The 248,746-nt window shown below is 33.6% G+C and overlaps 6 protein-coding genes and 1 pseudogene across 9 annotated transcripts; 4 read left to right on the top strand and 3 right to left on the bottom strand.

The window, feature by feature from the left end:
• The first annotated feature begins 15,407 nt into the window (after positions 1-15,407).
• kkv (hyaluronan synthase-like protein kkv) lies at positions 15,408-138,472 on the top strand. Of its 2 annotated transcripts, none has more exons than XM_074173787.1 (18): positions 15,408-15,703; positions 83,338-83,431; positions 114,721-114,965; positions 115,182-115,475; positions 115,565-115,965; positions 116,611-117,082; positions 117,560-117,889; positions 117,941-118,203; positions 119,321-119,495; positions 119,555-119,753; positions 121,631-122,063; positions 122,820-123,125; positions 126,494-126,738; positions 126,791-127,097; positions 130,210-130,386; positions 132,128-132,295; positions 132,356-132,599; positions 137,552-138,472. In XM_074173787.1, exons 2-18 carry the CDS (start codon positions 83,340-83,342, stop codon positions 137,869-137,871), a joined length of 4,671 nt encoding a protein of 1,556 aa, XP_074029888.1. In that variant the 5' UTR covers positions 15,408-15,703; positions 83,338-83,339; the 3' UTR covers positions 137,872-138,472. The 2 variants fall into 2 exon arrangements, with proteins under 2 accessions (XP_074029888.1, XP_023029893.1); XM_023174125.2 differs by lacking the exon at positions 130,210-130,386 and adding an exon at positions 129,876-130,052 and having other exon boundaries at positions 15,410-15,703.
• LOC111517845 (casein kinase I pseudogene) lies at positions 39,064-41,502 on the bottom strand (annotated as a pseudogene).
• Positions 138,473-142,551: 4,079 nt separating the features above from the next.
• LOC111517822 (Histone H4 transcription factor) lies at positions 142,552-167,118 on the bottom strand. 2 transcript variants are annotated; one of them, XM_074173788.1, is made up of 9 exons: positions 166,999-167,118; positions 166,543-166,727; positions 152,840-152,984; positions 151,917-152,243; positions 147,796-147,948; positions 147,473-147,671; positions 145,607-145,742; positions 144,226-144,344; positions 142,552-143,209 (listed from the first exon to the last, which is right to left on the bottom strand). In XM_074173788.1, the coding sequence occupies exons 2-9, from the start codon at positions 166,705-166,707 to the stop codon at positions 142,744-142,746; spliced, it is 1,710 nt and encodes a 569-aa protein (XP_074029889.1). In that variant the 5' UTR covers positions 166,708-166,727; positions 166,999-167,118; the 3' UTR covers positions 142,552-142,743. The 2 variants fall into 2 exon arrangements, with proteins under 2 accessions (XP_074029889.1, XP_074029890.1); XM_074173789.1 differs by lacking the exon at positions 142,552-143,209 and adding an exon at positions 143,676-144,153.
• On the top strand, positions 162,260-163,261 carry Dysb (dystrobrevin binding protein dysbindin). The gene has a single exon (XM_023174124.2). The coding sequence runs from the start codon at positions 162,366-162,368 to the stop codon at positions 163,065-163,067; it is 702 nt and encodes a 233-aa protein (XP_023029892.2). The 5' UTR covers positions 162,260-162,365; the 3' UTR covers positions 163,068-163,261.
• A 7,293-nt stretch (positions 167,119-174,411) lies between the features above and the next one.
• LOC111517842 (uncharacterized) lies at positions 174,412-179,811 on the top strand. Its single transcript, XM_023174123.2, has 5 exons — positions 174,412-174,617; positions 174,678-175,150; positions 176,484-176,759; positions 178,425-178,639; positions 178,709-179,811. Exons 1-5 carry the CDS (start codon positions 174,471-174,473, stop codon positions 178,888-178,890), a joined length of 1,293 nt encoding a protein of 430 aa, XP_023029891.2. The 5' UTR covers positions 174,412-174,470; the 3' UTR covers positions 178,891-179,811.
• A 5,682-nt stretch (positions 179,812-185,493) lies between these two features.
• LOC111517821 (pickpocket protein 28) lies at positions 185,494-212,162 on the bottom strand. Its single transcript, XM_074173786.1, has 9 exons — positions 211,892-212,162; positions 206,699-206,905; positions 202,226-202,400; positions 196,178-196,329; positions 193,082-193,364; positions 188,695-188,899; positions 186,899-187,049; positions 186,285-186,382; positions 185,494-186,228 (listed from the first exon to the last, which is right to left on the bottom strand). Exons 2-9 carry the CDS (start codon positions 206,875-206,877, stop codon positions 186,101-186,103), a joined length of 1,371 nt encoding a protein of 456 aa, XP_074029887.1. The 5' UTR covers positions 206,878-206,905; positions 211,892-212,162; the 3' UTR covers positions 185,494-186,100.
• Positions 212,163-218,506: 6,344 nt separating this feature from the next.
• Positions 218,507-229,961, top strand: LOC111517840 (MPN domain-containing protein). 2 transcript variants are annotated; one of them, XM_074173784.1, is made up of 8 exons: positions 218,507-218,625; positions 218,780-218,890; positions 222,714-222,851; positions 223,150-223,411; positions 223,488-223,614; positions 224,794-224,963; positions 225,095-225,343; positions 227,820-229,961. In XM_074173784.1, the coding sequence occupies exons 2-8, from the start codon at positions 218,780-218,782 to the stop codon at positions 228,968-228,970; spliced, it is 2,208 nt and encodes a 735-aa protein (XP_074029885.1). In that variant the 5' UTR covers positions 218,507-218,625; the 3' UTR covers positions 228,971-229,961. The 2 variants fall into 2 exon arrangements, with proteins under 2 accessions (XP_074029885.1, XP_074029884.1); XM_074173783.1 differs by having other exon boundaries at positions 218,516-218,721.
• Positions 229,962-248,746: the final 18,785 nt, after the last annotated feature.

Raw genomic sequence — 248,746 nt, 5'->3', positions numbered from 1 at the left:
CCGTGGCGGCAGTTCGGGAGCCCTCTGGCTCTCTACCAGGGGCCAAGGAGCTTCTCGAGCGTCCGTCACGGAATGTATCCTCCAGAGATACTCCCGTCGGCACCACGCTCTCTGCTCAGTCTGAGACAAACAACGACAATACGATCAAGCCTCAAGAACCGGCCAACAAAAAGCGTCGCCTTCCAAAAGAGTTTCCTCCTCTTCCATCCAAACAAGTCGCACCAGTAAACAAAAATACCGACAACAAGCCCAAAAAAGTGGCTAAAAAGAAAAGCTCCGGGACGAAGCCAAGAACAACAATTCAGAGTCAGAGCTCTCAACAACAGAGTCTTCCGTCGAAGGTGACCATGAAATGTTGGTTGACGACAATAGGTCTGAAAAATCGATTTCGACTATACAAGGTGGCCCAAAACAGCCATCACGAAATCTAAATCAGGTTGAAAACCCCAACGATCAGAGAATTAGCTTCCTTCTCCCTCCGCGTCCTGAGGTGCCCCAAAGCACCAGAAAAAACACGCGACAAGTGGGTTCAATTCACAAAGCTGGCTGCCTTCCATAAGGTGAACTTTACCAAGACAGTAAACATGGCTGTCGGCATCAAGGTTCAGCCTTCTTCGGCCGAGGACTACAGGAGTATGTCCAAACTATTGGTGAGGGAAAAAATTCCCCACCACACGTATACCTTACCTGAAGACAGGCAAATCAGAGCCGTCTTCAGAGGAGTCCCGGAACATCTGGAGACCGCTGACATCGAGGACGCCTTGGTTAAAAAAAGGTTTCCAACCATCATCCATCACCAGGATGATGCGAGGAAATCGACCGCTCCCCCTGGTTTTGGTTCAAGTGAACCAAAATCAGAAGCATATTTATGATATCCGGGATCTCCTTAACGTTAAAGTTGAGGTTGAGCCCCAACACCAAAAAACACTGGTAGGGCAGTGTCACCGATGTCAGCGGTTCGGGCAAAGCCAACGGAACTGCCTAGCTATTCCCATTTGCGTCAAATGCGCCGGCAGACACCTTTCAGGTGAGTGCAAGAAGCCACGAGCAGATCCGCCCAAGTGCAATAATTGTAAGGGTGTGTATACTGCAAACTACCGCGGTTGTCCTGAGTTCCCTGAGTGGAAGATTCGAGTGAATCCAGAAAAAACTCTGGCGATAGACTTGGGGAGACGTAAAGTATCTCCAGACACGAGGGTCACGATTTCAGGCAGGGAGATCGAATGGCAAACACGAGTCAAGTACCTAGGTCTTTGGGTAGACCACCAACTCACCTGGGCAAATCACATTGATTATATCAAGAGCAAAGTGCAGATGAGGATAGCTAAACTCTATCCTCTGGTAAATAGAAATTCAAAACTCAAACTTAAAAATAAGATTTTACTATACACCACGATGTTCAAGCCTGTCATCATGTATGCTTCAGGAGCTTGGGGACAAACCGCCCCGTTAAACCTCTCCATTTTGGAAAGGTTGCAAAATAAACTTCTCAGGATGCTGGTGAATGATCCATGGTTCGTGCGGAATGAAACCATCCGCAGAGATTTGAAACTGTTAACTATACGGCAGTCCAATCAGTCGAGGAATCAGAGAGTTTTCGAGTCAGCGGAAACTCATGATAACCCATTAGTTAGGGAAGCTGTAGATTACACTGTAGATGACCCCTCTCGATTCAGAAGGCCCCGTCGCTCGGTTGAGTGAAAGCCCCACGACGTCTGTTAAAATGAGCAGTTTGTTCATCAAATACCCCAGTCAGGAAGGGGTACACAAGGCCAGAGCGGCATAGAGGTCATTGACCTTTATGTCGCCACCAAAACACCTTACGTTATGAACTATTCGTCCTCCTGACGAATCTCAGTTGAAAGGGTAAGGGAAAAAATGTCCAACCTGATGAAAATGAAGATGACTATGATGATATGTTATAAGTGATCATTAGGTCCGGGAATCGCTTTCCCTAAGTAGACGCCATGAACCGAGGATGACAGCTTTCACATTCGTCTGTCTAACTGCGACAGACCGGCATGACTTTGAGATTCGAAAGTGGATAGATAGCATAATTTTACCAAGGACATCACAATCAGAATTACCATTTTCACTTAGTGGTCTTATTAAAGTCTGCGGAGCTCGACGAGGAGGTCCGGATATTTCGTCCCTTATACTCCCTCTTTTCGAACAATATTCACCTCATCTGGAGCTGAAATCTCCGAGATAAATATCATCTTACTCTGATGGCCGGAGAGTTCTACATTCGGCTTATTCGCATGTAGCATCCTGGGAATAGGGAATACATAGATACAATAAATTCGACATGTCTCATTCCCCACAACGGATTCACTATCTTCCATAGTATAAGGCAACACCGGTATCTCATCAATGCCATAAAAGTGCCATAGATGGTAATGAAACACTTTTTGGGCCGCATTCTGTCGATTGATATAGGCTAAACATGCGGAGACCCGCATCAGTTTCTCAGGAGCCCCGCGGCAAGCACTGCACTTATATGCATCACGGGACTACGGCAGCCTAAGGCAGGCCGTGACGAACACTTCAGTTTCCGACTCCAATCCACTCGATTAGAGGACAGCAAAGCTCGGGTGCTCTGATTAGTCGAGGTTTTCAATGTTGTTGAAGAAGACTCAATGCTTTTACTTATTCTTGTGTTCTCGCAAGAGTGGAGTGACCTCCGCGGCTCGTTCAGTGTCGAACGATCTCATACAGAGAATGAGATCCGATCATCTGATGACTTATCAGACTCTAGCCATTAGCCATAGATATTCCAAACTCAAAAGTCCACGACTTTTCTGTTGTCAGGGAACGTAAAACCGTGAAACGGTTTGGGATGGAAACTCCTGAGTGGATGCATCATTTTTTGAGTCTTTACATCGAGTAGATATAGCTTTTTTCAAGTCCTCTTGTCTACTCAAAATGAGTAGAGAATAAACGGAACGACAAGCATATCTGTTGCAACAACTTTGTTCTTACCCGACATTTTTGATAGTCATATTTGTCGGAGTTTGTGCTGAGTTTGGAATAATGGATAATTATAATAATAATGATTATTATTATCCGTTATTATAATAATAATTATAATAATAATAAATCAGCAAAAAGCTCAGATAAAAACCGCAGAGATCACCTTACTTCTGCAGAGTGCCACTGCATGGGGTCTTCTTCAATAACATTGAAAACCTTGGCTTATCAAAGCGCCTGACGTTTGCTTTTCTCAGGTCGAGTGGGCTGAAGTCGGAAACTGAGGGGTTCATCATGGCGTGCCAGGATGGTGTCTTCAACACCTTAGTCTACCGCAGTCGCGTGATGGGTATAGAGGTTCCTGACACAAGGTGCAGGGCCTGCCGCGAGGCGCCCGAGACTCTAATGCACTAGCTATCAGCATGTACAGCATATGCGGTCTCGGCCTATATCCATCGACATAACGCGGCCTCAAGAGTGCTATATTACTATCTTCGGCACTCTTACGGTATTGACGAGACACCGGTGTTGCCCTACGCTCCGGGGAATATTGAATCTGTTGTGGGAAACGAGAAGTGCCGAATTTATTGGAACTATTCGTTTCCCACCCTCAGGCTCATACAAGCTAATAAGCCTGATGTAGTCCTTCTCGATCATCAGAGCAAAACGATATTTGTCGTGGAGTTTTCAGCTCCTGGCGAGACGAATATCGTCAGAAAAGAGGAGGAAAAACGGATAAAATATCGAGATTTTCTCTTCGAACTCCGCAGACCCTATGCAGGTCACTCTGTCAAGATGGTTGTTCTGATTATTGGAGTCCTTGGTGGAATGATGTCCTCTCTACCCTCGAATCTCAAAATCATACCGGCTTGCCGCACTAAGGCAGAAATCTTAGCCGCACAGATGCAGAAGGCTGTCATTCTTGGCTCACTGCGTTTGCTCAGGGCACATGATTCTCGGACCCAATGATCACTTACCCCACGGTGTGGGGAGTGGTCATTGGTTGATTATGCTGGCGCGCCCTCCCGAATTTATCGAGGTTTCGGGGGATAGGGCCTGACCAGCGCACACTACGGTGAAAAAAATAATTATTATTATAATTATCAATATCGCGGCCCTAAGTGTGCTTTATTACCACCTACTGCACTCTTACGGCATTGATGAGACACCGGTGTTGCCCTACGCTCCAGGTCATATAATAATAATAACGTTTATTGTGCAAAAACAAGTTTTATACACAAAGGTAATAGGGTTAGCCAGAGGCTACCTTCCACCCGTCCCATAATTGAATCCGTTGCGGGGGAAAAGCAGTCACCAGGCTTTGAACCCACACGACCGACAGATAGAATTATTGAGAAGCGATACTTACTACCACTCGGCTACCTAGTCCTGAATAATTCAGCAAAAATATGTTTTTCAGTGCCGAATTCATTAGGACTATTGGTTTCCCTCCACCAAAGCAAGACGGTATTTGCGTTGAGTTTCAGCTCTTGGTGAGACGAATATCGTCCGAAAAGAGGAGGAAAAACGATTAAAATATCGAGATTTTCTCTTCGAACTACACAGACTCTATCCAGACCACTCTGTCAGGATGGTTGTTCTGTTTATTAGAGTCCTTGGTGGAATGATACCCTCTCTACTCTCGAATCTAAAAATCATGCCGGCTTGCCGTACTGAGGCAGAAATATTAGCCGGGCAAATGCAGAAAGCCGTCGTTCCTGGCTCATTGCGCTTGCTCAGGGCACATGATTTTTGGACCCAATGATCACTTGGTCCACGGTGTGGGAAGTGGTCGTTGGTTAATAATGGTGGCGCGCCCTCCCCAATGTATCGGGGCTTCAGGAAATAGGGCCTCACCAGTGCAAATTTAGGTTCGTAAAATTATTATTTTTATACCTAATGATATGATAATAACTATCATTATAATTAATGTTATCATTTTGTGATAACAAGATATTCCAGTGACGAATCTCAAAATCAATTTCTAGAAAATAAGATTGGTGGAAAGCTTCCTATACATTATATACCCAACTTCGTGTCCATAAAATTTTATTGTCAGATTTCTGAAAAATCTCCAAACTTTATATTTTCAAAAATCTGAAAAATGTCTCATAATAATAATAATAATAAATCGTTTTTTTTTCCTTTCTGTACATAAAATAAGCGAAGTTTAGCCCAAGGATATTTTTTCAAAGACAAAACACAAACACTACAGGAAAATCCTTAGGGCGCTCTAAGAGCGGTGCCTGTGCGAAAGTAGTGATTCACATTGGATTTGAATCGCAGGAGATTAATAACGTTCTCAGGAAGATTATTCCACATGAAGGCAGTTCTCCAAATGAAACAGTTCTCAAGCAGTGAAGTTCGATGTGTACTGAATTGAACCTCAAAAGATGAGCAGCCACTTTTCGTCGCGTATTATTGATATGTACCGATCTTGGTAGAATCAAATGTGCCAAGTCACTTGAACACTCCCCGTGAAAGTATTTTGATTGAATAGTAATGCATTATAAAAGCATTCTTATTAAAATATAAAATATGTACATTAAGTAGTTATGTAATGCAGCAATTATCAAAACCTATAAAATAATAAATGATATATAAATAACGGGTTTATTTTATAATTCATCCTGGCTATTGAGGAAATTTGATTTTAAAATGGTGTTTGAACTAATATTCAGATAACAATTGATGAAGAATGAACTGTGCATTTCGACGGCTAAATAGGTGAAATATTTCTAAAACAAGACTGAAGAAAGATGTGGTACATGCAAATAATATTTATTTTTTACATCTAATGAATGAAGAATCGACTCAGGTATTTGTTTTCTGTATAGAGTCCGGTGAATTTTGCATTGCTTTATTTTATGCAGTAATAAACAAAAATTATACTGTCTGCGGTTAGACATTGTGAACCATTTCAATACAGCGATCTCATTAGAGACATGGTAGAATTTTCTAAGTGAAATTATGAATCGACAACATGAATTTTGTACTTTCTTAATGCGATTTTGTTCAAATTTTGTAAGTACATTTCTTTACACAACATCACCCTAACAGAATCTTGAAAGAACCAACTAATTGACATACTATTGTTTATAAGTACTTCTGGCTGCGATTTGATAAATAGAAATTCATAAGAAAAATAGTATCATCAGGAAAACCGAAATCTTTCAGTTTAAAACAAAGTAAAGTATGATTAATCGTATTAAAAACCTTTGGAAAATCTAGATTTATTAGTGCTGTGAGATATTCATTATCGGTATTCCTAATAATATCATCTGTAATCTATATTTAAGCTGACAATGTATTATAACCTGGTCGGAAACAGGAATTATGTTGTTATTTTTCATATAGGCCATCAATTACCGATGAATACGCTTTTCCAAAATTTTTGACATTGCACATAATATATCTACTGATAGACCTTAGATCAGAAAATTCCATAGGATCATTTACTTTTAGCATGGCATTTACTATGGCAATCAACAGGAAATTGTTTTTCTCATTTTAATTATTTCACTTCATACCAGCTGAATTCCGCAAATTTCCTGACTAACAGTTTATCAGTCGTTCATCCTGAAATTCGCATCCAAAAGAATATTCAACATCCGTTTCTCATTTGATAACCGGTAAGGTTAAATATTTGGATTCACCTGTTGACTCATCCAGTCGAGGTAATTGACTTTTTCAGACAGATTCTACGGAATTCACACATCTGCAAAGATTTGCTGAGATTTTCACATTGTGGGTAGAACCTGCAGAAATTAAATCAAGTTTTTCGATTTCAGGAAACCACTAATTAGATTGTGTACACAAAATGATTTCGAACCAGATACGACAAATTTTATTGAGAGGTGAAATAACTTATGATATAAACAATGTACGAGAATGTTATATTTTGTATTTCTTATATTATTATTCAAAAACTTCATCGTTATGATCCTGATAATTTTATGTACATCTAAATTCGTTTTGCGTGTGTTTCTCGACTTTCATGTTCATACTTGATAAACGAGGTGCATAAAGGTGAAGAATTATTCTGGGTCGCTAGTTATTCCACTTGCTGAGTGTATACAGTTTTACCAACAACATTTTCCAACTAATTTCTTCGTGTTTTGGTCAAACAAGGAGGCGCTGAGAAGAGAAAGAAAAAGAGTATGAATCTCTCGTAGGGAATTTTTTCTGTTACAATTTCAGCTGATGTACATTTTGGGAGTACCAACCGTTTCAGAGGAATTGTCGAAAAATAAAAGTAAACCTTTAACCCCATTTCATGTGTCGCCGAAAATGTTAACGATATTGCCTATGTTTACCTAGTCTAAACATAAATGATGAAGCAATATATACCTATTTCAGAAAAAAGTTTCTGGAAAAATTGGAGTTTTATCGCTACGCCACTAGTTACCGAGGAACAACGAAGACTCACTTATTCGAAGACTACCTTGATGTAACAAAACCAGGTCTTTTCATCCCAAAAATTCGAAGAAAATTAACCCAAACGACTGAATGAACAACCCAAAAGAAAGAAAAAGTGATGACCAACAAATTGATTACATTGTACATTACTACATTGACTTTAATGAAAGTCATGGAATGAAATGCTTTTCATTAACAATTACCTGTATTTCTCCACTCTCCAAATCCACCCAATCTCAACCCCTTTCGTTCATACCTTCCTGGCTATGTCCTCACATCTGTTTGTCTGTCTGTCTGACTGTTTGATGAACTGCTTTCCATAGTGATTTCACCAATGTGCGAAGTGAACAGGTGAAAAAGTTTATATATGTATACAATTTATTATTGCGGTTTGAGTAGGTTCTTGAATCTTGTTTGGTATAGTTGTTTCATGGCCCCTGGTAAGGGGCTTTTTCAATTGTTTATTAAAAAAATATGTTTTTCATGTGTCTTTGAGTTTGATACCCATATTATTGTTGGATTTGTTCGTAGAAGCTAGTCATTTTGGTTGGTTGAAGAGAAATTTCCACCCTTGCTTTTTATATACGGTTTGAGTAGGTTCTTGAATCCTGTTTGGTATAGTTATTTCGTGGTTCTTGGGTTTTGGATTCTCTTGGAAAATGGAAAGTTTTCTTTTATTTATGTATCGAAACGTTTCGCCCCTGGTTAGGGGCTTTTTCAATTGTTTATTTGAAAAATATGTTTTTCATGTGTCTTTGAGTTCGGTAGTCATATTGTTCTTGTATTTGTTCGTAGAAGCTGGTCATTTGGGTTGGTTAAAAAGCAATTTTAACCCTTGCTTTTTATATATGGCTTGAGTAGGTTCTTGAATCCTGTTTGGTATATATAGTTGTTTCGTGGTTCTTGGGTTTTGAATTCTCTTGGAAAATTGAAGGTTTTTTTTATTTATGTATCAAATAAATAAAAAAATCAAATATCAAAAAATCAAATAAACAATTGAAAAAGCCCCTAACCAGGGAAGAAACGTCTTGATACATAAATAAAAGAAAACTTTCCATTTTCCAAGAGAATCCAAAACCCAAGAACCACGAAACAACTATACCAAACAGGATTCAAGGACCTATTCAAACCTATATAAAAAGCAAGTGTTAAAATTGGTTTTCAACCAACCAAACTGACCAGCTTCTGCAAACAAATCCAACAACAATATGTCTACTAAACTCAAAAACACATGAAAAACATATTTTTTAAATAAACAATTGAAAAAGCCCCTAACCAGCGGCGAAATGTCTTGATACATAAATAAAAGAAAATTTTCCATTTTCCAAGAGAATCCAAAACGCAAGAACCACGAAACAACTATACCAAACAGGATTCAAGAACCTACTCAAACCGTATATAAAAAGCAAGGGTGAAAATTGCTCTTCAACCAACCTACGAACCTACGAACAAATCCAACAACAATTTATTATTGTTTATATATATGATGAAATTGGCCGATACTTGATGGAAATCCATAACTAACGTATTTGAAAAACACTTCATTGTGAGATTTTCACTAAACAATTTTACAAAATCGCAACACGTGTTTCGCCATACAATGGGTTCTTCGGACGTGTGAAGACATGCCCGGAGAAGCATTAGAAATCGGAAAGCTGGTGCTATCCAGAAAGCTTTCAGAAAAACGCTGTGTAATCCCTTTGATATTTTGAAAAATAACGAAAAACTACAAAATTTTCTTCTTTCATGTCTACAAAAAATCGGCGATGTCATATATTCATCTTTAAAGGATACTACCACTTTCTATACTGTAATACCTAATGTGAGCTATGTATGTAAATATACATTCTAGCTTCGGGAAGAGACATATTTCTTTTTTTCAGATTTTTTTGAACGCCGGTTTTGTGTCTTATGCAATGTAACAGCATGGCAAGACCGAGAGAGTGTTTATATAAACAAAATTCATCGCCGTGTTTTGGAAAGACGCACAGTCAGATATATTTGTCACGCCGCTGAAAACCGCCCAGGATATGGGCTACCGAGAATTGTTGATATTCTTCTGAATACTTTCGAAGTCTTATTGACATATTTTGTTCAAATACATAATTCCATTTAAACTTTCTGAAGCAGATTACTTCAGCAAATTGCATTTGAACTATCTCTTAATAGATACTTCGTTGTAATAACAAGTGTTTTCCTATAGAAAATGTGAACAAATCAGATAATTAAGTTTGTGAGCGATGGATGGAAATGAATATCAAAAATTACGTTTAATTTTGAGAAATACAAAAAACACCATTGAAAATCCCATAATATAAATTGATATCTCTTAGTGATAGTGGTCAATGCGATGAAGTTTGTTTTTTATTTACAAGTCCTGAAAAGAAAAACTTCGAAACAAATCAAACTCATCAATTTACTACATCACACAGTTTATATGATGCACGTTTTTGGGGAAATTAACCTGTGTGGACAAACAGGAATACAAAATATGGGTAAAAATAGGATCTTGACATAATTAAATCCAAGACAAAAAGATATATTTTTATTATATATGTGAATTTCTCAACAAGCCTTCGTCGTATAAATGTTGTAATGTAATAAATTGATGGATTCAATTCAATTTAAATTCATTTATCTTTCTTTTAGTGCACGTAAATTATAGCTTGTTTTTTTAAGGTGTTTATATGCTATTTATCAATATTCATTCATTGGATACAAAGTTTTATAAAAGGAAGTCTTGATATTTTTTTACAATAACGTGGGACTCTGATATTATTCAAGTGTTATATTCCAAGTGCTGCATAATTTTCGAAATTTTGTCAAGTAAATAAATTGTTATGAACGGTAGCGTATACTTGAAAGCAAAATTTTGAAAAATATGGAAGTGCTTCACTTTGATTGAATGAACTTTGTATGCGAGTTATTGATCGCTAGAAAAGTGTGTTGAAGCTGCCTAAACTGTAACTTTTTCCGCATTGAAAGAAAGGATCATTCAAAAATTCGATAGTTTCTTCCAAATGGTTTCATTTTTGTGTTCACAGATATTTATATTCCAGGCACATTCATCAATTTTATTCTCAGAACAATCACTCTATCAAGATGGTTACTCTGGTTGTTGAGGTTCTTGGTGGAATGATACCTCTCCATCCCCGAATTTCAAGAACATGCATGTTTGCTGCAATGAGGCAAAAATCTTAAAATTTTGACGGGACAAATGCAGAAGCTGTCATTCTTGACGCATGGCATCTACATGTGGCACATGATTCTTGGGCCCAATGATCACTTACTCCACGGTGTGGGGAGTGATCATTGGTTGATATGGTGCTTGCGCGCCCCCCCGAATGTATCGGGGCTTCGTCGACAGGGTCTGAAAGGTGTAATATTTAGTAAAAATAATAATAGTGATGATTATTTCTGTTTTCCGCCATAAAACTCTCATCAAATATAGATTTATTCAATTATTGTTATTATTTGTGAAACTATAATTTTTACATATACTAAAATGCAAATTAAAAACGAGTACCGCTTTCTTTATTAGTTGAATTGCTTTTTTCCAAAGGAAATTACTTACGTTTTCAATTCTTTTCAATAAAAATATTTCGTAAAAACAGATTGTGTCTTTAAGAAACTGTATTAACCATTATGTCATTCTGTGAATCGAATAATAAAGTTGATGAATATATTCCATTCACCCTACTCCATTTCTCTGAAATTTACCCAAAAATCACTCTTCTCATCCTCATTTTTATTCTTTCAGAAACATTTGTAACAACCTAGAATTTAGAATATGCAAATCTAGTTTCGGGAGTTGCTTGGTACCTTTTGAACGGACAAGAATACATTCCGTGATATTTGTATATTCAACAGCTCACTTTCAAATTAATATTAGGTTGTTTCAAAAGTGCTGTCCGTTTCAATGCCATGTATTTTTGTAGCTCCATATCTGAATAAATATTTATCCTACTCTGTCGTAGTGTGTACCGATCGATAAAGAATTGTGTACTCTATACATTAATGTTGTTAATTTTTTCGGAATTTTAATTTTTTACATCTTTTCAGCTTATTACTTATTATATGATATCGTTGAGCGATTTGCGCCAATTTTTCTCAACGAATTCAAATAGAACCAAAACGCTGCCAAAACAGCTCAGAAAATTAACCAGGCATTTGGCAATAATAGTGTTAATAATCGCACTGTTCATCGTTGGTTTACCAAATTTTGTTCCGGATATTTTAGCCTCGAAGATGAGCGCCAAAGTGGTTAATGGTTACCCAGGACCAGGATTTGAGGACCCTGATGGAGACTAAACCATCACAAATGGTACCTATGTGGGATGGCGGAAGAAATGGGTGTCAGCCTACATGAGGTTTTTGATAATTTGCAACGACTTCATCGAATCTCGAGCACACAATTTTCTTGCTGACCAAATGGATCGACTTATGTTACTTCGACAAAAGTGCACCATTGCACTTTTTTCGACTAAACTAAATAAGTATTCTCTGAGATATTACAGTCCGGAGTAGACTCGTAAAAACGGACAAAAATTTTGAATCAACCTAATAATTACAATACTAAACACATTCTTTGACAGACATTTTTTGTGGAGGACTCAATACTTCTTACTGTTTTTTGGGTATATAACCTTTCACAATCTGAAGAATAAAAAAAAACAAATTCAATAGAGACTTTGCCGAAGCGTAATAAAGGGCAAACTGAGTATACCCCGAAATGTTACTGCGTAGTATAAACCACCGAAGAGTCCAACTAGTTAGTGATTTGTATTCATAAATTTTGACCAAAAATTTTAAAAAATCAATTGAAATGACTGCTTGATCAACTGATTTAACTGTGCTTTCAAAGTCATTGTATATAATACAAAAATATTTTTGAGGACAAAACACAAGCACTACAGAAAAATTCTTAGGGTTCTCTAGGAGCGGTGCCTATACGAAAGTGGTGATTCACATTGGATTTGAATCGCTCGAGATTAAGCCCATTTGGAAAAACGTTCTCAGTAAGTTTATTACACATAAAAGCAGTTCTCCAAATGAAAGAGTTCTTAAACATTGAAGTTCAAGGTGTATTGAGTTGAACCTCAGAACAATGAGCACCCACAGTTCATCGCATATTTCTGATATATACCGCTCTTGGAGAAAAGGCTTATACAAAGCCTGTACCATATGGTCCTGGAACAGTTATATTATTTTTTGTGTATATTAAGGATCGCCTAATACGGGCCATAAAAAAGAATATTTACTCACCATATATATATATATATATATATATATATATATATATATATATATATATCCGGAAAAACCAGTTCAGCATATATATATATATATATATATATATATATATATATATATTCTGTTTAAAAAAAATATCTGTTTTTCCGTTAATCAGCGAACGTATGGGGGCGTTTCTCAGAAGTTGAGAAACTTGTGCGAGCTAAAGACTAACGAAGTCTTACCTTTTAATGTGTGATTCCTATACATTACGATTCTGCCCATCCATATCAACACAAAATAGCATGATTCACAGGTTGGTCAATGTTTCTCTTTCAATAGATAATTTCAATGAAGAACTCAATATCATCAAGCAAATTGTAGTAAACATTGGGCTGCCTAAAGCTGAAATAATAAACAAAAATATTTTCCAAAAAAGATAATCAAAATCATAATTATTGAGCTTTAACGTATTTTGGACAAACAAAGAAGAAGTGGCTTCATTTTTGAGGAAACAAGATATTAAAATTGCATGTAGAACAAGGAATACGTTAGGAAAGTTAGTTGAAAATAATAAAGACAAAACATCCAAATTCTAAAAATCAGGAGTATATAAATTAAAGTGTGGAACGCGTTCTAAGGTATATATTGGTCAAACTGGCAGAACATTCAGGAATCGAATCCAGGAACATCATATGAGCTATGTAATAAATAAGAAAACAAGTTCAACATATTCAAATCATCTTTTAGAAGAGAATCATATCTCTAACGAGAAGTTCGAAATTTTACACATAGAAAATAAAGATTTGAAACTGAATCATTTGGAAGCAATGGAAATTAACAAACTTTTAAATTCGAACATTTTAATGGATGACCTAATGGCTTTGAAAAGATCACCATTATTGAACTTGTTTTCTTAAAAAAAAACCGAGGATGTATTATTAATAATGTAGAAGTCAGGTAATATGCTTCAGGTAATCATAATGTGCCTTTTTCCTGAGAATAGTACAGCGAACGTGTCACGAGAGGCAGCACTAGTAGTAGGGACAAACATAAACTATTCACATGTAACAGTCTTCACAGTCTTATTTACGTAATATTAATTCATTATTTGAAAATATGAATCTGATATAAAAAATTATTTCGTGCTAGTATAATGTCAACAAAGCATTGCTGTTTTGCGAATTGTACGTCGGATAATCGATATCCGGAAGAAAACGTATTTATACACCATTTATAAAACCTCATATTAATGAAGTTAGATGTAAGAAATGGATAGGAGGGTGGATTTAACAGTGCAAATGATAAATAAATATTCATATGTATGCTCTAAACATGAAATGAATAGTAAATATTTTTCATAGGTAATTACCATTGATTAGAATGAGATATAACCTGAATCGTTTATTAAATTATATTCATTTATTATATTCAATTAAATTTATTTCATCATCATCTATATTTGATTCATATTTCACTGGGAAATCAATCTGAAATTCATGATTATTTTAAATTTCTTTTATTACAGTTTGAATCTACCGCTACTAGAGTCTGTATACTAACCTGTCTATCAATTAACTTTTAACAATTAACAAAGTGCTTGATACGTGGCAAGACGTATGGTCCCAACAACCCTCAAAACTAGCTGAAATAAAACCAATCATTTCAACACCTTACAAAACTTCAACTAAAGTCAGAAGCCATCAAATAGCTATCACCAGACTTCGCCTCGGCCATACAAGGCTCACTCATGAATACCTAATAACTGGAAAACAAAAACCATCCTGCGATATATGCGAGACAGACCTCTCAGTAAAACACATATTAGTAGAGTGTCCAATGTACTGTGCGGAAAGGCTGGAGCATAACTTAGCGGAAAATCTTCAAGACATCTTAGGGGAAAACTGTTATACACAACCACTCATCTCATTCTTAACCGACATAAAGATATTACATAAATTGTAAACAACTTTTGTAAAATACTATATCAACCGCTAATAACCTTGATGGTTGATGCGGATATTTTGTAAATAAAAAAAAAAAAAATAACTTTTTTCCAGTTTACTTTTAAATTACGGCATGCAAGCCAACGTTTTAATGTTACAACATTGTTATCCTTTACAGTTGCAAATTTTAGTTTTGCTCCAGGAACGTTTTCTTCTTTTAAAAACATTCTTTTTCAATTGTACTTTTTCATATGTTCATATAAGTATTAGGCGAAATATTAGCGGTGCTAGTGAGTGATTTTTCGTACTTCAGGAAAAAGGTTCATTAAAGAGATACCTTAGGTATTTAAAAGTTGTAGAGGTTTAGTTATTTTGATGGAGGTAGTCTCGATTGTAGTTACCCGTGGTATATAAATATTAGCCTGAGAAGCAATTTGTAGTATTCAAATCACTGTTGAAGAAGCTACTGTGTTAGCGGACCATGTCGTGATATATTTCTCGAATAAAGTTTGTGGAGATCAAATCGTGAGTTGTAGTTTATGAAATTCAGAATATGAACTGGAATTTTCTGTCCCTTTTTCCATTCATATGTACCTTTCTATTTCGAAACAAATAAGAACACTTTCTTGATAGCCTTGGTGATATCAATTTCAAAGAAACCATCGTCCTCAACATATTTTGAAAGTGATTCAAACCAAAAGGGGTTGCTTAACGACTAACATTTATAAACTAGTTAAAAATTTCCATCCATCTGAGAAAAAGTGCAGAGACATATGAATCACCCCATACGCAAGACCTCGCGTTGGCTTATTCTTCCGCCAACACACAACCGTCTTAAGACATTCACCAACAGTCAGCGCGGGCGCATTACTGGCTGTAACGAAAAGTGAATGTTTCAAACTTCTTGAATTCTCGATCTGACAGTTCTTGACGGACTGTTGCTGATTGGACCGCCGAAGACCGAAGAAACGATCAATACGCGATGACCGGATTGTAACCTAATTTGTTTACGAAAATGCGACACAAAAAATAGCGCGAGTGCAATAGTTCACAGTGAATTTTTTAAAATATCGTAGTGTAGTTTTGGTTTTCCTCACGTTGTCGCATCTTGGAGAAAGGAAGGATATTCTTCACCAGTGAGTATTCCTATTGTTTATTCATCAATTAATATGCAGGAGAAGTAGATGGTACTGTTAAGTGTGTACTAGATAATGCAGCTTTGATTACGTATGGTATAAAACTGGCCGTGCTACTTTATTGACGTATCCACTGGTGTTCCTTCAAAAGGAGTAGAGAGTTTGTCACTGATCATGCGGCACTGAAATCTCATTTGAATTACCTTGATTAAATAGCATAGATTATGTAGTTTTCAACTGCTTTCTATCTTTTCAATTCATTGCCTAGGATCATTATTTGTGACCATTAATTTGCTACTTGCCATAGGATTTCTCGAGAAATTTTGAATATACCTTTTAATTATTTCTACACTTGTGAATTGATTTATAAATACATAAACATATTCAGGATGTTTATTGAACATGCGGCAAAAACTTAAAGAACTATAACTTGGAGTATTCTAAGGATATTTTCTCCTTTGATGATTTTTGATAGAGCGCTCTGTTTTGAAGATACGAAACGAAAAAGAATTTCGACAAAAACAATATTTTACCAAAAAGTACATGTAATGTTTTTTAATCTACAAAAACTGTAGAAAATGACTAACCCCCCCCCCCCCGATCAGATGCAAGAATCCAATCTTCTCCTCATCGACTCCCGAAGTCTTTCAAAAACATCAGGATCGTTTATGATTGCAATACACCAAGCAATTATCCGATTTCTCAAATCTTTCACTGGAGTAGTATAAACTAATGACTTTAGGTGGCCCCATAGGAAATAATCCAGGAAGTTTAAGTCCGGTGATCAAGCAGGCTATATGTGAGGTCCACCTCAGTCAATCCAGCGATCTCCATATGTTACTGTTGAAAACTCTCGATACAATGTGCTAAAATGTGCTAGTGCACCATCATGCATAAACCACATTGCATTTCTTCTAACCAATGGTACATCCTCCAGAAACTGAACTGAGGTAGCGTTTGTTCCAAAAAGTTGCGGTATACCTCGCCGGTGAGTCTTCCTGGCAGAAATACCGGTCAGTTAGGAGGTCACCTACAATTCCCACCCATACGTTTAACGAAAACTGATGTTGAAAGCGATCTTCAAGCACCTCAAATGGATTTTCTTCAGCCCAAACATGGGTATTGTGAAAATTCCTTATGGCATTTTATGAGAAACTGGCTTTATCGGTGAAGCGAATAAGCATTAGTAGTTCAGGGATTTGAACCAATGTGTGCAAAAGCCATTGACAGAATGCAATACATGGAAGAAAATCTGCTGGAAGAAGTGCCTGAACTCGTTGTATGTGGTATGGATACAACAAGTAGTTGTTAATAGGTATCAACGGAATTGTTAGATTTTTTTATTACTTGGTAGGTCCAGTGTAGTACGCTATACTTTTATTTCGGCTACCTTAATAATTTTTAAATTACAAAAGTTTTCATTGTCGAAATTCTTTTTCGCCCCGTATCTTCGAAACAAAGCGCCCATCAAAAATCATCAGAAGACAAAACATTTTTAGAATAGTCCGAGGAATAGTCCGTTAATTTTTTGCCGCATGTTTATTAAACACCCTTTATACACATCGAGTCTAAAAATAATCATTCTACCTCAATTTGAGGGTGATATTGAGTACATACAGTGAGTATTTATCATTATTTTTATTATTATTTTGTGCGACATTGAAGGTTCCACATACGATAGGGGACTAATAGATAGCAATTCTTCTTCTTCTCTCTATTCCGTTGTGTGTATCCCTAAAGTCTGTGATATAAATCAGCTCTCTCCTAAATACCACTTGATTTAACTAAAACGCCACGGAATATTTTTATGTATTCTCCAAAAAGCACATAATTAGTATTTTCCTTGAACACAATTTTCTAAAAATCACCAAAAACTTGAAGAAAAACATGTAAGTTACAATTGTGCAGACTCATAGTCAATTTTATTGCATTGAAAGTTGGTTGTTTGATGTGTAATTCATCATCTTGAAATCAAAAATATATTTTCTCAGCATTCGGCGACATATTGTCTCAATGAAAAAATTAACAATGTATGCCACTCCCGAGAATATAGTCCAGAGCTGAAGGAATCTGACCGGTTAAATCTAGCTTTCTCTCTAATTTTCAAAATGTGATTTCAATTTAGAGATTCACGTTTTGATTGAGTTCACTAATTTATTTCTTCTGACTTCAAATTGGGTTCAAGGGTTCATCCTCGCCACGATTTCTGTAGGATTACCCATTATTAGGAAAATAGCACCATATGTTGAATCTGATTTATGGGTAATTTCAGATCACAAAAGATGCATATACAACTAATAAATAATCGGAGTTTGTTGAAAACAATCTCTTTATTAAGAATTGTTGTTTGCAGACCCCTGTTATTCATACATAACATACATAACTTCTGAGGGTTGTCGTTCGTAGGGGTGCGACAGCTGGTTAACGGAAAAACAGTTTTTTTTAAACAGATAAAGACATGCAACCCATGGACCTGATATCTCTTAAGAGGCATTGCTAACACTGCAGTTTATATCAATATTAGACACTCAAGAAAAAGTTATTATGTACTGGAACTGTTTTTGTCAACTGTAATTTGCAAATCTCACATTAACGTGTTTTTGAATACTTTTTTCAGGATCAATTGAGTCTTCATAATCCTTAATAAAATATTCTTTTCACCTTCTGTGAGTCAAAATGAGGTTTTGTTTCGATATAAATATGAATATTTATATTTTAAATTTCATAATACCGAGTTGAAAAAATGTTTCATCACTTAAGGTGATGTATAAAGCAACTGAGTATTTTGGAATTATTATGGAGTTCACGCAACTTTTTTCAAACTCGCTCATTCAAATACAAAATCATAATCTAATGAACTACAAGGTTTTTAACTCAAATGTAATGATTTTCCTTAAAAAATATCGGAAAAAGTAATTCATAATAGATTATTCTTGTTTACCCAAAAAGAATAATGTAAATTAGGCAAGAAAAACATAATATCTAACATATGAGGTGATGTTGTAGATTGTAGGTAACAAATAGTTCATGGGTTTTGTAAAAAAATTCGTGTGACTTCAGGAAAGTTTATGATGAATAGTTTCAAATAGTTTTAAAAATCAACGAAAGTTCTTCAATCATCGACACAAAGAAACTTCCTCAACAAAGTCATTTCAGTGATTTTATTGTTTCATTTTTACAAGATATAATACTGGTTCCACTCGCTAAAGTTGTTATTCGACCCTTTATACCATGCACATGTGATGCTCGTATCAGCAGTTTTAGCAACAAGCGACATTTGGAAGTATTTCCGGGACGGTTGATAGGCGGATGTGGTTGAAAAGTACAACCACCTCATTTGGCTGACCTCAACCTGCTTCATTATATTGTGGTATACGTTCACAGAGAAATTCATACAAGGCCATGACTTTTAGATAGAATATTGAAAGCAGACAAATACATAAATGACATATTTTGGTAGGTTTGAGGTTTGGTGAAATTATAATTTCACCCAGTGTTTCAGATAGACCTATTCTAATACCTTCACAAAGAAAGGTATGTATTATAAGTTGTTGTTATTGGCTACTTAGTTTAAATAGACTGTATCTATTTACTGACATTTATATATGCTGATACATTTATTGAAAGTAACATATACAGCTTTTCTAAGAAGTAATCATAAATAAAAGAAATAAAACCAATAAATTATATTATGAACCTTAATTCCAGACTAACGCTATGAGAGTGTGAAAAAAATGTAGTGTGTAAAACTTTTAATAAATGTGATTTACAGTTCGGACGATGAAAGAATACACATCAATAGATACCCGATGAACGGAAAACAAAACAGTTTGCGTTCAATCAGTAAGAGCTTTCATATATTTTCAGACCATTTGGTGTCATATCAATATTATGTTCCGCATACTGGAATATTCAAATTGCCAAATATCAGAGTTGAAAAATGGAAATTGAATTATAATAAAAATAATATTGACAAATTGGTGTCCAATTTTATGAAATTGGCCCACTATTTTTGAATCTTTAAATTGGAAGCAATTACCTATTCATTGAAAAGTTGATGAATATACAGTCCATTTAAAATGACCATTGTCCATTCGATCGATACCAAAAACCAATTTTTTTTAGAAATGGTTGATACCGAATAAAGTTATATTTTATAACATTTTTTCATTAATTTTATGCATCAATTTTTGTACTAGTATATAACGAAAACGTACGTATAGAAATATGAGACGAAAAGAAAAAACAAGATTCCCAAAGAATTATAATTGCAATATTCACTTAAAGAATCGAAATGTTTTTTGTTGGCACTGTCTTTTATTTCCTAACTTATATTATCTCATCTCATCTTAATATCTTCAAAGATACATCCAAAAAACACTGTTTTATTGAATCTCTCTACTTACGATGTTGTTAACCTTGTTGTTTCGTCGGTTATTTTGTTTGACATGTCATTATCAACTCTATGTTATATTTCCATACACCTACTTGTGATGAATAAATTTTAAATTCATAGTATAGTATAGAACATAATATATTTAGGTACTATACTGATATTTGTTTTTTAATGCGGACCTAAGGATATAATTGAGAAGTATGAAACATCCACAAATAATGATTTTCTGTGAGTTCATTGTTTCTTATCACAAACTCAATTATCTAGTAAAATAAATGTTAACGTTTGTGTCGTTTCGAAACACTCAGTAAATGTTCTCAATTTGGTACTCTCTCTTATAACTGGAATTCCACTGTCACCTATTTTTTTGCAACTTTTACAAAAAGATTTTCAAAGTATTGGTTTTTTTGACCTATAAAATTGTAAACTAAATCAGTAAATCACCAGGAATCCGAATCACCAGAATTACTTCAGGTGATTCGGAAAAGTGTTTTTTTGAATAAAGCCCTATATTAGTTTTCATTGGTGTTCCTTGCCTAGAGTACTATTGAAGTCTCCAAGATCTCTTTTTTATCATTTCCATTAAAATAACTGCTCAGTCACCTGGTACTACTCACGTACATATTTCAAATTTATCTAAATTTTCACATGAAATTTTTGGCTGTTCTAATCGCCCATAATGATGATGTCACAATTAGCAATAGAAAGTTTAAATTGAATACAATTTTGAAGCGCACGTTGCAAAGTCAGAAGCCGTTGTACAACTCGAAAGATATGCACACACCTTGTAACCTTGACGACTAGAATGTGGAATTTAGGTAGCAAAAGTGGTATTTTTATGATATTAAAATATCAAAAGTGATCTAAGGAAACTGGTTTGTGCAATGGTTTGCGAGTAATACTTTCCCTGAAAATGCAAATATGTACCTATAGCATAGTCGAAAGAGTATCAAATATCATTATTTCCTAATAGATATCGCCGAACAATTTTCCATTAAAAATACTGGAAATACGAAAACTTGATTGAAAGATTCTACACCTTTGAAACTACCAAATGTTGTCATTGATATATCATATAATAATTCTAATTTTATTCATTTCAGAGTAACGTTAAGAATATTATCCAGTAAAATAACTTCTCACAAAAATGATTTAAGAATGAATTAAAATGTATATGCACTAACGCAATATTTTTCGAAATAAGACGAAATGAAATTTGATAAAATAACAGTTTTACATTCAAAAAGAAATATTTACGGAACGTTTTTTCGGATTGGTAGGAGTAGGTACACAAAAAATAGCATGAATAAAAATCACATATTGAAAACCTAAAACCAGGAAGCTTAATGAAAGGTCAGCACAGTACGTTTTTCTATGTCCGCTTGCTAATTGAAACGATAGTCCGTTTAGTCAGACCAACGTACTTCTGTAGCAGTCTTCACAGATTCTTCCACAATCCCAGATCACCCAATTTTCATGAGTGTCTTCAACACATACTCAACTTTTTCGGCTATTTTACCTTTCCACAAACTTAAAATATGAATAATATGATGGAAAACTTCATGCAGGTGATTAAGGTGTGAACCTGCAATTCGTCCCGATAAGTTACTAGGTGTAAAAGCCTTTTACAAATTAAAATATCATATTCATCAATAACTTGCATCATATTTTGCATATCAAATCAAATAATTATCAGTTTATATGTACTCATCTTCATATTTCGAGAATAAATTAAATACAAGCAACTGATATATAGAATATTGTTATGAAAGATACTTAAAGTTCAGCATTTCTACACCTATATTATTGAAAAAGCATTCAATAGTCAAAATTAACTTTCAAATTAATTCCAAACGGACTCCTAAATATTTCTCATGTTTTTTCTATTTATGGAAAAGTATTTTCTTCAGTAGGTATTGACTTTTTTGGGTCTCTTCACCGACCAGAAGATATGAAAATTGTAGTGGAGTTTTTTCTTCCGTTAGTTTTCTTCTCAAAACGTCTACGAAATATATATAAAATCATTCATTTATCAAGGGTATTTTGAAAATAAACTGAACCGAAAAACAAACTGACGCAAGATTCATTAAATTATTTGCAATCCTAAAAACGGTAGGAAATTTAAACCTCCGAAACGTTAAGATGAGTATCTGTATAAATTCTAAAATCTTGTTTTGATACACAATTTTTATATTTTTCAGATTGTGGAAGTTGAACGAATACAAAAAAGGTCGATAAAGAACTTTGAGAGTTTGTATTGTGAAATAAAACACGGACGTATACTTCAGCTTGTTGAAAGTAAATATTTCTGAATTACTATTATCAGGAAGATTGTTAGGCCTGTTAACAAGAGAAGAACTGAAATGATTTTCATGTTTCCTATTCTATCAGATTTAAGTGATTTTAGTCGGGAGTAAATTTTCTCCTGTTGTGGTTTTGCTTACTTCAGTTAGGTATATATTGAAGTAAGTATTAAAGTGAATCGTAGGATAAAGCCTACGTGGTAGGAGATCATGATGAACAAACAAGAATTCAAACTTTACCACTTTATAAAAGTGGTGAAAAAATATGAAAAGTTTTATTTCTCATTTTTTCGTAAGTGTTAGGAATGATTTTCGTATAGTTTGCTTTTCATTCGTCTTCATGCATTCAGTCACTCATACACGCTTAGGTATACAGATTCTATATTGACATTTTTCATATCCTCTTTCAAATCATACTGTATTTACATTACATCACGACTCAAAAGAATGAGTTAAACATTGAAATGATGAATACAGCTACTTTCTCACAAATACCCACCTCCATTCCAGTATTGAAATGACCAACAACAAACAAATCATTATATAATGATTACGACAGGCGCTTATTTCCATTAATGCAGAAGTCATTCCTCCTTCCATAATAGCATTCATAACTTTGTTATTTTTCCGTGAAATGTGTATTTAAGCATACATATAATGACATGGATTTGCTTTCAATGAAAATTATTAAAAAGTTTTGTAATACGTGGTGGTAATAACAAAGTTTTCGATATAAATATAACAAAAAAAACCTCATTTATTCAAATATCCTAACAAAAGTTATTGTTCTGGTAAGAAAACTATGTATCAAAATATAACATCATTAATCGAAACAAACTGGCTTGAAGGTTTCAAATATCAGTCTATCTAAACTGAATCTAGATCTAAATAATGTTAGGGATATTCATCCAATTGTGAAACAATTCAATTTTGTGTTTTCAAATGAATAATAGAGGGCATATGCAATATTTGTTCTATGTGTGTTCTCGAAAACATTTAGAAACCGAGGGTCAAAAAGTGATTTGAAAAGATATTATGGTATACATCATATCCTGACGGTGCTTACTTGGTTAGCGAAACGCGCGTCGAGAGCCAGGATTTTTGTTTTCGATAGGCAAATTGATAAGCAATAATGAAATATAATTGTTCATTATTGCTTAGGTCAGTCGGTAGCCAAGCGGTTCGGCGTGGGTGCTTTGCTCACTCACTCGAATTGACTGCCGTGTTGGTCGGTGGTTCAAGCCCTAGTCTGAACGATCGATCTTCACTTGCTACCGTCCAACCCGTGTTAGGAATCACACGTTAAAAGGTAAGACCTCGTTAATCCCTAGCTCGCACAGGGGTGCGACATCTGGTTAACGGAAAAACAGATTTTAAACAGATTTAAACAGATTTAGTTGTAAAAGAATTAAAGAGCAAGGTGACTTCGATTTCTCGGCAATTTATACATTTGTCAGTATGTGTAAAAATGAAAAGTTACTAGAAAGTTTAGAAAGCAAGGAGAAAGGAAAAACATAGGACCCCAAACTGTTTTGTCATTGTTAATGAAATATGATGATCGACTTATGGTAAAAAATGAAACAGACATTGTGGTAAAAAATGAAATGTGAAAGATTTTGGTATTGCTGCAGACTATTTTAGTGTGCAATATTTTATATTACACACATAACAGGTCACTAGTGCAGAAAAAAAAGATTTTTCTGGTCTCTAAAAAAAAGTTTTTTCACTTGGTCTCTATTGGAGTCAACTGACCACAAACTCATTTTAGTTTCAACTCAATTACCAAAAGGTATCAAAGAACAACCAGAATTGTTAAAAAATGTTGCGAGTCCATTCCCGAACTTTTCTATTTCTAAACAGTTGTTTCAACTCTGATAATTCATCAAGTCACAGATTTTATTTATTCCATCGGCATGTTATTCCTCTTTCAATGAAAACCTTCCAACGACAAATCTATCAAATCTAACTTCCTTTGGAATACTGTCCCAATTTTTATGCACTACTTGTGTATTTTCATACAAAAATATAACAATATATAAACTAATAGCTGCTTCAGTAGATCTCAATATAAATATATATATATATATATATATATATATATATATATATATATATACAGTGCTTTTCAGATTAAAGAATCCACCTTCAATAACTTTTGTAATACTGGTATTTAGGATACTGGTATTTAGGAAAAATCCAAAAACACGTCAATTTATGTTTGAAGGGGTAAGCATTATGGCTTATTTAAACTTACTGGAAAAGCCACCCCCTAGCATCATCCCTTTTTTTTTAAATTACTTCTCATATTTTTATGTAAAATTTGGATACTGATTTCAAAAATGTATAATACTTGTAGGTTAAAGTGGTTAGTTTATGATATAAATAATTTTTCTTTTAATAGCACAAATTTTACTTATTTTCTACTTTCACCTTATTTGCCTGTAATAAAATGGATTGTACAACAGTTCAAACTCTTTAATCTTTTTAACTGTGCTATTTATTATGAAGTTACAATAAGTATTCAAAATGAGTACCATTCATTTCCATACAATGGTATAATCTATTTTGAAATGCCTCTCTGACATTGCTTAATACGGCTGGATTTAATTGTCGACATTCATTTTCTATCCTCTCTCGTAAATCATCCAGAGATTCTGGTTGGGTAGCATAACCTTTTGTTTTTAAATACCCCCATAAAAAGAAGTCTAGGGGTGTTAAATCCGGTGACCTAGATGGCCACTCCATCATATGCCCTCTTCCACCTATCCAACGAGCGGGGAATGTTTCGTTTAAAAATTGTCGGACAGGCATAGCATAGTGTGTTGAAATACCAGTATGGAATTCACGCATAATATGTGGATCACTTTCAGCCCAATATCTATAATTATGCCTATTTACTAAGCCATTTAATGAAAATGAGCATTCATCAGAAAAGCAAATATTGTTTAACAATTGTGGATTGTTATTGATAAATTGCGTCATTGATTCTCAAAACTCTAGACGACGATCAAAATCATCTTCATTCAACTCGTGCACCAACTTAACTTTGTATGGGTGGTACTTGAATTTATGTAGAACTCGGAAAACTGTAGAAGATGAAACATCGATCGCTCTACTTATTGTTGACAACGATTGGGGTTGTTGAGCCTCTAAACTGACTTGTCCTAAAATTGCCACTTGGATTGCTTCGTTATTTAAGAGTCCCTCTCGCTTATGCACTTTATTGCAAACAGACCCTGTTGTGGTAAATTTCTCCATCAGTTGAATTACATACTTATGAGTTGCATGTAATTCGTTAAATATTCTAGCAGCAGCTCTTGCACAATTATTATTTTGGTAGTATAAACCTACAATTTCAATTCTTACTTGCAAAGAGTAAACCATTTCAGCGAAACAAAATAAATAATGTATCAAAGTACACTATCAATAGTGACTACAAATTCTAGTTGACAGTGTGAAACTTTAATAAAAAGTAGAGTTTTTTGTTGTTTGGATTTTTGAAGTACAATAAATAGCACAGTTAAACAGATTAAAGAGTTTGAACTGTTGTACAACCCATTTTAGTACAGGCAAATAAGGTGAAAGTAAAAAATAAGTAAAATTTGTGCTATTAAAAGAAAAATTGTTTATCTCATAAACTAACCACTTTAACCTACAAGTATTATACATTTTTCAAATCAGCTCAAAGAGGAGTATCCAAATTTTACATAAAAAATTAGAGAAGTAATTTAAAAAAAAGGATGATGCTAGAGGTGAGGGGGTGGCTTTTCCAGTAAGTTTAAATAAGCCATAATGCTTGCCCCTTCCAACATAAATTGACGTGTTTTTGGATTTTTCCAATAATCTGAAGATAAGGAGTGTGATACAAAAGTTGAACATTTTATAGAATTCCAGTGATAGAAATCTTCTCCTGATTATGTATTGTTGTTTTTTTAATAGTAGTTGGAAAACAAAAAGCTTATTTTTGACAAATGTTGTGCAAAAGTGAACAAAGATTGTGTAAATATTGAAAAATTTATTAGTCTTCGAAAAACTTGAAGTTACTAAAAATCTTATGTCGATAATGAATTGTATTTTATTCGTGCCCGAGAGCCAGGTTGGTGACATTACGATCAATCTACTGAAATTCGATATTTAAGAATGTATTTTATAATTTCAATACATTTTCTCTCTTTCATTGAGGGTTAGTAGTGAAATTCCAAAAATTAATGAAATAACATCTTTATGATTGTTTTTTATCATGAATGCAATACAATGTGCAATGCTTTTTTTTACTCTGGTATCATCTAGTTGCTTACTTACAGTGAAGACTGCAGATAAAGACACAAAAAGTGATTGCTCATTTGGAAGTCGATGTAGAAGTTTACTATTGCAAGTGACCTTCTTTGAAATTCGTGTTTTGAGCTTTCTGTCATCCAATACACGTCGACTTTCTAAAGTAAATCGTCATAGGCACGTTTTACCATTTTATGTTAGGATGTTTCCAAGATATGCCAATCCATGCAGTTCCATTCATTTGTTAAGTAATTCCACAATATTTAAGTTTCGGTCCCAATTCGCCAAGACAATTTCTTTCAACATACATAAACCCGTCTTCTGAGAGGATGAACACAATTCTATAAATAGCTCAAACGTTAGTCACCTTTCTATAATGAAAATAAGTGAAGATTCCGCAAGATTCCCACCGGTTTCATATTTATTAACGCCACTTACTGTTCGATGTTTACTCAACGCGCGAAATCAGCAATAGCGTGGTAAACCTAACAGTATTCGGTGTATGGTGCATGGAATGACGGTGTATGGGATGCTTTAATGATTCACTGCCAATTATTGCGGTACCTAGTTAGTAATGAATCGACCTGCTAACTGGGTAGCTAACTGCTGTAGCACAACGGTGTCAATGCGCAGTTTATTTCACGCATAGAGAGTTCCCTTTATTAGGAAGAATGGCATGAGCGTTACGAAGTCAGATAATGAAATGTTGAGATTTTCATGTCAATTTTTTTTTCCAAAAAGTTGTTCTGTTCGGAACGTTTTCCGAAGTCCCAAAAAAGGGTGCTGGTGGCATCAATAACCAATGACACTCCTACACAGTGATATGAGTGACGATAGGGTCCGAAAATTATATTTAACGAGTTGACGCAATGATCCGAAAATTTCTTGTCAAAATTGTTAACAGTTATCTATGTCATGCTCAGACATTAAATAGTCGCATCATCTCTCATAAGAGTGATTGTAGGAGAAATATTAAATCATGTGCCTTGGCAGAACACGTTATTTAGTAATCAGTAGTACGATTTTACATATCTATTGAAAATAATCCTTCGAAAATATTTTCATTTTGAGGCAACAATAAATAATGAAGAACAAACCATAAATAATAAATCATACCTCAACATTCTAGATTTTATAGAAAATCAAAAAGGAAAACATACATCACCCTATTCAAAATTTTCCTTCTTGATTTGAAATCGTCACATCAAGGCAGTTCCATCATTTTATCTATGATTACCTGTTTTTGATTGAATCCAATATTTTTCATTCATCATCACGATACAAAGTGGAGAATGTATCGAATATTATCAAATATCTTCCGGAGAGGTGCATATGGCATGCTCAAGTTTATGTGAAAATACCATACCCTTGCCTTTCATGTGAACCTCCGACTTTATAGGTACGTGGTGGCAGATACCCAACGGAAAACCAACAACTTACCCAGCTAATGTCGCGAAGAAAACTGATGTAAAACCATCAGGCACCGATGCAACGTCTTCCATTTGGAAGATTCGTCGCAAGTAACTTCTTTTATCTGAGAATTATTTTCATTTGGACGGGATGACCACCGACACACCGGTTTCGGAGAACTAACTCCTAGTTATTTCAGACGGAGGGAACCGTCTGAAGATTCCAAACAAACAAAATTAATTCTAACTAGTCATAAGCTCTGCCTGTAGTTGATTCGATAGGATATACCTACCGCTACGCCTCCGAAACAATCTGCACACAGCAGAGTTCAACTTATAAATTCACCCATTGTCAAACTTTTAGATTAGGGTATGTAGTAATCCATATAGGTTGATTTTGAAGTTACATTCGGATTCAGCTCATCATAAACTTGTATGTGCCTCAACTTCTACGGATTAATTCGGACTATCCACCTCCATTAACACTTTGATTCCTTGAACAGGTAACACAATAAAGTGCTACTTATATGGATTTCAACCAAGTATTAGCCATCACATCACACACTTAACCTGTAATTTCACCATGAAATGTATTTTCTTTGTTTCGTCACTTCATTGAAGTTACATAAAAAAAACTACTACTCCAAAGGTTCCAAACAGTGCATCACAAGTATATAATGGGGTTGATTAGTAAAATGTGAGATTATTAATAGTAGAAAACATCATACACTTGATAAGTACACCGATATATCTTCAAAAAATCGAATATAGAACTGAAGTACACAAATTGACACATCACAACAAAAATTTCATACTGCCCTGAAACATTTCAAAAATTATGCATTCTTTCTTTCCTTTAGCAATTTATATCAGAATATTTCATTGATTTAAGGTATTTGTCTCTTGAAAGGTGCCAATACTCGACAAAACATTGCGCAACAATCTCAAAAACAGTAATACTATACATAACATTATCCTTGTGACTGTGCCATAATCGCGGATGCCTTACTCAGTTTCTTCATCTTATCCGTAGTGTTCGGCGTTCTGAATTTTGAATGGCTGGCTTCATTAAATTTTTCTTGTTTTCATTTTCTCCGTTTTTGTTACTATTCCGTTATACAGGATGTTTATTGAACATGCGGCAAACATTTAACGGACTATTCCTTGAACTATTCTGAAGATATTTTTTCCTTTGATGATGTTTGAAAGGGCGCTTTGTTTCGATGAAGATACAGAGCGAAAAGGAATTTCGATAATAACAATTTAATACCAAAAATTACATGTAAGTTTCTTAACCTACAGGAACTGTTGAAAATGACTACCCCCGCTCGGATGCAAGAATCCAATCTGCTCCTCATCGACTCCCGAACTGTTTCAAAAATACCAGGATCGTTTCTGATTGCGTTACACCCAGCAATTATCCGATTTAGCAAATCTTCCACTGGAGTGGTATAAACTAATTACTTTAGGTGGCCCCTTAGGAAATAATCCAGAGGTTTCAAGTCCGGTAATCGAGAAGGCCATAAGTGAGATCCACCTCAACCAATCGGGCAATCTCCGTATGTTACTGTTAAAAACTCTCGAGCCAATATGCTAAAATTCGCTGGTGTACTATTGTGAATAAACCACATTGCATTTCTTGTACCAATGCATGGTACATCCTCCAGAAACTGAGGTAGCGTTTGTTCCAAAAAAGTGCGGTATACCTCTCCGGTAAGTCTTCTTGGTGGAAATGCCGGTCCAATTAGGAATTTATCTACAATTTCCACCCAAACGTTTAACGACAACTGATGTTGAAAGCGACCTTCAAGCACCTCATATGGTTTTCTTCAGCCCAAACATGGTTATTGTGGAAATTCCTTGTGGCATTTCTTGAGAAACTGTCTTCATCGGTAAAAAGAATAAGTGTTAGTAGCTGAGGGATTTGAACCAATGTGCGCAAAAGCCATTGACAGAATGCAATACGTGGAAGAAAATCTGCAGGAAGAAGTGCCCGAACTTGTTGTATGTGGTATGGGTACAACAAATGTCTCCAATATGTTCCAAAACGTCCCGTTACTTACATTAAAGTATTTGCAATTTTTCGAGTAGAGGTACCTGGATTTTCTTCTATCATGGCCAGCACATTCTCTCCTACTTCTAATGTTTTTTCTGTTATTGGCATTCCTGGTCCTCCATTTCGCTTCAATGCTCCTGTTTCACGAAATCGTTGATGTATTCTTTGGAAGATTTTTCTTTCAGACACATTATTAGGAAATCGTTCACTGTACAACCGCCTAGCTTTCAATGAATTGCCATCAGCAAGTTCATAAATGAAATGCATGCCATTCATGATGGAGGACTTCACTAAAAAGACTTTGAATAATAAACACAAAAAATGCACGTCAAATAGACAAAGTTAATCAGTTTCAACCTATTCGACACATACAAATGATCACTTACGAGACATACTATTCAAATTGAATATCTGCAGTAGTAATCGGAATGTTGTTAGTAGGTACCAACGGAATTGTTAGATTTTTTTATTACTTGGTAGGTCCGGTGTAATACGCTATATACCTTTATTTCGGCCACGTTAATAATTTTGAAATTACCAAAATTGTTATTGTCGAAATTATTTTCGCCCCGTATATTCGAAATAAAGCGATCTTCGAAATAAAGCGCCCTATCAAAAATCATCAAAGGGCAAAATATCTTTAGAATGGTCTAAGGAATAGTCCCTTGATTTTTTGGCATATACGTATTAAACACCCTGTAGTGATTTTCCGATAATGGTATAAAGACAGATACACTGCATCTGAATAAGATCTACTATTCTTTCATTATTAACATTTTATCGATGTTTATATAAATGGTATACGTTCATAATATGAGTATATGTTATACAATCTTGTATTCCCCAAATTTTGTGGAGAAAATGCAAAACATCGAGATTTTCAACTGCCATTTAATAATTGATCATGAATCACGAGACGAACTTGTCGCAGATAGTTGAATTCTCGAAAATTTCAAAATATTTCTCAATTATAATCACCCATTCCTATAAACTTATATAAAACTCGTCATGGCGTTCGCAATATTTAAATTTTCGAAGGTCTACTGCTTTGCTCGAAACTTTATCAACGAGTACTTCGATTTCGACAGTCTAGCCTGGGGAAACCAATAAGAGGATTTTGTATTCAAGGTTTACACATTCAGAAAATGTTGCTGATGATTAAAAATTAGTCATCAAAAATCTTGTTGCCTCATAACTTCCAGAACGATGAGTAGACAATATCTTACAGGCCTACTTATCGAAAAGCTAGAATCAGAATTTTCATTATCGGAACCTGTTATCTATAAAACTTTTTTTTATCTGACGAGCTTTCGAATTTCTTTATTGACTTCTTCAAAAAAGAGAAAAATATGTAAAAAACAGTTATGAATTTTTTACGAAGTTCTCGTTTTGTGTGTAACTTCAATGAAGGGACGAATTAAAGAAGTGTAACTACCTGATACATTTCATGTTATGTCAAGTAAAATTATTAGGACAGGTTAAGCGTGTGATGGAACTGGTGAGTGGATAATCCGAATTATTCCGTAGAAGATGAGACACATACATATTTATGATGAGCTGAATCCGAACATAACTTCAAAATTAACTTATCAGGATTACTACATACCCTATCCTAATAGTTTGAAAATGGGTATTTTCAGTGGATATATAAAACTTATCTCTGCTGTGAGCAGATTGTTTCAATAAAAGTGATGAAGTTCAAAATGATCTTTCAATGAGTGATTCTTCCACATTGAATTTCAGGATTCATGTAATGAGAGAAAATGTATACCCAATCTAATCACAATTGATAGTGGAATTCATGACTGAAGTCTTCTTATAACTTTATAAGGTAAATGAACCATTAACTGACACTTTAAGGAAAAAAAAGTCGATAAAATTTTATATCTCCGAACATTCAACAAATAGACAGTAGCGGCTCATTGCAAATTCATATTTTAATGTCCTTAAGAGAAAGATTGTTAACTAATAACAACTAAATCTCGTGAACAAAGCTACAAGAGGGGAAGAAACATCCCATGTACCAAAGCTCTAACAGAAATCAAAAGTTCAAACTATCGAGGAGAGATACAAACGTGGAAGAAAATAAATATTTTAGAATGAAAATTCAGGTGGCCTGGATATTCTATAATCCAACCACTCTGTAACACTTTTCCCTGTACACCTGAACAATAGATAATACCTCCATTTTTTTCAATCAGAAAACTTAATCACCAATTATTTTGCTCCAAAACCATTAGCATACCGCCGGTCAACATTATTTCAATCTTGAGGGGTATTATGTAACCGAAATTCCGAATAATCAGATCTACAATGATGACGATCATCTTCTTACATAATTTAGATTCCTTCATTTTCATTTATTTATTTATTTATTCACCCTAACAGACCACATACAATATTTTACACTAAAAAAATCACATAACAAAATAAGTCAGTTATACCGCCGGGGTCGACTAATAAGTGTGATGATCCTACAAAGACATTGCCACTAGCTGTATAATAACTTTTTTCCTTAAATTTGCTAGAGAATCTGTCCAATCTATATCAATTATAACATTCAGTTCATTTGCGAGACGTGACGTACCTGCAAGTGAGGCACCTATAGAGCAGAAATTCTGTATATAAAACATCGTATTTGATCTTGTTCTTCTGGTTGAAACGTGAAAGTCAACTAACGGTAATGAATGCCTCCTTAGAATGACTTCTAATACATTCCCCTTACCAGGTGGCAGTCTCCTGCTAATAGATTTAAAACATTCAGTCGAAGAATATTTTAAGAATTTTTTGCCAATTTCATTGTCATTCTAACACATTGTGTTTCATGGTCTTGAATCTGTATACATATATTTAACTATTTATCAATCCATCGAGTATCTCTAAATCGAACACTCTACGAAACAATATTCTGGGTAACCCACTGCTAGGACTGGGAGCAGCTAACATACAATCTGCATTCGAACTATGAATTGTCTTTCCATGACTATTGAAAAAAACATTCACTCTGTTTTTTGTTGAGTAAATAGCAAAAATGATTCATAATTCGTGGTTTTCTTTGGTTATAATCTGCAAACGTCATCTTTAGTGGCGTGGTCAAAGTGAAAAAGACTATTTATCTCACTTCCGCGACGTTCTCTGAGATTTTCATCGAAACGATTGTCATACACTAGCAATGGAATTGGAAAATTAATAATAAATTTCAGTTTCTCATGCGAATTGTAGAACTAGGTACTCCCATTAAACAATATCACTTACAATAACAAAAAATGTCATTTTCGACCACCTCGTATAGAATTCAAAATTATTCCAATGCGTATACGAAACAAACCGTATACCAATACGGAGGGAAATAAATCTATTATTAGATTTTACATACCATTAATAATCATTTGGTGTAGGCAATCGGAAAGTATAGAGAAAGTGAGTGTTTGATTAGTACAGAAGTATATAGAAATACCTACCATCAAAAATTAATCGATAGATGGCTGGATAATATGCTGACAGAAAAAAACTTAATGAGAAAGTTGCTGGTAGATTTTCATTCTTGATTACTTACGGTTTTACAAATAGTGTCTGTGATTGAGGAAATAACTACCAGATAATATCCAATTTCAGTCAAAAAATGTCGTTTGGTATTATTTGTAAGGAATGTTGTTTACTTGCCTTTATGAAAATTAGAAACAAGAAATCGCCTTTATATGCAGACTTTCTCCGTGATCGCACTATTCTTTGTCTCCTGAAGACGCCAAAACTTAGTTGGTGAAAGGTGCGTCGAGAAGAGTATTGCATTTCTGGTGATAAGGAAAGGTTCTTGTTTTGAAATTATCTAATTTTGATTGTGTTTTTGTCATCCAAAAAATACAATGGCAATTTTTTTGGATTTGAATGAAGATTGGGTCAGTTCAGGAAGGTTTTATTGAGGCAGACACCATTAATTTACCAATCAGTTTTCAAATCCAAATACGAAAGTCACTTACTTAACACTCATTCATTCATCTCTGTTTCTTCGCACTGGTTGAGTCCTATCAAGTTTAACTTTGGTATCTAGGGGCTTCTTAGGTCTTAGATGCCCACTAAGAAATGCTTTTCAAATAATCCAACGGAGGCACACCCACTGGGGGTGAAAAGCACACGTTCACATATGAAAATTACCTACTGTTTCTCCGGAGCCGGAGGCTGAAATTTAGTATGTAGGTTATTTTTATGTTGTAGATGTGCATTAAGAAAGGATTTTTAAATATTCCAACCGCGGGGGAAAAAGGCGAGTTCATGAAATTATCAAGTTACCTTTTCATCACTGTTTTTCCATGCAATGAGTGAATTTGTATTTATTATCAGTATTGCACCAGTGCGGAGCCGTAGCGGATCACTAGTATTTTAATGAAAATAAGAACTGAATATAATGATTAGTTGCGTTTTGAAATCCAATTATTCGAATTTAATTTTTCTGCAGTCATGTGATATAAAAGTGTAGCAATATATCTATTAGAGTGTTCATCTTATTCATTAATAAGTATAAATGTATTCATTTCATTATTATTCAGAAGTAAATGTAAGGCATTTATATTAAAATAAACCACACTCTTTTTTTCACATGAATAGATGGCTTTGTTACCTTTTACATTTGTGATAATAGCAGCAATTTTTTTGGTGGATTTCGGGTGAATAAGTACACCCAAGTACTAAACAATACGTTTTTGGGACTTCACAGTCCATACTTCCACAACATAGGCAGATGAGTATAAACAAACAAATGATAACTGAACGTTCACATTGGTTACACGAAAAGACCTTGGTTTCAGGCCTTTTGGCGATTTTCAGCAGGCTCCGTATATCTAGTGACGTCACGTCCCCTTTCGCTGAACCGCTTCTGTTTTTTGAAGAATTGGAAAAACTAAATCAGCCTATACAGTACTACTAGAGAAATCAAAACCATTTATTGTATGTGGATGAAACATACTTTAAAAAAAACAATGAAATCGCCTGAAAGTTTCAGCCTCTCTCAGGCTGAAATTCTTCGTTTAGCATTGTTTGAGAAGGAAGGGTTGACGAATTAACCCGGTAGTAATGAAAATGCTGAATCCATATTACCCGGTGCATCGACTTTCACCGACTTCTTCGTCCAGTCATCTATAATAATAATACTTTGCAAACAAATTTATAGATGAATGTATTGAAATTTTTTCAAACTTTATATTCCCTCCATGAAATATTCGAACAAATGTAGTATTGAATAAAATAACTCATCTGTGGAACCAGTGAAGATAATCTCACTGTTCTGAATATCCTAAATTTTGATACCCAAACGTCAAGAGCACCTATGAGCATCTTTTCTCAACAAGAAGTTTTATTATAAATCAGAGCCCAAAAAAAGATCATTCTTTATTCAAAGCCAAGCAGAAATGTCTTGTCCTTTCAAGACAGAGTCCATAAACACATTCGCAGTTCAGCCTAACACCAGTGATGACATCTATTGTGAGTTGTAGTAGAGCTGTCTGTTCTGACGAAACTTCAGAAATAAAAATCTGCAGACCACGCCCAACAAACCTGGAAAATAGCCAACACATAACATCGCAGATAATTTACTGAACTCATATGACAAACACGGTCAATCGCTTTATCAAGCACATCCTGAGACTCTGTGCGTTTTCAGCTTTCATTCCTCCAAAAAACGGCAGGTATATATTTTCATATGGAAACACTTGAGATGTTGAAGCATTCCAAATATTTAAATTATATATCAGTGTAAATGAATTTTTATCTTGGTCAGAAACAAAAATAAGGCACTTCTCTGTAACATCGTATATTACATAACAGTTTCAATAACAGTTGGGGAATTGATTATGAGTTGATAATAAAAACTTATTTTATTCAGTTATGATAGTAACAATCCTGAAATGATAATAAATATTGTCAGTAAGTTCCTAGATTCTTATATAAGTTTCAGGGATAAGAAATAACAATTGAAATATAATTATTATCCGGTATCAAAAAATAATAATTCATATTTGGTAAAAATGTTCAAATTTCTACAAGATATTGTATTTTACAACTTGATTCCAGCTAGTTTTCTGTCGAGCAGCGAGATCGAAATTATTTTAAGTATTTTCATAACCACTATTATAAAAAAGTTATAACATTCGGATTTCATCCTATAGGATTCATATTCTTCATTTCTAAACCAGATATTGGAAGTACCTACTAGGGAATGTGACTATCATTTTGTAGTTTGTCTTTTAGAATAATACTTTATAAAAGGTAACTTAGGTGAGTTATTAGTTTCATCAACCTTAAATAGTAAATAATATAAATATTTATTGCATTAATAACACTTCGATAAAGTTGAACAAATCGATTTACTTTAAAAACAACAATACATTTCAAAAATAGAGAATAAAATACTGATGTCTAAAATATCATTAAAATTATATATCAGAAAATAATTTAGATATAATTATATTTATTATATTTTGAGAAATAAATACAATTTAACGATATTGAAAATAAAATAACAAGTATCTCATAACTTTTTACTTTGTACAAATTCAGCTATAAATTGCTAAACTTCATCAAAATTACCAACAGTATTCTCTAAATTACTTAGCATTCATAAGATTTTTATGGAATATTCAGCAAGTATATAAACACATAAACTGATCCAGATCCCCATATAAATGTAAGAAGATGTTACATATCACTGCTAGCGAAGGAAAAAGTTGATGTTAAAATATTCCTCAAAAATCTTCCTATGACTAGGGGGAACAATCATTGAAATTTTGCAAATTACCACTCACTTTCGACAATGATTGATGTGATTGATTGGTAAAAGAAATTAACAGAGTGCTGTCAAATATTTTTCAATTAATTTTTATGTTTAACAACTACAAACAATATTGATAAAATGTTATACCAACAGATTCAAAATATCATCTAGGTTTCTCCTATAAATTTAAAATTATTGGGGCAACTAAATATAGTTGCCATTTAATAAAATGGAAGGAAATTAAAAAGGAAGATGTAACATTCATGAAAACAGAGTGTGTATATTAATTACCTAATGTATTATACACCAGTATAACAGGGTTACAGATTGATTCAATTTAAAAGATAAGATTGTTAATTCTTCTATGTTTCATATTAGCAAATGAATAAAAAACTTTATGAACTCCAGCAATTTGGAAAAAAAAACTGTAGACAATTTTTTCAACCAAATTATAAAATAATGTTAGTTACTGTTTGATACAATATGCGAGGGTATCTTGAAAACTAAACTACATGGTGGTGTGGCAATAGTATTAGTAGGCAGAGCAACCGTTGTTACATCAAGAAACATGAGATTTATCAAGCTTACAGTTTTTCCAGTAAGAATATCGTACTACTGGTTGTCTGTTGAAATCTATTAAAATATATTTTCCATTAGCCAGTTGTCGCCTCAGACGAACGACAACCCTCGGAATTCGAAACAAATGCGAGTAAAAATTAACGAGATCTCATCTTTAAACGTGCGATTCTTAGCACACGTTATAACTAATTGTGTCATAAATCCTACCTATGTTGGGTGGAGCAAAGCACTTCACTGTTTATGAAAAACTTTAACAGCAAGGTTTTATGTAGAAGGGATTGGAAAACTTGAAAGGTCTTAATAAGTGCTTGAATAAACTTTGTTGGAGGGTAGAGAGCAGCTGTGACGTTCAGTGAAGTGACTTAAAACTCATTAGAATCTATACTGACTTCTTATTTACAGCAAAACTGTTGTTAGTTTCCTAATTATTCTCCTATTTTATTCTCAAGCAATAAACAAGACCAAAAGATTTGTACAGAATTTTGAATTAAGTTTTTTTGAATATAGCAAAAATATATTTAGTTCTGTACAGAATTTTGAATAAGGTTTTTTGAATATAGTAAACATATATTAAGTTTTCGCAATTAATTAAATTATTATATAAATTATAAAAATTATAGCTTTTCAAGTTCCAAGAAGGATCCACCTACCCCCCCCCTTAGCTGAGATGAAACTAAATCGTTAACAAAATTATATACTGAGAATCTGAGATTGATTTCCGAAGACGTAATACTTCATTATATTACATATGAGTATTACGAAGTGATGAGAAATAATATATGTCTACCCTGTAATATAAGGTGATTTTACAAAAAGCTATCAAGTTTTGATTTGAATTGAAATTTACAGAAATGAGTATGAAGATCTTCAACTTATCAAACACTTTCTGAAAAAAGTTTTCAAATATTTATTCTATTGTTTTCAGCGGAGCCAATATTAAAGTTATATTTAGTCGAGTCGAAATCTCAAGGTCCCCAAACAAATACCAGAAATAGTAATGAAATAGTAATAAAAAGTGCAATAATTTGAGATTGTTGATCTAGGATTTTTTTGTTTTGCTTGTTAGTTTTGAACTACTTATATATTTTCATCAATATTAATTTACAGTCAGTAACACTTGCCCGACCATCTCTTTATTCAGAAAGGATTCTTATTAATTTTGAATTTAATCATGTGAAATTTTTAGGTCCCGCATAGTAACATTTCAACATGTTTTAAGAAATATTCAAGTATCTTTTGAATGAAGCCCAAAATACTGGTATTCATAAGTCAATATATAATGTGTGGGATTTTTTGACCATAATAATATTTATTGGCGTACCTAACAAGGACAAAATTATTGAGAACTGTTAACTTTTTTTCTGTTTTTTTTAAATTATGAATGTACTCCCAAGAATATTATCTCAATTTGTGGTTTAGAATATTCAAATGTCATGAATTTATTTTCTGAAATTTCAATGAAAAGAGAAATGAAAATTTCTATGTTTTTTACCACTTTTAATTGTTACTAACATTACTGCAGTTTCGTCCTATATGGATATTCTCAAACTTATACAATAAACTAACCTTATTGTATTGTATTGTATGTATTGTAGTTTATTGTATAAGTTTGAGAATGTCCATATAGGACGAAACTGCAGTAACGTTAGTTACAATTAAAAATGGTAAAAAACATAGAAATTTTCATTTCTCTTTTCATTATAATCTCCTACCACGTAGCAACGGCTACATCCATCAATTTATCTGAAATTTCATGTTGAAACAACAAGGTCTTTGACATTTATTCAGTTGCAAGTGATTTCTTGAAGTCTAAAGATAATATTATTATAATCACAAATAACAATTATCACAGGAAATAATCATTTGGATTATCTTCATAATTATTAGAATAGTAAATAGGAAATTTTAGATTAGGGAAACTAAGAAACTCAATATTTCATTCAATATATACAACACCTTTAAACACCATTATTTCTTGAAAAATCCACCAGAAACTGAACACTCAGTTATTTTTTGAGCAATGTGAATTGCTGCACCAGCAATCTTAGAATATATATCATATTCAATAATAATCATAATAGCGACTGAAGACTTGAAAGCACTATCCTAATACAGTCTTGATACAGTCTCCACTACTAATTTGTAGTGTGCTTCAAGTTTTCTTTAGTTGCAATTCAAATTTTTCATCTGCTTTTTTGTTTTTCTTTTGAAAAATCCACAACACTTTGTTTCATCCACCACTTCTATCTCCCTAGGTTGAGTAATTGGAGCACTACTATGTGCAGCTGTAGAACAATCAGCCACATTATCTCCATTTGCAGAGTTCATTACCATTACAGAGTCGTGACGATCAGCAAATGTGAGATCTCCAAAGGTCAGCTCCTTGCCAAGCTCAGGTTTAGGTTTCTCTCTTATTGGTGAAATGGGAAATTCTTGCGTAGCAGTTGGAAGTGACCCTGCTGCAATGTGGGTTGTATTTCCTGACCAGTCAAATACCCCGTCATCAACAAATCTGTTTTTAGCAAACAGTCCAGTAAACAGGCCTTTCAAATATTCATAATCTGGGGTCTCGAAGAAATCCAGTTTTCTAGTATAATGCAAATAAGTAGCTAATTCTTCAGGATAGCCTTCGCATAAGCTCTCAATTGAAGTATCTCGCTTAGTATCTCCAATTTTTTGGTAGCGCTCCTTCAAGGTATCAGCTTTAAGTCCTTGCCATGGCAGAGACCCCCTCAGAAAATACATGAACATATGTCCCAAGGCTTCCAAGTCATCTCTTCGTGACTGCTCTTTACCGAGGTGTGTATTTATAGACATGTACCTTGCTGTTCCAGTCAGTGACTTGTGCTCCCGATAAGGAATATGTTTATTTGTTTCGGGTTCAATATATTCCTTGGCCAAACCAAAATCTATTATATGAATCACCTTCTCTTGCCTATTTATACTTCTTCCTATGAGGAAGTTTTCAGGTTTCACGTCTCGGTATATCAATCGTTTGGAGTGTACATATTGAATACGATTTAGTAGTTGAATTGCTATCATCAAAACAGTTTTCAGTGTAAATTTACGGTCACAGACATCAAATAAATCTTCAAGGCTGGGCCCAAGCAGCTCCATGACTAAAGCATTGTATTTACTGCAAGATCCGAAATAGTATACGTCTGGTATTCCTTCATGACTACCCAGTATATTGTAAAACCTGTACTCTAGGTGCAGTTGGGGTGCTTTAGACTTGAAAGGTTCTAGCTTTATTGCAACATGATCGCCATTATATAGATTTTTGCCCAGACGGATTTCTCCAAAATTGCCACATCCTATTTTCTTTCCCACCCTGAAGTTAATACCCACTATCAATACGGCAGAGGTGATATTTGAGCTGGTCTCATTATTAGCTCGTATTTTGTTAGAACTTTTAAGTTCTTGGTCCCCTTTATCCATGGTTTTTGTTATTAGTGACATTTTGACTAGAATTTGTGATATCACACTTATACTATCACAGATGTGTCAACCTAGTGGAAAATGTGAAATAACACAAGAACTCTTAAACGACTAGAGAAATACAGGGGCCTCAGATTCATAGTTCTTCATCTCAATGGTTATTATGAAGAAAAAATCCAATCCCACAAATAGTGGCAAAAGTTATAGTTTCATATCTAAAAATAAGAAAAAATACTAAAAACACAATTATTTGTGCGTATTCAAACATACCTATTTCTACAAATTAATATTATCTGTACTTATCCATTCCAATTAGCTTCCTATAATTTACAGACCTGAAATGGCATATATTAAAGAATAGATTGTGTATGAGTACTGAACAAACCTGGGAGGATCTTAATTTAATTATATAGATTAAAAGTATATTCAATGTATTGGTCTAGAACGTTTTCTTTTACCTTTCACCTTTTGAAATACTTCTGACATATTCAGTAAGAGTATGAGAGTATGAAATAAATAAACAGTAACCTATAAAATTGACAATTGTGACCTTGAGAAAGTACATTGGTGGTGTATCTATTTCAGCATTGTCAAATGACACCTATTGGAAGGTTAACAACCTGCTGCGACACCTCGTGGGAATATTGTAACTATGGTAAAGAGTTCTAAAAGTGGTTCTTAATACTAAACACATAATTTTCAAATGGTCTATCCTCCAGAATCATTCGTTCATGTGCCTTCAAATAATATATTTTTCATGTTTTTTTCTGAAAGAGAACTACTGCTCAGGAGTCTGAGAGCTTTCAAAATCACATTCTATGATTTATGATATGTAATGGAGTTTCAGTATAAGATGAACTAACCAAATTTCAACTCGATTTGAAAATTTTCAGTTCATTTCATGTTTATCTCGCTCCATAATCTACACTTTTACTCATCTATTCTGGTGACACTATTCATAGCTTTGCAATATACACTTTTTGAACTGAATTTTCCTGTCTTTGTACTACCTAATATACCTTGACTATCATCAATTAGGAACTTTCCATGAATGTATAAGACTTTTTGTCTGCGCCATGAACTCATACACTTGTATTTTACGTACCTATAAGTTTACAACTTCAATGTTGCCATCTCACACGTCGATAATCATCCCTCTAAGGATAAGTGTAGCTTTCATGAAGCCAGAATTGATGTTTAATGCTGGCCTTCGAGAAGCCAATGCGCGTGCGTGAGAATGAACTTCATGAATAACCTTTTCTTTATATTATTTAAGTACAACATTCTAGGAATATAATCACTCAGCATAGTTTTCATCTATAAATTGTAGAAATTATTTGTGGTAAGCAAATATTGACAGGTAACCTAATATAATAGGTTTGTTTTGGTTCACAATTCTGTACAGTTCGATCACACGTAGTTATTAAAATGTGTTTTGGTTCAGTTAGAATCGTTCTAGTATCGTTCACAAACTGTTTTGGCTTTCTCTGAACCGATTTGGAACTATTCCAGAACGGTAATTATTAGTTCGTACATTTGAGTAGGGACCGTTTAGAACTTCGAATTTGCTCCTGCGCAATAATAAAATTTTTCATTTGCGTTGTGGATTTTGGTAGTAACGCTTTCTCAATCTCATTTTTATCCGTATTTTAGTTGGTGTTTCATTTGTTATTTTATCTACAATACTGTCTCCGGTAAAACAGAAACTCGGAGAGTTCATTGCGAGCGTAAATAAGACAAAATTATAAATCAACATTATTCTTATACCGTAACAGATAGACGTAAAATATATGTAGCAATAATAATAATCATTATTATTATCACATCTTTTACAATTCCAAAAATTTATTCTTGGCATGTTTTTGTCAAACTCATTAGTATAAGATTACAAAGAGAGGACAATATATTTTCAATTTAATTTTGGATAACCGGAGATAACGTCTTAGTTAATACCTGTTACTTTCATTTTTTCAAAAACATCATAACACTTCAATTATATATTTGCTTAACTTTTTCACTCTTGTCTTTAAACTTAACTCAAAAGTCCAATGATCGTTATACCAGAGTGAAGGTATCTAACCTCCAATCTTTGTTTATACACTTGTCAGAATAATGTTTTTATATGTTTTGGTTTTTTACTTGTTGGGGCCGTTCCAGAACTGTTCTGTGACTGTAATATTCTGCGCATTGATTCGGCGTCGATACGGGACGGTTCAATAACAGTTTGAAATACAGAACCAAAACAAACCTAATATGTACCTAATTTATGTGATTGGTCATATGTACCGAACTTACCAACCAATAGTTTCATAAAGATACAAAGGCAATAATGCAATGCGCTTATCGAAAAATGGTGATTTATATAAAATATACATAACTCTGTTGTATTCCTTTGGAAAAATATTCAAGCTTGAAAGATGTTTATTTTTTTTAAATTTGTCTGTTTTTTTCATTTGGCAACTAGTAGTATCACTATAAAAGTTAATATGATTTTTCTGACCTGCCTGACTGATATGAAAAATGTATATTTATATTGAAATCTTACCTACCTACCTGATCATCTGGCAAGTGAAAGTGGGTCAGCGCTAACTTTACCAGCTGTTCTTACAGTTGAGGCTTATTAAGTGCTTTTAAAATGAGAACAAAATAGACCTCGCAGTTGTCACCACAAGAACGACAGATGTAATCGATTATTATTATCTATAAACTATAAAGTAACGAACTTCACGTAATACTTCGATTCGCTTTTAAAATATCGTAGATATTATTATTAGTCGTTATATTGTCCAAGAGTGATTATATGCTCAGCGGTTAATAAAACATTGAATAATGTTGAAAAATATTTTCTTTCAATATAACATCACCTACTGTATCTCCTCCAACCATATTACAAACTATTCACCTCCGTGTACTAGAACTATATATCTAGACAAATATGTACAATGCCCTTAGAAAATATGAACAAATTAAAAACCCTCATTTTGAGAGTCATGTGATTTTCTATTCAAATTTAGAAATTATTTTAATTACCAAAATAGAGATGATCCAAATAGCGGTGTTTAGGTATCGTATGGAGTTAGACTAGTTAGATTAATATGCTAATACTCTCAGGCCATTCGTATTTTGACTTTTCTCGTTTGTAGAGACCACCACAACATTTAGTCCAACTTAATGTGGACATGCTTCATTTGAAAACTATCGCGTTGAATTGTATGTTGTTTGATTTATTTCAATAGGTTAAGTATATTCATAGTTTGTGAAATTATTTTCTCATAATTCAAAAATAGACAAATACATGAGAGTTTTTTGCAGATGAAAAATGTAGGAAAAATTAAAGTTTCCGCGAAGGAAATCGCGAACAGCTATTTCTTAATAAATGGTACAATGAGTTCCACTTTTTGTTCCTATTCTAATTTCTAATCCATTCATCTACTGGATACCACTCTAGAGTTCTTTAAAAGTTCCTTCTTTATCTTTCAGAAGGTTTACATGAGGACGTTAATAGAATTTAAGAGAAACCTAAATCAATCTTAACGGATATTGTCATGGCTCAGATATTTGAGGATGTATAACTTAAACATTGTAAGATAATTTCGCTGGTCAATCCACGATGAAGTACACACAGTGTGGACACTCATCAGTAACCTTCGATCCTATTTGGGATTTGTTTCTTCCCATACCGCAGAGAAATGACCAATCATTGCTTGGACTTATTTACAAGTGAAGAAACTTTGGATGGGGAGGAAAAACCGACGTGTTCGAGATGCAAGGAAAAAATGCACGAAGTCCCTATCAATCCATTATTTTCCCAGTATTTTAGTAATTTACAGATTGTCTCCAACGGAAATATTTGGAGACAAATTAAATGTTGTCATCGAATTTCCTGTAGTAGTAGGACTGGATATGACCAATTTTACAGCAGACAATGTGGCTACTTGTTATAATCTATAAGCACTCTCGAATCATAGTGGGACTGGTGGGACTACTTACAGCTTTTCACCAATTTCACCAGAATCGCTTGTGGGTGGAGAAGCATACGTTCTCTTTTATGAAAAGGATGAAACTAAACCTCACCTTAGCGATAACTGAGAGGATTTTTCTTCATGCTCCTGTACCAATAAATTTGATATTTATTTTCGTATAACCCGATAATTTACAGTATTATATAAAGTACAAAATAAAATTGTATATTTTTCAGTTAAGCCTCTAAATCAGTGGTCCCCAAAACAATAGTGGGTCGCGGGAGCAATTTGGGTGGGTCACGGAAACAGATTAAAAACACTTAATACTTTAGAATTGTTTTTCCCATTTTGGATAAAGGCTAGGAGAGAGAGTACCCAGTTCTTTCGAACAAAGCCTTAAAAGATCTAATGGGGTTTTAAACCACATATTTGTGTGAGAGGGCAGTCTCCACTTTCGTATATTCAAAAAATAAATATAGAAATAGGCTTTGTGTGGAAAGGTTTCAACTTTCAATCCAGATATGGAATCTCTTGTAAATAGTAAGCACCAACTCCACAAGTCACATTAATTACATAAGTCTCATTTTTTCATATTTTGTTTTGGTTTAGTTATAAGATTCTGAATTAAGTTTTTTTTTTCGTTATGTATTTCATCCTCAATTATATCATCTTTACCATTTTTTTAGAGGTGTATTCTTCAATAGTGAATTTTCACGATAATAATGATAAAAATATTATACGTAATAATAATTGTATTTAGTATTATTTATTATGTGGGTCGCGAAAAAAATTCCACAATGAAGGTGGGTCCCCAGACAAAAAAGTTTGGGAAACGCTGCTCTGAATCAAGTTGGATTCCTCACAAACTTTTTAGTGAAATTTCAATAGAAATCAAGAGAGTACATGTGAAACTCACTTCATGACTGTAGAAAAATGATTATTTATTTCACAAATTGCTGGAATTAAGTTCAACAATAAATCTCATACTTATATTAATGGAGATTGCGATAAATTGCATGTACAAACTTTACAATAACTAGGTATGAATTTTCTATAATACAACTGAAATTACTTTGCTCCACTTCTCATGAAAATGTCACGTATTTATTGCAGAGAAGACTTGATCTCGTCTTCAACGTCCTAGTTTGACGATCGTTCTGACGTTTGAGTTTATTTTATAACAATGGATTGACTATTTCATGAATCATTAAATGGAATATGTAATGTGGGAAACGTTTAAACATTGATTTTCTAGTGAACAAGGTCTCACAGAATCATATTTAGTTCTGGTGCTAATATATCTTTTGGGCTCAATCATTTTTTCAGTCTTTTTCTCTAACCAAACTACTTTTCCCATATTCGAGGATGAAAGTGGTAGACATTTTGACTTGAGAGGCAATAATTTGAGGAGATCATACGTATTGAGAATCAAATGTATGAAATGGTTTATGAATAAATTATAGTTTATACAAAATAATTAAATCTAGAGAAATGAACTTTAAACGTTCAAGCCAGTCTCGAATATACCTATATACACAGTACTCCCCTGGCTAATACCACGAAGGGCGTTGGATTATATCCGACAGGCTTCAGTGCAGAAATCTTCACAGAAAATTTCCTGCATATGCAATTGGCAATACAACTGAAAGAGTCCTTCAATTTTGGAACGGGCACACTTGCAGACCGGTTTCGGGCTCATTAGCCACTCATCAGTGCAATATAGTGGCCATCATCGACCTAAAGTCAATGATATTCCATAATTGAAAATCGGAATTCTCTCAGAGTATTTCATTCCTCTTCATAAGTTGGAGCGAACAACAAAATGTCACTCCATCTAATGGACGAGGTACTAACCAACTGCATATCCGAAATTTGCCCGATTCCTCTGAATAAGGAAGAAAAACTTTCTTATTAGTCAGTGGGCTATGCTTTAAGGCTGGATGTAAACAAATCTAAAGAAGTGAACTTTAAACGTTCAAGCCACTCTCGAATAAACCTACACAGTAGATTGAATGGACTGGCGCCTATCAGAAAACGACTACTCCCCTGGCTAATACCACGAAGGACGTTGGATTATATCCGACAGGCGTCAGGCGTCCTGCACTGCTGTAAAGGGCCGGATTAAGGCACTTAATCGGATGAGTATTATTGTTGTATTGTTCAAAGTTGCTTCATGAAAATAAAAGATAAAAAGTGTTTATTGTGAATTATCCCTAAGAGATAGATATATACCATCGCGGTCTTTTTTGTAGACATTTTTAAGGTGTACAATACTGTATTGATCTAAGGATTCAGACAGCATTATATAGCAATATAAGCGCAAAAAAATATGTTCATTTAGGAAACCTCCAAAATTATCAGTGCTTCTCTACTATATTATGCATTTTATATACATATTGAATCTTCCTCTTGAATCACACTATAAAAAAACGCATCAAAATCCGTAGCGTAGTTTTCAAGATCTAAACATACATTTAGGGGCAGACAGCGGGAAGCGATTTTGTTTTATACTGTGTAGTGAAGATTATTCATACCACAAAATAACATTTGACTAGTTTTTTCATGTGAAATGACCTCTGATTATTTCAGATAGCAATGTACATGAGGTAGACAAGTATCCATTAGTTTTTATATCCGTGAGATCTTTCGAAATAAAATAATTAACATACTCTAATACAAAACCTCATATTGCAAAATAACTGGATACAAATTTGGCATGACGAAGCGTATAGACTGTACAACATAGATGACTGACCCAAAGTTCAAAACCAGTCGGTTTAACCTTTTGTTTCACTCTTCGAAATGAAATGCAAACAGCTTGAACATCAGGTGGAATAGTCGTAACTTCAGAACTAGATAGTTATCAACTTTTATGTTTGTCTCTTAAAATGGCAGTAAAATCCGGCGTAGACTTTCCACCGTGTGCATTTTGCAAATATCAATTATCAAGTAACGTAAAGGAGGAAAAAGTTATATTCCGATGTCTTGAACACTATCAACTTACCGAATTTGTTTTTGATTTTTCCCACAATCTATACTCATAAATGCGATAGTCATTTAACACTCATTCATCTCTGTTTCTACGTACTAGCAAGTCCTAGGAAGCAAAAATTTGGTATATAGGTGCTTCTTAGGTCTTAAATGCACACTAAGGAAGGATTCTCAAATATTCCAACTGAGGAGCCACCCTGTGGGGATAAAAGGGGAGCGTTTACACATGAAAATAACGTTTTCATCACTGTTACTTCGTATCTCCATATTTTTGGAAGCTGAAATTTTCTATGTAGGTTCGTTTTATGTTGTAGATGTACAATAATACAGGATTTTTTAATATTCCAACTAGGGCGCCAGCCGCCGGGAGCATCTCTGTTGCTCCATGCCCTTGAATTTCCGGTTGATGAATTTATATTTAGTACCAGCATTTCAACCGTGCAGAGCCGGAGCGGTTTAGGTTATACCTAAATACAGACAATAACCCAAAATATAGATATCACCTGATTGTCTCGAAATACTAGCTCAGAAGAATTGTGTTGTTATATTTGTGAGTAGTGCATATTATTGATAGCTTGTGAGAATTGTATGTTGAATAGATTATTGAGAAACTATTTATTGAAAGTATTAATTACTCACATTTCAATGATCTACTTGTTTGATTTTTTTCACTTCATATTTCTATTTTTTCCGTCTATTTCCATTATCTTACAAATCTTCGTAACAAAAATTATTTTATTAGCACATTCTGAGGACAATGTTGTTTGTTGATAGCAGTGATATGACCTCAGAATGTCAAGAGGTAAAAACATCTTTGATGTGTATACAAAATGACCCAGCTTTCAAGCTAACAAGTAGCATATCATATTAATTGAATATTACTTGTCAAAATTTGTCTTTGTTAAAATCCTGAAATTTTGGAAAGTAAGCGACTTCTGAACTTCAATTACATTTTTGTGTTTTTTATACTTATCGAATATAAGATCTTTCTCAAGTCTTGAAAAAGCTCATGTATTTCTTCTCCTCAATATCAACTCAACTTCCATGTTTCCAAGGACAAATATCCGATATTAATATTTTTTTATTTAGCCACACGAATAACAATAAAAATACATAAAAAATGTAATCCATCATTGAATATCAAAACTTAAACATATTCAATTTACCATAACATATGTAAACAGTTTAAGTATGCAAATTATAGAAATATGCTATGAAATTTGTCTATTACCAATAATTAAATATTTTGATTATAATGTAGTTATAGAATGCAATTTTATAATGTATAATTCAACGTTACTCTCATGGTTTTATCTTCATGACATCACACTTCATGACAACCAGTCTGTTTAGATAAAAAAATGAAATAAATGGCAAGGACATTATTGACATTAGTCATCGCTGAATGTTAATATTGATGAAATAATTATCAGGTACCACATGTTTCATTCATGGCCTATTTCTCTCTTAAAAACGAATCATTATCTAATAACACTTCCCCTAATGCGACACTCGTATTTTCAAGAGGAAATATTTGACACTGCTAGAGTACTAATATGTGTGAGGCAGTGAATTTTCAACTATTACTCATAAAATAATCTACCACCTGATCCCTAACAAACTAATATTAATTTTTTTCCATTTTTCAACGAAGAAATATCTCTATATTTTGAATGATTATCACTTCAACCGATTTTGAAAAAGGAGAATCTGTTTCTATTTTACATAGATTATTTGAGTTTGAAATAAGTTTTTTCAGACATTTCTCAAGCGATTTGCAAGGTATTACCTTCAAAGGTACGTTTTTTGAACTTCCAGTTCCTAAATCTATTTTTGAAAAACATTGGAGAGGGCACTCCAGCATCATCAACCAATGACTACTCCCCACACCATGGGGTAAATGATCATTGGGTCAGAGAATCATGTGCCTTAAGCAGAAGCAATGAGCTAAGAATGTCAGGTTTCTGAAGTTGATCGGCCAAGATATCTGCCTTATTTCGGCAAGTCGGCATTATCTTAAGATTCGAGAGTAGAGAGAACATCATTTTACCATGGACTTTAACAATCAGAACAGCCATTTTTATAGGAAGCTCGGGATATAGTCGTTTTTCCCTCTTTTCGAACAATATTAGATTTTAGCCTCCGAAACGTTGAGATAAGTCTATATGATTTCTTAGCTATTTTTTTTTTGATTGGCAAAATTATTTACTACAAGTTACTAATAAGCAAAACATTTTCTTTTGTGAAAAATACTTCGGATTTACACAGTAACTCACCGAGGTGAACTAACTAAAAAAGTTTGGAAGGTGAAAACACCCAATGAAGGTCCATAAGAAAACTAGATCAGATAGTTTCAACTTGATTTCATATTTTTGTACCATACTTGGGCAACAGTAAAAATACTAGTATAGGGTGAGAAAATAGTACCTACGTCAATCGATATTATAGTTTTTCATAAAAATCCTGAACCATAGACTTTACAGAAGAACCATTTTTACTTCTTTTTTTATAGAAACAATTGAAATTCACAACTTGCTATTTTCCTGAATAATTGATTTTGCAATAAAATCTGTATCTCTTGAAGACGAAAACCCTGTTTATGAAACGCGCATCGAGAAACGTATTAAATTTCTGGTGATTGGGAAAAGTGCCAGTTTTGGGTTTATTGATTTAAAAAAATTGATTTGGGAACAAAAAATGCCATTCAATTTTCGATATCCATAGTCGTTTCGAAAATTATGATTCACATATTTTCTTTGATTTTATCATTATTATCTGATCTATAACAGTTAGTGAAAAGTTGTAACTACTACTTTATACATATTCTTAAGCTAATCAATAGAAGTTTCATACACTATCCGATATTTTTCGTTGTTCAAAATATATAATTAAAAAAAAAAGATTTTCCTTAAATGTTTTTTCTATTGAATATATTCAATAATTTGCTTCTATTCATATTTTCCGATATTCCAAAAATATTTTTTATTTTCCACTTTCAGAAAATCAATCATCTGAGGGTTTTTTTCAGGCAGACAACTACGTATCCAAAGTATTTTTCGATATCACTTTAGAATTGTCATTTAGGAGGTAAACACAAAAAGTGAAGAAAGCGCTTATTTGTATCCCAATCCATCCGACAATCACAAAAAATCCTAACGAGAAACCAGACTGATGGACAGAAGTTTCAGAAAAAAATGAGAATAGGACTAAGAGAATATCTTGTCGAAAAGTGTGGGTTTGTCCTGCATGACAATCGCATTCGTAACAGAGTATCCAATACATTACCTTGAAGTAGCTCGTAATCGTTTTTTGCGATATAGTCCCATAACTTGACATTTCTTTGCAATGCTGCAGATACGTTTTTATTCACGAGCATACTTTTCCATGAACGCCATACCTATTGCTGATTCACATAGACGTTTCGTTTCGAAATTCTAATTACTCATTCAAAATCAGGCACACTGCTTAGCGCAAATTCTTATGATTGAAAGAGTTCAATATTAGTTGCTATTTTTTGTGATTCTTCAATACTGTTCCTGAAAAGGAAAATTCATTATACAACTTTACAAACATTTTTGAAAATTGTGATAATTATTACACGAACGAAAATTTGAATACAAAAGTTTTCAATTTTTTAGAAACAACAAAGAAACAGAAATTTCATTTTACTATTTTAAGACTGATGAACATTTGTCAATTTAATGCGGAAAAAACAGTACCTACCGGTTCTTTTCAACAAAATCCGTGGAACATCCTATACATCTTTTCATAAATGATCCGAAGAAGTACTTTTCAGAAACCTAAAAGGTTTTAGTACCTTGTTACAATCACCACACATTGAATTTCGATTATAGGTTGATTACGACTCAACAGTTGTTTATATATCTTTGATGCAACCTAAGAAGAACTGAGCGAGAAACATCTTTTAGGGTGTACTATGTTCCCACTATGTACTATGTACTATGTTACTCAAAAACGAATAATACGTAAGCTTCACAATCTAAGACAAAATGATTCATGTAGACCTGCTTTCAAACAAAATAAGTACTGGAGATTTTCTTATTCAAAATAATTCTCCAAAATAATCTCCAGAAAATCAATGAGTTTGTTTCAAAATACCTATTTTATTTCGATGTTTTGTGATTTGATATTATTGAATATTAAGTTCTTGTTACAATAGTGTAAAATTTTGAATAATTTTCGATATTAACAAAAAATAAAAATAACATTGCACCAAAAACTTTGAATATTCTTTTACTCTTCAAAAAAATTAACCGTAGTTAACACCATAGTTGTGTAATTCATAATTTTACAGGTTTTTGAAATGAACCGTCGTGTACAGGATGCTGTCTATTTATCGTTTTAGCAAATTTTTTTTGTAGTCCCCATTTAAAAAAATGAAAAAGAGTACTTTACTCTTGTCCCAAAATCAAATATTTAAAGGCTCCTCGTATAGTACGTTCATTGATTGACTCTTGGGGCTCTGAAACAACCAATGAAGTCACGTATTAACAAATCTGATTGTTTTATATATCATCATTGGCACTATTAATTAACTTTGCCGATTTCAATGACAAAGATGCAGAACTATCAGTAGATGATATAAGATTAAACATTCATAAACTTCCTTTTTTTCACAATATCCTATTATTAGAGGTGAATTGGCCTCAGTACAGAATCTTGAAGGTCACATTATCGATTGTCTTGTCTTAAATAGCACAAAATGTACCTACTTTCTACTAGGAGTATCATTATAGAATGATATTATAACAATGTCGAAGTATTTCTGTGACCTTGGAGTGTTTCAAAACCTACCTGGTGATGTGAAGTATGATTTGCAGGTGATTTCCGTGTATTTAGGAGAAAGTTGATAGACAGCTGACCAGTAATTGATATTTAATGTCAACAATTATTTTGGTAAATTCAGCTTAACTAGTTCCACATTATTTGGTTACTTTATAATTCCGTTTATATAATACCATAGTCAATAAGAATTTTGAGGCAACGACAAAAAATCTTTTCGGTTCATTCGTCTCGAGTGTTCAGTTTGTTGGTGAGAGGCTTAAAACTTAGGAGTGTTTTGCATGTTTGGCGTTTTTTTGCTATCGAAAACCTTTGAAATATTGACAGTGGTATACGGTGATTGTACTCTTTTCAAAGAAGGTTGAGAAGATGTGAATGACGACGCTCACCCTGGAAGCTCCAGCACATCAGCAACTGATGAAAATGTTGAGAAACTGAAGAAAATTGTTATGGTAAATTCCGAATCATTAATAGATGAGTTGCTGAGGATGTTGGCAAATCGGTTGGCTCAAGCCATGCAATTTTTTCAGAAATTTTCATCATAAAGCATGTGGGAGCGAAGATCGTTCGAAAATTGCTGAATTTTGACCAAAAAAACGTCAAATGAGCATCGCTCGGGAATTTTTGAATGTGTCAATAGTGATCCAGACTTGTTTAAAAGGGTCATAACTGGTGACGAATCATGGGTATATGGTTATGACATCTAAACCAAAGTCCAATCGTCCTAATGGAAGATCCCAGGAGAGTCAAGACAAATAGAGCACGCCGAGTTCGATCAAATGTCAAGGTTTTACTCACTGTTTCCTTCAATTACCGTGGCATAGTGCATCAGGAGTTCTTGCCACATGGTCATACGGTCAATAAGTAGTTTTATCTTGAAGTTACATGTGGTTTGCGAGAAGCAATACGAAGAAAACGTCCAGTAAGTATTGTGGAAAAACATTTCAAGGCGTTTGCATCACGATAATGCACCTGCTCACTCATCATTGCTTGTTCGTAATTTTTTGCCCAAAAACAGCACCATAATCATGCCTCAGCCATCGTATTCACCAGATTTATCCCACTGTGAAGAACGACCTTGTGCGACGATTGAGGAGATAAAAACCGAATCGCTGAGAGAGCTCAAAGAGATACCAAAACGTGCTTATCAGAACTGATTGATGAAAAGATAAGTGTTTTTTGAGAAAAATTAAAATTCGCCTCACCTCACAGACAGCGTACAGTGCCTGATCATCACTCGTGTCAATAGTAACGAACTTGAATAGAATTTGGAACTTTTGGCATGAAATGAATCTCCATCATCTCCTAATGATGCTAACTTGGTTAGCAAAACTCACGACGAGAGACAGCATGTTTTTTCTAGTGAGGAAAAAGTGTTTTCAGTAGAATAGTAAGTAAGTTTGTTCCTTTTGGTTGCATCTTTTATTTCATTTTTGGATTTCTGGTCTTGCATCACTAATAAAGTCACTTTTCATGATTTTTGAACTGTTAGTTGAAAAATCAAAATATTGAATGGCATGAACATCAAGTGAAAACTTCAGTCCCTTTTTTAATTCATTGTTATGTGTTGAAATGTGTCTATGAAATTTTAATATTTAGAAGATTTATTCTAACTTCAAGGTGGCCTTATTAAGCTTACCCATCTCAGTGCGAAATAACATACACATTCATCTTACTGATGCAAATCATAATTATGAACAATTGTTTCGATTATTCAGCTTAGTGACATGTATTGAAATATTAAGAAGTAGAAACTTGTTAATTTATTGAATGAGTTGCTCAATATTGATATTAATTACCATTATTATATATCATTTGATGCACCTTCAAGGTGATACATTGTAGATAAGCAATGGCATTGATTCCTTTAATTCTTTTGTTTCCTTTCCCAACATGCTATGACCATTTTCACGGGAGATATAATTATTCTATTTTTTTCGTGAAAGATGCAACTTTGCGTTTCGGTAGTGTTGAATTCCGAAAAATTTGTGGCTCCACTGCCTACCTACCATCTTCTCAAAAACCTCGTTGATCAGGAATCAGCCACAGGCGTTTTTTAGGACATAAAACTCAGGATTTTATATTAAACAACTCCTTTCTATCTAGGTATTGAATTAGCCTTACCTATCTGAGAAAGAAAATGAAAATATTAAGAACTTTCGGTAAATTCAAGTAAAATAAAACAATTATTCATTTATTCATATTACTATTCACACAATTATATTTCCACTGTATTAAATTCAGTAAGCCCCAGAGATAAAGTCTTCGACCAGAAAAATGTCAACTTTTATATAAATCACTAACAAATTCTACAACAGAATCCTCACTGTCCAAAAGCTCACAACAAAAAAAGGCCTTCTGGATTTTGTTAATAATGGTAAATGAAATAATCTAATTTCGATTTGAGATATAATTTCTTTACATATCAAATTTTTATTTTTATTTGCGTCAGAATTGCAAGATATACTTTTTTTAAACCAAAACCAACTCATTTTTCTGTACTGGAATATTATCTTTTATCTTCATTGGCCCTTGTGTTGTAACCCCAGTTTTTTTTAACAAATTTGATAGAGAGTATGAAAGAAGCCCCAGATATGGTATGAAAATTGTATTGGGAGACGCAAAAACAGTCATAGGAAAGTAAACAGGTAACGACAGAAACTGACCAGATGGTGATAGTTAGACTTAACGAAAAAAAGGTTCTTGTACGAGGTGAATTCAGTATGATTTTAAATCAATTTATTTACTTTCTTATTTTCTTCAAATTGTGATTAATTTTATTTTAAAGTCCATCATCAAATATTGAAAATTGTGTTTCAAACTTGTCGGTTGGTATCAAAAGTTGTGCCATAGGGATGCCAATTACATGAACCATAAATTGTTCTAAGAGCACGAAACACATTCCTCGTAGAACGCTGATTTTCGTAATAGACATAAATGATATGTTTAGGCGCTATGTCGGGCTAAATTTCTACATGATGAAATATCAAATAATAGCGAACAAAAGCACTGTTTCAAATATAACACATGCGTAATCTATCATGAAATCTGCCCTGGAAATGGTACCATGAAATCACCCATTGAAAGTTCAAGACATTTTTATATTACCCTGTAAACATCACGATGTATATCTAGAACTCCTATCAAATGCTTGCCCTCATTGTAATCTGAAAACGAAAGTAAAACCTGGCAAGCTGTAGTTATTATATCAGCTAACTTTGTTGGTACGTGTCACAACGTTGGTTGGGTAGATATAGCGAGTTGTCCTTTCACGATTTATACAAAAGATACTAGGCTGAAAAACGACGTGGACTAAAATGGTATGCTGTTCGAGCTGGTGGGATGCTGAACTGGTCTGCATTGAAAAAAAAATTCACAATATTTAGGTTTTAATAGCATCTTGTGAATGTAAGAATTGACAAAATTCATTAAGCATCTATTATACTTTAATTGACATCAATATTTTTCATCAGGTGTTATAATGACCAAGGAATTTATGTCATAATAAAAAGACTTAAGACATTTTTGCAAGACATGTATGTCAACTATTTTTTAAATCTGAATTGTCTGTTTGGCAATTAATTTTGAAAATCATTAGAATAAATAACGTAGATTTTTGTTTTTCATTTTGTCTTGGATTTTTTAAGTTATGAGCTATCTACATAATAAGAGTAACTGAAACAATGTTACTATTTTATGATATTCCAATAGTGTAGCCAATTGAATATCAGCAGTATCATGTGTTGACAAGATGTCGGACTAGGACTGCTTCAATATATTTGTCTTTTAGTCATTACGTTCAGTATATAGTTTTTATCATTCATAACACACGAAAAAAATCTGTTTATTGATTCAGTATCGGTATTGCACGAATTATTATAATTGGAAGGCCATAATTTAGAAGAGGGACAACAAATTCATAAAACGTTTTCGTTAAAATCGTTTAAATAAAATGGAAAAAATGAGAAAAGGAGAAATTATACTATACTGTAAATTGGTCTATTTTCACAGAAATGATGCAATGGAAAAATACATATAACTTTGAATTATGTACATTTAGAAAAATGGGATGAATAAATAAAAAATATTTTAAAATAAACAATCAGAGGAAAAAATTCGCTTCTAGGTAATTCTGTTTCAAAATATTCTCTCGACAGTTTCGTTCACATCTTATGATTTGGCTAAAGTAAGAAATTATATCGATAAAGTGAGTGACTATCACTTGATTCAATAATTTGTATCATTGACATTTTACTTACTGTTTGACAAGTTTTGTCTTCCTTTCATACACTCGTTGCTTATTCCTCCTTGTGTTTCGACATTATTTTTATCTTTTTAGCTGATCCATCTGAATATTTCAATTATAATAATATTGATGTTTCATTAATTCACCTTTTTTAAAAAAGGAAATCTGAATATCTAATTCTCTAATTCCTTCGTATTGAGGCAGTTTCTAGAATATATAATGAAGTTAAGATAATAGTGAACGTAATACGCACAACAACAGCTTATTAGTGAGTTGGAAAATACATAATTTCAGAGATTCCAGTTCAACTGCGAATCGATATTCACTTACAAAAGTTAATGATTCTTTTATTTATGTTCCGTTTTGACCAATTACTGTAGAAATATAACTACTAGCTTCATTATTTATATTAGATCTTACTTTTTTAAATTTAAAATATTGTTCATTTACCTCGGATAGTTTTTTCATAAAAAGAGAGCTGATCCCAGTACACTACCCTGGGGTACACCTGAGATAGAGTTCAATCTAGTTTAATTGCCGCTAATTACATTTTCTTTGAACTCTATATACTATCCTCCCTATTTGCCTTCTTGACAAGGAGTAAATGGAAAATGTAGTAACAAAAGTTCTCACCATCAATTTTAAAGTTTCATTACCTGCATAAAGTAATGATTAACAAAGGACTCCAGTTAAGTAATTCCACTTTCACTACTGCCAATGCAGTTGAAATTGAAAACAAAACTTGATCCGTTGCTGGATAAATATATAGTTCACAGATGAATGGCAGTATCAGACGTCTGAAATAGTCCAAGACTACTTGGTGCTAGAAAGGCCAGTCTGCTAATGATGAAAATCATTAGGCATCAACAGATACTCACCAAAATGTTTGATTAAACTTTTTGAAATAGGTGTTGACAATATTAAGTAAAACTGAGTCAGTAAGATGATATATTTCCCTGAATAAATACATTTTCAGGAGACTTTCACACAACCACGCGTAAGAGCAGCTCCAAAGAGGGAAAATAAGAGACTGAATGCCTCGCAGAAGATTTTCATAGACTCCCGATTTTCACTCTGACCACTCAGAGTCTGAAAACTGTATAGAGATACATGCATATAAAAAATGGGTATTTCGAAATGTTATTTCGAAACATTCATCACTCTCAACGTACCTACAAAGTATGTTCTGTAAATGCCTGCCGGAAAACTACTTTCCCGACTAATAGCATGATGTATATTGAATTATATCTGCAAGATAAATGCAATATACCTCATAGAGGTTAGTCTTGCAGATTTTTCTCGTTCATCCATCAGCATGATCACGCTGAAATCAACTATGAAACACTGGTGAGTTCGTTGCACAGTAAAAACTGTCAATACGTAAAAATTTTGTCTAATTTTTGAACTGTCAACCAAGAGATATACCAACTTCTAGAGACATACCTCGATTTTTTTTCATGTGAGTGAAATTTTTTCTAAATACTCGTCCATAAATTATGTTGTGTGGCGTTATTTGAAATGATATCTGTTTCAATTCCATCACTTATGTTTGTAGTACATTGTCATCCGATGTTCATGTTCGAAAGTAGTTATTTCGAATTGGCTTTTTCTTCCAGTTTGTATCTAAAAAAACTTCAGTTCATAATCTAGATACACATCTTTATGAAAAGTTATTTGAAATCAATTACTTTATTCCAATCATTGGAAGTTTTTTACATTTTTTTGTATAAAAATGAAAAATGATTGAATTGATTTGAAAAATAAAAATACTTGAGAAATTTCTCCTTTGCCAATCTGACCGCAAAATCAGAAGATTCAGTGAAAACAATTTTTTGTTTCACCATGTATAGTCATTTTTCAAAAATGTATATTTTCACTCATTTAAAAACAAATCTATTTATAGACATAGCATGGAAGGAAAATTGTGCAAAGATAGAATTTGTTATGTGATGAAATCGGCCGACGCTTGATGAAAGTTCATATTGTATTAAAGAAACACTTTATTGTGAGATTTTCATTAAACAGTTTAAAAAAAACGAAGTATAGACACGCCTGAAGAAGTTATTATATAGCGAAGCACGTGTTGAGTTTTTGTAAAACTGTTTAGTGAAAATCTCACAATAAAGTGTTTCTTGGAAAGAATTTGTTTTGTTTTGATGATAATTTGAAAATCATGAGACTGCGATCAATTTTTTTTTTCTATGAATATCGTCATAACTAAAACATGTAGTTATCAGCTTTTTGATAAATTGTAGTACGTCGAGTGAAATATTTCAATAATTTTTTGAAAACAGTATTTTCCATAAAGAAAGCAGCAAATATATTCTGGGCAGAATTTAATGATGAACAATGACGAAAATAGCTAATTTTTTCATTACCTCAAAAGTTCAAGAGGTACTTCAATTTTTCATTGGATATACCAACATTATGATTTGGAAACCGATTCTTTAAAAAACACTGGCTGAAAAAAAGGAAAGGAACACTTTTATAAAGAATGTTACTATTGACAGTGAAAAATATCTGCATAGACTTATCAGGGATTGTTCTTCATGACAAAATGAAGGTTAAGAAAATAATTCGATCATTTGCAATCTTGTTGGCAGGGAATGTCTAATATTCCTGGACTATAATCTGTATTCGAGACTTCACAATCGAGTCACACCGTGACCGAGTCAAATCGTGACTTATTTTTACCGTTCAGCCTCAATTTTCAGTTATATTCACTAATTTATCAGGTCAGTTATGTAATTTGCGCAATTGTGTTCGAAATAAAATGTTTCTCATTGCGCAGATAGCTTTCTACACGTACCTATGGTTAATGATTTTGAAATTTTTTCTGTAAAACAAAGATACTACAGGGTGATTTTTGATGAGGGCTGGTTGGATAGCGAATAAAAATCTGAAAATTGACGATAAGGAGATTTGTACAAAACAAATATTTCCAATTCACCTTCGTCTGTATATTTACGTTTATCTAGGATAATTATAAATATTATAATGAGTTCATTTAGCTCTACAGCTATCAAATAGGTACCAACATCAAATAACCTAGATAGATAGATAGTATATTTGACCACGTTTCTGTATAAAACATCTGTAGCAAGTCTAAGAGATGGTTTAACATTTGAAATTCAATTAGTACCTACATAAAATGAACGAAAACAATAGCAATATTATTTGTAAAACATTATTACACGCAGTTTCAATTAAAAGGTAAATTCAGGCAGCTGCCAAAACGTATATATGGGATAAGTTCTTGACGGCAGTTGTCTAGATTTATATCTAGAGAATCCTTTGAAGATTTCTGTAGATTGAATTTAGCAGGACGTATAAGATTAGCACTACGTGTATAATAGTTATGAAAGTGGGAATAAGAGGGCTGTCCTTAATTTTTTAATTTTTTACTAGGCAGATAAAATATAGAGTAAAGATGATGGTATCTTCTCCTACGAAGACACAATCTTTGGGATCGATAAAAGACTGAATCATCGAATTTCAAGGATAAACAAGGCTCCCCAAGGTGGTCAGTTGCAAAGACAAGCTTCGTCATCCACCACCAAACGCGATTCTGTCTATCGGCGGCCAAGTGAACTGTATACAATCGAAATGATTAAAAAAGCTGCAGAAAGGATATCAAATTAAAGATGTCAGCCTATTACTTAGAAATACCAACTTGTACCTAATAATTTTGCAAAACTGTATGCAATAAATGATTTTGTCTTCAATTGATCAACGTTTTCAGATATATTATTCACCTTACAATCAAGATGTTATTTTCACTTAGTGGATACCATTAATTAAAATTACTGTCAGTGCCCAATTCTAAATTCTCTAAAAATTATCCATCTGATTCGTGTTCAGTGAGAAGAAAATACTAGAACAATATTATGGATGAGGTTATATCATAGATCTAAATATATTAAATTTTATTTAGGTGAAATATTTACCTATTCTTGATAATAGTTCAATTATTTTGGCAGTTTTTGCTGAAATATACAAAAATACTCTTACAAGATTACACCATGTCCTTATGATTAGTGAAAAATGAGAAATACAATTTTCTATGTTTTTTTACCACTTCTATTTGTAACAAATGTTACTGCAGTTCCATCCAATTACAATAAACTGAAAATAATTCATAATGTTAGCCCCTAAATATCTACTATAGGTAATAATAGAGGTCCATAACTTAATTTAGTGCCTGAAATTTGTTTACCTGTGACAATGTGGATACGCTAATTGAAAACTGGTGAATGAACTATATCGATTTGATCATTTAGCGGATTACATCCGCAATGCTTATGCTTATGAATTTCCAAGGATTCCAAATAATTGAGTTTCCAACCTTTGCTTGCATAGTGCAAAATTTCCGTATCGTTCAGATTCGGGAACTTGTGGTTGAATTCCAAGGAATGGTTTGAAAACGTCGAATCATTTTTACCTATTCTGAAGGACTTTTCATGTTCAGCATACCGTTTTGAGAAATTTCGACCACACTATCCCACAATAAACCCTTGCGGGTTGCGAAGGAGGGTCGAATAGACCCACCCACTTTTGACTCCACCTAAGCGAACCCATATAAACACTATCACACTCAGGACACTCAAGATAATAAACCCCAAATTTCTCCATCTTGTCCACTTTATCTTTGGTACTGAAAAGGAAATTTGATAACCTAGCATGTGCTCTAAATGCCATTTCCTGATTATCATACTCCATTGAAAAGCCATTTAGAATGATACTAACTATATTAATCTTCATCAAATTACATACTTTAGTTATTTCAAGTATCCCAGGTATACTATACATGCCCTTTACAGTATACAATTTAAATTCATACTTCAGGAAATAGCACAAAACGAAAAGTAGTGCGACGAAATACACTACAGCAGCTCACTTTCAAGGTTAAGGTCGCATTTCTTTTTCGTATTGTCATTAGGTAGATTGGTACATTGGTACATTATAAAAGTAGAATATTGAATTGAAATAACAGTCATTACTATACTCTGCATACAATAGTCACACTTTTCTTCCATCGATAATCGAGTGCTATGTTTTTACCTGTATAAAAAAAGTTGAAAATAGTACTGTGAGATAGTGAATATGGTGTTCCATAGGTTACAGTCCTAGAACGATATCAGTATGCATTTTCAGCTGCCACAATTTCCATTCAGTCAATCATCTTGAGGATGAAAAAACAACATAGAAACGTATTTGAATTGATCCATTTATATAACTCCAAAACAGATAATTTAGTATTTATTCAAACTCATAACTAAACAGCTAAAATATAATTTTAGATTTTCTGGACGATATGATCTGCACAATGTAATTATATGATCATTTGAGAAATTGTTCATAGTTCTAAATATAGATTTTCCTAATCCCAGTTTACTAAATGGCGTGTCGCCATTTAGTAAACTGTTCATAAAACATTTCAAAGAGGTATCTCATGATGATGGGGAGCTGTTGTAACAAATATATAATGTGCCAAGTTAACAACTGAATATAATCTTTTGAAATTTCTCAATACTTACTCACACTTGCATACCCTATAATACAACACCAATAACTGAGACATCGACAATAGTGCTTCAATTTTTTTGGAGGGGATCGAAGTTACCGGAACTTCCTACAGAAATGTTCAATCGAGAAACAAAGTCAGTTGAGGAGCTTCCGAAATACGTGAATGACTATTGTTTTTCGTTCATTGTATTAATTATTTCAAATGGAACCCCACACAGGAAATGATCAATCTGAAACTTATTTAAAATTTGCTAAAAGGTTTCATCGTACGACTGACTGTGTAGGAGAGACTCTCTATATAAAATGCCCTGAGGATTTGCAAACCACATTAGACTTCGCATTTTCAAGTAAAACAGTAGTTTTCCAGTTTACTAAAATGAGTCATTCATTCCTGATTGTTATTTTATCCATTTTTGGATGCTGTGTTGCTCAGTTGACTTTCACACCAAACTGGGGAAAACGATCTTCAATGGAGGAAATGAATAATGGTGGATCATTTAGCAACGGGAACTACTGCTCAGAAAATTTGGAGGCTATCAAGATGGTGTATAGAATTCTCCAAGATGAAGCTAAACGGTTGGTAGAGTGTGGAAAATCGGGTTAGAAGGATTTTCACATGGTATTTTGTTGACGATTTCTGATGTTTTCCGAAGAATATTGTTATGCGACTGGATAAATTATTGTAATAACTTGTTTCAATAAACATTTTTCTCTCTTCTTGAAGTTGTCATAAGAAATAAGTACTTATTTTTTGTATAAGCTACAGGCAGTCTGTGAATGAATAATGGTCTAGCTTGTATAGTTTTCGGCTTGCATAGTGTTGAAATCAATTTAAACAAAACTAATCTGCTAGACTGTGCTATGAATCGCAACCTAATGAAAACTCATATAAAAATATTGATTGGAAATAAGGCGTGTGAATATTATCTACTGTTCATTTTGAAGGTGAAATGGATGTAAATTCAAAGTTCACAAAATGTGTACAGAGTTTGTGAGCTTGAAAACAGTCAGTAACAGGCAGTAACGCACATTTTTCAATTTTTTTCGAAGAACTCAATATCGGCTGTCTTCAAACTATAACATACACAGGCCATATTTTGAGCTAATTACTTTTCAGATCGAGAATATCAGTGGTTGTTTTTGAAATATTTGCCAAAAGCTAGAATTGTCGAATTTTATTTATTGGCCCTATATATCGCCTCCATTTCGAGTGATACAAAAAAGACAGAGGAATTTTAACCGACCTTGTAGGTCTTTATGTTGCTGAAAACTATTGTCCATTGAAATTGCATTTTCTGATATATAATATGCAGGTTCATCCTTCAGTACTTTTGGAAATACTCGTACTATTACTGACGATGATATATAAATTAATAAATCATGGGGCAAACTACGACTTTCAACCACCGGTATAGGCTGCTTCTAATGATAACCTAATATTCTGTATAGAATTTTGAGCCAAAACCTCAGATATTTTCACTTCGATACATGAAACAGAAAAAGATTCAGCTCGAGGAGAGTCATCTCATCATTTCAATATAATTTCCTGATGATCTCTCTATCTATAATACATACATTTAATACATTTCTTTAAGGTCCCACCCCTTTTATTTTCTGAACGGGTCAACTCAAAAAATTGAAATTTGGGATGGTGAAATTGATGCATGAATACCTTATTTTGAAGTAAAATTGACAAATGAAATTTTCAAGATGGCGACTGGGCGCCATCTGTGAAAAAAAAATAAATGGGAAGGGGGGTCTTGTGATACATCATTTTGAAGCTCTTGACAAATACTTCACAACCCCAGAATATGAAGTCAATATTTTCACCTACTACAAAATGGCAGAACATTTAATAATTTCCTGAAGACAAACACATTAATATCGATATTTCTAGAAATATTCCTTTTTATGGCAATTCCAACAACCCGATGAGGTTTGTTGCGTTATTTTTTGTTTATAAAAACGACAAAAAATGTCTGTTCGACAATGAACATCATTGTTCAGTTAAAATATTCTCATTTAGTTTTCGGTTTTACTAGTAGAAAGGTACCACGTCAACAATCTCTAAAATGGTCAATTCTCGTCCATTGGAAGAAAAAATTGAAGCGATTTTTGTTTACGGTGCGACGCTTAACTTTCATGAGACCGAAAGGATTTTCAATGAACGTTTTCCAAATAGTTCTATCAGTAGAAAATATTTAAGGGAACTTGTATCCAAATTCGTCCTTTCCGGAAGGACAGCAAGTGCATATAATTGGTGAGATGGTAGTTAATCCTGAACAGTCTACTTCTTCCGTCGCGAATGTTTGTGAGGTGTCTCCTTCTACCAATTAACTGAAGATGACCCTGATCGAAGAACATAATTCTGCGAAATCATGACGGAAACCATTGCAAGGCATCCTACCTATCTCCACAATATTTGTTTTAGTGATGAATGTACATTTTTATAAACGACAATGGTCACAGATAAAATTTCCGTTATTGGAGTGACACCAACCCATATGTTTTCCGGGAAACAGATACCCAATATCCAGCAAAAATTAACGTTTGGGTAGGAATATTGGAAAACCATATTGTGAGATCTCTATTTATCGATCAAAATTTAACCGGGTAACTGTATTTGAATATGTTAGAAACTACTGTTGACATTCTCATCACTGAAATCGTCGAAGCGAATCCTAATGAATTCGATATGGATATTGTATTCCAACAAGATGGAGCACCACCACATTACTCCAGACAAGTGAGAAACTATTTGGATACTACTTTTCCCGGTCGTTGGATTGGCCGTCGAGGTCCTACAAAATGGCCAGCCCGCTCGCCAGATTTGACACCTTTGGACTTTTTTATTGGGCTATTCAAAGCAAAAGGTGTACGAAACTGAACCTGCTTCAATAGTGGTTATAATAATAAATACTTGTAGAGATATTGACGTTACTGTGTTCGAAAATGTTCGGCATGAAATATCGGATAGGCTGTTCATATGTCAAGAAGTTCAAGGCAACCATTTCGAGCATCTTCTGTACTGACCTCAAGCTAATTAATTATCTCATATTATGTAGTTAAATGTCAATGTATTCAGACAATTATTAAAAGTTTCGCCATTTTGTAGTAGTTGAAGATATTGACATTATATTCTAGAACTGTGAAGCATTTGTCAGGAGCTTCAAAAAGATGTGTCCCAAGACCCCCCTTTCCATCTAATTTTTTTTCGCCATATTGAAAGTTTCATCTGTCAATTTCACTTCAAAATGAAGTATTCATGCATTAATTTCATTATCCCAAATTTCAATTTTTTAAGTTGACGCGTTCAAAAAATAAAAGGGGGGCATTAAAGAAATGCACTGTATATTAAAATTTTGTCACACGATGTTTGTGGTCGCACTCTTTCAAAAGAGCTCGATAGAAAATAGAATGTTATCATTATCATTTTTTTCTTGTTATGGCATCATATTTGATACGCTATAAAAATAATTTATATTGCAGAACAACGTTTGCCAGGTCAGCTGGTTTACCATAGATATCCCCCGTCACAGACTGTAAAGTAAAAATCCAGTACTGTCAACTGATTGGTTTAACCACTCCCACAATGGTAATCAGATTCGAATCTAATTTATATCTCGGTTGCAAAACGTTTCTAGAAAAAATAGTTGAACGTGATTAATTGCCTGGTAAACAAAGACCATGTGAGCTGCCGTTGGCATTTCAAAATCGTTCTCAAGGAAACACGTTTTTATGGAACCCCACCCGATATTGGCACGAAAGTTGCTCCTTATAAAGATACCGATAGTTGCAGAAATAGGGTACGGTCGACAACTATTGATTATATGGAAGTTTAGGAATTCTGGAGGGATGAAAGAAAAAGACCTCTCATTATTTTTTTCCAGAATAAGATAAAAAATAGTCACGTGAATACTCAAGTAACCCTTCTTTGGAAGATTTTCACTGGACAGTTTCTAAAACCGCAACGACCGGTGATGGGGAATCGATGACACTCTTGTCAGTGCTGACAGGCGGGGCGATCACATTTTTGGTAACACACATCATCAAAGATAAAAAAATGTTTACTCAAATTCAAATAAGAATATTTCGAAATGGCAAAAACATCGGTAAAATGGAGTCCAAACCTCTGTGCCAGAATATGATATACTCATTAATTCAATTGTTCAGTGAAAAATTCAACCAGTTTGGAAGTCTAGAACAGACAACTAAAATGATGAAGTATTCCCATTTAGTTGATTACAATACTTTGGAATGGAATGATTTTCAATGCATGCAAATTGACGATTTAAAGGTGCAATTCAGAAAAGCATTTGGAGCTAAGGATCTGTCGAATTAAGATCAGTAGTTAATGATATGGAACGAAATCGTTTGAAGTATGAAAATGAGTACGAAAAAAAAATTTTTACGTTTGTTTGAAGGTGATTGACAATGTTTCTTAATAAATTTCATTAGTTCGGACTTCCATTGTCTGATATTACATAAAATGATTTAAAATTCCTGAAAAAACTAAAAAAGAAGAATTAAGAAACCGAATAGCTGAAAATTTGAAATCTTTGAACAGATTACCTGACACTAAACCCAACTTGAAAGGTCTAGTATAGGTTGTTCACGTTAAGAAGAGAATTACGTCACAAGATGACAAGTTACGGCGTTGCTATTGCTATTATCCTTACTCACTTTTAGTATTTGTTGAGACTATTTCGACAATGCTTTAGGCATATTGAATATATGCAGGTTTTATAAAAAGAAATGGTTAGTTCTGAAAAGAAAAGAAAGACTGACAGTTTTCGAGTTTTTTTCGATTCAGCAACGTCTGAAATTTTACTATCAGTTGAGCAACTTACAAAATGAAATGTTACTAGTTGCATTGCTGTTGAAAGCATTTCAGTGGGAATTTTAACGTTGTTATGTTGGATATACAAAATCACCAAAAATGACGTCATTCTCTTCTTAACGTGAACAGCCTATAATGGCCTTGCTAAAATTTTTTTTATTCACACAATTTTGTGAGACAGCATTGAATAATACTAAGACAAACAAATGAAATCGGTCAACAGATGAAGTCAGTGGCGGTTGCTGAACTTTGAAATGTACCAAGTATAATCGCGAAATAGAAGATTCAACAGACAAACTTCAGCTCCAAAAAAATAACTAATTCAATATTGTTTTTGTTCAATTACGTCACATGGAAAAATTATATATTTTAATTTTTTCAGTCTTTACTTTTGTGATGTGTAATACGCCACAAAAATTATGTTTCGATTTTTCAAATTTTGAGACACCAACCTCAAAAGGTTCGGCATTACAACCCTATACGTTTTCATACATACATTGGCTTTCTTAAACGTTTTTATGTATGTAAAAAACGCTTCAGAAAGCTTTTGTACAGCGAAACAAGTGTTTCGGTTGTTGCGGTTTTGTAAACTGCCCAGTGGGAATCTCACAATAAAATATTATTTGAATAGGTTATGGATTTTCATCAAGTATTTGTCAAAATTCCCAACCTGGACATTTTGCTCTCCTTGAGAAAGTAACAAAAGTGTAGATGACGATTTATAAATGAAAATATCTCTATCAGTTATGATTTGTAAATGTTGAAGTAACATCATCGTTCACTCTTCGAATTACTATATACAGGGTGTCAATTTGAAATCGTACGTCCCTCTATACTTCGCTCCGTATAGAAAATCTAAAAATTTGCAAAAACACATTAAACTCAAGGGTGACATTTTGTATGCTAGTGCACAATTAAATTACATCAACCCTCTAGATAGGCAACCCTCCCAAAATCTTGGAAATGGAATTGGAAATGGAAAGGGGGTAGTTGAGGGAAGGTCGTTGAGCTACTTTTTCAAACATACCACAAATTTGACCTTCGTTTTTAGTACTTTCGGAAAAATCAAATAAAACTGTGAAGATATTCAGGTATCAAGTGTATTGCAATAAAACCTAAAAAATCAATAAAACGTGTTTTATCTTATTCAATGTTTGAAATCGTAATGGGGTCTGCTCTCAAAATCCTCTCCAACATTCCGAAGAACTTCCCTCTGCAGTTCTTTCCAAACAGATATTATTTTTCAGATGCCCCTATAGAAAGAAAGTTAGAGGCGGACGATCGTGGTGATTTTTCTATTGATCCTCTTCGCCCAATCCATCTACTAAGAAATCCATAATGTAGCCATAATGTAGAATTTTGCGTCAAACAAAGACATTTTGGATATTTAAGTTATCTTAACAGCATTACATTCGTTCGAAAAAGATTAACTCCTCAAGATACACTGTAAATAATTTCGTTAAAAGCGTTCTTAGTAAATTTACTGAATCATTATTGATGAAAAGTGGACATAGTGAAATAGATTAGGAAATTAATTCTCAGAACCAATTGAGTTCATGCCGCCAGTTAACCCCCAGCTAGTCTAGAAATGTATTTCAAAGAGGGTTTTAACTTTTCATTTCTTCTTCTATGTATTACACAGACAGAATTGAGAATAATTATAACCACGGATCCAAAAAATCACTGATTAATTCCCAAATTTCAATAGTAACTATACACACTATTACGAGTAATTTTTGATTCATTTCTCTGCCCACGTCCATTTTATTAGCGTTCAAACTAATTGGATACAATGATAGTTGAATATTGTCAAGATCAACTGGTTTTTGCACATTCGATATCATAACCGCTCCTTAATCTAAATTTATTACTAAAAGTGGCAAGTCGAAGAACTAGGAAACAATGACTTTTGTAGATTGGAAAAGGACGTTTACCCGTTTCATTAAAATTCAACGAGAGATGTCAAACGTGGAATAATAATATCGTTGAAATCAAACATTTGGAAATGCGGAAGAGGATTTTGTTTCCGGCAGATTAGAAATTTTGCCGGTAATTATTTTGAATTGTATAATCAATTGGAAACGAATGTCACGGTTTACATGGTGATTTTGGAATATGTTCAAATGATTCTTCAATGTACTGTAGGCGTGGTTAATTTCTGACCAAAAAACTTTAGCTAATCAACATCACACTGGATGTGAAGGGGGCATATAATTCAGAAAACTTTTCATATTTGCAGTATAATTAAACTTCAATCGCAATTGCAATTAACTACACCGATTTTCTCAATAGAAATCAACCTGCCCAGCGAAGAACAAAATAAAATTAAATATTATCCAGAGTATTTCACATTTATATTTTTTGGGAAAAAAGTATTTTGTCTTTCTACCCTTCCATCAATAACCAAAAAATGTGGGAAACTTTTAAAGAAACGAAAAAAGAAAACAACCACAATACAAACTCTATGAATATATGTATTAAGTTGTTTCAAAACCATTGTCTATTTTAAAGAGTCTAATTTAAAGTGTAAAATCTCAGTGAATACTCATTTAATTTGATTGGAATGAGCGCGATTTGAATCAGTGCACTTTTGCTAACGTAGCACAAGTCGATTAATCGATAGTCGAATCTTGGGATTCGATAAAGCCAACGAAGGCCGTTTTTATCTAGTCCTACTGGTGAGAAATTTAACAAAGTGCTTGCAAAGATGGTAGTCGTTATCAGAAGGTCTGGGGAGTGTAGTGGAAGGGGCACAACGTCCACGCTCAATTCATTTAATTTTCGGACAGTGACTTGGGAAACGTGCGGACGGGTGTTGTCGTGGAGCAGGATCGGACCTCTTCTGTTGACCACTGCTGCTGCTGATGCAATTTTTGATACATTTAGTCGAATTCCTCTCAATAGGACTCTGCTGTGATGATTTGGCCCGGCTGCAAAAAGGTCATTCAATTTTCGAGCTCATTGAGTTTTCCAATACGTTTTAATGCATCAAAAACCGCATGGGAGCTGACGCCAAGTTCTTCCGGAATCTCACGTACCGTTTGTGATAGGTCAGTCGTAGCCAAAAAGGGCGTGAAATCCTCGTCCTGGATTAATGTAGGTCGACCACTTCGAGTAACGAAATTTTGCAAACCAACGTCGAACAGTGCGTTCATTAAAACTATCATTGACAAAAGCCTGGTTGATTTTTCGGGCTAGTTCGGCAGCGCTTTGGTTCAATTTGAATTCGCAAAGACAAATTGGCCAAAATCGCTCAACGACATCACATAGTAACAAGCTAAAAATAGGAAAAAATGTGAATCGCTACTGTCGCACAAGCACCGCTCTGAGAGCGCCTTAAGGATTTTCCTGTAATGCTTGTGTATTCTACTTGAAAAAAAGAAACATTTTTTTTTCTTTTAGTTTGTACTCCAAACATTCTTTATTGAATCAAATGGATAATACCATTCTCAGAAATGCTGCACAACGTAAAATATGAAAGAATATTGATATAAGATTCCACATGGAGTACTATCATTCTCAAAGGTGTACTTCGAAGTTTTGGAGTAGAACACTTGTCTTATCATGTTGATATGAATGAGGTTTGCTCTGAACTAAAGAAAATGAATTTACATAGAATATACTGTACTAAAAATATAGATGAAAAATTGAAAATACTCAATGAATTTATCCTAACAGTAATTGATCGTCATGCCCCAATGCGGTAAGTGAAATTAACAAAAGCACCTTCTCCATGGTTGAACGATAATCTCAGAAAATTAATGAACCTCAGAGACAAAGCCAAACTGAAATACAAGCAAACTAAATCAGAGTATAATTTTCGTCATTATAAAAATCTCCGAAACATTACCAACACTTCTATAAATCATGAAAAAAAGTTTATTTCAACCGTGTTTGTGCCAATAAAGTCCAGAAGCAACTATGGAAAGAGCTGAGAAACCTGAATGTTACAACCAGAAAACCTTACGTTGCAATCCCAGGAAATTTGAATGACGCCAATCAGATCAACTCCCATTTTGTAAAAAGTGCCCCAAATTTCAATAAGGACAACAAAGAACTTATTGAATTTTATAATAACAACTTATTCCAGAATCTGGACAGAAATAATTTCGAATTTCACCTCGTATCTGAAGAAGACGTTGTAGATGCAGTAAATTGCTTGAAAACTAATGCAACTGGAGTAGATGATATTAATATGACAATGATAAATATATGCTTTCCGATAATAAAAAATGCTTTATTACATATAGTCGATAGCCGTATTCTTGAAAATGTTTTCCTAACTCAATGGAAATGTATGTTATACCTGTCCCCAAAACAGCTGATATTTTAGACTACAAAGATCTCCGACCCATAAGTATTCTAGCCATCATGTCTGAGTTATTAGAAGGCATTTTGAACAAACAAATCAGGGAATGCTGTACAACAGCTTTGTTAAAAATAACGGATGACATATTGGCAGCAACAGATACAGGAGACATCTCGTTATTGATCTTACTGGACTACAGTGAAGCATTCGACTCATTGAATCCAGAAATACTTATATCTAATCTCAATTACATTGGTTCTCTAAAAAAGCCGTCAAGATGATGCAAGAATACCTCACAAATAGATATCAAATGGTGAAACTCGAAGGCGAACTATCTGAATCGGTGGGATTAATTCGCGGTGTTCCGCAGGGCCCTTGCTTTTTAGTTTATACACCTCAAATATACTGACTAAGATCAATCTCTGTAAGTATCATGCTTACGCTGATGATACCCAACTTTATGTATCGTTTAAACCAGAATTGCTGTTGCTGACGTCAATACTGAACTTCAAAACATTTATGATTCTTCTGTGAAACACGAACTGCAATTCAATCCTAATAAAACGCAGGTTCTTATGTTTGGTCCCAAGTTATTATGCCAAGGGTATTTAACTCAATTAAATATTTCTCTAAATGGTATAACTCTAAATATAGCACCGGAGCCAACAAATCTTGGCTTGATATTGGATAATAATTTCAGGTTAAAAAAGCAAGTTTCATTATATATCCAGAGAGCTTACGCGAACTTAAGATTAATTTACCCTCACCGAGCATACCTAAATAGGTACTCGGACAAAAATCAATTTATGCCAGACTCTCATCCTTTCACAGTTCACCTACTGTTCGCCTGTATATTATCCCTGTTTGGATAGTTTAGATTTATGCAGGATACAAGTCCAAAATTCCCGTTTACGTTACATCTATGGCATCCGTAAGTTCCTGCATATCTCTCATAAGCTTTCTCAGTCGCATTGGCTGTCAATGAAGAAAATTTCTTATTGCAATCTATAACCTTATTTCACAATATAATTATCAACAAATCACCGCAGTATCTTTATGATAAAGTTCGATTTCGTGAAAATGAACATAAAGTGAATATGCGACACAAAAATACAATAACTGCCCCCCACCACAGCACAGCACTGTTCGAGAGATCGTTTAGTTTTTTTATCTACACTCATTACAATAGTCTTCGCACACATCTAAAAAATTGAAACTGACACTTTTCAAGCTTCAGGCTCGTAACTGGCTATATGAAAGACGGCTATCGTGCAACTAAGGTCTTGCATAATATGCAAAATTCAAGTTATTCTGTAAGCATTATGAGTTACCCCTCATTTTTTCCTTACATTTTTTCTCTCCCTCTTACTACATAGGTACTATAATTTTTTGTACACCTTCATCTGTTCGATGAATACTTTTAAGTTTTGTATATTGTAAAGGAGTTGAATGGAAGAGCAGGATTCGGCGTTTTGCACACGCTTGTCTTCTGAATTCCGCTGCAGGGTTTTACCAAACCCATTGAATTTTCCTTTATGTACTTTCTTTTTTACCTTGGTAAATAAAAGACATTACTTTTTTTTTTTTTCACCGTAGTGTGCGCTGGTCAGGCCCTATCCCCCGAAGCCCCGATACATCCGCGAGGGCGCGCCAGCATAATCAACCAATGACCACTCCCCACACCGTGGGGTAAGTGATCATTGGGTCCGAGAATCATGTGCCCTGAGCAAACGAAGTGAGCCAAGAATGACAGCCTTCTGCATCTGTGCGGCTAAGATTTCTGCCTTAGTGCGGCAAGCCCGTATGATTTTGAGATTCGAGAGTAGAGAAGACATCATTCCACCAAGGACTCCAATAATCAGAACGACCATCTTGACAGAGTGATCTGGATAGAGTCTGCGGAGTTCGAAGAGAAAATCTCGATATTTTATCCGTTTTTCCTCCTCTTTTCTGACGATATTCGTCTCGCCAGGAGCTGAAAACTCCACGACAAATATCGTTTTGGTCTGGTGGTCGAGAAGGACTACATCAGGCTTATTAGCTTGTATGAGCCTGAGGGTGGGGAACGAATAGTTCCAATAAATTCGGCACTTCTCGTTCCCCACAACGGATTCAATATCCCCCGGAGCGTAGGGCAACACCGGTGTCTCGTCAATACCGTAAGAGTGCCGTAGATGGTAATATAGCACTCTTAGGGCCGCGTTATGTCGATGGATATAGGCCGAGACCGCATATGCTGGACATGCTGATAGCAAGTGCATTAGGGTCTCGGGCGCCTCGCGGCAGGCCCTGCACCTTGTGTCAGGAACCTCTATACCCATCACGCGACTGCGGTAGACTAAGGTGTTGAAGACACCATCCTGGCAAGCCATGATGAACCCCTCAGTTTCCGACTTCAGCCCACTCGACCTGAGAAAAGCGAACGTCAGGCGCTTTGATAAGCCAAGGTCTTCAATGTTATTGAAGAAGACCCCATGCATCGGCTTATCCCTGTGTCTCCGCAGAAGTAAGGTGATCTCTGCGGCTTTTATCTGAGCTTTTTGCTGAACGGGTTCCAACTCGGTGACAGAGTTGTAGTCACCTCGTTCAGAGTCGAAAACTATACCGAGTTCATCAGCTGCTCGAGCAGCTGCCCTAAGGAGAAATGCTCCAATTCCTGCTCTCTCATGGTCACGGACCATGCAGAGAAGGGGATCCGAACTCCTGACGACTTTACAGGCTGTATCCAGTACCATTCTGTCATGTAGACACTCCAAACTCAAAAGTCCACGACCTCCCTGTTGTCGGGGGAAGTACAACCGTGGAACGGACGATTTGGGATGCAAACTCCTATAGAGATGCATCATTTTTCGGGTCCTTACGTCGAGTTGATACAGCTCCTCCCGAGTCCACTTCACTACTCCAAAGGAGTAGAGTAAGATTGGAACGGCAAGCATATTTGTTGCAGCTACTTTGTTCTTCCCCGACAGTTCCGATGACCAGATCTGTCGAAGTTTGTGCTGATACTTGCCGCGGAGAGAGTTTTTCACTGCAGTTACCTCTTGTGAGTGGCGTTGTTCCACCCCGAGGTAAGTATACGTCTCTCCGGCATCCAGATGGTGTAGGATGCTTCCATCTACGAGCTGCACATCCTCTCCGTAGTCCCCGCATCGTCCTCTTTTGAGATGAACCATTGCACATTTGTCTATCCCGAATTTCATACCGATAGCATGCATGTACTCTTCCACCACCCTCAAGGACTGATAGAGATCCTTCTCTCCAGAGGCATAAAGTTTAAGATCATCCATATAAAACAGATGGGTGACCTTGTGCCTCCGGTTTCCGGGGGTGCCACAGTTATATCCTCGAGTCTTTCTGAGCGCAACGGATAATGGCAATAGTGAGATGCAGAATAGAAGGGGGCTGAGGGAATCACCCTGAAATACACCCCTTTTGAAAGTGACCCACCCTGTTTGAACTCTTGCTTGACCAGATGTTATGGTGAAGCGAGTTCGCCAAAGTGGTGTCAGTTGTTCAATGCATCTCACTATGTTGTCGGGTACCGCAAGGCATCTGAGCAAATGCAAGATGAGCTCATGCGAAATTGTATCAAATGCCTTACGGTAATCGATCCAGGCCATAGAGAGGTTACGCTTATATTGTATCGAGTCCTGCGTTACACATCTATCGATGAGCAGGTTCTCTTTACATCCAGCGACTCCTCTCTTCGATCCTCTCTGCTCATATATCCGTTCGAACACTCGGTCAACTGCGGTGAGTATTCGTGTGTATAAGATGCTTGTAAACAACTTATAACACGAATTCAAGCATGTTATCGGTCTGTAATTCTTAGGAATCGACAAATCTCCGCTTTTGGGGATAAGAACGGTCCGCCCCTCGACAAACCAATCCGGAATCGGCTGCTCTCCATCGAGCCATGAGTTGAAAACTCTGGCCAGATGGTGGTGGGTACTTGATAGTTTTTTCCACCAATAAGTGTTCAGCCCATCTGGGCCTGGAGCAGCAAAGTTCTTGGAACCAACGAGGGCCCTTCGAACGTCATCCGGGGTTATCGGGTTGCGCAGTTCATTGGGCTCAGGCTGTCGAAGCTCTCTGTTGAAAGCTTCGAACTGCGCTATTATTATTATTATTATTATTATTATTATTATTATTATCAACTGCAACTAAAGCACTCTTTTTTTTCATGACATAATGACCTTATATGGGTGGAAAAATCAACTAATCTTTTGTCATGATGAAAGTACTTATAGACATTCATACGGTCAGTTAGTTCAAATCTTGTCAGAGGAATTTCATGTAAATTTAAAAAGGATTGTTTTAGGACAAATCCGTTTTTTTGGGAAGAAAGAAAGTACAGTAAAACACCTTTATAAAGATATGTACATCATACATAGATATAAACTGAAAGACAAAATCTTTTCGAAACAACGTTTCTCATATGCAAATTGATTTACACGTAAAAAAAGACCCTTTCAAAACAATTAACCGTATTTTCATATGAGCAATGAATTACACGAAAATCATGTGTGGAGTACTTTCGTATAATTCAATATTCACAAAAGGGGCATTTTTGTAAACTGTTTAGTCAAATTCTTGAATGCAAATCCCACAATAAAGTGTGGCTAAAATACGTTATGATGGATGTTGATCAAGTATAAACTAATTCAATCACAATAAATTCTCATTAATCATAGGGGTCCCTCAAAATGTAACAGACTCTTATATCACTGCATAGAGTCTGTTAATAATTGATTTTTTCATACAGAACGTTACCGGTAGACAGAATTATAGCGTGGGTCATAATTGTTTGACCTCTCGTCGCCATCATAACTTCGAAGAGATTGTAGAATCACCAAATTACAGGTCACCAGAGAAAAATTACCTTGACACCATGAAAAAATATATGTAGACGGGTATGCAATAACATATAATCTGTAATTATAGAACCAGATATCAATTATAACTCTTACCATTAAGGTTTCATCAGTGTGTTTGGATCAGAGCTCATTTGTGAATCAGGATGCAATTACTTACAACACCTTGAAAATTTGTATATTAAGCAACCCAAACATCGAAAAGATACCTTGAGCGGTTCTTTTAGCATTCCCGTCATTTTATATTAGTTTTCGATTTTTTTAAACTTGTGAAAGGGAATTGAAGAAACGAATGGTGGAATAGTAACCAGAAACAGAAATAAGTATTTTAAATGGAATCAGATTCATCCCTTCCACTATGAAGAGTTGAATCAACCAGCCGTTAATTTTGTCATATCGAATCCTATGGAGGGCAAGTTTTTGTGAAATGAGTGTGAATAGTATTTCAAAAAATTGCTTTTGAAAACAACGTTGAAATTGAATGAATGAAAGTTAAATTAAATTCACAAAAAATTCTACGAATTAGGTAAAAATGAAATAAATGTTTATATTAATTTTCCTTAAACAATGAGAAGTTATAATGAGGATCAACTATCTCAAGACTGTGTCAAAGCTATCTTCGGAATTTTTAGCCGTGATCATCAGGTTTCCATTCACGACTGCGGCAAATATTGTCGAAGGCGATAAGGCCAGATACAAAGTACTAAAATTGTCAATCAAAGTAGAATTGAAACTATTACAATTCAAGGTAACTTTTTCATTGGAACAGACTTGAAAATTACCCATCTCTGTTTCTCTAAGAAAACTCATTTCATGTTTTTAAAGACCAATAATAAATTAAATTTCATAGATAAACTATGTATGAATTTTTGTAGGATGATTCACAAATATAAACAGAAAGGAAATTTATTTTCAATACAAATAATGAAATTATAAAACAACAATAAAAATTAATCGGCGCTCCGGAGCGAGTGATTGATTCCAGTGCTTTTTCAGCTGCAGGAAAACCTAGAAAAACCTACAGCACCACATCATCTGAAGATCTTTATCTAACAATGTCCTCTCTTTCATAGAATAAAAGGTGGGTCCAGAGGCTCCAATAAAATCAAGATATCGCCAGAACGCTTAGTGACACGACTATCGTCAGACTTAAACCAGCCCGTTTCGTCTTTGACCAAGGCATAATAATGACCAGATTCAACGAAAAAAATATTACTCCGGCTTCAGTTCATATATTTAACTTCCAATAATGAACAATAAAAAATGCAATACCTATCTTGAATGTTTTTTGAAATGCTATTTTTTTTCGATGCTAGTTAGGCACTTTTGTCCTTTCACGATTTTCATCTTTTTTCTCTTTTCAGGACTCTCAGAGCTCATGTATAATGATTATTAGATTAGTAGGTCAGTAAACTCCTTGTGAATAAGTAAAGTCAACCTCAGTATATATACAATTTCAACACATGCTCGTTAACTCAAAGTATTTAATCACTTTCAATTATCGATTAACTGCAACGGATAGAAATGTTATAAGAATTACGACATCTCAGCGAACATAATTTCAAATTTGTTGAATAAACAATCTATTTGCTTCTATGGATGGAAGAGAATGCGGCCAACAACTAATGGATTCGTATTCAAAGCCTACCAATATACAATAAGCGTCCCAGAAACCGGTGTCAGATGTTAATTTCTCGTTACGTTGATGACCTCTCAAAAGTCCATCAAACAAGTACTTTCCTTATAAGAATAGCTCACTTCTCACCAGATTATAAAATTTAATCTAAGGATATAAAAGAAAATATTTCACTCAAGATCAAGAATGATTCTGCTTTGGCTTACTTTCTCCAGTTGTATGCTGATGATATTTTCTTTAGTTTGGTTCCGCTCATATCTGTGAGACATTATATGGAGAAATATAACTGAAAACAAAAGCTCCAATAGCAGATTTATTCCCACAAGAAAATGGCCGTGGGAAAACTTCCACATGGCACTAAAAGTTGCATCCTTGTTGAATGTCGTGGGTGTATAAAATGCTCAGGTTAACATAAGCACCGTCACTCTTAGAAATACATGTAACGGAAATCTATTAAAGATTACTAATTAGTAGTTAATTACTTTCATTGCATTTGCCATTTTAATTTTCAAAGTTGAGAGAAGTAAATGAATACCTTATCTTTTACATGAAAGGACAAATACATGGTGAGTTTTAGATTTATGAAACTCTATTACTCAAACTATCTAAGATATTGAATCATTGGATATATAAGGATAATACGCTTAAGAAAAACTAACTCAAAATACAAACTTCCGATTCAAAAATTATCTTTTACGCGAAGGTCACACATTTTGGGTTGGCAGTATCTGACCATTCATAGTCAGTTTCACCCTATCAGGTTAGGATCGGTGTTATTTCAAGGTCATCAAAAAAATTGGGAAAGAAGTGTTAGAGGTTAAAAACATCATTCTTGAATATTTTCGTGTTTTCCGAAAACGGATCTAGAGTGAATTTGGCTCCTCAGAAATCCTTGAAGAGCTTATTGAGATGTATGTGATAGAACTTACAGATACTTCATGGAAATACATGAATTATTCAAGTTACACCCCATTGTGAGATTTTCATTGGCCAGTTTGCAAAACTGTAACACGTGTTTTGTTGTACTATTTATTTTGGAAAATAGTTTTATTCATCTAATGTCCTAAATATTGGATATCTAGAACTTTTCTGGGTCTTACATCCAGTAGTTTGTCATCCTATCAATAGACAATGTACCGACCTCGATATATGGCGTTCCATTTCTTCCAAATCTGATGGAACCACTTGTTCTTGATATTCACTATAAACACTTAAGAATGACTTAAGCTTTCACAAAAATATGGAGTTACTTTGATCTAGTCACATGATTGAACACCTTTTTTGAGGGGGAATATTTGTATTTGTCGACAACTTCACCTCTTCAAAGTATATGTATGTATGTATGTATATAGTAGAGAGGGTGTAAGTATACCCACAGCAGGCCACATGAAACCCATTGTAAATCCTCCCGAGGAGTTGTCCTCCTAGGTCATCTTCCATCCTGTCCTTTCCAGGAAGGTGGACAGGTAACTAGGAAACATCTCCTTTATATCGGCAGGTGTAGGCCAAGACTCGCCGAACACACACTCTCTTTGGCAACCTTGAGGTTGCTTCCAAAACCTTCGGCCTCCGCGAAGGTTTTGGAAGGTGCAGCGACATTACTGTCGTTGCGCGGCTTCTTCCCCTTTCTTGGGGTTCCCCGAGTGGAGTTAGAGCGCTTTCCTGCAGGGGCAGCCGGTTCCTTGCCTTTACTCAAGGTGGAGATCTTGGCGCCCGCCGCAGGAAGTGTCCTTGCTGCTGGAGGTGGAGTTGCCGCCTTTGTATTACATCACGAGGTGATCTGCTATGTTGTCCAGCCTCATTCCGAGCGGTAGATTGGGGTGGACATTTCTGTTCATCCCCAGCAACCGCCATAGTTTGATAGATTGACGTGAGCACTTCTGCCCAGCATCGGGATTGGTTTTTGTTGTGTCTGTTTTGTTTGTTTCATATATGTGTGTTCCCACGAGTAGCAAGGGAAGAGTTGGTTACCTCTGGCAGAGCCCCGCCTTACCAAAGGAAGGCTGATTACGATGAGATTTCGCCCGGTTCCCCAAGGGGATCATTCGTAACCGCATATGACCCTGCGGCCATTCAGCTGTCGGCACGATTCCTTACACCTTAGCTTGGGTAGGCTGGCATGTTTCGCAAAAGCTTTTAGGGAGTTTTAAGTTTCCTTCACCCTACTTATTTCTGCCACTGACCAGGAGTCCGGCGATCCCGTCCGTAAGGCCACATATTGGCTTCTCAGACAGGACCACCAGTCCCCTGGCCGTTTCCCTATCCGTCACCTCGGGACGCGCCCGCTAGATAGCAACGGAATATAGTCGCCTTATACGCTGTCTGTTCAAAATATGAAGTGAATTTTCTTTTTTTCACAAAAAAAATTCACTTATTCATCAATTTCTACTTTGTTTCCTTCAAAGTAGTCCCCGTATGATAAAATACACTTGTGGCAGCGTTTTTTTCAATCCTCGAAGCAGGATTGCACTTTTGCACGTTTTGGTATGTCCTTGAGCTCTCCTCAATCGTCACAAAACGGCGGCCTTTCATGGGTCCTTCAATCTTGGGAACAGAAAAAAGTCGCAAGGGGTGCGGCAAATCTGGTGAATACGGTGGCTGAGGCATGATTACGGTGGTTTTTTTCGCCAAAAAAATTAAGAATAAGCAATGACCAGTCAGCAGGTGCATTATCGAGATGCAAAAGTCATGAATTGTTTTTCCATAATACCGGGTATTTTCTTCATATTGCTCCTCACAAGCGGGGCATTACTTCAGTGAGCAAAACCTTGACATTTGATCAAACATGGCGTGCTTTTTTTGGTCATGACTCTCTTGGTCTCTTCCATTGAGACGATTGGACGTTGGTTTCGATGTCGTGACCATATACTCATGATTCGTCACCAGTTATTTTCCCTTTAAGCAAATCTGGATCGACATTAATGTCTTTCTACAATTCCCAAGTTAATGCGTTCGGAACAACCGAAGCACCGTCTCGGGCACTGCGACCGTTACCACATTGCCTTTCATGATGTATACCGCAGTAGTAGACGAAGTATCGGTCTAAAAACCTACAGACCACGGCTAAAAAACACCCGGAAAATATTTTTCACACAGTTATCTCCGGCCGTGAAAGTTTACATTCTCAATTCAAGAATTGTAACAAAATGAAAAGCTACTAAAACTGAAACAGAAAAGCCAACTGAGATATAAGAAACAATGTTCTGAGAGGTATGAAACTGTATAAGAAATATATAAACTTGTGTATAAGAAATATATGAACTACAAAACAAATGAAAATGTGCGATGAAAGAAAACTGAAAACGGCAATTCATAAATGAGTAATGATTACACTTATATTACCATCTTGTTGAAATGATTGAATATGCGGAGCATGCACAAACAAAAATTCATTAGTTCCGCACAATTGGTCTGAGACCCGCTTAATTAAATTCTTCGTGGTATAAATCGAATAGTTGGCCTTGAACATAGAAGTTTAGATCAATAACAATTTTTTCACTTCTGAAAACCACCGACACTGAATTCCTCAGATATTTTGTTCGGCAACAAGGAAACTTCTGCATTTCAGTTGTGGTCATTGTCGTTTATGGAAAACATGCCATTTGGAAGAGAACAATATGATAAATATTGTTATAACAAACATAAACAATAAAGGTATTCGATTGATGACCTATTCATTTTGTAAAAATTCATGTTGAAATAGAATAAAGAAAATAACTTTTGTCTAATTTCTACTAAGATTTTGTTATATATTACGACCGGTTACGGTTTACTAGACCATTTTCAAGTAACTAATACATCAAGCCAAGACAACTACTTATATACACTGATAAGGTTAGCGTTGAAATAACAAATGTTACCTGAATAATCAATACCAATACTACAATAACTGAACATCTTCTATACATCACGATTACCAACTGTTGAATGGATCCTAAACTAGATGTCAAAATTCACAAATTCAAAAGGGGTGAGCTGCATAGTTCTAGCTGATCAACTAGAAATTAAATTACTAAAATAGTTATTTCGTTCAGTTTGCTACTATTAATATCCGTTCAAAATGAATTACACTTGGTAGAGTATAGTTCAAGTAAATGATATAGTGCAGCCTACCTTCCAACAGCTGTATAATAAATATAATAAATATTTCGTTTATATAGGTGAGTGGGAAAGTAGGAATTCAAATAACAGGGTGATAATTGAAAATACTTCTTAATACTATTTACTCACATATGTATATATACAATCGATCGCTTCAAAAACACGTTACTAACTTTCTTCAAAAGCATCTGATAATTCCTCTTCCATATTCTCTGTTTCGCTATCACTGTCGTCATTTAAATCATTAATGAATTTATTTCCACCATTATCAATATGGAAGTGTCCAATCTCCATATAGTCTTTTTCAACTAAAATTACTTTTTTAATCATTTTCTGCCACTCTTCGCCTTTATCCAATTCTGAAGACTTTTGTCACAACAGCTCATGTTATGGCCGGAAGTATTCATTTTCTTCCTTATGATTTCCGTTGTACGAATCTCATTGCTTTTGTAACAGTCGTATATTATTTTTTCAATGATTTTATTAGATGAACATCTAAAGGTTTTCGTAATCCTATATCACATCACATCTTGCTTTCATAAGTCGTTTACTTCGACTATACCTACATTATTTTGCACAGTCCGACACCAAGAAAAATGTAGTAGAGACAGAATTTTATTCAAAAGAAAAAAGAAAAGATATTACCTCACGACGGATGTTTTTAAAAATAATACATTTGTAATTAATTGGGTTCGTATCAAAATGCACAGAAGGAAAATCAATACTTATATCAATTTTTTAAGTAATTTTGTTACGTACGATGACAAAAAGTTGTAATTTCAATATGATGTAGATCTCTTACGTCATGGGATCGTAAATGCATTGACTCGAATTTTACTTTTGTTCTTAATACCTCACTAGTGCTCCTAAAGCCATTATGGAAGTCGTTAAATTTAAAGATTGTGATAAAATACTATAGAACTTTTTTCACTTCTGTATATTGACTGAAAATTATTGTACAACTACGAATATCAATTCGGAACTTGAAGCAATTTTTGTTTGTTTTGATTGTTTGAGTACAATGTGCTTCGCATAAATTTACTTAGCAATCTCTCAATCGTAAATCTCAAAAATTTATTATAACATTTTCATTCACCAGTATTAATTTTAGACTTCCCTTTTTTCAGAAATGGCGAGTGGATTGCGACCCGATCCCTACAGCGACGATAACCTTTCAGACGATGAAAGCTCGCCTTTGACTGAAAATATTTATGGAGGAAGGTAAGCAAAAATTCAATTCACTAGTATATTCTTTGGGTTCTAACAAACGAAACTGAATAATGCGATTATTATTATGCGTTGTGGATTTGGCCGCGGTGGTAGTGCACCCGACTCACGATCGGTAGGTCGTGGGTTCGATTCCTGACCAGATATTTTTCTCGATAGAATTTATCTGGTTGAAGCTGGGATGATTCTGCAACCGTGTTAGGAATCCCACGTTAAGAGGTAAGACCTCGTTAGTTCTTAGCTCGCACAAGTTTCTCAACTTCTGAGAGTTGTCGTTCGTATGGGGGCGACAGCTGATTAACGGAAAAACAGATTTTAAACAGATTTTTTAAACAGTAAACCAAGCTCAGTTAGTTAATTTCCACTAAGAAAAAAATGGGGAAAACCGCACGAGACTCTATAAGAGTGTTTCCTGTACGAAAGAGGCTATTCACGTTTTAATTTTTAATTGTTGTAGATTATAGTAATTTGAATGAAAGATCTTGGGAAATTTTCCAAAAAATGTGTTCCTTAAAACTAGTTCGAGGTGTATTGAATTGGACTGCAACTCTAGTTTGCGTGTGTTTCTGAAACTATCTATAGAAAAATCATCTGTAATTCTCCAGTCTTCCTTCGATGGAACATCGATGGAACATCGAAGGAAGACTGGACTAGCGAATATAAAAGATACTTGTGTTGGTTGGGTCTACAATCAGGTGAATTTCTCGTTTTTTGAATAGAATCTAGCAGTCTCATAATATGCTTGAAGAAGGAAATACTGAGCGCAGATAGTTGTTGGTTTACAGATGGATCAAGAAGACCTTCCGGTTCTGGTGCAGGTGTTTTCAGTCGCAAATCCAGGACATAGGTATCAACCTGCCTAGGAAGCTATGCGACTGTATTTCAAGCGGAAATTTAGCTATTGAATTGTGTGCGGGGAGATTGGAAGAATCCAACCTCATATAGAGTCAATAAAAATATTCTCGGACAGTTAAGCGGCGTTGGAAGCTCTTGGCTCCTACCGAGCAACGTCTAAGTTGGTAGTAAATTGCCAAAATCGACTCTCCTCGATAGGAAGACTTAACAGATTGTCTCTGGTCTGGAATCCTGGCCATACTGGGCTGGAAGGCAATGAGGCTGTTGATTCCCTTGCAAAGGAGGGTGCAGCTTCATCGGACCAGAACACCTGTCATTGGCATCACTTCAGACTTTACCAAACAAAGATTGAACACCTGAATGGCAAGAAGATTTATGGACATCTCACAGAATCCTTCAGGATTGGCTCACTCCAAGGCGTTCATTCACTCTTCGAAGCTTTATACCAAACAGTTGTTGGACTACAGTAGGGATGAACTACGATGTCTAACAAGCCTTCTTACATTTGAGTCATCATATGATGTCGGACTGTCGGAAGACAGTGTGTGTCGCATCTGTTTGGAAAATTATGAAACAGTAGAGCATATACTTGGTGTCTGCCCCGCTGAGGACCGAATCAGGTTTGTAGAGTTCGGCAGTTACCATCTGACCTACAAACTAATCGGCTTCGTTAAGAAGCTGGGTTTTATTTGACCGAGTGTGAATAAGTATGAGCCACAATAAACCCTTGCTTGTTGCGATGGAGGATCGAATAGACCAATCCACCTTGGACCTAACCTAACCTTATAGTATACTTAGTTCGCCCTCCTGAACATACTCTGAGCATATATGTGAGATGTGAGTAATATACCAAGGCAGGACTGATTTGAGATATATGAAACATCAAAAGTAGCTGAGTTGTATGCAAGTTTCTAGTTCGAAGTACTGTTCTCAAATTCTTAGAGGCTACCTTCACTATTCTAGCAACGTGACGATAATAATTTGGATTCTGTCATGTTTTATCTTACAAGAGATGACATTTTTAATATTCTAGAGAAAATTTAGCTCCAACGTCTACTTGGTTACTAACATGATGTTCAAGTATCTGAATGGAAAGAAGAAATGAGCGTACTGTTTTCAGCAAAACAAAACTTTGGATTTTCATTTTCAATAGGTCGTTCATGTAGGAATATGGTTGGAGACAATATGGATCCTTGTGGATCATCAGCGTTGTTGGCAAAGGTATCCGAGAGAAAATCGTCGATGACTACTCTCAATGTTTATCGAAAGACTTTTTTGAGGAAAAAACACAGGCAATGCAGGATCATTCTTGAAGTACCTCTAAAAGCGGTGCCTCTGCGAAAGTAGCGATTCGCATTAGATTGGTGACACATGAGAGAATGTTTGCTTCCGGAAACCATTGAGGTAATCGCTTAAGTAGTTGAAGTGTCCCAGACATTTGAGGATATATTCATCTACAGTCCTTTACAAGGATTATAGTTTGAGCTGAACTTGACCAATATTGCAACAAGAAGAAATGAGTTGGATAGTGCAAATATATTAACGCATTTTTTAATAATGAGAACAGATACTATATGACTACCAGTTGGCTTTCTTTGAAAATCACTTGCAATATTCATCTATTTGGAGTGAGATTTAAATTATTCAGAAAATTAATTTGACTTTTATAACGAGCACTGATGTTACTACATCGTACTGAACGATCTATTTGTATTATCGTTTCAGTGGTGAAATTATGACAGTGGTGAAATCAACTATCTGCCGACTATGACTGACCCCTTGGACTGGAAAATAGTTCATTCTCAACTTTCTTGTTATCCAATTCTTTACTCTCATTTATTTCTAATTTGCATTTCTTGGGACATCAACAAACCTGAAACAATTGTTGATGCTAGGATTTTTGTTCCACTGCCTGTAGCGGCAGCTTGCTCGCTTGTCTTGAATCATGGTTTGTCATTAGAAGCAAGGTTTATTGAAAAAATATATGCATCCATATCTGCCTGAATAATCTCAGTTACTTCAGAGGTACATATTGATGGATCATCAGAGTTAAAACAAACGCTTTGTCAGCAGAAAAATCAGAAGTAATTTTGAAAGTCTTTCTGTCTAGCAGATCTTACGATTCTCTCAAAAGAGTTTGTGATTCAATGACCCAACGGATATTTTTGTTTATAGTTTGAATCGATTTTTTGCTACAAAATCGTCTTGAGTATTATAGGTTTGAACTTCTATCGTTCGAAAGTATTACATAATATTCAAAACATACTTCAGATTCAATAGTACACTTTGCATTATCGCTATATAGATTTTTTGAGGTTTTTTTAGTTTTTATTCCTTTCAATTTCCTGTATGTTTTCGTAAGGGAAACTATACACTGGCGAAACTCAATCAATTACACGATAGTAATCTCACTCCGTCAATAAAAAAACAAGAGAAGCCATAAAAAACAATGAAAGTGCGTGAGAAAGGACGAAAACGGAATCATGAATTTTAAAGGCGCATTATCTCCGCAATTATAAACGAATTTTTGTAACGTGAGTATATTTACAAAGATAGATTACATTGTGAGTCGCCAGTGTATCAGATATAATGACTTTTTTAATTGTTGAGTGCGAAGGGACACCGTGTTCTGTCAAGGTCTCCACTCACACGAAGGTGGTTTGAATGTCTACAACATTCTTAACATGTAACAGAAGCTAGGTAAATACCAATAGCAAATGAGAACAAAATTTCTAAATTAATAATATAAATTATAAATATAAATAATATTGCTATCAGTATTTACAATTTCGTCAGCAAAATAGAAAGTTTTATAACAATTTATGAAGCATTGTGACTACATTATAAATTATTCTACGACATTCAAAGGTATTCAATCTGATGAAGAAAAGAGAAATGAAACTTTCTATGTTTTTTACCACTTTTATTTGTAACTAACGTTAATGCGGTTTCGTCCTACACGGACATTTTCAAACTTATACAATAAACTAACAAAGATACATTACATTAGCCATTATATACCACCCCTGTGAGCCCATTGGCTCACCCCTTAGTCCACTTTTAGTAGACATATTTATGAACAACTTGGAGACCACTATAGTAAATTCCGACCTGGGTAAAAAACATATTCATTTTTGGTACAGATATGTAGACGATATTCTCGCCTGTTCTGAACCAATTTATGAATTCATTAATAATCTCAATAGCAACATTCAGTTCACACTCGAAATAGAGATAGAGAAACAGATAAATTTCTTAGACATGGCCATTACACACAATCATAATAAATTCGAGTTCAATGTTTTCAGAAAACCTAGCTATACAGACATCACCATCCCAAGCGATTCTTTTCATCCAGATAGTCATAAATCAGCAGCCTACAATTCAATGTTGCACAGAGCATTCTCACTGCCTTTGTCTGCTAACAATCTAGCTAGGGAAATTGATATAACCACACAGAAAGGTCATAATAATGGTTTTAACGCAGATACTATCCAGAAGTTAGTCAGAAAACAAAGCCGTAAATTCACTTACAGATACATATACCCTCACGGTCAAACAACCAGAAATCAAGAAATGGGTAACGCTCACATATTTTGGAAAAAGAACAGAGATAATTGCGTGTTTCTTCAGAAAAAACAATGTGGAAGGGGCTTTCAGACCATATGCCAGGTTATCTTATTTCCTTTTCAATGCCAAACATAAGGTGGACAAGTTGGAGAAATCTGGAGTTAATGAGCTTAAGTGTCCGGAGTGTAATAGTGTTTATGTGTGGCAATGTGGCCGAAATTTCCAAAAACGGTATGCTGAACATGATAGGTCCTTCAGACGAGGAAAAATGATTCGACGTTTTCAAACCATTCCTTGGCATGCAACCACAAGTTTTCGAATCTTAACGATACGGAAATACTGCACTATACAAGGAAGGGATACAAACTCAATTATTTAGAATCCTTAGAAATTCACAAGCATAAACATTGCGGGTGCAACCTGTTAAATGATCAAATCAATTTAGTTTACTCGCCGGTTTTTAAATTGGCAGATCCGCATTGTAAACTGTAAATTCAGGTACTCAATCAAGCCAAGTACCTCTATTAGTACATACTGGGGTGGTATATAATGGCTAATGTAATGAATCATTGTTAGTTTATTGTATAAGTTTAAAAATGTCCGTATAGGACGAAACTGCAGTAACGTTAGTTACAAATAAAAGTGGTAAAAACATAGAAAGTTTCATTTCTCTTTTCTTCATTATGATTTCCTATCACACAGTGACGGCTATATCCATCAATGTATTCAATCTAATTATTAATTCAAAATATATTTGGATAGAAAGGACGTTGTAGTATATTTCACTACCATAACTCAGTCTGAAATGATTTCCATTAACAAGTATATTTTTATTCCATATGAATTATTTATTAGCGATTGCTGAAAGTTCCATTGAATTTTTCACAGATCCCGAACCCAAAACTTCTCATTTTTATCTATTTGGGAAAGTTTCATTCCACAATAACCAAATTCCAAAATGGGCTAAAGAAATATTTTACTGAACTACCATATTCTTTGGTAACAAATGTTGCTAGGTCATGAGAATCATTTTGGAATATACCAAATAAAAATATTTTTTTCACATTTTTGCTAAGGAGTCCCAAAACAACATTCCTTCAATTCCAAACAGTAACTTTTTTGTGGTCTGTTAATATCACATCTCCTCTTTCTAGGGATTTTGCGTTGCCAAATTACGACAACAATTTCGCTTCCGAAAAATAAAATTGGAAGTTACAAATAATATATCGAATAAAGTTTATATATCTAAATCGAAAACTGATATGAAATCGACTGTTAATATAGTTTGCATGAATAATTTGAAGGTACACAAAAATTTTATAGGAACAAGCTGGTATTTGAATGAAATGAAAATAAGGACTATCAGGAACTTGAATCCAAGAAAGAATAAACTTATAACCTAAACATAAGGAATCAAAGGTTAATTTACGATCGATCGGATACGTTTATCTTCCCTTAATGTTCGTAAGTTAATATTAAATAGTTTTTTGTGGTGCTCTGCTGTAGGCTAGTGCCTCTTCAGGGGCTGTATTAATTCAAAATAAAAAATAATAATAGTTTTTATGTATAGCTTTCTAGTTCTTGTTGCTGGTTGTTTATACTTGGAAACAATGCATTTGTCTTGGTTGGTCGGGATAGTGGGTCTTCTCTCGTTCCTTGGCACTGCTGGTGGGTCTTGGGGATAGGTAGACCTATTTATTTCTGATCGTACTTCTTCGATTGACGACTTGTTTATTTTGTGGAAATTCATGTTCACTGAGGATACACTAAAAACACACTTTTGTCTATTTTCCACTATATTTCTTTATTGTTGACCGGTTTCGGCTATTACACCATTTTCAAAACTAACTGATTACATTTAAATCTGAGTAATTTATACCTATGTTGCTTATTCTATCATAAATGATTTGATATACCTGATACCCGGTACCTGCGTTTCATATACCTGTAAAATCCATGAATATAACAAAGCTTTCAATATAATGTAGGTTTTGGGATCTGGATTATAGGTTCAGGAGAGGACTATTATTTAAATCAAATTGTTCGTTGAGGACAATAGAATTGAGATTTTTCTTTGACCTTTTTATTTCCATAGATTCCAACAGATTCACCATTTTCCCTTTTTCGCATGTGTGTAGGATCTTTAAATTATCTTTATCTATTTTATGTTTCGAATTCTGAAGATGTTCGTACATTAATGATTTTTTATCCGAAATGACATGTTCGTATTTTGTTATTAACTGCTATTTGTTTAATGATTGCGATTTCACTTCGGAGGTTTTGATCAGAAAGGGGTATTGTGAAAGCCCTATGTATATTGACCTGAATGCAGACAATTTCTGTGAAATCGGGTTAAAAGAGTCAAAAGGTATTGTGCAATCTGTGAATGTGTTTTTTCGGAAAATGTTAAAGTCGAGTTTATCATTGTTTTTGGATATTGTCAGATCTAAAAAATTTATCTCATTGTTCTCTTCTATCTCTAAGGTGAATTTGATCTTATCGTGTAGACTATTGAGGAATTTCAAGTAATGAGATATTTGTCTGGTTGAACCATCGAAGCCTACTAATATGTCATCTACATATCTAAACCAGAACACAATATGTTTATGGGAAAGACAGTTATTCAAAATTAGATTAGTCTCTAAATTGTTTAGGAATATATCAGCTAGTTACGGACTTATCGGTGATCCCATCGGTAGGCCTGAGTTCTGTATACTGTATACATTTTATATTCAGAACTCAGGCCTACCGATGGGATCACCGATAAGTCCGTTACTAGTTGATATATTCCTAAACAATTTAGAGACTAATCTAATTTTGAATGACTGTCTTTCCCATAAACGTATTGTGTTCTGGTTTAGATATGTAGATGACATATTAGTAGGCTTCGATGGTTCAACTAGACAAATATCTAATTACTTGAAATTCCTCAATAGTCTACACGATAAGATCAAATTCACGCTAGAGATAGAAGAAAACAATGAGATAAACTTTTTAGATCTGACAATATCCAAAAACAATGATAAACTCGACTTTAACATTTTCCGAAAAAACACATTCACAGATTGCACAATACCTTTTGACTCTTTTAACCCGATTTCACAGAAATTGATACATAGGGCTTTCACAATACCCCTTTCTGATCAAAACCTCCGAAGTGAAATCGCAATCATTAAACAAATAGCAGTTAATAACAAAATACCTACCACTCTAGTTAACAACATAATAATGAAATATCAACAAAAATCAATAATGAAATTTCGGATAAAAAATCATTAATGTACGAACATCTTCAAAATTCGAAACATAAAATAGATAAAGATAATTTAAAGATCCTACACACATGCGAAAAAGGCAAAATGATGAATCTGTTGGAATCTATGGAAATAAAAAGGTCAAAGAAAAATCCCAATTGTATTGTCCTCAACGAACAACTTGATTTAAAAAATAGTCCTCTCCTGAACCTATAATCCAGATCCCAAAACCTATACATTATATTGAAAGCTTTGTTATGTTCATGGAGTTTACAGGTATATGAAACGCAGGTACCGGGTATCAGGTATATCAAATCATTTATGATAGAATAAGCAACCTAGGTATAAATTACTCAGATTTAAACGTAATCAGTTAGTTTTGAAAATGGTGTAATAGCCGAAACCGGTCAAAAATAAAGAAAATAGACAAAAGTGTGTTTTTAATTTATCCTCAGTGATTTGTGATCGTATCTGGCAGTGGGCTGTCTTTTACTTGATCGCCAGCGGGAACTTGTCAATGATGTCCTGGAATCGCTCCGGAATATTCTCCAGGACTCCTAGGAGCCTGACTGGGGGAAATGGAAGTTTTTTCCTTGGGATCCTCCTAGGGCTTCCGCGAGGCCTCCAGGGGGTGGCGTCTGTCTCAATTGCGGTGGAGTTGCTGCTTTTAATTGTTCTGGTGATGTATTTGCCTGGAAGATCCTGAAATCTTAAATTTATAGGGGTTAATTTTACGGTGTTATATAATTCGTTGGAGGGAAATCAGTAAGGAAGGTTGTGTATGTTGTGTACTATTCTCTTCTCTGTGGTTGGTAAGCGGTGTATTAGTCTCGGGGTATTGCGCAGTAGATCATGGCTTTATAGTTCATGATCGGTCTTGTAGGTGTGTAATAGGGTTCAGCTGTCGCAACTCACGACCTTGCTCCACAAGGCTTTTAGGAGGTTTGCTCTTTTCCTGAGCCTGTTCAGGGTATTTCTCAGGTCGGCTTTCCAGTTGAGGGTTCTCGTGAAGGTAACCCCCAGGTAGGTAGGTAGTAATAGGTATTATAAACCTAAATAGAAGAATATGCTAATGATAAAATGTTATCTTAGAATTAGTAAGTGCTTTATTGTTTCATAAAGATACCTTTTTGCAATCGTTTGTTTTTGATGAGAAAGTTGTTGCTCTTTATATATTGCTTTGGAATTCTGAACTGTACCTTATTCATAACTATACAATAAAGTTATTGAAATATATGCAGTTTCAAATCCAAACAAATGTGTGGTTAAAAACTGAAGAGAAAACCTCGAACAACATCAATTCCATCGAAATATGGATAATATCCATTAGGAATTATTGGACAATTCGTCCTGCTTGCTTCATTGCCTTTGTATGTGATAACGGCCCAACAATTTCATAACCTCTGCTTAGGAAAGCGTGAATGATTATTTTTCGAAATATTTCTATGAATTAATTGGTTCTAGAGCATGGATATTTATTCGAAGAAACAGTTCAACAAGATATATTTTTTTTACCGTTAACGCTTATATAACACACTAACACAGTTTTGAAACAACTACTGATTAACTAAAGTTTGTTTGTTAATATAACAAATAAGTGGATGAACATCATATAATGTGTTATTGTTCCACTTCCGGTTATAATTTTTTGTAACGGTAAAGCATACAACTAATGAGCGGTACTTATGAAAGTTGGATTGGTGTTGAATAGATCAATTTACTCATTACTTGGATAGTCAGTTTTGAGTGAATCAAATTACAAACAAGACAGTTATAATAATGTATACCCAATTCACTGTCATGACCATGAAATTACGATGGCGGATTCTGGATATTAATTCAATTTATCGAGTAGTATTTTACAGACATATTTTGTAGTAGTTACCTCGAAAAGTTCGAAAAGTTACATCATCACTCTCATTTTCGTCATCTGACAATTATTTTACAAGTGTTTCTGTTCAGGTAGATCTGTTCTTTCGAAACTATTTTGGTAGTGAACGCATAAATCGAAAAAATATTCTCCATCATAACACTGCAATATCATAACATTTAAATATCGTCACATTATAGATTAGACTAGTAGATAATTATTCAAGGTGATACCCACAATACTTTGAAACTATCCGATGATACCAAGTTAGATCTTTACATATCAACCTCTTTAAATATTCTAAGTCCTGAAGGATCTTCATCAGAATAGACCAAGTTTGTATCATATGCTAATGAGACTAAAAGATTTCACGAAGAATTAATATCCTCAATACGAATAACAAACAAGAGTGAACTGTGTATGGAGCCTTGAAGTACACCTTATTCAATTAACCTCAGATTTAATGTTGGCTTGAGAATCGTATTTGATTCCATAACATGAAAGTTTATTAATAGTTCTATTCCGAGTGCACTAAGATCAATCGGTTGAAAGGTGTGCAAATCCATAATTTTTAAAATGTCTTATTTGATAACATCCTGAGACCGTGGGTTGAGCAATTGCTTAAATGCCACATTTTTAAATTATGGGATTGCACGCATTTTGATCGATTGACCTTGGTGTATATGCTAGGATTATTTCAAGTAAAAAATGATGATATGTCGTTTAGCAGAGCGTTTAAATGACCAAAAATCATATGAACGCTGCGTAGCCTTCAATTTTTTCATCATTTTGTTGCATTAGGAGAAATAATCTATTGAAATTTCATCAAATGAAGTTTGTGGAAATCAAATTGTGAGGTGTAGTTTTTGAAATTGATAGAAGGCCTTTGATAATGAAAAAAAGTTATTGCTAAAACGTGCAACTCACTACTTACAACTGTGAAATGTGTTATTATGAAAGTATTTCCTCAAATCAAACTGCAATTGCTTGAATAAATTTTATCATTTATTTTTTTTAAATAGTGACAGGACTTTTTACATATTTTTCAAATATAATTTCAATGAATACTACGTGATAATAATCGATCCCATAATCAATATTTTTTTTTAAAAAGATATAACCCGTGCAGACAAGTCCTGGAAGTTCCTTCAATGATGTTAGTGCTCCCTTGATTCGTATTGAGACACATTTTTTGAGAGAGAGTTTGTCATATTCAGTTTTTTTTATCGAGAGGATATTCACCTTACACAATCAGACCTTTATCGAACGAAAATATATACCCAATAATAATAATATATTTCAAACCATTTTGTGGATGCTGCAATACAGCTTATCCAGGTTAGTGGATTCATCAAGGAATTCAATAGAAAATAAACAGTCAATTAACAAATAATAGTTTGAAAAATTAAAAAAATACGCTTTGATAGCAACACAAACTAAAAAATGAAAAATAATATGTAATAATAAATAACAATAGCAAAATCAATACTCCCAGCCGCTCTGGACTGAATGATTCCGTACAACCCTTCTCGTCTTGTGTTTGTAAATCTTTTGCTGGAAAAATCCTCACTTGTTTACTTTGTGGTAAATGTTCAAGAAGTACTGAAAACTTATGTGAATTTCTGGAACTTCATCTAGCTTTTCCTAATACGACTAATTACCAGTCCGTGCAAAGCTTATTGTTAAATCATCTGAAAATGGAATTTTTAACAGGTGACAAGTATAGCTGAGGCACCAGTCAATCTAATAATAACACTGATGATTTTTAAACAAGACTCAACCTCTAACGGAAGCAAGAAACTCTTTGGAAGGTTCGAAATAGATGAACATTTCAACCTAGCAGACCACTGTTATAATATTCATGCAGTCATTGTTCACTGTGGTTCTGGCATTGAATGTGGTCATTATTACGCCTTGGTCAAAGAAGAAACGGACTGGTTTAAGTTTGACGATAGTCGTGTCACGAAGTGTTCTGGCGATGCATTGAATTTATTGGAGCCTCTGGAGACACCCTACATTTTGTTTTATGAGAGAGAGGACATTGTTAGATCAAGATCTTCAGATGATGTGGTGCTGCAGGTTTTTCCGGGTTTTCCTGCAGCTGAAAAAGCAAATGCGCCACTGAAATCAAAGAAGTCGCCCCGGAGCGCCAATTAATTTTTATTGTTGTATTTATTTTATTTTTATCGTTGTTTTAATACGAAACTAATTCAAGATTGTGTTTAAGATCGAGAATAAGTCCTATGGCTTGATGTAACTGATAATTTTAAATAGGTTTGAAATCAGAGTAAATCTATTTACAACAAAATTAATTTTGTTGTAAGCGTGGGGTACTAAATATCCATTGTTATAAATACTTGGCTAGGAGCTGTTTGCCAGATTGGCACCCCGTGGTTTTCTACAACAAAATTAATGTTTTATCTAAATAGATTTATTCTCATTTCAGACTTATTAAAAGTCATTAGTTACATTAAACTATAAGATGTTGAACACAATCTTAAATCAGTTTTAAATTATTTTTCATTTTTTATTTTATGTTACTATCAAAGCGTGTTTTTTTAGTTTTTAAAACTATCATTTGTTTTCCACTTTTTAGTTTGGCTTGCTATTTCAAGCCCATTTGTTTTAATATAGAATATATACGCATGCCCAGACAGCGTGGTTGTCTCACTTGCTCACACACATAGACTGTGTGAGGAAATTATTTAATTCTGGCGATGCTGATCAGGATAATGAGATGAACTTATGAAATTATTGTATTGTCACCGATTCTTCATAAGTGTACAAAGTTTAAAATAATTCTGTCCATTTACGGTTAGTGAAAATCAAACAAACATACAAGTGAAGCTAATATTAGCGTGTTAAAAACCGAATGATTTTACAAACAGCAACACCAATTCGATGTGCACCAAGTCAGCAATCACCGACTTATCAACCACCGACACCTTTACTAACGTTAGATTCCAGAAATATCTGAGAAGATAAGACGATTTGGAAATATAATGTTAAAACTTTTCATAAAAGAACAAAAATTTGCATTCATAAGATTCCTTGTTCTTGAAGTTATATTGGTGAAACTTCAAGACCGTTAAAAATGGGTGAGAGTGAACATTAGAAATAGACAATTAACAGGACACAGTCTGAAATGAGACGGTGAATAATGACTTGAATGAAACAAGACGGGAATGACTGTCAATAAACCACACGATAAGAGATGTAAGCTCAAAGAATCAGAGTTTATTTTTTTATCAAGATAGAAGTGTATTTCAAAAGGTTCTTTAGAAATGGCATTTGATTTTGGCTACCCGTCTTGAAGAAAGACCTAGAAGATAGTGGCGAAATTGCAACACACCTAGTTCTACATTTCTACAATCAACAAAAAAAATATCTTTGCACTTTTTTCAATAGGTTGATAAAATTATCAAATATTACTGATAAATAGTTAATTTTTGTTGTGAAAAATATTTTGAACTTAAAAGGGTGAACTGAAAAGTTTGCTCTTTCCACCCTTCTAAACTCTGATTTCCTTCACTAAGCAATGAGGATGGTTCAATATTTCAATGGCTCTTCTTCCGTAATGGGTCTAAGGAAAAACGCTGCGTTTTGAAGGATATAGTTTCTAAAATTCAACCTGTCAGTATCAGTCGTGAGCCTCCAACTTATTGGTGGATGTTAATTTTAAAAAATTGATCACCAAATCACCACCATTCGTCAAGGTTGAATGTTTTGGTTCGGTTGGGAATTACATTAGATATAGATTGCTGCTGAGACCATGATTTTGGAGTGAGTGAGTGAGAAAAACATAAATTTCCCAACTTGCTTCTTTCAACTCTGCACCTATACCTACTGTTAAAAGATAGCCGTTAAAATACTGAACATCACAAAATTAATGACCAATTTCGCCAAATAATCCATTACCTCGCAAAAAAAATTACTAACACCCCATTAGGCGGCCCCCAATAAAACAGCACTTTAATCTCGAGTCAAATAAATTAAATTCGTCTCGCTAGAGGCATCTTGAAATAATACATTGGTCGTCGGTTCATTCTTTTTGCTCATTCAATTTATACTTCCACGATACTCATGATAATCAGTCATGGAAAACGTTTTCTATATTTGGCAATCGTCGCTATAAATAACTTATTGTGTCTTGCGGAGTTCTTGATGTGCTAAAAAAAAGCGACCGGTTGTAAAATGTGAACAAACGGCCTTCTCGGCGGGGAGGCAGTTTTTCTTTATGGGAGACTGGAGCAGTGGATCCGGCATGTTTATTTTTGGAAATCATTGCTAGCGGATACATCTAGTGTCACCCAGAACAATCTTTTTTCATTCTTTTCCTGAATCATACCGTTTTCATTCAAAAATTTGAAAGGGGTCTATGTAAAAAATTGAATATACCAGCATTTGTCAACAATCCTGAAATCGTGAGGGGGACCAATTATTCAGGTTGTATATAAATTGCTCACTCAATGTGATCCAGTGAGCTGACTCTGCCCTTTGTTACATTGTCTGCAGCAAGACTCTTCATTCTACAGCCCTATTTTGTTCAAGGGTCTTCTCAGTGGACAGTGTCCAGTGAGTAGCCCTGTAATTATTTCCTTGCTCTGTTGAGACAGTTCTTCACTTTTCTCAGATGGCTCATTTATAAAAGTGTTCACACGTGTGTTCTTAGGTGTACTTTTCAAGTCTTCATTTTTGCTATTGATTAATTTCCTAATCTGGTCCCATCTCATCTTTGACCACCAAACCAAATGGGTTCAACCACCGCTTACTAAAAACAAAACATCATGTCTGGTTTCGACCCTCATGTCTTTCTATCTCATCTCTTCTCTTCAGAGTTGAAGAGGTTCTAGTTTTCCTCTTTGTTCTATTGGTGAATTCAACTATGGGTTTGTTGTATGCAAATATTTGCCCTAGACTATGACTGACGTGTCTGCATTATTTTTCGGAAGACCAAGTAGTATCTCGTCCTTGAGAATAATTCCTGCCTGCCTACTAAAATTTTTCCCATAACAATCGTGTATCTTTCTCCTAGCATGCAGTCTACAACCTATATTAAATATTCGATCCTTCTTCTCCCCGATATCTAAACGATTGATTCTAAGGGTATATTATCAGATGCACCCTCAGTATCCAAGAAAACAGCTGAATGTTCTCTGAAAAAGCTTGCACAGGAAACAAGTCTGTTGGAATGGATGTCATAAGAAGATCAGAGGAAAATGCAACAAACCCATGTAGCTGTAGTGTTTTCCAGAGTCTTTGAAAAAATGAACAACTCAAAGACAGAAAACTTTCGAACAGACATGGATCTGAGGTTGCGTTGTTCCAAGTTCTGTTTCCAATAGCCCGAAAAATCCAGTAATTCATGAGGTTGCAGGGTCTATCAGAGACTTGGTTCGAATGTTCCAAGGAGTTAAGGTCCCAAGGAGTAAAATAGACACTCTGAAGGATGCAAAGTATTCATCTCCTCTTTCAGACGATTAACCGTTTATCTTCAATGATATTCGATGAGTTTTTTTTATTCAGTCGGCATATAACTAGTTTCCCCATATGAACCTGGAGTCAAATACAGCATTTCTTTGACAATTTTTTGATTTCTAGAAAGTGCCAGACAGTCAAGCGTTTTCTTTAGTGGAACAGTATGTATCTCAGAAAGAAACTGATATTTCATAGTTTTCACACTTAAATAACCAACAATTAACATTTATGTAAAGTTACCCTTCATTGTGATATTATATCTTCAAAACTGTTAGTTGTCACCTGCGAAGAACTAAAGGATCATTTCCAAAGTATCAAAAAAAAGGACAAAAGTTCTAAAAGTTATTGGAAGAGAAAAATCGGTACCTACCAGCAGAAAATAGGTCAATAAATAGAATTTTCAACCTCTGGCATGAAATGAATTTGAAACAGTTCAAGCCATCTCCTAATGATTCTAACTTGGTTAACGAATAGCGTATTTTTAGACAGTATTTTTGTTCTAGTGAGAAAGAAGTGTTTTCAATATAAAATAAGTCATTCATGGACTCCCCATATAAAACTCTGGAGGTCTGTTTTAAGGTCACATTCAAATAAATTGGATCTAAATCAACTTATCAAACTCACATTAGTGTGAAAACTAAACCAAAAAATATGGCAACAAGGAAGCTGAAATAATTCAGTGGATGGTGAGCAGAAAAGTTTACATGAAACCAATCGAGATAAAGGTTATCTGATATTTCACAACTATCATGAACCTGAACCCAAGTTGCGAAGACTTGTGAGACATGGACATGTCAGAGGATCCTAAAAAAAAGGGCTAGAGTGCGTTGAATTTCAGACTATGAAACCTCATAGTCAAGAATCTGAAAACCTACAAGTACTCTCTAGTCAATGAATACATGTTCTGAAGGTAGCTTTAGCGACCTAGGTTTTTGATCCTAACAGTTTTTCCTCAAATTGCCTGACCTCGTTAAAGGTTAACCGTGAGACTCTTCTTATTCTGTTAGAAACCGATAGAGAGAGTCCATCTGAAATTAGTGGAAAGCGCCAGACCAGACCAGATGGAAGATTATTGATATGAATTTCAACTTAGTCTGGAGAGAAACGGCATTACGCAATCCCCAAGAAGTACGACTCCGGTCTCCCCCAGGTTTTCATTAGGGTGTTGCTCCTCAAACAAGGGCCATTCTTCTCACGCCCAAGGTCAGATAGACGCACTTCTTCGCCTGAGGTCAGTGTTCCGACGAAGAAATGATATCACGATTTGACTGAGCCATTGGCTTGGAATGAGCGGTGTATTTTTCGCTTGACTTCGGAAATTTCCTTCCAGCTTCCAAAAAGTGTCACATTATTTTTGAGATAGTGGTGAAGATAATCCACACATTTTTTTCAGATACAAACTTGGGAAAATTATATTTGAAATAGATATTTTCCCTACGTATTTTCAATTATTCCGAAACCAGTCACCAGTCCGAAAAATTCAAAAATACAATAACAAATAAAAAATACATGTACTAAAAGAAAAAATTATCAGAAAATAGAAATAACCCAAAAATACTATGGTATACTTATGATGCACTGTTTGGAACCTTTGGTGTAGTAATTAATATTACTGGAGTTTTTTTTCCAAAACCAAACCGTTATTTTAACACCTCGACACGTGTTTCGACCACCCAGTGTTCATCTTCAAGAGGAAGATCAAACTGAAAGATCTGATAAAAATTCAATAATAAGACTGGTTTTGACAAACTTTTCCTTATATCTATATTAATCGCCCATTTTTTCTATTGTATGCTTTTATAAATACATGTAATTTGGTGATTAATAAACTACTACTACTACTACCAGTTATTCCTTCTCAGTTCATATACCAAACATTCTTTTTATTCATAGAATTGTATAAGGTTTATTATGGACAATATTTGTTTTTGGTTTTCCTATAAATATACAAACAATATCCAGGGGAAGAAATAATTATGACAAATGGACCCTTTCCAGTTTGTATTCAAAAAATGATGTGCTCTCATTTTCTTCCTTCGTATTGCATAGAAATCCAAAGACAAAAATCCAAAATAGTTTTTCTTCATCTCTAGTATATTATTATAAATAATAGTATCACTCATGTTTTCAATATATGTTTTCTTATTCATACTTTCTGGGTATTTGTTGAATTGTATCATTTAAAAAAGTCTTTCAGATATCTTTTTATCTGAATTCAAAGCGTAAGTTTCGTTGTTTTTAATTATGTGTTTCTTTTCGACAGAAGGTTGTGTTAGTGCACAGGAATTTTCAAACAATCATATTATATTATTTTTATGTGATTTGTTTCTTCTCGATGATGTTCTAGAAGCTGTTCCAGTATAATTCAAATTATAAGATATCATCATTTTTTTTCAAATCAGGTGAGGAATTTTTCAATTGTTTCCAAGGGTTCCAATAACTTTGATATGCCTTTTCAAAATTTTGATATTATTTTCTTTCTGAAAAACTTCAGTTATGCTTGATGATAAGTTTCCATTATTGGAAAATTAATAACATTTTATTATTTCGTGTACCTAACTTCTAACATTATTATTTAATTTTTTGTCTCACTATTTGTAGTAAAACTAATTTTTCGAGTAATTTTTCTAGAAAATGAATTTCTTTCAGTACATTTATCAATAAAAGTTAATTCTTCTGCTTCAGTGAAGGGTGAACTAGTTTTCAAGTATTTCTTATGTTTTATCTTTAATAACGACACATATCATCAACAAATTTTCCGAAGAATGGAACTTAGAAACTAATTTGTGGAAGTACTTATTCAAAAACATAGGTACGTACTGCGTACTGTTTTTGAACAAGTGCAAGCGCACTTGCATTTCATGCCTTCATTGTTTATACTCTTACTTTTTTTATTTCATTATGGCCTATTAAATCTGTTTTTAACACGTGGTCAAAAATGTCTTCCTTGTTATTTTGCTCTCTTTTTTTCTTCTTATTAGAAAAATTTAGTCAAAGAAACATACTATATCCAATATATATATATATATATATATATATATATATATATATATATATATATATATATATATATAGTATATATATATATATATATATATAGTAAAATAAATTAACAGGGTCTTCAAGATCTTCAGATGATGTGGTGCTGCAGGTTTTTCCGGATTTTCCTGCAGCTGAAAAAGCAAATGCGCCACTGGAATCAATGAAGTCGCCCTCGAGCGCCAATTAATTTTTATTGTTGTTTTTATTTTTATCGGGGTCTCTCAGTCAGTCAAAAAATCAAAAATCAAAACTCTGCTTTACTTTGCCAAGCTTTCGCTTCTAATGAGAAGCTTCTTCAGGGCCTATAATTGTTGTTGTGGTTTTTTTGCCAATAAATAACATTACAAATCAAACTTACTTACTGTTAGTATGATTTGTAATGTTATTCATTGGCAAAAAAACTACTACTGAATCCCAGTAAGTTCAAATAATCTCGTAGCACACGCCTATGGACACACCCACCTCAGTAACAATGTGCATAAGATACTCAGCGATGTATTTGGTTTTGTTGCAATCAATTCAATGAGAATTTTTGTTGTTTTGGTATGGTTCGATGATAGCGGTAATAAATTTATTGAAATATATCCCTGAGATGTTGAGGTACAAGATCTACGGGTAGGAATTGCGAAAAATAAAACTCAAAGGAAGGGGTATTTTTCTGCACTGTTCTTGTTGAAGACGGTATCTCAAGGTGACTACAAATACAAAACCTTATATGGAATGTTGGAAAAGGTGTGGTCAAAGTGTCAGAGATTTAATGCTTCCACAGATTCATGCATGTCTGTGAACAAAAAAGCAATATTGTTTTCAACAAATAAATATCGATTATTGATTATCATCTAAGCAGTTTACACCTGGTATGAGAATATCTTTACGAAACTATGTGAAAAATAAAAGATGACAGGTGAAAAATTCAAGAATGAAATATTCAAATCAAATTTTAATTTATTGTGAATTCAAATATTCCTATGAAAAATAAAAAATAATTTGTTCATGATACCATTCATCCAATCAGAAACTATAAGAGAAACTATAAGAGATACAAACTCCGTTAAATTAGGAAAAAGTTGCCCATATAGAGCTTGTGGCATTTGTAGATAATAACGTTTTGAATTTTGGAAAATTCGAACCAGCGTCCTCACTGAAGTTGTACTAGTAACTGAATGATTTTTTCCATAGACTGAACGTCGGATTGGAAATCTGTAAACGCTATCTTGTACAGTGTGAAAAAATGCAATGAGAAAGTGTTCTTCCAATAACATCGGTAATCGCATGTTGAAAGGTAAGACCTCGTTGATCCCTAGCTTGCACAAGTTTGCACTTTCGAGGGTCGTTGTTCGCAGGGGTGTGTAGCGACAGCTGGACAGAAAAACACATTTCAACAGATTTCTCAACGGAAAAATTAAATTAGCGAACTAGTCGGACTTTCCCAAATTTTGAATCGCCTAATTGAACTGACTTTCTGTATCTCTGTTTTAATTTTTCCCATGCTGTCCCTACTCGTTTTGATCACAACGTATACCGTCTCACCTAAAACGTGACATAAGAGTCAATTGAAATTCTATGATATTAAAGATGGCGCTGCGGCTCGAAATTTTTTTTTATTGCAATAACTTTCAAATATGATGTATTTGATAGGGTATTGAATGAATTTGAATGTTTTGATCATTTGAGCTATCTTAGAAATCAAGTTGTTTTTGAGATACCTACGAAATTTTTCTTCGAAAATTCAAACCAGATGTTAACGAAAACGGTTTTCAAACAGATACAGAAGAACTCATCAATATTTTTTAAGTAAAACATTTTTCAAACGCACTATTTTTGAAATACAGGATGTTAAATATCAATCAATTTTTCAAGAGCAATATTATGTTTCTTTCAGCATCCAGTGGTTCACAGTGGGAGAAGCTGTTTCCATTTAATCTCCAATGTTCACGCCTCTGGCCTGAGCTCAATTTTTTTTCACATTTTCCCTGTTCGATTTTGATGAATTGGTGTAATCTTTGAATATAAAAAATATGAATTTCTACAATTCCCGAAAAAAAAAATTTTTTTTTAAGGTCCCCAGTACACATTTTGGGCGAGTTTTCCTTTATAAGAATTATTTTTTTTTCAATACTTTTTTTCTACTGAAGGAGCTGCCTGATACCTCAATGTTGACTCCTGTTTCTTCTTGTAGTATATACTGATCGATATAGAATCTTGTACTCTGTACATTGATGCTGATCATTTTTTCAAATTTTTCCTTTTTTCGGATCATTACTAAGTGATGTCGATGAGCGATTTTTGATCAATTTTTCTCTATGAATTCAAATTGTTTCGGAGGCTTTGGCCTCGAAGATGAGTCCCAAAGTGGTCGACCTACAGTTATCCAGGAAGAGAATTTAAGGACCCTGGTGGAAACTAACCCATTACAAACGGTGCGTGGGATGACGGAAGAACTGGGCGTCAGCTTCCATGTGGTTTTTGATGGTTTGAAACGTAGTGGAACGGTCTCTACGACAATAGGAGATTCAGGACATTGGTTGGACACTCATAAGCCACTCAGGCATTTCTCTGCAACCCCTATAATCTTCAGTATTGAATTTTATAGTTGGCACCCTGGTTCGTTTAACTATCTGTCCCATCTCTAAAAACTCCCCATACTCCCGAAACCGGTCGTATAAATAAAATTAACTAGTCGAAATTAGACAAAAGTGTTTTCATTCATTACATTAAAGTTATTCTTTAAGAAAAACTGAGTCCAACAATGCATTCGTGGTTCAGTCTGGCACCACTGGCAAAAGCTACAGCTCCTTTAAAAGCTGTTGTGTGCAGTTTAAGACGATTATGGGTGTATGATTATTATTACAGATGCCTGAAGAAGTTGTTGGAATGATGACCTATTTATTTTGTAGAAATTCATGTTAAATTTAAGTTTATTATTTGTTACGACCAGTTTCGGTTTACTAGATCATTAGTGGACCATAAACTAAAAATTAGACAAAAGTTATTTCCTCTATTCTATTTCCTGAAGAAGTTATGTGGTGAAACACGTGTTGCTTAAAAAATCTCACAAGTGTTGTTGAATTTGAAAAAGAAATTTTACCAGTGATATATTTTTTCATGTGTTGCACTCAAAATTCCGATTTGATATTCATACTTTCTGCTATTCGAAATTTATCGGTATGTCATTTCATGCATGTCTGTTTCATTATTTATTTTTGCATGAGAGCAGTTATTGAACTTGTCCAAAGTGAAAAGGCCTCTTTTTGAGATTCGTTCATAAAGGCCTTATGAGTCTACGTTACTGACGAGGGTAAAAAAGCCGACATTTTTCAAAAGGTTGTTCCACTCAGCATCTTTTATTCGTATAATTAATACTCCTTAAGTGCTCCCACTCGATTTTTTCTTGGATGATGATCGCAAATTCTTTCAACGATCGCAGTTTATTGAACTTTGTCATAAACGCTGTATATAAAGTCAACATGTACATCTTTTGAACCGGGATTTCGATGTTTTCAAAAGATAAACATATTTTATTAAACTTCTGTTCGAATTTGAACTCGTTCTGAAGATCTTAACGGGAGGTCAGAACAAAAACGGTTAAATATTAGGTAAATAAATGTTACATAAGAAGAATCTTAACCAAATACCACCGGTATTTTTACATATTTTTTTTACTTTAGTGAGAGTCAACACGCCATATTCTGACAAGTAAATGTTTAACATATTGCATAAGCCGTGTTCAGTTTTTTGCTTTCTGAGATGAGGTTTTACATAATCCATATAGCAATATCATTGAATTTTATAATATTAGATGAAGTACTATTGTTAGATATTGTTTGAGAGTCAATGTCTCAAACTAATAGAGAAATAGCGATGTTACATATGTACGTTCTGGAATTTGAAAATGATCGTTGATTACAGAATTCTGAAAGTTTGAAAAAACTAAAAATGGGTTACGTTCATATAGGTGGGCCTACTATACTAGAGTAATATTTCAAAAACTATCTCGCATGTAAATAACAAATGAAACGCGTTGATTGCCTAATTTTTCAGCCGATTTTTTTGTTTCGAGATCATGGATCATTGCAATATATTGCAATGATTAGCCTAAGGCATTAGAAAAATACTGCAAATATTGCAGTATTTAAAATGTCATAACCCTCGGAATACGACTAGTATAGTTGAAAATAAAGAGCAGCTAAGTGTCAGATTTGCAGTTATGTAATTTACAAAACCTAATTGATAAATTTCCCATATAATTATTATGATTTTATAGTTTTTGAATAGTACTGTATCAAATATATGTATTTTTTTACATATGAACTAGGAAATAATGTGGATAATTATAAATTAACTGCTGAAGCTTTCATGTGAATATACTTAACGAGTAACATAAATTCACAGGTATTCGAAAGTGATTCCTAATACTATTTAACATGAATTTTTCATCCATTCTACATATACTAGTGAAATGCAAAAATAAAATGTATATGAATGGCATTGAATCACCACTGATATTTATTGTAAATTCACACGAATTATTTTTTTAGTGTATTGATGTTATCATTAATACACCAGTCAACCTAATAATAGCACTGATGATCTTCAAACATGACTCAACCTCTGACGGAAGCACCAAACTCTTACGAAGGTTCGAAATAGCTGAACAGTTCAATCCATCAGACCACTATTATAATCTTCATGCAGTCATTGTTCATTGTGGTTCTAGTGTAAAATCTGGTCATTATTACGCATTGGTCAAAGATGAAACAGACTGGTTTAAATTTGACGATAGTCGTGTCACTAAGTGTTCTGGCGATGTCTTGAATTCATTGGAACCTATCTGGAGACACCCTTCATTTTGTTTTATGAAAGAGAAGGAATCGGCAGATCAAGATCTCTAGATGATGTGGTGTTTTAGGTTTTTCCGGGTTTTCCTGCAGCTGAAAAAGCAAATGCGACGCTGGAATCAATGAAGTCGCCCCGGAACGCCAATTAATTTTTGTAGTTTCATAATTTCATGATTTGTATTACTTTTTTCTTTAATATCACAAATTATTCAGAGAATGTGTGTAATTTCGAAATAATGCAATATTTTCAGTAACAGGTAGGTTGTAACTATTATGTCGTATGTAGCGATATTATAAAAAAACTGTTTTTGTCTATATTCAAGTCCCAGGCATAATCATATATCTATTATATGATCTGGCAATCACTCCTGTGATATTCTATGTTAAAGAATGTCTGTACATTCTCTGTACTTCCATTGATGAAGTGATATTGCCTGTTTATATGATTTTGCAGACGTCTCCCCAGTGAAGTTAGGTCTTACATTGGCCTAAGTTCAGTTTAAGCTCCAAGAATCAATAGTTGAGTAAATCTCCGTCTACGTTGTGAAATGAACCAGATTTACTGTTACTGTTACTGTTAGTCTGTATGAAAGATGCAATGGGAATCAGAATTTTAAATGACAGAGGTTTGCTTTTCTTAACGGCAATCTTTGTTCTTCAACACTATCACTGTGATGTTAGTGTTGAACACAACGGACTACAAATCTGTTTTACTCTCAATGGGACTTTTTTAAATTAGTGTTTTTTTTTAACTAAAAAAATGTATCTATAGTTGTCGAATCAGCTGACTATCTATCAATTTACGAATCCCGTGTTAGAATGTTTCTATTATCTTTGTTGAAATACACATACATCATAATCGAACTACATACGTGAAGGTATGTTTAATGCAATATTTTCAGAAAGTTTGAGGAGTTGATCTTCATTTGTATAATTGTGTGAAATTCACTTATCAAAATCATTCCATTATAGTAAATATTTTTTGTCGTTTTCGTCTGCTACATTGAATTATCCTGAAATGATTATTTTGACTCCATTTCTAATTGAATTATCCAAACATATTTTCATTATTTGGTATCTTAGAAATTGTATCCCCATTATTATTTTATTAGGCTACTACTACGTTCACTCAAGTCTAAATTATTGCTTAGTCTGCTACGGTAACTGCAGCAGTTTGAAGTGTGCTACTTACATTAATTCTATATAAAATCATAATCTGATAGTTTCTGTACACAAATTAACATCTGCATCAAACGGACGTCATATTATGCCTATAAAAATATGTAATAAACTTCCCATATTCGAAAAAAAATCTAATCCCGTTAATTTCAAAAAAAATATTTTGTTTTTCACATGTAGGTATATTCTATATTTTATTACTCGATTTGTCAACTCCTACTTTTATATGTTGCATGTGACCATTTCCATGCTTGTTTTCAGGAAAATACAGTATTGATTGATCGATCGATCGATCGATTGGGATTATAAACAATTTCAGATATTATACAGCGTTATTTAAAAATAGATTAATATTTTGGTTCATTTTTTGTCAGCAACAACAAAGTCCACCGTTTGTGGTGAATTCCAGTGAAATATTGACCTTTTTTCGTGTAATTTGAGATCTACTTATTACCTATTTTTCATACGCTGATTGGCTAGAATTTATAGCTTTAATTAGAAAAATAAATAAATTCAATAAGATCAGGGGTACTAAAAATAGTCGTTACAACAGCATTATAACAACCCAAAAAATGGAGTAAAGAAGTATTTCACATGAACTATTTTGAAAATTCAGAAACAATACCTTTGAAATTCACTATATCAAACACTGATTATTATTCAGTTTGATTTAATCATAAAACAATGTACAGTGTTCAAACACACTTTATTGTATTCATAGAAATTAGTAAGAGTTTTCTGCACTTTAGAATTATGATAAACTGCATACAAATGAAACGAATCATTATGGGATTCAATCGTATTGTTACTATCATGCAATACCTAATATTTATTTGGAAATTTCGGATAAATTACCTGATTTCATGTGACACTTATTATATGAAGCAACTCAGTCAAATTAATATTTTGCAAAAGAATTATTGAGTTCAAGTTACTTTCTTGTGAAATTAAAATGCCTTTGTGTTTATATATTTGAATTAAAATTCAAAAGTTGTTTCTCATTGAGAGTCAAATAAGTTCCATGAATTATTTGCATTATAACATTCTCATATTTCACCATGTTGTCAATCCAGATACTGAGATATACAATTTCAGGTAATCCAGGTAGGTACTAAGATTATTATAGATTCCCCTCATAATTCAAAGTTTGGGAATGAAATTTATTCACAAGATGCCCAGAAGTACCGATGTTTTTTTGATGGGTACGCAGTTTGGGACTAATTTCAAACGTTAAACATGGTTAACTAGTTTAGTGATGCAATATTTTTTCTGAAGAAAGTGTGGCTAGGTAACAGGATCAATGTTTTCTTTAAAAAAAACAATGTTTTGAATTTAATCAAATTCTTCTTCAGAGCTTTGTAACAATGAATTTTCAAAACATATCATCCACCAAACTTATACAATTATTATCGTTTCAATTTCACAAAAAATTAAAATTACTATCAGATATATATATATATATATATATATATATATATATATATATATATATATATATATTAATCATCAGATATATTAAATATATAATAAAAAAAAACATTGCAACAACATAACGGGTGAAAAATAGGTTTGAAACAAGCACTGTTCCGAAATACCGGATTTGAAGTTCTGTATTTCATTAAGCAGTTATTTATTAGTGGCACAGAAAAACTGCATTTCTGAAATTCACCATGGAAAGGAATATGTTATACCTCACTTTGAACTGAGTTATGTTTTTGATAGTATCTGGTTTTTTCGTTTTTAATCGACAATAATAATTCTAAATTTGCTACATCTGGTTACTATCTCGTTTATTACTATACATATTATTTGTTACTTTTGAGATCTCTTCATGTTCATCACAATTTTTTGTGATTACCAAAGTAGACACAAAATGGAATTATTGATGAATAAATCCTATACCCACCGTCGTAAAAAATTGCTATGCCATATAAGTCTCAACGCAATAATTGAAATCAAATGCAGCATTATCTAGGACGAATCGATAATCCAACAAGTCAGGTTCAAAGTAAGTACGTCTATTGGACTCTCCACTGCAATTTGCGAAAGTAGAGCTTCTTAAGGAAGGAAGTGATCTTCCATCCAAAACAAATAGTGTTACCAAACATCAGAACTGCAACACTTTTCTTGTCTACAAGCGTTTCACCAACCAAGTTGGCGTCTTTAGTAGATGAATTAGGTGAAAATTAAATTGATATTCTTGTATTGTAGTGATGGAAATGGATTAACTGGATAGTGTAATGAACATTCTCTATCATTCTGAAGTTTTCCGTCCGAAATTCTATACAAAGTTAGTCCGAAAACAGTTACCTGAAGATTATTATTAAAATAATTCGCAACACAAAACAAATTTATATATTTTATAAGACCACAATTTCTCTGTAGTGAAATTATGTTTTGTAGGTATACATATTCAGGACCGCAAACTTTATATTAAGTTGTACAATGCTGTAATGCACATTTCGTAAGTAAATAAATAAAATTTCCAATCCAAAAATATTCTTCTCGTTTCACCCCTACCTAAAAGTTTCTAAATGTTCATAATGTTCATCAAAATCAAGATTTCAAGGAATGATTATTCGTTTTCTGTTAATGGGAATTCAAACAGTGTTGTTAGTATATTCCCCAAACTTCTGGGACAACCTGTATGCAGACGTGGGCGACAACATCTAACGCACGGAAAGATATTTGGCGACGGTAATCTATAAAGTTTCATAATCTAAATGCCTACCATTCTTGAAAACTCTGGCGGTACCTTGAAGCCTTTCATTCGAACTGAATCAGACTGTAATTGTCCACAATTTCGGAACGCTTTATTAAAAGTGAAATGCCAAGGACAACTAGATCTGCTGCTGGGCTGGTACGCGGATGTTGGGTATGGTTGGGCGTTAAGAGGATATGGTCCAGTCGTCTGGTATACATATGCGTTATTATCATGCTCTCCTTTGTCTTTGTGACTCTGCAACTTTCATTTGACTTTTGGTTACCTTGGCAAGAATAACGTTTTATTCCTATTTCATCTGAGCAGCCAGGATTTCACTCCGGGATATTTTTTTGTGTGGAATGTTAATGGCCTTGCCTCTAGCCAATGGTATATTTACATTTTTAAAATTCTCAATGAGAGTTCAAGTAATTTAAAATGGTTATGGATGATTACATTATAAATGAAATGCTCGTGACGTTCACATTATGAAAATTTTCAACTTTTCTTTTTCGAAATCTTTTATTTTTCCTGTTAACCAACAGAATCAATTTATCTCAACACTTACTCACTTAAAAGCACTCCAAGATTCTGAAATAGCATCAGGTGGAAATGTGAAACATTTTGTAATGATTTAATTTAGATTCATCTGATAGAATAATAAACGCTGTCTACTTTAAAAATCAGATTAAAAAATTTGCCCCTCGGTTCATGGGTTTTTCAAAACGCCCAGAAATTCCTTCGTTATCTTTCAGAAGGTTTACATGAGGACCTTAATAGAGTTACCGAGAAACCTAAACCAATCTTAACGAAGATTGACGAAACGACGAAACACTGAGCAACAACGGAAAAGCATAAGAGTCCTGGCTGAGATATTTGTAAACAATTTCGTTGGTCAATCAAAATCCACTATGAAATGCACACACTGTGGAAACTCATCACTAACCTTCGATCCTTTCTGGGATTTGTCTCTCCCCATACCGCAAAGAACTGACCAATTGAGTTTATCACAATGCTTGGATTCCTCCACAAGAGAGGAATCTCTGGTTAGAGATGAAAAACCAACGTGTTCGAGGTGCAAGGAAAGAAGAAAATGCACAAAGTCCCTATCAATCCTAAGTTTCCCCATATTTTAGTAATACATACATTTAAAAAGATTCTCTCCAACGGAAAGATTAGGAGGCAAATTTAATATTGCCATTGAATTTTCTTTAGAAGAATTATATATGATCAATTATGCAGCAGACAATGTGACCCCTTGTCGTTATAATCTATATACACTTTTGAATCACAGTGAGACTACTTAAAACGGGCATTATACAGCACAGTGCAGACACCCATATAGTGTCACGTGGCATGCATACACAACGAGTCACACGTGTGTCCAATTTCACCAAAATCGCTTGTGAGTGAGGATGCATATGTCCTCTTTTATGAACAAGAAAGAACTAAGCCGCACCTTTGAGGTGATTTTTTTTTTTTTCATAAATTAAATCTGTGAAATGATTTGTATTTCATAGTTTGCAAAAATATACATTATTATTATTTTTAAAAAAATGCAATTTGAAAGGATGAATTTGTGTCGATCCAATAGATGACGTGTTCATGAAGGCCATTTTTTCTACGGTATTGGATTGTATTCACTTGTTAAATGTGGAAAAATAGGTAGTACAACGAAACTAGTGACGTTCATTTTTTCTTTTTTTGACAACTCTCGAACTAACTTGTCATTCGTAGTCACCATACATAAGTACTAGTTTAGGTAACTTACATTCTTACTAATAATGATTTTCAACAAACTATTATTCTTTTTTATTATATTGTTGGATATTAAAAGAAAAAATACCTAACCTTACTTACAATTTTCACTAGATTTGCCGTGAACTACTAACAAGAAACGTCAAATAAGTGGTATTTTTGAAAAGGTAGCTGAACGATCTTCAAAATTAGGTATAACATATCCCACTTGAAATTTCAATGATTGTGTCCGCTTCTGCTAGAGGGTTGATGTAATTTAATTGAAAATTTTTTGCCAAAAAAATTATCCTATCAAATTTGTCTATTTCTAGTCATGTGTGTCGAAATAACCAATGAAACCATCATTACACTGATAACTACCCATGGATAGTTTTCACGGGTAGTTATCACTTATGTCATGACATTGCTAAGCAACCAACACAATAAAGTTGTTTGACATTTCAGTAATTCAATTTATTTCGAAAATGTCACTTCCTCGCTTTGGTGTTAATAACTGTGTGTTCAATAAATAATTTTGTTCGAATTGCAAAAAATATTCTCACCGAATATCCCTCGAACATTGATAAATAACTCATAATTTTATCACAACTTCCTCAAGCACGTTATTTTAGGTAACATCCCTCCGTCTTCGGCGTCGGGATGTTACCAAATAACGTGCTTTCGAAAACTGTGATAAAATTATTTCGTTAGTTATCAATGTCCTTGGGATATTATAGCTGAAAACTAGCTCATGAAATGTCTCCCTTGAAAATAAGTTTGACATATTTTAAAATTTTTTCAGGGACCGACATATAGAGGGAGTTCGCTATTCGAACGATTCTAGGACGGTTCAAAATAGTTATCCAGCACATTTGACAGTTCGAAAATCGTTCAAATAGCGAACCCAAATACAGCTTAATTGATGGATGTAGCCGTTACTACGTGGTAGGAGATCATAATGAAAAAAAATACAATAGTTTATTGTATAAGTTCGAGAATGTCCATGTAGGACGAAACTGCAGTAAAGTTAGTTACAAATAATAGTGGTGAAAACATAGAAATTTTCATTTCTCTTTTTACAGCTTATATGTTTCAAATAAGGATAATTGTTTATCAACCAAAGTTTTTCTGCCCTGAAAGCGTTGCTCTGGCTATATAGCAGAAGATAATGTTCTTTGTAAACCAAGTTATATAACGAATTTCAAAAAACCGTATCATCTTAAGCAGTAACATTATCGAAAGAAACAAAAAACACGAAATCTACAGCTATTAGCTGTGTTCTGTCTGGCTAGGAGCTTTATAAACGAGAAAGTTTTCCGTTCACTTTAGATTTTTTATCTCGAACTGGATCTACAAACGTCCTTGCGATGCATTTTTGTTAAGAATAGGCGCAATTACCTTTTGATTAATTCAGATATACAAGGTTGGCAAAAAAGTTGAAAATACGGTAATATCAGTTTTTTCATTGATTTGAGACCGTTATACCTATTCTTGAAAACGTGTCGACAATTCTTTAGATTTATATTTCATATGTGAATGAATTACATACCTACATTTTTATATTATCAAGAACACTTCTCAGTCACTTACATAGTTGATTTCTTTCAGAAGCATTCGTGAGCCTTTATTCTCCAACAAGGCGAACTCAGATAAGAGCAGTTCAGTTGAGAAACGAATAATTTAGTAAAAACAGAAAACCGTATCAGTATACTCAACCTTTAGTAGTGGCTCAATAGAAACCTTCTATATAATTACTTTTGCATTATTTTACGATATTTCCATTCCGTAACTCGAAAAATTTAAAAAAAAAGTAGCCAAAGTATTCGTTCTTTCAGCAAAAATATATTGAATTCCTAATACTTCAAATCATATTTTTGTGCGTATCATACGTAGGATTTTTTATACAGTTACTCCAAACGTCACAACGGTACATTGCTGATTCTTCATGTAAATTAACTTTCCTCTTTCACTTATCATAAATAATATTTTGATGGCCACATAACAATACCGATCCGTTGTTTCTAATAACAGGGGACATTTATTATGTGGTAATATATCATTTATCCTAGTCTGTGTCATAAATTTAATAGAAACAATAATTATGTTTTGAGTAATGGATTCTCCAAAAATTGGCAAAATAATTTCAAAAACACATTACAGCAGATGAAGCTGTAGAGAACATACTTCTCAGAAGATAGCATTCACTATAGGTTGATACAATGTAAATATTTTTCAATTTCTGGCTTGTTCAATGATATTTTAACGTGAAACCGTTTTTTGAATAAACATCAAAGGTGTTTACACATCTGGTACGTTTATGGGTTATCTTCAAATATATACAATTCTTGTCCAAATTGCTGTAGTTTGTTTTTGAATTCATACTTTTTCTACTTTTGAATTTGAAATTCAACTCAAAATGGCACATACTAATGTTGTATCAATGTTTTTTCTCAATTTACCCCAAAATAATAAGTTTCAAAGTTGTTTCAATCTAGTTTCTGAATATCATTTTATTTATCTTATATATGTAATGTCAAAAACATATCAAAGAAAGCTCTTTTAAGATTTCCTGTATTCAATCTTCTTTAAACTATTATGTCACCTCGAAGGTTTATCTAATTGTGAATTGTGTATATCTAACTCATCATAGTATGATTTATGGCGATAGGAATATTATTCTATGAAAAAGTTAACGAATTAGTGCTATTAAGAATTTTATTTCACAAAAATATTTATTTTCGGTTTTTTTCTTGTTTCAGCACAAGAACCGTTCAAGAAACGAAAGGATGGGACGTCTTCAGGGACCCTCCAAGCAAGGAGGTTTCGAGCTCTATGGCCGACCAAAAATGTTTAGAACTGACAGTAAAAATTCTCAAAGTTGTTGCCTACTTAGTGACGTTCGTTATAGTACTAGTATCAGGAGTAATAGCGAAAGGAACTCTTTTATTCATGACGTCGCAACTTAAGGCTGATAAAATCATCACATACTGTAACAGGGAATTAGGTAAATTCATATTATTTCATATCAATTCAACAGATTTTACTTCAAAATACAAGTTTTTCTCAGTGTACGTCCAAATAACATTCTTCCACATTCAATATAATTATCATGAGTCCATCACATAACAAAATTTGAATATTGAATAATGAATATTGGGATTATATCGTCATTTCAGCTTGAGTTCAGCCACAAAGTCATTGACGTATTATACTATTTCAGGTAGAGAAAAACAATTTATAGTTAAGTTACCAACACCAGAACGAGTAGCATGGATGTGGTGCATATTTTTCGCCTTTACTATACCTCAGCTTGGGGCTCTATTCCGATCTACAAGGATGTGTTATTTCAAGTCCTCCAAGAGACCTCCATTTTCCCATTTTCTGATTATTTTTCTAGCAGAAACTGCGCAAACTGTAGGTATTGCCATTTTGGTTTTCCACATACTGCCAGATATTGATGTCGTCAAAGGTGCGATGTTAACCAACTGCCTTTGCTTTGTACCAGCTGTCTTGGGTAAGAAAAATCAATTTTTTCAACATTTGTTTGAAAGTGGCCATTCATTCTGCCATACTTGAAATCTATTGAGTTTTTTTGTGTTTTAGGGTTACTTTCAAGGAATAACAAGGAATCTCAACGGTACATTAAAGTCATTATAGATCTCATAGCCATTGCAGCGCAAGCCACTGGCTTTATTGTGTGGCCAATCATGGAGGGGCGAGCAGACTTGTGGATAATTCCCGTCGCCATTTTCATGATATCTGTCGGCTGGTGGGAAAACTACATTTCTAAGCACTCTCCGTTACCATTCATCAAGAGACTGGGGAAGATAAAAGAAAATTTCGACCAGACGAGATACTTCACTTACATGTTCATTTCTACCTGGAAAATTTTGTGTTTTCTAATCTGTATCATGTTTATACTGCTAGTGAGGGAGGGAGAGATGGGCTTTTTTTTCACGGAGTTTTCTGAAGGATTCGGGGCTCATCCAATTACTATATTAGAGGTAAATTTTGTAGCTTTTTAAAATGTTCTGGTTGAACATTTACTCGGTGTGTAGCTGTAATTTATTGTGAAGAACATATTTCAATATATCACAATCACATTTAGTTTACCAGAAGCTGATTCAAGATAATAACTTTTTGAGGACATTTGACAGATCTCAAAATTATCCTTTCAAAAACTTAAGCACGGACTTTTTTCCTTATTCAACATACCTGCTCTGTAAAGTCATTGATGAATTTTTTGTCAAGTAATTCAATGAAATAGTGAAACAAAATGAGCTTGTTTTGTTAGTTCTTATTGAAAAAATCAGGTTACCAATCAAGATAAAATTCATGTTTTATTTCGAAATGTAATTCATTTCCGTCCAGCTTCCTCGAACATCACTTTATAAAGATCAAAATGTTCAACAGTTTGCTATCTAAATATGTTTTTCGATAAACAGATTACTCCAAACAGTATACAAAATAACTCAAAACACAATTGTTTTAGTAATAATCATTGAAAGTATGCTTCAACTGCAATATCAATGTTTCAATGTAGGAACAACTAGAATTATTTCGGTCATCTGCTATGTATCAAAAAGATACATAGCAGATAATATTATAGAAATATGAAAACATATGCAGTACTGTTGACTTCTTTTTAGATCAAACCAGTCCTGGGAGGAACATCTCTACCAGACATATCCGAGATTTTACCTACAGGAGACGATACCGTTGTTCAATCCAGTGATATCACCCCAATCTACGTTCTAATGATCAACGTACTTGCCTCCTACCTAACCTACATTTTCGGCAAGTTCGCCTGTAAAATCATGATCCAGGGATTCTCGTACGCATTCCCCGTTAATCTAACTATTCCAGTTTCCGTTTCTCTTCTGATAACAGCTTGTGGATTAAGGAATGGCGATCCATGTTTCTTCCATGACACGATTCCTGATTATCTATTTTTTGAGTCACCTTCTGCCGCATTTCTCAACGATTTTATTCATCACCAGCATGCTTGGGTTTGGTTGTTGTGGTTGCTGTCTCAGACTTGGGTGATGATACATATCTGGACACCAAAATGTGAGCGTCTCGCTAGCACTGAGAAGTTACAAGTTGTGCCCCTGTATGATGGTAAGATATAACCTACTTATTTGTCAGAGGTTTGATATATGGTTGGCTACCCAAAGCATACCGCGAAGCATAACTAACTGACACCTTTTCCGGAATTGAAAACCACTCAAATGATTAATTTTGAAACTAATAGGATACTATGGTTATCCGAATCTTTCGTCAAGCCAAAACCCAATTCTCAAAAGTAAAGTAGGAATGGAGAAGGAATCAAATGTAATTTTCCATGAGATACAGTTTGACCACATATCTATTTTAAAAATTGAAGAACGATATACCCGCTTAGAGGGTTGAAGGTTAAACAACAGTTTTCACGTCAAAACGTGTCCCCCTTACAAAACAAACTTGACTTTTAGATTTTTGCGAAAGTTTTTTTCCTAGCTGTTCTGCTTTGTGGTACCGACGTATGCGATAGCCCACTCTTTATATTAATCGGTTGTCTTATTAGACGTTCTTAACATTAAATCAACATTTTTCCAGGTCTTCTTATCGATCAGAGCATGGGACTCAATAGACGCAGGGATGACGAAGCTGATGTTAAACCAGAAGACTTAGAGGAAATACAAAAAGAAAAAGCAGACGAATACTACGAAACTATATCCAACCACACTGATGGATCATCTCCGAAGAATGTAAAGAACTCTGACCATATTACCAGAATTTACGCTTGTGCTACTATGTGGCATGAAAACAAAGAAGAAATGATAGAGTTTTTGAAGTCCATTTTAAGGTTAGACGAAGATCAGTCGGCCAGGAGAGTAGCACAAAAATATTTGAGAGTCGTGGATCCAGATTATTACGAATTTGAAAGTAGGTGTTATTGATAATATATAACTCAAGAGTTTCACAATCTCTTTTTAGCCCATATTTTCTTTGACGACGCCTTCGAAATTTCCGATCACAACGACGATGATACTCAAGTAAACCGCTTCGTTAAGCTTCTTGTAGCTACTATCGATGAAGCAGCTTCAGACGTGCATCAAACCCACATTCGTGTACGGCCTCCTAAGAAAATTCCGACCCCATATGGTGGTAGGTTGATCTGGCAGTTACCTGGAAAAACTAAGATGATTGCTCACTTGAAGGATAAGATGAAAATAAGACACAGGAAAAGATGGTCCCAGGTAAGCTGAACAACAGTAGTGGAAAGTTTTTTCATTTCATGTTTTGTCAGACATTTTCGAGCGGATAATTAATGATTGATGAGAAACCAAGCTTTAAGTACATGTAATGAAAATTGAGAAATAGAAAAGTATTGAGAAATTTCAAAATGAAAGTTTAGTCCCTCAATGAAATTGAATTATTTGGAAGAGGACTTAATTGAACATGTATTAAGTTACCCCATTCCAAAAACAAATGTATATAGGGTCTGCTTTCATACCAATTCTGCAGCCCAATGGATAGATATGTCTTCCAATTAGATCATCAGTTTTAGTCAATTATTTTTTCTTTTGGGATATAGTAATTATTACTTCACCCTTCATTTTCTTAGTAGGTTTACTTGCTCAGGAACTGTTTTGCTACCTCGATTCGTTTTGTGGAATTTCAGCATGGATTTCTGAAAAAACAAATATACAGGTATAGTTCTCCTTGATTTTGTCGTTTCATAAAAAGATGCAGTGATATCTTATGAACCGAAGTAAAAAAATATTGATTAAAAACAACAATGAAAATATTATGTCAGATAGAATATCTAGCAAGACGGGAGTTGCCAAAGGTAATATCTTGGGTCATCTGTTTTTTATTATGTTTCTTAACGACCTTACCAGCGTGGAAATACTATTAGCATTCACTTAATCAATTATCCAGATATTACCAACTCACTTATAACAGAGAAAACTGTTGATAAAATGATAGCAATCAATAAATCATATATGGTGAATTGTGAGAAGTGGTTCAATCCTAAACATGCGACTCAAAGTATTGTTTTCAAGATAAATGAAAATACGCATTCTTCACCCAAAGATATAGCATAAGGAGACATTGAAGTACGCATTACTGACGAGCGTAATGTTAAGTTAAATTATCTTCTGAACTATCCTTCAAACTATCTCAACAAAAGTGTTCTTGCAAACCTTCAAAACAACTACAGAACAGATGACATTGTTGAAAATAAATTTGTCCTGTCATAATACACCCTTTCTAGGGTAGTGAAGAAATGGAGTGAAAAAATGTTTTTACCAAAAAATAATTTTACTCCATTTCATTTGTAACAGAAAATGAAACACAATTTTCATTTAGGTGATGTATATGTACTACCTTCTGGGACACCGACTCATGGAACTACCTATTTCCGTTGACAGAAAGGCAACCATTGCTGAAAATACCTATTTATTGACCCTGGATGGGGACATCGATTTTCAACCGTCTGCCGTATTGCTGCTCATAGATTTGATGAAGAAAAATAAAAACCTAGGTATTTATTTTTAATAACAATTTTATATTTCAATTTCCAACTGATAATTTTTTTCCTAGGGGCTGCTTGTGGCCGTATCCACCCAGTGGGATCAGGTCCTATGGTATGGTACCAACTTTTCGAATATGCAATTGGTCATTGGCTGCAAAAAGCTACTGAACACGTTATTGGCTGTGTGCTTTGTAGCCCAGGTTGTTTTTCTCTCTTCAGAGGAAAATCACTGATGGACGACAATGTAATGAAAAAATATACCACAAGGTAAAGTAAAGACACCGGTTTGATAAAATCATAGTAATTATTAACGATTCAGTTTTTTTCACGTTCAGTCGTGTATGATTACAAGGTATTCACTGTACATAAAAACACGTACTCGTTTACTCACTCGATGTTTGTCGCCATCTTCAGAGCTACTATAAAATAGATATTTATCAAACACTAATTTGTTGTACATTTTCAGAAAAACTATTGACGACGTGGTTCTCCGTTTGTACTCACGATGTCAACGACATCGTCGATAGTTTTTCTGGAAATGTACAACAAATCATGGTTTAATAGTTATGAATTTTCATTGTAGCCCAGAAGATGGTGACAAACGTCGCCGAAACGTTGGCAATTGAACTATAAGTAAATAAGTACGTGTTTTTTATCCAGCTGCCAGTGAATGCCTTCTTTTCCAAAGAAAGAAAGGAATCAATTGATTTCAAAATGAACTGTTTACAAAGACGTGTAGATCAAGCAACTGGAAGAAAAATCCCTACTGAAACAACAACTTTCATATAAACATCGAATTACACGAAAGAAAAATTCTTTCGAAACAACTATTTTTTTATGAACAATGAATTATACAAAAAACACTTTCTCCTATTCAGTTTGTACTCCAACCATTCGTTGTGGAATGGAATCAGTATCATTAACTTTATTGCCTCTCAATGTATCATATGAAAGAGATAAAATTTACTTACAGGGAACACTTACAGGGGTATATACCCTTTTCAATTCAAATATTAGTATCGTACACTCACATCAATATCAATAACAGGAACAATTTTCATAATCCCCATTATATTACGAAATACATACATTTTCATTTGATATATTTTTGGTATTTCTTATTCAGAATCATATTCTTGAATAAATAGATCTTTATCGAGTTAGATATTTTAATATACACAAATATTCATAATTTACAAAAGTAAATTACTAAAAATCAATATTAGAGTAGGAAATGAATAATAATCATATAATCACTCCAAATAACAAATTTTTAAAAATAATAAAAAAAATCACACACACAAAAATGAACATTTTATTATGAAAAAAAATGTGTAAGTGAAGTCCTATTTTTAACAACACTGGATAGGTTATTATATTCGCGAAAACCTTTGAAGAAAAGTGAATTTTGGGTATAATCGTTAATAGTTGTTTTTGATATATAATAGATTCTTGAACATGGGTATGATGGAGCCAGTTGATTCAGTATTTTATAGTTGTGAATTATTGTACGATAGTAAAGGCGTTTGAAAACTGGTAACCACTGCAAAGAATACTACATGAAGTTGATGAAAGTGGAGCAATTCATTTGTAAAAGTATTCTCATTCTCATGATTTTGTAGTTTTTCTAGTTAATATATTTCATTTGCAATGAAAAGAAATAACCAATAATCAATAATCAAAATACAGTTAAATAGTTGTCTTGCATTACCATACAGTAATTCCAAGATTTTGAGATTTTCTCGAAAAAAAATTATAACTTCTTCGTTATTTTTTGATGAATATTTCTCTGAAATATTTTGAACTTTAACGATTTTTTCAAAAGTTATAGTTAAAGTAATGATTTCAATATCGAGTAAGTTATACCTAAATTTATTGGCAAATATCATTGCTTTGATTTTGGACACATTTAGTTCCAGTTTATTGGACAGGCTTCTTAACATTCTTTATTACATCGTTCCTTGCTAGCATAGTTGATGAACTCACAGTCGATGAATTGTTCAACATTTACCAACAGGAATTGTATCTTGTATGTATGTATTGTTCAAAATATGTAAACATATCAATATCGTTCAATTTCACTGTCTTAATAAATGTCATTTTATCAATACAATGGGCTACAGCCAACCACATAATTTTTACAGTTCTGCCGAAGCGAAACACTACGTCCAATACGATCAAGGAGAAGATCGTTGGTTGTGCACATTGCTCCTCCAAAGAGGATACAGAGTGGAGTACTCAGCTGCTTCAGATGCCTACACCCACGCTCCAGAAGGCTTCAACGAATTTTTCAACCAGCGGCGTAGATGGGTACCATCAACTATTGCCAACATCATGGATCTACTTATGGCGTCCAAGAAAACCATCGAAGTCAACGACAACATCTCAATGCCTTATATTGGATACCAGATTCTTCTCATGGGCGGTACCATCTTAGGACCCGGTACTATATTCCTTATGTTGGTGGGGGCGTTTGTAGCGGCGTTTCAGATTGACAATTGGACTAGTTTTTATTATAACATTTACCCGATTTTGTTCTTCATGTTAGTTTGTTTCACTTGCAAATCAAATCTACAGGTGAGTAAAAATTTATTACTCATATTTATATCCACCAATTTCTTAAACATTAAAATTGCTGAATAAGTTAAACGGAGCTGGAGTAATGGCATCAGAATAAATTTTGAAATTCTTGTTTGTATAACAATAATATGCGTTCATTTTCTTAAGAAAAATGTTTCAGCTTTAATAATTTGGGTGTCATTTTTGATAGCAAATTAACTTTCAGTGAACATATTGAGTCTAGTTGAGGCTGCAGTGTTCAACGCAAGTGTCCTGAATATATGTTCTTTCAGGATAATAGCCACTAACACAGTAGGGAAAATGACATGAATGAACTTTCAGATACTTTTAATCACCAACTACTAAAACAGAGACGTGATTTCTTGGCCCTAACTATTCTGTACACTATAAATAACAGAAGACTAGATTGTCTAAATCAATTTTCATGTACCAAGGTTAGTTTTGCGGCAAGAAATTTCGTTTCTTATAACATATTCTAGAATTAATTTGCTACTCATGTTTCACTTCTTGTGATATAAACAATGATAATCTCAACATTATTTCGACTCTTTATTAGCAGAATCAGAATTAATTATTTCTATTTCAGATTTATACTTAAACTCCTAATTGAACTATTACTACTTTTAGTAATCATTCAATTTCCTTGTTGCGAAATATAAGTACCCTTCCTCCAAAGTATACAGTTTTTTCTCAAAATTATTTTTACATTACATCATGTTTTGTCTGATTTGTTTTGTTTCCTAACTTTTTCAGCTACTGGCCGCCCAAATTCTATCCACTGGCTATGCCTTGATCATGATGGCTGTGATTGTTGGTACAGCACTTCAGTTACGTGAGGACGGTGTTGGCTCTCCATCGGCCATTTTCTTGATAGCTATGACTGGATCTTTCTTCATTGCTGCTTGCTTGCATCCACAAGAATTTTGGTGTATCGTACCAGGCATTATTTATCTGTTATCCATCCCTTCTATGTACTTGCTGTTGATTCTATATTCGATTATTAATCTAAACAATGTATCCTGGGGTACAAGAGAAGTCGCAGTCAAAAAAACGAAAAAGGTTAGTTTTGAATTCAAATGTGGTGGAATTAGCGTGTTTCAATGAAGGTATTCAGATTCTCTTCAGCTTTAAAATTTCAATAATAACAATACCTACATTTTTTAGGAAATTTACAGATGGTTCTTTTCGGTGCAAAAAGGAAAAGAGAGGTCCGTTCAAATAAAACGTCCCCTAACGGCTATTGAACTACAAAAAAAATTCTTTATTGATAATTCTAACATATATCTGCTTCACATATAGTGAAGGGGAATACTTGAAGACTGGCTGTAAAATAAATTATTGAAAAAAACAATTCGTTCAGGCCAGTCTCAACTCACCTAGAGTCTAGGTAAATTGGAGACTACTTTGCACTGACGAGTGGTCAATTAGCCTGAAACTGGTACTCCAATAATTGAAAATCGATTTCGGCAATTGTATCGCCAACAGCAAATGCAGGAATTATTCCTGTGAAGAATCATGCAGTGAAACCTGTCGGATATAATCCAGCGTCCTTCGTGCTATTAGCATAGGGAGTAGTTGTTTTCTGTGTCAGTCCACTAATTCACACAGACCGTCCTGAACAAATTGTTTTTTTAGATAATTTGATATATATTTTCTTCGGAAAATTTCAACACAACCATATTTTCATAAAGTATTCATTTAAAATCTGTAACAATCTGAGTTCAACCAGACCAGATTCACTCATCTTCAAGTACTTTTTTTTGAACTGATGAAATTTTTAAGACAAAATCTCATTATTATTATTTTATTTCAAATATTAAGTTGTTTCGAAAGTTTTGACTGAAGATATGTAACTGCTAGAGAACAACTAGCGGTGAGGGAAGAATGTGGCCATTTACTATTTGTGTTCATTTGTAAGCCAGAGTTCCTTCTTGACTAAAATTCAGTTGATCAATTCTTCTGAAAGAATAACATTGGTGACCCAGACGTGATCACGATATGGAACAGCGTAAATCCCAAAGACTTGGTACCGGTTTGAATAGAAGCCTATCGATGAATTTTGTTTGGCAAATCGTTAACAAATCCCAAAAACTTTAAATGGTGAGTTCGAGAAAACAGTCGTGAAAGAGCCAACTTCCTTGAGACATGACCAAAAATCAGAAGTATGCTCAAAAATTTCTAGAAAGCATGAACGTTCCTGTGAAAGTTCTATAGATTTAGAAATGAAGAGAAATGCTACAGAAATAGAAAATCAACGAAAATTTCTGAAATTGAAAGAGAAAGACATAGAAAATAGTCTACATTACGCATTAGTCAAAGACGAAACGGATTGGTTTAAGTTTGACGATAGTCGTGTCACTAAGTGTACTGGCGATGTCTTGAATTTAATGGAGCCTCTAGAGACACCCTACAGTTTGTTTTATATAAAGAAGACATTGGCAAATCAAGATCTTCAGATGATGTGGTGCTGCAGGTTTTTCCGGTTTTCCTGCAGCTGAAAAAGCGAATACGCCACTGGAATCAATGAAGTCACCCCGTAGCGCCAATTAATTTTTGTTGTTGTTTCATAATTTCATGACTTGTATTACTTTCTTCTTTAATGTTTACATTTACTTCAGATGCAAGAAGCATCACATAAAGCTTCAGTCTGAAACATTTAGTTTAGCTTCAAGAGAAGACTCGGTAAATGAACATTAACACAGAGTGCTGTAGCCCAATGAGTTGAAAATATATCTATCCACCGAGAGCAAGTACCTGAAATGGTAGAAAGAGTACGAAAAAGTGACGAAAAAGAAATTATGTTGAAATTGCAAAGATATCTCAAAGGAGAGGCTAAATCCACAGTTGCTGGAATATTTTTAACGGTTAAAAACGTGGAAAATGTCATTTCTACTTTGGAAAACCGATTTGGCAGACCTGAATATATAATTGACACAGTAATTCATAAAATACGAAAAAATCCTTTCATCAAAGACGGCAGTTTGGAAAAATGTATTCACTTTTCATCTGAAGTGAACAATATGGTGTCTATAATGAAGAGTTTGGATAATAAACGTCACCTAGAAAATCTTCAACTGATAGAGTTGCTTGAAAAAATTTCAGAAATTATGAAGCTTTTATGGTAAAAAAATCAAAGGCAAAAAAGGTAACGTAAATCTTGAAGAATTTAGTACATAGTTGAAAGAAAAGGCAAGTTCTGCATGTTATGTTAGTACCCCTCGTTTGAATACTGAATTTCGTTAATCAAAATTCACTAATTTTAAGAAAAATGAAAGGCTTTTCAACACGACCGAAGCGAAATCCAAAATATGCAATTACTGTGATCAGTCTCAGCACCACGAAGTTACCTGCCATCAAATGCAATTGGATAGTTTTGAAAAAAGATGGGAAATTCATAATGAATATCATAATGAAGAGTCGGCCAATTCCATCACATAACATGTTTATCATTCAACTCCACCACTTCACCACTTGGTCTTCCATTCTGAGAAGTATCTTCAACAAATTTTTAATTCAGTATCGAAACTGGGTTGGTCTGTTTACTGTTCTGTTTTTTGGTTTAATTTTTTTGAGACAAACCACAAGCCCTACAAGAAAATCCTTAAGGCGCTCTAAGAGCGGTGCCTGTGCGAAAGTAGTGATTCTCATTGGATTTGAATCGCTGGATATTAAATCCATTTGGAAAAACGTTCTCAGGAAGTTTATTTCACTCGAGCGCAGTGCGGTTACTGTTCTCCTAGATTCATTCTTTATTATTTTCATTTGTATTCCTTATCAATACCCCTAAATATTTTAAATTGAAAGGGTATATTTTTAGGAGAGATTAATTTTTGGGAAAGAAAGTTTATGGCCTTCTACTTCTCCACCTTGATACAGAAAATTTGGGAATCTTCCAAAGAAACGAAGGAATCAATTTCAAAAAATTAACTCTATACAAAGATGTGTAGATCATACAAAGAAGTAACTTTCAGACACAAACTGGAAAAAAAAGTCCTCTCGAAACAGCTATTTTTATATAAACATTGAATTACACGAAAGAAAAATACTTTCGAAACAATTACTTTTATATGAACGCTGAATTATAAGAAAAACACTTTTCTCTATAACGTTTGTATTCCAAACATTCTTTGGAAGATTCTCATATTTTTTGTATCAAGATGGAGAAGTAGAAGGCCAAAAACATTCTTTCATAAATATTTTGTTTTGTTTTTCCAAATAAATATTGTTTATCGTCAATTCACATTAGTTCGATCTCTATTGGAATTTTTTAAACATTTCCAAAATACTGTTGTAATTAATCATTTTCTTCAGCATTCTCGGTTTCTTTCCAGATATCTACTTAATTTTAAAAGTATTCACCATCCACTTCTGTGATGTAATAATAATAAATAATTGACACTGCACTAATATTTGTGATCAATTTTAAGGAAATTGAAGAGGAGAAAAAAGCAGCAGAAGCAGCCAAGAAACAAGCAAAATCAAAATCGCTACTCGGTTTCCTACAAAGTGGAGGTACCAATGACGATGACGAAGGCAGTATCGAAATATCCTTAGCGGGGCTCTTCAGATGTATGCTGTGTACACATCAAAAAGCTGGTGATGAAAAGGCACAACTTATGCACATTGCTGACTCTTTGGACAGCCTAGCCAAAAGGCTGGATCACATTGAAAAGTAAATTTTCAACTTCAGAAATGGTCCTTGTAATAATATATCTCAATTTCAGAGTTGTAGATCCTGCAGGTCACCATTCAAGAAAGAGGAGTATGTCGGCATCATCTCGACATGGTGGCGAACCCTTATTGAAAACTGTCAGCGAGGAGGAAGAACAGAGAGAATCGAGCGAATCAGATGACGATACTATTTCTGTGACTCCAAGAAATAAGAGAGACGATTTGGTGAACCCCTATTGGATTGAGGATCCTGACGTTGGCAAGGGAGAAGTCGAATATTTGAATAGTAACGAGTTACAATTCTGGAAAGATTTGTTAGCAAAATATCTATATCCTCTTGATGAAAATAAGGAAGAGAAGGTAATGTTTTCACTACAGCGGTTGAAAAATACATTTCATTTTTTTGCATTACAACTGAATAGCATTATAAAGAAAAACTTCACTCTAGGATTGTCACCAGTATTATACAGTGTCATCCCCAAAGTATGCACCATATGGGAAACTTATTTATTAAGGGTTATTCGACAAAAAGTTATTCTTGATAAAAGTTTGTGCATCCCCTAAAACTAAACATGGACCAACAAAATGCAGTAAATCACACGTAATATACGAGGAGCCTTCATATATTTGATTTTGAGACAAGATTAAAGTACTCTTATTTTGAGAAATCACGGGAAAAATAAAACTTCGCTTGGATGGCCATGACTTCAAATCTGTTCATGCTGAACAACTCTTTTGAATAACATTTTCCGAAATTTTTCAAAATAAGAGTACTTTACTCTTGTCTCAAAATCAAATATTTGAAGGCTCCTCGTATATTACGTGTGTTTTACTGTATTTTTTTGGTGCATGTTCAGTTTTAGGGAATGCAAAAACTTTTATCAGGAATAACATTTCGTCGAAAAACCTTTAAAAAATAAGTGCATACTTTGGGGATGACACTGTAATTATTTCCAAGTCAGGCATTTTTTTTTCATTCGAGTAATCTAAGAATATTAGAAAACTGCCTTCATAGTTGATTTCTAGTTCGCAAAAATAAATATATATTCACAATAACTTGAATAGTGAGACCCCTTTTCAAACATTATGAGAAAGTGGGTCCTCCTATGAATGGCAACCTTTGAAAGTCGAGACTTGTACGAGCAATCATTACATTATCATCATCAGTTTAAAAACTTGATGAAACATTTCATAGGGAGATTTTCACTTTAACAGATTTTACAAAAACAACACGTATTTCTCTATACAAATGCTTTCTCAAGCAGGGATGATGAGGTGCAGCCATTGTACAACTCATCTCTATCTACCTACTCTATCTATCACCAAGTCCAATCAGATAATTAATTCTACGTTAGAAAGCCACCTGAAAAAAAGGATAAATCCCCTACGAGGACCTAATGAATTGTGAATTTTCCGTTCTTTAGGATGGTTTTCTTGCCTCGAATTTATTTTACGATTTGACCTTAGGTCGTAAGTGACATTGTTAAATGTAGTTACCAGGGCCTGAATTTTCTTGTGAAGAACAATCCACTTTAAGATTGACAGACCATTGTAGATCTACTGAGGACGTGATCGACGGTAAGTCTGCGTCTACCTTGGACAGGTGGGTAAGCAACACAAATACGTGGCTTGGAAGGAAGCCAGACGACGATGTGCAGCTCTCAAATAATACCTGTAGAGTGTAGATCATCTTCTGTAAAATATTCTGCGGCAGCCATAATGACATACTGAAGAGATTGAAATTGATTGGTCGTAATTGAAGTTGTATGTTAAGCAACCTTCCCATAAGAGAGCATACGTAAGTCATACCTGACGATACATTAGATTCAGCCATGCAGGACTCTTACAGTTTGGGTGAGTCATCATATGAGCATAGGCGTTTGTTGACCTGCTCAGTAGAGTGGGTAGATAGAGATAAAGTATAAAAGGGGTTTAACTTGAGAATAATTCATAACTCCTGTTTGAGGAAGCTATTATTCAACGAAGCGCGCTAAAGAATTTTTTTTCAGTAAATGGTATTATTGAGATTCCAAATAAATTTTCATCAAGTATCGGCCAGTTCCATTCGACATTATCAGTATGTTTTGCGAGGTTTGGTGATCCAAATAATATTTTCAAATGCTGTAGGGAAAGGAATCACAACTTTTTTCGTAGATGAACAATTTAGTTTTTGCCAACGTTTCGGACTTTATTGAATACATCATCGGAGCTTTAACATTAGTGTATCCATTCTAAAAAAGCGGTAAAAAAATAGAAGTTTATATATTTATTTATTTTTTTTAATGTGTCTGTGGTTGTATGAGTTTCATATAATCAGTCGTTATTTTCCTTTGGTTGCGTACCTATGTTGTCTGTTACATATTCATGTTTTGCAACATGAATAAACTAATTTTTGAGCCCTGATGATGGATCCAATGAAGTCCGACAAGTTGGCAAAAATTATTCATCTACGAGATTTTTTTAACCATTTCCCAACTAATAAAAACACAGCATTTGGAAATTATCAGTATGTTCAGTTCTTTTCATTTTCATTCATGTTTTTCTTCGGGAAAACGTTTTTTTTACACGTGTTTGAAAAATTATAAATGCTTATGGCATAATGAGAATGTAAAAGCGGCAGTCTACTCCGAAAACTTGCTGCTTTACATGTCTTCATGATGATTATAATAATCATTGCATTTCATTAGTTCGGACTTCCATTCATTGTCTAATATGATATAAAATGATTTGAAATCCCTGAAAGAATCATTATAATTGAAAAGATTAGCTGAAAAGTTACTTCACTGAATAAAACTCCAAAAATTTGATTTATTCAACTTGCTACTCGAATTGTGACTATAATTAGATACATATACTGAAAGAAGATTCAAATATGTTTTGGAGGTTCTCGAATTATATTGATTGTGTTTTAATTTTGTATTCATATTGTTCCAGAAGAAGTATGATTATTTATAACTTTTTGAAGTATTTAGAACAAATTTTTTATTACTAAAACTTCAACACAATCGTGAGAAGAAATCAAAATATTTCATATTGACGAAAATGTATATCATATCTAATACTGGCTCAATAATATTGGTGTAATATGTATCAATCTTTTTGAATATTTTACTAAACATTATTCTGCAAAAATTATAGGCCCGTATAGCTGCAGATCTCAAGGAATTGCGTGACCAATCAGTCTTTGCTTTCTTTATGATGAATGCCCTCTTCGTTTTAATAGTATTCTTGCTGACATTGAAAAAAGACAACCTCCACATAAAGTGGCCCTTTGGAGTTCGAACTAACATTACCTACGACGAGAGTACACAAGAGGTAACTTTAATGGGATTGCATGGTATTTTTGTCGGTATATTTATCTAAACAATATGTGTCAACTTCGTTTTCATTTGCTAGGAATGTGTATGTGCTGACAAGGAACCATGTAGCCCACAAATACATCTGATCTAATCCCTACTGAATTTCTTTACAGGATAGGATAGCGAAAGATTTGATTGAACTGCGGAACAAGTCGGTTTTCGCTTTCATCATGTTTAATGCTTTGTTCGTCTTAGTGGTATTTCTTCTTCAACTCAATAAGGATCAGATCCACGTTAAGTGGCCGTTAGGAGTTAGAACTAATATTACATATATTGAGGAGACTTCCGAGGTATTTAAAGGCTTACTTGAGTCTTCTGAGATGGATTCTGGATACTAATGAGTCTTTGGCGTAGGATTTAACTCCTGTAATATGTTGTGTTAACTATAACTCTGACCCATTCATAGTTTTATTTTTGTCGGGCGAGAACCTGGAACAGAAATGAACTGTAAAAAAACAAGAGTCCGCAAAGAGAGCTTGAAATATATTATGAAGTTTCTCGCAAAGAATTTCACACTCTGCTGATTTTTCAAAGAAGTTTTGTAATTCTCATGGTAAACAAGTCTTGAGTGTTACAATTCTTAGAATTCTAGGAAGATTTGACGATGGTTAATTAACCCTACATAAACTTTGAGTGTGGGTCACTGTTATTGATACATGTCTACTTACTGGATCTTCAATACACTTTCTTGTGATTAATACACCTTTTCGGAGCAAGTTTTGTTGCGTTATATAACAACAAATCATCACGTAATAAATGGGTACAAGGTTTTTCCGGACACCTAAATCACATCACACATTTACCCTTAATTTTCACTATAATAATGGTGATGAGATAATTCTATAAGAAGCACTATGTACATTTCCACCTGTGGAGGAATATAATCTATTAACAATTCATACTGACCATAAAAACTGACCATATCGCTGAACATTTACCTACCTGTTATTTAATACTCATCCTCACATCCATTATTCCATTATTAACCTCATATCCATCATTTGCCAATGTCACTATTTTTTATATATAAATTAGAAAAAATAACTTGCCAAATATGAGTTTGAGTAGTGATTAGAACATTTTTAAAAAGTGGAAACAATTTTTGGAGTAGGTAATCAAATTACAAATGAATTGAGATTTTCAAATTTTGCCTCAGTTCATCAAACTACTTTTATATAATTGATCAGATTGTGTTATTTACTTGTCTTTCTGCAGGAAAATAATCTCAAAGTCTATTGATTTTAGCCAAGACTATATGTCTTCAAATTATGAAACATATTCATTATTAATTAACAAATATCACAAAAAACAAGATGTTTCTTTTTCATTTCATTTTCATAACAAAAATCATTCATTCAAACATATTCAAAATCATTTAACATCTAGTTTTTTTCATTTTAATATTTTTTTGTCATCATGAACATTTCAAAATATATTCACCTTCATCATTATATCAACATCATTTATTATTCAACTACCGCGAGATCATGTGCCCAATACCCAGAAATGCTCACAAATCAATATTTCAGATATGTCGTCCTTGATGGTATTCCTGGATATTCGTCAAGAGATAATCCATTTTTGTGTTCTTCTACTCCATTCTTTGTGAATAATTACAATTTGAGTTGTGTTTAATATTAAATATGGTCATTTATGTTGGTAATATTTATAACTAAAAATCAACCATTTTCTCATTTTGCAGTTTACGATTATATACTTTAATTTAAAATGGGTGATTTTTAGTAAATTTTGAATGCATGATACCTACTATTTGCATGGTGAGAATTGGAATGGTTTCATAAAAAGTAATTACTCAAATAAATATAATAATGAATTGTTCATAATACTTAAGTGATGAAGTAAATCTTTCAAAACTCACCCTAAAAATAGATGTACCTACTTTTTTGAATAATTGCTCACACAAACTAGTAAATTTTGATTATTGCAAACTAATAGTTTTTGTGTGAAAATTTTGAGAAAACCTGCTATTATGAAATTTGAGCAGATGCAATAAATTGAAACGTATTCTAGGTTCATATCTCAAAGGAATACCTGCAGCTGGAACCTATTGGTTTAGTATTTGTATTCTTCTTCGCACTCATCTTGGTCATCCAGTTTGTTGCTATGTTGTTCCATCGATTTGGAACCATAGCTCACATCTTGGCCTCGACTGAGCTCAACTGGTCATGCACTAAAAAGGTATGAAGGTTCATATACTTGTCGAATGAAAAAACAACAAAACATTCGTTATCTTTTTAGAAAGAGGAAATGTCTCCCAATGCGCTGTTAGATAAGCAGGCAGTGGAGATTGTCAAGCAGTTGCAGAGGCTGCAAGGCATTGATGGTGACTACGATAATGATTCAGGATCTGGTCCAGATAGAATTGGAAGGAGAAAAACAATACACAATCTGGAAAAAGCAGCCCAGAAGAAGAGACAAATCGGAACTTTGGATGTGGCGTTTAAAAAGAGATTTGCAAAGCTCAATGCCAATCCTGAAGGAGGTAGGTTATAAAAATTATTTTTGATTTTCGTAAATCCAAAATAAGAGAACATACTGAAAATCGATATGTTGAGAAATTTAAATTAGATAGATAACAACCCTTCATCCATATTTCAAATAGGGTAAATAAATGGCAAGCAGATTACTAAGAAAACAATGTAAATGAATGTACATACATTTCTTAGGTACCTAAACTCTTACTCATTCTAAAGCATTGTTATAATACATACACTCCATATTAAAACAACCTTTATGGAACATAAAAGTGTCATGGTTGTTAGACCAGATGTGTATTTTATTAATTCTGAATTCATAATTTGCTAAACATCCCTCTATTTTTTAATTGTAACGCACTATCTGATATAAGTATATAGACAAATTTTAGGGTCAACATTTTGTCGAATTTCAAAGAATGTATACATCTCGAATGCCTATTATAATTTACAAGCCCTTTCAGATCGCCACATATTTCCCATTAGAGTAAAAAAAACCATCACGAAAACCAACAAAAGTAACTAATCTTTTCACAACTGAGTCATAAACCCAAGGCATCATAGCATATTTTATCCATCAGGCAGAGTAAAATTTTCCAACTATATTCAAACTACAATGTTGAGAATCCACTTTTAAGGCAAATATATTTCATACGATTCAACACAGTGAAGATCTATTCACAAACCAAACTGTTTGGTGGCTGAGGTAAAGGTAACAATAACTTTATAAAACACTACTTCATTACTGTGCTCCACTGACTCGGATGATTTGATTATAATGCATGTGATTTTTCCATTATTGACTCATATGATCAAGATGATATTAACACAAAAGTTTCTTATCTTGTGAACTTGCTGCTGGATTTATTTGACAGGCATGGACCTATTATAAGATCGAGAATAACGAAAAATAGGGCTCCTTGGTTAACTTTAAAAGAAATGATGAAAACTCCAGATAATGCTCTAAATAAACGAACGAACACACTCTGAAGTACACCTTCAACTTTACAAAGATCATTATATAGGGTGATCCATATTGATGTGATGACATAATCGATATTTTTTTTAAATGCAACACCCTCTATTTGGTGTCAATTTTTAGATGATCCGTAACGAGCTGATTCCGAAAAGGTATGATACTTGGGGTCTAACGGACAGAATTTGAAAGATGTGCTCTTAGAAAATAAATTTTATTGAAGTCTAATATAAGTAAAAATTAATTAATTATTTTATATTTTTTTCTAATGATTGACTTAACAATGGGAAAGTAATCCAGTAATAACTACATAACTTTATTTTAAATGTTCGAACTGTTATGTTAGGTTAGGTCCAAAGTGAGTGGGTCTATTCGAACTGTAGTCCTTGCTGTATTTGACAGTAACCTAAACGTTGAATGAATTCTTGTTGAACCTTGTTTATGGTTTCTTGAGAAATATTGTTTATTTCTGTTCGAATTCTCTTTTATTATTCTTGAATATTTGCTGGTTTCGTTATATAAACAACATTCTTCAGATGACCCCACATAAAGTAATCCAATGGATTTAAGTCCGGCAACCTCGCTGGCCATTCAATATGTCCACGTCTACCAATCCATCAGTTCCTAAACATTTGGTCGAGATACTTTCGAACATCTGCAGTATAATGTGGAGGCGCACCATCCTGTTGAAACCATAAACTTTCATCAAAACTTCCAGGATTAATTCTACTGAGGAATAAATTAATTAAAGTAGGTACAAGATAACCCCTTAAAAACTGAAGGTATGTTGGCCCGTCTAAAGTACCGTCGAAAAAATAGGGTTCGATGATCCTGTTTCTTACAATGCCAGCCCATACATTTACATTTTGCGGGTATTGTGTATGATGCCCACGCATCCAGTGGGGGTTTTCTTTGGCCCAGTACCTACAATTCTGACGATTGACCCCACCATTTAATGTAAATGTGGCTTCATCAGAAAAAATTATATTTTTTACGAGGAGACGGTCTCGGTGACAGTTATCCATCATGGCTTCACAAAATTCTATATTCTGGATATTTTTCATTAAATAAGTTACACACTTCCATCTGAGTTCGCGATCTGTCTCCATAGCCAATCATCATAAGTATTTCAATGCTTTGCTTTACACTTAAATTCATTATACTACTTCAAATTAATTCGAAGCAATACTACAAAAAATTTACGAATTAATACAACAACTACTGTCCTATTTAACAGTTACTGAAAGTCAATCGAAATAATAACATTTCACAATAACAAAAAAAACTAGCTGCCTAGTATTTTGAAATTAATAAGAAATACTTGTTAGAACGGTTACTGTCAAGTACAGCAAAGACTACAGTTCGAACATTTAAAATAAAGTCATGTATTTATTACTGGATTACTTTTCCATTGTTAAATTAATCATTAGAAAGTATATAAAATAATTAATCAATTTCTACTTTTATTAGATATCAATAAAATTTATTTTCTATGCGCATATCTTTCAAATTCTGTCCGTTAGACCCCAAGTATTATACCTTTTCGGAATCGGCTCGTTATGGATTATCTAAAACTGACACCAAATACGGGGTGTTGCATTTAAAAAAATTACCGATTATGTCATCACATCAATATGGATCACCCTATAGAATATCAAAATTAAAAATCGACGTGTTTCAGGTAGTTGTAAAATGTCCTTTGGAAATATCGAATTTATTCCATACTTTGCGGACACACACTATAAATAAGGCGGTGAGATGGAAAAAAAGGCGTATTTTGTTCAACAATTTAATTTGGTTCTTATAAAAGAAATATGGAAAATTATAAAAAAATGCATTGTTGCCTAATAAATCCAATGACTTACCTGAAAATCTACAAGATGCTGATATAATTAATGATTATTTGATAAATTCAATTCCATCATGCAACCCTTTCCCTGATCTTTTGAATTTTTATAGTACCAACTGCCTGACCAACTCAAAACTTACATTTGAGGAAGTTAATTACCTTTTTGTGTCTGAAACTATTCGAAGTATCAAAACCAATGCTGCTGGGTGCGACAATCTCAATATGACGATGATAAAACTCTGCTGTCCTCACATTATTCCATACATTACACGTTGTTAATTGCTGTCTATCAGGAAATATTAGACCAGATGCCTGTAAAGGAGCAGTTGTGAGAGTTGCACCAAAAAAAGCCTAATCCAGTGGAATATAAGGATCTGAGAGGATTGAGTAGTCTTCCAGCTCTATCAAAGATACTGAAACGGGCAATGGATACACAGTTACGGAATCATCTGAGTAAATACTCACTGTTACCAGTAACTCAGTCTGGATTCAGGAAGGGATACAGCTGCACAACTGCTCTTCTACATGTCGTAGATGATGTATTCAGGGCTAAAGATCGAGGTTCATGTACGGCACTGGTATTGCTCGACTTTAGTAGGGCTTTTGATAACATAAACCATGACTTATTACTAGTTATTCTCCATCACTTAGGGCTTTCAGATGGAGCGATATCACTATTGCGTGAATATCTCAGTGAAAGGCAACAGAAAATCAACATCAATAGCAACTGCTCTCAATACCTCAATTTGGAATCTGGAGTTCCCCAGGGATTCACACTGGGCCCTTTACTGTTTATAATGTACACCGCGAGCATTCTGAAATGTCTTGAATTCTGTTCTGCATATTTGTATGCGGATGATATCCAGCTTTATTATGATTTTCCATCGTCTAATGTAATTGATGCTGGTATGAAAATAAATACTGATCTGAAATCATTCGTAAAAGCCGCTTACACCAAAACATTATCGTAGTATTGTATAGGATATGAACATCATGATTAATAGTAAAAACCTTGAAATAGTGAATGAAGGAAAAAGCCTTGGTGTCTTATTAGATTCAAATTCAAGATTTGAAAAACACATAAACAAACTGATCCAAGGAGCATATTTTTCTATAAAAATAATACATGGAAACAGATATTTTCTTCCCACCTCAATAAAAATTAGTTTATGTGAAACCATGGTTCTTTCTTTATTCAATTATGCACATATTTTATATCACCCGAATCTAACCACAAACTATGAATACAAAATCCAGAAAGTACAAAACTCGTGTCTTCAGCTAATACAAGGAGTAAGAAGGCACCAAAGGATTTCACATAAATTAAAAGAAACAAGATGGTTGAGTATACAAAACAGAAGACATCTCCATAGTGCATGTATGTATAATAAAATTATTACTGATAAAGCACCTCCATGTTTTTATCATAACTTGAACATTAGGTTCAAGGGAACATTTACTCACCCTTTATTCAAAACCCAAATGTTAATGCACTCATACAGCTACCAGATTACAAAAGTGTATAATAACATCCCTTCTGAATTGAAAAAATTGAGCCAAGGTCGTTTCAAAGTGTGGAATATGCTAATTACTACTGATGTATATGTGCAAGTGTGAATGCATCCATAATTGAATTTGAATAAAATTAGGTACGGACTACAAACTCTGATAGTGAAGACATCTTGAGGTTAAGTGGTAGAACAAGTCATCAGTGATATGAATGAATTGAACTTTGCCTTTTATTTCCAGGTAAAAATTATGAGAAATATGTACCTTTTTTTTGAAATAATAAAGAGCATTATTATTATTATTATTATACAAAATAGGGCCTGGTATCGATCCTTGTAACACCCCTGCAATGACGATTTGCAGTCATAGTAACCATATCATAGTAATCATAGTAACCATTTTTATGTCTTGCTGTGACTGATTTGAATGAAGTGAACCAGTCCAGTAATATTTCCTCCACCTCCAGTTTTGTCACAAAACTTTATAAAACGTTTCTTGTCACAAAATCTTGGTACTGTTTGTGATGGACTAAAATATGTTGCAGTCTTTCAATTCTAAAAATAGACACAGTGCCTGAAAACGCAGTGGTTTCCATTATTTTTCATTTTACTCATTCAATTTTGCAGGATCTCCGGTTCTTAGTAGGCGCATGACGATGAGACGTGAAACGATGAAAGCTCTTGAGGTACGAATCAACTCGGTTATGGCAGAACGTAGGAAATCCCATATGCAAACCCTAGGAGCTAAGAACGAATTCAACACCAACAATAACGTCCAACGAAACCATCGGAACAGTGTAGCCAGCAGTATACCTGCGAAAGATGTTTTCGAAAACGGACATGTCAACAAGGCCTTCGAAGAAGAAATTTACGGAAGCCGAAATTCTTTGCCCATGCATTCTAGGTCTAATAATGTCACTTGGATGGGAACAAATAATCGACTGTGATTGAAACTGGAAAAATGCAAATGGATTTTCAAATAAATATTTTTCAGGAGATTTTCAAAAACAGAAACCTTATGAATCAGGAGTATGTGAAAAAAGTAAAAATAAAAAACATTTATTACATTTTCAATAGATACTTTCAATTATTGATATAATTAGAAAGCATTGATTGAATTTGTAACCCAAGAAGCAAAAATAATTGGCTAGTGATTTATTAGAACTAGTATAGCAATAATAGATTTTTACAATATTGAATATATGAACATTACCAATAAAAACTGTAATTGAAAGAAGGAGCCAATCAGATACCCAGTGATCACTACTTGATTTTTTTTAAATCATAGGTAATTGTAGGACTATCACTTTACATTAAATACTCTACAAAATACTCATTTTTTATATCTCAACCACTGCCTGTCTATGGTGAACATTATGGTTCTGTAAATACTCCATTTTATGCCAACATTTTTTATATAAGACTTAACTATTTGTCAGCTCAACTTTTTAGGAGTAAAGACATTTTTGTACTTTTTAGGTTTTTAAGACATATTTATATTTTTTACATTAAGATTATGTGATATACAATAGATAATTTGTATATAAATTGTATTTCATTTGAACAAGACCCATTCCTTATAAGTAAAATTCATTCATATCCTATTGGGTGAACGTCAACCTATCAAATCTTCAGTATAAAATTTGTATTTGAATTATGAATGGTTTGACCTGTTACTTGATGAAAATCAATAAGACTATCTATCTATGATAATGAAAAAACAAATTTCATAAACATTTTTTATTTCTAGACGCGTTTTGCTAACACCGTAGCTTTCTTGGTAGAAAACACAAATAGTGATGGATGTTTTTTGGAGACAAACCTCGGGAAACACATGTATTGTAATACATAGCTAAATTTATTGAAACAGTGGCAACAAAAATCGATGAAAAAAACTAGAAATCCGCATTTGAAAAAAAAAAAAGGTTGAGGATGAAATCTAATGAAAGAAATGTCACATTGCAAAGTGGTTTATATCAGATTATAACAAATATGAAACAGTATTGAAAGTTTTTCTACCTTCTTTCGTATCATTGGAAATGGAGGTGGTACAGCCAAAAAATGAAATTCGACGATTTTAGTTTTTGCGAATATTTAAAAAAACACTGATATTCTCGATCTGAAAAGAGATTATTCTAAATCCCCAAACTAGGAATATATGTGTTTTTCACAACAATATTTTTCCGTGCTGGGAATCGAACGCTAAAACGTAAGATCTCGTTAATTCTCAGCACAGGTTTAGACTTTTAAGGGTTGTCGTTCGTAGGAGGGCGACAGCTGAAGTTAACGGAAAAACTGATTTTAACATACTTTTTACAAAAAAAAATTATTGTCACCTATGTGTTAACGTATACATAATAATTTTAACTCTCTGTTTTTATCTTTACTCATGAGCTAAGCTTCGAGACGAGAACATGTTTATTAAAGCATCAGTCAGTCATACATATCCAATAATTTTAGTTCATTTTCAGAATCTACTCCGAGCAGTGGATTTCTATAAATTCAATAAAAAACACTGTCAACTGAACAATATGTATTTTTTAATACTGTTTTAGACTGCAAGCTCATGCTCAATTTTTTGGGGTATCATATGACACTATATAGTAATGATGGCCTCATACCACCAGTTGTTAGTGGTGCACGTGAAAATATGGGAAAATTGAAAGCAACAAATCAAGTAGGGGGTAATTTGTCAAAAAATATTGTCCTTTACATACTACTTACGACTTGGATCTTTCTTAAACAAACGCCGTACAGATAAAAAAAAATGGGACAAGAAAATAGAACAAAAACATTTTTTTAATTGACCTCTATTTATATGCAAAAGTGATAAATTTCTTACAGGTTTCATAAAAGCAGTCCATCAAAATAAGTAATTTATTCTGTGATGCTCAATAAATTAGTTGGTTCTTGGGGTGGAAAACATAAGATCAACCTCTATCCCACAATTGGGTCATTTATTGTTGCAGGCATCAATTTCAAAATATTATTCGATATGAAAAATCTTTGGATAATATTCATTAATATTGAAAATCAACTCTAGGAAAGGGTGAAATTGATTGAGGTTTTTTAATACCTTACTGCAATTCAACTTAGAACTATTGCAATTGTTATTATTAAAATTATAAAGTTAAAAAGGACTTCAATTTTATAATACATTATTTTTTGAAATATCCCACTAATTTGTGTAAAATATATTTTTTAATTTATCATCATGTCACTTTTTTCAAGCATAGAAAAATAATAAAAAACATATCTTCTTATTTGAGATTTCAAATGGTCTTTTAGGTTGATGTTAATAGAATATTGTCAAATTTGTGCAAGTAATACAAATTTTTAAAACATCCAGAATCAACCTTCAATTCGATAAAATGAATTTTCTGAATTTTTTCAGCGAGCCCCATTTTTTATTTTTGCAATATAATAAATATTAAGACACTAAAAAATCATAGAGGAAATTAATGACATGCATTTTAATATGCTATCCTAGCCTCTATAAATTAAGTAATTTTTGTTAAGTACAGTGAAATATTACTATTGGGATTATTGTTGTTATTAAAGTTGAACAAATTCAATATATATAATTATATTTTTCGTAAGTTTTCAGATCCTAAAGAGAAAAGAAAACTGCTAAATAGTCTTTGAAAGACACTTTTTATGAATAAACCACTGTTTAAATGTTTTTCGGATGTATAACCTTCCACAATTTGAAAAATAAATAATATTAATAAAGGATATACATAGTGCTATTTGCAATTGAGGCATTGTTCACTAGTGATTTTTCGGGTTTTCAAAGTTTCTGACTAATTGGACTCTTCATTAGTTTATATTACGCAATAATTTTTTGATAACTTTTCAGTTTGCCCTTTATTACACTTTTGATTGATTCGGCCGTTACTTGATGAAGATCCATAGTAATTTCACAAACAACACCGGAAACGATTTGATCTTTACAAACTTCATTTAGAAAAATGTTTTGCCATCACAGTAGCTTTTTCGTAGTACGTTATTCACTACAAAAAAGCTACCGTGTTAGCGAAAAATGTGATATTTTATAAAAATAAAGTTTGTGGAGATCAAACCGTAAAGTGTAATTTATGAAAAGAAAATTGCTAATTACATAGGATGGGTTTGCCTGATTTCCAAAATTTAAAAAATGTTTGTCACCCATTTCTATTGAAAAAAAGTTGATAGCGCCTTCTTAGCAACAAGTTACGTCACTATTGTATTTTTCACCACGAAAAATGTGTATTCACTGCTCAAATATTAAACGATTGATATTCGAAGATAAAGTGGTTGAAACTGATAAAATTCACAGAGATTATGTATGTGTATATGAAACTATTACCAAAGTCTAATAGAAATAAATTGTAAATCATTTTTCGGAAGACCATCATTAATTTTTCACATTTTTTCTAAAGGCATAAAATATTTCATAATGTATTACTATACTAATGCCGTACAGTAATTTTTTATTGAAAAATGTCACTCTAAAGTGGTATTCAATTTTCTGTTTGATGTTATCTTCATCATCCAAAATTTAGGGCATGACGACAAAAGTCACTATTTTATGATGAAGTAATTGATGATGACGTTGAAATCACTATTATACGATGAAGTCATGAAATAACTAGGTTTTCTGAGGAATCTAATCGCGGTCCTCATATATGTTTAAGATAGAGGGTTATTACATTTACCACCCCATGCGCCAACTAATATTATGCGGCTTGACAAAATAAATGACCCTTGTTGATATAATCAACTAACTTTATAAAAGACCTACAGAAGTTTATCACATGCCCAATTTATGTAAGGTATTTGGTTAGGAATGATCCCAATCATAATCAGTGTCACAAAAGACTTTTTGACAAATTATCCTTCACTTGCATTGTTGTTATAATTTTTTCGAAACCTTTATGTGCAACACTTACAACTGAGAGCATGAAACTCATTTTTTACTATGGCACTATAAAAACAATATATCTTCAAGAAATATCCAATGACCCCCAAACATTTTGCATAGACATACAATCTATTACGTTCATATTTAAAACCATGGAAAAACTGTAATAACAATATATAAATCACGTTACATCTGGTTCCAGCTTCTATTTGTAATATTTCTGTGATTCGTTCTTCGTTCAAGGTGATTGAAGTTCACAATATAATGAAGAACCTCAGAATGAAGTATTGCTAATGATGCTGCAGACTGTGTATATCTCAATATTTTTCAAACATTATCATAATTTAGATTAGTCCAAACCAGACCTCTAAAACAGATTATTCATTATCCAACCTCGGACAGCATCATTTCAAGTTGAATGCATTGTTTGACTCAACTGTCTTTAAAGAACAAATCTGAATAAAAAAATGAAAATAACAGAAGACAGTTCATGAATACCAATAATAAATAAGCCCTCAGGAGGTTCGTTAATTTAGATTGGAAAAAATGATCAGTTTTTTTCACAGAATAAAATTCAAGACATTGTTGAACTTTTCTTCATATTGGAAATGCTTTTTGAAACAGTGCAATCAAGTTTGAATATATTTCATTGCAGATAACATATTATAATTTTTGGTCAGTAAAGCTGTTGGTTGAGAAACTGTTGTCTGAAAAACTCAACAAACCAAGAAAACTGATTTATTAAAAAATGAATAGACATACACTTATAATTACATAAAAAAGTATTTTTCACAATAAAAGTAATTTTCTCGAGTTACACTCTATTTTTTGTATATCATATCCTTGAATCCCTTATTATCAAGTATAACTGAATCTTCAGGAGAACAGTTCAATAACGCGATTTTGCCTTCCCCGTTTACAATTCCTTAGCATCATCCTCACAATTAGTTTCCTCCTTACATGATTTCAATGCACTAGTTTCTGACTTAGCTACGCTATTGAAATTGGAAGATTCTTCTAAGGAACCTTTTTCAAGTACTTCCCCTATGACCACTGCATTATCTAGGGAAGTTACACTACCAACAATTTCTTGTTGAACAATCTGAGATTTCAAAACGTTGCCATGTTCATCAACATCCTGAATCGTTATCAATATGTTATTTTCTTCCACAGTTTCTGCAGGTTTGAGGGTCTGTTCATTAGTTTCTGATATTGACAGTACATATCCAGTTTTACCATTGTCATAATTCAATAGATACCGTACACCTTCGTTAACTTTATTCGTTGGCATGGACTCACTACGAATCACTTCTTGGGTTACTTCAAGACTTTCTAAACGAACAGTTTGTAAACGGTATATTCCATCTTGGTCCTTCCGATACCTTAAAAAAATTTTAGAATCATATCTTGGAAAAATTCTAATTTATCCTTACACCAAAAGCTCTCAAAATAATAGTATTTCTTTACAGATAGATGCTGATAGAAAAATGGTGAAGTATCGTGTAGAAATTAGAATAAATAAATTAAGACAGATAATTTTTGAAAAAAGTTATGTAGATAATTTTTTTAAAAGTTATGTAGATAATTTTTTCTAAAAGTTATGTAATTTAAAGCATTAAACAATAGCCTGATGAAGCTATTGTACAGTGAAACAAATTGTGATTCATTTCAACATATTTGTTCATTGGTATAAATCGATTCTATTGAAAAATCGAAAACGTTGCACATTCAATCAACAGTCTGAATCCTTGTCCTTTTATCAAATGTAATAAACATGGGTGAACATATGACAATGAATAAAAAATTAATAAATTACTTACTTGATTTTTGTGAAAAAAAGTTTTTGGCTTCCTACTACTCCATCTTGATACAATAAAATGTGGGAATCTTCCAAAGAAAGGAGAGAAGTAATCAATTTGAAAATGAGTAACTCTACACATGGATGTGTAGATAATGCAAAGGAGCAACTTTCAGACACAAACTGGAAGGAAGTCCTCCTGAAATAACTACTTTCATATAAACATTGAATTACACAAAAGAAAATATCCTTTCGAAACAAATACTTTTATATGAACACTGAATTATACAGAAGATACTTTTCTCTACTCAGTAGAATGGTAACAAATTGAACTTACATGAAACACTGTTTGTGTTTGTGTCTGAAAGTTGCTTCTTTGCATGATCTACACATCCATGTATAGAGTTACTTATTTTCAAATTGATCACTTCCTTCCTTCCTTTCTTTGGAAGATTCCCACATTTTTTTGTATCAAGATGGAGTAGTAGAAAGCCAAAAACTTCATTTCTCAAAAGTTCTCTATCACTCCTAAAAATATAACCCCTTAAATTAAAAAAAATATATATATGTATATATAACCCCTTCAATTCAAATACTCACTTGAATCTTGAATGACCTGAAGGCCAATGGTAATTATGAAGTTTTGTAAGATGTTTTGTTAAATATCCACCCCTCTTGAATTTCTTCTTGCAACAATGGCATTCATAGCACAAACCACTCTAGAATAAAATGAGAAACGATTAAAATTAAAAAATTCATATGAAAATATTAAATTTTTAAATCATTAATCTCCAAACAAAAAACAAACTTATTTTTCAGAATTATAATAGCATCCCTAGTATTCACCCATATTACAAGATTTGAGGTGTATCAGAAAAAGTTAATATGGGAAAAAAAATTTGGATTTCTACTTCTCATGATGAAAGGTAAAACTGGAACATCTAGCGTAGCATAAATCCAAAACAAGCACTTTTCCCAGTCACCAGAAATGCAATACTCTTCCCAACGCGCGTTTCACCAACCATGTTGGCGTTATCAGGAGACGAAGAAAACTAGTTTTTTTTTCAAATGGCGTTTTGTAAATTAAAAAATGCCGATTATGTGTGATATATCAAAAGAACTATCGCCAAAAATAAATTGCACCAGGTGATTCTTTTTTCTGGTCCTTACAATAAATTGAATTTGGTGACGGTTTCTCTGAATTGAAACGCCAGATTATAAATCTGTAAACTCCATTCACCGTGAATCAGCCTGTATATATTTTTTCATATCAGTGAAATATTGATTCATGAAGAAAAGTGAAATTAAACTTTCAATGTTTTTTACAACTTTTATTTGTAACTAACGTTACTGAAGTTTTGTCCTTTACGGACATTTTCAAACTTATACAATAAACTTTATTCAAACTTATACAATAAACTAACGTTACTGCAGTTTCGTCCTATACGAACATTTTCAAAATTATACAATAAAGTTTATTGTATAAGTTTGAATAAAGTTTATTGTATAAGTTTGAAAATGTCCGTATAAGACGAAACTTCAGTAACGTTAGTTACAAATAAAAGTGGTAAAAAAATAAAAAGAATTATTCTCTTTTTTTCATTATGATTTCCTACCACGTAGTAAGGGCTACATCCATCAATTTAAATATTGATTTACACCTGTGGTGCCATATTATCAAAATAACACACTGTCTATGTAAAAAACCGCCATATGCAGATTTGCTCAATGAATTAGAAACTGTTACAAAGACTGTTCAATCAGGCAAGTCTGGCATATCATCCCAATATTCCACTGGTTCAATGAATAGAACTCACCAACTCTTTTGCAAGTCTTATTATTGAGAATAAGATTGGTTCAGAAGTTATAACTATCACATAGAAAACATTTTTGTATTTTGAATAAAGTCATTTTTTCAAACCTAACTTATAATCAATACCCATAGAAACATACTGAGACAATGAGAGTATGAGATACTTACTGCATCATGTTTTTTAACATAGTGATTATCCAAGCCAACTTTGGTGCGACAACTAAAATTGCACATATCACATTTCATCGGGTCGCTATCCTCATGTATTTTCATGTGAGTATCTAAATTGTACTTCGCCACAAACCTACAAAAAATATAATAACAATTTTTGTTTATTGATGAATATTTTTTTAACAGACTTAACAATTGACAAAATGAAATGCGAGGTTATGTTGGAAATAATAATAAAATAAAAAATATTAATGTTTATTGGTATCACACCAGATGAAACTCAGATCTCAAATCACAAGACTATAAAATTAACCAATGGTATTTTCAAATCACTTTTAATTTCAATTTGTAATTCAAAAAGTTCGATGAATGTATTTAAGGAAGTGCTGTATGAAAAAAGTATTTTACATATAAGGTGTCAAGAAAAGTTTATGCAAGAATGAATTCTAAAAAAATATTGCAAAATGAAAAGAGGAGTTTTCCTAGTAGTTATTGTTATTCTCAAGTCTGATGTCAGATTATTTTCATTCACAATAATTTTCTGGCATCCATTCCTATAACTTTAGCAATAATAGTAATTGTCTTCTGTCAGATACCAATCTATCATTTACAAATATTTGGCATGTGAATGCCACCAAAAACATTTTTATGTAAAATATTGCCAAGACTATTATTACTTTCGCTGTGAAAAAGTTTTCAGATCTCCTTAAGCTCCTTCAGTTAGAGCATTTAGTCACGTCTCCAATCTACAAACCCTACCTTATAGTTGATACACTCAAGTATCGAAATTGTAGCAAAAAAATGCAGCTTTATAAGGTGTGATTAAAAAATAACGGGATTGGTTTTTTGTGAGACAAACGGTGCGAGCCTCTAGGACAAACACCATATTACTGAGTCGCCTGATATTCCTCTCCATATTTCAGCCAGTTCGAGTGAGCACTAGTTTGCTCTGTTAAGGCATAGGCTTTGTTCGTGTCAAAGCATGTAACTGCCACCCTTTAAAAAAATGGTAGGCGTGTCAACGTAAACAAGAAACTCGGTAAATCCGCAACAGAGACAGGTACATGGATTTTTGAGTTGTATAAACTTTCAAAGAAAGGTGAGAAGACATTGAAGATGACCCAAACTCATTACATCCTTTGAAAATTGACACAGTAATCAATTAGACAAATAATACATGAATTTTTCAATATTTCACAACTGAAGGAAGCTTGAATGTTTCAAGGCCGTGATGTATTTCTTTTCCACATGCATGAAATTCTATACATAAATTGGGATGAACAGTGAATAAAGAACATTATCCTGAGGTTCTATCCACTTTCTATGAGCGAATAAAAAGAAAAAGGCCAGAGTTGTGGAATCGTTGATGTTTCATCAGGACAATTCTCTAACCCACACTGCGTCTACTGATATTGTTGGAACCTCAACATTTCTGACCAGATTTAGCTTCGTGTGACTTAATGTTCTTAAAAGTGCAAGAAAAGCAGTGAAAGAAAAGACAAATTATGACTATATGCATGCTTTCAAAAAATGTCTTAAAACACTGTTCTGAACAGTGAAAAATTCGAATAGGAAAATGTATGGATAGTGGAGAAAAGTATATTTAGAGAAAAGAGACAAAAAGTTACACCAAAAATCCTATCATTTTCTAACCAAACCTCATAGTTAGTGTTCGAAGTGAAATAAGTTTTATAAGATGTCAGTAATAGACACAAGAAACTTACTTCACTTTTGACATGTACTTTACATTTTGTGATGGTTTCTTTGTAAAAATGAAACAATTAGCAATCTACAAAAATTAATCTCAGAAAACATTTATGAATCACATGAATGCAGATAGCTTGATCTAATTTATTTACGTACGTTTTATCACACTCTGAACATATGTATGGCTTGTCCTTTACATGTTTGAACCTGATATGTTTTGCCAGAAGTGATGGCTTTGAACAAGTCATATCGCACATGGTACACTTGTAGTGATTTATGTGAGAACGAATGTGGTCCCTCAACAATCTTTCACTTGGAAAAAGTTTCAAGCACTGTGAACACTGGTAGCTCTGAACTGAAATAAAAGAAACACAATTATAGTAAACTATAACTTAGATATTATATTATGAGTATTGCCTCCAGTTGTCTATATAAGAGTTGATAAAAACATTCAATTTAAGCTTTATTACAAGACTCACTGAAATTAGATTGTTGCCTTCTTCTGTGGTCGCAAAATTTGGTTTTACTAGAAAAAAGGGTGAAACAAGTTGGACATCTAACTGTCTTTTCCTTCGTATGAGTCCTTAAATGTTCTGATAGTTTTGGCATGGTTGAATAAGTTGTCTCACAACCTGAAATCCAGAGAAATTTTCCAAAATAAATGTACTAAATTGGTTGCAAAATTATATCATTCATACTTTTCTCGTTTTAAATTAGCATAGGATATCTTTCCTACATGAAATTAAATAATGTATACCAACGTAGTTTCAATCCTAATAGCTTGTAGTCATGTCTCAGCAGCATGATGGTGGGTAGTTAAAAGATGGCGGGAATGATTCTGAAGGGTTTTGAGGCTTCTTTTCATCTTGCAACTATTAGTGTTACTAATTGTATCGTACCTATATAGTTACTTATAACTCTTTGAAACTTCACCTCAGGAACAAACCAATAAAGTCCATAGGTTTTGACTTGAAGTTCACCGAAATGAAATTGATAAATTTCATGTGTCCACACTGATTGCATGGTTTTGTTTTAGCTGACTGGTGAATCCAAAAGAAATTGTTGGTTGCCTTTTTTCATTTGACAAACGTGTAATGATTCTGCATTACATCCACAGTTACAGTGACACACTGATAAGATACCCAGACAGGTGAGTCATTATGATTTCTTGTGGTGATTATTACTCTATTTTGATAAGGCATGAGTAATCATTACGTTCAATGCTCACTACACCTATAGGTGTAGAAGCAATTTTCAAAAAGTGCCCCCTACATAGGTGCACGGCTGTTAGCTAAATTTAGATCATTTCTATATAGTGGATTTTTCTGAAAAAGTATTATTACGACGAGAGGCATGGCTATTGGGTCACAAAATTATAATGCTTAGATGTGGTTTTTCGTTTTGTTTATTTACTTGTAGGATATCTATCCTAGAATTGATTGTTCTTTTTTAAAGTTTAATTTTTGTACTGTCAGTTTATTTTTCTAATACGAGTTAAATCATCATATAATTTATTATTTTTATAGTTTATTTTAGTTTGAAATTAATCGCTCATTAATATCTGTTACACGAAAATATACGTAGTAAGATGGGTAAATTAATTATTTATTTATTTATAGGTCAAGTACACTACAGAATTATTATAAAATCCCAAATGGTACATCAAGAAAGTTGTTGAAACCAATCAAGCATTAAGAGTTCAGTTATGAACCCAACAAGTAAAATCCTCAATATAAACTATTGTAATTGCTTAAAAATAAATAAACCTATTTATTTTTTTATCAGTCCTATACACCACAAACTATTAGTAAAATACCAAATGGAACATAATCTGGTAATAAACACATTCTTAACTGAATATATGTATACATTTTTGTATAATTTTTTTGTAAAATTCATATACATCCTGTTTTTACCTGCATCATCTTGGAACAAAAATGCATATTTGAAATTTGGGCGGCCTGATGATAGTGTATAAGTAATGTCATTTATGCAAAATCAGGATTATGTACTTTCCAAATGGAATTGCACCTTTAATGCCGTTTACTATGAGCAACTTATATTTTTATTGACAGTCCCCATTTTTCTTATGTCTTGAGTTTTATTCGAAGGCAAATTGGTACTGGAATCGTCGTGAAGAGCAATTTTATATTTTTTTATTAAAAATAGATAGTGTAGCTGGACCTTCTGGTTTATGTAGGAAAAGAAAACTACGGTTTAATTCAATGGAACATGGGAAGTTGATTCATATTTTGGAATCGGATAAAGAAAGTTTGGGGTCAAGTATTGATTGTGACATTAGTGAAATAAGTTCCTATTCGAGTGATGAATATTTGGAAAAAACCCAAATATTTAAAGAACCAAAACAATAGTATAATGCCGAAGAGCTTATTTCAACAGCAGATGTTGCCCAAACTCATACTCATGCTGCGACGTGGATGGCTGGTTTAAGTCAGCACTCAAGCACTAATCTGGCGATTCCTGAATTAAAAGTCTATCTTGGAGTACTACTACTAACAGGAACAGTTCAGTTACCCCATTTAGCAGAGCTACTGGAATAACATTGGTTGCTCGGTACGTGCTTTCACCATTATATGTTCAGAAATAAATTTTTATTAATTTTGAGATGTTTACGTTTTTCCGATAATGACAATAACTTCAACCATTGATTAGGAAAGATACGTTGTATTATGGATTATTTTAATAGGAGGATAATATCTATTTTCAGTCCAGGAAAGGACCTCTCCCTTGATGAATCAATGGTTCTATGGCGAGTACATCTGCAGTTTCAGCAGTTTATTAAAAATAAACGCCGTAAGTATATATAGTATCTGTTTAAAATCTGTTTTTTCCGTTAACTAGCTGTCGCACCCCTACGAACGACAACCCTCAGAAGTCGAAACTTCTAAGGATTAACTAAGGAGGACGAGTTAAGGATTAACGAGGTCTCACCTTTTAACGTGTGATTCCTAACACGGGTTTGACGATAGCAAGTGAAGATCGATCGTTCAGACTAGGGCTTGAACTACCGACCAACACGGCAGTCAATTCGAGTGAGTGAACAAAGCACCCACGCCGAATCGCTTGGCTACCGACCGACCGGTAGCTGTATGAAACTCTACATATTAATTGAAGCTACTGGATTGGTGCAGAAATTTATGATATACGCCGCGGCAAATGATGAAACCCGTGGATCTGGCCATGCTGCTAAACTTGTGCCAAAGTTAACAGAATACAGACTGAATTTAGGACATTCATTGAATATGGATAATTTTTACAATAGTACGAAGTTAGTCGAAATGCTTTTGGAGAAAAATACCTATTGTACTGGCACGTTAAATAAGTCCAAAAGGTGTTACTAGTTTACAATTGAAACGGGGAGAGAATAAATCGTTTTTTCGTAATGGTATCTATGTTAGAAACTGGAAAGATAAACGGGATATATTATATATTTCAACGGAGTTTGGAAATATGTTGCAGGATTCGAGAAATAGGTGAGGGCAGGTAAAAGAAAAACCCTTTTGAATTACAATAAACATATGGCTGAAATTGATCGTCACGATCAAATGCTTGCATATTACCCTTGTACTAGGAAGACGTTATGCTGGTATACTTATTTATCCATATTTTTCAGATGAGCGTGGTGAATGCGCACATTCTCTACAATAAACAGATATCATCAATACGGGTACATCTACAAAAATTGTTAAAATCCTTTCCAATACTCGAAAAAGCGTTCCATCAAGACCAAAAATATCCGACTGATATCAATACTGCCAGAAATGTCAAAGATTTTTGAACAACTTATTATCTTCAAATACATTTCATGCAAATTAATCAAGTAGCTGGGCGGTAGCCGGTCGGTTCAAGTAGGTGCATTGTTCACACACTCAAATTGACCGCCGTGTTGGTCGGTAGTTTAAGCCGCATGCTGAACGATCGATTTTCATTTGCTATCGTCCAACCCGTGTTAGGAATCACACATTAAAAGATAAGACCTTGTTAGTCCTTAGCTCGCAAAACTTTCGCCTTCTGAGGGTTGTAGTTTGTAGGGGTGCGACAGCTGGTTAACGGAAAAACGTATTTTAAACTTATATCATATTTAAACATAAACAGTTTAATTCTTATATGAAAAAAGGCGAAGTTCCATTTGCATCATTCAATTGCTCTTCCACTTGACATCACAAATGTCCCTAGTACGCAAAGGAATAAAAAAGAAAAATTATCTTAAATTACTATGACTATTTGTAGATTTGTAATAGATAGGTAGCTATTGGGTCGTTTTTACTGTTAATTATTTTGTGAAACAAAGTTGCAGCATGTAACACTCTCCTATCGTTCATATTTAACCAGTGAGCATCCTTCAGTTCAAGTGATATTCTTTCTCTTCTTCGAATTCCAAAAATGAACTGTAAGCAGGAATTCTGAACTTTTTATATTTGTATCACACCCAGTATTTGCTAGGAGTGACATTGAGTCTTTCTTTTGCGTCATACTAGTGTCAGGTTGACAACAACTGGTGACCAAAGCATCTTTCCAAAATCAAGTTTGATTTCAAGTTCATTTTCTAATTGTGTTCACAAAAGTGTTCTCATATTACCTGTCCAGCAGCACCTGATCACTTCTTTTTCAGTGTCTTTTTCAGCACCTTGTTTCTTCGTGGCATGTGTCACCACATGATTTAAAAAGTCATAAATGGTATAAAAATTGTATGAACAATTTTCCCACTCACAAGTGTAACCAAAATTGTCGACAGGTACATTGGATACCTCTTTCTGATTACACCTTGGTAAGACATCCCTGTCCACAATATTCTGTCCAATATTAGTTAACTTAGAAAGATATCCATGGTATGATAAGTGCTGCATCAAAAACGGAACTGAGATAGCCTTATAATCGCATTTTGCCCACTGACATAATAGGTGATCTGAAAATACATGAAAATTGTTATATTCAAGAACCATCTAACAAGTTAAAGTTTAACTTATTTAATTTATATTTACACTATTCATTATATTTTATTTTATTTTAATATATATGTGAGGTTTATGTGATTTTAACAAATATCTAAATATTTGATATACTGAAGCAAGGAATACAAAGCCCATAGAAGCTCAGAACTGGCACTTTCGTGTACCCTAAAATTTTTATTAACTTGATCACCAGGAGGCGATGGCAGTATGATGTTAGTATTTAATCTAAGTATCAGCAGAATTGGGTAGCTAGCAGTCGCTGACATCATATTAAATCATATTAAAGTTGGAATTTACGCAAAAATTAAATTAAAAAGCCGACTGGTTTGTCAGTGACTGCTACCCAGTTCGGTCAGTAATCACATTAAATACTGACATCGTACTAGTAGACCTCTGGGGGTCAGGGTAAGTATTAAAAATTTTAGGGTACACGAAAATACAAGTTCTGAGCTTATATGGGCTTTGTACTCTTTGACTAAAATAATGATCTACAATCCCTTTGAGAGTATGTGTTGAACAGCTCTTCTCCTGAATACTTTCTAATGAATACCTGTACTGACGGCAGCATGTTCCATTAAATGAGAATTGAATTTTTCCCAAGAATCGTAAAGGTCATCACATAATTTCCATTGACATCGCATATTGAGTTGTTCATTAGACAACTTAATGAGAGGATTCTTCTTTTTCCTTTGCCTCTGAAATATCAAAATACATAGATAACAATAATAGTGTTTATAGAGAAATACTTAGTGGCTTTCATTAAACGTAACTTACATGAATAGTTTACAGTTTAAACCACTTTTGATACCATGAAGTCAAAACTGTAATGTCTTGATAGTTCGTTAGTGACTATCCCATACATTTTTTTCTCTAATATTTATTTGTTTTTTATTTAGGATTCCTACGTATGAGACCAAACAAAGGGGTGTTCGAAGTAGCATCTTTGTTGCTATTCATAGAACTCATTCCTAACTTTTTGATTTCCATCCAGAAACCTGTTGTCATGAACCGGTCTCAACAATTTTAAACATTTACCACTTATTCTGTGGTCGTTCTCTATGGCATATTGGGCGACACTAGATTTCTCCGGTCTATGGGCAACATGAGGGTGCGGCATTGGGAAACCCTTGTCTCCTTTTATGGCCAATCTGTTCACGAGCAGATTTTAAATGGAAGCAAAGGAAGAGTAGGATTACTTTCCACGAACCTGAATCCGATACGTGGATGATGTATTTGCCATTTTTGATACGAATAGGAATAAGGTAGTGGATTTTGTATTTTGCCTCAACAACAGATTATCAAATGTAAAAATCACGTATGAAATTGAAAACAACGAAAAACTACCATTCCTGGATGTATTAGTTATAGAAAATGTCGGTAAGGGTCCAGACTAGTCTAGAGTTTGATGTATATAGAAAGAATAAAGAATACGAGCCAGCTCTCATCATGGCCCACAACAAAAAAAATTACAGAACTACAATTTCTTGTCCATAGACTGCTCACATTTTCCTTGAACAAAGAATGGTATGAGTTTGAGAAAAGAGTTGTTAGGGAGAAGGCAAAAGGCAACGGGTATCCATCAAATGTAGTGAATAAATTAATTAGAAAACAAACATTTAGGGAGTATGTTTATAATGCCTCGAATTTTCGAAAAGAGGAAGATTCAAAATTCATAGTATACTTCAACAAGTATTGGCTAGTCCGAAAGCAAAACATTAGAAAAAGAAAAGTCTGGGATTTATGAAATAAGCTGCGAGGGTTGTGATAGGAAATATGTTGGTCAAACCAAACGGACTTTATTAGATCGTTAAAAGAAACATGTTTCGCATATTCGGTTTCATAGACCGGAGAAATCTAGTATCGCTCAATATGCCATAGAGAAAGACCACAGAATAAATGAGAAATGTTTAAAATTGTTGAGACCGGTACATGACAAAAGGTTTCTGGATGCCTTCGAAAGCTTGGAAATCGAAAAGTGTGGAATGAGTTCTATGAATAGCGACAAAGGTCGTAGTTTGGACACCCTTTTGTTTGGTCTTATACGTAAGAATTCTAAATAAAAAACAGATAGATATTAGAGAAAAAATGTAGGGGGTAGTCCCTAACATAGAGGAAATACATAATAAAATAAAGGTAATTAAAAACAGGTAGTTTAGCAAAGGAACAGTAACAGGTTATAGTTTAAATCAAATCAAATTTATTATTAATCTGAAGACCACAAGTGGTATAAGACATGTCAAAAATTTTGATTATAGAGACAAAAAGCAAAATTACAGAGTAAAAAGTTAAAGTACAAGTACAGACAGAGTAGGTATACTACAATTTAAATATCAAGATAAAATATGCAATTACACACAGAGTATGACAGAATATACAATCAGTGATTTATATACTGAAAAATTCTTCCAAAGTATAGAATGCACCCTCAATTAGTACTTTTTTCAGTGACTTCTTGAATCTGAAATAGGTAGGTTCATCTTTGATGTTTTGAGGAATTTTATTAAAAATTCGAATTCCGATGCTTAGAGGACCGTTTTGTGATAGGTTTAATCTGTATAGAGGAGTATTCAGCAAATGCCGATTCCTGGTGGAATGACCGTGGATGGCATTACGGCAGAGCAATGTATTTCTATGTTTGTAAATGTAACAAGCAGTTTCCAATATGTAAAGAGAAATAAGGGGTAATAATTGTAGCTTTCTAAAGAGAGGTCTACTAGATTCTGTTTGGGGTTTGTGAAACATGGCACGAATGCACTTTTTCTGTGTAATGAAGAGACGTTTAGCACCAGGTGCTCCATACTATGATTCCGTATGCCAGTCTCGACCGAATTTCTGCAAAACAGAAATTTTTCATTACTGGAGTTGTCAGAACCTTATGCATACAGCTAATTTGAAATATTTTGGTGTTAATATTTTTTATTAGAGTAGATACGTGGGTTTCCCAATTTAATTTATCATTTATATTCAGACCTAAGAACTTAACAGAGGTATTACGGTTCACATTAGTGTTGTTTAAGGTCAGGTTGATATTTTCAATTTGATTTTCTCTTGTATGGAAGATAAGAAATTCAGTTTTCGCTTGGGTTTATATACCACTCATTTTTTGAAAACCATTTTGCAATTTCATGCATCAAATCAATACCAGCTTGTTCATTTGAATCATAAGATTCTTTAGATAACAAGATTGATAGATCATCAGCATACAAGATATCTTTTGAATTCTGATAGATAAATCACGATGTCTGCCAGATATAGGGAGAACAGAATTTGAGCTACTACACTTCCTTGAGGAACACCTACTTTCACAGGTAGTGTACTGGAGTAGTGTGTAGTGATAAGGCCTTTCTCGTTATGAGATAATGATATATATTGATTTCTATTTGCAAGAAACGAGCTGAACCAATCATGTGCTCTTCCTCTAATGCCGAGTGCCCAGAGTTTGTCTAGTAGCCGATCGTGTGGTACACAATCAAAGGCTTTGCTCAAGTCACTGAATACTCCAATTGGACATTTTCTTTTGTCAAGCTCTTCCAGAATATTGTTTAAAGACTCAGTTGTAGCTGTAGTAGTTGACCGTGCTTTTCTGAATCCATACTGTTCGGTTAGTATTAGATTGAATTTCTCTATGAAAGGATTGAGTCTTTCTAGCAAGCAATATTCAAACACTTTGGAAAATGATTGGTGTTAAAGAGATTGGCCTATATTTATCCAATTTATTTCTACAGTTTTTTTTGTGCACAGGTATAATTTTTGATATTTTGAGTTGAGTAGGGACTGTGCCTGTCTCGAAAGAAAAGTTCACAATATGGGTGATCGTCGATAATAGAAATGAGCTGCGTTTTTTGATTACATTGCAAGGGAGGTCGTCAGGTCCCGCGGAGTGTTTGTTTTTGAGTTTCGCAAAGATGTGGATCATATAATTTTCCGTGAATGGCAGTAGCACCATGGATTGTAAGCTTCTATTGGGCATATCTGCAGAATCTTCAAGGGGGATTTTTGGAATGTAATTAATGATTTTTTTGCAACTTTACCAGGGTCTTTAATTTGTTCATTCCCCTGCAGAATTTGTATATTAGGTCGCATTGAATTTTCCTTATTTTCAAGTTTATTGATGATTGACCAGGAGGATTTGTTTTTGTTTTTTGAATGTTGGATTACATTATTGAAATGTAACTTTTTAACTTTCTCAATAAGATGTTTATGTTCAGCGAGCCTTTGCTTATATATAGGTTTTAGATCAGGGTGGTATTTTTGAAGAATATATAGATCCTTCAATAATGAACTAGAGGCTTTTATTTCCTCCGAGACCCAGGTGCTGTTAGCTTTACTTTTGTTTTGGAAGTGTTTCAAGGGAAATGCTACATTGAAGTGAGATGCCAGAATATTGATAAGGTTTTTATATCCTAAAAGATTTTTCTGTCAGAGCGAGGTTCAACAGTGATTTATTAACAGAAATAATAATAATAAGTCTGTGATCAGAAATAGGTGTGTCTACTACTGAAGAGATCGCCTGTACATTTGTAAAAACATTATCAATTTTGGTTCTCGAGTATGAAGTTATTCTTGTATAGTCATTTAGTATCGATTTTAATCCAAACTGTTCAGTGATATTCAAAATACTATCGGCCTCTATAGATGGGGTACTGAAGTCAATGTTGAAGTCTCCGCTTAACCATATTTGTGAACTAACTGTGAATATTTCATTTAAAAGCATCTCAAGTTTGTATAAGAAATTTTGGAAATTACCGGTAGGTGATCTATAAATGGAAAATATTTTGTGGGCTTTGAAACCTCCACCACAGACCTCAAAGTATTTTTCAGTACATATATGATCTAGAGAGATGGAAGTTGCTTCATAACCTTTCTTTGCCCATAATGCAGTGCCCCCTCCTCGATATGTGTTACGACAAAAACTACTCACCAAATAATAATTTCCAGATGGAAAGCTACCTATTTCATTTGCTAATAGCCAAGTTTCAGTTGCCGCAATGAACGGTGGATATGAGTGATGCTCAAGTTCTAGTTAGGTCAAGTTCTAGTTAGGTACTACTAACCATTAGTAGTTGTGTACTACTAACAGGTAGTAGTTACGCCACAAGCATATAAAAACACTAACATAATAGAAAAATTTAGTCATAATGATCTCCTGAGGACGCTAACTTGGTTAGCGATACGCGCGTCGAGAGACCGTGTTTTGTTCTGGTGTTGGGAAAGTATTTTCAATAGATGTAATACTGTATCAATTTCTGTATTTATGTATCAATCAGCTAAATATAATACTCGTACTTGTAATGCCCTAATTGTCAAATTTGATATTTTTCAAAATTAAATTCAAATCTTTGGAGATTTTTCAAATATGATTCAATTATGGATTTGAATTTGGTCATCAACAGGAGCAAGCAAGTTTATTAAAAAATATCCGATTCTTTCAAAAGTTTTTTCTAGTTGTCAGTTTCAAAATATTTTCATACATACGAAACAGTTCAAATCCGATTCTTGCTAATGGGATCCCGTAAATGGAAAGGAAAATAGGGAATTCGTTAATTTAAGACAAATTTTTGTCATTCAGGAAAAACCTTTAGAAATTTCTCAAGATATTGACCACACTTTTTTTGAAGCCTCTTCGTTTGTCATGAACATTATATATAAAAATACATTCCAAAAATATTTCATTTCTCAACTATGTCAAAGGTAGTATCTGTACCAGCAAACGTGAATTGATGTAATTTGGTTACGAGTAAGCCGAGTCAACTTTTGGCAATGCAACAAAAAAATTAATTAAAGTGAGAAATAAATAATATCAACTGATTAGTTGGTGCCGGTTGGCGAGTTTCACTCATAAAATCATCACTATTATGTGTATGAGTTCGATTCCTGTCCTAACGAAATCAGTGTTCACGCACGCTGAACGGTAAAACCTCGTTAATCTCTAGGCCGCACAAGTTTGGACTCGTGATAATCGTTCGTATCGAACGATAACTCTCTTATACTGTACTATACACGAAACACAAAACAGAACCAACCATACGGTCACGATACCATTCGATTAGGATTAGAGCGTTCACATGCTATCAGTGATGAACTGAAAATTTTCAAAATGTTCGAAATATAGAAAGCAATATATAGCTATTTCCATTTAAAAAACATAATTTTGAAAGGCCTAATGCATTTATAACTGAAACATTTTTTGATAATCCGATATGATTTGATTTTTTTTTGCTTATTTTTTTTCTACCGTAATTTCATTTCAGGGTTTTTTGCCTAATATAATTGTTATTTTCACCTATTTTTTATTTTCCATTTTATTTGTTCTTTTAGGGATTTCATATCATATTAGACAATGGTGTCCGAACATTTTTTGATAACTTTACTCCTTCATCTAAAACTTTTATTGGAAGCTCGTTGTGACATACAGTTACGAATATCTAACCTATACACCTATTTCCTTTAGTTTTGAGTTGACGCTAGTGCCACCTTGCGGCAATGGTATCTCCAAAAATATTGAACAAAAAAAAACCTTACAGAAGAGACATTATCTGACGGCACTTTAATGTTGGAGAGGTCAAAGGCGTTTTCTGGCGCTCATGTATTCAAAACGTATTCGTCTGTGATTCAAATACATTCATTCTGGCTTCAAAACGATGACGTCACATTAACTATGATCTGAAACGGAATTTGACGTTACGTTACGTCAGTTTCTGCTTTATTTTGATCGTTATGGTTTATAAAGTGCTGAAAACTTTTTATCAAATACTTTGTAAGGATGTACAAAATAAAGCTGAGAAATTATTGTATGCACAAATCTGATTCTAATTAGGGTTAAAGAAAATTGAAAAGTTTGTTTTTATTATTGAATTTGACATCCGATACAAACTGAATCATTCCATTCTGGCGAATCTTATTATTAATGACGCCACTACGAATCGTTTTTGAATACACGCTCGAATACGATTAAATGCCAGGAAACACTTCAAGTTTCAGTGACCTAAATTCTGTGTTTGAGGTGTTTATTGTCACTTTTTAGCGGGTTAATTCAAATTATTTAAAACTCATCAGATACATAATTTGATTGAAGTCAAGCAAACATAATGATGTCATCTCGACAGGTTGTTAGGTCAACATTTCAACAATTTTAACCAAACTAGCTTAATTTTAACATGTTATAGCTCACAACCATTAAATCTTTAGGTTGACAGTAATCACTTCGAAATTCTCACAAAGTTCATGGTTCATGTTCCATGCTGAGTGTCCCTTCTGTAAGGTATTCTGTGACAAAAAAAAAGTATGATCAAGAGGAATAACCGAAGGTAAAATCAGGCAACACTGTTGACAGTACATTATCAGAGTTGCCAACCGTAGCGGAATTTTCTAGATACGAATAATCAATTTCGAAAAATATATGGAAGAAGAAGAGACAGGAAACAGCACTCGAAGCTGACATTTGAATAATTGAATGCAGTCAATACGTTATGGTCTTAGTAGCTGAGGCCATTACATGATGAAAGAGAAGAAGAATATATAACCTCCAATATCTTGAAACCAAAAGTCTCGACTGTTTAGAAGATTATGAATTATATGGAACAAATTACAGTGGAAATGGAAGATAGTTCATCTGATTGTAGCTCGGGCGAAAGACCTACCGCAGTTGAAATTTACGGGAATGGGACATGTTCAAAAAAATACAAAAATTCCCGAAAACCAACTTTTTCTAAACATTGGTTGTCTGATTCCAACTTGAGAGGATGAATTAAACCTGTGGCGAATGATCGTTCAAGAGCTCAGTGTGACTTCACCTACGTGAAAAAATTGATATTTATTTTTACTTTTCAAAATCATTATTTCAAGGTAAGAAATATTTGATAGAGGCGACAGCTTTCAAAAATTGACTGGTGTAAATTTACATGATCCTGATTCCTGACATTAGTGACAGTTCAGTTTTGTGGTATCTGAACGGCACACAAACTACAAACTGTAAGTTCTGTGGTATTTAATTTTGTATAAGCCGCATGCGCGAACTGATTGCGTTAGATATATAGCGGTATATGGAGCAGTGTAGCCACTGTTGCCACAGCTACCCCGTACGGGGTAGTTGTACCCCTCTTGAACTCAATTTCATCCTCTCGCTCCCCTCAAGTAAATCTACCCCGCTCAGATATAAAACAAAAAAATGTAAAATGAAAATTGAAAAAATGAACAAATATTTAGGTTTGATTTTGAATCTACCGCGTTACACGAGCCGAGTACCAACGTTGACGTAGACTGATTGTCTGGCGCCGCTGGCAACGGTTCTTTGGGTTGTGTCTAACTGTAAGACTCTTACACCACCATTAAGGTGGTGTAAGAGTGTAGTTCCGATATTCTGTGACTGAGTACTGAGTTACACTACAATGCTCTTCTGCTCTTCCAATGATACCGAGCGCCGTGATCATGCTCTGTGCGTGTGAAATGTTATTTGATGTTTGTGACATGACATTCGACATTATTAGTTAAAGTTGAGAACGTAAATGTGGAAATGTTTCTATTATGTGGAATCTCAGTCTGTGATGTAAATGTAGTTATATGTATAGTCGAAGTAACCGATATTGTACACTATTAAAGTTGTCGGCACCCTCAAAGGTCATAAAAACCAACACATAGAAATGAACCGGCAGCATTTCTATGTGTGAACTGTACACTTGGCGTTTCGTATTGGATAAATTTTACTAACCGAGTTGTGATTGGTAGAAGAGTCATAAAATTGAATTTGAAGTCATAATACGGTGCCGAATAAAACTCATGGAATGCGGCCTTTGGTTATCGCCGTCGTGTTCAGTTCAGGAACTGATCGCGATTTGAGTGTTGAAATTCGATATTGGTGCAGTTATATTTACTTAAAATTCTTGTTATCTATTTAAAATGTGGCGTGTGGTGTGGGATAACAACGCAGACTTTTTCCAGTGTAGTGATTCCAATAGCGATGGTGAACAATGCGAAAAAGAGATGCCAGGAAATAAGATTCGGATGCATTTGAATATTGAAACACAGAGAGTATGTTTCAATGTATATAAGAACCTACATCTCAAGTTTGCTTTCGAGGGAAACAAACTATTACAAGCAACATCAGGTTTGACCGAAATTCCTTTCTCAACTGTACGTGAAATAGTCAAAAACAAACCTTATGGAGGCAAGACGCGATGTGATACAGGATTACCAAAACCTTTAGATCTTCATCTGATAAAATCATTGAAAAAACAATATACAACTGTTACAAAATCAATGAGATTCCTACATTGAAATCATAAGGAATACATTGAATACTTCCGGCCATAACGTGAGTTGCTGTGACAAAACTCTTCAGAATTGGATAAAGAAACTAGGATTTAGATTTAAAATAATTAACAAATGTCAAGCAGTTATGGAAAGCAGAAGAATAGTAGAATTGCGTAACAAATACTTAGAACGAATAACTAAATATAAACAAGAACAACGACAAATTATCTATTTGGATGAAACTTGTTATGACACTAACGACACAGTTACGAAAGGGTGGACTGATGGTTCGAGAATGTGTACGCCAAACAAGCCTGCAAACAAAGGATCGCGACTAATCATTGTGCATTGCGGAGGAAGTAAAGGATATGGAAAAAAATGAGGACTGCAATGTTGACTATCATAAGAACATGGAAACTAATATTTTCGAGGAATGGTTTGGAAACACATCGATCCCAAATTTGGATGCAATGACATTTGACATGTTTTTTATTAAGATCGTCAAATTCATCATAGAACAAAGAATGACAATCATAGGTATACGTCAATGCGCCACTGTGATTGATGTCATCATGTGAATGTGGATCCACCCGGTTCTACCCCGCTCCCTTCCAAAAATCTACCTCGATGAAAAAATAGCTTGTGGCAACACTGAGTGTAGCGGAATTTTAGTTCATGTATAGTGACTTTATAGTTCATCCAGTTGGCAACACTGATTGTTATGTTGTAAAAGTCAGCTGTTGTTTATATTTGATTATTGGGTTTTATTTTTGTTCAGATTTTTTCATGACTTGTTTTTTTTTTCATTTTAAAAATATGAGCTCAAAATGCTATCCAATTTGAAAGAAAAGATGCTGAGCGTATCACTCTTCAATAGTGGTGAAGAAAAACAATTGGAAAAAAAAGTGATTAACTTTAATGCAGGTGCTGAAATTTTACAACAATTTCAAAACCAATGGGAAGAGCTACACAAAATAAACGAAGAAAATGCTGAGAAGGCAGAACAGGTAGCAAAAGAAATCATATGCATTTCTAATGAACTTCGAATTAGTATAACTAACCTGGATCTTATAGACCATTTAATTACAAAGTCAAATCTAGCCATCAATATAAATGATTGTTTAAGTACGATAAAAGATTTATATAAGACTGCTGAAAGTATAGAAATGAATTTGATAGGTCTTGAAGATTTAATAGATGAAATCGATTTAACGAGAAAGCAACGTCACGAAAAGGAAGACCTACAAAGGTACCAGGTAAAGAAAAAACTGTCTTTGGAGTCCTTGAAAGTAGCTTGGAGAGAAGAACATTTGAAAAAAATTGAAGAATATGAAGCCAGTAGAAAGGTATTGCTAGAAGAAAGGCAACGTGCGTTCCAAGATGCATTCAAGACCGACTTGGAATTGTATAAAAGTTTAGGGACTCTACCCGAAAAGGAACATTCTGAAAACCAAAATGCACTCCTTTTGGAGGATATCCAATTAGATTTTGACGAAAAAGAATTGGAAAAATTTTTCAATGATGACTGAGAGGAGTGCTAAGGACTTACATAGGAATTGTATTTGTGGCCAGTGCAATAATCCAAAACATATTACTAACTCGGAAAATGGGGAAAAATGAATCTATTTTTGTATTTGAGGTTTGAATTTAATTAAAATGTTGAATAATTTGTCTTTTGTAAACAAATATAAAGTACTGTAAGAAATAAACTGAGAAACAAACATTTTGGTGTATTTGTGCTTAAGGTTGACAAGACTAACATACTGGCTTTTCGCTTTGTCTCTCTCTTCATTTTGTTTGAGTAACATAGATATAAAAATCGTAACAGAATCAAAATTCTATGAACAGTCTTAAATTCAACAAACATGGGGCACTATAGAAAAAAATATGTTCTTCTAAATGTTATTTTACTATCATGCACTCTTGAGTCCCATTTATAATATGGCATAAACAGTCATTGTTATAGAAAAAAAACAGGAGTCCTATGGAAAATTAGTTTAAACAACTTGTGTTTAATACTCGTCAAAGGCATTGGAATCCAGTGACTCATTCAATTTTTATTTTAATAACCCCTTGTTTGGTTCATAATAATGAAGAAACTTTTAGGCATTTCAGGTAGTGATGGGCAGAATAGAATACTCGGTTCTGGATTACTTTTGAAAATCGAATAGATATTCGAAAAAGAGGACCCTAGAACTTCACATGCACGTGATGCTTTTATAATCTAATCAAAAACCCGAAATGAATTATTCGAAAGTGATTGTATTCACTAGACTAAAGAAGTCATTAATCAAACTGTTGAATCATCTCAAATAACTTAAGATGAAAATTAATATCAAAATTTCGAATCCCCTCTCTCAGTAGGTCGGTAGCCGGGCGGTTCGAAGTGGGTGCTTTGTTCACTGTCTCAATCGAACGATGTGTGAGTCGGTGGTTCAAGCCGCAGGCTGAACGATCGATTATCACTTGTTATCGTCCAACCTATGTTAGTAATCATACGTTAAAAAGTGAGACCTCATTAGTCCTCAGCTTGCACAAGTTTCGACTACTGAAGGTTGTCGTTCGTAGGGGTGCGTCAGCTGGTTAACGGAAAAACATATTTTAAGAAAATCGCTCATGGGTTTCAGCTATTACAAATATTCGATTATATACAGTTCTCGAGAACTGATTTTCAGCAACTAAGTATTTGATTCTGACCAACACTATGAGTGGTAAGGAATTACCTGGTGGAATCATGTACATTGTAGCTAGAATTATTGGTGTATATTTGAAACATTTTCATAAACCCCAAAAATATTTAGAATCTGTCAAGCAGAAGGCGTATTCAATAGAGGGTTGTGTAGGAAATGAAAACGATCGCTTACACGAATTACCCTCTACTGAGCATAATAATCAAACACACCTTGTCCAAATAATTTTTGGTTAGGAGTTTCTTTCATATATTCAAGCGAGCAAGCACAGAACATGTTACAGAAGTACGTGTATCAGTATGAGATGTGTAGGTACAATTTCCAAAAACTTTCAACCTACATCCAAGAATTATTTTCGTATCATATTATATTCGAGTCTTTATTTTTAGTTGTTTGAACTTACATCGTATGTACTGAACTAAATTTATATTTCTACGATGTCTGAATCAAAATAAGGATGGATTTTATGAGTGGGAAGTGGAAAATTCACACCCCAATTAATAAATATTCATATTGTGAGGAATTTCATTCTGGGACTGAAGCCAGATCTGTACAATACTAATTATCTAAATGAACAATTCGTTCAGGCCAGTCTCAACTCACCTGCATAGTAGGTTTATGGACTGACACCTACCAGAAAACAACTACTACCCTGGCTAATACCATGAAGGGCGTTGGATTATATCCGACAGGTGTCAATTCAGGATTCTTCACAGAAGTAATTCCTGCATACGCTGTTGGCGATACAACTACCAGAATCGATTTTCAATTATTGGAACACACTTGTAGACCGGTTTCGGGCTGTTTGGCCACTCGTCAGTGCAAGGTAGTGTTTATCATCAACCTAAAGTCGATGATTTCCGATAATTCCTTTCAGAATATTATTCCTCGAACTAGGCAGAAGCGAACGTCCAACAACATGTTTGTCATCGTCCCATCTGTCTGTCGATATACTAACCAACTGCATATTCACATGGCCCAAGACCTCGTATTGGGACAAAAAACTTTCGTTCCTATAGTATGTGGGCACACTTGAAGACTGGCTTTAAATCAAATTATCTAAATGAACAATTCGTTCAGGCCAGTCTCAACTCACCTACACAATTAGTACATAGTTAGTACATCGAAAGGCAGATGAGGCGATAACAAACATGTTGTTGAATGTTCGCTTCGACCTAGTTCGAGGAATGATACTGTGAAGGAATTATCGGAAATCATCCACTTTATGTTGATGATAGACACTACCTTGCACTGAAGAGTGGCCAAACAGCCTGCAACCGGTCTGCAAGTGTGTTCCGAGAATTGAAAATCAATGGCGACAGTTGTATTGCCAACAGTATATGCAGGAATAACTTTAGTGAAGAATCCTGCACTGATACCTGTCGGATATAATCCAACGCCCTTCATGGTATTAGCCAGGGGTAGTAGTTGTTTTCTGATAGGTGTCAGTTCATAAACCTACTGTATAGGTGAGTTGAGACTGGACTGAACGAATTGTTTATTTAGATAATTTGATAAAGTCAGTCTTCAAGTATGCCCACGTACTATAGGAATGAAAACTTTCCAATACTGAAAGTGTTAGGTATATATCTGTAATTTTCAAAAGTAAATTCATAGATAGTAATAAACATCTCTGCGGAAAACAAATTGAATAATTTCAAGGTATTCAGGAGAACCCTCAAAAGTTTTTTTATCATGAGTCTAATATAAATAAAACATTTAGAAATTCTATAAACTAATCATCTAGTACAGCAATTACATATTGTAAATGGCTAAACTGAGCTTGAATAGTAATTACTGATAATTCAGAACAGATTTGTTAACAGATACTGCTTATTGGAATTTAGACAAATTCAATGAACTCAGTTTATTTTCATTTCACCATTATTTATAAGTTTATAAGTAGCGTTTTTAACAATTTTTAATGTTTTCTCTACTTCAGTAGTATCTATTACAATTGTTTCAATTATTTCAAACTGTCTAACTTTCTAAAAGAACTCACAGCAAGGAGGATTTTTTTATATCTATCAATGAGGTCAAATGAAGTAGTGTTGATTTCAGTAGACCAAAGCTATCTAGCGAGTTTTCATCCAAAATTTATAATTTCTTCAGCAATTATACGTGTTTAAACCACATATTTTAATAGTTCAATCTCTTTGATTCACTAACTCGAAAATATTACACCCTCGATATCAAAAGACAACCTTTTATATGGAATATTTTGAAATTGAGAAAGGTTAGGTCAAAAGTGAGTGGGCCCCTCTAAAGGAAAGTTCAAGCTTAACTGAGTATGTTGAATGAAAAATGTTCTTACAGTATTTTCCTCGTCAATAATCAATTCAGATTCGGATGCAGAATACTCTTCATATTCTAAAGGGTTTGCTTCAAACTGGGCCTTTTTGGAGGCCTTTTCCATTTCCACATGTTCGAAAACAGCCAGTCTACTTTTCCTCTTCACACCTCGTTCGTTGTCCTCCATGGTTTTCAAAAATTAACTGTCTAAAAATGAATATTATATTTTAGTGTCATGATTTCATCAATTTTTAAGAAAAAAATAATATCATTGCATTTCTGCTAACCTAACCAGAAAATAAGTCTCTGATGAAACAGAACTCAACTAAGATCACCTAGTTTGATCCCTAAGACAAATACTGTCTACATAGAGGTATTAATTATTTTTTACCATAATGAAAATCTTAATAAGTTATATGGGAAATAATAAAAATAAGATACCTCCTTTCAAAGACAATTGATATGCTAAAGTACTAACCTTCTCTCTCAATATACATTTGCAATTCAAGGCAATCTGTTTCTAAAGTATATAATGGAACAATGTCGGCTCCTCTAACTGATATCTCTTTTTCTTTTACTTCAATCCACGGAAAATCCTTCAAATAAACAGAATTAAGTTGAATTCAAAAGTCAGTTCTTAGTACTATACTTAGTTTTGGAAATGAGTAATTTTATACAGATGAATGTCACACACTAACTGAATAGAGAAATTCGAAATTAGTACCTATCCAATTTGAATGGAGTTGGCCGAAATTTGAAGAAAATCTATATCAAAACTAACTATGAAAATCTCACAATAAACTGTATTAGTTGGTTTTTATTTGTACCGAACTGAATAAATTTCACGCCATTTCTCAATTCCAGTGTTAATTTTAACGGAAATGAATTATTTTGTGCTCAACAAAGATGCATGAACCTCTATTTTATTCTACTGTTAATATGTGTGATTGATGACTTTATGCTAATTCATGATCACTTAAATGAAATAAATAAATATACTTTTGTCTAAATACCACTGTTAAGTCAAATATTGGGCCAAATATACATGTGAAAAACTTTCATTACAGCAGCAGGTACAAATCTAATGACGAAATAGATATTCAAAATAAGTGAGGTAATATACTTACTAGAAAAAAGTTACTCCCTATAATTTTCAAGAAACATTTGTGAACAAATATGTATCTAGTAACTGAACAGCATGGATTTGTAGGCCAAAAATTGTTCAGTATAAATTTATTAGAATTCAGCAATAAAACTTAGTAATAATAATTTCCATGAAGCAGTTACAATTTTTATAACATGAATTTCAATTTTCTTACCTATGTAAATTAATGCTTGTTAGAGTAATAAGTTAACAATGCAATAATTCATTTGAATAATTTGCAAGTAGCAAAGAATCCAATTAAAGTGATTATCATCATATATCAAATCAAATTTTGATTAAACTCTTCATCATTGATTCAAAGAAAAACACAAAACAAAAAATTTCGAAAAGTCCCTAATTGTATTTGAAAAATCATTATGTGAAGAATTGTATACCTCATAAATTGGTTCCTGATTGAATTCAACACTTGAATAAGCAGTTGTCTGAATACTTATGCTGAAGGATGAATCATCTGATAAGTCTTCCAAATATTCTTGGGCTGAATGAAGCTTTAGAATGAAATCTCGCATTGACTGTTCCAGTTCAACTAAAAGAGGATCACTGAAAAACAAATTATTCTCAAAATAATAATTGGAAGGGTTTTCCGAAATCTGTTTTAGAACTATTGATACTATGACCATAATACAGTCAGCAATGCAAATAATGTGGATATAGATTTTTTTATAAAATGATATGAGTATGCAATTTTTGGAAATGTATAAATGGCCTAACTTTTTGCTTCAATGATTGCCCTGCTTCTAAGAGATAAATATATGGTTAAATAATTTTTAAAATACTAGAGAATGCTGGGCTTTGACTATATTCTTGACTGAGTAGTTACATTATTAGTGTTTCAAATTTTGAATTGCGAAGGAGAGCCTAATTATGGGTACTTGTATTTGAAAGATAAGAAGCGACTAATAATGTAAGAATTTGCTATGAAGTATATTTTCTAACATAAAGGTTCATTTTTGTTTTGTATTAGAATGTTCTTGTCTTTCAGGTCTAAATTTTGATACTTTTTGAGGCACACAGGTCAATTTACTTTTTATGGAAACAACTCGACTTATGATTGAAGTGGAAACAGTTTACAAAATGTGTGCCGCATATAGCTTTACTATAAATATTACAATTTTTTCTATGCCTAACATTGTAGGAATACATTCTCAAATACCTCCCATTTAGAAAAAGAAAGCACTGGAAATTTATTAAGGTGGTGAAATTGGTGGCACTTCTGAAAAAAAAAAAGGTTTTGGAAAACCTTGCAAGCATTCTAGATCTATTATCTAGAAGAATGCTGAAAATATAAATAAGACAGTAAATAAGTGAAATTTCAATTAGAGCTGGAGGTGATGTCAAATGATTTTATATACAGTGTGTAACAACGAAAACTCAACAGAGCCGTTTTTGAATATAAAAAGTAAGATTTTAAAAAAGGCTCGGACACGTCGATTTCTAATTAAAGGGGGACACCTTTCAGACTAATTAGATTTTTTATAGAACGCACCCCCTCGGAGGGGTGCGTCCGACGACCCTTATTTAGATAGGGAAAGTAGATCGAGTGGCACCTTGTTTTAAAGGTCTTTCGAATACCTTTACAACTCTGTTAAAAGAAAATTTTTGTAACGATTAGTTTTTGAGATAATTTGAAGTTAAAATTGCCATGTTAATAATACATCAGATAGACCACTCGGTAACTTGTATGCCTAAATAAAAAAAAATTCGAGCAGTTCTTCTTATCAGTTTTTTGTTAAATAAAATCCCTATTTTAAAATCAATACCTACTCCTCTTCTTCCAGTTTTCATTAGTACATCGTTCGATTGTTTTGTTTAAACGGGTCGTGTATTGTTATTTGTTTAAAAATGCCTTATACTACTGCTGAAAGGGTTTCAGTTTTTGCTTTATTTTTTGGCAACGACCAAAATGCTAATAGAACATCAATTTTATTTAACGAGCAAAACCCTGGTAAACACCCAAGCAGAAATCACGTTCTGGATTTGGTCACAAAATTCAGAGAGACAGGTTCGGTTTTAAATAAGAAAAAAAATGTTCAGAGAAGGGTAGTGAATGACGATAATGCGATTGGAGTGATTGATCAAGTCATCGCCTATCCCAGGTTAAGTACCAGAGGTTTATCAGCGATGGCCGGAATACGCCATATGAGCGCATGGAGAATCCTTAAAAACCACAAATTCCATCCTTACAAAATTAAACTTGTTCATGAATTCAATGAGGATGATTTTGACCGAAGACAGGAGTTTTGTGAGGGAATGAGTGAGAGATTATTGCAAAATGCGATTGGAGTGATTGATCAAGTCATCGCCAATCCCAGGTTAAGTACCAGAGGTTTATCAGCAATGGCCGGAATACGCCATATGAGCGCATGGAGAATCCTTAAAAACCACAAATTCCATCCTTACAAAATTAAACTTGTTCATGAATTCAATGAGGATGATTTTGACCGAAGACAGGAGTTTTGTGAGGGAATGAGTGAGAGATTATTGCAAAATCCCGAGCTGCTTTATAACATCTGTTATTCGGACGAAAGCTCATTATATTTAAATGGTTGCGTGAACCGTCACAATTGCCGTTATTGGTCGGATGAAAACCCAAGACAATACGCAGAAATACATACCCAACATCCCCAAAAGTAGAATATCTGGGCCGGGATATTAGGCAATCATATTATAGGTCCATTTTTCATTGATGGAAATTTAACCGGTGATTCTTATTTACAACTTCTTGAAGAGGCAATACAACCTCGTATAGTTGAAATAATCCAAGATGTCAAGATGAATTTATCCATTTTCAACAATTGGGTGCACCACCCAATTATGTCACCAGGTTCGAAATTTTTTGAATAATCATTTTGAAGGACAATGGATTGGCAAAAGAGGTCCAATTGAATGACCAGGACGATCACCAGATTTAACACCACTGGACTACTTTTTGTGGGGATATTTAAAGTCTAAAGTATATGCTACACAGCCAGCCAATTTGGATGAATTACATCGTAGAATTATTGATGAATGCCGAGCTATAACTCCTGAGATGTTGAATAATGTAAGAGTAAAATTCGAACTAAATCTTTATTGTTGCATGGAGCAAAATAGCGCACATTTTGAACATTTACTCTAAATTTCCTATGTGAGTTACCCTTATTAGGTGTTATTTTTTTTGTGTGTGCTTTAAAAACAATTATTGGGATGTATTAACCCTAAAACAGTTTTAAACTTTTCTGTGTCATCAGCATTCAATCAAATCAGCAGGTTGTATTCGTTGTGTAGGTAATTTTTTAGTATGATTCACTTTTTTATCAGAAGCATAAAATATCCACGTCAAAAGGCAACCTTCATAAGGAGGTGCCACTCAATTTACCTCAAATGTAAGGGTGGTAACCAACCCCATCCTCCAAAAAAATCTCCTCGTAATAAACAAATAATTCTTACTTTTTTACGAAATCAAATGGACACGTATTAGCAGGTTGTCATAAAAAGCAAAAATTTATTTTTTTTATGAAAGTTCTGAATGTAAATTGTACCTTAACAACAATTTGATTTATTTCAAAAAGAGTTGAACTCAATAAAAATACTTTTAAATCTTCAAATCATCTCGAAAACTAATCGTTACAAACATTTTTTTTAACAGAGATGTAAAGGTATTCAAAAGACCTTTAAAACAAGGTGCCACTCGACCTACTTTCCCTATCTAAATAAGGGTCGTCGGACGTGTATGTGTGTCCTACAAAAAATCTGATTAGTCTGAAAGGTGTCCCCTTTAATTAGAAATCGACATGTCCGAGCTTTTTTTAAAAATCTTACTTTTTATATTCAAAAAGGGCTCTGTTAAGTTTTCTTTGTTACACACTGTATACTGTTCTAAGAATAGAGCTTAGGTAATGTAATTTTTGTTTCAAACATTTATTGAATATATCAGAATCATTGATTTTCAAAAATTGCACCAAATATCTAGAGATACAATACAAACGGTAGACTGCCTCAGAATAAATACCCAGTAATGGAGTGTTGAAGTATATAATAACAGTGTATCTTTATTCATATTTGTTTTATGGTTTTGGCATGTCTTATGATTTGTCTTCAGAAGTGTGATTTTATACAACACATACCTTTCTGTAGAATTTTTCAATTTCAGCACATCAAAAACATAACGATCGCGTATATGATCCTTATCGTGAAAGCACAGGAATAATTTTGTCAACTGATTTTTTCTAGAGTGAAATATTATAGCTTTTAGACACTGACTGATGTAGTCATTTACGTCTGGATGAATGCACTGATGTATTGGAATTCCGTACTTTCTTTTCTTGGCAAATACCGTTTCAGGATAAAGTTTTCTTGTAAAAATAATGTTATGAACTAGAACTTCGAAAAATTCACAAAACAGGTCTGCAGAAGCTGAAAAATGCTACTTCTAATACATGAATTTCGTAAGGAATTAGTACAAACTTGTCTTATTTCCAGACATTGATACCTGCTACACAACTTAGTTATATTTTTTACCAAGTACTTAAATAATTGTAAACAAAGTCACTTTACAACTAGGTACTAAAATTCACCATTGACATATAACACGACTTTCCTCCATCTAAAACAAGGTTAGTAGTTCATATGTTTAAGGTACAGTAGAACTACAGGTAGAGTGGTTTAATTCAGAAGCGTCTGTAGATAGCAATCTTATGTAAAGACCACTAGCTTTCAGATACACATATAGAGTATAACACAAAAATGTAGTATCATGTTTTATAAGTTTTCCCCTCCCTTGTTATTCGTGTGAATATAACGATTTCACTTGTATTACGTACCGGTATCTCGAGATGCTGTATTTCTTGGTAGGGTCTCGGTCAAAGTAATAAAGCACAGTAGATGGGACTTTACTTTATTTGACGGATTTCTTCGGTTAACATTAACAAGCTCTACGTCGGGATGTATACCTCAGTAAGCCGGTTTGAAGTAGATGATTTGGTGCTTTTGAAAGCGGTTCGTCGGTGGTTCATGCAGAAACGAAGAAACTCTTATTATTATTATTAGAAGGACCATACGGAATCCAAAAAAGTATTTGTGAGAATACTTATGTACTGAAAAATCTTTGTGACTATTCTGAATGGGCAGTTTACCATGTCACTTATCTAAAACTCTATTAACGGAGTAAGGGAGAAAATCCGGTATCACAACTCTCTTAATGTTTTTTATTCGTGGCCGTAGGCCGGTAGCACTCCAGTAGCGAGATATATTTTTTGTGTTAAAATTCGTCGACTCACATAGTTTTGAGAAGAAATTCTTAGATAGACCACCGAACCACGATGTGTTAATTAATAAACAACATCTAAGTCATTGAGCTGATAATTATTTGCTTGTGCTTTTTTAAGTTCAGAACTTCCCTGTGGCAGGTTATTGTTTGTGTCTGCGAATTATCATAGGTAGGCAACATATTTTTCTCAAACAAGCCTATGGAGCCTGTCTTCTATGTATGTTATATGGATAGAGGTGTTATGTAGGTGTGTAATATGCGAAATATTTCAGCTTGTTCGCCGAAGACATCGCTAATTTAAGTACCAGCCCCTGTCCTATCAAATGTGATTCATTACCTACTATGACTGAGAGCCTACCTCTAAACATAGCATCTGGAAAACCTTTTCTTAAAGTTTGTTTACTGTTCAGTTTGTTTTTAACTCACAATTTGTCTTATGTCAGTCATATTTATATTCCAATCAATGAATCATAAACTATTGGAGCATAAAGAGTAATTATCACAAACATCCCAATCATACAACATATTACAAAATGGTTTATTCACTATATAGAAAAAAATCTCACTCTGAAAATAAATTGTTGTGCATACCTTCAGCATCGTATTAGTTACGATGCTTGGATAATTTTCTTTTTCATTGATTTTTTATATCTAACGATCCATTTTTGGACATTTCAATATAGATATTACAAAATATACAGAGTATGTTATATATCATAATAACAAGAACTGTAAGCTGTTGCAACTTTTTTTTCACACTACGCTATATAAGTATAGTCCTTTTACAAGAATTTAAAAAAAATTACAAATTCACCTGTTCCTTTAGTTCAGAACTACACCAGCAGGCAATGTAACGTATATGATTTCTATGTTGTATATATTTATAAATATCAGAAAGCAGCGGTGCCAGGTGTATTGCTTCTTCTCCATTTGAATCCATCTCTGCCACAGTTGCAGTGTCATCTGAGGTACCTGAAGATGTTAGGTTGCTCACTGATATTGTTCACCATAGTGCAGGGTGTACCTATATGGCATTGAAACGTAGAAAAGAATGAATGAAGATCAATAGCATGAACACGCAAAACTTAGTAAAGTTCAACACTGCCACATGCAGTATGTTGAGTTCATAACGTTTTCAACCAGTTTTCATAACGGTGTACGGTAATTTTTTGGAAAGTATGACTATTTAACTTGAGATGTATTTAACTCATCGAATGTCGACGAACTTGGGAACTACGACTTGGGATGTTGCCAACTCTACCATATCGGCAACACTGCACTGAACTTGAACTCTTGAACTTGAACACAAACAAACACAACGACACAAACACAACTCGAAAAGTGAACTTGAGAGCTTTAATATTCAATATTTGAGTACAGTAGTACAGAATAAAGCTTAAACATAATTTTCATTCAAGTATTTCAAGTTTGCTTGTTTATTGTGTTCAATACATTATGGATTATGATTTAATTTTTTTTTTGGTTTTGTTATGAATTTTCTAATAATTTTTTGATAGCTTATCTATAATATATTATTATGGAAAACACATATCTCAATAAAAATGTAATATGCAGAACCTGTTTGGAGTCTACAAATGACTTTGTTTCACTATTTGAATCAGTCTCCATAGAGTCGAAGGAAGAAAAATTGTATTCCATTTTTATGAAATTTACATCTATTGAAGTATGTACCCATATTTCAAAATATTTCCTACAGGACAATGATATGGTGTTTTTTTTTCAGGTCACAAAAAGTGAATCCTACCCACAATGTATTTGTCAAGTTTGTTTAAAAAAATTAACTGAATCTTATCTATTCCAAAAGAAATGTTACCAGACACAAGAGAAGCTACAAAAACTTTTCAAAGATTCCAGTGAAAAAGTCCTGAAGGAAAAGGGTTATACTGTGAATGAACCTAATAAAGAATTGTGCCAGGAAAATAAAATAAAACCACTTGACACAGATCACTTTGACCATGATCAACAGGATGATTTTGGTGACAATATCCAGGAGAAAGATGATTTTGAAAGCATTAATAATCTCAGAGATTCTGATAATGAAGACATTGTGGAAAAATATGTGCAAGAAAACACTTATTTATATTGTAATGAATGTGGCAAAAACTTTCTGTCAGAGATACAGTTACAAAGCCATTCTAGGTCACACTTTGATACAGAAAAACTAAGATGTAGCATCTGCTTTAAGAAATTTACGAGGTACTTGCTGAAACATCTCAGTGTGTCTACATCTGAATAATTGAAAAACAACAGATTATTTTAGTAGTGAATTGGGAAAGTGGTCAAGTATCCGGCTCTCCGCCCAGGGGTCCTGTGTTCAAACCCAAGTTAAACAAGATATCAGTCTCCTGAGAATTCATTTAACAATTCTAGATGTCTCAAGCGTTTACGTACTAGAGTACGTTTGAGAAAGCTATTGCATAGTGAGACACATGTTGTGGTTTTGTAAACTGTAGTGAAAATCTCATAGGTATTCCACTAAATTTCATTTACAAGGCTGTAGAATGGTTCCTGCATCCTGATTCCAAAATAGCATATTCTATCAATTGACACATAAACTTATATTTGAGGGTTAAATCCTGAGTGTAGTAATACCAATTGGTCGAAATGTGTAATAATCTCTCATTTTCGAAATTTTGCTTAGCAAATGATTGGAGTGTATAATTAGTTGAGACTCTAGATCGAGGTATTTTATCTGAATACACAAAAGCATAGACTGCTATGATCATTAGCCTTGATATCTCCACAAGCCTCCTAAGGAGCATTATGGCTATATGCAGTTTAGTCATCCAAATTAAGTAGCAGCATCAGTAAAATTCAACTATGGTTGAAGTTAAGTTCTAACTCATGTTCTTTGGATTGTTAGTCGTCTGTACTACCACTTAACGCTAATTCACTATTGAGTTCTACCATTGTCACAGGCATTTGTACTTATTGAAGGTTTGCAAATTCAAATTAGGCTTGTTTTACTAAATTATTTTTTATTTCAAAACTCCGACAATGTTCAAAAACAATTGCTGTAAACTAAATTCAAATAAAAACATGCCTTGGTAACTGATTTAAAATGTATGTCAATATAGAGAAGATATTTAAATTAGACAACAAGAAACCATCTCCAACTACTCTATAATAAATTTCTGTTTCAGAACTCATCAAGTTCAATAGTTTCAATAGTCGAAGTTAGGTTCTAACCCATGATCTTTGGATTGTAAGTCGGGTGTACTACCACTTAACCCCAATTCACTATTGACCTCTACTATTGTCACAGCCATTGGTACTTATTGAGAGTTTGCAAATCCAAATTAGGCTCGTTTTACCAAATTACCTTTTTTATTTCAGAACTCCAACAATTTTCAAAAACAATTGCTGTTAACTAATTTCAAATAAAAACATGCCTTGGTAACTGATTGAAAAATGTATGTCAATATAGAGGAGATAATTAAATTAGACAATAACAAACCGTCTCCAAATACTCTATAATACATTTCTGTTACAGAACTCGTTAAGTTCAATAGTTTCTATTCATTTTTAGGGCAACTGATGTTAAACGCCACATGTCAATTCACACAGGAGATAAGCCATATTCCTGTATTTTGTGTCACAAATCCTTTACTCAGTCTGGTTCTCTCACAATACATATGAGGAAATGTCACAAAATAGATAAAATTAAAAACCCTTCTAGAACCAATGGACTATCCCACTTGTGTTCAATTTGTGGAAAATCTTTCAGGCAGTCATCTGGTTTGACTCTTCATCTCCGAAGGCATAGAGGAGATAAACCATATGGCTGTCAAACATGTGAAAAGAGGTAGAGTAAAAATGAAATGATTATTCATTGAATATCACTATATTTCAAATCTAAGATGCTAAAATGTTTATTTCTTGCTACAGATGAGTTAATGTAGAGTTTGTAATTTTCAATTTAATTTCATATAAAATCAGAAAACATGACTTTAATTTATACAGGGTATTTCTTAATAATATGCCAATGTTTAAGGAGGTTAGTTTTGGGCCCAATTTTGAAATGAAACTTTGTATGAACACATGTCCTAAAGGTGTCCCAACTTTTGAATAACACTTGAAATTTTGAGAAAAAAAAATGATTTGGAGTCCAGAGGCATTTTCTGCTGTATGGCATGCGTTTTTATTCTCACCTGTAGCTTCCATGAGTGGTTTGCACATAATCGTTTTAATAAGAAAAAACACTCCATTGCTTCCTAAATTCTTGATAGACTTTCCTTTCTCAACAAATCTGGTCTGTTTAATTTTATCTGCTTGATTTATGGTTTTCTGATTAAAAACTTAAATTTATTCATTTACATGTTTTATTAAATTCAATATTCTAGTTGGTTTCCGGGTTTTGCCGTAGTCTTCTTTGGTTGTAATCTCCAAACCTTTCGACTGCAACTATGGCAGTTGCAGTCAAAAGGCAGTGACGTGGTCGAAGTACTCTTCTAGCCGTGTCAACTGAAACTGAAGCTCTCATTTCTGCCGTGTCATTTACAGTGCGGATTTTGCGCCCACTTTCTGTAATGGCGGGTTCGCGCGTACTTCCCGCGCGATTTGGTTGACTTGGCTTCATTTTGGCTCTTCTCAATGCTGTGTGCCAGATCTTTGGTGGATATGTTCTTCTATCAGTGAGGTAAGATTCAAACCAATTATGAGTTATTCCATTAATGCCATAATGATACAATTTACTGAGCAGTATTCCATCATTTACACAATCGAATGCTTTGAATGAATCACAAAACATCGCTGCAGCTAAATCGCGATTGTTAATGTTGTTATGAACTTCGTTCAGAGGGAACAATATGGCGTCATTCGTACACTTTTTCGGTTGGAATCCAAATTGTTTGCAATTTATTATATTATGTAACATTAAGAAATCAGTCAAACGATTTTTTACAATTTTTTCTATTAGTTTGGCTAATGAGGGAATAAGACAAATTGGATGAAAGTTTGAGACTTCGTCTTGATTGCCGCCCTTGCATAGCGGAATAACTGCAGATGTTTTGATAAAGTTAGGAAAACTGCCATAGAAAGATCAATTATATTCATAGATAATATTTCATCAAATCCAGAAGCTTTTTTGATCCAATCCTCCTTGAATTTTGAATACCTCAATTGAAAGTTTTTTGACATCGAAAGAAAATCAGTCTGTCATCAGACCTGAACTGCCTTAATACAGGTTTGTGAATGAACACTAGAGTAAGTGAAATCCTGCTGCTGGAGAAGCAAATGCAAGAATGGCATCTGCGTGAAAACTTTCACAGACGTTTGTCAGATGTTTATTCAATATCTGTCGTGTTATCAGTCATTGAAGCATTGTTTTCTGATACATCAACATTTGAAGAACTAAGAAGGTTCTGCTACTCAAAGTTGAAAGTTTTGTTTAGAATTTTCAATCATTTGTTTCATATAAATATGTAATATTGACTTTTGGTTTATTACATATATTTTTTGTTTTTTTTAGGTTCATTTCCAGTAGTCGACTTAATGCACATAAACGTATTCACACCGGTGAACGTCCATTTTCATGTAAATTCTGTAACAAATGCTTTTCTCAATCAACAGTAATGAAAAAACATTTAAAATCCCATTTATCGGAAAATTCTTACAAGTGCAGTTATTGCTCCAAATCATTTACAACTTTGTATTATTTGAATATCCACAAGCGCAAACATACAGGTACCTATTACTGTGCTACCAAATCAATGGTACTCAAAAATGGTATTGACATTCTAATTTTAATTGCAGGGGAAAGACCGTTGAAATGTAGTATTTGTCCCAAATCCTTTTCAGATCCCAAGAATTTGAAGGAACACAGTGTTATTCATACTGGAGAGAAACCATTTCTTTGTGTCCTATGTGGAAAAACATTTCGAAGATCTCACCACCTGAAGACTCATATGAAGGTTCACAACGGGGGTTCATTATGAGAAAATCATTAATATTTTCATAGAATACTGAAAAGAAAAACAACTCGGAATTATCTAAGTCGTGAAATGAGTTTGGAAAATGTTCATCCAGTTGATGGTATGACCAGTAAAGAGGTTGTTTTTTCGTCATCTATTTCTTCAGGCCGGAGACTGAATTAATAACTGTTTGTATATTATTCATCTAAATAACTATCAATAAATATTTATTGATGAGAGACTATATTCAAGCTGATATCAATAATATCTTCATTACAGTGAATGAGAAAAGTTTCATCAAAATCAGTTAGTTTATGTGAATTAACCAGTTTGAGACTTTAAACTCTGAAAAAGTTAAACGATTGAGATTTCGATATTGAGACCTGTTTTTGCAAGATAGTTTTATGTTATTCAAATATTTTTAGTATCAATAATATTGAATCACCTCTTGGATCAAAATAAATCAAATTTCATCTGAATGAGCCTTTTTCCTAGGAATAGTACAGCAAACGTGTGACGAGAGGCAGAGAGTGGATTTAACAGTGCAAAAAATAAATAAATAATCATACGTATGAGTATTACTGGAGTTTTTTCCCAACACTAAATCGTTATTTTTACACCTCGACACGTGTTTCGATCATCAAGTGATCATCTTCAAGAGGAAGATAAAACTAGAAACTACTCAAAACTAAAGCTACTTATGCTATTCAGATACATCATACAGGTAGGTAATCAGTAATACCAGCCGTACAAGTGTACCACCCTAAATTAATTTTACAATTGGCCTTTCTATTATTTTACAATATGTCCTTATGTATGTTTAAATGTTACAGCTATTTATAGAACAATTTTCAGCTATATAAATTTAATATTACAGTGAGATATAAGGAACACATAGCACACTTAAAATATGGAAGACCTGAAAAATCAGCAGTCGCCCATCATATTTTGCAACAAAACCATTCCATAGACTTCAGTTCTTTAAAATTAGTTAGACAAGTTAACAACAACAGGCAAATAGATGCCTATGAGAGTGTAGAAATAAGTAAACGTAATAATATTATGAATAACGATAACGGACCAATACCAAATAGCATACTATATAGCTTGTTGAAATAATATTGTTGGGTTTACTGATTACTACAAAAAGACACATTGTAAATATATTTAGATAGGCAATATTGTGAAACTAATTTTATATAGCTGAAAATTGTTCTATAAATAGCTGTAACATTTAAACATACATAAGGACATTGTAAAATAATAGAAAAGCCAATTGTAAAATTAATTTAGGGTGGTACACTTGTACAGGTGGTATTACTGATTACCTACCTGTATGATGTACCTGAATAGCATAAGTAGCTTTAGTTTTGAAAAGTTTCTAGTTTTATCTTCCTCTTGAAAATGATCAGTTGGTGATCGAAACACGCGTCGAGGTGTAAAAATAACGATTTGGTGTTGGGAAAAAAACTCCAGTAATATTCATTACTACACCAAAGGTTCCAAACAGTACATCATAAATCATACGTATGCTTTAAACATGAAATGAATAGTAAATTTTTCATAGTTAATTACCATTGATTAGAATGAGATATATCTTCAATCGTTTATTGAATTAGGAATGTTAGGAATCACACGTTAAAAGGTAAGACCTCGTTAGTCCTTAGCTCGCACAAGTTTCTCAACTTCTGAGAGTTGTCGTTCGTATGGGGGCGACAGCTGATAACAGATTATATTTAATTAGAATATATTTCATTACCATCTATATTTGATTCATATTTCACTCGGAAATAAATCTGAAATTCATAATTATTTTGAATTTCTTTTATTACAGTTTGAATCTACCGCTACTCTTTTACTAGAGTCTGTATACTAACCAGTCTATTGATTCACTTTTTTTTCCAGTTACTTTTAAATTACGGCATGCAAGCCAATGTTTTCATGTCTCAACATTGTTATCCTTTACAGTTGCAAATTTTAGTTTTGCTCCAGGAACATCTGTTAAAAACATTCTTTTTTAATTGTACTTTATCATATGAGGATTAGGCAGTGTTTGCCCCTACCGACCTACTAGCGCTGCTAGTGAGTGATTTTTCGTACTTCAGGAAAAAGGTTCATTAGATAATTACTCAAAATACCGAGCATGTATATAATTGCTTATCAACATACATATGAAAGTTTGTGGTAAGAAATTTGCATGGTATTTTACTCTTATAAAATATGTATCATGTGATGATTTCTCAACTGAAGACACTGAGTGGTCGAATGTACAGTTGATAACAACCAGATTGCAAATAAATACCTATATTTTGACAAAATTGGTTCTTTATTATGTATTGTGGTTTCAAATTTATTTGTAGAACTTCTTACAGAAGTTATATTGCCAACAGTACATATTTATCCTAAGCTACATTAATGAAGGTAATGTATAGATACTTTGCAACTACTGAGTGTAGAGTATTTATTGATTCTCAAATAAACCATACAGAGTATAATATTGAACAAGTTTTGACAGCATTGCGGCGTTGCCACTTCCATCAAAAAGTCTTAGTAACTTAATTTTTTTTAATGGAACACCCCGTATATTAATACATTTTTGGAATCGCTCTGGTATTTCAATACTTTTTTGTTAATAATGTCCTACCTATACCTATCTCTATCTGTTTTCGAGATAAAAAATAAATTGTGCTAAATATGGTCCAAAACATAGCCTTAATTGAAATTAAGTACATCAGTACTCTCAATTCATGAAAAGTTGATATTTTGATGATGTTTTGGACAATTAACACCAAGAAACCGACTCCATATCATACAGGGCGTGCTAAATTACTATTATTTCCATTGTGCATAAAAGTAGTCAAAAGTTCATTTTTTTCAAATGAAACCCCCTGTATATTACTAGGTGAATTGAAAGATGGTGAAAAATGCTTCAAGATGATATCTCATGTCCCTATACCTAAATCATCAAGTTTTGTCAATAAAGTCGCTTCTTCTAGAAGCAGTGGAATTATCAAGCTTATAGCAGTTCGGTTACTTTTATAAGTTATTTACAAAGAGTTACCGACCTTGTTTCGAATCATCTTCCAAAATGAATGCAAATATCGAATATTCAAACGAAGTTCTTATGAAATTATTTATTATACACATGAACAAAGTGATCAAATCATTGTCAGAACGTGCAGAAAATTCAACCAAATGTATCCTGAATTACCACCAATGAACGAGAGGAAGCTTGTGAGATTACAAAATAATTTCCTTTCAAAGTTTCCAGGGAACAACTGTACCAAAAATCAGTCATTTCTAGGTAAAAAGTAAGATTATGTTTCTAGAAGAAGCGACTTTATTGAGAAAACTTGACGATTTAGGTATAGGGACATAATATATCATCTTGAAGCATTTTTCTCCATCTTTCAAATTACCGAGTAATATACAGGGGGTTTCATTTGAAAAAATGAACTTTTGACTACTTTTATGCACAATGGAAATAATAGTAATTTTAGCACGCCCTGTATGATATGGAGTCGATTTCTTGGTGTTATTTGAATATTTCGAGTTTGTCCAAACTATCATCAAAATATCAACTTTTCATGAATTGAGAGTACTGATGTACTTAATTTCAATTAAGGCTATGTTTTGGACCATATTTAGCACAATTTATTTTTTATCTCGAAAACAGATAGAGCTAGGTATAGGACATTATCAATAAAAAAGTATTAAAATACCAGAGCAATTTCAAAAATGTATGAAAATATTTTAGATCGATAGAACAGGTAAGGAAATGTGAGAGGTGAAATTTTCAGAATAATCATGCTTTGCGTTTTCCAGAAACGTGTAACCTACCATCGACCGCGAGTCACGCTGTATAAAGTGTGGGAAGGCAAGGAGTCATGTCGATTTCATGATGGTTTGTATATACTGTATATTATTTTATGTTTTACTCTACGATGACAGTACCTAACAGTAAAATGTTTTTATTGCAAGAAATGATTTATACGAATGTAATGAATTATTTATCTTATTCATTCTTATGTAAAAAAATTGAATAATTTATTATACACATGTGTCACAAAAATATTATCGAAAATAAATTTGTATTCTTTAATATTATGTGAAATATATACAGTGTGTGAAAGCCAAATGGAATAAATTCATTGTTACGGTTACAGTACCTACATATTAAAAAAAATCCCGGAAGACGTCGAATGTAAATTATAATTTGACTACTTTAAAATATCACCCCTACCTTCAACCCCCTTCGAATGATAGGTACAACCCCCAATTTTTTGATATCGCTTTTAAGTTCATGCAACAATTAAGATAAAATAAATTGAAATCATGTGGTTACCGAAATTCGATAAAATGCACTCTAAAACTAAATGCAATGCAAAACGTAAATGGATATAGAATACGAAAAATAATTATGGATGTTAACTAAGTTAACCGCAAACGTCTTGGCAACATCCTAATCTCAAATAAAACTGTCTTCTAACATTATTCAACATATCAGGCATGACCGACCTAATCGCAAGCGTTATTCGTTTTATTGAGTCATTAAAATCTGAAGGTATAGTTTTGTACACATTGCCCTTCACATATCCCCTTGAAAAAATCTAATGATGAAAGATCAGGTGATCGCGCTGGCCATTCAATCGATCCTCGCCTCCCTGCTCCATCCTATTAAAACCATATCGTATTCACTGGAACTAGAGGGTTTCCTGGATCAGGATATAAATTGGCTAAACTTGGAATGACATCATTTTGAGTTTCAAATGATTATCGCCCTTCAAGTTGCCCTCAATGAAAAAGGGACCAACGATATGGTTTTCTACAATTTCTGCCCAAACATGAACCTTTTGAGGGTATTGCGTGTGTTCTCATTCAGTGATGATTTTCCGTTGACCAGTAGCGGCAATTGTGCCGATTAGCATGACCATTAAGAGAAAAAGTACACTCATCAGACAACATAACGTCTTCTGATTGGATGATATTGTTATTCAACATGTACATCACTTGCTCACAAAAATAAGTTCTTCTATCAAAATCGTCTTCAATGAGCTCCTAAGTAGGTATCATTTCATAGGGATACATTTTTTCTTTTAATATGTGTACTATCGATATATGGCTAACATTGAATGTATATGTGAGTTTTCCTCAAACTCAAGCATCACATATAATTTGAGTTCATCATTCATTGCATTGGCAGCTGTTTTTTTATCCGCTCCTCATGACCAAACTCGTGAAACTGCTTCTCTATTTTGCTCATTGTTCCTTGAAATGGGCGGTAAATTAGGAAATTTCTTATCAAATAGGCGAGCTACTTCTTGTTGTGTTCGGGTTTTATGTCAATAACCAATCATTTGTAAAACTGTTATTTTATGCAGTCCCTTTAATCTAACCATTTGCCAGACTTGAAGTAAACGAACTTTATTCTTAAATTAAAATACTGACAACTAATTTTGTAACATACAAAACAATTTGACAAGGCATTTAAAACTAACGTTGCCACGGACATTATTCACAGGTCTTTAAAGAATACCATCTGAAAATTATACTGCTATGGTTTTCGCTCACTTTCTCATTATCAATACCTCAACTTGAAGTAATTTTTGAGTATATTGCAATAAGTTGTGGGTGTATTTTGTCGAAGTTCGGTAACCATATGTTTTCAATTTATTTTATATTGATTGTTACAATGAACTGGAAAGCGGTAACATTTTTGAATATAGAATGAAAACGTCTTTCAAACGATATTTTACAAGCCTATACTTCCCATTTGAAAAATTGAGGGGTTGTACCTGTCATTCGACGGGGTTTGAAGATAGGGGAAACATTTTTCCGTTTAAGTATGTCAAATTATAATCTAAATTTGACATGTTTCGGGATTTTTCATAAATATGTACAGTAACCGAAATAATGAATTTATTCCATTTGGCTTTTACACACTATATAGATTCATATACAGAAAATGAATACTTGAGTATTGAAAATTAATTCAATAAATAGTGTAATAAGGTTAAAAATGTTTGCTGACATATGTAATAAAGACGATAATATTTTTGTTTCGGAAATTATTACTCTTACATATTTTGAATGAAAATTTTCAAATCAATAAATTTCAAATTTCGGAAGAAATTGAGTATTTATTCAGTACCTAGAGTGGTGATAGAGTTTGGAACAGTTGTTTTTTTTTTGTAAATTTTCTCACAGTTTTGGTTACTACACAGAAGAGTTGTATCATCGGCATAGATTAGGCATTTATATGGTAATAGGCGGAAAGTTATTTATATAAATGATTAACAACAGAGATCCCAAAATGGAGCCCTGTGGTACTCCAGATTCGATTGGCATAAAATCCGAAGTTCTATTTTCACCAAGATCAACGCATTGCTTATGATTGTTCAAGTAAGAGATAAAAAGGGAAAGTGAAACTCCTCTGACTCCGTATTCATTCAGTTTCATTAGTAGATTGTGGTGAAGACACAGTCAAACGCCTAGAAAAATGTACGTAAAGTTATTTTCAAAATTTGAAGAAAAAAAGGTTGAACTAATTTTTTTCATGTTTCCTTCAATTTCAAATTTGAGATATTGTTCATAATGATAATAATTTGTCTTTATCATATTTATATGTAGCTAAAAGTTTATTTTCTAGTAGATAAAGAAATATGACGGCTATATCCATCAATTTATACTATTAAACATTTGAGAAATCGATGATCTAAAATGAAAATATACTGTTAGAACCTAGCTTAGCTCGCACAGGTTTCGACTTCTGAATGTTGTCATTCGTGGGGAGACTAATGGAAAACCAGATTTTTGAATACTTAGCCTAAGCTAGAACCTGAAGAAGCTGGAATTAAGAATAAGTAACATAGTGATATCTATTTTTATTTCGGAAGTGACATTTTCAGTTTCAACATATAATTCAAATTTGTCTTTCAACATGTACTAGCATACTACGCAAAATTCCATTCCAGACATATTGAAATGGCTAACTATAAAAGGCGTATTTGGTTCGCAGTTCGCACGATTCTAGAACAGTTCAAAATATTTACCCAACTGATTATCGAGGGTAGATTCGCGCAAAACTTTACAAGTCTCATCTGTGCGACTACATTTGACTGACAGAAAATCGTTCAAATGGCGAAGGCGTAGCCGAATACGGCTCATTCGGTAAAAAAGGAGTTACACATAATGCAGATAGGTGTTAATGAATTCCAAATCGCTGTTGTGGTGCTTATTGGAAATATACTGCATTTATTCTAGAAATGCAATAACATGTCAATTTATAAACGAGTATTATTATCTCCATCGCAGTAATGACACTTATCCCCATGAATAGTGATAGGAAGCCTCCTATATTAGCTAAAAACATATAAATAGTTCATAGGAAACCGGTAGTTTTACAGAGTCTCACATACCTATCATATCATACCACGTTTCTGATACGTCCATCTGGTATGAGGCAACAAACGGTTTATTGAAAAAAACATTCAAATATGAGTGTCTGTTCTTGTAACTGAAAAAATAGAACGAGTGTTGATTATCTAGTATACAGAGTGACAATTTGAAAACGAAAAGCATTTAATACTTTTTCAACTGATGACACCATGAAAATTTTACGAAACACGTAACTTAAGATGTCTCAGGGACAACTAATGAAGTAATACTTGGAGCTTACCCTCTCACGCCAAGGATACCTACTCCTAAACTTTCAAGTAGCGACCCCCACTTATTTCGCTATTTTTGAAAGCCATCAGTATAAATAACATACAAGCTATAACCAGAAAATAAAAAATTGAAATAATAATAAAAGCTGAAAATTAAAAAATATTATTAACAAAAATGAAAAATAAAAATTGAAAGATTCCAAACCAAGTTACGTCACGACGTTTCGATTATTAGTATCCACAATCGTCTTCGGGTGATTGGATTTCAGTTTCGTAATAGAAAAGTAGAAAGTAATGTATTCAAAATATGTTTTCAGATACACCAACTTATGTTTCAAACACTGTTTCAGACACACTATTCTTACCGATGGTGAAACAATGGAGCAGTGTTAGAAGAAACTTTGTAAATGATGTTATTACAGGATGGATAACATTTTGTACATTTCATGGAATCATATTTCTCATTTTCTAGATTGGATGACGAAACTCCAATTGGGAAATATTTCAACCATTTGGCTGAAAAACAAATTTATAATTACTGAAAGAGTTCATATATGTATTTTGTGAGCACAGCTTAACATACTCAGAAAAGTCTAAAACGTTATCATCAGATAGTTTAAAAATTCTGATACAACATTCTTTTAATCTTGACACTCACCAAACAATTATACTGAACGAATGAATAATGAAATTTATTGTTTCAAATAAAGTCGTGAAAAAATCCTTAATTATTACCATCAATTTTGGATTCACTAACCTAGTATTGTAACGACCACATATGATGATATATATTATTTTATTAGGCTGAATGGAAGAAGAAGAAAAAGAAGGTGGTAGGGTAGGTTCAAAGTGAGTGGGTTTATTCGACCCGCGGGTATACATTGTGCGGTCACACCTATGCAAACTAAAAAAAAACAAAAATAAATCCAGCTTCTCAACGAAGCCGATTATTCATTTGAAGAGTGATCTTTCAGGTCAGCTGGCAAGAATGAGACTGCCAAAGACTCAAAATATTATCAAGACCGCGGCAAGACAGGCACTTATGTGCTCTGGTACCAGGGCTGAACTTTCCTTGTAAAGAATGGTCTAATCCAAGGTTGACAGACATTTTCCTCAATCTATTGAGGTTCTGATAGGCGGTCAGCCTGTGACTATATTCGTCAGGTAGGTAAGCAACACGAATGTGTGGCTTGACAAGTAGGTCTCTTGTGACGCATTTTAGGGAGGCCCCCTCCGATGGCTGCAGCCAACAGTCAGGAGATACTCCACTGAATTTTTTAGGTAACTTGTAATCATCCAGACCGGAAAGTGGAGCTATGAAATTTTATTTGTGGACCACATCTTCTGGAATATCCCCCACTATAGTCATAATTATATTAACCAATATACCAATTGATCGATCGATATTGAAGTTATAGGATGTTCAAGGTGCAAGGTTCCCACTTCAATGACTGCAGTAACCTTTCCATAGAAGAGCCTCTCTGTAAGACAGGTATACCTATCGATACAAGTGATAGGTACAATATAATTCAATGAGAAAATGATAATATTGTGAGAAACATATACCTAGAGTATTCTATACCCATTTCCAAATATCTGAGTTTTATTTACATCATGTACTGAGTAGAAAATCGGAAACGTAGCTAATACAAGGCAGAACTGCCAGAGAAAGAAATGAAACGAATGTTTAAAGTCGTTTCTTCACTGTCAAATCATCAATGAACAAAACATAATTCATCTATTTGAAGAACGTACACACATATAAAGTCACTGGTAAAACTAGATATACCTACTATTTGAATACTGAATCGTTTTCAGTATACTGTAAGAATTTCAATTTGTGCGATGCGCTTTTATGTTACTTAGTTGTACAAGTATTTCATTTGTCATGTATGGCATGTATTTAAAAAATTGTTCCCATATCAACACTTGAAATTTTTTCCGTTAGCTCATAATTTATGTTCATTGCTCTTATTGTGTGTCAAAATATTGATTCATGTTTGCATTCACGTGTAGTCTAACATATGGTTTTTATTTAGTGAAGTAACAAAAAGTTAATATTTCAAGTCATTTGTACTTCACTCGTTTGTAATTAGACATTCATAAGTTTAAGTGACTCTTTCAGTGTACCTATATTTGATTTGAAATAATAAAATCTTACTTCTATATTTATTGAGACAAGGTAGATCAATGAGCGTACAAAAATTTACATCACCGATTCCTTCCATGTCATAATTTGTTGAGGAAGTAATTGGTATGCAATTGCACATATCTTTCATAATTCGCAGTTTACACTCTACCATACAATCACTGTGCCTGTAACTCCCAAATGACGTCTTTTCTTCATCCTCAAATATGCACGATCTCTGAAAATTACGAGTTGCAGTTAGAAAATTGGAAACGTCAGCGACTAAGAATATTTGAGGCGTCTCAAAGTGTATTTCGAAATCAGATAAGCCAGTTTCAACAAATTTGTCATGAGAGATAAGGAACTGATAAAATAGGTGTCTAATGTCTTATTTTAGGGCATATCCAAAATTATTTCTTACTGTTTTTTTGGGTATTTATTCTTCCACAATTTGAAAAATGAACAGCAAGAAATAGTGACTCCTCCACAATAATTTTCAGTTGAAAAATAGGAAGGCATTCAACGGAAGAAATAAAGTATGCTCGGCCGTTGCCAAGTTATACTATGAGTACTACACCATGTTTAGAGTTGAAAAAAGTAAATTTTGTAAATGGTTTTTGGAAAATGTCAATGTCAAAATGGCTAGAAAAACTAGACAGAATATGCTTTACCTCATTTTTGTTCGCATTTTTATTAGATTATGTTTATTGTTGTGGAAACCGAATTATTCTATTCGGAATGAAATCTTAATATGTAATTTTCCTTGAAAGCAAGCGTGTATACTTAATATCAGACAACACAAACACGTATAAAAGTTTCCCAAAAATTAATATCTCTTAAAAATATATTCCTTTCAATTCAAACTATTACGAAGTAGTTCTCCACCATTCACATGATATCTCTTATAATTAATGTTTTATAAAGAAATTATACCGTAAAATACATCGGCAGATTTCAAGAGTCTATTTTCGACAGTACAAAAATACTCAAAAATACTTTTGACAGTCTGAGGTAACCTGGAAACCAAAAACCATCGCCTCCTCGATCCAGAATTGCTGAGCGTTTGTTGACGCTTTGAAGCCTCTTTTTGCAGCGGATATATGTGGGTATGAATAAAATAATACTCAGGTCATATGTTTCAAACAAACTGAACCGTGCATGTATTTTTCAAGTACTATTTATATTTATTACTGACCCAATTCCTGATGTGGTCTTGTACGACATATTTAGGTATTCCCACTGCCGGGTCAGGGTTATTATATGAAGCTTGTGATTTGTCCAGCACACTCAGCATTTTTGTTGCCTTTGACTCTTGAGAGTTCAATAACTCAGTATAAAGTCATTCCATTTCAGTCCACAAGTCTCAAAGTCACTCTTTGGTTCATCAATGCCTCAGATGCGGTCTAGCTGAATATTGATCCAATCATTTCGTTGAGATATTGAATTAATATTCCATGCATTGCATTGTAAAATTGATTTTCACTTCCGTTTGGAAAACAAATGTGTATTGAACGAGCGGGTAGCTGTGATGTGAAAATAATGTATGCATACTTGAAAACGGCACCCTTCTACTGATATGAGAGAAACTATTTTTAATATACTGATGTCAGATCACAGTAATAAACAGCATTAGCTATGGGTTGAAGTGGGGGCTTTGCCTTACTCACTCAATCGAGCGTTGTGTGAACCGGTGGTTCGAACCTCAGAGCCGGACGATCGATTTTCACTTCGTGTGTTAGGAATCACACCTTTAAAGGTGTCGAGTTGATTTCAACAGAATCTATTGAAAACACTTTCCCAACACCAGCACGCATCTCGCTAACCAAGTTAGCGTCCTCAGGAGATCATTATGACTAAATTTTATTACTACGTTAGTGTTTTTATACCCTAGTAGTCTTACTACTACCTGTAAGTATTAGGGTAGGGAGGGGGAATGGCGGTCACTTGAGGAAAACATGGCGTATTTTTTAAATTATTTATTATAAATCAAAATTAATACATGTTTGAGCGGCATTGCCCCTGAGTTTGGGTAATACCGCTCAGGGTACGGGGTAATGAGATCAACCTTATATTTTATTTTTGGACACATAAATCACAGATGTATCCATCTGGCAAATCCCATCCTGCAGCGATATCACAACTCGTTAATTTTTCCAAATTCTTCGCAAATGAGACATTTGTTATAAATTTCATCATCCACATTAATTTCGTCATCACTGTCAACATCGCAAAGGTGCACTTCATCTTCATTATCTGAAGAACTTTCTTGTAAAATTTTTCTCTTCCAAGATTTTTCTTTCAAATGTTTGTTCTTTTCTTTGCCATCTTTTTTTAGTCTTGATTTATCATCTTTTCCAATCTTATTGAGTTTCGCAACTTTTTCTTTTCTTTATCCTCTAACATAATTTTCATAGGAGTCGCAGTTAATATGGTAGCATGTTGTTTTTGCTTTCTTTGACCTGGCTTAGAAGATGGTGCAATAGTTCGTGTCGTTGATATAGCAGCAAAGGATACCGGAGTTCTTTGCATATCAACAAGTTCTTGGTTACAAGCAACTGTTAAAACATCCTTATCCTTATTTGATGGACCTGCCAAAGGAGATGTATTTCCTGGAATTATAGCCAGACCATCATAACGAACCCAGCAATTTCAGTTTCTTGCTCTTGGGTGAAAACGGGATTGCGACCTAGTCTTGGATTGCTCATGTTTTCATTTTTCAGTGGATCTCTCAAAGTAGTATAAATGGTATGTTATATTGTTTCGCGGCTTTTCATAACAAATTAGAGGTATCAAAATCAGGTAGTTTAGCATAGAATCAATAACAAGTAGTAGATATATGATGATACTAACCGGTGTAGTTAGGTGATACTAACATGTAGTAGTTAGGCCACTAGTATATATAAACAACAACATAGTAGTGAAATTTAGTCACGATGATCTCCTGAGGACGCTAACTTGTTTAGCGAAACGCCCGTCGGGACAGTAATTTCTGTTTTGGTGTTGGGAAATCGTTTTCAATAGAGAACAGATAGATTTGCATTACAATGTGACATTGAAGATGCTTTTGATATGAAATCATACACCTAAATATAATCTATTGAGGACCATTCGTATAAAAAACTATCCATTTTCACACTCTATAAGCGTTATGTCATTTATTATTAAGAGTACCTTTACGTCAGATTTTTAATATTCGAGCGCCCTTTCTTATGGAGAGACGTCTGAAATAGATCCTTTGATATATGTAAAGTAGCCAAGCTTTCAAGCTAGCAATGAGCCTTTTTCCTGAGAATAGTACAGCAAACGTGTCACGAGAGGCAGCATAGTAGTAGGGACAAACAATAAACTATTTACATGTAAAACAGTGTTATTTACGTAATATTAATTCATTTATTAAAAATATAAATCTGATATAAAACATTATTTTGTGCTAGTATAATGCCAACAAAGCATTGCTGTTTTGCGAATTGTACGTCGGATAATCGATATCCGGAAGAAAACGTGTTTTTTATACCATTTATAAAACCTCATAATAATGAGGTTAGATGTGAGAAATGGATACATGCTTCGAGGAGAGTGGATTTAACAGTGCAAAAAATAAATAAATAATCATACGTATGCTCTAAACATGAAATGAATAGTAAATTTTTCATAGTTAATTACCATTGATTAGAATGAGATATAACCTCAATCGTTTATTAAATTAGGAATGTCAGGAATCACACGTTAAAAGGCAATACCTCGTTAGTCCTTAGCTAGCACAAGTTTCTCAACTTCTGAGAGTTGTCGTTCGTATGGGGGCGACAGCTGATTAACGGAAAAATAGATATTTAAATATATATATATATATACATATATATATATATATATATATATATATATATATATATATATATATATATATATATATATATATATATATTATATTTAATTAAATATATTTCATTACCATCTATATTTGATTCATATTTCACTCGGAAATAAATCTGAAATTCAAAATTATTTTGAATATCTTTAATTACAGTTTCTACCGCTACTCTTTCATTAGAGTCTGTATACTAACCTGTCTATTGATTCACTTTTTTCCAGTTACTTTTAAATTACGGCATGCAAGCCAATGTTTTAATGTTACAACATTGTTATCCTTTACAGTTGCAAATTTTAGTTTTGCTCCAAGAACATCTTCTTCTGTTAAAAATATTCTTTTTTAATTGTACTTTATCATATGTTCATATGAGGATTAGACAGTGTTTGTCCCTACCGAACTACTAGCATTTATCTTCCCTAAAAGGATGATTAAATTCCGTAATACGAGTACACTGCAAGCAAATATTCGTGATTTGATTGTTCACATATACATCTAACATAGATTCATTTGAACCTAGCAATAATTTTTATTGAATGGAAACTTTTACTTTACCATATTATAGGGCAAAATCTTCATGAAATCTGATGATTTCACAACTTCCACATCGATGCTTAACAGAACTTCTATTCCAAAATTAACAATTATATCTGACAAAGAACCACTTATTTTGTCAGGAAAATCTTGCGGGTTGAAGATTTTCACTGAGTATCCTGTAGTTTCAAATGTACTGAGAAAGTAGTCTTCAATATTGTTGTGCAGTTCCACTGTCAGACCATATTCAATACCAGAACCGAGAGGCCTCTGGGGTTCCAGGGGCGGTGGTACTGAATCTCGCCTAAAATGCAACATCTGTAAAAATACTCCTGAAATTCAAGTTATGGGCTTGCTTTGCTTTTTGTGAAACACTAATTAAGACAGGTTTTTTAATGCCAGAATATAGGTACTGAAAATTAAATCTGACCTAACATTTTTAACAAAAAGTAAAGTAGGTACTTAAAATCAATTGTAGTTAGACACAACCAAATACCATATTCAAATTCAAATGAATAATTAAGATTTAAACGTATTCATAAAAAAGGCGGAATCCCAGATTTGTATTTTTCAAGTACGATAAGTTTGATTGTTGTGAAAATGGGTCATTTGTGTCTTTGATTTTTTGTAGTTCCATTTTTATTGAAGCAGCAACTAAAGGCAAAGTACCTAAATTTAATTGTGAGGAGTTAGATATCAACATGTGTAGTTCAAGAGAAAAAGGAAGTCTGATGAAAAAATAAACAGTTACCTAGTATTGGTCAGTACTTTCAGAATGATGAGTTTATTGATGAAAAAATAAGTTAGTAGTGCTCTGAAAGTGAAGAATTGGACTAAACTAAATGTAACAGAATGGCAGATGCAGCACCCGATACCAATGTATATCCAAAACAACCACAACAACTAGTAAAAATCAAAATGAATCATATTTTAGTGTAAACAATATTGCATCTTCACCATATATTACTGATAAGGGTAATTTTAATGAACTAAATGATCAAGTGAAATAGTTCGTTATTGAAAACGAATATTATAAACTTAAGGGTCCTTTTCAAAAAGACAGTGATAATAGATCTTTCCTAGATAATAATTACATACTATATTGTTTTCAGTCTGGTGTGAAACTTGAATGTACATGGCTATCCTAATCCTCAATACTTCAAAAGGCGTATTGTGAACCATGTTGGTTATTCGCAAATTGGGCATCTGAAAAAATTCAAGAGGTTCGGATAGAAGGCTATGACGACTGGAATCAAATTGTAGACGCCATAAAAAGACACGAGACATTGAAAATTTACCAAGAATCTTGTGTTACGTATCAATAATGGCGGTTACATGGAACACTAGATGAAGAGCAAGAGTCCATGATCAAGGAAGAAAAATGTGCTGCTCAAAACTTAAATGGAGTTCTTTATGATGCAGCAGAAGAGGTTATTGATATGCAACATTTTTTAGAAACGGTTCAACAAGTTCATAATTTTTTTGCCATAGTATCAAAAGATGTAATATCCAATATAGTTTATTATCTTATAAAGAAAGGGAGTCTTCAACTACGAAAACATTAAAAACTTTGAACCCTACTAGATGGGCAGGACGTTATGATGCTATTTTTACTTTGAAAGTTTGGTTTGTTGAAGTCCAGAAAGCGCTTACAAAAACGATTATTTTAAATTGCAAATCTGATGAAAAAAATGAAGCTATTTCACTTATGAAGAAGATTGAGAACTACAATTTCATTATGTTACTGTTTGGAACAATTGCAAAGGTATCGACATGAATTTGAAAACTTAAAAAAGGAGGTTAATATTGATACAGAAAATTGGTCCGCATCAACCCTGAGTTTTCTAAAACTCATCATAGGAAGGTGAAACGCCATTTTGACGAACTTTGCCAAGATGAGCGTCTTCAAGATCCGGAAAGTTTGTTCGAAGTGTTCAACTGAAACCGCGTTACTTTCCAATGAATGCAAAATTCAAATGATACGGATATATTGAATAAAGCACTAGTATTTGTTGAAATATATAAAAAAGAAATATCTGAATCATTTGCCGGGGAAATTCTCAATTTTCGGTCCACCTTATTCAGAGATGAAAAAGAAATGTCAACGTGTATTGAAGAACTTGCTGATTTATTAATAATAAAAAATCGTTTTATGTCATGGAGCTTTCCAGAAGTATGAACTGCAATAACGTCATTTGTTACAATACCTGTGACTACATCTAGTGCTGAAAGATCATTTTCGGAACTAAAATTAATAAAAACCTATTTCAGAAACTTCATGGAACAAAACAGTCTATATAACTTGGCTATTCGGTCTATTGAAAATTCTATAGCCCGTCTTCAAACTTTGATGATGTTATTGATAATATTGAAGAACAATAAGCTCGGAAAAAATAATGTTTTTAATAAATATCTTGTTAACATCAAACTATTATTTCATTATAAATATGTAATACCTATACTTTTGAAAATTAGATATTTAAGTGAAATGGACATAATGTTATTGTTGGGTAACTATCTCGGTGGTTTATCAAAATTAAATTACAATGTGACAATTTTTCTTGGGGCCCCATCCAGTGAATTTGCCATCAGGGGTCATAGATGGTATGAGTGAAATTTTATATCGTAACTCTATATTATATTGTTTAGTGTCCCTATGAATGATATTTTATCCAATTCCATGAATGTTTGGAGTATGAACTCGTTAGGAAAAGACAATTTTCGTATACCTACTTAAATGTTCATATGAAAATAGTTCTATCGAAAGTACTTTGTCTTTCGTATAATTCAATGTTAATATGAGAGTAGTTGTTTGGGGCTTTTTCTTCCAGTTTGTATCTATGAGTAACTTATACGCATGATCTACACATCTTTCTGAAAGTTTATTTTGATTTCGATTGCTTTCTTCCATCGGAAGTTTTACATTTTTTTTATATAAAGGTGGAGAAATAAAAAATTTAAAAAGCCTTTTTTTTTGAAATTAATCTCTCTTAAAAAATATACCTCATTCATTATACACAAGAAATTGTTCAGCAAGAAGTCTAGTAGAAAAAAGTGTTTCAATATCTGGGGTTGGGAAATTTACACTATACTTCTCAGTATAAATAATATACTCACTCCTGTTCAGAAGTTTCTTTGAGAGGCTTCACATAATTGAACACGCAACATATACCATCGTAGGTCATTCTGGACGCAAATAAGTCGCTACAGTTATATTTTTCTCCAGCCCATTTGCAATCACTTAACATTTCTTCACATGGTGCTGTCAACTAAAACATAAAATCAATTCTTACCATGAAAGAGTGAATTTGCGTATGCAGACATAAATTAACAAAAACCTAATTGGAAAACTGTAACTCGACCAGGATTCGAACCCGGCTCTCCTGTTCGCTAGCAACCAACTATGCTATCGAAACCACCAAGCACAATGACTGTCTTCAATTCAGTCATTCATGGTGCTAGTGAGAAGGATACGAAATACGAAAGTTAACAACTGAATTTCATGCATCCTAATAAGTACCTTACACGTTCAGTAATAATGTCATCACCCGAAAATAATCACATTGATAATAAAGGTGTAAAGGTACAACTGGAATTATCGCGAGTATTGAAGAGGTAACGAAGCGTATCCGAATATTTTGATATTCGAGCATCATTCTTAGCAAGGGAGGGAATACTGTCAATAATAATGATCGTGTAAAGCCAGGGCATCATTATTTCGTCATTACTCAGTTCAGTACTTCACTTCGCATCAGATTTCAAGAATATCTGTACTAAATGAAGCCGATGCCTCAAAACTTCTTCCCGTGGCTAGGAAAAGTTAAAGTCAATCTTTTATTAACTGGTAAACTGTTTCTCATAACCGTATTTTTTAGTGGTAGAATTGGTTGGACCATTCGAAATCATTTATTGAAAATGTCCCCATTACGCATCAGTTACATTCAACAACCATTTACCCTTGATTATCAAAGAAGATCGGACAAAACAAATTTTTAAAAAACGTGTTTTCGATCTGTTGTGTGACATTGAGCCATATTCATCACAAGAATTCATGGACGAATAACCATTTTCAGTCTGTATCAAATTTAAGCTTCCTAGTAACTTCAGTATCACATTCTACTCATCAATCTTTATCTGTGATATTTACTTATTTGTTCCTGTCATTTTAATATACTTATTGTATTTACCTATACCACGTGCTTTTATTTATATTAATATTAACTGACATTTGTATTGTTAATGTAATCATTTTTATGACTAGAGTTTTATCAATTGTTTAAATTGAAAGCTTCAATAAATCTATCTATCTATATATCTATCCATACGAAAATAATTTTTATAATCATTCACTTCCTTCGTATCACTTATTTCCTTCAGTAACACTAAATGTGAATGATCTTCGTTTTGTTATAGTTCAAGTAAACGATATTGTGCAACTTACCTTCCAACAGCTCCCCTTTAATAATATAGTTAGGGAGCTAACTAATTTCGTTATTCAATAATCATTTCTGATTTTATAAAAATCACAATAACAATTTAATATTAAATGTAAGTCACAAAATGGATTTGAAGCTTTATAACTTCTATTTAATTATCTGTAAGCGCTTTCGACAGCTGGTCGTACTGTCATCATCTAGGCTCTACTCAAACTCAAAGCGCTCGCAGATAATTAAATAGAGTTATGAAGCCTCAAATCCTGTTTGTGACTTGCATTAATATTAAAATACTGAAAATAAATTCATTTCAATTGTTTTTTACTCCTTTTTACTGCCCTGAAGAAGCTTTCCACTAGAAGCGAAAGCTTGGCAAAGTAAAGCAGAGTTTTTGATTTTTGATTTTTTGACTGAGAGACCCCGTTATTCCATTCTACTGTACATTTCTTAAGTCGCTGAATTTTCTCAACTTTATATATATAGTCAAAAAATCAAAAATCAAAAACTCTGCTTTACTTTGCCAAGCTTTCGCTTCTAGTGGGAAGCTTCTTCAGGGCAGTAAAAAGGAGTAAAAAACAATTAATTGAACATATAAATCGACGAAAAACGTTAAACATTAATGGAGTTTTTTGGTTTGACAAATGTCATACCTTCACACACACACACACACACACACACACACATATATATATATATATATATATATATATATATATATATATATGGAAGTGTTCAATCTCCATATAGTCTTTTTCAACTAAAATTACTTTTTTATTCTTTTTCTGCCAGTCTTCTTCGGTAATATTAGATACTTCTTCTCCAATTAGCTCTATTACCTTATTATCAAATTTTGGAAAAATATTTTTACGCCTTATGCTTTGTTTCACTTTTCTCCAAGAATATGGGGGAAATCTCAGTAAGGTGTGTTCATACTTTTCAGCAATACTCTCAAGGGCATACTCTCTTTCAAATTTTTCTCTGTAAAACTTCAAGTAGTTGGTTTTTGGTATAGTAATCTTCAAAACACAAATTGTTATCCATTAAAAAATTTCATCTTTCCTCGAATTTTGATTCGGTACTTTGATGAGCTGTCGCAAATGATAGGAAGCGTTGTCAAGAACTATTACACTATTCCAGTGTTTCTCAAAGTGTGCGCCGCGGCGCCTTGGGGCGCCGTGGAACCTTTACTGGGGCGCCGTGGACCACGGATGAGTCTCAAGGTACAACGTTTTACAACATAGATAACTGAGAGTAAAGGTATTACGTCGGTATCTATTAATAAAAATCCTCTGATAATATCGGTAATTGCAAAATGCAATCCGTTCAGACAGCCACCTACCTACTTTTATTAATTAAATATCTTGTGTAGTCACGATAACCTTCAAAAAACATAAGGAAGTCATGAATTTGAAAAGTTTGAGAAACACTGCTCTATTCACATCCAAATTTGGGATCAATGTATTTTCAAACCATTCCTCGAAAATATTAGCTGCCATGTGTTTGTTACGCAATTCCACTATTCTTCTGCTTTCTATAATCGTTTGACGTTTGTTTATTATTTTAAATCTAAATCCTGGTTTCTTTATCCAATTCTGAAGAGTTTTGTTTCAGCAGCTCACGTTATGGCCGGAAGTATTCCATTTCTTCCTTATGATTTCAGTTGCAGGAATCTCATTGCTTTTGTAACAGTCGTATATTGTTTTTTTCAATGATTTTATTAGATGAAAATCTAAAGGTTTGGTAATCCTGTATCACATCGCGTCTTGCGCTCATAAGGTTTGTTTTTGACTATTTTACGTACAGTTGAGAAAGGAATGTCGGTCAAATCTGATGTTGCTTGTAATAGTTTGTTTCCCTCGAAACCAAACTTGAGATGAAGATACTTATATACAATGATACATACTCTCTGTGTTTCAATATTCAAATGCATCCGAATCTTATTCACTGATATCTCTTTTTCGCATTGTTCACCATCGCTATTGGAATCACTACACTGGAAAAAGTATGCGTTGTTATCACACTCGTTATTACTATTAGTACTTGTCCACGTACACCACGTTTTGAACAGATAACAAAAATTTTAAGTAAGTATAACTGCACCAATATCGAATTTCAACACTCAAATCACGATCAGTTCCTGAGCTGAACATGACGGCGATAACCATCAACGTATTCCCGAGTTCTATTCGTCTATTTCTCAGCCGGTTCATTTCTATGTATTGGTTTTTTTGGCCTTTTAGAGTGCCGCCAACTTTAAATGTTCACAATATCGTTTATTTCGACTATAACCATTCCTTCATCAAGTAACGATGTTTAACAGAACGGTTAAAACTTATTGCAATATTATAGCTAGACATACTTTTTTCTCAAAAACGATAATCGATAAAAACAGAGTCTATGTGATTTCTACGCCACTCGAAACATAATAATGATGAAAAAATAATGTCAGTAATGTAAGGTGCGGAAAATAATGACAGGGAATGACGGAACAATTTTTAGTAATGATGTTTCTGTAATGATCTGCTGGAATGAAATGAATAAAAACACCTTTGTCTAAATACCATTGGTAGATTTTATTTATACGACCGGTTTCGGTTTTGACCCCATTATATAAAACTGAAATCTGAATTTTTAAATATCGGTAGATCTGCCTGTAAGTAATTGTTGAATTTTTATGATTGTGGATTTGTATACAGGGAGGCGTTAAGTAGACCTACCGCTGCTGCAGATGAAACGACAGACCCAAAAACCAGTTGTAAATTGCATTCTGCTGTAGATTATTAACACAGATTTTTCAATTCTTTTCTCAGTAAAATAGTGGTATAATTCGGCATCTTTATAATGTCATTCAGGTAAGACACACATAATGATTCTGTAAATTATGTTAATTTTGAAGTTACTGTTTGTATCCATGTTTGTATCAAGAATGTTTTTTATAGAAAACGATTGCAGATGAGATGATCAATGAAAACATTTACATCAGCGGCGGCTCGTCAGAGGAGACAAGGAAGGCTTAGCCTCCCCATAAAATTTGAGGCTATTCATATAAATACATAATATGGCCGAAAAAACACTATTACTCACTACGTAGTACGTACCACACTGTATCCTGCATCAACAAAACTCAAACGCACCGCCCATGAACGAATAACGAATAAACCATCAACCCGAAATAATAAATGACATACGTTGCAAAGGAGCCAAGCCTCCGACCGCTTTGAAAAACACAGGCTCTACGAGACCGATCCAACCAGCGACATACGTCCCGATTTGTAATTTCAGTTGCAGAAATTATAGTGTTAGAGGAGGCTAGCCTCCAGTTAGTCTCTGTTAGTGAACGACTGCCTTTGTTTTTTATTTAATTATTTGGACGGGATGCCGTGACGGACCGGGACTGAAAAATATTTCGGTACCTAAATCGTTTTAGTGTTTCTTGATAATATTTGTTATTTGTATATAAAACAGGCAGTATTGTATTATAGCAGTGCTATAATACTTCGATTTTGTCTGACGACAAAATCGAAGTTTTAATATTAGTTGGTACGATAAATGCGATTGGTTAACCGCCTCCATTAAACGAGAAAAACTTTTTTGTTGGCCCTGTGTTTTATTTTCCATACAAACCGAATACCAAACGTGGTCTAAAATAGGATACCCCGATTTGAAAAAATTACCTACCTCGTTTTACAGAAAGACATTTTAAATCTAAGGAGCATATATTTTCGTCTTGTAAATTAAAATTGTTTAGCAAACAAAATATAGCAACAGCTTTAGATACAGCTCAAAAAAAAGCCATAATTTCTTTTAATAATCAGGTTAGGGAAAATCGGTCGAATTTAAAAAGACTTTACGATACTACGATTTATTTGGGTTCCCAAGAATTAGCTTTTCGTGGACACGATGAAACCGAAGATTCGATTAATCGCGGCAATTACAAGAAACTTTTAATGTTATCAGGCAAATATGATTCACAATTCGTCACATTTTTAAACGGTAGCGTTTTATCGGGCACCTCAAAAACCATCCAAAATGAGCTTATAGACAGTGTGGCATATATTATTAAGGAAAATATAAGCAAGGAGATTGAAAGTGTTTCTTTTTTTGCATGGGAAATTGATGAAACTACCTATATTACCTGTACATCACAACTTTCAATCGTTTTTAGATGTGTGAAATATGGTAATGTGGTAGAACGTGTTATGGGTTTTCATGATGTTTTATCTGGGCGCACAGCTGACGATTTGTTTAATTTTTTAATTCGTACATGTGACACCTATAATTTTAGGCAAAAGTTAATTGCGCAAACCTATGATAGGGCTGCGGTCATGGCCGGCCATTTAAATGGTTTATAAACTAAAATAAAGTCCATTGCTCCTCATGCACTTTTTACGCATTGTCATGCCCATGCCCTAACTTTAGTATTAAGCAAAGCGTGCAACAACATAAACAATTTCGCGCCTCCGACGGGCTTTTCTGTGTGTATATAGTCTTTATGACTTTAGCCTCCCCTGTTCTTCAATGCACGAGCCATCACTGATTTACATCACTTCAAAAATTTCCCCGCCTTATAGAGGCAATATTTCGATAACATTGATCCACTCGAAACATGGAATATAAAATGATTAAATGAGGGTAGATATAGTTTTAATCCACCTCTCAAAGAGATCGACGCTCTTCAGATATTTATATTTGATTCAAAATAGTCTCATATTCATAAATATAAAAAGCTTACTTCTCTCATTCGCAGCTTAGGGTCATCAATTTCAGTTGTATTGTCGATATCGTCCAGTAAGTCCTGAAACTCTGACAGTCTTCCTGGGTCATATATGTCTAGATCATATAGATTCCCCAACAATTTTATATCTTCCACAAGGGTGCGAAAATCAGCGTCCTTTTCAATTTTTTGTCTAGAACATATCAATATATTTCCACAACTGGCTCCAAATATTTCAAAAATGGAAACACGAGCTATAGCCAAAAAAAAACAGATTTTTTAAATTTATTTGAGTCTCAACCGTCAGGGGTTAATGGCTTTACATTAATTCACATAATATACTTTTTATAGTACATTGACTACAATAAGCGAATCAGAAGTAACTTGTAACTGATTTTTTATGTAGGAAATTGATGTCTTTCAGAAATAGTTTATTGTTTGACTGACCGTTTAGTAACACTTTTAGATATTCTGTCATTTCATTTGCTAATCTCTTATCTGTGTAGGGGAGACCGGGTATGGTTGTCTTACGGGTTGGTTGTCACAGCGGCCATATTGGAAAATTGAACGAACGAAAGAGTTTATCGAACAAAATCGAAGGATCGTAAGAGCAATATCTTCATCCTTATATTACTTCAGTTCACTCTCATACTGTGTGAGGGAGATACGTACTTTTTTTTTCTTCGGATGGCAAATATAAATTTTTTGCATTTGTGTCGAGTCCCATAAGTATACTAGAATTTTCCGTAGATATATATCATTTCATGTATTTTTGATGTGACATATGTTGTTCACGATATCACTATCCGTTTTCATGAATGAATATCGATTCAGAGTTATTTCAGAGGGTTATTTTTTGAAATGTGTTTTGGGGCTGGTTGTCACAATTTGACGGGGGCTGGTAGTCACATGTGACAACCAACACCATATATTATGTATGCTGCATTTTTTGTTGGCTTTTTGAGCTTCTGCTACATACAATTTTGTTTGTTTTAGAAAAAATCATAGAAATGTCATGGCATCGTATGAGAAAGTCTGATCGACTAGTATTACACGCAGTGATACTGCGTGCTGCAAAAGAAGTGATTTTGGGATTAATTAATATCGCATTCTGACACGGTTTTGTAAAAAAATTCATTGTCGAAGAGATAAGCAACACGGTGTTATCAATATCATCAACAAAAATTGGTTATCAAAGGTAAAGGCAAGTTTTCACCGACAAATGGAAGAAATAATTAGAAAGATACATACTTATGACTTCAAGTATTTATTTCGGTTCGTCTCCCAAGGATATTCGAAAAAAAGCGTTACATTTGCTATACCAGGCTACCATTAGGTTACATTTACTATAATTGTGATTTCGAATATTCACTCAATTTTAGACTGACTAAATATAATTTCGCAAGGATGGGTAGTTTTAGTTTACAAGCATTGCGGCCTGATGGATATTTTTGGTATTTTAATTACCAGAAAGAAGTTATTCATTTGGAACCAATATGTTTTTTCCTACAAATAATACACTTTTTTCTCTTTTGGGATATAATAAATTAAAAGTTACACTTTTTCTTTTCCATAAGAATTGTTATATTTCCTCTATGGATGATGTTGGAAAAAAAAATTATACTTTTTTTCAAATGAGTATAAAAACACGATCTAGTGATAAAAAATATCACTGATAATATATAAAAAAGGACAGTAAAAATGCAAAAGACAAAAATCCCGGTCTTCCCTATAGCGGACACTCCACCAAAAAGTGTTTCACGGTTAATGTTGTTTCACAGATGTAGCACGTGGGAGCTTCTTCTCTCTTGAGGAGATAACTGTGAGTAGTGTGAGTTAGACGTGTGTGTCCAACTCGTAGTCTTGATAGAGTTGTCTGAATGTTTCTCTTCTGAGGTAGATTGCTCCATGGTAGTATTGTTGATTTGATTTCTGAAAGTTTGGCTTTAGGTATATTCTATCCCGTCCACCACTTAGACATTACAGCTTTTCTGATGTGCGGTTTTAGATCGTTATAGTAAATGTCCGGGTGGTGATTGTGAAATCTTGAAGTTCTGTGGCATCCTTGGCTAAACTATTGGCCTTCTCATTGCCTTCTATTCCGATATATGAGGGAGCCCAAAGAAATTGGATTTGAATGTTCTTTTGATGAATATGAAATAGTTCTGTTTCAGTCTACATCAGAACCGGATGGCTAGGATGGAGTTGATTCAATGAGGTTACTGCACTCAATGATTCTGTTATTATTATACATTGAGGGATGTTATGGAAATTTATGTATTGCAACGCTTCAAGAATTACTGTCAATTCTGCAGTGTAGATAGAGGTTGACGATGGTAGTTTGAATTTTGCATTGAATTCATTTGTGGTGAAAGCGGCGCCAATGCCGTTATACTGGAACAAGAGGCGTCTGTGAAGATGAGCTGATGGGTTCGAAATGGTTGTATAATTTCTGCGAATAGATTTTTGAGAATTGTCGGGTAAATTTGGAATGTTTTGGGACTGTTCAAGGTAATGTTGGTCAAAAGGCTGATGGTCCGTGAAGGGAGACTGTCGATTTCAGATAAATGAGCGGTTTTGGGTGTGGTCAAATTGAGATTGGAGGAAATTCGATTCAGACGTTCGTAAAACGTAAAATCAAGTTTTTTCCGGCGGTTGTAGGTTTCTTGAAATCATCTGGAACTGGATTGTTGGGAAAGGCTGAGATTTTAGAAGCGTACATCATCGTTGAATATTTTCGGCGCTCTGCTAATGGTGGTTCTCCTGCTCCGCAAAGAATGTCCTCGATCGAGCTTGTACCTACAGTATGCTCCCAGTGCTATTCTCATAGCTGTATTATGAGTTGTGTGTAGCTTCTTATGTGTGCATTTACTGGCGAAATCATAAAATATAGATCAGTAATTTAATTTGGATCTGATTAACGTTTTGTAAATGTGATTCAATGTGAAAAAAATCTGCTTTCCATTCTGTTTGGGAGACCGATTTCATTATATTAAGATCAGCTTGATATGAGAGACGAATTTTGCAAATGTGAGACTTTCATGAAAGTTTGTGATCGAAAGTCATTCCTAAGAAGCGTTTCTCCTCTATGTATTCAAGAGGAATATTATTCAGGGTGGAGGTAATTTTGTTTTACAAAAATGGATGACCTTGGTTTCTCGATTGAGAATTAGAGTCCAGGTTCCTTACTCCATATATCGATGTTGTCCAGTGCTTTCTGAAGAAGGTTACGAATTGATGATACATTTTTTCCCCTGCATATACCACCAAATCATCGGCGTAGAGCATTGCTTCAAGTGGTAGTTGACATTTTTGTATTAGTCCATTTATGGCAATTAAGAAAAGTGTTGCACTCAGATTGGAGCCTTAAGGAGTTCCGTTCTGTTGTACTTTTGGTTTGGATAAGTTTCCATCGATTCGGGCTTGAAAAATTCGGGTTTTGAAAAAAATTGTTTATGAATCTTAATATATGTACAAATGTAATTTTTTATTAATGAAACAACGATAAAAATAAAATAAAAACAACAATAAAAAAAAATTTGCGCTCCGGGGCGACTTCATGGATTCCAGTGGCGCATTTGTTTTTTCAGCTGCAGGAAAACCCGGAAAAACATGCAGCACCACATCATCTGAAGATCTTGATCTAACAATGTCCTCTCTCTTATAAAACAAAATGTAGGGTGTCTCCATATATTATATATATTGCCATTAATATGCCATTTTTCAAATGTCCCCAGTATATCGTACCGCCATGCAGTATCGAACGCCTTAGTGATATCAAAAAATATTGCAATTAATTCTTGTTACCAAGAGAATGCTTCATGAATGTCGGATATTGAGTTATCTAGATTTTCATTACATTTTTGGCCAGATGCACTACTATTGTTGATTTCTAGGAGAGTATTAAGACGCGCGTCGAGAAACAGCTATTTTGTTCTGGTGGAGGAATAGTGTTTTCAGTAGATTGTTTTAGTATGTTTATAAAAAATATTTTTCCTTTGTTAAAGGTATCGATTATTTTTTGGTACTTTAATGGCCTATATTAATTAATTTATTGTTTTTTTTTAATCACGTTGACTCTCGACCCTCAATATTCGTCTCATCTCACAGTCTGAAGAATGATGACCTGAAAGGGCTTCTCAATGAAGACCTAGACACAGGCGTCAGTTTTCTTTAAGGAGGTTGATATGGCAGAACTCGACATATATTGTTAAGACACATAATTTCGCGGACAGTTTCTGTGTCAATTGTATAAAACAAACAAAAAATTGGCACAATCATATTGCAAGAATAACAAATGCAGATGCTTTGGAAAAGTCAGAATAAACCTATTTGGGAATAGTCTACACATATACAGAGAATACTCCCCCAAGCATTACCGAAAGTTGATACTCTATTCATCGCCTCGATACACCCACTCCAAATTGTTGTAATAATCAATTACTAATGATAAATAATATAATCGGCTCTCGCAAGAATAACAATACTTACAAGAGTTTCGCTAATTTCAAAGCTCGCTTCTTGCTAATTTTGTTGATACTGCAAATAGCAACCCCTGGAAATTCAATTTTTTGGATAGGTAGACCTGCTGATTCTGGAGTGACGATGACTGGATATTCGAAATTGTCTTCGGCCAAATGGTGGAGAAGTATGGCGGTGTATCCCAGCATTGCAACATTAAGGAGTACCCAGAAGAGTCTGTAAAATACTCTCATAGGCCATATTGTGATTTGTAGTAGGTAGATGTTGTGGGTCTTACAGATACCCAATAAAAAAACTTTAAACATTAATTGAAAAATATCACAATTGTAACCGGTGGTAGTTAATACCTGGGCTAAACAGTTCAGGGCCTAAGAAACAAAACCCGTTTTTTTTCAAATTGGCTTTATTCATCAACGTAATCTCCATCAAGAGCCACACAGTCATTCCAGCTCCGCTCTAACATTTCAATACCACTTTTGTAAAATGATTTGTCTTCTTCCTCAAAATAGGCCTAAGTTTCAGCAATTAACCTCTTCATTCGAGCGATTAGCCAGTAGTTACTGAATGCCAATGCTGGCGAGTATGGTATGTGCGGGAACAATTCGAAGCCCGTTTCATGCAATTTTGCCATCGTTTTCATTGATTTGTGACACTGTCATTCTCTTGATGAAGTAGCATATTCTTTTTCTTCAAATGGGGTCGTTTTTCCGCAATTTCGGCCATCAAACGCTCCAATAACGCTATATAATATTCACTGTTAGCTTAGATTGCCGGGGAGCTAGCCCATGGCCTCATTCACTGCAACCTTTTCAGATCTATTGTGATGCTCCTTGGTTGTTAGAGCTCATTGTCTAGCTTGATCTCTTTGATGAGACTCCATAGCTTTGACACTGCCTTGATATAGCTGGCATCCTCCGGTTTTTCTTCCCTGCATCCTGCGTGTCTCAGCCTTGCTATCGCTTCGCATTCACAGAGTACATGCAGTGCGGTTTCTTCCTCTTCTTGACAGAACCTGCATTGGGTTTCTTCTGTCAGACTCATGTTGCTCATATGTTTCCTGAACCGGCCATGTCCCGTCAGTAGACCCACCACCACCCTTACAACCTTACGGTTGTGGTTTAGCAGCTCTTCCGTGAATCTGGGCGATTCACGGAAGACAGATTCACCAATCTGTCGATTCGGCTTGCATCTATGAGTTTATGGATGTCTTCATGCATGCTTTCGCTACCCCGCAGAAGGGTTCTGTATCAATCATAGCCTTGGATGCGCATTCACGGGCTAGAACATCGGCCTTCTCATTGCCCTTGTGACCTTCATGTCCGGGTATCCAAGCTAGAGTGACCCTATTTTGGGTACTTAGCTCTTTGAGTGCGCTCAGACAGCTTCCCACTAGTCTTGAGAAGATTGAGCTGACCGCTTTAATTGCCGCTTAGCTGTCAGAGAAAATGGCAATGGTTTTATTTGTGACCTTCTGCCTGTTTATTTCCCCTATACACTGTTCGATGGCCGCTACTTCTGCCTTGAAGACAGTTGTATTATGTCCGAGTCTGAGTGTGATTCTCGTATTTGCTCTTCCTCCGTATATACCGGCTACCATTCCTTCTTGGGTCTTTGAGCTATACCAAGTTTCTTCCGCTTTTACCGGTGGGCCGTTTTGCCCGTCCTTAATATGATGATTTTGAAATCTTTTTGAAAGTTGTACTGCGAAACTGTGTTTTCCACGGGCATTCCTAGTATTGGATCTGCTTTCAGTTCATTGTACAGTTTCTGCACCGTGTGATTGGCTGATTGGGGTTTGTCCCTGCATTAGCTTGTGTGTCATCAGTGGGGCTTCTCTTCGTATGTAGATGTGCAATGGTAGAAGTCCGAGTAGGACCTCAAGTGCTGCAGTTGGGGTCGTTGTCATGGCTCCCGCGACACTCAGTCACGACTCCCTTTGAATGCCGCCAAATAGCCTAGCCGTACCCGATTGCTTTGTTCTTGTGCACCAAGTCACTACACCGTATGTTATCACAGGTCTCACTACCCTTGTATATAACCTTGTATTCAGCCCACAATTTTTTCCACACATCCTTCTGCAGATTACTAGGGCCACCCTGGCCTTATGTGCTGTCTTTTGGATGTGAAGGTTCCACGTGAGTCTGTGATCGAAAGTCACACATAAGTATTTGACTTCCCTGGCAAAAGGGATCTCCACTTCATTGAGTATTGGTGATTTTAGTCCTTGCATCACTCTTTTCCTTGTAGTACGAAAGTAGTTTTTGGGCATTCACTGAGAGGTTCCCATGCTCGCACCATCTGCCGACGATGTTCAAGGCCCTTTACATGCGCTTCGAGATGACGCCTGCAAATTTCCCTTTTGTGACTATCACCAGATCGTGAGCATATCCCAGGCAATATATGCCTTCTTCAGATAGCTTCCTGAGGAGATCGTCTACTAGGGTTGCCCATAGCAATGGCGATAGTATCTACGCCTCCTTGTGGGCATCCCTTCTCTGCTCTTACCTGTATGGTAGCCTTTCCTAGAGTGATGTATATCATCCTTCTTTCTAGGCTGGCTTTTATCCATCGACACAACGACAGTTGGTACTCCTCTTTTTCCCAGTGCATCACTTATAGACGCACTGGACTTAAAGAGGACTTAGATAGTAGTCCAGTGCTGAATCTGTCAATTTCTCAGGCTGGTATGCATATTGACGAGCACTAAGAGGTCTTTCCTTCAACGTTTCGTCTCTTATGTATCTATCCAGTAACCTTAGAAAGGACGTTAGAATGCCAGATTTGTATGGCTTGGGCGTTTGTTCTAATATTCTGCCTATTTTTGGCAGGAAGACTACTTTCACCTTTTGCCATGATTTTGGAATATATTCCCAGGCCACACAGGCTCTGAAAATCCTGCTCAGATGTGGTATCAGCACAATATTCACTTTTTTTCTGATTGATTTCATCCATTGTCGTATATCGACGCAAAAATTCAGGTTTGTTATGTTTAAACATAGCCAAACATTGCTCAGAATCATCAAGACGTTCTTTTTTTTGGCCAACGGTGAGCTAGCGCGGCACCCACTTTGAACAGAGCTTTCTCATTGTCAAATGCTCATGCAATATAGAGCCAACACGTTCTATTGATATCTTTACAATATCGGCTAACTCATACAACTTCACTTTTCGATTATTCTAAACGATTTTGTGGATATTTTTTACGTTTTCTAGTGTTACTGCTTCATTTGGACGTCCACTGCGTTTTGCATCATCAGTGTCTCTATGACCACGTTTGAAGTCAGCAAACCAACGTTTGATTGTTGTTTCTGATGAAGCAGAGTCCTTATAACATTTTCCAAGGCAGTGCTTCGCTTGAAAGGTATTTTTACCCATCAGGAAGTAGTACCATTTAAAAACACGAAATTGTTTTTTATCCATTGTTTTGAAAATAACAAAAGAAGTCTTTCTTAGCACAGTAACTCACAAACTTATGAATAGAAAATCATGAAATTTCCATTGCTTTTTTTGAAGGTTAGTACTGACTGAGAAAGCAGTGCTGCTGCTACCTCTTGTGAGTGGCGTTGTTTCACCCCGAGGCACAGATTAAATATTTAATCTGTGCCCGAGGTAAATATACGTCTCTTCGGCATCCAGATGGTGCAGGATGCTTCCATCAACGAGCTGCACACCCTTTTCGTAGTCCCCGCGTCGTCCTCTTTTGAGATGGACCATTGCACATTTATCTATCCCGAATTTCTTACCGATAGCATGCATGTAGTCTTCCACCACCCTCCAGGACTGATGGAGATCCTTTTCTCCAGAGACATAAAGTTTAAGATCATCCATATAAAACATTATTATTATTATTACTATGATTATTATACATAATCTGTTCTGAATAGGTTGTTAGTTGACTAGGTTTTAATCAATTTTGATAACTCGAAAAATTTGGTTTCCAGCACGTCAAAGTTTGTTTTCTGATGATTTTTTGTTCTGAACAGATCTAGAATAAGTAGGTATAAGAAGTTGGAGACTAATGTTACACCAAACACTCAAGTCTAGATTTTCTAATGAGTTTTATATAATTGAAATTAATTAAGGAAATATTATAAAAAAATGAGCAAGAAGAAAATCTTACAATTTTCTACAAAAAATATTTATTAATAAGAGTGCTGATGTAAATTTATTACTGATTATTAAATCAGATTTTTTGGTGTAGTTAAATATTTTTATTGAGTTATTCTGACTATCTTTATGATATGACTAAAACTGTCATCTCCTGACGATGCTGAGTTGGTTAGTGAAACGTACGTCGGGAGACAGTATATACCTAGTTTTTGTGCGTGAAAAAGGCGTTTCGTTGGATAACAGCTGGGGTTTTTGAAATTTTTATTCCTATAACTCCTGAACTGGAAGGCAATAAGTATTAAAGAAACTTGTGATAATAGAATGAAAAATAATAATATTTTATCTTTCTGGCAATATAGTTTGAGAAAAAATATCATATACCTTTCTACAAAAAATATGTTCTTCTCCACTACCCAACTAATTCCAGGTACACTTGAATTTTTACAATAAAATCTAATAATTTTTCTGAAACTTGTTTTCGAATCTGATGCCATCTCACTGCTTGTATGAGTAAAGAAAACATACAACAGCTTGCGTTTAAATAATTTTATGAAAATGTGAGTAAATGAATTATAAATGAATTACGACAAATCCACTGCAGATGTCAGTAATTGTTGATGCGTGTATTTAACAAAAAGCTGCTTTTCAGTCTCTGACATGGTATAGCGTGAGCGCTAGTTTTAATTACAATTGATTAACTGTTATTGAAACTCGTATAGTTTCAGTTTTTAATTATTTCGTGACCCTCAATAAAACTTTGGCAACTTATTTGATACAACTTATAGACTGCAAACTGGAGGATAAATCAAGATTCAACGTCAATGGAAATTAAAGAGTTTTGTCATTGATAGTACGCACTTTTTGGAGGGTCAATTTCAAATCGAAAAATTAATGTTGAGAAATTTTCAGATTGTTGCAAAATGACTTTATTTTTTCTCTGCTGATACTTTGACGTTCAAAAACAGTAGGATTTCAAGAACTCAAAACGTTTGATTATGTTGGTAACTTGATAGTGTCATAACTACGATTACAAATACCTACCCTTCTTGACAACTTTGACCCCACAAATTCAATAACCACAAATTCAATTACCTGGTGGTTTTCAGCCTCCTCTTGAATCTCAGAATTGGACTAACACTATGTACTCTAACCAAAAAAAAAACTTTTCATCTTGATAAGCAGAATTTGAAATATCTGGCGTGAAATGAATTGGTTGAAAACATTTCTTCCTCACCAGAACAAAAATGCTAGTTCTCGATGCGCGTTTTGCTAACCAATTTAGCATCATGATTAGTAGTCTTGGTCATCTCCTGATGACTGATATCAATATCATTAAGGAACTCAAGTAACCTTTCTCAAGGAATACAGTGTGTGAAGGAATCAACTTGAAAACATTTTTCAAAATGATACTCCACTGATATGTAGTATAAAGAAGCCGTATGTTATGAAAACTATCCGGGTTAGTTTTTATATATAATAGGTTTATCGTTCGTCCATCTGCTCATTGCAAGTCATAATAAAGGAAAGAAACTAGTTTTTTTTAATTCCCCTACTCATTATTTATTGGAGCTTCATGTTTTTTCACATAATTTTCGGAATACCAAATACATGATGGTATTTAAAACTCTTCCTGAATCTAAGAATTAAAACTATTACTGATTTACACTTAAAACAAAAAGAATTAGTTTCAGTGGTTTATTTTTAATTTAGGTTGTCGGATATATACATCATCAGGAACTGTATCATCGAAAAAATATTTTTTATTCAACCACAGGGTATTTTAAATTGTTCCAGATATTCTGTAGCATGAAATAGGTATATTTAATATGAAACCTTCCCGAATGTATTATGTATGAAGCTTGAAGATATTACAATTCGAATCGATTTTAAACATTAATAGGCTTGTAGTATATAGGAGTTTTAAAATTTAATAATGTCATGCACATTACCAAGATGTACCTCTTCAGGCCTCATAAAACTACATAGTTTATATGCTTATTCTAATATGCCGTGTGTCTATACATCTCATTGCAAAAGTCTGCAAATGAATTTCATAAACTACACCTCAAGATTTGATCTCCGCAAACTTTATTTGAAAAATATATCGCATGTTTCGCTAACACAGTGATTTGAATATTCAAATCACTGTTGAAGAAGCTACTGTGTTACCGAAACATGTCGTGATATATTTTTCAAATAAAGTTATTTAAAAAATATATCACATGTTTCGCTAACACAGTGATTTGAATATTCAAATCACTGTTGAAGAAGCTACTGTGTTACCGAAATATGTCGTGATATATTTTTCAAATAAAGTTTGTAGAGATCAAATAGTGAGGTATATTTTATGAAATTACTATGGATCTTCATCAAGTAACGGCCGAATCAATAAAAAAAGTCTTCATATCCTCAAGAAAAGCAAAACATTTTCCATTAATTTTTAGTTTCAATAGTTACAGGAAACTTCATACTTGTGCACTTTGTTTTATTTTTCTATGATGATATACATTATCAGGAACTGCGAAATATATTAAGAAACCTTTTTCAAAAGATTTTTTTTTCAGTAAAATATACAATGTATGGGAATCTGGAAAATATCGAGTTGACACTTGTTAACATAAATATGTGGTGTAGAGAAGTCATGAATTGTGATCCATTTTATGATATATGCTTTTTATTCACCAATCTTGAGTAAAACTTTCATATGATGATTATTATAATAAGGAAAACATATAGTTCAATGTATGTAATCAAGATTTGCTTTTCATCTGTTCTTAGTTCAACTACAATATGAAACTTTATTTTCATGTTTTCAATTTCCAACATACCAAATACATGATGGTATAATTAAAAATCTGATTTGATGATCAAAAACCCCTACTTATTCAATCACATTTTTGAAATATATTAGTTTCTGACTCTGCTTTATATTTTCAGTCTGTATTTATTTTAGATCCCATTCACAATACATCCAATATCATCCAAATTGATACTCCTGAAGTTCAATATGTGGTATAAGAATTCAAGAATTCTGATTTATTATAAAAATATTTCATGAAAACTAACTAGTGCTTATGTTATGCTAATTATCCACTTTCCCAAAAATGTTATCAGTTATAGGAATACATTATCATTATGTAGGGAAAAAAGTAACTTGAAAATATTACTATTCGAATTGATATTCGCAGACATATATGTGCCACAAAAAAGTCATGAATTCATATTCATTTAAATGATGTCATGAAAATTATTTGTAGGTATGCACCTTGTGGCCCAATAAACCATTGAGTTAAGGTAGTGTTTTTGAACAAATACTGAATTAAAAATAACTAGAGGTAGAGATTACAGTTGATGATTGTAAATATCTGCAGCTTTGCAGGTAACCTTTGTTTGAAAAATGGTTTAACCATAATCCCTGGTCAAGTAAAATGATTATATACCTATCTCAGGAAATACTAGGTCTAGCTTAATTATCATTAGCTTATTGTCCATTTATCTTCGAATATAAGTCTTCATTAGATCAAGTTACATTAAATAAATCATTATTTTTGTTAGTTAATTATTACTTGCTTTCCACCTATATTTTGATTCAGTACACACTCATTATTGTATGAAACTTCATATCCATGCAAGTTTCAAAATACCAAATTCATGATGGTATTGTCAGTTCCATCTGATTCTAATGGCTAAAACTATTACTGACTTCACATTTTTGAAAGATGCTAGATTTTTTCAATTTTACCTTGTGTTCTTTTACCTTGCTGAAAAATCAGAATCTGTAGTACGAGATATAACTTTTTGAGAAATATTTTCAACAGATGGTATTGGAAAGGAGGAAACTTGAAAATATCAAAAATGAGTACTCAACATATGTTCTATATAATAGTCATGCATTTTTCTTCATTTAAATATTTTGTCTGGAAAATCACCTTTGTAAATATACTGAATGTTTATCCCAGTGTAAAGGTATTGTAGGGTCAAGTTACAGAACTTTGAACACCTGGATGGCAAGAAGATTAATGGACTTCTGGCAGAATCTTCCAGGATTGGGTCACTCCAAGGCGTTTATTCACCCTTCGAAGCTTGATACCAAACAGTTGTTGGACTACAGTAGAGATGAACTACGATATCTAACAGGCCTTCTTACAGGTCCCTGTCATTTGAACCATCATATGCAGAGACTTGGACTGTCGGAAGACAGTGTGTGTCGCCTCTATTTGTAAAATTATGAAACAGCAGAGTATATACTTTGTGCCTGCCCCGCTGGAGACCGAATCAGGTTCTTAGAGTTTGGCAGAGCCGTACTCTTACCATCTGACCTGAAAGACCACTCATCATACAAACTAATCGGCTTCGTTAAGAAGCTGGGTTTATTTGGCAGAGTGTGAATAGGAGTGAGCCACAATGAACACTTGCGGGTTGCGGTGAAGGATCGAATAGACCCACTCACTTTAGACCTAACCTACAGAAGGAGAAGCATAGATTTTTTGTTTTTATCATTAACTGCCTTCCAAATATCTTTAGATTCAGCCCTTATTATGGAATGAAACTTAATTTTTTTCACACAAGTTTCAGTACATCAAATACATGAGTATTCTGATGATCAAAAACTGTCACTGTTTTCAAGAGATGTTAAGAAACTTTCATTTAGCCTTGAATTTAAATTGCAGAATCAAGTTATCATAAGGAAAGCACAGATCTTTTGCATTTGTCAATATATTTGGCTTTGATCTATATTTAGTTTCAATTCATTTCACATCATATTTATACTCGCAAGCGTCAGCTTAGGTATTAGTTTGTTAATTTGGATTGCTGAAGATATCAGAAATTGTATGAGATATAATTAATGTAAAATTTACCAAAACGGTTTGAATTGATACACCTAATCACTGATATCCATTTAAATACCTATGTCATGAGAGTACCTAAATGTACCTCGAGACTCCAGAAACCAGTTTCTAATTATACCTATGAAATATGAGGATTGTTTATGACCCATATCACAGTGAATGCATTTGCATTGTCATATTATAATAATAAAGGTGTTTATCAGGACTTGTCTTCCGTCTGTAATGTTTAATTCCAGTATTTATTATAGTATAGTATTCACACAACTTTCATCAAACCAAATATTTGGTGGCATTCTAAAAGCCCTCTGAATTAACAATTACGATTCAAACATATTTTTAAAACATGCGATTTTTTGATATTGCCATGATGATTGGTTTTTGTTGGATTGCTGACCATATATTTACATTATTAAGAACTGTAGCATCAGATATAATTGATGTTAATATCTTCAAGGAACTTTTTTCAAGAGATTTCAGTAAGGAAAGAAATATAGAAATAAGAATGAAACTTTATAATACAAATTTCCAAAATTGTTTCTCTTGAACATTGAAACATTGATTTATTCACATGAGTTTCAGAATATCAAATACATGATGATATGCTAAGTTATTTCCGACTCGAATGATGAAAAACTGTTACTGTATAGAAATATGGTAATGGTTTGTTTTCGTTTTATGTTGCTGAAGATATGGTTTGTTTTTGTTTTATGTTACTCAAGGTATACATTATCAGGAAGGGACGCTTAAGAAATGCTTGCCCTTCACCTATTTTTAATTCCAGTGCTTATAATGGCATGAAAATTCGTATTCATTCATACAAGTTTTATTATGTTACTTGCTAATTGCCGCTTTAATATAGGAAAAAAAGTTTTTCTATGGTCGAGTACCTATGGTCTTCCACCTATTTTCAGTTCCAGTATTTATTATGATATGGAACTTCGTACTTCTCACAAGTTTTGGATCGACAAATACATGATGTTATTCTCAGCATCCATCTGAATCTGATGATCAAAATTTGCTATTGATTTAGACACATTTTCAATAAATGTAATATTTTTTGTTCTGCATTGTTAGTTATTACCTATTGGTTTTTATTCAGTTTAGATAACTGAAGACAGGGCCGTCGCCATGGAGGTAGGGGGGGAGCCTCTCCCCCTGTTTTCTCGACTTGGGAAAAAGTTGGGAAATTTTGGGCTGTGAAGATAGTTAAAAATAATAGAGGAAAAATGAATGAAAATTAAAAAAATAAAAATGAGAGAAAAGAAAGGGAGAGGTAATAAGAAAAGGAAAGGACCGGGAGAAAGTTGGGATTTCCCAACATTCATAACTTGGAGAGTTGTTTGAAAACTTCAAAAAAGTTTAGTTTCTCCAAGTAAAAGAAGAGTTCTGAACAGTCCACAAATTTTGAAGTGACAATTTTACAAAATTCCAGCTTTTCACTGTTTTTTCGACTTGGAAAAGTTGGGAAGTTTCGGGCTGTGAAGATAGAAAAAATAATAATAGAAAACAATAAGCACAATATTATTTAAGTGTTGTTTCCTTTCATTTGTATTGAATATTCCTATACATGGTGTATATGGTGGAAGACCAAGGACCTTGGTCCAAAGTGTAATAATTCCCATTATTATTTTTATAAATAAATTTATTTTTGTTTGTGCATAACCTAAAGGGCATAAGCATTCAGCCAATCTTTGGATAGCTGAGTAAGAAAATTAATATATTATAGTAGTAACTAATCCCTCGCATTCATTTTTTCGAAAGTTGGGAAATTTTGCTAGTGGGGTTGGGAAAATTTGGATTCCGTCCCCCCTGATATTTCTTTTCGCTACGGCCTTGACTGAAGATATATCTACCAGGAACTGTAGCAAGAGATATAACTAATGTACTTAAAACATAAATAACTTCATATTCCAAGATGTTTGAGAACATTAAGATAAAGATTAAAATTGAATGTATTACTGTTGAAACTTATACTCCCAAGTATTAATATGTTGAATAAAGAAGTAACGAATTCTAATTTATTTGAATATGACATCAAAATCATCTAGGCGTATCTTAGGATGACTTATGGAATTGGTAAGTACACAAGTTACCTTCATTATAATATGCCGATTGATTATGTACCTGGTTTATGAATGCTTTAGATTGCTGAAGATATATTCTACCCAGAAATGTAGTATAAGATATAATTATTATGAAATTCGCCTGAACTTGTTGTTTACTAAATCTTAGAGACTTTTTCCATAACAAAAATGATATTAGAATTGATACTCAATTGTTATAAAAAATACACCTTGAATTCTAATCTATTTAATTGATATCGAAGTAAAATATCCCAGATGTATATCAGTATTCGCGAAATTTAGACTAGGTACTTTCGAATTGCCTGACAGTAAAATATGTTATTGGCCAAGTTATAAAAATTGAAGCCTTAAATTTCAATTCATTTGAATTACATTTGTTTAATCTCTTAAGTACACCTACTACAGGACTCACGAAACTGGTAAGTACCAGGTTATTCATTTATATATAAATGCTAATTGTTTACTCTCCATAATGATAATTGAACAATTTTTGAATTATACCTGAACTTTACACAAAACTCGTTTCAGTAACTCCTTCAGTTGAACTGTTACCCTAAACTATTGTACAATGCAATGCATTTTACACAACAGTAATTACATAATTTTATGATCATTATTCTTTATAACCATTTATGGGTTTTCTTGAAATTTACCTGCTTACCTAGAATAAAGATTGTTTTGGAATCATTTTTTTTCTAAAATCTACCGGTTCACCTGGACTGTAGGCTCTTGCGTTTTGCTGCCACTACCCATATGCAAATGTAAAGAAGAAGAAATTGACGTTTAGTTGTCATTATACTGTTGTGATAGTTCTATTGATGTAAATATAAATATTCAATTTATTATTAACCTCCTAAAGTTATGTATAAACTTTTTTTCAAAAATTGATAAGGTAAATGAATGTACATAGTATACTAGATCAGTAGTAGGTTGAAGGCCTACGGTATTCTTAATTCGAGAGCTTTTGGCTTTTTGGGGTGTCAGATAGGTATCTGAACCATATAATTTTATTTGCATTATTTCTATTAACACTTATTTCTCTTAAGATGCAGTCTCAACTTGAAGCCGCATTGTTAGGTCATGCTATCTTTAATCACGATGATGACGAAAATAATTTTCAAGAAGACGAAACTGAAGATGCAGAAGAATTTGACGAGGTTTCTTTTGATTTTACTTGAGTTATTTTTTTGTTCATTAGTTTTCCTGCTTATTTAGTTGCATGTGTTTTATCTAATCTTTTGCAGAACATGGTTTCCTAGGTAATGATCTGGTTACTGACTATTTCATTTTGCATGATTGTGTTAATGAATTATCAATAGATTTTGTGGCACTCCAAGTAATTTTATTTCATCACGGAAAATCAATCCAGGAGATTAGGCTTTATGTGCATGAAAAATTGGTCCATAAAAAAAGATGATATGTATTGAACATCATTTAGGAAACCAAAGTAAACGGAATGCAATGAATGCCTGAATAAATATGTCAATAAAAACTCTTCACGAAGATGTGTCGATCATGCACAGAAGTTTTTTTCAGATACAAACTGAAAGAAACAATCCATTCAAAATAATTTAAGTTGAAATATATTAATATTGCATCACACGGTTCACTTTTTCTTATTCAGTTTGTACTCCTATATGAAGTCAATTTGAATGACAAAAAAATAAATAGTTACTGAACGTCGGCAGTTTCTTTGTATGGTATGGGCGGCGTTTTATAATTTACAAGGTTCAATTTTTATTTTCTATGTGGCAGGTTTTATATGGTATTATCTAGCGAATTTATCAGACTATAGACTATACATGTGTTGTAGAATTGAATCAGCTATCATGCATAGATATTCCAGATAGATATGTCACTTGAAGAAATAAATTTGTTCTTGTTACAATGACGGTTCGTAAAAGAATATTTATACTACTATTTAATTTAATACCAGTCATAGGTATTTCCTTTAAAAATGACGAGAGATTAGTTTTTGGAAAATGTATCTGGCTTTCATTTTTCTCCATAATTAAATGGAAAGAGGGAAGCTTTCGAAGAAAGGAGAAAAAATTGAATACATCAATAAAAAGTATCTATAAAGATGTGTAGATCATGCACAAAAATTACCTTCAGATACAAACTAGAAGAAAAAAATCATAAAAAAAAAAACTTTCCTTTTTTCAGAAATTTTGCACTTTCTATATAATGATTGAGAAGTAGAAGTCCTAAAGATTTTTTCCCAGAAATGAATCGCCTAACAAAACCCCCATTTCTAATAAAATTATAGAAAATTTACAATTGAATCAAGTCAAGTAAAATCATGTATGTACCTAACTAAATAAAAATTTTAATGAATAAATAATGAATTTATTGTTCAAAGAATATGCATATAAAGCAATACAAAGCTGTATTGCTAAAAGAATTTCAGAATTTTTGTGCGAGGAAAATCCAAGTGTCAATGAAATGTAAAATGTAAAAAAGATAATTACATATGCTTCATAAAAAAGAATATTTATATTCAGTAAAAATGATATCTTTGTTATTATTGAAGATACGAAATCTGTCAAATTGGCAAACTAGTAGTACTTTTACACTTATTAAGATGCAGGAATGGAAAAACAATTGAGCCTAGTTTTTTGTCTTTCTGAGTAAAATACCTTTTTTTTTTCAAATGAAAGGTTCTGTATGTAATATTTTTTTTTTGATAGAAAATGATATTTCAGTTATAAAGGTCTTGAAAATTTTTTTGATGAAGTGAAAAATAAAGGAGTTATGAAATTTTAACCAATAAAGAGCGTTTATATTTCAATAAAAGAATAATTGGCTGAGCATTGACAGAATACCTCAACAAATCGCTAGTGTTACTGTTAGAGATAAGTTATATCAACTCCTTTTGGTTTCATTTGATGGTAAACGAATAGAGCATTGTGCTAAAATGCCAAAGCTCCTGGAAGTAATAAAACTTTAATGGGCCTCCCTACCTTCCTAAGTATGTTACTGCCAACTATTGGCAAAATATTTCAATGCTATACTGCGCTGTACTACTTGGAAGGAAATCGACCTTAAATTCAAAAATCAGAAACGTGCTGGAAAATGCCAATGTTTGATGTTTTTTCTTGTGTTGATGATTGTCAATAACATGGTACTCTCTCACGCAGAAAAATGTGATATGCTTAGAGGCTTATCTCGTTAGCAGAAAATGTTCTTCAAGAGCCCTGGAATACTATGCCAAATGGTATCCTAATCGAATTCTCCTGGATCAGTGATTCTTTTAGAAGTGTATCGAAAATTTCAAAATAATGAAAATATTTTTGCTATAATACGAGTTAAAAAAAATTCATGTTTTGTGAGGCTATTTTGAAGCCTACCATGAGAATTCCATAAGATACCTTGTTAAGGATTCCTTTATAACTTATGGTACTGTGCAAAGAGTTCTCACAAAACACAAATTTGTTTCTCATGAATTTCGACAAGTTCAGGCGTTAGTGGCAGAAGATTCGGAACGATTTGTTTTGTCATTGGTACATCAATGAATCTAGAAAATGTAAAAAATGTTCCTAATATTTTATAGACTTATTTTTTGTAATACATGCTTCCTTGGCATGTATTACAAAAAATACCGGCACCACTACTGGTTGAGGAAAAATAATTTTTCAATACATCTAAGAGTTTCCCAGATTAGTTTCAATATTAACGTTTGGTGCAGAATAATGAGATCACGAATTGTTGGTCGTTTTTTTATAATGGTTTCCTAAATGCTGCAAGATATGTGGAATTTATGACTCAGATTCTTGATAATTTCCTGGATGAACGGGTCCTTGTAGATGGGCAAAATTCGTATGACCCTGTTCAATGGCCTCCCAGGTGTCCTAACCTTACTCCTCTTTACTTACTTTTGAGCAGTAATATACTGATGTGGATATGTTGCAACAGACACTAGCCAAAAAGTTGCAAGTTGCACCTACTGAGAAGAAACTGATCATTTTGTTATACTTTGATTGCAATTAAAAAGTTCAAGTGTGCTTGTGCGCATGTGTGCATGTATACAAAATAAACATTACTGTTTAAACATTTTGGTAAGAATATATTGAGAAACAACATTTTTCACACCAGAACAAAAATACTGTCTCTCGACGCGCTTAGTCTTGCTCATCTTCTGATGATGCTAACTTGTTTAGCGAAACGCGTATCGAGAGATAGTTTTTCTTTCTGGTATAGTTTTGTTTGAAAAATTTAATATTTTTTTTCTGAAAGTCATCCAGGTAGCTGGAGTTCGGATAATTAGAATTCGATTAAATTATTATTCTGAAGAAAATACAGTAGCAGGATAATTACATGTTCATATTAGACTGCAGAGTATATATGGATCATATGGATTCATTCAACCTAGTTCGTTATCAGTCATTCGATAATATGAATATGAATTTTTCAATTTCTTTCTTGATATAAATATCAACAACTTATGTAAATAAGCTTGTGAAAAATGAGTCAAAAGTATTCATATTTGTGAATAAATTTTAAGAGGACTAGAAATCAAATCAATGATTAAGAATACTCTTTTTTCTAGTTGCAACTTTGATCGTTTGAAATATTTAAAATGTTTGTGTTTCATGTAATCTCTTGGGAAATTGTATAAGATCAGACATACATCAAGCCCACAAAATGACCTTGGTTTATTTTTCTAATACAATTCTCCATCAAGCTATAATTTTCAAAAATTTCAGAAACATTCAATGTTGACTTTGATGAAATACTAACAAAATATCTTCTTCACATTTCTTTTAAATTCGAAAACATACTATAATCAATAAATATCAATTGTTGTTCGAAATTTTTCGTTTTCTATACTTGGTTCAAATTTCATATAATTCTCCATATCTTTCCAAAAGCAATTAATTTTTTAGCAAAATAACTTAAAAATTGCATTGTTGGACCTTATTGATATAATTATTAGCATATTGCAACATTTCAATGAGGTAACATCTAACACATTTTTAGGATATTGAAGATCATGGCAAAATCCAAAACAAGCAAGTTATTGGAAGAGAAACTAATAATAGAACTATTACCTTGCAAAATTTACTATCTGCAGGCATTCTAGAACCCGGACCTGGGGCTATGACCATTGAATATTTGGTAAGAAAGCACATTTAGAAATTTTATAATTATTACATTATTACTATATAATAAGTATTCCAAAAAGAGGTACAGTAGGTATTGAAAAAAGTCTCTAAACAAACTGAATACTTTCCTGTTTTTTTATTTAGTACAATTTCACTTCATAATACAAAGTATTTTCAATTTTGCAATGGCGCTTATTAATTTCTAAATTTCTGGTTATTTTTGAAACTTTTGAGTATCTAACTATCTCAGAGTAATTTTGAGTTATATTTTGTTAATTAGTTTTAAAGTAATGATACTATTATACTTGCAGGGACAAAAATTCATAGGAGACCTTCTTCAAGACGGTAAAATTCGAAGTCAGGAAACAGATATTATTTTCGCCTCTCCAAGCGCCTGGGCAATTGCATGTAAAAGATTCATCAATCCTGATAAAAAGTCAGGTTGTGGCTGGGCTTCTGTGAAGTATAGAGGCAAAAAATTAGACGCCTACAAAAACGTTTGGTACAAGAAAAAGAAAGAGGAAGACGAGAAACAAGAAAAGAAAGTAAGTGACATTAATCGTTGTAATGTAGGTATGCTGAATGCTGAATTTGTCCTGCTAATCATGTCTTTTTAGAGGTTACATTAAAATAAATTTGTGATTTTCAGATGAACAGCTGCTTTCTTCATCGGTAGTGAATCTGGAACAAATACTACAGAAAAACATGTTGAACTCTTTGATGTACCAAAGGATTGTAGTGAAACATAATACCATAGCAAATAGAACACTAACACAGTATGTACAAAATTTATCTCCCTTATAAACACTGATAATAATTTATTTATTTACTTTATTTTCTTTTCATATTTATTTTCAATATCATTATGGTTTAACCCATTTACTAATACTTCTAAATATTTTGACACATATTTTTCTACCAGTTCATATAAAAAACTTTCTCATGAAACATGACAATGAAACATACAAAAAAATTCATAAGTTCGGACTTCCATCGTCTAATATGATTTATTGTCTTCGTCATCACCCGAAGACGATTGTGAATACCAACAATCGAAACGTCATGAAGTAACTTGGTTTGAAATCTTTCAATTTTTAATTTTCATTTTTTGTTAATTGTTTAATTTTCAAATGTTGCTTGTATTTTATGTCATTGTAATTTCATTTTTTTCGCTTAATATAATTGCTATTTTTCAGCTAATATTATTAATTTTATTGATTATTCCAGGGAGTTCAAATCATTTCATATCATATTAGACAATGAAAGTCCGAACTAATGAAATGCGCCATGAAACATTGTCAACCACCTTCAAACATACAAAAAAATTGATACAAATCCATTTAACTTTTAGTCATATTTTCATTATATACACAAAAACTCTTGCAATACTCTGCATATTCAGTTGCTTTATATAAAGTAAGGAGTCTCACCTTCCATATTATTAAATGATAAATATAATAATTTAAATGACTATTTAAATACTTTCTCCACAATAAGACAATGGTCAATTTATCATTCATTAATAACATACAGTTGATTACCTGGTACATTGAAGAAATACTCAAATTTGAATTTGAGAAAATAATTGCTGCATTTGAATATTTAGTAATTTTGTTTTTTCTGTCAAAAATTCTCTGATTTTATTCCTTCATTTAGGTATTTTTTCTCATTTATCCTTTTTATATTTATTCATCTCCGAGTTGTTAAAAAATCTATTAACTCTTAGGAAAGTCCAATCCTGCAACAAAAACTTGAAAACCTTGCCAACAGCATTAAAATTAAGAGGTTTAGATATTTTATGTTGTATTAATGGCATTTAAATATTATAGTAACGAAAATATACGAGTTTATATTTTATATATCATATATTTTAATGAAATGAAATATTTTTTATTGTCAAGGTTTCCAGATTCTTAGTCTGTTCAACCATATAATCACATATTTTATATTTTCAGCGATGCCAATACCATGATTGACTGTATACCATTCTCGAATATGGGCAAAATTCAACCATTTCTGGTATCCCTATCTACGAATGCAGCCCTTTTAATGGATTTTCATTGCCATTTAACAAAATCGGAAGTTTCTGGATATCTGGCAGGATACTGGGATGTAAACTCACATAGTAAGTCAGCAATCATAATTTCATATAGATGCAAGTGAACAGACCTTTTTATCTCATTGATGAATTGAATCTCAAACCAAAAAGGGTTTAACTTTTCATTGAAAGGGTTCAGTCTTCTACTTTTATTTCAGATTTACAAATTACACATGCCTTTCCTTGTCGCAGTACCAAAGCTGACAGAGAAAATGCTTCTCAAGTTGAGGCTACCATATCGAAGGCAATAGAAAAAGAAAAACTTCTGCTAGTTGGTTGGTATCACTCACATCCTTTTGCTGCAGCGGCTCCGACTTTGAGGGATGTAGATGCTCAGTTAGATTATCAGATAAAGATGAAGGGAACATCAGATAATAGTTACACACCCTGTATTGGAGTTATTGTATGTAAGTAAATAAATATGAGGTGCTCAAAATTTGAAATCCACTTCACTTCAAATGAGTTTTGTTATATAACAAAATGTTGCATTGCAAATTGGTTTATATAAGATTATAGCAAATATGAAACAGTATTGAAAGTTCCTCTTCCTTTTTTTTATATCATTCGAAATGGCGGCAGTAGAGCCAAAAAACGAAATCCGGCATTTCTAGTTTTTCGCGAATATTTCGGAAACAACTACTGATATTCTCGATCTGGAAAGAAATTATTCTAGTTGTTCTAGTTATTCTTGTCCATTGGTCTTACAGTTTCCGAGATAGAAATGATGGGATTAGCAAAAAATAACGGCCTGTATATCTTGTTTACTCTGTTGTCAGGGTACTTATCTCTAGTTCTTTAACTGGAGGTGAGTAAAAAAAGGGCTACACCAGTATTATATATTGATTTGATATATGTATCATCAATATAATCAAAGTTTTGGACAATCTCCTCGCCAATTTTACAAAAGTACTCATTGAAGTAATTTGGAAAATTCAAGAGCTAGAGACATGTTGAGGTTTTATGAGTGATCATGCCATTTTGTGCGTTCATTTTGGGCTTGCTGGTCTAAAACATTTAATCACTTCTCCAAATATTTTTCCCAAAGGAGGGCCATTTCATTCATAATTATCAACTGGTTTTTCAATTGTATTGTGGATTCACTGTATTTAATTTTTGATTATCAAATTTTCTCATTGCATTTATTACTTTTGGACATCATTTCCAACAGAAAGCAAAATTTATTCGTTATAGTCCATGCCAAAAATGAGTCTTATAAATCGTTTTTGTAAAATGAACATTCCAAACATTCGTAATGGAATCAAATCAGATGATTTCTACACAATATAATGAATGAAAGAACTAAAATTTCACTTACATGTAACACTGTCATCCTCACTGGTAGACATGCGATGTTTCGCCGTAAGACACTTGCCTTATCGGCTCTTCAGTACCAAATACGGTTAACATTATAAGAAAAAACACTCAGTTCGTTTATAATTACGATTCACTGTATTTTAGTTTTGATTATCAAATTTCTTTATTGCATTTATTACTCTTGGACATCATTTCCAACAGAAGAGCAAATTTTTTTGTATCAAAAACTTGTCATTTATGATTTGATAAACAAGACTGTGGGTTCTGTGCCTCATCAATGTTTATAAAAATGTTACCTATTCTGGAGGAGGAATGTTTGTTACCTTCTGTTTAAAAAAATCTGTTTTTCCGTTAACCAGCTGTCGCACCCTACAAACGACAACCCTCAGAAGTCGAAACTTGTGCGATATAAGGATTAACGAGATCTTACCTTTTAACGTGTGATTCCTAACACTGGTAGCAGAAATATTTGTTATCCTAGTATAATCTTAGATTTGCTGATGTAGATTATAAGACAGAAACGTGTTGACTAGTTTGTGAGAATTTTCTTTTGAACTAGCTAAGTTGATGTTGAAATTCAAATATTTTACTTAATTATCAATGAAGACTTTTTAATAAATTTAAAATTTCATGCCTTCAAAGCCATCGTGCCTCAAGTATATCTTTTTTTAATAATCTCACAGACACTTTTTTTTTCATAGTGGCTTTCTATAAAATGTATGGGCGTTGAACATTAATACATCAATAAAGGTGATGATGTACTGAAAGACGTGCTTGGGTTGTCCTCATAGTAAAAGTTATATTTAAGGTTTGAGCCTCCAGCTTCATTCCATTGGTGGTGGGCGTGGCTTGGTTTCTATTAGTTGAATCAAATGAGTATCTTTTCACCAGTATAATTTAATGTATCAATGTTGTTTTCCTCTTCTTTTTGGTAGAAATTGTTTTTGTTTTAAAGTTCCTATCACCTCTTCATAGTCGTGAGTAGTAGCTCTGAGTTCTATAAGGCACTTGGGTATCTTCAAAAGCAATAAAGTGGATTCCTTCTTTGAGTGCATGTTCTGCTACTGCTGATTTGTCACTATGTAGACTGATTCACCGCTACAAGGGATTTGAGAAACCCTCAGTGTTGCTAAAGGTTCTCTGGGATGCTTATCTGACCTTATACTCTCTCTAATGGCTTTCGTTGGAGAGTGAATACCTCAGAATTCTCCCAATGCGGTAGACAACAGTCTGTACATAAGGTAGGAACTCTTTTCCATAAACAGGCTCATTTGGAGTTACATTATTTCCTGGATCATATTGCCTACTCAAATTCGACTTCGCTGTACCCATTCCCTTTGAAGACATTTTTCAGATGATTTGTTCAATTGTTGTCACGAATTCACACAATATTAAATGTAAGATTTAGTTTTTCCTGTCTGTCTTGGTGTGCGAGTTTTTGAAAACTTTGAAGTATTTTATTTATTTTTTCCATCAATCTGCTTCATATGAAATAAATAATATATTAACTAAATAACTTATTAACACATTGTAGATTTCAAAATACCAAATACCAGGTTTATGTTGCAGCGCCTTACAATTACGAAAATTCATCTCTTGAATCGAGCATCATTGCCTACTGGGTTATTCCACCTCCAGAGACTAAACCAAACGAATATGGCCGTCCAATGCTTATGTCCTACAGTGTCGTCCAAGACACTGTCCTCACGTTTCACGTCAAGGATGAATTGAAAAAGTGCATCGACTACTATAAAAAGGAAAATGACTTCATTAACTTTGGAGAGCGCTATCTGAGTAACACTTGCTACATTGACAAACTGAAAACCACATTGATATCGAAGTTTCCTAGAGATGAAAGCGAGACAGCCTTATGGCAGTTCATCAGAGAGAATTTGGGAGTGTCTTCGGAAGAGAAGGAAAGTCTGTTGTCTATTCCGAATGTCAGCAAATCTAACCAGCATTTACCCAACCTCAATACGCCTGTCAGCCTCAACTCTAATTTGATGCTTTCGGGAGATATATCTAGTATACTCTTCAATTCGGGCAAGTTCCCTAGTGCCAGTAGTCTTCTGGGGCTTCCGGATCCTATGGCACATAGTACATTAGCGGCAAACAATATGTTTCTGCAAACAAACTTCTTTAAGATGCAGGAGTTGCTTAAACCCCTCTCGTCTAGTAGTCCTATCCCCAGTAAAGGGAAATATGAACACAAGCTGCATCCTAACTCCCCTGCCATCATCACCAGTTCTGTTCCAGTAACTTCATCTTCCATGAAGCTTCCTGGCGACATAAAGGGTATAAAACCTCCCGACTATTCTATGGACCTGCTTGGTCTAAAGTCTAAAATGGAATATTCGTCCCCTGATATGAATTTGTCTAAAATTCCAAAAGATTTTTCTATGACCGAGTACATTTCCTCTTTGAGCAAATCTAGCGCCGGCAAACAAGACTATTACATGCCTGATTTGAGTATTAATAAGTCCATAGGCGACTTTGGTTTGAATTCGGGTAAACAACCAGGGGACTCTGGAGAGAAGATGCCAAAAATTCCAAAGATGATGGACTATTCGGCGAGCATGTTAGATTTAAGCCTAATAAAAAATTCTGCCTCTGAGTCTGCGTCAGACGGACCCACGGATTTGAGTGTTGGAATGGGAGAGTCCACCGAATCCGTAGAAGGTGAAGCGGAGGAGAAGCCAATGAATTTGGCTGGAGAGTGACTGTTGTGAATTTATGTATTTTGTTTTCAAGTAAATATTGATGTAGATCAATGCCGGTTTATGAGACAAACTGACTACTACTTCCTCATCAGAAGACAGTTTTTATCAGTTGAATTTATGTCCATTTCGAAAAAAAAATGAAATCTGAAAAAGGTTTTACATGACTCATGGGTAAAAAATACTTGGAACACTACCAGAAAAATCTATGAGTTTTTTCTTTTATTGATTTGAAAGTAATGAAGAATTGCAAAAATGTTCATGTGATGAGTGTAAATTTTTACTCTTTGTATAATCGGTTCACCAAACAGATAGAGTTGTAAAAGAGCTTGATCTGCAAGTGATTTTTGATGAATTCAGTATTATTTGTCAGTGGATTTTAGACTTGTGATGCACTGTTTGAAACCTTTGGTGTAGTAATGAATATTACTGGAGTTTTTTCCCAACACCAAACCGTTATTTTAAACACCTTGACACGTGTTTCGATCACCAAGTGATCATCTGCAAAAGAAAGATCAGTTATATTCAGTGGATTTTAGCCCTTAACCTTTTTCACATAGACAAACAAATTATATTGATTTTCTTAGTTCAGTGAATTCACATTTTTTCTTTTATTTTTATTTGTGCTTTTTGTGTTAATTATTTAAGTCATATTTATCTGCTTTTTTTATTGAAGAAATTGTACTCCACGATCTGAAAAATATTTTCAACATATCATTCTTCAAGTGCTTTCATCTATTTTCAATATTTTGTATAATTTGTTGATCTGTACAGAATTGTTTTCAGTTTGCTCTCGCACTGTATTCAAATAGCCCAATTTAGCTATATATTTTTTTAATATTTATTTTATTTTATATAGATAATAAAATTTGATTTTCCAGGAATTTATGTTGTATACTTTGTGACTGTATGCTAAATATAGGATAATTGTCATAAAGTCTTTTAATACATGTACAGATACACTTCAATCAATAAATTTATCATTCTCTTGTGAGATATTATTTTGTTGGTAAATAGTATTATGCACTTAGAACAATCTATCAAATGTTATTGGAATGTTGAAAGACTATTTTCCTAAATTTTTTGTGACAAATATGGAATTACGTATGATGATGGAAATTATCTACTATGACTCTCATTCCACAACAGGTCCTGGACCTAAGATCAAAGACAAGCTCCCCGACTTCAAAAGTAGTATGCTACAGGGTCAGACTGAGCAAATGCTTGGAGTGTCATTTGCCAGCTCAACACTAGCTTAAATGGGCCACTGGCCATACCTATACTTTATAGTCAAATCAACGATTTGATTTGAAATCAGAAGTGGGGACAGACTCCTTAATATTGTTTGAACAATATGTATGTTAATCATATAAGTAATTCAGTTTTACTGGATTTTTTGAAATTCTCGTACAGGTAACTGAAACTTTTTACTTTTGCAGTTTCCTAAAAAAATTCAATAATATTCATCAAATAAATAATTCATTGGAATATACTTTTTATATCTATTACTCTCAGATGCATTGGTTTCATTATTATTATTCATATCCATTGATGTAATAGTTACTATGGAAATATCTAATTAACTGTCGTCATATTAATTGATATACAGTATCACCATTAAAGTGCGTACAATATGGAAAACTTTTTTTTCGAAAAGTTTCAATGAAGTTTAACTTCGGCACTTGTTTGTGCTTTAAATTTAACTTAAAATGATGCGGCCAACTGCGACCCACTGACGTTCGGTGTTTGTCAAATTCAACTTTTTTTTTGAAAAAAATTGAAAAAGTGCATTTCTAGATCGAATATTTAACAAAAAGTTACTTGAAAAAGTTGTGTCTACGGCAATTTTATATCCATAGGCCAAATTTTACGCAACTAGGATTTTTGACAGTTATCCCCTTTATTTTAAAAAACAAGTTCGATTAATTATCATCAATTCATGTATACATAACAAACTCATCATGGAGTTTAACTTTTCTGATAAATTTTAATTATACGGACATTTTTAGAGAAAAATTAAAAATGTGCTATAAAAATTTTAACATGACTGGTGCAAAGTTTCAATCACTTGGCTATTTTCTTAAACAAACGTCAGTACCTTCAATTTTGAAAAAGCAGACACAACTCAAAAACTGCAATAAGTATTATTAAAATTACTAGAGTTGAAATGACATTAAAATTTCAATATTCAGTATTTACAGATTATTTATAAACACTAACTAGGGCGGTAAGGATGCTTAATCACGTTGAATAAAATTTTTAAGTAGGTCTTGACAAACAAAATGCATGCTATGGTAGTGTCAAGTTGTTGATTCACTTGTCAAATTTTTAACAGTTATTGTTGCAATAATGTTGTCTCTTCAGGAAATAATAGAAATTGTTTTAATATGTGGTGAGAATACACCATACCGGCAAGTAGCTAACATTTTTAACGAACGGCATCCAGGAAAAAATGTTCAACATACTACTGTGTCAATTCAGAGAAACAGGATCCGTAGCAAATCAATTTAAGAAAAAGCACACTCCAAGTGAATATGATGAGGAGGCCCAACTTAACATTTGTTTAAAAGTTATTGAACACGGGCAAACGAGCATAACCGATATTATAAAAAATACCGTTTATAAGAGAGAAAGTGTTATTAAAGAATAAATTTTGGCCTTACAAGCCAAAATTTATTAACACATTAAAAGAACGAGATTTTGATACCCGTTTGGGGTTTTCATTCTGGTTTCAAGGAGAGAGAGAAGAAAATGTAAAGTTTCCATATAATGAGGCAACGTTCTCTTCAAATGGAACGGTAAGTTCTCAAAATTGCCGATGGTGGGCCCAAGAAAATCCCAATTTCACAATTGAATGTGATCAGTATTCCTTTAAAACTAATGTATGGTGTGGGATACCAAATAATAGCGCCATTTTTCTTTAGGGAAAATTTATCATCCGTCGGTTATCTCAACCTTTTAAATATTGAGGTTAGAGAAGTTTTAGATAATATGCCTTCAAATATTAAATACGACCTATGGTATCAGCTTGATGGCGCATCAATACATCACACTGTTGCTGTAAAACAATCCCTCCAACAAATGTTCAGAGGCAAAGTTATTGGACGTAACTGGGAACATTATTGGCCACCTAGATCACCCGACTTGACGCCTTTAGACTTTTTCTTGTGGGGTTACCTGAAACAAAAAGTGTACCGAAGTAGACCATTTACTGACATACAACATCTGGAAAATACCATTCGCGAGTGCTGTGCAAATATAAATCCCCGATTTATTGAAAATGCAGTTACAGATGTCAGTAGAAGGACCATAATTTGTATTGAACGTGGAGGACGACATACTGAAATTTAGGCTATAAGTGTCTGACAACCTCATTTAGATCAATAAGTAATTTTTTGTACCCATTTGTATTTTCTATAATATTATTGTTGTTCAAAATTTATAATAATAATAATAGTTCTGTCGAAATTATTTTCATTTTTTTTAGTTGCCTCTGCTTTTTTGAAATCAAAGGTTTGTTTAAGAAAATAGCCAAGTGATTGAAACTTTGCACCAGTCATGTTAAAAATTTTATAGCAAATTTTTAATTTCTCTCTGAAAATGTCCATATGAGTAAAAATGTATCAGAAAAGTTAAACTCCATGATGAGTTTGTTATGTATACATGAATTGATGACAATTAACCGAACTTGTTTTTAAAAATAAAGGGGATATATGTCAAAAATAGGCAAAACGTTAACTATATCCTAGTTGCATAAAATTTGTCATATGGATATAAAATTGCCGTAGACACAACTTTTTCAAGTAACTTTTTGTTAAATTCGATCTAGAAATGCACTTTTTCAATTTTTTTCAAAAAAAAAGTTGAATTTGACAAACATTGAACGTCAGTGGGTCGCAGTTGGCCGCATCATTTTAAGTTAAATTTAAAGCACAAACAAGTGCCGAAGTTAAACTTCATTGAAACTTTTCGAAAAAAAGTTTCCCATATGGTGGGTGCGCACTTTAATGGTGACACTGTATATCAATTAATATGACGACAGTTAATTAGATATTTCCATAGTAACTATTACATCAATGGATATGAATAATAATAATGAAACTAATGCATCTGAGAGGAATAGATATAAAAAGTATATTCCAATGAATTATTTATTTGAAGAATACTATTGAATTTTTTTAGGAAACTGCAAAAGTAAAAAGTTTCAGTTACCTCTTCGAGAAACTCCAAAAATAATATTGATTGAAGTTGAATAGAAAGTGTTGCGGATCATCAAATTGTACAATCACCTCTAGATAGTAACAGTTCTAGTAGCAGAGGATATTGGTGTATTAGTACCTAGTATTATCGGTTTCATTGCCTAATGATGAAATGTTTTTTAACCAGTCTACAACAATTCCCCTAGACGAGTTTTTTCGACGAAAACCGTCAATTGAATTTCTTGATGTTGCAACAAATGATATCTTTTTCATTCATGCATTCACTGGATGAGCTACTACACGAGTTTTTTTATAATAAAAGGTAAATGATTTCAGCAACTGAAACTTTCATGGTTAAAGTGAAAGTGAAATATTTTTAGACCATTTGCAAGCAAAGACGCATTATATTTGCCTAAAAAAGGCGTATTTTCAATAGTTAACTTTATTCCCAATCAAGTTCTTACCTGCTGGTTTTATCGTTCAAAATTTGACATTTTCTATATCTCTCAAAACACGATTCAACTCAGTTCAAAATAACATATTAAAAGATATTATTTGCAAATAATGTAGAATGATGCTCTAATACCTCCTGAAAAATGGGATTGGCAAAAAACCTGCCAACCTTTTTGGTGCATTTGTGTAGCGTTAGCGTGAGTATAATATTTCATCCATGTAAATAAAATAGGTCGACATTTTTCTCTATAGGTCCACATTTTGTTCAAAAATTCTATCCTAAGTAGTTGAATAGGCTGGCGTTTCATTACTATTTTTCTATTTTTCACCTTTCTCCATCGAGATTCGACGTTGTGAATTTTTTTTCACAAAGACTCCCTGCTACCCTGATCTGCGTAAAATTAGCATTTCCCCTGTGTCCTCGGCTACTTGTTCTTGAACCTTCAGAGTTTAAATACAATATTGGTTACAAATATTAATATTACTTCTTATTTTTGTAATATGAATTCTTACTCCACCTGCCGTTGTTTCCGCTTGTATAAATCTTAATACTCTGTTCATAATGCTTTGTCAACTGAAAACCTTGTTTTTCAGTTTACTGTTCGAAGACATTTTCAAAGACAACAAATAACTCAAAGTTCACCTCACAGAATAATTTCTCCACTTGTAGTAACATGATGTTCCCTACACGAGTTCCTAGATGTTGATGCGCTGTCGCCCCACTCCGCCGGCTGATCTACCGCGCATCCAATATTCAAAGGCACTGCTAGATGCGCCATGTTGTAACAGTATTGTCCCAACCACTAGATCTAGAGGTTCACACAGACTCAACTTCAGGCATTTGGGTGGATCATGGCCTCAGGGTGTATGGACTCATAATATTTCTAATTGAAACTTGTCTGAAATGAAGTGTCAACTTGAAAACTGAAAGTAGAGGTTTTTTTAAAAGTGGTTGACACAGTTTCATGGAGAAATAAGTTCGGACTTCCATTTTTTGCTATTTTTCATCTATTATCTTGAAATCCATTTTTATTTCATTTTTGATTATTTGTATATATTTTACATTTCACTTATTTTTGAGTTATTTATTGATTCACTTTAATTTCAGGTTACAATAATTTGTTTTTACAAGTTGGCATTTTTACATTTTATTGAATCTCTATACCTACTTATATCTTCTCCATTTTTTATTCTGTTTCAACTAACTTGCCCGGATATTTCTGTGCGGTAATTTTGTAGTATTTTCAACAATCCTTGAATTCTATCATTCTCATTTTATTTGTTCTCCTATAGATTTCAAATCAATCAACAACTTTTTTTGATAATAGAACACCGACATTTTCAATATTTTTAAAATTTTATCATTTTCTTTTTAATTGTTCTACATAATTGAAATAATTAAAAATATAGAAATGCTGCATCGATATTTCTGGCCAAATATTTCTCCAGTTAGGTTAGGTTAGGTCACCTAACCCTCCACCGTTTATTGTGGCTCACATCTATTTACACTCGACCAAATAAACCCAGTTTCTTAATTGGCGTGAAGTTATCCACAGATTTCTGGCCACACATGCCGACGTAGAGGAAAATAAAAATCTGTGGTTGGGATACAAAATTATTAGCACCCGTACTAATATCTGTGGCTGGAAATACCTATTCACTATAGGTTGAACGTGAAATTATTAAGACTATTTGGTGTTCAACATTTTTATAGAGTCTTGAGTAGATTAAGGCGTTGATAATCCTTTTCTCATCAACAATACAGATTCAGGGAAAAATAAAATTGAAAATATTAGACTTACTTTCCAATACCTTATATAGAAATGATATCCCATGATGTGCGTCAATCAAAATCACACAACTTCCATAGTTTCTTGAGAAGATCAACTTGGTGACAACAGTTTTCTTGTCATCTAAACAGATTTCGAAAAAGAAATTGTTGAAACAATCAGACTCATTTTTTGAGATTCCTTGTATTCATGAAAACCACACAACTCTTATAGAATCTTGATTAGATCAAAACAGTGAAAACCGTTATCTTGTTACCCATACAGATTTCGAAAATAAAATTGTTGAAACGATCAGACCAACTTTTTAAACCCCTTGTAGAATTGAAACCAGATAATGTGCGTGCATAAAAATCGCATGAGTCTTATGGAATCTTGGGTAGATTGACGAAGTGATAACAATTTTCTTGTCACCCGAACAGATTTCGAAAACAAAAATGTTGAAACAATCAGACTCATTTTTTGAGATTCCTTGTAGAACTGGAACCAGAAGATGTGCTTTCATGAGAAAAAAATTGTTGCAATAATCAGACTCACTTTTTAAAACACCTTGTAGAATTGGAAATAGAAAATGTGCGTTCATGAAACTCACAGAACTGTTATAGAATCTTGGGTAGATCGAAAAAGTGAAAACTGTTTTCTTGTCACCCATACAGATTTCGAGCAAAAAATTGTTGCAACAATTAGAATCACTTTTTAAAGCACCTTGTAGAATTGAAAGCAAATGATGTGCGTTCATGAAAATCACACAACTGTTATAGAATTTCCGGTAGATCGATATAGTTTAAACCGTTTTCTTGTCACCCACACAGATTTCCAGGAAAAAATATTGAAACAATCAGACTCACTTTTTAATACACCTTGTAGAATTGAAGCTAGAAGATATGCGTTCATGAAAATTACACAACTGTTATAGAATCTTAGGTAGATCGATATAGTGAAAACTGTTTTCTTGTCACCCATACAGATTTCCAGGAAAAAATATTGAAACAATCAGACTCACTTTTTAGAACACCTTGTAAAATTGGAACTAGAAGATGTGCGTTCATGAAAATTACACAACTGTTATAGAATCTTGGGTAGATCGATATGGTGTAAACCGTTTTCTTGTCACCCATACAGATTTCCAGGAAAAAATATTGAAACAATCAGACTCACTTTTTAGAACACCTTGTAAAATTGGAACTAGAAGATGTGCGTTCATGAAAATTACACAACTGTTATAGAATCTTGGGTAGATCGATATGGTGTAAACCGTTTTCTTGTCACCCATACAGATTTCCAGGAAAAAATATTGAAACAATCAGACTCACTTTTTAGAACACCTTGTAAAATTGGAACTAGAAGATGTGCGTTCATGAAAATTACACAACTGTTATAGAATCTTGGGTAGATCGATATGGTGTAAACCGTTTTCTTGTCACCCATACAGATTTCGATAAAAAAATTGTTGCAACAATCAGACTCACTTTTTAAAGCACCTTGTAGAATTGGAAATAGAAGATGTGCGTTCATGGAAATCACATAACTGTTATAGAATCTTGGGTAGATCGATATAGTGAAAACTGTTTTCTTGTCACCCATACAGATTTCCAGGAAAAAATATTGAAACAATCAGACTCACTTTTTAGAACACCTTGTAAAATTGGAACTAGAAGATGTGCGTTCATGAAAATTACACAACTGTTATAGAATCTTGGGTAGATCGATATGGTGTAAACCGTTTTCTTGTCACCCATACAGATTTCGAGAAAAAAATTGTTGCAACAATCAGACTCACTTTTTAAAACACCTTGTAGAATTGGAACCAGAAGATGTGCGTTCATGAAAATTACACAACTGTTATAGAATCTTGGGGAGATCGATATGGTGTAAACCGTTTTCTTGTCACCCATACAGATTTCGAGAAAAAAATTGTTGCAACAATCAGACTCACTTTTTAAAACACCTCTTAGAATTGTAAATAGAAGATGTGCGTTCATGAAAATTACATAAATGTTATAGAATATTGGGTAGATCCATATAGTGTAAACCGTTTTCTTGTCACCCACACAGATTTCCAGAAAAAAATATTGAAACAATCAGACTCACTTTTTAAAACACATTATTAAATTGGAACTAGAAGATGTGCGTTCATGAAAATTACACAACTGTTATAGAATTTTTGATAGATCGATATAGTGTAAACCGTTTTCTTGTCACCCATACAGATTTCCAGGAAAAAATAATGAAACAATCAGACTCACTTTTTATAACACCTTGTAGAATTGGAACTAGATGATGTGCGTTCGTGAAAATTACACAACTGTTATAGAATCTGAGGTAGATCGATATAATGAGAACTGTTTTCTTGTCACCCATACAGATTTCGATAAAATAATTGTTGCAACAATCAGACTCACTTTTTAAAACACCTTGTAGAATTGTAAATAGAAGATGTGCGTTCATGAAAATTACATAAATGTTATAGAATATTGGGTAGATCCATATAGTGTAAACCGTTTTCTTGTCACCCACACAGATTTCCAGAAAAAAATATTGAAACAATCAGACTCACTTTTTAAAACACCTTATTAAATTGGAACTAGAAGATGTGCGTTCATGAAAATTACACAACTGTTATAGAATTTTTGATAGATCGATATAGTGTAAACCGTTTTTTTGTCACCCATACAGATTTCCAGGAAAAAATAATGAAACAATCAGACTCACTTTTTAAAACACCTTGTAGAATTGGAACTAGATGATGTGCGTTCATGAAAATTACACAACTGTTATAGAATCTAAGGTAGATCGATATAATGAGAACTGTTTTCTTGTCACCCATACAGATTTCGATAAAATAATTGTTGCAACAAACAGACTCATTTTTTGAGATTCCTTGTAGAATTAGAACCAGAAGATGTGCGTTCATGAAAATTACATAACTGTTATAGAAACTTGGGTAGATCGATATACTGAAAACCGTTTTTTTGTCACCCATACAGATTTCCAGGAAAAAATATTGAAACAATCAGACTCACTTTTTTAAACACTTTGTAGAATTGGAACTAGAAGATGTGCGTTAATGAAAATTACATAACTGTTATAGAATCTTAGGTAGATCGATATAGTGAAAACTGTTTTCTTGTCACCCATACAGATTTCGATAAAAAAATTGTTGCAACAATCAGACTCACTTTTTAAAGCACCTTGTAGAATTGGAAATAGAAGATGTGCGTTCATGAAAAGTACACAACTGTTATAGAATCTTGGGTAGATCGATATGGCGCAAACCGTTTCCTTGTCACCCATACAGATTTCGATAAAAAAATTGTTGCAACAATCAGACTCACTTTTTAAAACACTTTGTAGAATTGGAACCTGGAGATGTGCGTTCATGAAAATTACACAACTGTTATAGAATCTTGGGTAGATTGATATAGTGGAAACCGTTTTCTTGTCACCCATACAGATTTCGAGAGAAAAATTGTTGCAACAATCAGACTCACTTTTTAAAACACCTTGTAGAATTGGAACCAGAAGATGTGCGTTTATGAAAATAACACAACTGTTATAGAATCTCAGGTAAATTGATAGAGTGGAAACTGTTTTTTTGTCACCCATACATATTTTGAGAGAAAAATTGTTGCAACAATCAGACTCACTTTTTAAAACACCTTGTAGAATTGGAACCTGGAGATGCGCGTTCATGAAAATTACACAACTGTTATAGAATCTTGGGTAGATTGATATAGTGGAAACCGTTTTCTTGTCACCCATACAGATTTCGAGAGAAAAATTGTTGCAACAATCAGACTCACTTTTTAAAACACCTTGTAGAATTGGAACCAGAAGATGTGCGTTTATGAAAATAACACAACTGTTATAGAATCTCAGGTAAATTGATAGAGTGGAAACTGTTTTTTTTGTCACCCATACAGATTTTGAGAGAAAAATTGTTGCAACAATCAGACTCACTTTTTAAAACACCTTGTAGAATTGTAACCAGAAGATGTGCGTTCATCTGTGGTTGGGATACAAAATTATTAGCACCCGTACTAATATCTGTGGCTGGAAATACCTATTCACTATAGGTTGAACGTGAAATTATTAAGACTATTTGGTGTTCAACATTTTTATAGAGTCTTGAGTAGATTTAGGCGTTGATAATCCTTTTCTCATCAACAATACAGATTCAGAGAAAAATAAAATTGAAAATATTAGACTTACTTTCCAATACCCTATATAGAAATGATATCCGATGATGTGCGTCAATTAAAATCACACAACTTCCATAGTTTCTTGGGAAGATCAACTTGGTGATAACAGTTTTCTTGTCATCTAAACAGATTTCGAAAAAGAAAATGTTGAAACAATCAGACTCATTTTTTGAGATTCCTTGTATTCATGAAAACCACACAACTCTTATAGAATCTTGAATAGATCAACACAGTGAAAACCGTTATCTTGTTACCCATACAGATTTCGAAAATAAAATTGTTGAAACGATCAGACCAACTTTTAAAACCCCTTGTAGAATTGAAACCAGATAATGTGCGTGCATAAAAATCGCATGAGTCTTATGGAATTTGGGTAGATTGACGTAGTGATAACAATTTTCTTGTCACCCGGACAGATTTCGAAAACAAAAATGTCGAAACAATCAGACTCATTTTTTGAGATTCCTTGTAGAATTGGAACCAGAAGATGTGCGTTCATCTTCACGCCAATAGTTTCTTAACGAAGCCGATTACTTTATATAAGTTCATATGGTGAGTGATCCTTCAGGTCGGATGGTAAGAGTGCGGCTCTGCCAAACTTTGAAAACCTGATTCGGTATGCAGCGGAGCAGAAACAAAGAATGTGCTCTGCTGTTTCATTTTCCAAACACAGGCGACACACACTGTCTTCCGACAATCAGAGTCTCATAGTTCATTGCTACTGTAGTCCAATAACTGTTTGGTTTCAAGTCGAGAATACCAGTACTACCACCACCAATTTCAAAAAGAATGATTATATTTAGATACATACCATATTGGACATAGGGAAAACGGGAGAATAGTATGCAATAAAGATTTGAATTCACTAGAAATTCTATATTTGAATTTTCATATTTTATGGTAAGTGGCGACATCTAATGTAGAGGGTTTGAAGCTCGTGAAACGATTCGGTAGATCTCCCTGACGAATATTTTTCGTCTATATACAAAATTTCTAACATTCTCAATCTCGTTAACCTCTTGTTTTATCTCCGCAAAATAGGTGACAGGAATGTGACTGATCAAATATTTTTACATGTTTTTGTAAATTTGAATATCTTTCTTCATTTGTGAAATTTACCAACGAAGAAAACATTTATTTTAAATTAGACCTGAATTCAAAAAAGACAAATATGATTTCAATTCAAATTTGTATCCACATAAATCGATTACTTATTTGGTAAATTTTTAACCCTTTCTAAACTGCCCCTGTTTGTTAACAATAATATAATTTTCATTTATAAACAACAGATATGATAATAACAAACTTTGAATTTATTCAAGAAATACTGTTGTGAGATTTTCAATAAACAATTTTACAAAAACGCAACACCTGTTTCGCTATACAATAACATCTTCAGGCGTGTCTTCACTAGTAAATACGTTATGGATTTTCATCAACACCGGCCAATTCCATCCCATAAATTTTGATTACACTAACTTAATAAGTTAACATTCCAAAGATCGATCAATTAAATACCTACATATTTTTGGTTAATTATTTTCATCTAAAACAAGCAAAAATGATTGGTGCGAATCGAAAAGTAAAGATGTACCCTGTAACTCTTAGAGTCTAAGATATAAATAGAGACCAGTTTCAGAGGTAGAAATTAGTTTTCCTTATCGTCTGAAAATTTCAACTTGATTGGTTAATCGCGCGTCGGGAAGAGTATTGCATTTCTGGTGACTGGGAAACGTGCTTGTTTTGGATTTATTCTATGCCAGAGGTTCCAGTTCTACTGTTTTTACTTATATTTAGTTCTCTTATCAAAAATATAGGCATTTTCAATTTATCTTGTTTATAATTTTCAAAAAAGTTTCAGTTATCCATGATTTGATATTTTTATACTAGCTGACTCGGCAAATGTTCTGTCATATACATTATATAGGGTTTTGAATTTGATGAAAAATAAAAAAACTACCAACAAATTTCGTCAAAAAATGTTTTTTCTCTGGGTACGGACACTCAATCACCATATGATATCAAATATAATTTACGATCTATTCTCATACCTATCAAATATACACAAAAAATTTCATAAAAATCGGCCGAGCTGTTTCGGAGGATTGAAACCACAAACACAGTTACATAGGATTTCTATATAGGATGACATGGTAAACAGTGAACCACTAAAAGTTGGAAAATTAATAAATCCACCATACGTGAATGTAATTAAGAACTATCGACATTAAACGAAAGGTAATTTATTAAACCTGTGTTTTGCATATCCATTTTAGCACCAATTCTAATAGTTTATTGGTAATATTGTTTTTTTAACGGTTGCGAATGGTACACTGTATATCAGTATAAGTACACAGTGTTAAATAAAATTATAGTAATGTAATATTTAATAATTTTATTATATATTTGTATTTGTCAGCAAGAATCACATAAAATATATAAACAAACTAGTAGGCACTAATTTAACTTACAAATCTAGTTAGGAACACTACAATTACCAGTATCACTTACAATTAACAGTCGTTAACGTTATTAACAGTTTTAGTCTCAGTCAAATTATAAAACAGTCAAAGCTTCTTATAACAGTTTTCATCAAATAAACTGAAATTATATGATCCTTATAATGAACAAAATCGTCGTCAAGAACAAAAACAAATCAGAATAAAAGGCTACTTGTCAAGTAAACTTAAAAAAACAAAACCAGCATAAAGGCCTGCTTATGACAATAATAATCTTCAAAAAAAAAAATCAAAATCTACATAAATTCCAATAACCATCTTCACAGTAAATTTCCTGCATATGCAATTGGCACTACAACTTCCTGCACTGACGCCTGTCGGATATAATACAACGCCCTTCGTGGTATTAGCCAGGGGAGTAGTTGTTTTCTGACAGGCGTCAGTCCATTCAACCTACTGTGTAGGTATATTCGAGACTGGCTTGAACGTTTGAAGTTCATTTCTTTAGATTTGTTTACTGCCAGTCTTCAAGCATAGCCCACTGACTAATAAGAAAGTTATTCAGAGGAATCGGGCAAATTACGGATATGCAGTTGGTTAGTACCTCGCTCACTAGTTGGAGTGACATTTTGTTGTTCGCTCCAACTTAGGAAGAGAAAATGAAATATTCTGAAAGAATTCTGATTTTCAATTATGGAATATCATTGACTTTAGGTCGATGATGGCCACTATCTTGCACTGATGAGTGGCTAATGAGCCCGAAACCGATCTGCAAGTGTGTCCGTTCCAAAATTGAAGGTCGACTCTTTCAGGAAATTTTCTGTGAAGATTCCTGCACTGACGTCTGTCGGATATAATCCAACGCCCTTCGTGGTATTAGCCAGGGGAATAGTTGGTTTCTGATAGGCGTCAGTGCATTCAACCTACTGTGTAGGTATATTCGAGACTGGCTTGAACGTTTAAAGTTCATTTCTTTAGATTTTAAACCAAATTAACATAAAAAAATTATCCAATAAATGTTGAAAAACATAAGGAAATGAAAAATAAAAAAAAAATTAAAGCAAATTTTTTCACGACGCGACGTTTCCATTGTTAGAATCAACAAGTATCTGCGGATGATAACATGTAGTTAATATTTTTATTTGTTTCGTGTAGATAATTTCAAATTGATTAAAAAAAGTGATTTATGAATAATTGTTTAACAAATGATGAAGTATCTATACAAATTGTAAAATGACATGCTGTATATGTATTTGACACACTACGTGTAATTAAAAAACTGATTGCATAGGGAAATCAATACAATGAAGAGTTCATTAATTTTACTACGGAGAACACAGTCATTAGTAGGATCCTTCTAATATACTATACAGGGTGTCCCTGAACTTCCTCTTTTCCTCTCGGAAATGTATAGATGGGGTCAAAATATCACCAGTACACATAACTTTTGCTCCTAAAATCATTCGTTACCAAGTTACGGTATCACAAAGTTACAAAATAAAAAGCATTATTCTTTGATAACTTTTCAAGTGAAAATTCGAAATCAACCAACTTTTGGTGATTGACTAAACAAATGAATTGCTTTGATGAGATTTCATGCAGGGGTCAGTTGTTGTGCTTCAAAGTCAGGAACGAACTACCTCCAATGATCCACACCCCAAAACTTTGACATGACAGATATTTTTCAGTATTTTTCAACAAAATCAGGTTACTCAGACAATTTTTTGAATAATGAAAGTAATCGTGTGAAAAATCGATCGGAGTAACGATTTTTGATAAAAATGTACTTTTGTTCGACGACATCCAACCTGAGATGTCTATTATATTCGAAAAGAATAATTTTGAATGAAAATAAGGTAAAATTTTCATAACGAATTTTCATAATGCAAACACGTTAACTTAACAAAACTCATGATGTAAATATCAATCGCAAGCCTCAAGAGCAAACAGAAATGAAAAATCTGCTACAAAAACTGATCGATATGACCTCCTTCTCTCTTAATACATTCGTAGTCTGCGGAAGACACCCTCTCTGTACTTGAAATAGCATTCCAGGGTCGTTTCGTATGGCTTCATGGTTTCCTATGATATCAGCCCAAACATTCACGTTAAATTTCCGTTCGTGTTTGGTTTGCAATATCCCATGGGAATTTTTTTAGCCAATATGTGGAGATTATGAAACCTGCTTCATCGAAACTGAAACCTGCTTCATCAGCGAATAAAACTCGCTGAAGAAAAGTCATATCCTCCCTTTGCTTATCCATGAACTAAGTGGCATATTCGAGTCGTGCTGGAAAATCTTCAGGTGTCATGACATGTACCTTCTGGATGTGATATGGGTGGAACAGTTGTTCCATAATTAATCAATGAATAGTGGACTTGGATGTATGGAACTGTTCTGAAAGATTTCTGATGCTCATTGAAGGATCATCAGCGACAGCTTCCAAAATGTTGTCCTCCAATACAACGGTACGCACAGCTTTAGGAGCGCCCTCACCCCCTCGTTTTGATAAAACTGTACCTATAATAATTTCGAAATAAAACAACATGATCCAATTAATTATCCATTAGACAAACATGTCTCCATCAAGCTGCGATCGACATGCTCGAACGTTTCTCTTGCCGGTACCGTTTGATTGAAAAAATGCTCGGAATACAGACAATGGGCTTCTGCAGCATTAGAAAATGCTCATCCATAAAATGCATTCACATCTGCATATTCGTTGAATGTAAACTGTTCGGCTAAATCAACAAACTTCTAAATATCCTATGGAAAATTGACAATAGATAGATAGATAGATTTTTATTTAATCACGTTATGAATATACATTTGTGACAAGTCATAGACAGTTGGTACAAATTAGTGTGCAAATAGAGAGAACAATACAAAAGCAGCATTAAATATAAATTTTTAAAATGATTTACAAAATAGTTAACAAATAAAAAATCGAATAATAAAACAAAGATTCTCAAATATGTAAAATAATGTAAAAATATGTCAAATAATGTAAAAAATTAAGGCTATTTAGTCTGAATGTGTACTTTGCATGAAATCATGTACAGAATAAAAACAATTTCGTAAAAGATAACTCTTTGATTTTCCTTTTGAACAAATTAAAATTCAATTCAGTCACGTTTTATGAAAGTTTGTTAAATAATTTAACGTCCAAAGAATTTCGTAATGACAAGTCTAAATCTTGGCTGTCTGAGTTGTCCCGCATTTCTAGTTTCATAATTATGATGATCTGAGTGTTTGGAGAGTTGTATTTTGTTTTTATATATTTCTAAAAATGACAACGCACCACTCAACAAAACAATCGCATTCTAGTTTCTCATTTTTTATCACAATTATTTTATTTTTTCCTAAAATATTTTTTGTTGTCAACATCTGTGGAAGAAATGGAACATAATTATTCACTGGATATTTGTCACCTATTCATGTACCGCCGTTTTTATAGTTTAATCGTTTGCTCTTTATTAGTATTGTAGGTAAATGTGCGTTTTTCAGATAAATTTATCGGGTTAAAGATTTTCTCCCATCAGATTAACTTATCAGTGAAACTCTTCAACATTTCAGCTGTGAATAAAATATTTGAACATTCGAATGTTGAGTTTAATGAGATTCAGGTAACACAACACGAAACGTGTTTATTCCACACGTACGTACGAAATATGGACTGAATTCGATATTCGCTTAGCTTGTTAGTTCAAAAACACCGCGAATCTACAGAACTTGCTATTTCACTTGTATTATCCCTGTTATGTTGTTGCATTAACGTTATCATAATTATTTCTGATGTGAAAATTTTTCATTTCAAATAATGGTAGACATCTCAGGTTGAATGTCGTCGAACAAAATTGCATTTTTATAAAAAATCGTTTCACCGATCGATTTTCCACACGACTACTTTTATTCAGAAAATTGTCTAAGTAACCTGATTCTGTTGAAAAATATTGAAAAACATGTGTCATTTCAAATTTTTTGGGTGTGGACCATCGGGGGTAGTCCGTTCCTGACTTTGAAGTAAAACAACTGACACCTGCTGAAAGCTCATCAAAGCAATTCATTTGTATGCTCAATCATCAAAAATGAAAGAAGCATGGTCTGCTATTAGTGATATTACGGGAAAATAAAAAAAAACATGTGGGAATATCACTCAGTCCTGATAAAATAAATGATTATTATTGCTCGATCGCAAAAAACCTTAGTGAGAATATAGTGGTACCTTACGATACCTTAAGAAATTTCGAAGATGTCAGAATTGAGGATAACCTAACATTGTACGATACAAGTATTAGTGAAATTTTGAGGAATATAAAGAATAAAAATGCAACTGGATATGATGGAATCTCCATAAAAATTATTCAAAATCTTCCAATTGAGGCACTGCAAACATTGGTATCTCTAATCAACACCTCTTTCCACAATGGAATTTTTCCTGATTTTCTGAAAGCATCCGTTGTCCTTCCATCATATAAAGGTGGAGATTCAGATGATCCCGCGAATCTTCGCCCGATCTCTCTCATTCCAACTATAGCCAAAGTTATCGAAAAACTTGTGATAATACGTCTGACAATTTTCCTACAACACCACAATATTTTAAGTGAAAACCAGTTTGGCTTTCACTCAAAATATTGTTCAGTTCAAAGCAATGAAAACACGCACGATGCCATCTTTTCGTTTCTTTATGATATTTACTCAAAGTTTAATTCTGGTAGTGTTGCAGCTGCGGTCTTTTGTGATTTTTCTAAGGCGTTTGATTGCGTTGATCATAAGAAACAACTTAAAAGTAAAATTTGTTCTGGATGTTATGCAGTGAGAGTAACTTCAATAAATTTGGGAATCAAAACTGCCAGAACCGTGTATTACGCCCTCGTTGAATCCCACCTACGTTATGGAATACCGTTTTGGGGAGCATGCAATTCATCAACACTTCTCTCTGTATTAGTACTGCAGAAACGAGCTATCAAGTATATGTGTATAATTAAACCTCGTGATTCATGGAGACACAAATTCGCTGAGCAAAAGATTTAAACAGTGATTGCTTTGTTCATTTTGTAATCGGTTTGCCTCATTTACAAAAATATGTCTCTATTTGAGGCTTCATGCCATTCTTATAGCACCCGTTCTACCGCGTTGAAATTGCCAATTCCTTCAACAAATTTGGTCGGGAGTTCTATTTATTACAATGGGGTCAAGATGTTTAATCACTTGCCCTCGGATACAAGACAGGCAAATTTGACCAACAAAATGTTTGGAATAAGAGTAAAAACATTTCTGGCTGATAGACCCTATTATAATTTGCAAGAGTTGTATTATGATAAATTTACATGATAAAATGTACATATTTGAATTCAGGTTATATATGATTTTTGTTTATATTCTTGTTTGGATATAAATGTTTGTTTGACTGGTTCAATGGGTGTGTTTATTTATGTTATATTATATATAAGTATATATATGTTCATAGGTCTATTATATAAGTGTTGATAATATTTTTAAACAAGTCTGTACACAACCATGTCGAGACAAAATTTCGATGTTGAATTATAGTGTATGTTCTAACTTTACTTTTTGTAGGTGTTTTTATATTCACATTTTATATTTCTATACTTACATTTGTATGTATTTTTCACAAGCTTTGTCCACAAGATCAATTCTTAATGACAATAAAGTATATTATTATTATTATAAAATTTGGTTGATTTTGGATATTCACTTGAAAAGTTGTCAAAGAATGAAATTTGTCATTTTGTTACTTTGAGGGCCCGTAACTTGGTAACGAAGGATTTTAGGAACAAAAGTTATGTGAAGTACTGGTGATATTTTAACCCCACCTATACATTCCTGAGAGGAAAAGAGGAATTCCAGGAACACCATGTATAATTTGAAAATTAGAGCTCAAACACAACGCATTTATGGTTCAACATCAGACAGCGCTGTTTCGACCCGCCATAGGTCTCATCAGTGGTGCTAGACTAATTCACAAATTCATTGCTGAACTCAACTGTCCTTAAAAACAAGCCTGAGTTAATAGTCATCGCCCTTATTCACTATATAATACTGAATATGTCTTTAATACTCAATTTGTAATGAAAAAATGACACTTCAAATTGTGAAATTTCAACATTAAATGAATTTATTACGAGTACCAGCAGTAATTATAAACAAGCCAAATTCAAAATAGGAAATGAAGTATTGAGAATGAAATTTTGAAAACTAAAATATTTAGAGTACTATGATGAATCTAAATGTACCCCTGTGTTACAACAGTGGCAACAGGAAATTATTGATCTGACTCTGATCAAACTTCATCAGGAGTTCAGGTCTTGAACCGAGAATGGCAATTCTGAGTGTTTCCTGTCGCGTCGATAGTCGACGAACTTTCCCATCAGAATGATCAGATTGAGAAAAGAGATGGGAATTATAAGATAGAGACGTCTAATTTTTAATCATTTTCTTTTCGCGGGACTTTTCCTTTGGAATTCTATCGTATAATGAGGTTGTCAGACACCGACCGTTTTGCTCTCAAATTCTACGGTATAGATTTTTATCTTTTTTATGAGAAGAAATTGAAAGAATTCAGTAAACTGATAAGAGACTTCGTTAATAAGGGACAGCGTATTTTGGAGACACTTTGGATGTTGTTAGATCCTGTTAAATCTAAAAGAAGATATT

Source organism: Leptinotarsa decemlineata, unplaced genomic scaffold (assembly GCF_025532065.1).
Source record: "Leptinotarsa decemlineata unplaced genomic scaffold, Ldec_3_MD MMD2_tig00000505_RagTag_RagTag, whole genome shotgun sequence".
Taxonomy (NCBI): domain Eukaryota; kingdom Metazoa; phylum Arthropoda; class Insecta; order Coleoptera; family Chrysomelidae; genus Leptinotarsa; species Leptinotarsa decemlineata.
This window is presented reverse-complemented; position numbering and strand designations above follow the sequence as displayed.

What these genes read in the sequence shown, in the direction of transcription:
- LOC111517821 (XM_074173786.1), bottom strand. Translation starts at nt 206,877, where the DNA reads ATGCTGGGATACACCGCCATACTTCTCCACCATTTGGCCGAAGACAAT. An exon ending in TTGAAATTAGCGAAACTCTT is followed by an intron (nt 202,401 to 206,698) that starts GTAAGTATTGTT and finishes GATATGTTCTAG; the next exon opens with ACAAAAAATTGAAAAGGACG. An exon ending in TTGTCTCAATAAATATAGAA is followed by an intron (nt 187,050 to 188,694) that starts GTAAGATTTTAT and finishes TTTGTTTTTCAG; the next exon opens with CCAAATGGTTGAAATATTTC.
- LOC111517822 (XM_074173788.1), bottom strand. Translation starts at nt 166,707, where the DNA reads ATGGAGGACAACGAACGAGGTGTGAAGAGGAAAAGTAGACTGGCTGTT. An exon ending in GATCAGGTGCTGCTGGACAG is followed by an intron (nt 147,949 to 151,916) that starts GTAATATGAGAA and finishes TCTGGATTTCAG; the next exon opens with GTTGTGAGACAACTTATTCA. An exon ending in AAGGCAACAATCTAATTTCA is followed by an intron (nt 147,672 to 147,795) that starts GTGAGTCTTGTA and finishes CTTTTATTTCAG; the next exon opens with TTCAGAGCTACCAGTGTTCA.
- Dysb (XM_023174124.2), top strand. Translation starts at nt 162,366, where the DNA reads ATGCTATCCAATTTGAAAGAAAAGATGCTGAGCGTATCACTCTTCAAT.
- kkv (XM_074173787.1), top strand. Translation starts at nt 83,340, where the DNA reads ATGGCGAGTGGATTGCGACCCGATCCCTACAGCGACGATAACCTTTCA. An exon ending in AGTTGTGCCCCTGTATGATG is followed by an intron (nt 117,083 to 117,559) that starts GTAAGATATAAC and finishes ACATTTTTCCAG; the next exon opens with GTCTTCTTATCGATCAGAGC. An exon ending in GAAGAAAAATAAAAACCTAG is followed by an intron (nt 119,496 to 119,554) that starts GTATTTATTTTT and finishes TTTTTTTCCTAG; the next exon opens with GGGCTGCTTGTGGCCGTATC.
- LOC111517842 (XM_023174123.2), top strand. Translation starts at nt 174,471, where the DNA reads ATGGAAAACACATATCTCAATAAAAATGTAATATGCAGAACCTGTTTG. An exon ending in TGAAATTTACATCTATTGAA is followed by an intron (nt 174,618 to 174,677) that starts GTATGTACCCAT and finishes TTTTTTTTTCAG; the next exon opens with GTCACAAAAAGTGAATCCTA. An exon ending in CCACAAGCGCAAACATACAG is followed by an intron (nt 178,640 to 178,708) that starts GTACCTATTACT and finishes TTTTAATTGCAG; the next exon opens with GGGAAAGACCGTTGAAATGT.
- LOC111517840 (XM_074173784.1), top strand. Translation starts at nt 218,780, where the DNA reads ATGCAGTCTCAACTTGAAGCCGCATTGTTAGGTCATGCTATCTTTAAT. An exon ending in CTATGACCATTGAATATTTG is followed by an intron (nt 222,852 to 223,149) that starts GTAAGAAAGCAC and finishes TTATACTTGCAG; the next exon opens with GGACAAAAATTCATAGGAGA. An exon ending in CATTAATCGTTGTAATGTAG is followed by an intron (nt 223,412 to 223,487) that starts GTATGCTGAATG and finishes TGTGATTTTCAG; the next exon opens with ATGAACAGCTGCTTTCTTCA.